Source organism: Schistocerca gregaria, chromosome 10 (genome assembly GCF_023897955.1).
Source record: "Schistocerca gregaria isolate iqSchGreg1 chromosome 10, iqSchGreg1.2, whole genome shotgun sequence".
Classification (NCBI taxonomy): Eukaryota; Metazoa; Arthropoda; class Insecta; order Orthoptera; family Acrididae; genus Schistocerca; species Schistocerca gregaria.
The window spans coordinates 120,278,691-120,567,048 of record NC_064929.1 but is presented as its reverse complement, the minus strand read 5'-3'; the positions used below and the strand labels follow the sequence as shown (position 1 = coordinate 120,567,048).

Here is a 288,358-nt window from a genome sequence, read left to right as displayed (position 1 = left end):
CAAAGAATAATTATGCGCTAATGGCATAGCTATTGTATGAAACTATTTTGCGCATGGATTCTGTGAGTATGAAGATAGAAATTTTGTAAACGTCATTCAAGGGTAGAATTGTATCAGAATAATTCATCGAATATAAAGAGATATTACACGGTATTCCATAGGCACGCAGTTTGGATAGAAGAGGCTTGTGAGTAACGCTGTCGAAAGCCTTCTGGAAATCTGAAAATATGGAACCAATTTGACATCCCCTTGAAACCTTCCCGTCTAATATTGGATGAACGTTTGCTTGCTGACTGAACGCTGCGTCTCTTAAAATCTTTTAACTGCTGCTCTGTCAAGACTACCTGCTGATTATTACGACGAAACATAAAATGTGTTGTCGCCGTGGCCCTCAGTCGTTACCTGAAATTATTAAGACTGATTCTTACCTTTAATTATTTATAATGGATCGCCATCTGACTGCTACAGCAAACTGTGGAATGAATATACTTACTTCTCTTTAACATAATTATAAGCTGCTGGTGGAGTTTCATAATACTTTGTGACTGGAATTCTTTAAGTTGAAGTTAATTTAGATTTGATAAAAGCTGAAGCTCAGTTTAGACCTTTCTTTTAAGATAACAATAAATTCCGTAAAGCATTTACGTGAATGATTTTGGGATAGAAAATTCTTAATGCATTTAATCTGGTAGAAGTTAACTATATTCTGAGAACGATCTTGACAAACAATTACAAGGGGTATAGTTCTTTACAAAAATTCTTAAAAAGTAGCGTTGCGCTACATACCTAATTTTCCATCAAAATTACATAACTATATTCTGAGAACGATCTTGACAAACAATTACAAGGGGCATAGTTCTTTACAAAAATTCTTAAAAACTAGCATTGCGCTACATATAGCGAGTGGCTGGCGAGCACACCGCTTCTTTCAAAGTGTTAATTCATACCTCGCTTACAGCGACCTCCTCTCATGTCTCGCTAGCTACGACTGCCTCGTCTCACATCTTACTCGCAACTGCTCGCTTCCAACACTCAATGCTACAAAAGTGCGGTCTCGCCGCCAACAATGGTTTTTGGTGCAGACAATCCCTGCTACCATTACAGATGTATTACTGCGCGCTGTTTCCCGCTCTTTCTCAAAATGTATCTATGCGCGGTTTCCCGCTCTTTCTCAATAATACACAATGCAATTTAATTAACAAAACAATTTAAATAAGAAACAGTTCAGATAATTACATGCTAAAACAGTTTAAATACGCCTATTACATAATTACACCCTGTCGATAGCAGTCATTACTTCCAGAATGAAATTTCCACTCCACAGTGGAGTGTACGCTCATACGAAACTTCTTAGCAGATGATATCAGTTCACACTCTGCTACAGAGTGAAAATTTAGTTCTGGTAACATGCCCCAGGCTGTGGTCTCTGCAGAATAGGAAGCTCAGCGTGTTCGGTCAGAGAGCTGGCTCGACTCTGGAGTAAGGAAACTGAGGGAAAGATCAATAACGAACTTCAACGGATGTCATGTGACGTCAGCTACGACCAAATACAGCGAACTATACGCAACAAAATGCAAAAAAAAAGAAAAAAGTGGGTAGTGTGCTTTATAGTGAAAAGAATAGGTCCCGAGTTCAAGTGGCGGTCCGGCTCAGTTTTAAACTGTCTGGAAGTGTCATATCAGCGCACACTTCGCTGAACAGTGGAAATTTCATAGTGGAATATTATTATTTGCCGGCTAAGCTGACTCAACATCGCGTTTAGAATATTACATATCACAATATTTCCGTAACGTGAAGAGACACATAAAGTTTCGCATTCGCCTATGTAGAATTTATTTTGCATCTGAAGTAACATCGACTACGAGAGAAATACTTTACTGTTATATTAGTTAATACGTTAACTGATTATAATCAGAACACTACTGTTCGCAAAAATCTTATAAGTGCCTGTGTTAGTCCAGGCCAAGTCTGAAGTTGGGCTCTAAGTCAAAAGTCAGTAAGAATTTGCTTAGAAATTGTAAGGCTCAGCTTCTCTGATGTTCTGAAAAAAAAAAACAGCTTAATTTAAATCACTTGAGGTCGTGCGCCTTTTGCACCGTTCATGTTTGCCGCGTGATGGAGGCGGTTGCAGCTCACCAGCGATGATGCTCGATCAACTAAAAATGCTAAATGCTGAAAAATCTTAATGAATTTGATACCGAATAATTCCAACAAGTGCTCTACAGTCATATATTGAAATATTTAACGGATTTACACATACACACACACACACACACACACACACACACACACACACACACAAAACTGATTACTCAGACAGATTCAGATCGACCACTAACATGGAAATCAAACATAAGAGGGAGAAAAATCTGTAATGGCAGGTTTTAAGAATGAAAAATTGACATGACTTCAGATACTACACACACCAAAAAACGTTTTACATCACCTCAGTTCCGAGAGTTCTTGAAACTGTACAGAAAATTGGGATAGCGATCAACATAAACATCATTTCCGCCCTTTTTATTGGTCATGAAAACATGTTGTACCACCATACAGAGAGACCTTCAGAGGTGGTGTTCTAGATTCATGTACACACCGGTACCTCTAATTCCCAGTAGCACGTCTTCTTGCATCGATACATGCCTCTATTTGTCGTGGAAACTATTCACAAGTTCATCAAGACACTGTTGTTCCACTCCTCAACGGCGATTAGGCGAAGATCCCTCAGAGTTGTTGTTGGGTCACGTCTTTCGTAAACACCCCTTTCAATCTATCCAAGGCACGTTCGGTACGGTTCATGTCTGGAGAACATGCTGGCCACTCTGGTCGAGCTATGTCGTTATCCTGAAGGAAGTCATCCACAAGATGTGTACGATGGGGGCGCGATTTGTCGTCCATGAAGAAGAATGTCTCGCCAATATGCTGCCGATATGTTTGCACTATCGGTCGGAAGATGGCTTTCACGTGTCGCACAACCGTTACGGCGCCTTCCATGACCACCGGCTGCGTACGTCGGTCCCACATAATGCCACCCCGAAACAACTGGGAACCTCCACCTTGCCGCACTCCCTGTACAGTGTGTCTAAGGCGTTGAGCCTGACTCCAAACACGTCTCCGACGATTGTCTGGATGCAAGTATATGCGACACTCATCGGTGAAGAGAACGTGATCCCAATCCCGAGCGGCCCATTCGGCATGTTGTTGGGCCCATCTGTATCGCGCTGCATGGTGTCGTGGTTTGCAAAGATGGACGTCGTTACGGACCTGGGGAGTGAAATTGCCCATCGTGCAGCTTATTGCTCTCAGTTTGAGTCGTAACACGACGTCCTTTGGCTGTACAAAAAACATTATTCAGCATGCTGGCGCCGCTGTCAGGGTTCCTCCGAGCCATACACGGTAGGTAGCGGTCATCCACTGCAGTGGTAGCCCTTGGGCGGCCTGAGCGAGGCATGCCATCGACAGTTCCTGTCTCTCCGTATCTCCGCCATGTCCGAACAACATCGCTTTGGTTCACTTCGAGACTGCTCGTCACTTCTCTTATTGAGGGTCCTTCGTGGCACGAAGTAACAATCTAACTGCGGTATTGACAGTCTAGGCATGGTTGATTTACAGACAACACAAGCCGTAAACCTCCTTCCTTGTGGAATGACTAGAACTCACTGGCCGCCGGACACTCTAATAGGCGCTGCTCATCCATGGTTGTTTACGTCTTTGGGCGGATTTAGTGACATCTCTGACCAGTCAAAGCGACCGTGTCTGTTGATACAATATCGACAGGCAACGTCTATCTTCAGGAGTTTTGGAAACCGGGGAGATGCAAAGCTTTTTTTGATGTGTGTATAATAATGTAATTCTAAGATACGTATTTTTAACATGTATTTATTCTTTGATGATTACATTAATTAGAAACAATAATTTTTGATAAATAATATCAACAGACAATGGTTCTTAACGTTCTTTATTCTTTATTATTTCCCGTTTGTAAGGCATGTTGTAACTGTCACAAGGGTCCCGATTTTCAGTAGCTTGTAACACCTGCTCAGAGGAGGATGAGAATGTTCGAGAATTAGATCACAAATCCTACTATCTGACACACTGCACGTAATTGGATCGCTATAGTAGTGACCACAGCTAAACCACTGGCCATTAAAATTGCTACACCAAGAAGAAATGCAGATGATAAACGGGTATTCATTGGGCAAATATATTATACTAGAACTGACACGTGATTACATTTTCACGCAATTTAGTTTTGCAGATCTTGAGAAACCAGTACCCAGAACAACCACCTCTGGCCGTAATAACGGCCTTGATACGCCTGGGAATTGAGACAAACAGAGCTTGAATGGCGTGTACAGGTACAGCTGCCCATGCAGCTTCAATACGATACCACAGTTCATCAAGAGCAGTGACTGGTGTATTGTGACGAGCCAGTTGCTCGGCCACCATTGACCAGACGTTTTCAATTGGTGAGAGATCTGGAGAAGGTGCTGACCAGGGGATCAGTCGAACATTTTCTGTATCCAGAAAGGCCCGTACACGACCTGCAAAATGCGGTCGTGCATTATCCTGCTAAAAATGTAGGGCTTCCCAGGAATCGAATGAGGGGTAGAGCCACGGGTCATAACACACCTGAAATGTAACGTCCACTGTTCAAAGCGCTGTCACAAATGGTGACCGAGACGTGTAACCAATGGCACCCCATACCATCACGCCGGGTGATACGCCAGTATGGCGATGACGAATACACGCTTCCAATGTGAGTTCACCGCCATGTCGCCAAACACGTACGCGAGAATCATAATGCTCTAAACAGAACCTGGATTCATCCGAAAAAATGAGGTTTTGTCATTCGTGCACCCAGGTTCGTCATTGAGTACACCACCGCAGGCGCTCATGTCTGTGATGCAGCTTCAAGCGTAACCGCAGCCACGATCTCCGAGCTGATAGTCCGTGCTGCTGCAAACCTCGTCGAATTGTTCGTGCAGATGGTTGTTGTCTTGCAAACGTCCCCATCTGTTGACTCGGGGACCGAGACGTCGCTGCACAATCCTTTACAGCCTTGCGGGTAAGATGCCTGTCATCTCGACTGCTAGTGATACGAGGCCGTCGGGATCCAGCTCGGCGTTCCGTATTACCCTCCTGAACCCAACGATTCCATATTCTGCTAACAGTCATTGGATCTCGACCAACGCGAGCAGCAATGTCGCGATACGATAAACCGCAACCGCGATAGGCTACAATCCGACCTTTATCACAGACGGAAACGTGATGGTACGCATTTCTCCTCCTTACACGAGGCATCACAACAGCGTTTCACCAGGCAACGCCGGCCAACTGCTGTTTGTGTATGAGATATCGGTTGGAAACTTTCCTCATGTCAGCACTTTGTAGGTGTCGCCACCGGCGGCAATCTTGCGTGAGTGCTCTGAAAAGCTAATCATTTGCATATCACAGCATCTTCTACCTGTCGGTTAAATTTCCCGTCTGTGGCACGTGATCTTTATGGTGTAGCAATTTTAATGGCGAGTAGTGTGCAGACACACAGTTAATATCAATGGTCCTCTGAAAGAAAAGAGAGAAATCTTTGTGACACGCTGTGATGGAGTGGTGTAGAGTGAAGGCAGAGTCGGTTCTGTAACCCTAGTTGCGGGTTGTTGTGTCATGTACTGTGGGAGTCAGCACCGACAGAAACAAAGAAGAAGAGAAGTTGCGATAACCGATACCAGGAATCCAAAATGATCTGTACAAACCACACACTGATTAATGTAACACTTCATATCCAAAAAGAAAAGAAACTTAACTTCTTGTGGCTCTTCCATGCTACAGCATCACGCGCTATTGCTACTTCTAGAACGCAGGCTAAAGAAACATCTTCCTATTACTCAGTAGTGATGCTCTCGAAGTCTACAACCAAACTGGGATGACCAGCGATGGCCGGCTGATTAAGTCAGCGTTGACAGGGGGCGCTCAACTCTGTCTTCCCGGAGATATGGCGCTGTTCGCTCTTTCCATTGGCGGATGGGTCAGCGCCTTGTTGATGCTGTTTCGAGGCTCTGCGCTGGTCGGTGTGCAGGTGGCTCAGGACTGGACAGAACACATCCTCCATACAGTCCCGATATTTTTTTTTTGGGGGGGGGGGGAGGAGGAGGGAGAGTGTAAGTAGCCTTTTTAGGTTTTTATGTTAGTAACGCCACGTAGCGCTCTGTATGGAATTCACTGACTGTGCTGTGTGCAGTCTGTGGCTGGTTGGCATTGTTGGAATATTCGCTATTGTAGTGTCGGGCAGCTGGATGGGAACAGCGCGTAGCGTTGTGCAGTTGGAGGTGAGCCGCCAGTGGTGGATGTGGGGAGACAGATGGCGGAGTTTTGAGAGCGGATGATCTGGACGTGTGTCCATCAGAGACAGTAAATTTGTAAGACTAGATGTCATGAACTGATACATATATATTATGACTTTTGAACACTATTAAGGTGAATACATTGTTTGTTCTCTATCAACATTTTTCATTTGCTAACTATCCCTTTCAGTAGTTAGAATCTTTTATTTAGCTGGCAGTAGCGGCGCTCGCTGTATTGCAGTAGTTCGAGTAACGATGATTTTTGCGAGGTAAGTGATTCAGGAAAGGTATAGGTTATAGTTAGTCAGGGCCATCCTTTTGAAGGAATTTTTTAAAGTCAGATTGCGTTATGCTAAAAATATTATGTGTCAGTTTAGTGTTGATCAGAATAAGTAAAGAGAGTAATGTCTGCTCAGCTGTTTGAAAATCGTATAACGTAAGGGGTTTACCATCACAATAATTCATAAATTTTTCTAGGGGGATGTTTAAAGGGGTCGCTGAAGAAAGACATTCGCGATTGTGAATTTACTGTGGACTTGGGTACAATCATCGTTTCGTAGGCAACGGCAAACATTATTCCTCAAAGGCACTGATCGTCTTGTCTCGGATACAGGCATTAACAGTTACGGTATTTAATTTTGAAATTATAAACGGTTCCCTTTGAGACGTCCTGCTTAACCCACAGGACAGGACAGGTAGATTAATTTGAGGAAAGGGGCCAAAATAAGGGGCTGTCAGTTACACTACAACACTCAACTTTATTATTTGATCAAACATTGCAAGAGGCCCCCAAAAGAATTTTTTTTTAACACACAGCTTTCATCTTTGGGACTTAATTACCGGCTGAAGGCCACTTTAATTTGAAAATGGCTGAAGACCAATTACTTAAAACGCAAGCATAATCAGAATCTTAACAGGCAAGCCTTATCTTACAACAGTTCTTTATTTAGGCTGAAGGGCAAAAGAACCTGAGAGTTTCAGAGCAAACAATTTGAATTCATAATCGGCTGAAAGCGCAAGACTTAAGCCTAAACAACATTACATTTAAAAAAAACAGAGGCCTTACGTAAAACAGTTCTTAATTCAGCAAAATTCAACCAAAACAGAAATTTTCAAGGCAAAGTCTTATCTTGAAACAGTTCTTTAATTTAGGCTGAAAGCCTTAAGAGCAAAACAACTCAAACTCAAAATCGGCTGAAGGCCCAACACTTAAAATTCAACAACATTAAACCTTTAAATTATCATAGGTCTTATGTGAAACAGTTCTTTAAATTAGGCTGAAGGCCTGAAGAATCTTACACCTTAAGGGTAAAATAACGTTAATTTTACAAAAAATCGGCTAGAAGCCATGCAACTACATACAACAAGAACAAATTTTAAAAATGCAGTACACCCAAGGGCGCTCAGATGTTCGACTTGTGGGCTGGAATTCAAACACTGACCCTCACTTAGGTGACACAGGCAGTCGGGCCAACCATTCACGATCTGACTACACCGGGTTCCCGGGTTCGATTCCCGGTGGTGTCAGGGATTTTCTCTGCCTCGTGATGGCTGAGTGTTGTGTGATGTCCTTAGGTTAGTTAGGTTTAAGTAGTTCTAAGTTCTAGGGGACTGATGACCATAGCTGTTAAGTCCCATAGTGCTCACAAGGGAAGGCCGCCAATTGTGAAATTCAGATTCGATTCATACTAGGTATAATAAAAGCTCATGGCCAGAGGTGTACTGTGGCAAAGCACCAAGATGCACATCTCAGCCGTTGTCGAGAAAATCGACAGCTAAAAAAAACCGTTGCGGTGAAATACTCTCTACGATTAATAATTTTCTACAGCGTCATGGCGCAGTGGTAAGCGCTCGGGTTCGTAATCCGAAGATCGCCGATGCAACTTTTCTTTATTATTAGTTTTTTTGTAATTTAAATGTACACACACACACACAAACTACACTCCTGGAAATTGAAATAAGAACACCGTGAATTCATTGTCCCAGGAAGGGGAAACTTTATTGACACATTCCTGGGGTCAGATACATCACATGATCACACTGACAGAACCACAGGCACATAGACACAGGCAACAGAGCATGCACAATGTCGGCACTAGTAAAGTGCATATCCACCTTTCGCAGCAATGCAGGCTGCTATTCTCCCATGGAGACGATCGTAGAGATGCTGGATGTAATCCTGTGGAACGGCTTGCCATGCCATTTCCACCTGGTGCCTCAGTTGGACCAGCGTTCGTGCTGGACGTGCAGACCGCGTGAGACGACGCTTCATCCAGTCCCAAACATGCTCAATGGGGGACAGATCCGGAGATCTTGCTGGCAAGGGTAGTTGACTTACACCTTCTAGAGCACGTTGGGTGGCACGGGATACATGCGGACGTGCATTGTCCTGTTGGAACAGCAAGTTCCCTTGCCGGTCTAGGAGTGGTAGAACGATGGGTTCGATGACGGTTTGGATGTACCATGCACTATTAAGTGTCCCCTCGACGATCACCAGAGGTGTACGGCCAGTGTAGGAGATCGCTCCCTACACCATGATGCCGGGTGTTGGCCCTGTGTGCCTCGGTCGTATGCAGTCCTGATTGTGGCGCTCACCTGCACGGCGCCAAACACGCATACGACCATCATTGGCACCAAGGCAGAAGCGACTCTCATCGCTGAAGACGACACGTCTCCATTCGTCCCTCCATTCACGCCTGTCGCGACACCACTGGAGGCGGGCTGCACGATGTTGGGGCGTGAGCGGAAGACGGCCTAACGGTGTGCGGGACCGTAGCCCAGCTTCATGGAGACGGTTGCGAATGGTCCTCGCCGATACCCCAGGAGCAACAGTGTCCCTAATTTGCTGGGAGGTGGCGGTGCGGTCCCCTACGGCACTGTGTAGGATCCTACGGTCTTGGCGTGCATCCGTGCGTCGCTGCGGTCCGGTCCCAGGTCGACGGGCACGTGCACCTTCCGCCGACCACTGGCGACAACATCGATGTACTGTGGAGACCTCACACCCCACGTGTTGAGCAATTCGGCGGTACGTCCACCCGGCCTCCCGCATGCCCACTATACGCCCTCGCTCAAAGTCCGTCAACTGCACATACGGTTTACGTCCACGCTGTCGCGGCATGCTACCAGTGCTAAAGACTGCGATGGAGCTCCGTATGCCACGGCAAACTGGCTGGCACTGACGGCGGCGGTGGACAAATGCTGCGCAGCTAGCGCCATTCGACGGCCAACACCGCGGTTCCTGGTGTGTCCGCTGTGCCGTGCGTGTGATCATTGCTTGTACAGCCCTCTCGCAGTGTCCGGAGCAAGTATGGTGGGTCTGACACACCGGTGTCAATGTGTTCTTTTTTCCATTTCCAGGAGTGTATTAATGAACTGCTTATGCATGTTTGTGAAGGCGGATCGCTCTCCAATTGTACCGCCTCAATTTTTACGTTTGTTTAACAGGGTGCACCAAAGCTCTCACGTCCGCACTGATTTTCGACGATGTTATGAGTTGCGCTAGGGACCGCATCTACCTTCTTTCGAAGTTAGCAGGCAACTACGCTGTTATGCGGCGGCTCGTTTCGGTCCATTCAACATCTGTCCTTCAAGTGCAACGAGCGAGTAACGGAGTTTATATTTCACACCAGCTACAGCAAATTTGTGTTCGTGGGGTCTCTATTTTAATTCGAACGTTTGACTTACGCTATTCGTTTCGGAATATCGTTTCTACTTCTTCCGTTAAGTGTACGTGGTTAACATCATGAAGACAATTAAGAACATTTCTGAAATACAACTTTGTTTGCGGAAAAGAAAATAATGTTCGAAGTCGCCAGTTTTTCCACAACAAACGACTTTCAACAACTTATTATATGCATAATTGTTGCAACTGATATATATATATATATATATATATATATATATATATATATATATATATATATATATATATATTTGAATTACAAAAAACAAATACTAAAAAAAAAGTTGCATGGCGCGAGATTCGACCCGGCCACCTTCGGATTACGAACCCGAGCGCCTACCGCTGCCCCACGACGCTGTAGAAAATTATTAATCGTAGAGAGTATTTCACCGCAACGGTTTCTTTTAGCTGTCGATTTTCTCGACAACGGCTGAGAAGTGCATCTTGGTGCTTTGCCACATTACACCTCTGGCCATGGGCTTTTATTATGCGCAGTATGAATCGAATCTGAATTTCACAATTGATGGCCTCCCCATGTCAGAGCCATTTGAACCACTTTTTTTTATCCGACGAGAACCCAACTGACCGACAGCCAACGTACTGACCGACAAGATAGCTTCCACTTCACCCGACCAGGGCGCAAGAGAGAGTTCAACGGAAAAACGTAGAAGGTATTGGCGCCCACAACCAATCATATATAGAGCTGTCAAACTACACACCGTGCTGGACTGTACATCACAATGAGGAAATTACACTGCCTGAAATTTACGTCAACGACCAGGACAGTTAACCGGGACGTTAACGGCCGAAAGGCAGAAAATACCGCTGGTGCACTTCAATTCAAATATCCAAATACAGCTAACTCCACTGGAGAGTGGCTAGAACTTTCCAACTTGGAAACCACGTTGTCGCTCGCGGGAATATCCCAACAGCCGACAAGGAACTCCAAACTACACAATGTGAACAGTCGTGACTTGGTGGCAGATTAAGTCAAAACTCAGTTGTCGTGTCCAGGGTCGGTGAGCCACAGACCTCGTAGCAATGGGAACAGCCCCACACACTCCGACACAGCGTAGGGCCGTCCAGCGGGCCCGGTCAAACTACGTCCCGCGGAGAATTCCTGGCTGCTCCACGCCAACCGTCCAACTGCCAGGCCCGGAAACGGTGAAAGGGCCAAATGTACGTCGGCCGAACGACCAAACAACGCTCGTCGTACTCCGATCTCCCTCCGTCGGTCAGTTCGTGCTTGTCGCCAGCGGTCGGCGAGCACTGGCTGTCCGCGCCTTACCGGAGCTCCGTCCCCGACTTCACTGCTGCTGGCTGCGTCCCGACTGCACTGCTGGTCCGTCCCCAACTGACTGCCACACCCAAGACGACCCGGAAATACTATCGGTCGCTCCATCGATGGTACGACAGTGCGCTTATCGATACGCGCTGCTGCTGCCGCTCACGGGGCAGTAAGGCAGGAAGTTAGTGACGCCAGTATATGGAATAAGAAAACGAGGCGGCAGTACCGTAATAGAAAATGACAAACAATAGCTGGGATAAACGCGAGCCGTGCACGGCTCACACTTACCTTTTTTCCAGCTGTGTCGTCTTCATTTTCTGTCTTCTTTTGTCTAACTAACCTAAAGACATCACACACATCCATGCCCGAGGCAGGATTCGAACCTGCGACCGTAGCGGTCGCTCAGTTCTAGACTGTAGCGCCTAGAACCGCTCGATCACCCCGGTCGGCTTCTGTCTTCTTTTATTGACTACGGTTTGCAGTAGGGTTTTGGAGCATATACTGTATTCAAACATTACGAATCACCTGGAAGCGAACGATCTATTGATACGTAATCAGCATGGTTTCAGAAAACATCGTTCTTGCGCAACGCAGCTAGCTCTTTATTCGCACGAAGCAATGGCTCCTATCGACAGGGGATCTCAGGTTGATTCCGGATTCTGGGTTTCCGGAAAGCTTTTGACACCGTTCCTCACAAGTGACTTCTAATCAAGCTGCGGGCCTATGGGGTATCGTCTCAGTTGTGCGACTGGATTCGTGATTTCCTGTCAGGAAGGTCGCAGTTCGTAGTAACAGACGGCAGATCATCGAGTAAAACTGAAGTGATATCAGGTGTTCCCCAGGGATCGTCCTGGGACCTCTGCTGTTCCTGATCTATGTAAATGACCTGGGTAACAATCTGAGCAGTTCTCTTAGGTTGTTCGCAGATGATGCTGTAATTTACCGTCTAGTAAGGTCATCCGAAGACCATTATCAGTTGCAAAGCGATTTAGAAAAGATTGCTATATGGTGTGGCAGGTGGCAGTTGATGCCAAATAACGAAAAGTGTGAGGTGATCCACATGAGTTCTAAAAGAAATCCATTGCAATTCGATTACTCGATAAATAGTACCATTCTCAAGGCTGTCAATTCAACTAAGTACCTGGGTGTTAAAATTACGGACATCTTCAGTTGGAAAGAAGAACACATAGATAATATTGTGGGGAAGGCGAGCCAAAGGTTGCGTTTCATTGTCAGGACACTTAGAAGTTGCAACAAGTCCACTAAAGAGACAGCTTACACTACACTCGTTCGTCCTCTTTTAGAATATTGCTGCGCGGTGTGGGATCCTTACCAGGTGGGATTGACGGAGGCCATCGAAAGTGTGCAGAAAAGGGCAGCTCGTTTTGTATTATCACGTAATAGGGGAGAGAGTGTGGCAGATACGATACGCGAGTTGGGATGGAAGTCATTGAAGCAAAGACGTTTTTCGTCGCGGATATCTATTTACTAAATTTCAGTCACCAACTTTCTCTTCCGAACGCGAAAATATTTTGTTGAGCCCAACCTACATAGGTAGGAATGATCATCAAAATACAATAAGAGAAATCAGAGCTCGAACAGAAAGGTTTAGGTGTTCGTTTTTCCCCCGCGCTGTTCGGGAGTGGAATGGTAGAGAGATAGTATATTGTGGTTCGATGAACCCTCTGCCAAGCACTTAAATGTGAATTGCAGAATAGTCATGTAGATGTAGATGGTTGCAAAACATGGACACTCAAGGCCAAAAAGCGCATTGAGGCGTTTGAGCTTTGGTGCTGGCGGAGGATGCTACGCGTAAAATGGACCGAAAGAAGGACAAATGTCTCCATTATTGAACAACTCGATATCTCCAGACGCATTTCTTTTCGAGTCACCGAAATAAATCTCCAGTTCTTTGGCCATATTGTGGGAAGAAATGGAGAAAATCTAGAGAAAACAATTCAAATCAAGAAGATCTCAGGTCTACCTCTTCAGCAGGCACCAAGCGAAGCTGGCAACCGGCCGGGATGTAGGCGCTTGGAGCATGGGGTCACGACGGTCAGCAATGAGCTCAACTTATGATGATACATATTAGAGCAAATTTGAAAACTAGACCTGAAGACCATTTTAGTGAGAGGAAAATACGTACAGGCAACATACAGATTTAACATGACAATTACCAAACAATCAAAATAACGGAAAAGTTCAGAATTAAATTTCTGCCACAGTCCGTCTATTATCTTCAGTTGAACTTTACACTGATCCAAGAGAAAGTGAACTGAAGGTTTGTTTCCACTCATTGACGTAAGTTGTAGCCATAACTTCCTAGATTTGCTGATGGTTATTTCGCCAAGATCTGACAGTGGAAGTTACTGCAGGTTTTACCTATACCCCTTCTTACGGATGTGTGAGACACCGCTAAGTTTTCTCCACCAACATTCGTACATTCTCTATTTTCAGAACATGATCCTCATTGGACAATCAAACCGAGGTGGGACTTGTAACGCAAGTTCACATTGCCGATAGAAATTGCATATTCGCGAGAATATAGTCTGACAGTGTTAGTGGGTGACATTCTCTCTAGACTAACGAATTGCAGCCACAGTTTCAGTCACTGTTGAGCAGGCATTATTTGCGATTATACGTTTATAAGTCCTTACACGAGCCACAACGTTGCCGCTAAAAGGACGAAAGCGACCTAGTGGCAGCGAGGAAGTCTGTCCTCATCTAACTTCACACAGTCGCGCGGGGTAACCGCGTGGTCTCGAACGCCTTGCCACGGTTCGCGCGACTCCCCCGTCGGAGGTTCTAGCCCTCCCTCGGGCAAGGGTGTGTGTGTTGTCCTTAGCGTAAGTTACTGTAAGTTAGCTTTAGTAGTTCGTAAGGCTGGGGATCGTAGGCCTAAGCAGTTTGGTCCCATAGGAACTTACCGCAATACCACACATAAGGGATGAAGTTAGAAACTACAACAGAAATCATGCTTCGTGAGTACATTCTTCTTTAAGGAAGCGGAATCGTTCCTCCATTTTAACTCGTAGGCTGTAGCTTGATGCATACCTGTCACAGAATGTTGAGCCACGATTTTCAGTACACTGTAAAGGCAACTGGTGCTAGAACTGATAAGATCGATATCAAAGCCGGCCGGGGTGGCCGAGCGGTTCTAGGCGCTACAGTCTGGAGCCGAGCGACCGCTACGGTCGCAGGTTCGAATCCTGCCTCGAGCATGGATGTATGTGATGTCCTTAGGCGACTGATGACCTCAGAAGTTAAGTCGCATAGTGCTAAGAGCCATTTGATCCATTTTTTCGATGCCAAAATGGAAAACCGTACACCTATTACAAGCAAATGGGCGATACCGTATTTATTCATGTATAAATCTAAAATTATGCATGTGTAAAGAAAAAGAATTGTGTTTCTTGGAAAAAAATAATAAAATAAGCAGAATTAATATTTTGCCATAAATCTAAATTTTTAATTGCATTCATAACAGTTTCTGGTAATGGCTGTTTATGTGAATACGTTTCATTTCTGTTGTTGAACTTACACCGTCTTTCGGACATAGATTGTGCATTGGTGTTTGGTCAGTGGATAGTTTGTGGATAGTTTTTTTATAAAAAGCCATAACTCAAATTCTAATCATGCAATTAATCAGAAAATTTTATTGCAGTGTCCTTAGAAGGTACAAATTGTATCATTAAAAGAGTTTTTAACCTTGCACACCCAAAATTAACTTTTTTTCTACATAAAATCATCTACAAATCAGAATGTAATTCAGGAATGTGTATCTTTTACTTCCAGGGAGACAGCAACAAGTTGCGAACAGTTCCTAAAAAATTCATGGCATTAGCGCATATACTTTTTGAGCTTCTAAAAAATGTAAAACAGAGAACATGTTAAAAGATTTTCTTATGATACTTGTACATGTAATAAGCTTACCACAAATTTAAAATCCTCCATACTAATACTCCACACCATCCAGGTTTCTTTCTTGTCCTCTTCGAATCTGCCTGGCCTGTATTTGCAGGTGAGACACTGATATGTTAGCTTTCTTGAACCTGCTCCGGTCGATGGTGTAAAATGCTTTCGTCGTAAACACACCAGCATATATACCAACTATCCTCAGCACTGACATTATTTCCGTTATTGCAACACAAAACTACATCATAAACACCTATTTTGAGCACTTCAAGTCCACAGAATGTCCTTTTCGAGCATCTAATCCAAATCAAATTATTGAGGCTTTCACTTGCATTTCGTGTCTTTGCGTGAAGACACTCCCTCAATGAACCAGGGTTATCAAGAAACCTGAATGTGGGCTTAATTGCATTCATAACAGTTTCTGGTAATGGCTGTTTATGTAAATACGTCTCATTTCTGTTGTTGAACTTACACCGTCTTTCGGACATAGATTGTGCATTGGTGTTTGGTCAGTGGATAGTTTGTGGAAAAAATTGCCAACACATCACGCCTCATTGTCTCTTGATTATGTATGTTTCTCCTGATACCTTTCCCATAAATAGCTGAAGAGCGTCAGTTTCTTTCAGAGTAAGCCTGCACTTTCCTCCTAGTGGTTTTGTAAGTAGGCTGTTTAGGTTCTTATATTGGTAACGCCGCCGCCACGTAGCGCTCTGCATGAAAATCACTGGCTGTGCTGTGTGCAGTCTGTGGCTGGTTTGCATTGTTGTCTGCCATTGTAGTGTTGGGCAGCGGCAGCTGGATGCTAACAGCGCGTTGCGCAGTTGGAGGTGAGGCGCCAGCAGTGGTGGACGTGGGGAGAGAGGTGGCGGAGTTTTGAAAATTGTAAGTCTGGATGTCATGAACTGCTATATATAGTATGACTATTAAGGTAAATACATTGTTTGTTCTCTGTTAAAATCTTTCATTTGCTAACTATGCCTATCAGTAGTTAGTGCCTTCAGTAGTTTGAATCTTTTATTTAGCTGGCAGTAGTGGCGCTCGCTGTATTGCAGTAGCTTGAGTAACGAAGATTTTTGGTGAGACAAGTGATTTGTGAAAGGTATAGGTTAATGTTAGTCAGGGCCATTCTTTTGTAGGGATTACTGAAAGTCAGATTGCGTTGCGCTAAAAAAATATTGTGTGTCAGTTTAAGCACAGTCATGTATAATTGTTCGAAAGGGACGTTTCAGTTTTCCATCCTCAAGTTCTTCACCTTTATTTTGTTTCAGCAAGTGACGAAGCCTACCACCAAGTCTCTTTTGGATGTGGTCAACCCATTCCAACTTTTCTATTGTTGCGTTGAACGTATTTTTATCTGTTACAGCTTTGAACGAAGAGGAGTCCCTGCCACCAGGGTATTGAGTATATCTAACACCGTACTGATTCTCAGATCTGGAGAACATCCTCACAACTCCATGCCCCCACTTGAGCCACTATAATTCTTAGAGCATTCTACTGCATTCCTTTCTTGCCACTTTCTCACTGTCTTTTCCACCACCCGTTACGCAAGAAAGTTTTCAGACAAAGATATAGATATCAGCCAAAGACATAATGGCAGCCAAAGATATCGGAAGGAAATAGCCTTCACACCGACAAAAATTCCGCCGAAGCAAGCAGTTTCCTTAATGTCGGTGGGAGAAGCCGCCAGTACAGAGTTCATCAGTTTAACAATTTAAAGGCATTTCTAAAGCTGCTACCACAATAAAATTCACATACAACATAATATTTTTGAAAAATCGACTTTTTTGGACCAAACTCCATTACATCCTCCGCTTAAAGCGCACTTCCCATCCGCATGCCTCTTAGAGTGGACAGCGTCTACTCTCCATCTTCCCTTTCTTCCAGTTCGGTGGCATGTCCGCGCCTTGGTAGGAAATGAAAGTGATGGAAGTGAAAGTTGCAGGTGGATAGGTGTACAGAGAAAACAGCATTTTGGAGCGGCTGGGGAGAGACACCCCCTGCGTAGTTTCCAAGCAACGACGGTGCAGCGGAAACAGTACAGAACGTTAATCCTGGGATCGTGTCCTTGCACGGAAACTTCTCTTTATTTTCAATTGTTACTTTATTTACGCTGCAAATAAACAGAAAAAATATATTATTTTTTATATTTCTATGAAAATGACGGGCAAATAAAGTTTGGGACTGGAAACAAATTGCCCAGAAGGGAATATACGGCGTAACGCGAACTTCGTATGTATAATTATGTACTTATCATTATTTGATACTAGGCGATTTAGTCGAGCAGGGGTGATATTTGTCATAAAAACAGCGGTAGAAGTAATTTTCTAGCCATCTTTCACACGTTATAAACGACGCATTTTTACAATGCTATGTTTGTTTTAAAGTTCCTGTACAAAAATAGCTTTCGTTTACATTCATGAAAGGTTTGCTCTCATCGAACAGCTTGACACCAAAATACTCATAGCACTCGTTTCGCCAATATGGGATACGATAGAATGAGATTTTCACTCTGCAGCGGAGCGTGCGCCAATATGAAACTTCCTGGCAGATTAAAACTGTGTGCTGGACCGAGACTCGAACTCGGGACCTGTGCTTTTCACGGGCAAGTGCTCTACCATCTGAGCTACCCAAGCGCAACTCACGCCCCATCCTCACAGCTTTACTACTTGCAGTACCTCGTCTCCTACCTTCCAATCTTCACAGAAGCTCTCCTGCGAACCTTGCAGGAAAGTAGGAGACGAGGTATTGGCGGAATTAAAGCTGTGTGGAGGGGGTCTGAGTCGTTCTTGGGTAGCTCAGATGGTAGAGCACTCGCCCGCGAAATGCACAGGTAAAGAATTCGAGTCTCGGTCCGGCACACAGATTAAATCTGCCAGGAATTTTCATGGGATAGGATAACTGGTGACGTACAACGGAATGTATTTTGGTCCAGCCTCCTCGGAATATGACTTCTTTTCCTCTCCCGACAACAGCAGCTTTGAAGCTTCTTGATCAGTAATTCACCTGAAATTAAAACTATCACAGTGCCGCACTATTGGGGTACATTTGCAGGGAATCATTTTAATATTGGACGATGACAGTGCTTCTTTGTTGCGAAAAATATCGTCGTATATGTAGTGAATATCCCTGCCGCATCCAAGAAAGAAGTGGCATAAAAGGCGCTTGTTCGCCCAAGTCTTGAGTGTTGTTCGTCTGGCTGGGACCCCTACCAGGTAGGACTGATAGCGGAAATAGAGAAGATCGAACGAAGAGCGGCGTGTTTCGTCAAAGGATCGTTTAGCTGGCGAGAGACCGTTACAGAGATCCCAGACAAACTCCACTGGCTGACGTTACAACAGAGGCATTGTTCATCACGGAGAGATTTACTATTGAAATTTCGGTTCAACACTTTTCAGGAGTCGCACAACATATTACTCCCCCCCACATACATTTCGCGTATTAGAACCAATACAGAGGTTTACCGACAGTCATTCCTCCCACGCACTATTCGCGAGTGGAACATAGTTGGAGGATGAAATAGTGGTACCGAAAATACACTCTGCCACACAGCATTTGGAGGTTTGCCGAGTGTGACGTAGATGTAGATGTAACACCGGTTTCCGTCAGACTGACGAAGTGCTATCGGGTTCGGCTAGCACTTAGATGAGTCACCTTCTGGATCTGCCAAGTGCTGTTGGCAAGTGGGATGCCCTCAACCCTTCTGAGTACAATTGAGGAACTACGTGACTGTGAAGCAGTGACACTGGTAAAAAAAATTTCGACTGCTGGGAGAGCGGTTTGCTGATCACATGCCGCTACTTATTCACATCTGGTTCACCTAAGGTCTGAGGATGACACGGCGGCCGGTCGGTACCGTTGGGCCATCAGGGCCAGGTCACCCAGTGTTTGTTTGTTCTCATTGGTCGTGTATATCGAAAGACACTGGAGATTTTAAGGGGTTCCATGAGCAAAATGAACTGCAGATGGAAGCCCATTTCTGAACCTCTCCTCCATCAAGACAACATAGCATCGCATTCGTAGGAGACAAGGCCTGTCTACGCCTTCTCCCCTGGTGGTAGTGGCAATCATTCGCAATCACTGAATAACAAAATCCATTGCCAGCCTATGGTTCGTCTGCATACGAAGTCACGTTTGCTGCCGAAACGGTGGCCTAATATCGGGCTCCAACGCCTATACCTTTGGCGCTATGTAGCGTCATTGGATGACGCTCCAGTACACGGTTCCTATCCTTGATTTGTTCTTCAAGATACTCTCTACAACCCTCTAAGGCTGGGCATAACAACCCTGGGAAGAACTGTATATGCTTCACATACGTTTCACATACGAGGGTGACTCGAAAAGTTCTTGCAGTCACCACGAGAGGTCAGCACTAGCGCAACGAGTTGTTCGCCTTATATTCATTGGACTGTGGGCTTGCCACGTCAGTGCACTCGGAAGAGAGCTGTGGCAGTGACGTGGCTCTGTTGTTGTGCCCATGTAGTGATTTGCGAACATGGACAAGATCGAGATTCGAGCGGTGATTAAGTACTTCGTAAAGAAAGATATGAAAGCAAAGGACATTAACGCCGATTTCAATAATACACTGGGGGACTCTGCTCCTTCACATTCAACTGTTGCCAAGTGGAGAAATGAATTTAAATTTGGCCGGGAGAGCTTAGATGATGATCCGCGCTGTTGTTGGCCAAGATGTGCCACTCCTCCATTGCAAAAGCGCACGAAATGGTCACGGAGGATCGCCGATTGAAAGTGCGTGAAATTGCTCGCGCTAGCCAGAAGTCATCTGAAAGGATATGTAACATTTTAACTGAAGAATTAGAATTGAAAAAAAACATGACCTGCAAGATGGGTGCCGCGACTCTTGACGCTGGATCAAAACCGTACGATAACGGACATTTCGGAACAATGTTTGGCCCTTTTTAGGAGAAACGAACAAGATTTTACTCCGAATTGTGACCACAGATGAAACTTGGGTGCGCTAATATATCCCAAGACAAGACAACAGTCAAAGCAGTGGAAACATGCTGATTCCCCGCCACCAAAGAAAGCACAGACAATTTCTTCAGCGGGAAAGGTCGTGTCATCAGTGTTCTGGGATGCGAAGGGGATTCTGTTTGTAGGTTATCTCCCCACTGGGAAAACAAAAAATACGCGAATAAACGTCAGGTTTAGCAAGGAAGAAAGTCATCTTCCATCAAGACAACGCGCGCCCTCACTCATACGTCGTCGCCATGTCAAAATTACATGAACTAAGGTATGAATTGTTGCCACATCCGCCTTATTCACCTGATATGGTTCCGTCAAACTTCCATCTCTTCCGAAAAGTGAAATTTTTTCTTGGTGGACGAAGATTCACTTCAAAGGAAGAACTTACTAGCCGGAATTGACAACTATTTTGTAGGCCTGGAGGAAACTTATTTTCGAGATAGGATTAACGCACTGGAACATCGATGGACCAAGTGCATTAATCTTCAACGAGACTACATTGAAAAATACAAAAAAAAATTCAGTGATATAAGTACTTTTCTCCTATTCCTTTCAGAAAACTTTTGAAACCACTCTCGTATTTCACACATATTTTATCCATATCCCTAGCGAATTTCGCCGCGAAGTTTCGTATTAATTTTGAGGTAACTTGTAATTTTGCCAGTAGCTGATGTCGTTTGCAGCTTTGTTCAAATGTGTGTGAATTCCTAAGGAATCAAACTGCTTAAGTCAACGGTCCCTAGACTTACATACTAGTTAAACGAACTTACGCTAAGGACAATACACACACCCATGCCCGCAGGAGGACTCGAACCTCCGGCGGGAGGGGTGCAGCTTTGTAATTCTCCGCTGTTTTACATACATGACGTCAAAGATATCTCTGATATCGAGCTGTGTGGCGTGAAGCTGAGAAACATTTAACCAAAGTTATTGTCAAGGTGCAGTGCTCAGCATAACAATGTATTAGACACACTAAGCAACGCAAATAAAACATCAATCGCGCTTCATACTTTTGAAGTATTCAGAGTCAGCTAGTTTCAGGAAAGCAATACCAACACTTTTCAGACGTTTCTACGTGTAGCCCATTTTCAACATCATCTCCACCTCTAGTGGTAGCAGGGATATGTTTATCCAACAAAACTTTTATACGAGTACTAAGTCACGTGTATGGAACATTCGGTTGAAATTGCTCCTGGAGTTCGTGAGTTGTTCCCTTCTGATACTTTGTTTCACCCCAATACCTCAGCCGCAAGGGTATTAGGGGTGCAAGAGATACATGTGCAACTATTGTTAAGATTCCTTCAGACAGTACAGAGATATACGGGCATGTCTTTTGTCTTTCCACCCCTCCTGTTCGTACTCCCAACTCCACGGGTAAAAACGTCATCACGAGTGTGACCAGTAAGTCCAGCGAGCCAGAAAGTTACGGTCGACATCGAATATTTTTGTGCCACGCCTTCACACCGCAATACCCACGCATAGGTGTGGTTGGGTTATACTACATCTGCAGTATTTTAATACTAAAAATGAGGCATGTACTCTGAAGCGCCATAGAAACTGATATAGGCATTCGTATTCAAGTACAAAATGGTTCAAATGGCTCTGAGCACTATGGGACTTAACTTCGAAGGTCATCAGTCCCCTAGAACTTAGAACTACGTAAACCTAACTAACTTAAGGACATCACACACATCCATGCCAGAAGGGGGATTCGAACCTGCGACCGTAGGGGTCGCGCGGTTCCAGACTGTAGCGCCTGGAACCGCTCGGCCACCCGGCCGACTACAAATACAGAGATATGTAAACAGGCAGAATACGGCGGTGCGGTCGGCAACGCCTATATAAGACAACTGTCTGGCGCAGTCGTTAGATCGGTTACTGCTGCTACAATTGCAGGTTATCAAGATGTGAGTGAGTTTGAACCTGGTGTTATAGTCGTCATACGAGCTATGGGACACAGGATCTCCGAGGTAGAGATGAAGTGAGTGTAGCGCGGATATGAGTAATCCGGCAAAACATCAACTCTCCGGCATCGCTGCGGCTGGAAAAAGATCGTCCAAGAACGGGTGAAGAGAAACGTTCAACGTGTCAGAAGTGCAACACTTTTTCTAATTGCTTCAGATTTCAGTACTGGCCCAAGAATAAACGTCAGCGTGGGAACCATTCAACGGGATATCATCGATACTGGCTTCTGGAGCCGAAGGCCCACTGGTGTACCCTTGATGACTGCACGACACACAGCTTTACGCCTCGGGAAAAATGTTGCCTGGACGAACGAATCTTATGGCAAATTGTGTCGTGAGGATGGACGTCTGCGGATATGGAGACAATCTAATTAATTCATGGACCTGAGTGTCAGCTGGGGACTGTTGATGGAGGCTCTGTAATGGTGTGGGGCGTGTCCAGTTGGAGTGATATGGGACCCCTGTCGCGTCTAGATACGACTCTGACAGGTGACACATGCGAAAGCATCCTGTCTGATCAACTGCATACATTCATCTGCATTGTATATTCCAACGGACTTGGGCAATTCCAGCACGACAATACGATACCCCACACGTCCAGAATTGCTATAGAGTGGCTCCAGGAACACTCTTTTGATTTTAAACACTTCCGCTCACCACCAAACTCCCCAGACATGAACGTCATAGCACATACCTGAATTGTCTAGTAACGTGCTGTTCAGAAGAGGTCTCCATCCCCTCGCACTCTTCCGATTTTTCGACACCCCTGCAGGATAAATGGCGTCAGTTCCTTCCAGCACTACTTCAGACATTATTGGAGTCCATGCCACGGATTTCCGCGTTCTCGCGGGGGCCCTATAACGATATTAGACAAGTGTACCAGTTTCTTTGGCTCTACAATGTATGTGCGTAATTTGGCAGAAATTGCTTCTACGTCACGCTCATTTCACCTACACATTTACGGATACATCTTACCTTCACAGAAACCTTTGCTGATGTAAGTACAATAACTCATCGCAGTCTGATGCATGGTATAGGAAAACACAGAAAACGAAAACATTCATTCTTATACGGAGCTTTCTCCGTAGACTTTTTCTACTCTTACCTTTTACCTATTGTGCGTGGTCTCCGAAATATTCTCGTCCACACAAATTGGTACACCGCTCCCAGTACCGTTTCCACATCCGGAAGCAGTGTTGTCACGCCTCTTGCTGGATCGTGGTAAGCGCCGTCAGCGAATTTTCTTTTATCTCGTCTCTGTTTCCAAATCTTCCTGCCGGCCGCGGTGGTCTAGCGGTTCTAGGCGCTCAGTCCGGAACCGCGGGACTGCTACGGTCGCAGGTTCGAATCCTGCCTCGGGCATGGATGTGTGTGATGTCCTTAGATTAGTTAGGTTTAAGTAGTTCTAAGTTGTAGGGGACTGATGACCACAGATGTTAAGTCCCATGGTGCTCAGAGCCATTTGAACCAAATCTTCCTCCTTTCGGCGGGGTTTTCAACTTTGGAAATAAAAAAAGTTTGCAGTGGCCAGGCCTGGAGAGTCCGGCTGATGAGACTGTGCAGTGATTTCGATTTTTGTGCAACAGTCACGCACCGACAGGAGTGAACGTGCGTGTGCGTTTTCGTGATGCTACAGCCACATCTCAGGCCGTTTCCTTGTCACATTTTTTTCGCAGGCGTCGCAACACGTCCCTTGAGTACTATCCATAAACAGTCTGTCCCTGTGACACGAATTCATCATGAACTCATTCTTCAAAAGTCAAAGAAAACTATCAGCATGGATTTGACATTTGACCTGACCTGACGAGCTTCTTTTGGTCTTGTAGAGCGTTTCCTGATCCACTCTGACGACTGAACCTTTGTTTCAACACCATATCCGTAGACCTACCTCTCATCGCTACTCATGATTCTCTTAAGGAAGTCTCGCTCTCATTTGTGCGATCCAAAAGCTCTTCATAGATTGTGAGACGAAGGTCTTTGTGGTTGTGAGTCATGAACTGTGGGACAAACTTGGGAGCAACGCGATGCATTCCGAGATGCTGTGTCGGGATTTCAAGACATGATGCAGCTGAAATGTTTCATTCTTTTGCAATCTAAAATCATAGGAGTAGGAGGAGATTACCGCTTAACGTCCCATCGGCAACGAGGTCATTAGAGACGGAGCGCAAGCTCGGATTAGGGAAGGATGGGGAAGGAAATCGGCCGTGCCCTTTCTAGGGAACCATCCCGGCATTTGCCTGAAGCGATTTAGGGAAATCACGGAAAACCTAAATCAGGATGGCCGGACGCGGGATTGAAGCGTCGTCCTCCCGAATGCGAGTCCAGTGTGCTAACCACTGCGCCACCTCGCTCGGTCTAAAATTACAAAGTGAAGACAAAATATTTCCTAAAGGTCATTATAATTTAAAAACGAAGGACAGACGAGTGAACATTCTAAAGCAGATCGTCAAAAGCCTCAAAGAAATGTTTGTCTTTGAATTCAAGTTGGCCGCGCGGGATTAGCCGAACGGTCTCAGGTGCTGCAGTCATGGACTGTGCGGCTGGTCCCGGCGGAGGTTCGAGTCCTCCCTCTGGCATGGGTGTGTGTGTTTGTCCTTAGGATAATTTAGGTTAAATAGTGTGTAAGCTTGGGGACTGATGATCTTAGCAGTTAAGTCCCATAAGATTTCACACACATTTGAATTCAAGTTGCTCATTTAAAGCAGATAACGGTTTACTTTTGTGAATTGAATAGACTTCAATTTCTTCTGAAGTATTTAGCAGTAGTCCTTTTGGCACAGTATGTAATATTTTCAAATTGTTGCAAATGCAACCCTCAGAATGATTGTATTCATCAAGATGTTGACCAAATATTTATTTGGTACGAGCTGTACCGACAGTATGTTCCTTAAAACGTGTTAGAAAGTTACTGCCAGTTTGGCCAACATACTGTTTCTCACAGTCATTACATAGTATTTTGTAATCGCCTGACTTTGGTATATATTTGATTCCCCAATTTTGTGTTTCAGTTTCATCTGTAGTGGTTATTGGTTTTGAATGCTACAGACATTTGGTATATATTTGATTCCCCAGCTGTGTGTTTCAGTTTCATCTGTAGTGGTTATTGGTTCTGAATTCTGCAGATCAAACTGAAACACACAATTGGGGAATCTAATATATACCACAGGTAGGACGTTTACAAATTACTATGTAATGACTGTGACAAACAATATATTGGCCAAACTGGCCGTAACTTTCTATCAAGTTTCAGGAATATACTATTGCTACTGCACGTACCAAAACAATATTTGGTTAACATCTTGATGGATACAATCGTTCTGAGGGTTGCATTTATAACAATTTGAATATACTACATACTGTGCCAAAAGGAGTATTGCTAAATACTTTAGAAGAAATTGAAGTCTATTCACTTCACAAAAGTAAACCATTATCTGTTTTAAACGAGCAACTTGAATTCAAAGACAAACACTTCTTTGAGCCTCTTGACGATGCGCTTTAGAATGTTAACTCGTCTGTCCTTCGTTTTTAAAATTATTAAGATCTTTAGGAAATGTGTCTTTACTTTTTGCGGTATATTGATAATTTTTACTTATGGACCGTCTGACAGCAACTGAATAAAACACAATTTTAGTGCCATAAGCGTTTCGCCTTTTTTTATCATCAGTGGCCTGGAATATGTACATATGTTAGCTATTTAATTTACATTTTCGTCACTGCGCTTATAGGTTATAAACAGTTCTGGTGGTTGGTATTTACTATTAAGTAGTAATGTTTTGAACTGTACTTACAGGTTGCGTGGGCAATTTCTTACATATTACGCCCCTGTTGCCTTTTTGGTGTTGTCTTCTTCTTATGAATGCCAAAATTGGCTGTTTTATCCCCACATTCCACAGCACTATGAACTGAACGCTTGTTTCAATGCAATGTTTTGGTTCCTGTTGTTGACTGTCTAGTGTTTTTGCCAAAGATCGAATGTTATTGCCAAACTTTCGAGTGTAATTATTGAAGTATCTGTGATCTGTTCCAGTATTCATTTGTGTGTGTGTGTGTGTGTGTGTGTGTGATATATTTTTTTGTGCTCTGTGCGTTTGTGTGTGTTTGTGTGTGTGTGTGTGTGTGTGTGTGTGTGTGTGTGTGTGTGTGTTATGGTGTCGTAATCTTGTTTTCTTATATTTTTTGTAATTTTATTTCGCCAAACATTATTTTATGACTGCCTATCTGTTTTTAAACTTTAGCAATCTCTCGGACAGTCAGTTTTCGATTGGCACGCACAGTTTCATTGACTTTCCTGACATGAGAGTCATCGGTAGACGTCTAAAAGCGTCCTTAAAGAAGGTCTTCTTTAACTTCCGTCCGGCCATTTTTTAACCGGGTGAACCATTCGTAACTCCGAGTACAGCTTATGACCTCATTACCGTAGGCTTCCTGTATCATTTGGTATGTATCTCTAACGGTTTTCTTGAGTTTCTCGCAAAATGTAATGCAGATGCGTTGCTTCTCTAACTCTGTCATATCGAAATTCGCAAACTGCAATCTTCCACCTGAACAATAGTTCAGGCATACAAGAATGAAACTTCTGGCAGATGCACAGTAAACACAGGCGTGTGCAGGAATGCCATTTCGTTTTAACGCACAGTTCGCGCGAAATTACGAATAATCCGGAAATTTTTGAACAGCTCTCCTATGTCAGATGATGATGACGTGGCAGTTACACAACTGGCCATTAAAATTGCTACACGACGAAGATGACGTGTTACAGACGCGAAATTTAACCGACAGGAAGAAGATGCTGTGATAAGCAAACGATTAGCTTTTCAGAGCATCCACACATGGTTGACACCGGTGGCGACACGTACAACATACTGACATGAAGAAGGTTTCCAACCGATTTCTCATACACAAACAGCAGTTGACCGGCGTTGCCTGGTGAAACGTTGTTGTGATGCCTCGTGTAAGGAGGAGAAATGGGTACCATCGCGTTTCCGACTTTAATAAAGATCGGATGGTAGCCTATCGCGATTGCGGTTTATCGTATCGCGGCATTGCTGCTCGCGTTGGACGAGATCCAATGACTGTGGCAGAATATGGAAGCGGTGGGTTGAGAAGGCCAATATGGAACGCCGTGCTGGATCCCAACGGCCTCGTATCACTAACAGTCGAGATGGCAAGCATCTTATTCGCATGGCTGTAACGGATCGTGCAGCCACGTCTCGATTCCTGAGTCAACAGATGGGGACGTTTTGCAAGACAACAACCATTCTGCACGAACAGTTCGAAGACGTTTGCAGCAGAATAGGCTATCACCTCGGAGACTGTGGCTGCGGTTACCCTTGACACTGCATCACAGACAGGAGCGCCTGCGGACGAACCTGGGTGCACGAATGGCAAAACATCATTTCTTCGGATAAATCCAGGTTCTGTTTACAGCATCACGATGGTCGCATCCGTGTTTGGCGACATCGTGGTGAACGCACATTGGAAGCGTGTATTTGTCATCGCCATACTGGCGTATCACCCGCCGTGATGGTGTGGGGTGCCAATGGTTACAGGTCTCGGTCACCTCTTGTTCGCATGGACGGCAGTTTGAACAGTGGACGTTACAATTCAGATGTATTACGACCCGTGGCTCTACCCTCAAAAAATATCTCTGAGCACTATGGGACTCAACTGCTGAGGCCATTAGTCCCCTAGAACTTAGAACTACTTAAACCTAACTAACCTAAGGACATCACACACATTCATGCCCGAGGCAGGATTCGAACCTGCGACCGTAGCGGTATCGTGGTTCTAGACTGCATCGCCTAGAAACGCACGGCCACTTGGCCAGCATCTACCCTTCATTCGACACCTGCGAAACCCTACATTTCAGCAGGATAATGCACGACCGCATGTTGCAGGTCCTGTACGGGCCTTTCTGGATACAGAAAATGTTCGACTGCTGCCCTGGGCACCACATTCTCCAGATCTCTCACCCACTGAAAATGTCTGGTCAATGGTGGCTGTGTAACTGGCTCGTCACAATACGTCAGTCACTACTCTTGATGAACTGTGGTATCGTGTTGAAGCTGCAGAGGCAGCTGTACCTGCACACGCCATCCAAGCTCTGACTCAATGGCCAGGGGTATCAAGGCCGTTATTACGGTCAGAGGTGGTTGTTCTGGGTACTGATTTCGCAGGATGCACCCAAATTGCGTGAAAATGCAATCACATGTCAGTTCTAGTATAATGTATTTGTCCAATGAATATCCGTTTATCGTCTGCATTTCTTCTTGGTGTAGCAATTTTAATAGCCAGCAGTGTATTTTACTGCGTCGTGACAAGCTACTGGGGTCGCTACGGGAGGGAGAAAGAGAGCTGAAGTCGCGCGTGCGTCCACTGGGGAAGTAAGTGCCCTAACGGTTTCGGAAACTGGGTCACCGTCCGCCATGCGGAGAATTACTCCGCCTGCGCGAGCGGTAGCTGCAGTCGCTTCGCGGCTCTTCACACAACGCCCAGGAGTCTGCGGGAAGTAAACTTATTTTTGCGCCGACATTTTTCCAGCCCTTCCTCCTCGCCGCAGTCAAAACAGTTTTTCCACCCCCTACACTCCCACCGCTTGACTCCCTCCCCCTCTCCCCCCCCCCCTCCCCACCCCGTCTCGCTCTAGCAGACAGAAGCCGCATCCCTGTACTGGGCCACTAGAGCGGAGAAGTCGCCAACACGCTTTTGGTGAAAAACTAAGCGCACGCCCTACTCCTGTTCGCTCCAGTCGGCCGTTTTCTTTGTTATTGCTACGTTTATTATTTCTCGCCTTCCACTCCCCTCCCCTCCCCTCCCCTCCTCTTCCCCCTCGCGCTCTCGCCACTTGTCCTCGGCAGTTCACTGTGCGCTTTTTTTTTCTTTTTTTTTTTTTTACGAAGCTGTTCTCTGCGGCGCCGTCCTAATTACACAGCAGTTTTCCTCTGGACTGGTCCGATGCAGCCACGGCCGGCTCTACCGTAACAGTGTGGTGGGTGGCGGAGGGTGGGTACGCCGCAGCCCGTTCGAACGCTCACCGGTTGGCTATAACGTGGTGGGGCTACGGGGTGGGGGTGTAAGGAGAACTTTTAATGAGGTTAAAAAGTCTGGCCCGCCGGCAACTTCGTCCTGGAGAGTCGGCTAAACGGAATGCACTTCACGACACGCCAGCCGGGTAATAAATGAGCTATTGGCGGAGGGTGGTTTCAGCGGGCGCCCTCTCTCGAGTTTCCCAGGTCCACGTAAAGACCTCCCCCCCCCCCCCCCCCCCCGTTCCATCTCCCCCAAAATCCCCCTCTCCTTACCGCCTACAGTACAGAGAGAGGGGGTTGGGCAGGGAGAGAGAGGTAGAACAGCCAATTTGCGGGGGCGGTGACGGCGGTGACGGAAATCAGAATATCGGCCCCGCCCGGCAAGTTTCGCGCAAGAGGCGGCAGCCTGACGGAAATGAGAAGTTTCCGGTGCGGGGGTCCCGCCACAGACGTCTCAGAGTTCAGAACTGGCGGCAGAGACAGACGGGCAGGCAGATAGAGGAGAAGGAGCAGAGAGACTGCGTCACAGATATGATTCGCGACTCGCGCTGCGCGAACCTGTCTTAACGAGCCACCCCATTCTCGATAGCGTCACTCGTTCCAGGAAGAGAGGCAGCGGCCTCGGATGGAACGCCGGCGATCGAGGTCATTAGAGACGGAGCATCAGCCCGGATTAGGCAGGGAGGAGGAACGAAATCGCCTCTACTAAGACACCAAGTGGTTTCCTCTGAAATTCGACTTAGTGAAACCACCCAAAACGCAAATCTCGATCTGCAATACCACAACTGGAGAGCCGGCCGCGGTGGTCTCGCGGTTCTAGGCGCGCAGTCCGGAACCGTGCGACTGCTACGGTCGCAGGTTCGAATCCTGCCTTGGGCATGGATGTGTGTGATGTCCTTAGGTTAGTTAGGTTTAAGTAGTTCTAAGTTCTAGTGGACTGATGACCACAGCAGTTGAGTCCCATTGTGCTCAGAGCCATTTGAACCACAACTGGAGAAAATCTATTTTTTTCTGTATCTGGTTCGTAAATGGGTGTATCTACCTAATTTTTGGACGCTGAGTTAACTGGTAAAGTTAGTTTTCCTCTGTCATATTATATTATTTGTTTATGGTTCTTCTAAATTTTTAGAATTTCTTTTTCGTTTGCTTTAGGGGGGGGGGGGGGGGGGGTAGGACGCCAAACGAGCCGATTTGGATTCAAATGGTTCAAATGGCTCTGAGCACTATGGGACTTAACATCTGTGGTCCTCAGTCGCCTAGAACTTAGAACTAATTAAACCTAACTAACCTAAGGACATCACACACAGCCATGCCCGTGGCAAGATTCGAACCTGCGACCGTAGCAATCCAGACTGAGCGCCTAGAACGGCCGATTTGGAGCAGGAGAGGCACCACAGGACATTTTAATTTCCACTGTCTATACTTTTACAAACTAATTCATAAAACTTTGTCAGCATGACCAGAAAGGATTCAGAATTCACACTAGTAGCAGTGGGAGTTCGAAAACATAACGAAGTAATTTGTTTTTCACATGTGAAACTGCATAATTTTTTCACTTACTAGTGGCAGCATTTGTTGCTATAGGTACACTTTTCTTCACAAGTAAGAGAGATGGTTCGATGAATTTTGCGCAGCAAACAAACCATACTTAAAGGTGTACGAGACTCTAGCATTTTCCAAATCTATTAAAAACTGTGGTAAAAATTGAGGTAATTAACTAACAAATTTGTGTTTTTTCTAAACATGAAGTTTAAAATACAACAGATCGTTCGTTTTTTCATAAATTAAATAAATTCTAGAGTTTCATACAGCTGTAAGTATGGTATGTATACTGTGCAAAATTCATCGAAGAATCTCTCTAACTTATGAAGACAAGTGTACCTATAACAACAAATTAAGCCATTAGAAAGTTAAAAAATGAAATTTCACACGGAAAAGATTTATGTTCTTATGTTTTCGAACTTCCACTGCAATGAGTGTGAATCCTGAATCCTTCCTGGTCATGCCGACAAAGGTTTATGAATTTATTTGTAAAAGTACAGACACTGGAAATTAAAATGTAGTGTGGTGCCTCTCCTGCTCCAAGTCGGCCCGTATGACGTCTTAACCCCCTTAAAATTTTCGCTTATTGGTACTATATTTTCTGTATGTGCAAGGACAAGTGTGCTATACTGGAGTTTGAAGTTCTTTCCATTATATGTGTGTCATGTATCTAAAATACTAACGTAAATTGTTTATTACGTTAAATAATGTTGTGAGGACATTTTGTATTTAAAAATATTTATGTTGATGTAAATCTGACAATTTTTAGGAATGGTCACACTTAGGAATAATGTAAGAACTACTGGCCATTGAAATTGCTACACCACGAAGATGGCGTGCTACAGACGGTAAATTTAGCCCACAAGAAGAAGATGCTGTGATATGCAAGTGATTAGCTTTTCAGAGCATTCACACAAGCTTGGTGCCGGTGGCGACACCTACAACTTGCTGACATGAGGAAACTTTCCAACCGATTTCTCATTCACAAACAGCAGTAGCCCGTCGTTGCCTGGTGAAACGTTGTTGTGATGCCTCGTGTAAGGAGGGGAAATGCGTACCACCACGTTTCCGACTGATAAAGGTCGGATTGTAGCTTATCGCGATTGCGGTTTATTGTATCGCGGCATTGCTCCTCGCGTTGGTCGAGATCCAATGAATGTTAGCGGAATACGGAATCGGTGTGTTCAGGAGGGTAATACGAAACGCCGGGTTGGATCCCAACGGCCTCGTATCACTAGCAGTCGAGATGAGAGGCGTCTTATCCGCATGGCTGTAACGGATCGTGCAGCCACGTCTCGATCCCTGAGTCAACAGATGGGGACGTTTGAAACACAACAACCATCTGCACGAACAGTTCGACGACGTTTGCAGCAGCATGCACTATCAGCTCGGAGACCGTGTCTGCGTTTACCCTTGACGCTGCATCACAGAGAGGAGCGCCTGCGATGGTGTACTGAACGACGAACCTGGGTGCACGAATGGCGAAACGTCATTTTTTCGGATGAATCCAAGTTCTGTTTACAGCATGGTGAGGGTCGAATCCGTGTTTGGCGACATCCCAATGAACGCACATTGGAAGCGTGTATTCGTCACCGCCAAACTGGCGTATCACCCGTCGTGATGGTATGGGGTACCATTGGTTACACTTCTCGGTCACCTCTTGTTCGCATTGACGGCACTTTGCACAGTGGACATTTGAGTTGTGTTACGACCCGTGGCATCTATCCTTCATTTGATAGCTGCGTACATTTCAGCAGGATAATGCACGACCGCATGATGCAGATCCTGTACGGGCCTTTCTGGATACAGAAAATGTTCGAATGCTGCCCTGGCCAACACATTCTCCAGATCTCTCACCAATTGAAAACGTCTGGTCAATGGTGGCCGAGCAACTGGCTCGTCACAATACGCCAGTCACTACTCTTCTGAACTGTGGTATACAGTTGAAGCTGCATGGGCAGCTGTACCTGTACACGCCATCCAAAAGCAAACTTGTTTTAAAAGGAAGATATTTGTTGAAATGTGTGCTATTTGGTATTGTTCTTCTGACTTCTAATTAAGGCCTTCAGCCGTTTGTTATTTCAAGTTGTGTCTGGTCTTCAGCAGAGCAATAATTTCACTTCTTTGGTGATAAGGCCTTCAGCCGTGCTAGAGTAAGTTTTTTAAAGCAAAATTGTTTTAAAAACAAGTTATTTATTTTAAAAGTGGCATTTGGAATTGTTCTTCTGACTTCTAATTCAGGCCTTCAGCCGTTTGTTGTTTGAGGTTGTTGTTGGTGGCCTTGGGCCCTAAAATTGTGGAATTTTTTTTGGTGATAAGGCCTTCAGCCATCAAACAGTCAATTGTGTTCTTTTTAAGAGATTGTTTTAAAACTTTAATTTCTTTAAAGAAAGTTTACGTATTTGTTGTGCAACCGAGAGTAACTGATCACGACCCCATCCACAATCGGAACCTTATCCTGCCCCATCCTGAGAAACCAGCTGTTAGCGATGTAAAAGCCATTGTGCTTTTGTTTGAAAGAAAAGTGGCTCTGAGGAGGAGAAAAGGTTGCAAGGGTGAATTGGCGCGCTACCTAGAGCAAGCACGCGAAGTGAGTCACACACTCAGTAGGCAGCACTGATTGAGGCAACACTGTTGTGGAGCGGGGAAAGCTTTGCCTGCAGATTTGGACAAAGTGCCTCGGATGGAGACTGCAAACGGCTTACGGCATACCTGCGGGTTGTTGGGCTACTGTATGTACAACTGAACGACATCAAGAAGAGAAATTGAGCCCATACACAAGAGAATTGCATGCCGTCCTGCGCGAGTGTAGCAGCTATAACTGTTCGCCACACCCAGGCCTACAGCCACTAGATAAGATTTTTTTTTTGTAAAGCTTGAACCGTTAACTTAAACATATGAAGATGGTATCTGTTCTTTCGTGCATGTCCGAAAGAGCAGATAGCATCTTCATATAATTAAGGCTAATCGGCCATTGACGTTCTTCTTCTGTGGTGGATGCACACGCAATGCCCCAACTCTTACGGGACTCGGTAAGATTGTCTGCCGCGAGCAGCTAGACTAATGGGCAGGGGTACTATGAATGCAGAGTGTGGACATTAAGTTGGGAATGTGGGTCTCATGGGGAGTCGCACTATCCTCTGTGCCCTCGGTGGCTCAGATGGATAGAACGTCATCTATGTAAGCGGGAGATCCCGGGTTCGAGTCCCAATCGGGACATAAATTTTTTAAAAATGGCTCTGAGCACTATGGGACTTAACATCTGAGGTCATCAGTCCCCTAGACTTAGAACTACTTAAACCTAACTAACCTAAGGACATCACACATATCCATGCCCGAGGCAGGATTAGAACCTGCGACCCTAGCGGTCACGCAGGTCCAGACTGTGGCACCTAGAACCGCTCGGCCACTCCAACCGGCATACATTTTCAACTGGTCTCGTTGATGTATATAAAAGCCTGTCAACAGCTTAGGGTCTTTAAGGTTCAAGATGATTATTCATAGTTTAATTTAATGATATGGTAATCAAATCACCATTTCATTAACTTAAACTGTGGATAATCATTCTTGAACTTTAAAGAAACTGGTTTACCTCGCTATTTCATCTAATCATACATTTATATAGGGTTTCTTCCTGGTGTTTGATTAATCTATCCTCTTTTACAGACTTATGAAGTGCCAAGTTACTATAAAGAGACTCATTTAAATTTTGTTCTGTAAATAAAGAAAAAGTTTTCTTAACTACTGAAAAGTGCTACAGTATAAGTTTGCTTACGTAAAATTCAATCAGATTGAAGCCAAGTTACTCGAATCTGTTAAATGAGTATACAAAGTTAGTTCAAAGAATAATAGCTTCGCCGGCCGTTGTGGCAGATCGGTTCTAGGCGCTTTAGTCCGGACCCGCGCAACCGCTACGGTCGCAGGTTCGAATCCTGCCTCGGGCATGGATGTGTGTTATGCCCTTAGGTTAGTTAGGTTTAAGTAGTTGTAAGCCTAGGGGACTGATGACTTGAGACGTTAAGTCCCATAGTGCTCAGAGCCATTTGAACCATCTGAATAATAGTTTTCGAAAGTAAATTTCAGTAAGAAGCGGTTTTCTTGAAGTGAAATGTTCAGTACAAAAAGTGTATGCTTTAGTGTCTAAGACGTCTAAGTATTTCAGCATTTAAGTTAGTTGATTATGTAAAGTGCTTTTCTAAAGGTCCCCTCGTGGCCTAAACTTTTTTTTTAGCTTCCTTGAAGGTATTTAATGGGCTGTTTCGCTTTTATAAATGTAATGTATAAGGTTGTAGTCTAACATTGTTTTCGTGGAGTAATATTTATTTGAAAAACCAAATTGAACAGTAGCAAGAAAGAAGACAAACTTCATACTTTTGCTTTTCCAATACTTCATTGTTTCATTGCCTAAATAGGCTAGCGACCAATAGTACATGTTTTAACGCACTATATGAACTTGGAAGTGAATTGTCCTAGCTTCAGTATAATGTTATTCATACTGCGTTTCTATCTAACCGTTGGGTAAAGAAGTGAATAGTCAGAGTTACTTATCCATTAGACGTAGCACACGGTCAATTCCTGCAAAAAGGTTAACTGTATTGATCAGCTTTTCCTATCAACAGGACTATCTTCCCATAGTGTTCTTTACTTGGAAACTAAAGTAAATTTAGTAATAGGGTTATACGTGGCGAAATAAAGACAGGGTTTCTGTTATTTAGATAAAAGCATATTAAATTACAATAGTAGCAGTAGGGTTTTAATATTAATAATTTGAATACAACGTAGTAATGTTTCGCAACAATATTTACTAGTTCGTTATGAACCGGCTTTCGGCTTGTTGGGCCACACAACTTCAGCGAGAATTCATAGCTGTACAAAGAATGCCGTACGAAGATATGTGACATTTCGTGACTATATCGATACGAAACTGTTCCACACCCACATTCCTTAGACATCTTTCTTCACCTCCATTTATTCGCTCTTTTCGTCACATTCACCAGTTTGTCCATATGACATACTAGTAGCCTGTGCTATTACTCACTTGCAGAACATTTCTGTTTTACACACTAACACAGTTTCCGTACCTCAATATACTTAGTGCAAGATTTATTTCTTCAGTGTCTCTTTAGGTATTACGTCATGCTTGTGTTTTGTATAAAATGTCACATATCTTTCTACAGCATTCTTTATACAGCTATGAATTCTAGCTGATGTTGTGTGGACTATCTCTACAGCATTAAGTTATCTGACGACGGCCTAAGAAGCCAGAAGCCGGTTCGTAGCGAACTGGTGAATATTGCTGTGTAACATGAATACGTTGTATCGAAGTTGTTAATATGTCTATGTTCCTCAAAGAGGCGACGGCATATTCGATAAATATTTCCTCTATCACGTCACACTTCCCAGTTACACAATAAAATCAAAAACATTATAGGCAAACAATGAAAGAATTAAAACAAACAAGAAATACACTTTCGGAAATTCAGAACTCAATACTATTTGATACGTACATTTGGAAATCACGCCAGCGAAAATATCTCAATTACATCACAACATGTTTACAGCTTCAGTCTTCTTTAGTATTCGAAAAATGTCTCGTTTCCCGTTTCATTACACTCCCAAACAACCATAAGCTGTACTCGCCTATCATCGAGAGTTTCCAGTGACCTTGACACGGGCGTCCCATCAAAACGATGTCTTACCTGTGTTCAACTTGCTCTCAGCTTACGGATCCCAAACTTTGTAGAAACAAATCAGAGTGGTAACGGGAAAAAGTGAATTTTAAGTGCTATTCTACACCCCACGTTCTTGTTGCTGTGTAACAGATCGATCACAATGGAAACATGGTTATCGTCTACGCTGAAGCGCCAGAGAAACTGGTATAGGCATGCGTTTTCAAACACAGATATGTAAACAGGCAGAACACGACGCTGGGGTCGGAAACGCCTATATAAGACAACAAGTGTCAGGTGCAAATGTCTGAATGTACTGTTGCAGTCGGCGGGCGGGCGATTGGGCACAGCACCTCCGAGGTAGCGATGAAGTGGGCTTTCTCCCGTACGACTATTTCGTGAGTGCACCGTGAATGTCAGGAGTCAGGCCGGAAAAAGAATGGGACCAATGCCGACTGAACAGAATCGTTCAATGTGATAGAATTGCTACCCTTCCGGCAACTGATGCAGATTTCCATGCTGGCCCATCAACAAATATCAGCGTGCAATCGATTCAATGAAACATGATCGATTTGGGATTTCGGAGCCGGGGGCGCACTCGTGTACCCTTGATGACTGTACGACAAAAAGCTTTACACCTCGCCTGGGCTCGTCAACACCGACATTGGATTGTTGGTGACTAGAATCGTGTCGGATGAGTCTCGTTTCAGATTGTATCGAGCGGATGAACGTGTACGGGTATGGACACAACCCGATGTGTACATGGACCCCGCATGTCAGCAGGGGACTGTTCAAGCTGGTGGAGGGTCTGTAATGGTGTGTGGAGTGTGCAGTTGGAGTGATATGGGACCCCTGTTATGTTTAGATACGACGCTGACAGGTGGTACGTACGTAAGCATCCTGCCTAATTACCTGCATCCATTGGTGCCCCGCTGCGGTAGCAAGTTCGAATACTGCCACAGGCATGGATGTGTGTGATGTCCTTAGGTTAGTTAGGTTTAAATGGCTCTGAGCACTATGGGACGTAACTGCTGAGGTCATCAGTTCCCAAGAACTTAGAGCTACTTAAACCTAACTAACGTAAAGACAACACACACATCCATGCCCGAGGCAGGATTCGAACCTGCAACCGTAGCGGTCGCGCGGCTCCAGATTGTAGCCGGCCACTCTAGGTTCTAGGGGACTGATGACCTCATAAGTCTCATAGTGCTCAGAACCAATTGAACCATTTGATTCGTGTCTGTTGTGCATTCCGATGGACGTGGGCAATTTTAGCAGGACACTGCAACATTCCACACGTCCAGAATTGCTACAGAGCAGCACCAAGAAACACTTACTGTCGTAACAAGAGATCGCAAAACACTGTTATGTTAGAGTTCATTTTAGTTTCGTCAGTATGTACTGTACTTCCTCGATTCACCGCCGTGATTTCATACGGGATACTCTACCTGTGCTGCTAGAACATGTGCCTTTACAAGTACGACGCAACATGTGGTTCATGCACGATGGAGCTCCTGCACATTTCAGTCGAAGTGTTCGTGCGCTTCTCAACAACAGATTCGGTGACCGATGGATTGGTAGAGGCGGACCAATTCCGTGGCCTCCACGCTCTCCTGACCTCAACCCTCTTGACTTTCATTTATGGGGGCATTTGAAAGCTCTTGTCTACGCAACCCCGGCACCAAATGTAGAGACTCTTCGTGCTCGTACTGTGGACGGCTGTGATACAATATGCCATTCTCCAGGGCTGCGTCACCTCATCAGGGATTCCATGCGCCGGAGGGTGGATGCAGGTATCCTCGCTAACGGAGGACGTTTTGAACATTTCCTGTAACAAAGTGTTTGAAGTCACGAAGGTACGTTCTGTTGCTGTGTGTTTCCATTCCATGATTAATATTATTTGAAGAGAAGAAATAAAGTGAGCTGTAACACGGAAAGTAAGCATTTCCGGACACATGTTCACATAACATATTTTCTTTCTTTGTGAGTGAGGAATGTTTCCTGAAAGTTTGGCCGTACCTTTTTGTAACACCATGTATATTGTTATCTTCTTCTACACACCTGCCTTCAAGACGATTTTTAGATCTTCTAGTGCCAAAACTACAAAAATTAATGCATTAGACATATAAACAAAAGATCAGAAAACAGCGAAATACAGAAAATAAACAATAAAAATGCCTAAAGCTGAAAAACCTTACGTGCTAGAACATGTACCTAGGAACAAAAAGAATGTGCAGCAAGAAGGAATTATCCAAATGAAACCACAATCGGTAGATGTGATGTATATGTATAGACAAATGAATGATTACAATTTCAGAAAAACGGGATGATTTATTCAAAAGCTGGAGCTTTACAAATTGAGCAAGTCAATGAGCAGCGTCGAAAGAAAGGGTCCTAATGAGCCAACAGATGATAGTCGACACCACACATGAACCCCTGTTAGACTGACCGCTTTAGCCACATAAACATGCGGATTTTCCGGTTCCCTGTACACACTGTTAGGTTGATTCACGGCTCCATTAAATTTAATTTGTGTCTCGTCACTACACACTACGTTCGTCATATACATCTTCACGGGTACCCTGCAAATCACATTTAAGTGCCTGGCAGAGGGCTCACCGAACCACCTTCACAATTCTCTATTATTCCAATGTCATTAGGTTCAAATGGCTCTGAGCACTATGGGACTTAACATCTGTGATCATCAGTCCCCTAGAACTTAGAACGACTTAAACCTAACTAACCTAAGGACATCACACACACCCATGCCCGAGGCAGGATTCGAACCTGCGACCGTAGCAGTCGCGCGGTTCCGGACTGCGCGAATGTCATTAGGGCGCGGGGAGAATGAACACCTATACCTTTCCGTACGAGCTCCGATTTCCCTTATCTTGGTGATTGTTCCTCCCTATGTAAGTCGTTGTAAACAAAATATTTTCGCATTCGGAGAAGAAAGTTGGTGATTGAACTTCCGTGAGAAGATTCCGTCGCAACGAAAAACGCCTTTCATTTAGTGATAGCCATCCCAAATCCTGTATCATTGCTGTGACACTCTCTCCCATATTTCGCGATAATACAAAACGTGCTGCCTTTCTTTGAACTTTCTCGATGTACTCAGTCAGTCCTATCTGATAAGGATCCCACACCGCGCACCAGTGTCCTAAAAGTGGACGGACAAGCGTAGTGTAGTCAGTCTCCTTAATAGGCCTCTTACATTTTCTAAGTGTCCTGCCAATAAAAATCCATCTTTGGTTACCCTTGCCCACATTTTCTATGTGTTCCTCCAATTTAAATTGTTCGTAATTCTAATACGTAGGTATTTAGTTGAATTTACGGCTTTTAGATTAGACTGATTTATCGTGTAACCGAAGTTTAACGAGTTCCTTTCAGCACTTACGTGGATGACCTCATACTTCTCGTTATTTAAGGTCAACTGCCAATTTTCGCACCATTCCGATATTTCTTCTAAATCGTTTTGCAGTTAGTTTTGACCTTCTCATGACTTTATTAGTCGATGTACGACAGCGTTATCTGCAAACAGCCGAAGACGGCTGCTCAGATTGACTCACAAATCGTTTATATAGACAAGGAACAGCAAATTGCCTATAACACTACCTTGGGGAACGCCAGAAATCACTTCTGTTTTACTCGATGACTTTCCGTCAGTTACTACGATTTGTGACCTCTCTGACAGGAAATCGCAGATCCAGTCACATAACTGAGACGATATTCCATAAGCACGCAATTTCGCTACGAGCCGCTTGTGTGGTACAGTGTCATCAGTTACCATTTGCTGATACTATACGCAAAATTGCATTCGGAGATCACTTTTAAGCTTTCAGAATTTTTCATACACTTGTGCTGCTAACCCTCACTTCACGTGCGCATTGCGTAGCAGAATTCAGTGGAGAATTAACAAACGTTTCCAACACGAGAGCCGACGAAGAAGGACTTGTAGCTCTACGCTGTCTTCCTGATCTTCCTTTGTGAATATCACAAATCGTTCCATGGAATTCAAGCTTGTCAATGACGCGTTTAATTCTTAGACGGGTTGGCGGTTCTGTTTCAAACTCCCGCCTCCACTGACTTTGCACTTCGACGGCAATATCAAACTTGAAAAACCACTTCACAACACATTTTCGTTGCTCGAATGTCAAGCGTGTTCGAGCCATCTTGTTTCCTCAATATCGAGATGGAAGTACGAACATCTGCTGAGCCAAATACCATACTACGAGGGTTGTATTTGAAGTAAGGGCCGTTTTTATTTTTTAAAAAAAAATACAAATACTTTTGTAAAAAAACTTTTATTTTCTGATTCTACACTATTTTACCTATTTTTCTACATAGTTGCCTTGTTTATTTAAGCATTTGTCCTACCGTACAACTAAGTTTTTAATTCCCTCTTCAAAGAATTCGAGAGTTCACAGCCGCTTTCACTTCATCGTCGTCATTGAAGCGCTGCCCGCCAAGATGTTGTTTCAGGTGCCGGAAAAGGTGAAAATCGCTAGGAGCAAGTTTGGGGCTGTATGGTGCAAGGTCCAAAACTTCCCAGGCGAAAGAATCAACCAAATCCCGAGGGTTTTGAGAGGTGTGAGGCCTAGCGTTATCGTGCGGGAGCAAAACTCCTTTCGTCAGCATGCCGCGCCTTTTGTTTTGAATTGCTCTGCGGAGCTTCTTTAGAGTTGCACAGTAGGCATCTGAGTTGACTGTCGTTCCTCGTGGCATAAAGTCCACTAGCAAAACACCGCGCCGGTTCCAGAACACAGCTGCCATAATCTCGCGCTTTGACAGCGTCTGTATGGCTTTGACCTTGATGGGTGAAGTTGTGTGTCGCCATTCCATCGATTGTCGCTTGCTTTCGGGAGTGATATGGGATACCCATGTTTCATCTCCAGTGACAATTTGACTCGACATGTCATTCCCTTCTTCCTCGTAACGAATCAAAAAGTCCAATGAAGTGTCAAATCTCTTCCCTTTGTGGTCCTCAAAATGGTTCAAATGGCTCTGAGCACTATGGGACTTAACATCTATGGTCATCAGTCCCCTAGAACTTAGAACTACTTAAACCTAACTAACCGAAGGACAACACACAACACCCAGCCATCACGAGGCACAGAAAATCTCTGATCCCGCCGGGAATCGAACCCGGGAACCCGGGCGCGGGAAGCGAGAACGCTACCGCACGACCACGAGATGCGGGCTTTGTGGTCCTCTGTGAGGAGTCTGGGTGCCCACCGAGAACACAGTTTCTTAAAGCTTAGGTTCTCAGACAAAATTTTGTACAAAACTGATCTTGAAACTTGTGGAAATTCCAAAGAAAGAGTGGAAATTGTGAATCTTCTGTGCTCACGAATCTTTGTTTCGACTGCAGCCACCAAATCATCAGTGATCACAGAGGGCCGGCCTGAGCGTTCTTCGTCATGGACGTTTTGACGGCCATTTTTAACTCTCTAACCCACTGACGCACTTTACCTTCACTCATCGCATTCGATCCATAAACTTCTGTTAACTGACGATGAATTTCTGCAGCTGATAGGCTACTCGCGGCCAAAAAACGTATCAATGACCGTATCTCACACGCGGCGGGCGATCCAATAATCGTAAACATTATAAAGTAGCACAGCGATGCGAACACGTCAGCTACAGAGCTGCAACTTGCATCAGTGTGAGCGGGAAGGATGCCGGCAAGTGGCGCGGTGGCTTGTTGTGGCGTCCGCGCGAACTACTGGACTATACGCGCGATCGGCCCTTACTTAAAAAACAACCCTCGTACAAATACTCGTAACTCAAATCGAACGACAGTATCTCGATAGAGCCTGACAAAGAGTGTACATTTTTCTGGTGGCCTATGTATTTTCGAGGCATTGTTATTCGTAAATACACTCCTGGAACTGGAAAAAAGACCCACCGTACTTGCTACGGACACTGCGAGAGGGCTGTACAAGCAATGATCACACGCACGGCACAGCGGACACACCAGGAACCGCGGTGTTGGCCGTCGAATGGCGCTAGCTGCGCAGCATTTGTGCACCGCCGCCGTCAGTGTCAGCCAGTTTGCCGTGGCATACGGAGCTCCATCGCAGTCTTTAACACTGGTAGCATGCCGCGACAGCGTGGACGTGAACCGTATGTGCAGTTGACGGACTTTGAGCGAGGGCGTATAGTGGGCATGCGGGAGGCCGGGTGGACGTACCGCCGAATTGCTCAAACGTGGGGCGTGAGGTCTCCACAGTACATCGATGTTGTCGCCAGTGGTCGGCGGAAGGTGCACGTGCCCGTCGACCTGGGACCGGACCGCAGCGACGCACGGATGCACGCCAAGACCGTAGGATCCTACGCAGTGCCGTAGGGGACCGCACCGCCACTTCCCAGCAAATTAGGGACACTGTTGCTCCTGGGGTATCGGTGAGGACCATTCGCAACCGTCTCCATGAAGCTGGGCTACCGTCCCGCACATCGTTAGGCCGTCTTCCGCTCACGCCCCAACATCGTGCAGCCCGCCTCCAGTGGTGTCGCGACAGCCGTGAATGGAGGGACGAATGGAGACTTGTCGTCTTCAGCGATGAGAGTCGCTTCTGCCTTGGTGCCAATGATGGTCGTATGTGTGTTTGGCGCCGTGCAGGTGAGCGCCACAATCAGGACTGCATACGACCGAGGCACACAGGGCCAACACCCGGCATCATGGTGTGGGGAGCGATCTCCTACACTGGCCGTACACCTCTGGTGATCGTCGAGGGGACACTGAATAGTCCACGGTACATCCAAACCGTCATCGAACCCATCGTTCTACCATTCCTAGACCGGCAAGGGAACTTGCTGTTCCAACAGGACAATGCACGTCCGCATGTATCCCGTGCCACCCAACGTGCTCTAGAAGGTGTAAGTCAACTACCCTTTCCAGCAAGATCTCCAGATCTGTCCCCCATTGAGCATGTTTGGGACTGGATGAAGCGTCGTCTCACGCGGTCTGCACGTCCAGCACGAACGCTGGTCCAACTGAGGCGCCAGGTGGAAATGGCATGGCAAGCGGTTCCACAGGACTACATCCAGCATCTCTACGATCGTCTCCATGGGAGAATAGCAGCCTGCATTGCTGCGAAAGGTGGATATACACTGTACTAGTGCCGACATTGTGCATGCTCTGTTGCCTGTGTCTATGTGCCTGTGGTTCTGCAAGTGTGATCATGTGATGTATCTTACCCCAGGAATGTGTCAATAAAGTTTCCCCTTCCTGGGACAATGAATTCACGGTGTTCTTATTTCAATTTCCAGAAGTGTAAAACGAAATCAAAATCTAATATGTAAGCATCCAACTCACACAACAAACTTAACTCATTACTGGCCATTGTCCCTTTTTTGGGATGCGTATATTTTACTTATTTCTACGTAAGAAATGGAGCTTTTAGCCGTTATTGTCGCACCTGTAGGTTCAAGTAACTGCTACAGTGCCTGTAAATGTAAAATAAATAACTTTTTTCTAAGTACTTCACGTCAGGAAAATGATAGATTTGGCGATTGTCTGCTGGTAGTTCCTGGACGACAATGAGCTGTGATTTAGTTGTCTGTGCGTTTTGGTTATGAACATACGGAAGTCCGTGTAAGATTAAGTATACTTTTTTTCAAGTAAGTGCAATATCGATATATTTTATGCGTCCCAATAATGGGACAAAGGCATGTTACACTATCATTTATTGTTGATGTGCCCTATTCTTGTATACACGTATTATACAGAGAAGAATTGCATTTTACGTTCTTTATATCTGCTTTTTTCATGTTCTATTCGAATTTTAAGATTCCAACAGGATAAAAACACGCCGCGTGGACTTACACTTGAAGATATTCTAGCAGAAATAGCGAACCATTAAGAGAGTGACGATGAAGATGATGACGTAGAATTGGCGATTATTCCACTCGATGCAGGTGTAATAACAGGGCCGGTCGCGGTGGTCTCGCCGTTCTAGGCGCTCAGTCCGGAATTGCGCTACTGCTACGGTCGCAGGTTCGAATCCTGCCTCGGGCATGGATGTGTGTGATGTCCTTAGGTTAGTTAGGTTTAAGTAGTTCTAAGTTCTAGGGGACTGATGACCTCAGATGTTGAGTCCCACAGTGCTCACACCCATTTTTTGTAATAACAGATGAAGAAGACATTGACAAAAATGTATTGAACAATGACTCTGTTGTACAAGATGTAGCCGGTACTTTAGAGAGAAGCTCTCACTTTTGGATGTCCGACAGAGAATAGTGACGTTTTTCCTATCAAAGAAAACAGGAACACTACCAAAACGCAGAGGACCACAAGGAAGGAAATTGATGAGAGGACGGATGAGCACAGATGTACCACTAGATCCAGGAAATCATTTCATTGTGTCAAGTAAAACACACAAGGGACTAAAACACAGAAGAGATGTGATAACTGCAAGAAAAAAAAAAGTGATAGGTGCAGTGTTGGTGTACACAACAAGTGTTTTGCTTCATTTCATACTGAATAGACATTCAATAATATTAAAATATTCTTTATTTATTGTTTGTGTTGTTTCTTACAATATTAAGCATGGAGAATAAGGTTGTGGATAGCGCATTTGGCCAATGTCCCGAGAATGGGACGGTCTGTAGTTTTTGCTTAAATAAACTGAAAATTTTCAAAACTTTTTATTCAATTAATCACTCTATGTAACATATTTATGTATAAAAGTTTGCAAAAAATGATCCGATAGAGTTCTGGCCAGTAATGGGTCAACGTACTCGTTTTTCCCAGCAAATAGTGTAAATAATGTAACGTCGTGTAGTCAAGCGCCGGGAATCCAGTCGCGAACGAGAGGGAGACAGGGCTGTGAAGAAGACGTCAGCCAATAGCACACTGACAGACCGCTCTCCAGGACGACAACGCGACAGCCGCGGCCTCTATGCTAAGAGTGTGTATTCGTGAAGATAAGATGGCGACATTTAATTTCGCAAAATACTTCTGTCACTGGGGTACAGACACGTTGCGAGGAAAGATGTTGATGAGGTCCTATAATCCGAGGAGCGTAGGGAACCATGTGGGAGACCCGCACCTCCGGTTAGGCAAGGTCCTAGAGGAGATGATTTTGCCATTGCCTTCCTCCGACCGTAATGGGGATAAATGTTTATGGTAAAGACGACACAACACCCAGTCATCTCAAGGGAGGGAAAAGTCCCTAATCCCGCCAAGAATCGAACCCGAGCCCCCTTGCGTGGAAAGTGAGAACGCAATAGTAAGACCATGAGCTGCGGCCTCCGAGGAAAGAAGTCAAATATAAATAAAACCTACCGTAAAAAGCAAACCAATGTAGCTAAGATTTTATTACACACAAAGCGTAATCGGTAAATACACGTATCCTAGCCAAGTAAGATCGCTCTTTGTATTCGTAAAGATTCGGCGCTTAATTCTGTTACTCACGTAAACTTACGAATGTACACACGTCATTGAGTTTAAGAGAACAACAGCGCCATCTGTTGGTTCTCTGGTGTATTACGAAACTAACAGCGCCATCCATTAATTCTTTGGTGTACTACGCCGTGATCATTAGACATTCGAACTACTTAGCTAAGCAGATGATTTCAAATAAAACTTTAAAATTCCATGTCCTTCTTCCCGTGTCCAGATTGTGATGAAATGAAGCCTTTATGTCGACCCCAAGCTGCTTTCAAGTTACCTGTGAACACTCCCGCAAAATTCGTCTAGTATTTTTGGAGATTACAGTGACCAATCAGACAGACACAATGCTTTTACGTAAAACTTCAGTCACGACATATTTATTTTCGCGATCCGATTCTGATGAATTAAAGCATACGCGTTGCCCCAAGGTACGCGCAAGTTACCTGTGAAAATCTTCTGAGAATCCGTGTATCAGTTTAGGAGATTTGAATATTCAAACAGTAAGACAGGACGGTTTTAGAGCTTTATTATTTGTATAGATTTGTTTCTGTCATTCAGCTTTTACTAATATTTATTAGCGCTGCGTGTTTCGGCAAGATGCTGGTATCATCAGGTGCATTACCGTTACACCTACATTAAAGTGTGATGAGGTTTATTTGCTGCGTGTGCCAGTCATGTTACACATTGTGCAGAGTTAAATTTTAGTAGCTTAACGAAACACGTCGCTCCGATAAATATTAGTAAAACTGAAGCTGTAGAAATTATTTCATAAACATCGTATAAGTATTTAGACACAATATTGAATCATACCCATTAAAATTACGATAATGCTACCTTTTACTTGTACAATCGACTAATAAAATCACCAGAATATCAAAACAAACTGTAAAACGATTTATAAAAGATATCTGAATGGTGCGAAAAGTAGCAGTTGACCCTGAATAAGTGTGAGGTCATCCATATGAGTGCTAAAAGGAATTCGTTAAGCTTCGGTTACACGCAAATCGGTCTAATCTAAAAGCGGTAATTTCAACTAAATACCTATTTATTACACTTACGAACAACTCAAACTGAAAGGAACACATAGAAAATGTTGTGGGAAAGGCTAACCAAAGACTGCGTTTTATTGGGAGGACACTTAGAAAATGTAACAGACCTACTAAGGAGACTGCCTATACTACACCTGACCGTCCTCTTTTAGCATACTGCTGCGTGGTGTGGGATCCTTACCAGATAGGACTCACGGAGTACATCAAAGAAAGTTCAAAGAAAGGCAGCTCGTTTTATATTATCGCGAAATATGGGAGAGAGTGTCATAGAAATGCTACAGGATTTGGGCTGGAAATCGTTAAAAGAAAGGCGTTTTTCGTTACGACGGAATCTTCTCACGTAAATACAATCTCCAACTTTCTACTCCGAATGCGAAAATATTTTGTTGCCACCGACCTACATAGGGAGGAACGATCACCACAATAAAATAAGGGAAATCAGAGCTGGAACAGAAAGATATAGGTTTTCATTCTTTCTGCGCGCTATACGAGTTTGGAATAATAGAGAATTGTGAAGGTGGTTCGAGGAACTCTCTGCCAGGCAATTAAATGTGATTTACAGCGTATCCATGTAGATGTAGATGTAGAATCAGATCTCGCCTCTCTTAGCAAGCAGCTGGGTCTCCATTAAAACCTGATCGTCGTCATGTATAATGTTAATTGCATAATCGACTGATCAGTCGTTTAAAATAATAATTAGTTAACTAATTGTTGTGTACATAGTTCTGCGTAGTCAGCGTGTACACATCTTTCCCACCAGAGCGCGCCCCGCTAAGCACAACACCGCAGGCGCAGCGCTCGTCCGTCTCCGCACTAAGAGATGGCGCTGTCTTAGAGACGGACCAAATTCTGCTTCCGCCTGTCCGTGTATTAATATGTAACGCAGCCAATGAGATTGCTGCTAACGTACAACCTTTTCTCCTCGCGGATCACACTCGTGCAGTGATACCTGAATGCGCGAGTTATTATAACAAGTGTACAGACCTCCAATTAGTCTTCATTTGTCTGCACCAGTCTGTACCAGTCTGCACTTGTCTGCGTCAGTCTGTACGAGTCTGCATTAGTCTGTATCATAGTCAAGTTTCAATCTGTGCCTAATAAGATTACCACATTCCTGTAGATAGCCATGAAGATAAATGTATAGACACTTTGTCAAGTATCAGAGATATGTGAAATACGATTAACGTACCAAGACCAAAGGAACTTCAGATTGTCAGTTGTAAACAGCATCCACAATCAAGTTATGTAATGTCTATGCTTTTTATTATTTTAATAAATATATGTGAAAATTAATCAAGTTCTGTTTAAAGTTGGTCACTGTCAATCTGCTACTCAAAGCGTGCAAGTGGCATTTCTATCGTCTGACCTAACGGCTGAAGATAAACACGCCACGATAAGACCACGAGACATATTGCTGACACTCGCCTAGTTCGTTAGAGCGACAGGTCAAATAATCTGATGGTGTGTCTACCGAAGGTCTTACAGTAAGCACACCACACTAAGTCAAGAACAAACGATTTTAGTTTATCGTGGAGGTATGTAGCGTTATGCAACTAGTTTAAGGGAGTTGTCTCATTGTCATACGCGTTTCGCTTCTTTTATTTGGGAAGCATCATCAGTGGAAATTTCCAGTGCTGTTCACTCATGTGCGTGGTTCTGGAGATGTATTCGTTAAGAACCTTCAACATTGCAGCGCGTCAGGAGTCGTTGGTTAATATATTAAAAACTAGAAACCCGCCTCGACTGCGAAAAAAAGCACCTAGTGTTAACCTAGGCTTTGGTGTAGCTAACTACACCTTCTTCAGAACAATAAGACCCACAAGTGCCTAAGAAGACCTTTGTCAATGATTAAAAGAACACCATAGCTGTACACATATAAACGAATAAAAGGGAAAACACAAACAGTTCATGTGTACTAAGTCTAAACCGTTACTTAACTTAATGGTGTAACCTCCGCCTCACACCGGCTTATGTTCGATGGGCCACGACCCGCCATACAGTGCAAAGTGTTGCCATAGACGGTACAGACCTCCACGAATTTAGGGCAACAAGGGCAATACGGAAAGCAGAAAAGAATGACTATTTTGATTTATTACATGGAGGATACGTTTCTCTAAACAAACGGGAGTGTGCATTCTGTTCTCAATCACACAGTCAATCAGGTCATAGAAATTTTACTTAACAAGGAATTAAATAAATAAGCCTGGATGAATTTCACAAGGGACAAACGCTGTAGGATGCAAACTATGACGATTGGGGTATGTGGGATGAAACATTAACAGTGAAATTTAATACAAGCTGGAGCGAACGTTTATTTTACGTAATGAAATTAAAAGGAAATATAACACATTTACATGAAACGTTAAGGCTGCTGGTGCCTGGTGTGGAGGGCTAAGTAAGCACAAAAGTTAATTAAGTTTCTCGCCTGAAGGGCTCGAAAATCACTGAATATGCTTAAGGAAGCGGAAAAGCGTACTAAAGGAAACACACGCGTGCAGACACGACGCAGAAAGAAAAAATAAATTACGTACCACATGCCATAGAACAAGCTTGAAGGCGACATACGTTGTTGCAATGGGCTAACGCCAACCAGAAAATTCACGTGTGCAATTAAATGCAAGGCACGATGCAAAATGTAGTTAGTGTCGGCTGTAGGTTCAGTTACTTACAGGAATACCGATGAAGGTAGCACTGCAGCGATGTACTGTAGGTCTCTAGAACAGCGTAGCGTTCCAAAGGATTGGAAAAGGGCACAGGTCATCCTCGTTTACAAGGAGGGACGTCGGACAGATGTGCAGAACTATAGACCTATATCTCTAACGTCGATTAGTTGTAGAATTTTGGAACACGTATTACGTTCGAGTACAATGCCTTTTTCTGGAGACTAGAAATCCACTCTGTAGAAATCAGCATGGGTTTCGAAAAAGACGGTCGTGTGAAACCCAGCTCGCGCTATTCGTCCACGAGACAGAGAGCCGTAGACACGGGTTCACAGGTAGATGCCGTGTTTCTTGGCTTCCGCAAGGCGTTCGATAAAGTTCCCCACAGTCGTTTAATGAACAAATTAAGAGCATATGGACTATGAGACCAATTGTGTGATTGGATTGAAGAGCTCCTAGATAGCAGAACGCAGCATGTCATTCTCAATGGAGAGAAGTCTTCCGAAGTAAGAGTGATTTCAGGCGAGCCGCAGGGTGTGTCATAAGACCGTTGCTATTCACAATATACATAAATGACCTGGTGGATGACATCGGAAGTTCACTTAAAAACAGTCTTGGTTGCAGTTATAGTTTTTTTATTTTTCAACTACGCGTTTCGCCTTATTTAGGCATCTTCAGGTTAAGTTCGTATTTCTTAGATGTATCCTTTAGTCAGTATCCAAAGGGCATCGTCGAATATATCAGGCCAACATCGCCTTCGTTAACTTCAGTAAAAAAATTTCTAGATTTTACTGAGCTGAAGGCGATGTTGCCCCAGTACATTCGACGATGCCCTTTGGCTACACTGACTAAGGGATTCATCTAAGAAATACGAACTTAAGCTAACCTGAAGATGCCTAAATAAGGCGAAACGCGTCGTTGAATAATAAAAAACGATAATTGCAACCAAGACTGTTTTTAAGCAATACTGTTAAGCACTGGTTTGCAGTTTGCCACATATGGACTGGAAGAATTTCGTGACCATATTGGTTGACTCTTAGACAGTGAAACTAACTCTTTAATTATTTTTATCATTTAAGCACTGACCTACAGAACTTTCCCTAACAAAGACTACAAGTTGATCCTATTTATTTATTAGGCACAATATACATTCCCTACCCAAAGTGACAGTGACAACATGACTTTAATACAAAAGAATGGCCATGAATTGCAAAATATCCTAACAATAATACAAATCAAAGACATATGAAATTAAGGAAATATGACACTACCTCGAACTCTCTTAACTGCCTAAACTCATTTCAGTTACGAGTCCCAATAGTGGAAACCCCCGATCTCTTTTATAAATCACTTACCTCACTTGAAATCTTCATACCACGAAATATAGCAATTGCTGCAAGTAGCAACAAGGGCCACCTAAAGAAAAAATGTCTAATTACTATACTAGGAGGCATATAGTCAGCCAAAGATAGATTTTGTTGTAGAGCAAACGATGTAGTTAGAAAATTTTATCTTATTCATATGACATCCAGTTCCACTGCCCAAATATACTACTGGCCACTAAAATTGCTACACCACGAAGATGACGTGTTACAGACGCGAAATTTAACCAACAGGAAGAAGATGCTGTGATATGCAAATGATTAGCTTTTCAGAGCATTCCCAAACGATTTCTCATACACAAACGGCAGTTGACCGGCGTTGCCTGGTGAAACGCTGTTGTGATGCCTCGTGTAAGGAGGAGAAATGCGTACCATCACGTTTCCGACTTTCATAAAGGTCGGATTGTAGCCTATCGCGATTGCGGTTTATCGTATCGCGACATTGCTGCTCGCGTCGATCGAGATCCAATGAATGTTACACAATTAGGAATCGGTGGGTTCAGGAGGGTAATACGGGACGTCGTGCTGGATCCCAATGGCTTCGTATCACCAGCAGTCGAGATGACAGGCATGTTATCCGCATGGCTGTAACGAATCGTGCAGCCACGTCTCGATCACTGAGTCAACAGATGGGGACGTTTGAAACACAACAACCATCTGCACGAACAGTTCGACGACGTTTGCAGCAAATGGACTATCAGCTCGGAGACCACGGCTGCGTTTACTCTTGCCGCTGCATCACAGACAGGAGCGACTGCGATGGTGTAGTCAACGGCGAACCTGGGTGCACGAATGGCAAAACGTAATTGTTTTCGGATGAATCCAGGTTCTGTATACAGCATGACGATGGTCGCATCCGTGTTTGGCGACATCGTGGTGAACGCACATTGGAAGCATGTATTCGTCATCGCCATACTGGCGTATCACCCGGCGTGATGGTATGGGGTGCCATTGATTACACGTGTCTCTCACCTCTTGTTCGCATTGACGGCACTTTGAACAGTGGACGTTACCTTTCAGATGTGTTACGACCTGTGGCTCTACCCTTCATTCGATCCCTGCGAAACCCTACATTTCAGCAGGATAATGCACGACCGCATGTTGCAGGTCCTGTACGGGCCTTTCTGGATACAGAAAATGTTCTACTGCTGCCCTGGCCAGCACATTCTACAGATCTCTCACCAACTGAAAACGTCTGGTCAATGGTGGCCGATCAACTGTCTCGTCACAATACGCCAGTCACTACTCTTGATGAACTGTGGTATCGTGTTCAAGCTGCACGGGCCGCTGTACCTGTACACGCCATCCAAGGTCTGTTTGACTCAATGCCCAGGCGTATCAAGGCCGTTATTACGGCCAGAGGTGGTTGTTCTGGGTACTGATTTCTCAGCATCCATGGACTCAAATTGCCGTGAAAATGTAATCACATGTCAGTTCTAGTATAATATATTTGTTCAGTGAATACCCATTTATCATCTGCCTTCTTCTTGCTGTAGGAATTTTAATGTCCAGTAGTGTATTATCAACCATACATCCATTATCATACCTTTCCTTGCATATTTTCCTACAAGAAATTTCATCACATTTCAAATGGTTCAAATGGTTCCAAGCACTATGGAACTTAACTTCTGAGATCATAAGTCCCCTAGAACTTAGAACTACTTATACCTAACTAACCTGAGGACGTACGCACATCCATGCCCGAGGCAGGATTCGAACCTGCGACCGTAAGGTGGGGGCGCAGAGAGCTGTCAGCGATATTAGCATAGTCTATAGAGCTGCCAACATACAAACAGGCTACTTGCAACAAATGCAAAACTGTAGCCTGTTCAGATGAGTCCCTATTTGAGTTTGCAGACCCGACAAAGCAATGCACCCGAGTTGTCAACAAGGCGCTGTGCATGCTGGTGGTGGCTCTATTGTGGTGTGGGTTGTGTTTACATGGAATTGGCTGGGTCCTCTGGTCCAACTTAACCGATCATTGACTGAAAGTGGTCCGGCCGGCGTGGCCGAGCGGTTCTAAGCGCTTCAGACAGGAACCGCCCGACCGCTGCGGTCGCAGGTTCGAATCCTGCCTCGGGCATCGATGTGTGTGATGTCCTTAGGTTAGTCAGGTTTAAGTAGTTCTAAGTTCTAGCGGACTGATGACCCCAGATGTTAAGTAGCATAGTGCTCAGAGCCATTTTTTTGACTCGAAGTGGTTATGTGCGCTGCTTGAAGACCATTTGCAGCCCTTCATGGACTTCGTGTCCGCCCGCCGGTAGCTGAGTGGTCAGGCACGACTAAATGTCATTCCTACGGTCCCGGGCTCGATTCCCGGCAGGATCGGAGATTTTCTCCGCTCACGGACTGGGTGTTCTCTGGCCCTGAACATCATCATTTCATCACCATTGACGTGCAAGTCGCCGAAGTGCCGTCAAATCGAAAGATCTGCACCAGGCGAACGGTCTACCCTACGGGAGGCCCTAGTCACAGGACATTTTATGGTGCTCCCAAACGGTGGAATTCTTATGGATGACAATGTGCCATGTCACCAGACCGCAAATGTTTGAAGAACACTGTAAACGCTTCCAGCGAATGATATGACCATCCGAATCCGCTACATTGTGATGTTGTTGCCTTCATTTGCTATGAAAGCGGTGCTGATATTCAAGACCATAAACGTGTGTTAAAAGCTGTGAGCTATCTGAGGAAGTTAACGTTGCATTACTGAGCAACTGTTTCACCAGGTATCCAGTCTAGCTTGCCAAATTTCCAACCAGACTAACATTAATTATAATCTTTTAATAGTCATACGAAAACCGGTGATACATATATAAAAAAGAGAATTTAAATAAAAAGAAATAAATCAGTTTATATTTGGAAATTTATCTTAACATTGATCATTGAAATTTCAGCATATTAAACTTGATTCATAACTAAACTGGTGCCTTATTTAGGATTGTGAAAATGTGAGTTTCTAATCTTACGGAACACATCAAATATGGAGCCAAGATTGGGAGACTGCATACAACACTACATTCATAAAATAACACACGAAGAACATTGAAACATATGCAAGAGGAAATTAACCACAACCAACCGATTCAATTTTCACCCAAAGAAGTAACGTTTGTAGCGCAATCCTGTCCGTCATGTAATTACCACACACTGGTATACTAAATTCATACTAACTCTCTGTGAAATCTTCCAGAAAAGAATAGCTGAGAGCTACTTTGATCATTACGCCACATGCTTCACGTGGTACTGGTCTCACAAAGTACACCCCACGTGGGTTGAACATAAAGAAAAGTTGCTATATTGAAAAATATTGTTAAGACGAGACGTTAAAATCTCACGCACATTCGCATTTAAGAGTGATGATCTTAGTTAGAGTTTCTGATCAACACGTGGTTCCACTTTACTCACAAAGTAGTGACAAAGCAGCTACTGGGAGATATTTGAAGTTGACGCTCGAAATACACTGTGTTGCAATTTAAGATAACATTAGATATTTTAGAGCTAGAACCTGAAATAAAGGTGATTAAATTTTCAGTTAGGCTGAACTTAAGAAATCCATAGTCCTGCGGACTTAGCACACACGCGCTTAGCCGGAGATCTTTCCACTTCAGACGCTCGCCGCGGACAGATTGACCTGCGCTCCTGCCAAGGGTGCTTCCGTATACAAAACGGAAGTGACCAGAGGGGCAGCTTCCTATACCAACATGACAAGGGACGGACAGGACCATAGTAAGGATAGAAACCTCTTTGCTTTTAGAAAGCGTAGCTACCTGTTCCGACGTTGGTCCTACTGCTCTCTAGCAGACAGGCTTGTCTGCTACCATCAAGCATGCAACTAGAATTACATTTGCTCATTCATTCTTTCACACAGAAGGGAAGAGGGATGACAGTATCTTATCATATACAGTATATAAAAGAAAGCGGATGTAGGTTCCGTATGAGACTGTGTGGCATGAATTACATATATGAATTAGATATAAACTGTGCTTTAAAGTGTAGTAGTGTGACAGATCGTTCTTGTTTGTGTGTAAAAGTAACACGTTCCACTGCTCAGTCTCCTCGCAGATAGTCAGAAACGCCACAGTAAATTTAGAAGAGCAATTTATGCTGTAAATGACAACAGATTCAAGAAATTAACATGAAAGGAATCCAACAGAGACCTTTCAGAACCCCAACGCTCCGGGGAAAGACTGTGCAGGGAATTTTCTGGCCATGCTAGGACATTCCCAAGCAGGCTTCTCACACCCAACTTAAACCAAAAATGTAAAGAAAAAGGAAAAGGTCACCAGTTACTTGCTAAAACACAACAATTTCAACACATCTTTAGAATCTACTAATTTCAAAGATAAAAATAACAATCTGTGACACCTATTTAAAAGATAGTGTAGACCTAATTCTGTCAGCAAGTAAAAACAATGGTTTCTGTGTCATTAATATGAAAACAATTTCTGGTTGTTACCCTTATGGAGTTCACCAGTATTTGCTCATTGCAAGAGCCAACTAATCACAGGAAATTTTATGACTCTTCATTAACAAGTAAAATTTATGAAAATAGCAAAGGTGCCACAGCAATTTAAAAAAAAAAACAAAAACACGAAAATAACATCAGTATTATAAAGCAGAACATTACAATGCACAATCCGCAAAAGCAAAAAAAAAAAAAAAAAAAAAAAGATAAGAGAAAAAACATGTTGTACAAAGTAGTTATCGCAAAAAATTCTATATCTTATAAAACTAATAATTTGTAGAATTAAAATAACTTTGTGGCACTAACTTAATCACTCTACTATATTTCATTTAGTTATCACATAATGATCACTGTGTCATTATACTGAAACTACAATTAATTATGTGATTGTTACCCATAAGGGGTTCCTCACTATAAATATGCCTCATGCAAAGGCTAATCGATCACAGTCCACAGGAATGAATTTACGAAACAAAATATCACAAATCCAATACATCACACAACAACAAACATTGATCAATAAAACAGTTCAGAAAGTACAATAGACAACGTCTAAAAAACCAATAAATAAAACACATGCAAAATACAAGAGTCAAAGTCTAAAAAAAGCAATAAATAGAGCACCTGCAAAATACAAGAGTCAGTCTAATAAACACTAATAAATCGAACCCCTGCAAAACATAGGAGTCAAAGTTTCTCTGACAGAAACACACGTATATGCATTGAAGTAAGAACGGTATAATCACTGTTCACTGACACACTCAGTAGTTCCGAGGCACAGTATGAGAGGAGGGGGGGGGGGGGGGGGGTTCGTCGCCGCAGCTGTCAGTAGGGATTTTTGTCCATCTGTTGCGTGCAATCCCGCCATCTCTGCCCTCTCATGAACTTTCTCTTGGTGGCCCGTGTCACGTACATCTCCATTTGGTTCCATGTCTGTGTTGTCAATTTCGTGCGGTATCCTCGTTTGACACACAAGGTTGAGATTCTTGGGCAAGGATGACACTTAATGGCTCTTCTTTGTGCCTCCCTTACCTACCAGAGAACATCGAACTATCATTTAGTGTCGCTTGACAGTGGGCATCCGCCAGGAAATGTTGATAGTCGTCGTTGACGTCTGCAAGTTTCTCTGGACAGTACCTGTCAAAAGGCTCCACACCCCTTTATCCCCTGTCTTCTGTCGTTTCACCGCGCCCGTCTCGCCACGGTCGCGTGCGTGTGGTGCGTTGCCAGCAGATGGATTTCTGCGCGGTGGCCCGCTCGGCCATCTCAGGCCATCGCCTCCACGAAAGGTCGCACTGGTGCGGCCGCCTCATTATCTCCAGGTGCAAGGGAAAGTGTTTGCCGCGTACCCTTCTTTTGTTGTCGACCGCTCTCCCGAATTGGCCCGGCTGACAGTGTGTCCTGCTGGGAAACCCGCCAGTTTACAACTAGTCCTCCTCCTCGCTGTTCCCGCTGTCCCGTAAGAGTTTAGCCGGTTCGCTTTCACGTTCTCACCTGCATTCACAGAAATTGTTCATCATAGTTATGTGACTACAAAAGGTCATACATAATACCACTTAGTATTGTCTTTCACAATTTTTTTAGAACAAAAGTGAGACTTAATTTTTTTTAAATAAAAAATAAATTAGATGAATCGACAATATAAAAATAAAAGTTAAATGACTTGACAATATAAAAAAATAAAAGTGAAATGACTTACAGTATAAAAATAAAAAGAACTGACAATATAAAATCTAAATCCACATCATTAATGTGGTTCACTTACGTTTTAATAAATCAAATGCTACTTATTAATTCACTAAAATGAATAGGATTATGCCTTGTGCAAGTATAGGTCAGGAAAGCATAGGGTTCACATGTTATTTACACACACACATGCACACCTGTTGTCTATTCTACAAACTAACTACCCATAAACATGCATTACTCAAAATTTTACTTCAATCCACTACTAGTTAATCCAACAAGCTACTTCAATGCCATACTTCAACACAGTGTTTACACCACTACAACATTGTTCTAATTCGTCCTTTTCCTGACGCTCGCGGCATATGTCTTGTCACATGATGAATATGGAGAAACTTTCCTTAAACATACACAGTAAAAATAAAAATGGTTATTTACACGCCAAAACATTTATACCCGTTGACACACCTGATAAGAGACTCGCAGTTATACATTTATCATACTCATATATTCACACATAAAATAGTAAGACAATTTCATCTAAAATTACGTTATCACAAGAATTAATCACACAGATGACTCTGAAAAGGGTACAGATATTTTCATTATACAGGTTATACTACATTTTCTTACCCATTTTGCTCCCATTTCGTTCATTCTTTAAGTTACCTTTCGCTTCCAAATCAGTTATATCGCCTGTGGTAGTTATTCTGGATTCATTTCTCATGAATGGCAAAATTGTGGTCTCCTCTATTCTGTAAAACAGTTTCATCTTAACATATCGAACTTACAACAGACACAAAAGATCCGAATCCTCCTGTAGTTTACATGACAAATGTTTTGCTTCCTCCTTATTACATTAAACCAAGCTTTTCTTCGGTCCCATAATCAAAATTATTTAATCTTCCTCTACCTTCAGGAGGGAAATTTCTTCAGTTCAACTCATATAGGCTGCGGTGCATTCCGCACCAGCGAAAACAGTAAGCTGTAATGCTCACAGCATCAGCAAAACACACAAATGTCGCTTTTCTAGGACAAGTATTAACGCAGAATAATTTTTCAGGCTCTGGCTCAACATCAATCAAGACTACAGAAAAGATCCATATTTCTGTTCCATTCTACATTTGCTGAAAAACTGCTCGTATTTGACTACCACAGGGCCACGTAAATTACACAAACCACAATTCTTCTTTCACCTTGAAGGGAATCAATCTACTTACGAAATCCACAGACAGCACTTTACGTACTCACCTATATAGAACAAAAAAGACATGTATCATCAATATTAACATATTAGCGTATATTGGGAAGCCATTGGTTAAACAATCGTATTATCGCATCCAGTTTTCAAGATTCCAAACTTGCTCATTCCTTTCTCAGAGTTCTCCTATCTTAAAATATTCTTACAGCACGCATACTGTAGTAAGATATCCTCATTTATACTAACAGATATAGAATAGTAATAGATAGATAGTGGCACTGAAAGCAGAAAATCGGAAACAAGGCTACTAACAGCTGGGGACCTGGGTTTGCCAGACCCATAATACCCACAGATCGGATATTCCCCTGAGTTTTGCATTAATTCAACAGAGATCTTGCTTCTCTCAGGAGCGACTCTTTTCAATTTACACAAAAAAACCATAAACAGCATTTCACTCGTTCACAAAGAAACCTTTTATCTTCACATTCGAACCAACCTAAATCCTAACTGCACAAGGAAAGAAAAAAACTAAAAACATCACTTTAATCAATCACATAGAAACATCTTTATCATAATTTTTACCAACATATTATTCAAAATGCATACGTCACAAATTTAAACTAATCAATTCTTTCTCCTCACCGATAGCTCTACTTCTTACTGTCGTTTCTACTCATTTGCCATGTCGCTCATTTGTTCCGATTGGGCGCCTTCTGCGCTGATCGTTTGTCATTGCCGGTTTTGTTCATTTCCATTTGCTGGATTATGACTAGGGTTAGCCGGCCGAATTTCAGCATCACGAGGTGCTCCGCCTACAGTCCTATTCCCACCGTGTTCGCCGTAGTATCGATTCTGGTTGCCGTGCCTGTAGCGTTCACGATCTTGTCCACTTCTTCGATCATTTCCGTTGTTCCACCTGTGCTCGCGAGTGTTACTCCAGTTTCTATACGGCCGGTTCCGATTATTGTTCCGTTCGCGTCGCGACGACCAGTCACGTCGTTGATTTTTACTACGGCCAAGACTGCGGTCGCGCTGCTGTGCCCCGTTATAACTTGGGGCCTGATTAGGCGGGCATTCTGCTGTACTATATTCCAACTCTTGGAGAAGTGTCTTAAACGTTTCTACGTCCTCTTTGCATCGTCCCGCAGGAACGACGTGACGCAAGTGCATAGGCAATTTGGTGATGCATATCCTAATTAGTTCCGCAGGCCCGTATGGGTCGTATAAAAATTGATTTGCTTGCAGCATGTGGTCGAATAGGCGTGCTGGGCTGCCGAAACCAGACCGGTTCAAATTTGGCAGCATAATTATGCCGTGCTTGACCCTATCTTGTGCCGCTTCCGACCAATAGGCGGACAGAAAGGCTTGTCGAAACTCCCGAGTGGAATCGCCGGTTCGCCTTCCAAATAGCTACACATATACTCTATCGTATGTGAACTTGCCCAGTCGGGGGGAAGACAGAATTCAAATTGCTCGAGCCATGCTCGTGGATGTATTCCTTTTTGAGAATTTCGAAATATCTCAAACTTTCTCACCGTAAGGAAATGTTTGAAATCAAATACCCGCATTTCCTCCCGGCGAGGCCCTTTAATGTTTCTATTTTGCCCATGTCTGCCCCTCGAAGTACATTCTTCCCTGTCGTTAAAATCTCGCTCGTGGCCAGAGTCCCTCTCTGCACTGTGCGTATGGCTATTTTTAGTGCTATTCTCGAGTTCGGAATCACACCCCATGCGGCTTTCCAGATGGGCCACGCGTTCTTGTAATTCGCCTGTTACAGCTCTGTGCCGCCTGTTCACTTCGGACTGTCCCTTCTGAAATCTAAGAAGCGAACGCACTTCTTCAGTCTCTGCGACCGCTACCGGTGTAGTACTGTTATCGCTCTCCGTCACCTTCATCATGCGTTCGCTGTCCGCTAATGCTGCAATCTTATCATGTATTTGTCTGTTGTCCTCCGCCCCTGTCTGCTTCAATTGTTCTACTTGCTGTTCGAGTGCGTGAATCGCAAGACTGTTGTCCGCTACTATGTTGCCAACGGTCGTGGGACAATGCGCTTCCGCCACCTGGACCCTTGAGAGTACCTGCTGGTGTTCTCTTTGGCATTGTTCTCTCAGCGCTTGGAAATTCCTACGTAGCTGTTCTTCGCTCTCTTTCGATTCCGCATCGCGACTCCGCTTGCACTGTTCTAAGGCTTGCAGACGGTCATTGATTTGTTCAAATATACGGCCTAATTCTTTCATTATATCACTTTTTATTTCACTTGCCAGATTGTTTATTCTTTGTGAGATATCCTCGGACACTCTCTGCATCGACTTGTCGACTTTATTTGTCTGCTGGATTAGTTTTTCGTCTATTTCTTCGCCTAGCTCTCGGATCGATTTTTCAGATTTTTGAGTCATTTGTTCGCCTAGCTCACGGATCGATTTTTCAGATGATTCTTTCTGTTCTCGAAACGATTTTTCAGATTTCTCTGCGTTTTCTTTATTTTGTTGCAATAAGGCTTTCATGAGTTCTGCCAAATCAATTTGGTTAGTTGGAGGCAAATTAATTTCTGGCTCTGATGTGAGCCCGTTCGTCCTGTTTTGCATTTCCTCTGAAGTATTTCCCATTGCATTTTCGGAAGCGTCCGATGCGTTAATATTCGAAATCAGATTAATCCCTTGGTCCACGTTGCTTAAGTTGTTGGACTGCCTACTTTTAGCTTGGCTACGTGTCAGCATTAGTTCAATTTATTATACCCGGTACGCAACACACTAATCAGAATAAACGTATCCCACCAAAATCAGGACAGTCACACGAAAGGTACCCAACCAAGGAAGCACTTTTTCACACGCAAAACAAATTTATATCTTTGATCGAAACAGAGCAATTTACAAGACAGGAAAAAAACACACATATAAAACACCCAAATATAGAAAACAAAACAAGACAAACAACCCAACGCCGTGAATCTATGCTCAAAAACAACGCAGAAGTTGTTTGAGCGCTCCAGGGGAAAAAAAATTAAGATTATACAACGCTCGCAATCTAACGTTTCAGAGTTCCTGATGAGACCGAGGGAAATTCATTTCGCCCCCAACGAATTTCCGCAGAGAGCTAAGAAAAAGAAAATGACAAAAGATCAGGGAGGGTGCTTGTGGACGTATGCGAAAGCACTGTACAGTACTTTGAGAAATGAAATTCATCAGCGATTAGCAAACGGAAGATACCTCGTTATCCACAAAAGCAAACTGAACTTCATAGTATCATGACAATAATCAGAAATGTTTATTTTACTCGTAGCAATTTTCGGAACTGGCAAATAAGATCATAGATCATAATCGATAGATTTATGCATATTACGTATAAGTTCCCTGCTGGCGTTATACGTGTGGCGTTGGCTGTATTATTCAGTGGTTTGATATTTAACTAATTTGTAAATGAAAATGATAAAGTTATTTCATTACTGTGAGTAATCAGAAAATAATTTTTACTCCCGGCTACAGATTTGGTCAAGTTACTAAGGAAATCCAAGTTAACGTTGTGTTAAAGTGTTGTCTGTAAGTTGTGTGTCACTATATCACAGTTCACACAACAGATGCTATACAACTATTGATTATGACCGACCTAGGTGACCGAGCGGTTCTAGGCGCTACAGTCTGGAACCGCGCGACCGCTACGGTCGCAGGTTCGAATCCTGCCTCGGGCATCGATGTGTGTGATGTCCTTAGGTTAGTTAGGTTTAAGTAGTTCTATGTTATAGGGGACCGATGACCTCAGAAGTTAAGTCCCGTCGTGGTCAGAGCCATTTGAACAATTTTTGGACTATTGATTACGATGGAAACAGTTATCTTCAGCAAAATCATCATTAAAACCACCGAATACCAGCAGCGAGCAAGACTGACATATGTTACCTGAAGCAATATTCTTCGCAATTCGTGTGTAATTAATTTCGGCTCCATACATCAGCAAGAAAAAGGTTGTTATATGCATCGTGCTATGAGCACTGTTTTCAAAGAACCAATCTGATTCGAATTATTTCATTAAAATGAGTTCGGAAACACGGGTGAACATTTATTTTTGCACATTTTTATTACCTTCGGCGTTTATGTCTGCAGAGTTGCCTAATTTGAATTTCCCTCTGAGACATTTAATTGTTAAGATGGCGGCAGACAATTGACAGAGACTTTCTATTGTTAGAGCAAATTTCCTTTTAACAGGGTAAGTATTTGAATTAATGCCGACTGATTTTTGCATTTATATTGTGCACTATTTAGACTAATTCTCATCAAGCAAACCTTTCATACATTCATATGAAACACAGACAAAAATGCGATACAAATCACTATCATCAATGGCTGTGCTCCTTGCAGCGGAAAGAATTAATTAACACACATAATGCTTATTGGGAGAGGAACTAAAATTAGAAATAATTATTCACTCATATTTATAATAATAATGAATTCTATTCTCAAGTAATAATTAACAAATAATTACAATTTCTTCAAAAAAATGATGAAATGTGTGTGAAATCTTATGGGATTTAACTGCTAAGGTCATCCATCAGTCCCTAAGCTTACATACTACTTAACCTAAATTATCTTAAGGACAAACACACACACACACCCATGCCCGAGGTAGGACTCGAACCTCCGCCGGGACCAGCCGCACAGTGCATGACTGCAACACCTGAGACCGCTCGGCTAATCCCGCGCGGCTACAATTTCTTAGCAGACCTCAGTTTGATATGCATCTTGCGTCCGCAACCTACAAAAGCCAACCAAAAAAAGGTAAAAACAAAGGAATTTACAATTATCATTGTCTTTGTATGATACACATCGCTATCTCCAATTACATCATAAAAATTATATAAATATTTAATATTTATCATCGTTTTGTTTTATTTCACTGTTTTTCCATATGTCGGATAGATAATGTTTATAACTGGTAGAGGCATAATTTCCTCTCGTCGCACTGTAGCTAAAATTTATCTCGTGGATGTTACATACGCTTGTGTATCTATGTACACAACTACTTTTGTTGTGTAAATATGTAATAACTATGTCATTTATTTTGGCGTTTTAAGACATTATTTTGGACCTGTACCTCTGGTTTCATACGTAGTACTCTGTGAAAGTAATAATTTGTAAAAAAAACTCTGTATATTTTACTGATCCATAAGTAGGGAAGCTATCAGTAAAACCTGTACTACAGCCCCGCCGCTAAGGAAGTTGTCTGGCGGGACAGGAAAACGTGGACTTGGTGCTCAAAGCGCTTGGTTCCTTAGTGGCGACTGCCATAGTCGAGTTCTCACTGTGATAATGAGTGGTCAGCGGAAGCCTTGCAAAGCTATTCGGTTAATGTGGCTACTTAAATTGAGGCAAGAAGAGCTTGCTAGCATGTAAATTAGCCTAGGATTAATGTAAAGTGTTCTGTCGATCATTGTTGGCCCTGTTTGGTTACAGTATTATGTTTTTACTTTGCAAATTTCTATGCTGTTTACAAAATCTACAACAAAGTGTTTAAGGCAATATTTCTGGTAGTGAAGTTATGTTTGGCATGTTTCTCACTGCTTAAAAAAGGTGATATTATACATATGGGCATGGAGGGGGAAAGGGGGGAGGTGGGTGGATGGATAGGAGGGGGAAGGGAGGGAGGGATGGAGAAGGGGAGGAGGGGGAAGGAGAGAGAGAGAGAGAGAGAGAGAGAGAGAGAGAGAGAGAGAGAGAGAGAGATTGTGTGTGTGTGTGCAATGTAAATACACAAAACTAATTTTTATAAAGAAAGTAATGTAATAAGTATGTATTTTATTACGAATGCCACACCAAATGAAAAATGAGCAAAGAAAATCTCTGCCTCCACAAAACTCTTTGGAGACAACAACAGCCACACTCTTTGGTTTGTTTATATTTAGTAAAGTATGTGGGAGTCGCCATCGGTAGAAAAGCACCGGTTTCACTTGATATTAAACGTTTCTGGGAAGCATACATTACTTCTTCCAGAGCAGTGCTTGCAACAAGAATAAAAACAGTGAGTAATACCATCAAATTAACGTTAAGTCTTAGTATTCTTCCCACATCCAGAGCTCACTTTTTCGTCTCTGTATTTATCACAGATGCACGAACCCCACAATACTCCAAACTAAATTATATCATCAGGTGATGAATCGCCAGGCGATTCGAAACCGGTCATGAATAAATAAAAACTGAAGAAGAAACGGCCATCGGTTGCAGTAATTCCTGAATCGTTTTTCTTTATTTCAGCAGTTGTGTCACCAGTCACATAAGATCGCGAAAGCTTTCAATCAGTAATCAGCAAATCACTGTTTTATTTCTTTTGCGACGGCTGTTTACAGTAGAGAAATACATGGAAAGCAGCACGTGTACTCTACGAATTATAGTGTTCCTTTGTTCGATTTGTAACTAGTAGCTGTGGTCGACGAATCTATGCTATAATGAATGAGCCGCTTATCCACTGACAAGGGGAGGCCGCCAATTCTGAAATTCAGATTCGATTCATACTGTGCATAACATAAGCTCATGGCCAGAGGTGTAATGTGGCAAAGCACCAAGATGCACTTCTCAGACGTTGTCGATAAAATCGACAGTTAAAAGAAAGCGTTGCGGTGAAATACTCTCTACGTTGAAGGATTTACTACAGCGTCGTGGCGCAGCGGTAAGCGCTAGAGTTCGTAATCCGAAGGTCGCCCGTTCGAATCTCGCGCCATGAAACTCTTTTTTTCTATTATTTGTTTTTTTTTTTGTGATTCAAATATATATACCTGACTCACATTCTGAAAAATTGTTCTGTCGTTCGTCAGGTTTGACGCATACCACGCGTATCGTATCATATCGGCAAAAATCGGAGATGACAATTGGTGGTGGACGATGGATTGGATTTATTTCAAGTATACATATATACAGGGTGTTTCAAAAATGACCACTATATTTGAAACGACAATACAAACTAAACGAGCAGCGATAGAAATACACCGTTTGTTGCAATATGCTTGGGACAACAGTACATTTTCAGGCAGACAAACTTTCGAAATTACAGTAGTTACAATTGTAAACAACAGATGGCGCTGCGGTCTGGGAAACTCTATAGTACGATATTTTCCACATATCCACCATGCGTAGCAATAATATGGCGTAGTCTCTGAATGAAATTACCCGAAACCTTTGACAACGTGTCTGGCGGAATGGCTTCACATGCAGATGAGATGTACTGCTTCAGCTGTTCAATTGTTTCTGGATTCTGGCGGTACACCTGGTCTTTCAATTGTCCCCACAGAAAGAAGTCACAGGGGTTCATGTCTGGCGAATAGGGAGGCCAATCCACGCCGCCTCCTGTATGTTTCGGATAGCCCAAAGCAATCACACGATCATCGAAATATTCATTCAGGAAATTAAAGAAGTCGGCCGTGCGATGTGGCCGGGCACCATCTTGCATAAACCACGAGGTGTTCGCAGTGTCGTCTAAGGCAGTTTGTACCGCCACAAATTCACGAAGAATGTCCAGATAGCGTGATGCAGTAATCGTTTCGGATCTGAAAAATGGGCCAATGATTCCTTTGTAAGAAATGGCGGCCCAGACCAGTACTTTTTGAGGATGCAGGGACGATGGGACTGCAACATGGGGCTTTTCAGTTCCCCATTATGCGCCAGTTCTGTTTATTGACGAAGCCGTCCAGGTAAAAATAAGCTTCGTCAGTAAACCAAATGCTGCCCACATGCATATCGCCTTCATCAATCCTATATCGTTAGCGAATGTCTCTCGTGCAGCAATGGTAGCGGCGCTGAGGGGTCGCCGCGTTTGAATTTTGTATGGATAGAGGTGTACACAAACTCTGGCGCATGAGACGATACGTGGACGTTGGCGTCATTTGGACCGCAGCTGCAACACGGCGAACGGAAACCGGAGGCCGCTGTTGGATCACCTGCTGCACTAGCTGCACGTTGCCCTCTGTGATTGCCGTACGCGGTCGCCCTACCTTTCCAGCACGTTCATCCGTCACGTTCCCAGTCCGTTGAAATTTTTCAAACAGATCCTTTATTGTATCGCTTTTCGGTTCTTTGGTTACATTAAACCTCCGTTGAAAACTTCGTCTTGTTGCAACAACTCTGTGTTCTAGGCGGTGGAATTCCAACACCAGGAAAATCCTCTGTTCTAAGGAATAAACCATGTTGTCCACAGCACACTTGCACGTTGTGAACAGCACACGCTTACAGCAGAAAGACGACGTACAGAATGGCGCACCCACAGACTGCGTTGTCTTCTATATCTTTCACATCACTTGCAGCGCCATCTGTTGTTGAAAGTTGTAACTACTGTAATTTCGAAAGTTTGTCCGCCTGAAAATATACTGTTGTCCCAAGCATATTGCAACAGACGGTGTATTCCTATCGCTGCTCGTTTAGTTTTTATTGCCGTTTCAAATATACTGGTCATTTTTGAAACACCCTGTATATATATACGATACGCGTGGTATGCATCAAACCTGACGAACGATAGAACAATTTTTCAGAATGTCAATCAGGTGTGTTTCCCAACAGATAATTTAAAAGACAATTGTTCTAGTAAAAACGCATCGTTTATCAGATGTGCTCGATGTCGTGCTGTTTTCTGCTTTCCATGTTTCTATGATAACTATCACTCTGGTTCGAGCCATACTCCAGCTACTTCTGGTCACTAATTGTTAATTATGTGCGAGTGTATACCGAACTTATCAATAAATTGTATCCACTTCAATATTATTTGTGATATTGTGTTTTATTTCAAGTTTTATTTTTCCACGACAAACGACTTTCAACAACTTATTATATGCATAATTGTTGCAACTGATTGCCGGGAATTTTTTATATATATATATATATATATATATATATATATATATATATATATATATATATATATGTGGAGGAGGAGATTTGTGTTTAACGTCCCGTAGACAACGAGGTCATTAGAGACGGAGCGCAAGCTCGGGTGAGGGAAGGATGGTGAAGGAAATCGGCAGTGCCCTTTCAAAGGAACCATCCCGGCATTTGCCTGAAGCGATGTAGGGAAATCACGGTAAACCTAAATCACGATGGCCGGAGACGGGATTGAACCGTCGTCCTCCCGAATGCGAGTCCAGTGTGCTAGCCACTGCGCCACCTCGCTCTATATATATATATGTGTGTGTGTGTGTGTGTGTGTGTGTTTATACACTTGTATTACAAAAAAAAACAAATAATAAAAAAAAGTTGCATGGCGCGAGATTCGATCGGGCGACTTTCGGATTACGAACCCGAGCCCTTACCGCTGCGCCACTACGCTTCAGAATGCTATTGTTAGTAGAGAGTATTTCACCGAAAGGGTTTCTTTTAACTGTCGATTTTCTCGACAACGGCCGAGAAGTGCATCTTGGTGCTTTGTCACATTACACCTCTGGCCATGAGCTTTTATTATGCGCAGTATGAGTCGAATCTGAATTTCACAAATGGCGGCCTCCCCTTGTGAGATGTTTACTGGAAACTTTCCACTTACTTCGTCTGTTCTGCATAAGTTCTGCTCGTGTTCTGCAAGACAAGCTACTCAGTCGTGTTACATACGAGTTCTGCACCGTCAAGCGCCTACCTACTCCTACTGACGCGTCCCGGTCACAAATATTGTGCAGTAATACTGTGCCGTCCTTGGCCTTCCCCTTCCGCGTAATATACTGAGACAATATTATTCGGCAGTAAAAAGTGAGCGTCTGGACCCACCTCACGCTAAATATAGATGGGGTATCCAAGTATTAGACTTTAGCCGGACATGTTCAGATTTTTACGATCGTGTCCGGACAGAGAAGTACAATTCCAGCCTGTCGCGCTTTTGTTGGTTTCAGTTGTGGCAACTTTCCTTTTCATGCGAGCCGTTCTACAGGGTGTTACCAACAGGAACGGCCAAACTTTCAGGAAACATTCCTCACACACAGCCGGCTGCGGTGGTCTCGCGGTTCTAGGCGCGCAGTCCGGAACCGTGCGACTGCTACGGTCGCAGGTTCGAATCCTGCCTCGGGCATGGATGTGTATGATGTCCTTAGGTTAGTTAGGTTTCAGTAGTTCTAAGTTCTAGGGGACTGATGACCACAGCAGTTGAGTCCCATAGTGCTCAGAGCCATTTGAACCATTTGAAATCCTCACACACAAATAAAGAAAATATGTTATGTGGACTTGTGTCCGGAAACGCTTAATTTCCATGTTGGAGCTCATTTTAGTTTCTTCAGTATGTACTGTACTTCCTCGATTCACCACCAGTTGGCCCAATTGAAGGAAGGTATTGTTGAGGAAGTATTGAATAGGGTTGGGGAGAAGAGACGTTTGTGGCACAACTTGACTAGATGAAGGAATTGGTTGATAGGACATGTTGTGAGGCATGAAGAGATCACCAATTTAGTATTGGAGGGCAGCGTGGAGGGTAAAAATCGTTGAGGGACACCAAGAGATGAATACACCAAGCAGACTCAGAAGGATGTAGGTTGCAGTAGGTACTGGGAGATGAAGCAGCTTGCACAGGATAGGGTAGCATGGAGAGCTGCATCAAACCAGTCTCAGGACTGAAGACTACAACAACTGTACCAGTTCCTTTGGCGCTCCAGTGTAGTTCAGGACCAACATCTCTGTGCGGATGTCGGAAGAGCGTCCGCCAAGCGAATGAGATGACTCACGGTGATAGGCAGCTACTACCGGCAGCAGTGCCAGAGTGTGTACTACTGTACGTAACCGCGGCTAGCCTAGGGCAGCGCGCGCCGTTGCCATATGGTTGCCGCTCCTATACACGGAGACCGGTTAGCTCGCTGGCGACTTCTGGTGGCCCGAGAAGGAAGCATCGGCGCCTGACCTCGCCGTCCAATCAGTGCCTTGCATCGCTGCTCCTCAGCTGATAGCTGGGCGGACCAGTCTGGGAAGAGCGAGTCTCGTATGCACACACAGTAGCGCAGGGCCCTCGCTACAGACCAGCGATCCGCGCCATCTAGGAATCCACTGGAACACCTGCTGCTCGTCTTGTGAAGACCAGGCCACCAAAGGTAAGCAAGCTAAGCACCGGCTATACCTACACGACTTAAGCTCCCTACTCAGCAACAGAGTATCCATCCGTGTACTCGGCAATCGCTGCGAAGTGCGAGGCAGGGGGAACTATAACATCTTTTCACGGATGAGACTGCTCCCTGTTCTGAACTCACAAAATCACTCCCATCTTTCTCGAGATCTTCCCCTATCTCTTTTCCCATTCGGTTTCTATTTCAGGATTTTCTGCGGAATTATGTGACCTCGCATTCAAAACTAACTAACATAAGGACATCACACACACCCATGCCCGAGGCAGGATTCGAGCGTGCGACCGTAGCGGTCGCGCGGTTCCACACTTAAGCGCCTAGAACCATTCGGCCAATCCGGCCGGCTGACCTGCCACGAGGCGTTTTCAGTCTTCACAACATTCTCGAATTTTTTCATTCATATTGAAAACATTTAACACTGTTATAATACCTCCATTTCTAATCACATCTCTTCCTGTGCTTCATTTCGTCTACCTTAGAAATCACATCTCTCCCCCTTGAATTTTGTCATTTCTTATTTTTCGATTCCATGCCTCACGTCGAGAAAAGGAACCCCTATACAGGTCATTCACTAAGATACGCAAATATTTTAGTATGTTATTCAACGCCGGCCAGAGTGGCCGAGCGGTTCTAGGCGCTACAGTCTGGAACCGTGCGACCACAACGATCGCAGGTTCGAATCCTGTCTCGGGCATGGATGTGTGTGACGTCCTTGGGTTAGTTAGGTTTAAGTAGTTCTAAGTTGTAGGGGACTGATGACCGGAGAAGTTAAGTCCCATAGTGCTCAGAGCCATTTGAACAAAATTTGTTATTCTACAAGTAAAACTAAAGAAATAAGTTCGTATAAACATAGGTCCACAAATCTTTAGTTGCGGCTAGTAAAAGATTTTGCCTGGAATTTTAGCAACTTCGCTGATATGAAGCCATCGCAAAACTGTAAGAGGTGAAAATGAAGCATGATTTCCATTTATTTTGTTGTTATTGATCTGGTGAAACTAATAAAACATGTTCGAGACCTGTATCTGCAGTAGTTTTCCAGAACATCCTGAGAAGGAACGAAGTAATTCCGTAAATTTTTTCATTTACTAACTCCTTGGCCCAATTTGTGTGTGTGCGTCTGGTATTTTTTTTTTTTTAAAGTTCCAGGCATCTGCACAAAGTTTTCAACAGAAGTTGTAGATCATTTACTTTTGGAGAAATGATATAATAAACACCATATCTGCGTATTCCTCTGTCGTAAATTTGAAAGGCATCCCTATTTCCTAAATAATCTACAAACTACGATAGTTAGTATGTGGTTTCACTAAATTACACTGTTGTTATAAAGTTCTTTCACTGAACAATGCACAAAACTAACTCGTTTCGAGGCTTGGAAACGACTGAAACAGCTCACTAACGGTTAACAACAATGACATAAACGTTTGTACATTGTTAATGGAAAGTAAACAAATTTACTTGTATAATAATGTTTGCGTCTCTGGATGTTCTGGAAAACTACTGCAGATGCCTGGGACATGTTTTATTAGATTCACCAGATCAATAACGAGAAAATAAATGGAAATCGTGCTGTATTGTCACCTCATACAGTTTTGCGATGCCTTCGTATTAGCGAAGTTCCATAAGTTTCAGGAAAAAAACTTTTGTTACCCATAACTCCGTAACTAAACATTTGCGGACCTATGTTCATATTAACTTTTTTTGTTCAGTTTTGCTTGTAGAATAACGTATTAAAATATTTGCGTATCTTCGTGAATCACCGTACAGAATCGCTTTGTTGTATGTTTGTCTGACTGATAAGAACCATTTTTCTTAGAAACGTGTGACGAAGTATAAAGCTCAAATTTATGTCGCGTATTGAGGCTTACGGTCCCATGGTGGTGAAAAGCTTTAAAGCCTCCAAGTCAATGAATCAAAAGATGCGGTCATTTATTTCACGCATTCTGAAACTCGGAAACTCGCTCACCACGTAGCTATTGCGTAGTGGGGCTAGAATCATATAATTTTGCAAGAAGCAAGCTTTCACACTACAGGTAAAGGAAAAGAAAACCTAAAATTCTCAAATTGTAGTAATATAACACGAAAAATATTTTTTGTTATCATTTATCCGTCTGTCTCTCTGTTTTTCCTTCTGCTAAGAACCTTTTTGTGCGGAACATTTTCGCATATCCAGTTCAAGTGTATGTCGCATACTTTGGTCGAGGGTCCATCATGGGTGTACAAATTTTGATCTTCTATGTCAGTGCATTCAAAAGATACGACCTTTTGCGTTACACATTTTGATACTCGAAAACTCGCTATCAAAAGCCATAGGGTAATTCCCGTTGACCTTTAGTCATGAATTTTGGCAAGACATGAGGTTTCACAGTCCAAGTAAATAGAAAAACCCGGAATGGTTAATTTCTAAGGATATCACACGGGAAAATATTTATTTTCTCATTTGTTATCAGACTTGAAACCTGAAACTAAGGCATTCTCGCAGTGACCGGTACGATGGCAGTATTAGTGTCGAAGCCAGGCAAAAATTCTCAGTTCTCGGAGTGTATGAATTTCTGTGCACATAACTAACTTTGTACCGACAAGTGGCCAGTTTTATTTTTTATTTTTTTCCTAACCCTGCTTTCGCTTCCATAGGGTAAAGCAGGAACCGCTGTCACTTTATATGGCTTTTTTGTACTTTATAGCCCAATGTTCTGCTAATGGTGTCACAGACAGTTTGGAATTAGTGTATTTCACTTTCATCGTTAAGAGACAAAATGGAAACTTAATAGTATTTGGGGAGTTGCTCAGAAACACAGTTATCGAAAATAATTTTTGATTGGATATTTTTCCCGGAATGTCATTATTTTTATTCTTAGCGCTGGAAATTCTGAAGTATTTCTTGCATATTTCGTTCATTTGGTATACTTATGTTTGGATGTCATCTTCATTCTTTAGAATAAAAACAATATCATCTGCAAACAGAAGTACATACAGGAATTTCGCATTCGTTGTCTTAATTTCTTTGTATCCGTTACATTCCCATTTGTGAAGAACGAAGTCAGTGTAAATATTAGAAATGTTAGGTGATAGCCCACCCCTTTGTCTAACACCCTGGTTAGTAATTATTTCTTTTAATCGATTCCTACCTGCGTTTATTACAATGCCTGTAGTTTTGAAAAGACTTACTTCGAAAAAATATGCAGGTATCACAAAAACTTATCAGACTCACTGTAAATGCTGACACACGGGCTGAGCTTCTAACTCTTCATAAGTGGAAGGGAGGGGAAGAAACCTTAACACATGCAACGAATACCCTCCCCCTTCGCTTATGTTGATGTAAGAGGAAGTGTCCGTAGCATCTATTAAGGCAATATAGCGCCATTGACCACTTTTTCTTCACAGAAATCTCTAAAAAGAAGAAAACTGTATTTGGATGTCTGGACGACGCTCATCCGAAGTCGAGAATGGTACTTCATTTTATTTACTGTATCTAAGAGAGGCTGTGCTGATTTCGGGAAACATATATGTGGTTGCAATTGCGATCTAGACGGAAACTGTAGCAAAGAATTCAGGCCGACTTGATCTCTGAGTCGCGTGGATTTCACTTCCCTTACTGATGTACGAGGGAGGACTGCGCTTTTGTCTCTCGCTTATCTGACATCTGAAGGGTCTGAACTAAGATAATGCTGGAATGCTATCACTTTCCTATGCTTGTGCGATGGAGGTACTAACTCGGTCCTAATCACCCCGAAGTCGTTGGTCTGTTTAGTCCAAACTATCGTCTTTATCCAGATACTCTGATCACTGTCGACATCCATTAATCTCCAAACAGCGTTAATAACGTTTTAGTTTCGGAATAATCAAGTACAATCTGTTCAATCTTGTTATTCTGAAACTTTTCCATTTTTCCGTGTTTGCCTAACAAGTTTTGGAAAGATAGTAATAGTAAATAAAAGAAACCATTCAATTTGAATTAGTATTCACGATGCCGGCAACGTTTCCAATGACATATCGTGTACGGAGATATAGTGTGCAATCGGTTAGCATCATTTATATAATATCGTTATTGCAGCATTACTACATTTCGAAAAAACCCTACGAAATTTGTGGGTGGTTGTCGCTATGGTCTTCAATCTGAAAACTGGTTTGATGCAGCTCTCCTTTCTACTGTACCCTGTTCGAACCTCTTCACCTCGGAATAACCACTGCAACCTACATCCTTCTGAATCTCCTTACTGTATTCATCTCTTGCTCACCCTCTACGATTTTTACCCTCCACGCTTCCCTCCAGTACTAAATTGTTGATTCCTCGATGTTTCAGAATGTGTCCTACCAACTGATCCCTTCTTCTAGTCAGATTGTGCCACAAATTTCTTTCCTTCCCAATTCCATACAGTACCTCCTGATTTACGCTATCTGCCGAATCTTCAGCATTCTTCTGTAGCACCACATTTCGAAAGCTTCTATTCCCTTCTTGTCTAAACTATTTATAGTCCATGTCGCACTTCCTTACATGGCTACACGCCACACAAATACTTTTAGAAAACACCTCCTGACACTTAAGTCTATATTGGATGTTAACAAATTTCTCTTCTTCAGAAACACTTTCCTTGCCATAGCCGGTCCACATTTTATATCCTCTCTACTTCGGCAATCAGTAGTTGTTTTGCTCCTCAAATAGCAAAATTCATTTACTACTAATCTAATTTCCTCAGCATCAACTGACTTAATTCGACTAAATGCCATTATCCTCGTTTTGCTTTTGTTGATGTTCATCTTATACACTCCTTCCAAGACTCTGTCCATTCCGTTCAACTGCTCTTCTATGTCTTATCGTATCTCTGACAGAATTACGATGTCATCGACAAACCTCAAAGTTTTTATTTCTTCTCCCTGGACCTAAATTCCTGCTCCAATTTTTTTTTCCTTTACAGCTTGCTCAACATACAGACTGAATAACATCGGGGATAGGCTACAACCCTGTCTCATCCCTTTCTCAACCACCGCTTCCCTTTCATGCCCGGCCGGCCGGGGTGGCCGAGCGGTTCTAGGCGCTTCAGTCCGGAACCGCGCGACCACTACGGTCGCAGTTTCGAATCCTGCCTCGGGCATGGATGTGTCTGATATCCTTAGGTTTAAGTAGGTCTAATTCTAGGGTACTGATGACCACAGATGTTAAGTCCCATAGTGCTCAGAGCCATTTTTGAACCTTTCATGCCCGTCGACTCTTATAACTGCCATCGAGTTTTTGTAGAAATTTTAAATAGCCCTTCGCTCCCTGTATTTCACCCCTGCCACATTTATAATTTGAAATAGAGTATTCCACTCAACATTGCCCACGGCTTTGTCTAAGTTAAAAATACTATAAAAAGTAGTGTTCCCTTTCTTTAAGCTATCTTCTTTGTGAAGTCGGAGGGTCAGTATTGCTTCGCGTTCTCGTATTTTTCTATGGAATCCAAACTGATCTTTCCCCGTTAACTCAGTTTATGTGATCTCTCTAAGCTTGTTGATACAAGTGGCTACCAATTTTAATTGTATATTACAGCACTGAGGATAGTTCAGATGGCTGTGAGCACTATGGGGCTTAACATCTGTGGTCATCAGTCCACTAGAACTTAGAACTACTTAAACCTAACTAACCTAAGGACATCCATGCCCGAGGCAGGATTCGAACCTGCGACCGTAGCGGTCACGCGGTTCCAAACTGAAGCGCTTAGAACCGCACGGCCACAGCGGCTGGCGCTCACTAAGTGACCGAAAATCGATTTTGCGGATAATAAAACAAAAATACGGCCAATGCTGATTCTCCCTCCAATTCTATCCACTATTTGGTCGTGGTGCACAGAACACTCCATGGAGTCGCCAATCACTAAAATCCATGGTGGAGGTTTGCCGATGACATTGTAATTCTATTAGAGATAGCAGGGGACTTGGAAGAGCAATTGAACGGAATGGACAGTGTCTTGAAAGGAGGATATGAGATGAACATCAACAAAAGCAAAACGAGGATAGCGGAATATAGTCGAATTGTATGAGGTGATGCTGAGGGAATTAAGTTAGGAAATGAGACACTTAATGTAGTAGATGAGTTTTGCTATCTGGGGAGCAAAATAACTGATGATGGTCGAAGTAGAGAGGATATGAAATGTAGACTGGCAATGGCAAGGGAAGCGTTGCTGAAGAAGGGAAATCTGTTGACATCAGAAGAATTTGTTGCTACAGAAGATTGCTGAAGATTAGATAGGTAGACCAGGTGACTAATGAGGATGCCGGCCGCGGTGGACGAGCGGTTCTAGGCGCTTCGGTCCGGAACCGCGCGACTGTTACGGTCGCAGGTTCGAATCCCACCTCGGGCATGGATGTTTGTGTGATGTCGTTAGGCTAGTTAGGTCTAAGTAGTTCTATGGGAGTGATGACCTCCGATGTTAAGTCCCATAGAGCTCAGACCCGTTTGAACTAATGAGGATGTACTGAACAGAATTGAAGAGAAGAGGAATTTGTGGCGCACAACCTGACTAAAATAAGGGATCGGTTGGTAGGACGCGTTTTGAGGCAGCATGGGTTCACGAATTGAGTAGTGCAGAGATGCACGGAGGGTAAAAGTAGTAGAGGGAGACCAAGAGATAAGTTCAGTAAGCAAATTCAGAAGGATGAAGATTGTAGTAGTTACTCGGAGATGAACCTTGCACAGGATAGAATAGCATGGAGAATTGCATCAATCAGTCTCTGGACTGAAGATCACAACAACAACGGGATTGAGTAGCAGTTTCATGTGAAACTTCACGACAATTCACTGCTCTGGTATTACGCTTATCATTTTTCCGGAGGAACAGCTCGTACAGAAATGAAGGCCATGACCGCACGTATTATCTACAGGCAACGGAGAGGCCGCATTCTATTAAGTAGCCTTTGCGTGTCACAGCTACTGGTCATTCGTCTATGGCGCATGCGTACTTACTCTGTGACAGGATCAGAACCATTAGTTTAGTTTAGTTTAGTTATGTCATGTTCCGTTGATCATTTTCACGATTATTTTATCGATATGATGTGGAAAAAGTCAGATTATAAAATATATATACACATGCATGAATAGCGCTAGTATTAATATTACTGAAATTTTTAGTTCTACACTTGAAACTATATTTAAAGGCATATTTTTTTTACCAGTTCTGAAACAGAAACTCGACCATGCAATAGAAAAATGGCTCTGAGCAATATGGGACTTAACATCTATCAGCCCCCTAGAACTACTTAAACCTAACTAACCTAGGGGCATCACACACATCCATGCCCGAGGCAAGATTCGAACCTGCGACCGTAGCGGTCGCGCGGTTCCAAACTGAAGCACCTAGAACCGCTCGGCCACACCGGCCGGCATGCAATAGAAAAGAGTTGTCCAAGAGAACTGAATTTAAGCCACATTTAAAATTTGATCTGCCAACTGCCAGACACTTTATGTTGTTGGGCAAATGATCGAAGTTTTTTGTTGCTGAATTATGTACCCCCTTTTTGAGCAACTGACGGCTTCAATAACTGATAGGAAAGGTCGTTTTTTTCCCTCTGGCGTTGTACATATGAACATCACTGTTCTTCGCGTATTGAGATGGCTTATTTATAACGAATCTCATTAGCGAATATATGTACTCTGATGGTGCAGTTACAATCCCCAACTCCTTGAATAGGTGCCTACATGACGTCCTTTGGTGAACACCACTGATTATTCCCCCTGTTCTCTTTTATGCAAAATGGTTCAAATGGCTCTGAGCAATATGGGACTTAACTTCTGAGGTCGTCAGTCCCCTAGAACTTAGAACTACTTAAACCTAACTAACCTAATGACATCACACACATCCACGTCCGAGGTAGGACCGTAGCGGTCGCGCGGTTCCAGACTGAAGCTCCTAGAACCGCTCGGCCACATCGGCCGACTCTTTAATGCAATCAATACTTTATGTCTAAGTAGTGAGTTACCCAAAACAACTATTCCATAAGACATTAATGAGTGGAAATATTCAAAGTACGTTAGGAGGCTGATCTGTTTATTACCAAGACTAGCGACTTTACGAAGAGCGAAAGAAGCTGAACTTAATTGTTTGAGAATCTCTGTAATATGCTTCTTCCAGTTCAAGTCGACATCAATGTCAACACCCAAAAATTTGGAGGAATCTACCCTGTTAACGGAGCGCTGTTCAAATGCTACATCAATTGCCGGTGTGACTCTATTCGGTGTACAGAACTGGATATAGTGAGTTTTTTTCAGAATGAAGGGAGAGGCCATTTTCTTAATAATTCTTTGAAAGACATCCTTAACAATATCTTCAGCTGCTTTTTCTAGAGATGGATTTATTATAACATTCGTGTCATCTGGAAAAAGAAATGGTTCTGCTTGCTGGACGTTAAGTCAGAGGTCATTATCATGAATAAGGAATAGCAGAGGACCCAAAATTGAACCCTGTGGGACTTCCCATTCATTAGAATTCACCACCCTCCCAAAATTATTTGTGTTATTCAGCACTACTTTTTGAATTTCTGTTCGTTAAGTATGATTCAAACCAGCTGAATTTTTAGCCTTCAATTGCATAAAACCTGAGTTTCTCTAAGAGTGTGACATGTTATGACCACCACATCTAGTATCTCGCGGGAACACCACGAAGGCAAGAGGCTTTCATTGTGACGTTCTTTATGCAAAGCATTCACGACTGGAATACGAAAAGGGGGGGGGGGGAGGAAGGTGACTGGTGTGTAGAAAGCACCCTCAGCCACACACCGTGAAGAAGTTTTAGGTGGGAGGGCGTGGTGTAAAAATGTGGAGGGTACTACCGCATCTTCCTGCGACAGCTGCTCTTGGCGCAGAGCACCGTGTTGGTAAACACACGTCACGTAACGAAGCTGTTGACCAGACCCGCTCCCACACGTAATGTAGCACCATCGAGAACCGGCTGACCTTGGTTTGTTCTGCGCATGCTCTGCCCGGGCCCGCTCGGCATTCGACTTGTTTTCTTGCACAAGCACGCGTGTGTTACGCCACTGCGTCTCTGCCGCAGCGTTGAGGCTGCAAGTCACCTGTACCTGCAACAGTGCTGCAAAAGCTGCCTCTGTGCAGGACTGGCGGGGCTAAACTAGGGTGACCAAATTACTTTCGGCGAAAACCGGGACACATTCACCTCATTCCACAAGTACCCAGGTTCGTTAATTTTAAATATTAATGTTTTGTTGATACATTTTGTTAACCCGATTATTATAACTAATTAGAGGATACAAAAGATTGATATAATATAGATTATCTGTATAATTAATGACATTTAATAATCGTATACGGTAATAAAGAAATGTATTACGATTTTACAAAATTTTACAGCCATTCAACTTTTAATCAATTAATATTAACATGAGCTTTAATATTACTGAACACTTGTAGATGGAATTCAAATGGTTCAAATGGCTCTGAGTACTATGGGACTCAACTGCTGTGGTTATCAGTCCCCTAGAACTTAGAACTACTTAAACCTAACTAACCTAAGGACATCACACACATCCATGCCCGCGGCAGGATTCGAACCTGCGACCGTAGCAGTCGCACGGTTCCGGACTGCGCGCCTAGAACCGCGAGACCACCGCGGCCGGCGTAGATGGAATTGACTGTCCTTGGAGAAAAGGGTATTTTTCACTGCCTCCAGCCTTCTTGATCAAGTCTTTGTTCTTTGAGACACGGGGATAAAATTCGGCACAATCAATTTTATAGTTGTACAGGATCTGCAGGATTGCTTCAAGAGAGTCCACCTCCATTCTGTTTCTTTCCTGAGTCCACTGGATATTCATGAACGAAAATATACTTTCCACATTGGCATTATGGGCTGGGATTGCAAATAAATACCTTGCAATTATTACCAACTCAAGAGTAATGCTGAAGACAGACACAGCTTTTAAAAGAAACTCACCGACTTCTCATGACATTCCAATGGTGCTTTTTTTTATCATTCCACTTGTGAAGACTTTCTTCAACAAAATTTGTCAGTATGCCGAACTGATCAAAGAGAATGGAATCATCGATTTATTCTTTACTCTTCAAATAACAAACTGTCTCTTCAACACTTTCCCATTTGTCAATTATAAATAGCATCCAGAATCAAGTTAAGTAAGGTTTATAATTGTTATTATTTTAATAAATGTGTATGAAAATTAATCAAGTTCTCTTTAAACTTGGTCACCGTCAATCTGCTACTCTAAGCGTGCATGTGGCATTTCTATCGTCTGACCTAGCAGCAGAAGATAAACACGGCACGCTAAGACCACGAGACATATTGCCGACACTCGCCTACTTCGTTATAGCGACAAGTCAAATAATCTGATGGTGTGTGTACCGAAGGTCTTACAGTACGCACACCACAGTAGTTCTAACTTCTAGGGGACTGGTACCTCAGCTGTTAAGTCCCATTGTGCTCAGAGCCATTTGAACGATTTGAGCATTTTCGAATGACACACGAAAGGTGAAAACGACAGTGATAGCAGAACTATGCTCCACCACACACCACAAGGTGGCTTCTGGGGTACACGGTGTTTCCGTAAGAGCGGGCAAAAGTGTAACAGAACATATACACAGAACAATTTGAGATAGTCAACCTGGAGTCGGAGAAACCAGCTGAAGGAGATACGGAAGTAAACCTGTCTACCGGTATCTCTTGCATTACCGTTTCCCAGCTAACAAGCGTACACGTTTAAACGTACTGTGCTGTTTATTTACATGTAGATCCACATTCTTTACAAGGAGGACGTACCTGATCACGAAGAGGTTATGATGTAACTTTTGTTTACTTGTCTGTAAGGTAATGAGCCATGTTGGCCCCGACGTATGCGTTCGTTTAAACCTTGACTGATACTCTGCGTTTGGTTTCCTGCGGTTATTGCGGTTATGCCGTGGTTCTTCCTCTTTCTACATGTGGGAGAATCGATGTGTATCGACATTCGCACCTTGTACTATCTTTGGTCCGGTGCTATAGTTTTCGGCTAGCCAGTGTGCGGCAGTCGTTCGGTTGGTGTGGATCAGCCAGGAAATCTCCGCACCTTGTACTATCTTTGGTCTGGTGCTTATAGTTTCCCGTTAGCCGGTGTGCGGCGATTGCTACGAGGTTCGTGGCTCACCGACTCAGGACATCAAAGTTGAGTAGTGAATTAATTACCAAAGCCAGTCTGTTCCCATTGTGCCTTTGGTTTTCATGGTTGGCTGTTGGGGGTATTCCCGTGAGCAACAGCGAGTGTTCGAGTTGGCGGAAGTTTGGCGACCATCCGGAGGAGTTTAGCTGTATTTTGGTTATTTGAAGTCCCAGTGCACCAGCGGAATTTTCTGCCTTGTTGCCGTTAACGTTCCGGTTACCTGCCCTGGCCGCTGACGAAAAATTCAGGCAGTGTCCTTTCCTCACCGTGTTGTAGCTGTCCAACACGTGTGTGTGGTTTTGACAAATTACGCATACTTGGTTGTGGGCAGCTATGTCTTTTACATTTTGGTTTTGGAGTTCATTGTGTACTGGTCGGGTGGAAAGCGAGTCGTCTTGTCGGTGTGTCCGTTGACTGTCTCTCGGTTGGGTTGCCGGCGGATCAGGTATATTTGGGCCGACTACCTGTCTCCCATAAGTGAACGTTAATATTTCAAGTGCAGACCGACCAGCGAATAACTTCTGAGCGTCACTGATTGTACTCCTTTTTTCTTATTGGTGTTTGTGTATTTTAATGGCGCATAGCCGATGGTTTGAAACTGTGTGCTTTTAGTTGGGTATTAAATAATGTGCCTTCAACCATTTTAAAATTGAAAGTTCCGTATTTGTCAAGTCTTGCATTGTTTGGGCCTTCAGCCTCAATTAAAATATTTTTGGATACAGCTTTGTGGTTTCTGCCTTTTAAAAATTTATTGTAGTTGTGTTTTGAATCACGGGCCTTCAGCCGTTTTCAAAAGTAAAGAGCCATGAGATTGAGTGACATATTAAGTCGATAGTTAAGCTCGGAAATTTGCCCTGTAATGTTTGGGCAACTAAGTAAAGTTATATGTGTTCGAGTGTAGCTGAGAGCCGCTCGTTTTTGGCCCCTTTCCACAATACCAACTACCTGTTCAGTCCTACGGATTTAACCAGGCGTTTCAGGTAACTCTGCTGAATTGTATTTACATTATCCCATGACACATTTTGCTATTTTTGCTATTTGGGGAGCAAAATAACTGATGACGGCCGAAGTAGAGAGGATATAAAATGTAGATTGGCAATGGCAAGGAAGGCGTTTCTGAAAAAGAGAAATTTGTTAACATCGAGTATAGATTTAAGTGTCAGGAAGTCGTTTCTGAAAGTATTTGTATGCAGTGTAGCCATGTATGGATGTGAAACATGGACGATAAATAGTTTGGACAAGGAGAGAATAGAAGCTTTCGAAATGTGGCGCTACAGAAGAATGCTGAAGATTAGATGGGTAGAGGTATTGAATAGAATTGGGGAGAAGAGGAGCTTGTGGCACAACTTGACTAGAAGAAGGGATCGGTTGGTATGATATGTTCCGAGGCATCAAGGGATCACCAATTTAGTATTGGAGGGCAGCGTGGAGGGTAAAAATCTTAGAGGGAGACCAAGAAATGAATATATTTCGCAGATTCAGAAGGATATGGGTTGCAGTAAGTACTGGGAGATGAAGAGGCTTGCACAGGATGGGGTAGCATGGAGAGCTGCATCAAACCTGTCTCAGGACTGAAGACCACAACAACAACAACATGACACATTGTGCTATGAATCAACGACAGTCCCTTTCATTACTCATTGCTATTCAGAGACGTAACAGTACAATACGATGGAGCACTACGGGTATAGTATTTCATGGTCGCTGGACTGCAAGGGGATCTCCATGGTGTGTGAGCTCACCTGATCTGAATCCCCTGGATTATTTCCTATGGGTATATTTAAGCCACCTATGTGTGTCACCACAGTGGATACAGAGATGGAATTATTTGCCAGAATTGTAGCTGTCTGTGATGTGATTCTAAACACACCAGGGGTGTTTGTCAGGATGCGTCAGAATCTTGTTCAGTGATTCCACGCTTGCATTGAGGTTTATGGCCGTCAGTTTCAGCACATTTTGTAAGTTGCAGTGCAAACGTTACGTTCAATGTGTCAATGATAGTATTAGCAGTTAACTAATGTAAATAAAAAAGTACTCAGCAACGCGATTTTGTTTCTATTATCTCCTAAGGCTGGCTTCTCTGACCCCAGGTTCCCTACCTCAAATTGTTCAGTGTAGCATCCTCTACGCCCTCCTGGTGCATTTTTGCACGCTGTTACGGAAACACAGCCAACGGCCTTGCTGGAGTGGTAACAACGGTTACCGTCAGATCACTGAAGTTAAGCGCTGTCGGGCTGGGCTTGCACTTGGATGGGTGACCATCCGATCTGCCGAGGGCTGTTGGCAAGCGGGGTGCACGCAGCCCTTGTGAGGCAAACTGAGGAGCTACTTGACTGAGAAGTAGCGGCTCCAGTCTCGTATACTGACATACGGCCTGGAGAGCGGTGTGCTGTCCACACGCCTGTGGTCTGAGGATAACACGGTGGCCGGTCGGTACCGTTGGGCATACATGTCCTGTTCGGGAGAAGTCTAGTTTCAGTTACGGAAACACTCTGTATAGCTGTAGACGTCGAGTAGAGCTGGTTGTAAACTTTACCTTCACGTTCTCTATGGAATCGCTAGTGTGGATATTGGAGTATTTAAAGCAGATTCTCGCCGTTTACTATCTTTGTCTCTTCTGACACTATATAAAGCTCATGGAAGTTCTGCTTCACTGTCGTGGCGGTGTAGTCTCTACGCCGTACTGTCTTTCGTTCTCGCAACGTTTCAACAACATTGTTGAAATAATTTACAGGGGCAGAGGATAAGGACCTTGATCAAGGGAGGATGCGTCCAAGAAACGCTCCTGCGACCTCGCCAAAAGTTTGGCAAGACTGCTGTTGAAGACTAAAAATGTTACTGCGGTACGTAGAGACTATTTCGCTGGACTGTTCGCTGAAAACGCAATTTGTTATTACAGAGATATTATCGCCTGATTCGAAAATCGTCAAGGGATCAAAGTGGGAAGCAAAGATCGACAGACATATAATTAATTTTCTTGTGATAAGGCCCGATTCCAGAACAGCGAAAGTGCAGCGTTCCGTACATCTCGGAGTAGACATTCGAAACAACATAACCGAAAAAGCATTACTTGAGTCTCCTGGTAATGGATTCAGACATAAAACCGATTAACGTCTCATGTCTACGATTGACACTCACGTAGGATTTCTGAAAATATATCATTTTCGCCATTGACCGTAGAAATTGTTAATTTTCTGAGGCAGTTCACATGTAAACAGTGCACGCGAACAGTGGTTTATTGGTATATATGATGTTGTTGTTGTTGTTGTGGTCTTCAGTCCTGAGACTGGTTTGATGCAGCTCTCCATGCTACTCTATCCTGTGCAAGCTTCTTCATCTCCCAGTACCTACTGCGGTATATATGATAAGGATATTAATATTGTTATACGGTGACATTTGTACATGTCTGAGACTTCAACATGTGTTGGTAATGGCCCTAAAGCCGAAGCTGCAATTGTGAAAATAAATAATTTCTACAGTTAATGGCGAAAATAATGTCTTTCACAAAATATAAAACTGCAATTTGAATGTACACATGACGGGCGTCAAACTCAACACCGTTGTTCAATTAGTGCTATTTAAGAAACACCGCAACTAGCCAATGAATTTCAACAGCTTTTATTCCGTCGCCAATGGTTGTTTCGCCACCATTTCCCGACTTCAGCTGACTAAATGTGCTTGTTACGCGGTCAAAGTCCTTAGCAAAATGTTCTTTGTAATTGAGCAGCACGAAAATATTTCTGCTGTTAGCGTCGACGAAAGATGTCATTAGGTAAAAAGGGCAATGTGGCCGACACGAAAGTGAACAATATGATCCGACTTAAGTATGCTCCAGCGATACATGTATTGCCGCTGTCTGGGGCATGGAAATTTTTGTGGAGATACGCGTTTTGCACAAAGCTGAATAGCATACTATCTGTTGATGTCTAGCCCACATGAACGAATCGTAGTTCGTATCACCGGTCAAATACCTGATTCACGCCAAGTGTCTTCAAACCAGGGCAAAGACTTTCGGTTAAGCAAATAATGTGTTACCAGTAATTATTGTGTTTTAGTGCATCTCTCCATGCTGCTCCATCCTTCGCAAGCACCTTAATCTCATCTCTGCAGGCCACATCCCATTTAACCTGCTTATTTTAGACGTCTTCTCGTATCCCTCATGAATTTTAAGATCCCAAACTTTCCTGTAACACTAATGCCTCACGATGTGTCCTCCCAAACTACACCCTCTTCAAGTCAAATTCTGCCATAAATCTGTTTTCAGCCCAATTCGACTCAATGCCTCTTCACTAGTTACTCGATATTTAGTACTACTCTGAAAAACCACACTTGTCAGGCGACTAATATACTCTTGTCTCCGCTGCTTGTTGTTCACGTTTCTCTGCCACACAACGCTATACTGAAGGCAATAGGTTTCTCACACCGATTCTCCTTTCTAGAAAACTTTTTCCTCCCACTACCAATCCGCATCTGATATCGTTTCTTACTTTTTCTCGTCGTCAATTATTTTGGTGCCCAAATAGCAAAAGTAATTTACTACTTTAAGTGTCTCATTCTTAATCTAATTCTCTAGGTATAACCTGACGTCTTATAATTCGATTACATTCCATTACCCATGTTTTATAACTTTCTTGGCCGCGCGGGGTAGCCGCGTAGTCCAAGGTGCCTTGCCACGGTTCGCTTGGCTCCCCCTATCGGAGGTAAGCCTAGGGACCGATGAGTTCAGCAGTTTGGTGCCATAGAAACTTACCATTACCATTCCATTATAAATTTCTTTGTTTCACGTATGTAGTCACTAATATCGTAGGTCCTCAGACTAACCGTTTCTGCCGGCAATGACCACCTTCCGATAAGCAACAAAAACATAAATGCGACTAGTGTGTGTCTACAGCTTAAAACAATAAAATAAGCTACGGAGAAAAATATTACTGACATACATGGGAAAATTATGATACTGAAACATGATTTTCACGTGCATGTCAGTAATACTTTTCTTCAACGCCTATTCCATTGTTTTAAGCTGTAGACATGCATTAGTTGTATTTGTATTTTTGCCGCAGTTCTGAAGATTGTCATTGCTAACAGAAATCTGTAGTCTTAGGACCTGCAATATTTTTGATCATAGACGTGGAACAAAGAAATTTATTCTACATTATCGAATCACTGTTCGATTCGCGATCTTGTCGCAGCTTGTGAAACCCTTGTTTTAGTTTCATCTTATGATCTGCTTTCTTGATACTATCCATTCCACTCGGTTTATTCGAAGTCGGTTCCAGGCGCTTCACTCCGTAACCGCGCTGCTGCTACGGTCGCAGGTTCGAATCCTGCCTGGGGCATGGATTTGTGTGATGTTCTTAAGTTAGTTAGGTTTAAGTAGTCTAGGGGACTGATGACCTAAGTTGTTAAGTCCCATAGTGCTTAGAGCCATTTAAACCATCTTCGAAGTCTTTTGCCCACTGTGTCGGAATTATGTCGTTGTTAAACCTGAAGTCTCTCTGAAATTGCATTTTTCCGTAGCTTCCTTTACTGCCCACTCTTTGTACAGTATGGACAGTATGGGGAATTGGCTACAATACTGCCTCACTTGCTGCTCATCAACTTTCATGTCGTTCGACTCTCTGCAGTCTGTAAATGGTTTTCGGATGCTCTGTATTATCCCTGACGACAAGGTAAAACGGTAATCGAATGTAGTCGAACGAAATACAGGCGATGATGAGGGAATTGAATTAGAAATTAAATACTAAAAGTAATGGACGAGTTTTGCTGTAACTGAAGATGTTCGAAGTGGAGGGAATATGAACGTCAGACTAGCGATACTGCTAAAGAGTTTCTAAAAAATTGAAGTTTGTTAACAATGCTTTGATAGGTGTCATGTATAATTTTGCCTCCTGAGTTTTTGGTATCTGAATCGATTGTGAGCAAGCAGTGATGCTGGAAGCTGTATCGTTGAAGTTTATCGGGTATCTCTGAGCTGATAGGGTTTTCAGGGTTAGAGTGAGGACACAATGGCAATATTACAATGGAAATTTAAAATCTCAATTTTTTGTGAGGGAGGAAGTTTAGTGGAATATAAGGTAATAACGATGTTACTTTTTCTTTACTATTGTTGCGTCATCGAACTAACTTGGTTATTGAACTGAAGTTGTTGGATTTGAGAGATAGGAAAGTGTATTCCCATGAACCATGGACCTTGCCGTTGGTGGGGAGGCTTGCGTGTCTCAGCGATACAGATGGCCGTACCGTAGGTGCGACCACAACGGAGGGGTATCTGTTGAGAGGCCAGACAAAAGTGTGGTTCCTGAAGAGGGGCAGCAGCCTTTTCAGTAGTTGCAGGGGCAACAGTCTGGATGATTGACTGATCTGGCCTTGCAACATTAACCAAAACGGCCTTGGTGTGCTGGTACTGCGAACGGCTGAAAGCAAGGGGAAACTACAGCCGTAATTTTTCCCGAGGACATGCAGCTTTACTGTATGATTAAATGATGATGGCATCCTCTTGGGTAAAATATTCCGGAGGTAAAATAGTCCTCCATTCGGATCTCCGGGCGGGGACTACTCAGGAGGATGTCGTTATCAGGAGAAAGAAAACTGGCGTTCTATGGATGGGAGCGTGGAATGTCAGATCCCTTAATCGGGCAGGTAGGTTAGAAAATTTAAAAAGGGAAATGGATAGGTTGAAGTTAGATATAGTGGGAATTAGTGAAGTTCGGTGGCAGGAGGAACAGGACTTCTGGTCAGGTGACTGCAGGGTTATAAACACAAGATCAAATAGGGGTAATGCACGAGTAGGTTTAATAATGAACAGGAAAATAGGAATGCGGGTAAGCTACTACAAACAGCATAGTGAACGCATTGTTGTGGCCAAGATAGATACGAAGCCCACACCTACTACAGTAGTACAAGTTTATATGCCAACTAGCTCTGCAGATGATGAAGAAATTGAAGAAATGTACGATGAAATAAAAGAAATTATTCAGATAGTGAAGGGAGACGAAAATTTAATAGTAATGGGTGACTGGAATTCGAGTGTAGGAAAAGGGAGAGAAGGAAACATAGTAGGTGAGTATGGATTGGGGCTAAGAAATGAAAGAGGAAGCCGCCTAGTAGAATTTTGCACAGAGCACAACTTAATAATAGCTAACACTTGGTTTAAGAATCATGAAAGAAGGTTGTATACGTGGAAGAACCCTGGAGATACTAAAAGGTATCAGATAGATTATATAATGGTAAGACAGAGATTTAAGAACCAGGTTTTAAGTTGTAAGACATTTCCAGGGGCAGATGTGGACTCTGACCACAATCTATTGGTTATGACCTGTAGATTAAAACTGAAGAAACTGCAAAAATGTGGGAAATTAAGGAGATGGGACCTGGATAAACTGAAAGAACCAGAGGTTGTACAGAGTTTCAGGGAGAGCATAAGGGAACAATTGACAGGAATAGGGGAAAGAAATACAGTAGAAGAAGAATGGGTAGCTCTGAGGGATGTAGTAGTGAAGGCAGGAGAGGATAAAGTAGGTACAAAGACGAGGGCTGCTAGAAATCCTTGGGTAACAGAAGAAATATTGAATTTAATTGATGAAAGGAGAAAATATAAAAATGCAGTAAATGAAGCAGGCAAAAAGGAATACAAACGTCTCAAAAATGAGATCGACAGGAAGTGCAAAATGGCTAAACAGGGATGGCTAGAGGACAAATGTAAGGATGTAGAAACTTATCTCACTAGGGGTAAGATAGATACTGCCTACAGGAAAATTAAAGAGACCTTTGGAGAGAAGAGAACCAAGTGTATGAATATCAAGAGCTCAGATGGCAGCCCGGTTCTAAGCAAAGAAGGGAAGGCAGAAAGGTGGAAGGAGTATATAGAAGGTTTATACAAGGGCGATGTACTTGAGGACAATATTATGGAAATGGAAGAGGATGTAGATGAAGACGAAATGGGAGATACGATACTGCGTGAAGAGTTTGACAGAGCACTGAAAGACCTGAGTCGAAACAAGGCCCCCGGAGTAGACAACATTCCATTAGAACTACTGACGGCCTTGGGACAACCAGTCCTGAGAAAACTCTACCAGCTGGTGAGCAAGATGTATGAGACAGGCGAAATACCCTCAGACTTCAAGAAGAATATAATAATTCCAATCCCAAAGAAAGCAGGTGCTGACAGATGTGAAAATTACCGAACTATCAGTTTAATAAGCCACGGCTGTAAAATACTAACGCGAATTCTTTACAGACGAATGGAAAAACTGGTAGATGCAGACCTCGGGGAGGATCAGTTTCGATTCCGTCGAAATGTTGGAACACGTGAGGCAATACTGACCTTACGACTTATCTTAGAAGAAAGATTAAGAAAAGGCAAACCTACGTTTCTAGCATTTGTAGACTTAGAGAAAGCTTTTGACAATGTTGACTGGAATACTCTTTTTCAAATTCTAAAGGGTGCAGGGGTAAAATACAGGGAGCGAAAGGCTATTTATAATTTGTACAGAAACCAGATGGCAGTCATAAGAGTCGAGGGGCATGAAAGGGAAGCAGTGGTTGGGAAAGGAGTGAGACAGGGTTGTAGCCTCTCCCCGATGTTATTCAATGTGTATATTGAGCAAGCAGTAAAGGAAACAAAAGAAAAATTTGGAGTAGGTATTAAAATTCATGGAGACGAAGTAAAAACTTTGAGGTTGGCCGATGACATTGTAATTCTGTCAGAGACGGCAAAGGACTTGGAAGAGCAGTTGAACGGAATGGACAGTGTCTTGAAAGGAGGATATAAGATGAACATTAACAAAAGCAAAACGAGGATAATGGAATGTAGTCAAATTAAATCGGGTGATGCTGAGGGAATTAGATTAGGAAATGAGACACTTAAAGTAGTAAAGGAGTTTTGCTATTTAGGAAGTAAAATAACTGATGATGGTCGAAGTAGAGAGGATATAAAATGTAGACTGGCAATTGCAAGGAAAGCGTTTCTGAAGAAGAGAAATTTGTTAACATCTAGTATAGATTTAAGTGTCAGGAAGTCGTTTCTGGAAGTATTTGTATGGAGTGTAGCCATGTATGGAAGTGAAACATGGACGATAACTAGTTTGGACAAGAAGAGAATAGAAGCTTTCGAAACGTGGTGCTACAGAAGAATACTGAAGATAAGGTGGATAGATCACGTAACTAATGAGGAGGTATTGAATAGGATTGGGGAGAAGAGAAGTTTGTGGCACAACTTGACTAGAAGAAGGGATCGGTTGGTAGGACATGTTTTGAGGCATCAAGGGATCACAAATTTAGCATTGGAGGGCAGCGTGGAGGGTAAAAATCGTAGAGGGAGACCGATAGATGAGTACACTAAGCAGATTCAGAAGGATGTAGGTTGCAGTAGGTACTGGGAGATGAAGCAGCTTGCACAGGATAGAGTAGCATGGAGAGCTGCATCAAACCAGTCTCAGGACTGAAGACAACAAAAACAACAACAACATTGTTTTGATGTTGAGAAGTTCATGAAATTTAAAATTTGCCTTGAGAAATTTTTGTCGATATACGAAAACAACATAGTGTTGTCATTTTTGTGCATATATCATATTCTTACCTACCTTTCTCTTACAATTATTTTTAATGGTTGACCCGAGCAAGTATGTTCGATAAACGTTCGATTTCCAAGTAACAGAGAACTCATTGCACCTCCATAGTGTCTGAGTGAAGATACAGTAATTTGCAGCTTTAGCATAGTGATGCGCAAGACAGAGTTGTAATGCAACGCGTTATCCAGATTTATGCAGAATAGAGGCAAGGAGAAAATACTATGATTTTTTTTTTACTTATTAATCACTCCCAACTTATGTTATTCAGAGACAGTTTTTGTGATTAAATTTTTCAAAGCCAATTACACTAAGTTTCATGTCGAAGTTAATTATTCAGGCAGTTCATACTGTTCAAAATTCTTGCAGACTGCTAAATTTTACGGTATGAAAGAGTTCCCTTTTCTTTACGACAATTAATTATTGTAACAATGCAGCTTTGCTTTCACACTATCACAGTAAAAGTTTCATTACGCTACTTCATTTGTTATTTCAGCTCAGAGCTTACAATCAGGTACTGAATACTTCAGTCATATTTTATTCATTTAGATAACATTCACTATGTTTTTATTATTTGAAGATCGTTTTCGGGCTATAAATTTTTCTTTTTTAGTAGTATTTATCTGGAGTGTGGCGTTGTGCGGATATGACGATGAGCAGCTAAGATAAGACGAGAACAGGTTTTGAACTGTGGTAGACCTACTAGAGAGAAATGCTGAATATTAGTAAATCGGATAAGGAATAACTACTGAATTAAATTGGGGAGAAAAGAAATTTATGACACAATTTGACTAACTGGTTGATAGGACACGTTGTGAATCATGAAGAAATTTATGGAATATTTCTGCATCTAAATCTATAATCCGCTAGCCATCTTGCGGTGCGTGGTGGAGGGTGATTTCTGTACCAGTGCCGCTTCCCCCTTTCCCGTTCCAGTCGCGAATAGTTCACGGTAAGAATGATAGCTGCTAAGCCTCCATGTGGGCTGATATATGTCTAATTTTACTTATTTGTTGACTGTTCTAGGAACGTAACGGTGTCGGAATCTCAATAATAAAGCACACTGTGATGCAGAATGCCTCTCTTGCATCGTGTGCTACTGTCGTTGCTTGATCACCTCTGTTACGCTTTGGTGCTTGCTAAGTGAACCTGTAAAGAAACGCGCCGCTCTTCTTTGGATATTCTTCATTTCCTGTGTGGTGGGCATGCCGTACTGATGTGCATTATTCAACTATTAGTCGACCAACTGTTTTCTAAGATACTTCCTTTGTTCACGGACTAAATTTCCTGACGATTCTTCCAATTAATCACAATCTGCAAGTGGCTTACTAACGATTAATTTTACCAAATCATTCAACTTTATTTCGCGCTGTACTCATATTCCTACCTATTTAATGCAAGTAACTGCTTCCAGCGATTGTTCTTCAATTTTGTGATCATGTAGTAAATGTTCTCGCTGTCTATGTAACCACATCACTTTACATTTGTATATATTGAGGGTCAATTGTCACAAAATGTACCAATCGATTAATCAGCGCAAGTCTTCCTGTATTTCGCTACAATTTTCTAGCGTCGCGACTTCCCTGTATGAAACAGAATCATCCGCTAAAAGCCTGCTGCAATTCGCTACGTTATCTGCTGGGTCGTTTATATGCATCGTGAAAAGTAACGCTCCTGTAACACTCACCTAGGGCCCGCGTGAAGTTACTTTTACGTCACCTTTCGGGATGACAGGCTGTGTCCTGTTTGCTAGAAACTCTTCGTTACAGTCACACAGCTGGTCTAACATTCCGTACACTCATGTTTTGTTCGTTTGGCGGCAACGCGGAACTGTATCGAATGTCTTGCGGAAATCAAGGAGCACAGCATAGGCGCCTGTATCTACTGTTTTTTGGCCCGGTACTCGGAGGAAGACAGACATATTAGTGGGGTAGGACGTCAAACGGACCAAGTTGGAGCACGAGAGGCACCACAGAACATTTTAATTTCCACTGTCTATACTTTTACAAATAATTCTGAAAACTTTGTCAGCATGATCAGGAAGGCTTCAGGATTCACACTGATAGCAGTGGAAGTTCAAAAACATAACAAAGTAAACCTTTTTCACATGTGAAATTTCATCATTTTTTTCACTTACTATTGGCAGCATTTGCTGCTATAGGTTCACTTTTCTTCATAAGTAAAGAGAGACTCTTCGATGAATTTTGCACAGCGTAAAAATCATACTTACAGGCGTATGAAACTCCAGAATTTATTAAATCTATGAAAAAGTGAATGAGCTCTTACATTTTAAACTTCATGTTTAGAAAATACTAAATTTCTTTAGTTAACTATGTCAAATTTTACCACAGTTTTTAATAGATTTCGAAAATTCTAGAGTTTCATACACCTGTAAGTATGGTTTGTATTCTGTGTAAAATACATAAAAGTAACTCTCTTACTTATGAAGAGAAATGTACCTTCAGCAAGAAACGCAGCCAAAAGTGAAAAAATTATAAAATTTCACTTCTAAAAACAATTCATTTCGTTATGTTTTTGAACTTCCATAATACCGTATTTCCTTACTATGATGGGAGCGGCCTTCGTGTCTATCTTGGCGACAATAATACGCTCAGTATGCTGAGACCTGAAGCCCACACCCACCACAGTAGTATAAGTTTATATGCCAGCTAGCTACACAGATGATAAACTCATTGAAGAAATATATGATGAGATAAAAGGAATTATTCAGATAGATTAGGGAGACGAAAATTTAATAATCATGGGGGACTGGAATTCGATAGTAGGAAAAGAAAGAGAAGGAAAAGTTGGTGAATGTGGATTGGGGAAAGGAGTGAAGGAGGAAGCGGACTGGTAGAATTTTACACAGAGCATAATTTCATGATAGTTGGTTTAAGAATCACGCATGAACGTTTTATACCTGCAAGAGACCTGGAGTCTCCGGAACGTTTCAGATTAATTATGTAGTGGTAAGACAGAGATTTCAGAACTAGATTATAACTTATAATATATTTCCCAGGACCTACTGGACTCTGACCACAATTTATGGGTTATGGACTAGCGATTAAAACTCACGAAACTGCAAGAAGGTAGGAAATTAAGATGGGAAATGGATAACCTGAAAAAAATAGAGGTTTTAAAGGGTTTCAGGTGGAGCATTAGGGAACGATTGACAAGGACAGGTGAAATGACTATGGAAGAAAAATGGGTAGCTTTGAGCGATGTAATTGTGAAGGCAGCAGAGGATAAAGTAGGTAAAAAGACGAGGGCTAGTAGGTATCCTTGGGTAACACAAGGGATACTGAATTTATCTGATGAAAGGAGAAAATATAAAAATGCAATAAATGAAGCATCCAAAAAGGAATACAAACGTCTCCAAAATGAGATGGACAGGAAGCGCAAAATCGCTAAGCAGGCATGGCTAGAGGACAAATCTAAGGATTTAGAATCATCACTATAAATAAGATAGATACCGCCTACAGGGACATTAGGAAGACGTTTAGAAGTACTGATAGCCTTGGGAGAGCCAGTTATGACAACACTCTTCCATCTCCTGGATCCCTGGCGCTGGAATCTCGGCACGTGACGTCACGCCAGTCTAAACAGCAGCTTTCACCGGGCCGCGTAAACACACTATCTGGGGAGGCATCTCATTGTTCCCCGCTGCGAGTGACTCAGCCGTAAGGCATATCAGACCGAAGTCCTGCCGTGCCTAAACAGCGGCCACTAACAGTCAATAAAGACAGAGCAGCGTTGTCAGACGTTAAGTCTGCTGCCCTATGTGGCAAGTTTGTTCCCGTGGCCATCCTCTGCAGCAAGCACGGAAACATTTGTTTTGTAAATGAAAGCCGTCTTTTTGGCTGCACTGGGCATTATTTCTCCCAGACGCGTTTCGCCTTTTCTACCTTAAGGTTTCTTCTGCCTTAGAGTTGAATGGAATCTGCTGGGGCACACTTGTACATGGCACCTGAATATGATGGTAATATTAAACTAAAATGAAACTACTCTACTGGCTATTAAAATTGCTACACCAGGAAGAAACGCAGATGATAAACGGGTATTCATTAGACAAATATATTATACTAGAACTGACATGTGATTACATTTTCACGCAATTTGGGTGCATAGATCCTGAGAAATCAGTACCCAGAACAACCACCTCCCGCCGTGATAACGGCCTTGATACGCCTGGGCATTGAGTCAAACAGAGCTTGGATGGTGTGTACAGGTACAGCTGCCCATGCAGCTTCAACACGATACCACAGTTCATCAAGACTGGCATATTGCGACGAGCCAGTTCTTCTGTCACCATTGACAAGACGTTTTCAGTTGGTGAGAGATCTGGAGAATGTGCTGGCCAGCGCAGCAATCGAACATTTTCTGTATCCAGAAAGGCCCGTACAGGACCTGCAACATGCGGTCGTGCATTATCATGCTGAAATGTAGGGATTCGCAGGGATCGAATCAAGGGTAGAGCCACAGGTCGTAACACATCTGAAATGTGGCGTCCACTGTTCAAAGTGCCGTCAATGTGAACAAGAGGTGACCGAGACGTGTAACCAATGGCGAAAAGCGCAAAGAACTATCCCACTGAAGACGCCTTAGGACGAAAATACGAAACGCGCATGGGAGAAATGAAATACAGTGCAGCAAGAAAAGGCGGGGCGGTTTTTATTCACAAAACAAATATTTCTGGTAACGGGTGTGTTAAGGAAGTGCGCGTCTACAGCCGTTCTCTCCAACAGGCCGTATTTTGGCGCTCTGGGGAGAATGCTTGGGTAATTGGCGAGATCCTATCGTTTCCCGCCTTCCAGTTTGCTAATGGTGCGTCGGAAGAACTGTGTCGGTAACATTAAATGCGAACGTTTTATTTATTTACTAGCCACAATACCCGACGTTGCCCGGGTCAGAATATTTCGCCTGGTTTATACGATGAGGACCAATCTGTCTATCGAACGTACACTGAAGGGCCATAGAAACTGGTACGCCTGCCTAATGTCGTGTAGGGTCCACACGAGCACGCAGAAGTGCCGCAACACGACGTGGCATGGACTCGACTAATGTCTGAAGTAGTGCTGGAGAGAACCGACACCGCGAATCCTGCAGGGTAGTCTGTGGGGGTGGAGACCTCTTCTGAACAGCATATTGCAAGGCATCCCAGATGTGTTCAATAATGTTCATGTCTGGGTTAGTTTTGTGACCATTATAAGTGTCTAAACACAGACGAGTGTCCCTGGAGCCGCTCTGTAGCAATTCTAGACGTGTGTGGTGTCGCATTGTGCAGCTGAAATTGTCCAACTCCGTCGCAATGCACAATGGACATGAATGGATGCAGGTGATCAGACAGGATGCTTACGGATGTGTCACCTGTCAGAGTCGTATCTATGATTTATTGTGCTGCCACAGCGTCCCTATTTGCCACATCTATGACCGTTGCAATGAAAAACGTCGTGTGGTGTGAGTTAAACACTGATGACGAACTTCATGTAGTTATCCACCAGCGGCATTGGAAGACGCCTAAAGAATGGTTTGCTACGTTATCACGAAGGCTCACACAACGATGGCGAAATCGCATAGACATTGGTGGGAATACTTGTATTGTCTACATCTGCATCTACTTGTATACTCTGGAAATCACATTTAAGTGCCTGGCAGAGGGTTCATCGAACCACCTTCACAATTCTCTATTATTCCAATCTCGTATAGCACATGGAAAGAATAAACACCTATATCTTTCCGTAGGAGCTCTTATTTCCCTTATTTTATCGTGGTGATCGTTCCTCCCTATGTAGGTCGGTGATTGTGGCTCCCTATGTAAGATGGTGTCAACAAAATATTTTCGCATTCGCAGGAGGAAGTTGGTGATTGGAATTTCGTGAGAAGATTTCGTTGCAAAGAAAAGCGCCTTTCTTTTAATGATGTCCATTCCAAATCCTGTATCATTTCTGTGACACTCTCTCCCATATTTCGCGATAATACAAAACTTGCTCCCTTTCTTTGAACTTTTGCGATGTACTATGTGCTAAGGATACCACACTACGCACCAGTATTCTAAAAGAGGACGGACAATTGTAGTGTAGACAGTCTCCTTAGGTCTGTTACATTTTCTAAGTGTCCTGCCAATAAAACTCAGTCTTTGTTTAGCCTTCCCCACAACATTTTCGATGCGTCCCTTCCAATTTAAGTTGTTCGTAATTGTAATACCTAGGTATTTAGTTGAATTTACGGCTTTTAGATTAGACTGATTTATCGTGTAACCGAAGTTTAACGAGTTCCTTTTAGCAGTCATGTGGATGACCTCACGCTTTTCGTGATTTAAAGTCACCTGCCACTTTTCGCCCCATTCTGATGTTTCTTCTAAATCGTTTTGCAGTTTGTTTTGATCTTCTGATGATTTTATTAGTCGATAAACGTCAGCGTCATCTGCAAACAACAGAAGACGGCGGCTCAGATTGTCTCCCAAATCGTTTATATAGATAAGGAACAGCAAAGGGCCTATCTTCATTCTTTTGTCCCCGTAATCGTTTCCTGTGATCACAGTTAAATTATAGCGCCAATCATTTTTGAACGGCCCATGTATATACAGCTGAGACTTTGTTAAAACACGAAGAAGCCAAACAGGCTTCATTTTGGAATGAAACAACAAATTTACTCATACGAGCCACTAATTTTCTGCGTTCACAACGCGTTTAGAAGATTTAGGTCTCCATTAACAGTTGGATTTACGTGTATTAGTATGAGATACGTGTGCGTTATGTTGCGATTCTGCGGGAGTTTGTAACACTGACTGTTTCCAGCGGTCGCAGGCTCATTTCTCTGTCGTAACATATCACAAGTTAAATGTCATTTTTTGAACCAAAATCATAACACAGTGCGCACATATCTCATATTTCTTTAAAGTCAGTACCACCATTAGACTGTTTTTTATTTGCAATGTTACTTTTACACAATCATGATTTCGGCTTCAAAGTTCCATTATCTATTGTTGTAAGTGATATACACCGCCCAAGATGGTATAATGTCGTATATAAAATACACTATTAGACACAATGTGTAATGGTCGATATTTCTGGTAAAGCCTACTGCTTTGTTTTATCACTGAGTATATCATCTTGACTGAATGACACTTAGCCAACTGTCATTCATTCAAGATGGTAAGTAATAAAATAAAGCAGTAGGCTTTACCAGAAATATCGACCCTTACACATTGTGTCTAATAGTGTATTTTAAATACGACATTATGCCATTTTAGGCGCTGTACAACACTTGATAATAGCACTCTAAAGCCGAAATCGTGACCGTGTAAAAGTAACACTGCAAATGAAAAACTATCTAATGGCGGTACTGACTTTAAAGAAATATATTAATATATTATGACCGTCCCCCCCCCATTATGAAAAAAATATTTCATATCTCATACTAAGACATATAAATCCATATGACGGTGGAAGTGTAAATGTGTCATTTTTTTGACCCAAAATCATAACATACTAACACATATAAATCTCATACTAACACATATAAATCTACCTGACGATGGAAGTTTAAATCTTAGAAACGCGTTGTGGATGTAAATAAACAGTCGCCGGTAACAGTTAATTTGTTTCTTCATTCGATATCAACAGCAGGCACAGCACACCCTAACCCAAACCGTTTGTATTTAAAAGAGTTAATTTTACGAACATGCGCCATTTACTTCTGTGAAAATACGACATATCGTTTGTACATATGGAAAAAGTCACATGTAAATGGTGACAAATAAACTTACACGAAAAAAAGGTATCGAAGAAGGTATGAGGTCTGTTCAAAACTTCCGAATCATTCGTAATTTTGCGTCAGTGGTATGTTGCAGCGAAATGCGGTTGGCATCCCTGCACACGCCTGTGTAACGTCCGGAAATTTCATTGTTGTGAGTTATTCACAGTGCTGTGTTGAGAAGAACATTATGTTTCACGATGTGCTCATTTCGCAGTGGCATCGTGTCTGCATTGCATTTTGCGTGAAACTCAAGAAACCCTGCAGAGAGACACACCGAATGATACAGGAAGCCTATGGTGATGAGTGTTTAAGGCGTACTCGATGTAACGAATGGTTCACACGGTTTACAAATGGCCGGTCGGAAGTTAAAAAAAAAAACCCTGACGCTCAGGTCAGGAACATCAACGAAATTGTGCGCGCCAATCGAAGAGTGATTGTCCGAGAATACTCACGCCTCTACCAGTTTCTTTGGCGCTTGTGTGTATTTTCAACAGTTCTACGCAATTTTTTAAAAAACTTTCGTATGGCTGCGGGCTGGCCCACACAATCGAGTACAAAGTTCCGAAACTGTCGGACAGTTGGATCATGTCACGAAATCCTGACACAGCACCTTGGAATGCATCGTTTTGCCGCCATGGGGCAAGACCAGAAAGACCTTCACCTCGCAATCACTGATGAGTTTTTGTATCGCGCAAATGAGAAAGAGATGTTCCTTAAGAGAATCACAACTGGTGATGAGACGTGGGTCTATGATTATGAGGTTGAGACTACGGTTCAGGTTTGGTAATGGGTCGGGAAACGTTCTCCAAGACCAAATAAACCTCGTCAGGTCATTTCGAGTGAAATGTTGAAGCCATACTGATAGTTTTCTTTGACATTGAAGGATTAGTTCACCATGAATACGTGCTTCAGGGACAGACTGTTATTCGGTGGTACTATTGAGACGCGCTGCAAAGCCTGCGAGAAAGCCGGCCGCTGTGGCCGAACTGTTCGAAGCGCTTCAGTCCGGAACCACGCTGCTGCAACGGTCGCAGGTTCGAATCCTCCCTCGGGCATGGACGTGTGTGATGTCTTTACGTTAGTTCGGTTCAACTACACTACTGGCCATTAAAACTGCTACGCCACGAAGATGACGTGCTACAGACGCGTTATTTAACCGGCAGGAAGAAGATGCTGTGATATGAAAATGATTAGCTTTTCAGAGTATTCTCACAAGGTTCGCGCCGGTGGCGGCACCTACAACGTGCTGACATGAGGAAAGTTTCCAACCGATTTCTCATACACAAACAGCAGTTGACCGGCGTTGCCTGGTAAAACGTTGTTGTGATGCCCCGTGTAAGGAGGAGAAATGCGTAGCATCACGTTTCTGACTTTGATAAGGGTCGCATTGTAGCCTATCGGGATTGCAGCTTATCGTATCGCGACATTGCTGCTCGCGTTGGTCTAGACCCAATGACTGTTATCAGAAAATGGAATCGGTGGATTCAGGAGGGTGTTACGGAACGCCGTGCTGGATCCCAACAGCCTCGTATCACTAGCAGTCGAGATGACAGGCATCTTATCCGCATGGCTGGGCAACCACGTCTAGATCCTTGAGTCAGCTGATGGGGACGTCGCATGGAGAACTACCTAAACCCGCATGGCTGGGCAACCACGTCTATATCCTTGAGTCAGCTGATGGGGACGTCGCATGGAGAACTACCTAAACCTAACTAACCTAAGGACATCACACACATCCATGCCCGATGCAGGATTCGAACCTGCGACCGGAGCGGTCGCCCAGTTCCAAGACAACAACCATCTGCACGAACAGTTCGGTGACGTTTGCAGCAGCATGGACTATCAGCTCGGAGACCATGACTGCGGCTACCCTTCGCGGTGCATCACAGACAGGAGCGTCTGCGATGGTGCACTCGACGACGAACCTGGGTGCAGGAATGGCAAAACATCATTTTTTTATCAATCCAGGTTCTGTTTACAGCATCTTGATGGTCGCATCCGTGTTTGGCGACATCGCGATGAACGCATACAGGAAGCGTTTATTCACTATCGCCATAGTGGCGTATCACCCGGCGTGATGGTATGGGGTGCCATTGGTTACAGGTCTCGGTCACCTCTTGTTCGCATTGACGGCACTTTCAACAGTAGACGTTACATTTCAGTTTTGTTACGACCCGTGGCTGTAGATTCGATCCCTGTGAAACCTTACATTCCAGCAGGATAATGCACGACCGCATGTTGCAGGTCCTGTACGGGCCTTTCTGGATTCAGGAAATGTTCGACTGCGGCCCTGGCCAGCACATTCTCTAGATCTCTCACCAAATGAAAACGTCTGGTCAATGGTGGCTGAGCAACTGGCTCGTCACATTACGCCAGTCACTACTCTTGATGAACTGTGGTATCGTGTTGAAGCTGCATGGGCAGCTGTACCTGTACACGCCATCCAAGCTCTGTTTGAATCAATGACCAGGCGTATCAAGGCCGTTATTATGGCCAGAGGTGGTTGTTCTGGGTACTGATTTCTCAGGATTTATGCACTCAAATTGCGTGAAAATGTAATGACATATCAGTTGTAGTATGATATATTTGTCCAATGATTACCCGTTTTTCGTCTGCATTTCTTCTTGGTGTATCAATTTTAATGGCCAGTAGTGTAAATAAATAACAGTAAGGAAAAGGCAGGCGCAGAGAAATTTTGTGGAAAAAGTTCGGGAATTTTTTGAACAGATATCGTGCAAGACTCTGGGCACATTTAACAGCCGTTGCACGCCGCTTTCATTGTGGTCGAGCTTTAATCTCCAGCTGTGCAGTGAGGTAACGGGCAGGCAGAGAAGGACGTTGACGAATTTATGCGCTGCCGTCCTGCAAAGAAGTCAGCAGCTGGTCGCGGGTCAGTAGGTTGGGTCTCCGCTATCGCCGCCGCTATCAGTCCATAAACACGTCGGCAGCGGTAGGGGACCCAACTCACGCGTCACTTGCCACATACTGAACCACGCTGCCAGGTCGTTCGCCGTCTCTGCCAGAAATACAGTCTCATCGGCAGACCTCAGAGTTCTTATTTCTTCTCCCTGATCTTCATATCCCGTCCCTAATTGAGCTGCTCGGGGGGAAGAAAATGGTAAGCGCCAAAATCACAGTTTCGGGATACAGCGCATCTAAAGTTTCAATTGGTCTGCAAATCTGAATTTTTTTTAACAGTACTTTTATTCTGTAGTGATTCTAACATCTATCTTCTACTATACAGACATAAATGAAACTCAGAACTGACCAAAACAAGTGAAATATACAATTATTACAGTACCATACACCATTAACAACACACAGTGATAGAACATTACATATTAAATTTTACAGTAAGTCTTCAACACTTTAATGAAACTGCAAAATCATTCACCACTCGCATTACTAAAGTCTTTTTCATCCAAAACTGTTCCCTTTAGTGACAGGATAAATCAGTTGTGGACAGGAGGTATGTAATGTAGGAGCGACAGGACGTCAGCAACTCTCTTCTTTTCAATAAGCCTTGGCCCATTTTATGTAAGTCGAAACGTAGGAACTGGTCCTTGCCTCCCACGTCTCCTGAAGCTTGTTGCATGCCAAATGTCATGACAAAATGTCTCGCCGATGAATAAAGATGATGGATATTTGGAGGTCGCCTTCCACCTACATACTTTTCTTAGATAGACATCTCGACTATCACTGTCTTCTTTCTGAAGACAAACGCTTCTTTAGAGTATTGTATTTGATAGAAATCATCTCTTTTCATATTATATACAAGCAATGGATTCTTCTTAGCCGACTTCTTGATGATCTCGCACCACTGATCTGGACTGTACACATCTTGTACTTGTCGGCGAATGTAATTTTCAATTGTCGCGAAATCTCTTTCAGACGGCAAAATTGTGTGCCCGCTCACGGGCAAGTGGTGTTCAATCACACGAAATCTACCAGTTGAAATTAGATATTTCCAAAACAGTACCATGTTCGAGTTCTTATTTTCGCCACAGCAGCACCTTTTCCGAGACGACGTCTTTGTTTCTGAATGGTTTCTGCAGGAGCAATATACTGTTTGCTGTTTTGGGCAATATGATCTGATTCGCTATTAACCTGTATAACAACGAAAACTACTATTACCGTTACCATTATTATTATTATTACATGTAACAATATAAATGAAAAATGCCCTTTCACACACCACTTAGGCAAAAAAATGTAGCCATTCCAAAATAACCTCAAAATTAACGTACTTCAGGAACATAATGGTATGTACATGCACTTACCATTATGTTCGTGAAACGTACTTAAGACAGTATATTTACAAAATTGCGTACCTCTGAGTCATATGAAGCGTTAGGAATGTATTCTGGATCCCTCTCGAAGATATTAGTATCATTGGAAGTACACAGGGTGATTCAAAAAGAATACCACAACTTTAGGAATTTAAAACTCTGCAACGACAAAAGGCAACACTATCTGTCGGCGAATTAAGGGAGCTATAAAGTTTCATTTAGTTGTACATTTGTTCGCTTGAGGCGCTGTTGACTAGGCGTCAGCGTCAGTTGATGCTAAGATGGCGACCGCTCAACAGAAAGCTTTTTGTGTTATTGAGTACGGCAGAAGGGAATCGACGACAGTTGTTCAGCGTTCATTTCGAACGAAGTATGGTGTTAAACCTCCTGATAGGTGGTGTATTAAACGTTGGTATAAACAATTTACAGAGAATGGGTGTTTGTGTAAAGGGAAAAGTTCTGGATGGCCGAGAACAAGTGATGAAAATGTAGCACGCATCCAGCAAGCATTTGTTTGCAGCCCAGGAAAATCGACTCGCAGAGCTAGCAGAGAGCTGCAAATTCCACAATCAACTGTATGGAGACTCCTACGAAAAAGGTTAGTTATGAAACCTTATCGTCTGAAATTGGTTCAAGCACTGTCTGCAGTTGATAAGATTAAAAGAATCGATTTCTGTGATTTTATCCTTGCTCAAATGGAAACAGATGAATCTTTCGTTTCAAAGATTGTGTTTAGTGATGAAGCAACTTTCCACACTAACGGGAAAGTCAACCGTCACAATGTCTGTATATGGGGCACTGAGAATCCGCGGGAAAAAACTCAGTATGAACGTGACTCACCTAAGGTGAACGTTTTCTGTGCCATTTCAGCTAATATAGTTTTTGGTCCCTTTTTCTTCGAAGGTGCTACTGCAACTGGACTACAGTATCTGGTGATGTTAGAGAATTGGCTGTTCCCTCAGCTGGAACAAGAAGCTCAACAATTCATATTTCAGCAGGATGGAGCGCCACCACATTGGCACTTATCTGTCCGTAACTACCTGAACGTCAACTACCCGAGGCGATGGATCGGCCGCCAGGCAGCACGTGACAGAGCACTTCATCACTGGCCTCCAAGAAGCCCTGATCTTACCCCCTGCGATTTTTTCTTATGGGGGTATGTTAAAGATATGGTGTTTCGGCCACCTCTCCCAGCCACCATTGCTGATTTGAAACGAGAAATAACAGCAGCTATCCAAACTGTTACACCTGATATGCTACAGAGAGTGTGGAACGAGTTGGAGTATCGGGTTGATATTCTCGAGTGTCTGGAGGGGGCCATATTGATCATCTCTGAACTTGTTTTTGAGTGAAAAAAAAACCTTTTTAAATACTCTTTGTAATGATGTATAACAGAAGGTTATATTATGTTTCTTTCATTAAATACACATTTTTAAAGTTGTGGTATTCTTTTTGAATGACACTGTATATCTCATCTTCTGCCATGATCACTGTTGCCATAATCTCGGAGATGTTTCTCTCTGTCACTTACCATTATGTTTCCGTAGCAGACGGACAGTGGCGCTTAATATTAAGCTCCTCCCTGACATCTGTTGAGTGAATTTGGAACTACTAGTAAGTTTACTGCATTGTGCATCCCACAGGTGGTGTCATTAGCCATCTACCGCAAAATACATGGTGATGGCGCTTACCATTGTATTCCCCCGAGCAGCTTAATTTCTGCTTGGGATTCCCTTACAGCTCACTCAGGGCACAGTATGAGAAATATCGGGGACTGGTTAGTGTCGTTCGACTCTTGAAGCTTCAGAAATTTTAGGATGTTCATATTCTGCACATACAAGTACGAAGGGGGTTTGAAAAGTCCATGCAAAGTCAGAGAAATGGCACCACCGGCGCGTATCGAGGTCATGTTTAGTTAGTAGCATCTTTGGAAGGAACGCACACCAAATTTCAGCCATATTGGTCTATTTGTGTTTGGTATTTGTGTGAATGAAGGGAGTCGAGTGATTGTCAAAAAAATGGACGAAAAAGTGCTTAAACATTACTTTATGAAGGGCCAAATGCTTCAGGAGACTAAAGAGAAGCTTGATAAATATTACGGTGACTCTGCATCTTCGATTAGAACAGTTTATAAGTGGTTCCAAAATTTTTGGAGTGTCCATATGGGCACAAGTGATGCTGAACGTTCCGGACGCCCTGTGGAGGTTACGGCTCCAGAAATCATTGGTAAAATCCACGATGTGGTAGTGGATGACAGAAGAGTTAAGGTGCGTGACATTGCTAGTGCTGTGGGCATCTCGAATGAACGGATACATAATATTTTGCATAAACAGTTGGACATGAGAAAGCTATCCGCGAGATGTGTTCCGCGATTGCTCACGCTTGTTCAAAAATGGAATCGTGTGAAGTGTTGCAAGGATGGCTTGCTGATCAGGAAGAATCTGCGGGACTTTAAGCATCTTTTCGTCACTCTGGATGAAACATGGATACATTACTATACTACTGAGACAAAAGAACAATCTAAACAATGAGTTACGAATGGAGAATCTGCACCAAAAAAGGCGAAGACCATTCCTTCTGTCGGAAAGATTATGGCGACTGTCTTTTGCAATTCGCAAGGGATAATGCTCATCGACTATCTGGGAAAGGGTAAAACTATTACAGGTGCATATTATTCAGCGTTATTGGACCGTTTGAAGACCGAGCTGCAAGAAAAACGCCGGCGATTGGACCTCAAAAAAAGTCCTTTTCCATCACGACAATGCACTAGCACACACCTCAGCAGTTGTGGTTACAAAATTATTGGAAATAGGATCCCAACTCGTTTCACAGCACTCTTATTCTCCAGACTTGCCTCTCGGACTACTATTTGTACCCTAATTTGAAGAAATGGTTGGCGGGACAAAGATTTTATTCAAATCAGGAGGTGATTGCAACAACTAATAGCTAATTTGCAGACTTGGACAGTTCCTATTATTTGGAAGGATTCAACAAATCAGAACAGCGTTGGACGCAGTGTATGAGTCTAAAAGGAGACGATGTCGAAAAATAAAAAGGTTCATCCCAAACACGTAAGTAGTTTTTATTTTTGGTCGCACCCTTGTAACAGCAAAGGAATTTTGTCTCATGTTTCTGAACTTTGTACTCGATTGTACGAACCTGCCTGCAGCCATTCGCAATTTAAAAAAAAATTGCGTGCAACGGTTCACATTACACTCAAGCGCCAAAGAAACTGGCATATGTGTGCGTATTCAGATAAAGAGATACGTAGCCGGCTGGAGTGACCGAGCGGTTCTAGGCGCTACAGTCTGGAACAGCGCGACCGCTTGGGTCGCAGGTTCTAATCCTGCCTAGGGCATTGATGTGTGTGATGTCCTTAGTTAGGTTTAAGTAGTTCCAAGTTGTCGGGGACTGATGACCTCAGACGTTAAGGACCATAGTGCTCAGAGCCATTTGATTCATTTTTTAACCAAAGAGATACGTAAACAGGCAGAATACGGCGCTGCGGTCGGCAACGCCTATACGTATAAGACAACAAGTGTCTAAAAGGAGACTATGTCGAAAAATAAAAAGGTTTATCCCAAACACATAAATAGTTTTATTTTTTGTCGGACTTTTCAAACGCCCCTCGTAACAGCAAAGGAATTTTGTCTCATGTTTCTGAACTTTGTATTCGATTGTACGAACCTGCCCGCAGCCATTCGAAATTAAAAAAAAATTGCGTGCAACTGTTCACATTACACTCAAGCGCCAAAGAAACTGGCATAGGTGTGCGTATTCAGATAAAGAGATACGTAGCCGGCTGGAGTGACCGAGCGGTTCTAGGCGCTACAGTTTGGAACAGCGCGACCGCTTGGGTCGTCCTTAGTTAGGCTTAAGTAGTTCTAAGTTCTCGGGGACTGATGACCTCAGGCGTCAAGGCCCATAGTGCTCAGAGCCATTTCAATCATTTTTGAACCAAAGAGATACGTACACAGGCAGAATACGGCGCTGCGGTCGGCAACGCCTATACGTATAAGACAACAAGTGTGAGGTGTAGTTGTTAGATCGATTGCTACTGCTACAATGACAGGTTTGAGGACTTCAGTGAGTATGAACATGATGTTATAGTCGTCGCACGAGCGGTGGGACACAGCATCTCCGAGGTAGCGACGAACTGGCGGTTTTCCCGTACGACCATTTCAAGGGAGTACTACGAATATCAGGAACCAGGTAAAACATCAAATCTCCGACAGCGCTGCGGCCAGAGAAAGATCCTGCAAGAACGGGACCAACGGCGACCCAAGGGAATCATTCAACTTGAGATAAGTGCAACCATTCCGCAAATTGCTCGAGATTTGAGCGCTGGGCTTTCATCGATATGGGCTTTCGGAGTCGAAGACCCACTCGTGTACCCTCTATAATTGCACGACACAAAGCTTTATGCCTCGTCTTGGTCCGTCAACACCAACACTGGACTGTTGATGACTGGAGACATGTTGCCTGGTCGGACGAGTCTCAATTGTATCGACAGGATACACGTGTACGGGTATGGAGACAACCTCACGAATTCATGGACCCAGCAAGTCAGCAGGGGACTGTTCAAGCTGATGGAGGCTCTGTAAAGGTGTGGGGCGTGTGCAGTTGGAGTGATATGGGGCTCATGGTACGTCTAGAAACGACTCTGACAGGTGACACGTGCGTAAGCATTCTGTTTGGTCACCTGCATCCTTTCATCTCCATTGTGCAATCCGACGGAATCGGGCAATTCCAGCAGGCCAGTGTGCCGACCCACACGTTCAGAAATGCTACAGAGTGGCTCCAGGAACTTCTGAGTTTAAAAACTTCCACTGGCCACCAAACTCCCCTGACATGTACATTATTGAGCATATCTGGGATGCTTTCCAACGGTCTGTTCAGAAGACATCGCCCCTCCACCCTGGTACTCTTACGGATTTATGGGCAGCGCTGCAGGATTCTTGGTGTTAATTCCCTCCAGCACTATTTCAGACATTTGTCGAATCCATGTCATGTCGTGTTGCGGCACTTGTGCTTGTTCGCGTGGTCCCTACACGATGTTAGGCAAGTGCACCAGTTTCTTTGGCTCTTCAGTGTAGTTTAGTAGATGTAGCGCGATAAATACTGTGTGGTGTCACCGCCAGACACCATACTTGCTAGCTGGTAGCCTTTAAATCGGCCGCGGTCCGTTAGTATACGTCGGACCAGCGTGTCGCCACTATCAGTGATTACAGTCCGAGCGCCGCCACACGGCAGGTCTAGTCTACAGAGACTCCCTAGCACTCGCCCCAGTTGTACAGCCGACTTTGCTAGCGCGATGGTTCACTGGCTACACATGCTCTCATTTGCAGAGACGACAGTTTAGCGTAGCCTTCTGCTACGTCATTTGCTACGACCTAGCAAGGCACCATATTCATCAAGAATGTATTCTGAACAGATAACATTGTGAATCATGTACCGTCAACAGCGACGTTCATCATAAGTGGATTAAAGTTAAGTATCAAACTAATTAAACCCACTTTCTGAATTCACATTCCTTGTCATGTTCCAAACCTCACGTCAGTAAAGTTCTTCCCTCCTCACGCCAGCCTGCGTGAGCTAAAACGCGTGCATTTTGGCCTCCATTCGTAACACGGTGTTGGCCCTTCACCTAACACAAAATATGAGTATCCTGAAAAATGAACTTTTCTGAAAAGCTTAAACGTTTCTCTATTTCAGTAGCATAAAATTTCTATTGAATTAAAAAAAAAGCAGTCGTCAGAAGACTGTTTTCGTGTCACTCAATCGTGTACAACTGCCGAAGTATAAAAATTACCACTTCTGTTTTTTACGTTGTCAAGCGCGCCGCTAAACGCCTAGGGAAACGTTTCCAGTAGCTCAGTGCGGAGCTTTACATCTACATCTACATGACTACTATGCAATTCACATTTAAGTCCTTGGCAGAGGGTTTATCGAACCACAATCATACTATCTCTCTACCATTCCACTCCCGAACAGCGCGCGGGAAAAACGAAAACCCTTCTGTTCGAGCTCTGATTTCTCTTATTTTATTTTGATGATCATTCCTACCTATGTTGGTTGGGCTCAACAAAATATTTTCGCATTCGGAAGAGAAAGTTGGTGACTGAAATTTCGTAAATAGATCTCACCGCGACGAAAAACGTCTTTGCTTTAATGATTTCCATCCCAACTCGCGAATCATATCTCCCACACTCTCTCCCCTACTACGTGATAATACAAACCGAGCTGCCCTTTTTTTCACCCTTTCGATGTCCTCCGTCTATTCCACCTGGTAAGGATCACACACCGCGCAGCAATATTCTAACAGAGGACGACCGGGTGTAGTGTAAAGCTGTCTCTTTAGTTGCATCTTCTAAGTGTTCTGCCAATGAAACGCAACCTTTGGCTCGCCTTCCCCACAATAATATCTACGTGGTCTTTCCAACTGAAGCTGTTCGTGGTTTTAACACCCAGGTACTTAGTTGAATTGACAGACTTGAGAGTTGACTATTTATCGAGTAATCGAATTCCAACGGACTTCTTTTGGAACTCATCTGGATCACCTCACGCTTTTCGTTATTTAGCGTCAACTGCCACCTATCACACCATCAGCATCGCTTTGCAACTGATACTGGTCTTTGGATGACCTTACTAGACCTCATAGCACAATAAGACGCAAGCGAGTTCCTCAGCGCGCTGCGATGGATTTGTGCACCGAGGAGAACGTAGCTTAACAGCGTTCTGCCCAGCGGGTGGGCAAATCGCCGACTGGAGATCTATCCACCCACCCACCCCAGCACGTGCGTGTAACGATCGCTGGGCGAGCGCCAGACCCAGACGAGAACTGACAATCTGGCAAACCGACCCTAGCACCCGATGACCACATCTGGTCAAACGCCAGCCACTGTGCGTACAGCGGGTTTGAGGATAACTCGACAGTGCTTCTTGTCTAACACTGAAGAAGCTGTTAATACTAATGTGTAGTGCTGTTTCTCAATTTGATTACGTATGCTAGATGAAACGAAATAGGCCATACTAATAAAGCACCAGTTGTAACACTCGCCAAATAAGCGAGATTGTTTTGGCACATATGGTCATTTTTATCTACCGCATTTACATAAATAACAAGACAGAATGGAATTCACGGAATACCAATATGAAACGCCTGTTGGGCCTACTACAGGTAAAAAGTTTTGTGTTAGGAAAAAGTTTCACGTTTCATTCATAAACTCTAATTTCTCAAGCATGAGATCGAAAAGAAGAACCACGAAATTTTTATCTAAATTTGCTATGGTCATGTTCTTCCATATAATTTGTGTGATGTCCCCGTTTCTTCCCCTTCCTCGTTATGACCAACAGTATTGCCATCAGAATGAGATTTTCACTCTGCAGCGGAGTGTGCACTGATATGAAACTTCCTGGTAGAGCAGTTGCCCGCGAAAGGCAAAGGTCCCGAGTTCGAGTCTCGGTCCGGCACACACTTTTAATCTGCCAGGAAGTTTCATATCAGCGCACACTCCGCTGCAGAGTGAAAATCTCATTCTGGAAACATTCCTCAGGCTGTGGCTAAGCCATGTCTCCGCAATATCCTTTCTTTCAGGAGTGCTAGTTCTGCAAAGTTCGCAGGAGAGCTTCTGTAAAGTTTGGAAGATAGGAGACGAGGTACTGGCAGAAGTGAAGCTGTGAGGACGGGGCGTGAGTCATGCTTGGGTAGCTCAGTAGGTAGAGTACTTGCCCGCGTAAAGCAAAGGTCCCGAGTTCGAGTCTCGGTCCGGCACACAGTTTTAATCTGCCAGGAAGTAGTACTGTCATCACTATTTCTGTAACTATACCTGCCATTGTCAAAACGTATTCTCCACTTGACTTCACTAGCCCTACCAGAATCACTTGTTTAGTTATCCCGCGTTTATTCTCTGGTTAGGCGCTATTACGTGTTCGTACAACACGCTTTCCTCGCTATTCGGAGAACAGAACTGAAAGCGGCTGCTAACAGGGAACTGTACAACTGGCTCTTAGTACTGTAGCGATCTGGCAAAAATTTTCTGTCAAAGTTTCTATTTCTTGGCTACACTGACAACATAATATGTAATCTTTCTTACCTGTTATTGCTGTTTATCGCTTATTTCGACTCTGGGAGTCTGAATCTATGAATTTCGCTAGTAATTGTAGCAACGCTTGTCATTTGCAGACCTGATCAACCAATCTCACTCCGGCATACTGTCTTAATCTTTCTCGCGTCCGCCGGCCGTTGTAATTTATTGTTTACTACAGAAATTGATTGGTAATGGCGATTGTTGCCGACTTGCGTGGTGGGCCTTAATCAAAATGATATTTCATTCAGTTTTGATTTGCAATTAAATCCTTTTGTGAAGTTGTCTCTTTTTTAACAATATTAATCTTCAATGGTAATTATTTGTTACGTTAATGACGTAGGACTCGCCGAATCTTAAAACATGAGCATATAAGTTGAACAATGGAATAAACGTTTCATATTAATTTCCTCGGCTAGTTAGTTCACTTTAAAGCAAAAAAGTTTTAGTTGTTAATTACAATTGCAACCCCCACACGCGCGATAGTATTATCTCCGTTAACCATTGTATTGTAGTCGGTTCTGGCTCTCGGCTGTTGTACTGAAAATAACAATCTTAAAGCTACGCATTTTCTGCAGCGTCGGGCGGCTGTGGAGAAAAATGTATAGTACGTTAATAGCGGGCGAGTTTGTCACTTCTGCTAATTATTATAAGTTAATATCGCCACGTAATGGCGTCGTAGGTTGCATCGGCCGCTGCACTGTAAATTATTCGAATGCAGGATAATTCAAGGAAGGCTGACATGAAATTGGGATCACTTTTTACAAATTAAAAGTGAACAATAATGTTAAATGAATATATTATCTGCCTAACTAGCACAAATATGCTTACATTTGCCAGTACTCGCAAAATGTCCTACACGCAACGAAGACAAGAGAAGAAGTAGAAGACGACTAAAAAATTAACAAAAGGGTGCATCTTGTCGTCTCTTTATATCGTTTTGTTTCGAGTGCATTTTTATATAGACTGTGCGGCTGGACCCGGAAGATGTTCGAGTCCTCCCTCGGGCATGTGTGTGTGTGTGTGTGTGTGTGTGTGTGTGTGTGTGTGTGTGTGTGTGTGTGTGTGTGTGTTTGTCCTTAGGATAATTTAGGTTAAGTAGTGTGTAAGCTTAGGGTCTGATGGCCTTAGCAGTTAAGTCCCATATGATTTCACACACATTTGAACATATTTTTTTCCATTTTTACATTTCTTTGCCCTCGCAACTTACCCAGAGATATTATTATAATACGGATACAGGAGAAAAATACATGTTAGCCTGAGCGGCTAGTGTCCATGTATTATTCAATTTTTTAAATGTCTCTTCTTTATAAATACTGTTTTAAGTTCTTTCTTAGTATTTCACTGGGGGCGGGGTATCTGCCAGGAAGTTTCAGCAATTGGTTCGGTTTTATTCGGCTCGGCTCGTATAGCCCAGTACTCTTCTGTCTGCGGGAAAGTTTTTTATTTCCTGATGCGACGCAGATTCCCCTGGCAGAGACTTCACGTACGATATGCACTCATCGACTTATAATTCGTCCAGGCATCAACTTAGAATGTGTTGAGAACTGTTCAAAAACCAACAGGTATGCGTTTCAAAATTATATGAATAATCGAAAGACCAACGTACGCTGGATGCTTGGCACTTTGTGAAACAAGGTTTTTGCTTCAAAAGTGAACTTGGCGCCACCTGAAATTGCCGCTCGGGGAGGGTACCTCGGTTTGCCTCCCATCTCCCTCGCCCCCCCCCCCCCCCCCCCAACCACCACCTAGATCCGGGCCTAATCTTTGAGACTCTTACGAGGGTTGCCCAGGAAGTAATACACCATCTTTTTTTTTTCTCAGCAGAAAATAATGCTACGACTGCGAAACGCTACGTAAGTATTATTTGAAGTCGCTTGAGTGAGCTCGCCAAGTTTCCGTCACTGCCAACGGATAGCGTAACTGCTGGACAGTTTGAAGGTTACCAGAATGAGATTTTCACTCTATAGCGGAGTGTGCGCTCATTTGAAACTTCCTGGCAAATTAAAACTGTGTGCCGGACCGAGACTCGAACTCAGGATCTTATTCTTTCGCGGGAAAGTGCTCTACCAACTGAGCTACCCAAGCACGACTCATGCCCCGTCCTCACAGCTTTACTTCCACCAGTACCTCGTCTCCTACCTTCGAAACTTAACAGAATCTCTCCTGCGAACCTTGCAGGACTAGCACTCCTGAAAGAAAGGATATTGCTGAGACACAGCCTGGGGGATGTTTCCAGAATGATAATTCTGAGCACTATGGGACTCAACAACTAAGGACAGCACACACATCCATGACCGAGGCAGGATTCGAACCTGGGACCGTAGCGGTCGCGCGGATCCAGACTGTAGCGCCTAGAACCGCTCGGCCACCTCGGCCGTCTTCCAGAATGAGATTTTCACCCTGCTGCGGAGTGTTCGCCGATATGAAACTTTCTGGCAGATTAAAGCTTTGTGCCGGACCGATTCTCGAACTCGGGACCTTTGCCTTTCGCGGGCAAATGCTCTACCATCTGAGCAACTCAGGCACGACTCACGCCCCGTCCTCACAGCTTTACTTACACCAGTACCTCGTCTCCTACCTTCAAAACATGGGGAAAGGCGAAGGTCCCGAGTTCGAGTCTCGGTCCGGCACACAGATTTAACCTGCTAGGAAGTTTCAGTTTGAAGGTTATATACGTTACAAGCTACGTTCCGTTACTGAATTTGTCACTGCAGAGAAAGGAACTGTGGGGAATATTCATAAACGCTTGTGCAGAGTCTATGGAGCATCTGCTGTCGACAGAACTACAGTTAGTCGTTGGGCACGGAGGGTGAGATCGTCAGAAGGCGGTCCGGCGGAGCTCCACGATTTGCAGCGGTCGAGGAGACCATCCAAGGCTGTCACACCGGACATGCTGCAGCGAGCTGATGTTGTCATTCCCGAGGACAGACGCGTACCTGTCAGTCAGCAAAGGAAGTGAGGATGCAATTATCCGCAGTCTTGGATATTCTAAAGTGTGTACAAGATGGGTCCCGCTGTGCCTAACGGTGGATCACAAATCGCACAGAAAAAACAATAGTCTCGATTTATTGCAAAGTTTTGAAGCTGAGGTGGAGGTCTTCTTATCCAGGACTGTGACAGGTTATAAAACTGGGGTTCACCATTTTGAGCCCGAAACAAAATGACGGTCGATGGAATGGCGCCGTTTCCACTCCCCACAGAAAAAAATTCAAAACAATTGCTTCCATCGGTAAGATCATGATCACCATTTTTTTGGACTGTGAAAGTGTGATTCTCATTGATGTGATGCCAAGAGGCTGTACTATTAATGCATATGTCAACACATTATCAAAACTCAAGACGCACTTTGGGTGACGTCGGCGCCACAGAAGCCCATTAGACGTTTTGCTCCAACACGATAACACTCGGCCCCACACAAGTCTGAGGACTGCTGAACACGTAGCAAGACAGGGTCGGACAGTGTTACACCATCCAACCTACATCCCTCGGAATTTCACTCGTTTGGGCCATTAAAGGATACCACTCGTGGAAGACATTTTGAGGACGATGAGAGGTGATTCACAGATTGAAGAACTGACTCCGCCACCAGGACAACGGTTGGTACCGACTGGGCATATGCGCCCTTGTTTCGCGCTGGAGAAAGGCCATAGAACGCGATGGAGATTACGTGGGAAAATTGGGTGTGTACAGGGTGTTACAAAAACCTACGGCCAAACTTTCAGGAAACATTCCCCACACACAAAGAAAGAAAATATGTTATGTCGGCATGTGTCCGGAAACGCTTACTTTCCGTGTTACAGCTCATTTTATTACTTCTCTTCCAATCACATTAATCATGGAATGGAAACACACAGCAACAGAACGTACCAGCGTGACTTCAAACACTTTGTTACAGGAAATGTTCAAAATGTCCTCCGTTAGCGAGGATACACGCATCCACCCTCCGTCGCATGGAATCTATGATGAGCTGGTGCAGCCCTGGAGAATGCCGTGTTGTATCACAGACGTCCACAACACGAGCACGAAGAGTCTTTATATTTGGTACCGAGGTTGCGTAGTTAAGGACTTTCAAATGCCCCCATAAATGAAAGTCAAGAGGGTTGAGGTAAGGAGAGCGTGGAGGCCATGGAATTGATCCGCCTCTACCAATCCATCGGTCACGGAATCTGTTGTTGAGAAGCGTACGAACACTTCGACTGAAATGTGCAGGAGCTCCATCGTGCGTGAACCATATGTTGTGTCGTACTTGTGAAGGCAGATGTTCTAGCAGCACAGGTAGAGTATTCCGTACGAAATCACGGCGGTGAATCGAGGAAGTACAGTACATACTGAAGAAACTAAAATGAGCTCTAACACGGAAATTAAGCGTTTCCGGACATATGTCCGCATAAAATCTTTTCTTTATTTGTGTGTGAGGAATGTTCCCTGAAAGTTTGGCCGTACCTTTTTGTAACACCCTGTAGATAAAACAACATTCTTTCGCACGTGCAACTCTCATTATGTTCAAGAAAGAATTGTTGAAGGAAAAAAAAATGCAGGGCATTACTTTTTGGGCAACCATCGTACATCGCGGCACGGTGAGTGGCAGAGAGTGCTTAGCAATTAGGTGTACAGCATCGGACAGACAGTGTGTACCCTGATCTGAATCTGTTCCCCGGCTGTGGAAGCCATTTAGCGCCCATCGTCCCGCTGGCTGCAGATTGGTCTAATCGCGCGCCTAACGGGTTGCCCCATTAGCCGAAAATCGCGCCTGGTCCTCTTGAAACGCTATGGCGCGTGGCGGCCAAAAACGTTGCCCATTCGCTTCGGCAACAGTCATCAGATTGAAAGCACGGTCGTCGACGGCGGTAAACCGGATTACTTGTATACGCAACCAAGGTTTTCCCGGTTGCAACACGATTTGTTGGGCGTCTAGTAATTCTGTAGTCGGCAAATATACTTTACTGTCTGTCGCCATGGATCAATGTTCATTGCGTTTTCACCGCTACTCGTTAAGTAGTAACGAATACGAGGGGTTTTTGAAGAGAGTTTTAGTCAAGTACGGGAAGCGCCGACGAAACTGGTGCACGCATGCGTACTCAAATACACAGATATGTGTTGTGGTCTTCCGTCCTGAGACTGGTTTGATGCATCTCTCCATACTACTCTATCCTGTGCAAGCTTCTTCATCTCCCAGTACCTACTGCATCCTACATCCTTCTGAATCTGTGTAGTGTATTCATTTCTTGGTCTCCCTCTACGATTTTTACCCTCCACACTGCCCTCCAATACTAAATTGGTGATCCTTGATGCCTCAGACCATGTCCTACCAACCGATCCCTTCTTCTAGTCAAGTTGTGCCACAAATTTCTCTTCTTCCGAATTCCAGCCAATACCTACTCATTAGTTATGTGATGTACTAATCTAATCTTCAGCATTCTTATGTAGCACCACATTTCGCAAGCTTCTATCCTCTTCTTGTCCATTCTATTTATCGTCCACGTTTCGCTTCCATACATGGCTACACTCCATACAAATACTTCCAGAAACGACTTCCTGACACTTAAATCTATACTAGATGTTAACAAATTTCTCTTCTTCAGAAACGCTTTCCTTGCCATTGCAAGTCAACATTTTATATCCTCTCTACTTCGACCATCGTGAGTTATTTTGCTCCCCAAATAGCAAAACTCATATACTACTGTAAGAGTCACATTTCCTAATATAATTCCCGCAGCATCACCCGACTTAATTCGACTACATTCCATTATCCCCGTTTTGCTTTTGTTGATGTTCATCTTATATCCTCCTTTCAGGACACTGTCCATTCCATTCAACTGCTCTTCCAAGTCCTTTGCTGTCTCTAACAGAATTACAATGTCATCGGCGAACCTCAAAGTTTTTATTTATTCTCCCTGGATTTTAATACCTACTTCAAATTTTTCTTTTGTTTCCTTTACTGCTTGCTCAATATACAGATTGAATAACATCGGGGAGAGGCTACTACCCTGTCTCACTCCCTTCCAACCCACTGCTTCCCTTTCATGCCCCTCGACTCTTATAACTGCCATCTGGTTTCTGTACAAACTGTAAATATCCTTTCGCTCCCTGTATCTTACCCCTGCTACCTGGTTCACGGTACACTCTTGAAATGATCGTATGGGAAAATCCCCACTTCATCGCTACCTTAGGGATGTTGGTGTTCCACCGACTAAAGCACCACGTTCAAACTCACTTAAATCTTGATAACCTACCACTGTAGCAGCAGTAACCAATCTAACAACTGCGCCAGCCACTTTTTGCATTATGTAGGAGTTGCCGACCGCAGCGGTATATTCTGCCTGTCGAAATTAGGCCCCGGGAGTATGCAACATTCCATTAGAACTACTGATAGTCTTGGGAGAGCCAGCCCAGACAAAACTCTACCATCTGGTCAGCGAGGTGTATGAGACAGACGAAATACCCTCAGACTTCAAGAAGGATATAATAGTTCCAATCCCAAAGAAAGCACCTGCTGACAGATGTGAAAATTACCAAACTATCAGTTTAATAAGAAACTGCTACAAAATATTAACACGAGTTCTCTACAGACGAATGGAAAAACTGGTAGAAGCCGACCTCGGGGAAGATCTCTTTGGATTCCGTAGAAATGTTGCAACACGGGAGGCAATACTGACCCTCCGACTTATCTTAGAGAATAGATTAAGGAAAAGCAAGCCTTCGTTTCTAGCATTTATAGACTCAGAGAAAGCTTTTGACAATGTTGATTGGAATACTATCTTTCATATTCTGAAAGTGGCAGGGGTAAAATACAGGGAGCGAAAGGCTAATTACAATTTGTGCAGAAACCAGACGGGGCATGAAATGGATGCAGTGGTTGGGAAGGGAGTGAGACAAGGTTGTAGCCTCTCCCCGATGTTATTCAATCTGTATATTGAGGAAGCAGTAAAGGAAACAAAAGAAAAATTCGGAGTACGAGTTAAAATCCATGGAGAAGAAATAAAAACTTTGAGGTTCGCCGATGACATTGTAATTCTGTCAGTGACAGCAAAGGACCTGGAAGAGCAACTGAACGTAATCGACAGTGTCTTGAAAGGAGGATATAAGATGAACATCAACAAAAGCAAAACGAGAATAATGGAATGCAGTAGAATTAAATCGGGTGATGCTGCGGGAATTAGATTAGGAAATGAGACGCTTAAAGTAGTATATGAGTATTGCTATTTGGGGAGCAAAATAACTCACGATGGTCGAAGTAGAGAGGATATAAAATGTAGTCTGGCAATGGCAAGGAAAGCGTTTCTGAAGAAGAGAAATTTGTTAACATCTAGTATAGATTTAAGTGTCAGGAAGTCGTTTCTGAAAGTATTTGTATGGAGTGTAGCCATGTATGGAAGCGAAACGTGGACGATAAATAGAATGGACAAGAAGAGAATAGAAGCTTGCGAAATGTGGTGCTGCATAAGAACGCTGAAGATTAGATTAGTACATCACATAACTAAGGGGTAGGTATTGGCTGGAATTGGGAAGAAGAGAAATTTTTGGCACAACTTGACTAGAAGAACGGATCGGTTGGTAGGGCATATTCTGAGGCATCAAGGTATCGCCAATTTAGTATTGGAGGGCAGCGTGGAGGGTAAAAATCGTAGACGGAGACCAAGAGATGAATATACTACACAGATTCAGAAGGATGTAGGGTGCAGTAGGTACTGGGAGATGAAGAAGCTTGCACAGGATAGATTAGCATGGAGAGCTGCATCAAACCAGTCTCAGGACTGAAGCCCACAACAACAACACCGTGAATCAGGTAAAACATCAAATCTCCGACATCGCTGCGGCTGGAAAAAGATCCTGCATGAAGGGGACCGTCCGCCACACACCTTCAGGTGGCTTGCGGAGTAGGGATGTAGATGTAGAAACGACGGCTGAAGAGAATCATTGAACGTGGCAGAAGTGCAAACATTACGAAAATTGCTGCTGATTTCAGTGGTGGGCCACCAACAGGTGGCAGCGTGCGAAACATCATCGATGTGGGCTTTCGGAGCAGAAGGCACACTGGTGTGCCCTTGATGATTGACGACACAAAGCTTTACGCCTCGTCTCGCAAGGGTAAACCCTCAGCCAACCGATTCGGCTCCAATTTGGCAGCTCGCTTGTCTACAACCCAAAAAGAAAGGACTCTAAGATATTTGGGGTCAACACTATCTAATAATTTTGAGAAAAACAGCCCTAAATGTTATGACGAGCAATAGACTCAAAATTGGAATGATCGATAGATGGTTGTAAATAGAGCACTTTTCATAATCAGGTATGGGGTGCGCAAACGCAAACTTTTCCAGGAATCGAGGGCCGCTTCTGTACCCACATGTTAAACGCTTTTCGCCGATAGCGTAACGGCCAAGGTAATAGCCGGCACGGTAGCTCATCGTGTTCGTTCAGAGAGCCGGTTGGCCTCAGTAAAAAAAAAAAAAAAAAAAAAAAAAAAAAAAAAAAAAAAAAAAAAAAAAAAAAAAACACCTAATTGGAAGTATCAACAAATGACCTTGAACGGAAGTCATGTGACGTCCGCAATGACCAAAGACAACGATCATTAAAAAAAATAATAATAATTTGCTGCAAATGCGAAAAACCGTGTTCGAATCTCGAAGAAACCAAACGGATCCTATTCTTTTCGTTTGTATGTTTCCATATCTCATTTGATAGGAATAGGAGGGTTAATAAGGTAAGTTAATCAATAAGGAATGGTATAATAAGGCAGGCAAATAAATTTCTCAAACCTCTTGGGACAGTAAGCAACTAAAGTGTTACTCCAGGTCACTTTACAACCGCTCTTCCAGTCAATGTTACGTGTCCTCACTTTTCTTCGAACAAATAGACGGATGGTAAAAGTCATATAAACATTCGAAACAAATATACTCATGGCACTAAGAACATCTGTCTGCAGCTCGTGGTCGTGCGGTAGCGTTCTCGCTTCCCGCGCCCGGGTTCCCGGGTTCGATTCCCGGCGGGGTCTGGAATTTTCTCTGCCTCGTGCTGACTGGGTGTTGTGTGATGTCCTTAGGTTAGTTAGGTTTAAGTAGTTCTAAGTTCTAGGGGACTGATGACCACCGATATCAAGTCCTATAGTGCTCAGAGCCATTTGAACCAAGAACATCTAATGAATGCAATCTTTCGACAGCTGCACTGTTACTTCCGAAGAGTTGGCGGAGAACAAACTTGGTTTACATTTAAAAATATGTCTTTTTCGGGAATTAATTTTGATGCCTACCACGCTTACGATAATATCGCCTGAAAAATCGTTGCTTAAAGTTGGTTGTGAATTATGCTGTGATTAGTTATTGCAACTGTGCGATTGTGCAATTCCCAACCCGTTACCTTGGCCTGTGTTTGGTCTTTGCGGACGTCACATGACATCTGTTCAAGTTCGTTTGTTGATAGTTCCGCTCAGTTATTTTATTACAGAGGCCAACCGGCTCTCTGACCGAACACACTGGGCTACCGTGCCGGCTCGTTGCGCTATCGGTGCTGTCAGCGAAAATCGTTTACCACGTGGGTACTGAAGCTACACCTGTAAAAGTTTCTTATCTCGATTTATGGAGGTGTATGCGTTTTGGACCACATACCTATTGATGAAAAATGCTCTATTTATAATTATCTATCGATCCCTCCAATTTTGTGTCGACTGCACGTCATAACCTTTAGGGATGATTTTCTCAAAAACGCGGCGGTGTTGACCCAAAATATCTTAGATTCCTTCGTTTTAGGTTGTACACAAGCGACCTGCCAAATTTGAGCCGAATCGGTTGGCCGTGTCTGAGGCCTTCGCCTTGTCAGACACTCGACACCGTCATTGGACTGTTGGTGACAAGAAAGATGTTGCCTGGTCGGATGAGTCTCGTTTCAAATTGCATCGAGTGGATGGATGTGTACTGGTATGGAGACAAGCTCATGAATCCATAAACCCTGTATGTGAGCAGGGGACTGTTCAAGGTGATAGAGGCTCTGTAATGGTGTGGGGCATGTGCAGTTGGAGTGATGTTGGACCGCTTATACTTTTAGCTAGCGCTTGTAGCTTTAAGGCCAAAAATATTACTATTGTCGGCTCCAGTATTCCTTTAATTTTGCCTAAGTTCAAAATGGTTCAAATGGCTCTGAGCACTATGGGACTTAACATCTGTGGTCATCACTCTCCTAGAACTCAGAACTACTTAAACCTAACTAACCTAACGACAACATACACATCGATGCTCGAAGCAGGATTCGAACCTGCGACCGTAGCGGTCACGCGGTTCCAGACTGAAGCGCCTAGAACCGCACGGCCACAACGGCCGGCCTTTGCCTAAGTGCTTGAAGTGTTGTACCCAAGTGATGTTGCCATATCTCTTGATGAAGGAGCTCAGGTCTACGTGACTCCCGTCCCTGTACTCTTAGTTGAAGGTTCTTTGGAGGCCAGTTCAGCAACGATCTCGTGACGTTACAATATCGAGTTATTTGGGATCTCATAACTGTGCTGTTTTGATGAAAAAATTACAATAAGCCGTAAGAATATTATTCATGAAACATGCTGTAAGGCAGTGCATACCAAGGGCAAGCAGTACAGTAGTAGTAGAGTGGTATTTGCCTTACGACAGGACATGTCATGGGTTAAACCTCTTCCACTTTTGTCTGTCCTTAGCCAGTCTTTTCATTTCTGAGTATTTGTCTCCTCTGATATTTTCCCCTTTCAACCTCCGCCATTCTTTCTATTTCTTCCTTCAATAAACACTCCTTCCTCAAACATTGTCCAATCGAGTTCCGTTTCCTCTTTCTGATGACTCAGCATGTTTTTTTCTTCTCCAACTCCTCTTAGTACTTCTTCATTCCTTACTTCGTCTTCCAATTTCACTTTTTCAATTCTTCTCCATTTCCGCAACTCTAGTACCTCCAACCTTCTTTCATCTTCCTTCCTCAATGTCCAGGTCTCTGCGCCATATAGTGCAACGCTCCAGATGTAACATTTGGCAATATCTTTGTTTATTGGTCCACAAAGTAAACTGTGGTTCCTCTTGAATCCTTCTTTTGCCATTGCAATTCTTTTTCTTGTTTCTGTTGAACAATACATATCATTCATTATTACACTCCCCCTAATTTCATACTGCATTTTGTGCCCTTTTCTCCAGTGGCCATGCTTTTCGTTTTCTTCTTTTTAACCTTCATTCCATATTCTTCTAATTTTATGTTTAGACCATCTAACATTTGTTCTATCTCTCTTGCACTCTCTGCCATCACAACCATGTCGTCTGCAAATCTTATAAACTCCACTCTCCGACCCCCTATACAACCTCCTCTCCTTCCATCAAAACGTTAACTAATAATTTCCTCCAGGTACATATTGAACAGTGTTGGTGATAAACCTTGTCTTACACCTTTTCCCAGTTCAATTTCTTCACTCATCGAAAAAATGGTTCAAATGGCTCTGAGCACTATGGTACTTAACATCAGTCCCCTAGAACTTCGAACTACGTAAACCTAACTAGCCTAAGGACATCACATAACACCCAGTCATCACGAGGCAGAGAAAATCCCTGACACCGCGGGAATCGAACCCGGGAACCCTGGCGCGGTCTTCACTCATCACACATCCTATTCTTACCCTTGCTCTCTGGTTCAAATATAAATTTCTAATTAGCTGTCCATCCCTCTAGTCAACTTCATGTTTTCTTATGATTTCCATCAGTTTGACCCATCTGACACAGTCAAAAGCCTTCTCAGGATCAATGAACACATCATACACCTTCCTTTTCTTCTCCATGTACCTCTCCCCTATCACTCTCAGAAGCACAATGACATCTGTAGTTCCCACCCCTCGCCTGAAACCAACTTGTTCATCACCCATTACGCAATTCAGCTTTCCATATAGCGTTCTGTTGAGCGTCCTCAGCAAGACTCTGGCTACTTGCGATGTCTAATGCTCACTGTTCTATGTTCCTCACACTTTTTGCTGTTCTTTGTCTTTTCTATAGGTATTAACATACTTTTTGTAAAATCCTTTGGCCATTTTCCTGTCATTTATATTTGATTACACAGTTCAATCAGTTCCCTTTTCCCTTCTTTCTCCAATGAGTTCAACAGTTCCGCGGGAATCTCATCATCCCATTGCCTTTCCATTTTTCGTCTCCTTCATAGATTCTTCAAACTCACTAGTTAGCATTGTATTTCCTTTGTCATCATCTGCAACTTTATCTTCTTCTTCTTCTTGTATCCCAGGGTCTTCTTCACTTGGTCGGAAGTCTGCAGCGCATAGCCATTCTGTATATTCTTCTCATCTTCTCATTATTTCTTGGGGTTCACTCACCATTTTACCGTGTCCTGCCTCTACTTCCTTTAATCCATTGTTGTTTCCCTATTCCCCGAATGTCAAATCCATTGCTTCTTTGTACGTCAAATCATATTTTCCTTCTTTCTCGAATTTCCATATCTTGTCTCACTTTTCTGTCAGGCTTTTCTCCTTTGCTTTTTCTGTCTCCCTTCTTAATTCATTATTTAACATCCTGTAGTTACGCTTCCCTTCTTCTGTGTTTACAGTTTTCCATTTCCTGTTTCATCCATCTTGGTTATCATATCTGGTGTTACCGATTATTTCCTCACTCTTTTCCTCCTTCACTCCAAGCCTTTCCTTAGCTGCCTTTTTGAGCCCATTTTTAAAACAATCCCATCTTACTTCTGTGCATTCCGTTTCCTGTACTTTCATCATGATTGACAAAGGCAATTGTGAAAAATTAGAGAATGTACCGGGTGATTAAATGTCAGTATAAATTTGAAAACTCGATAAACCACGGTATAATGTAGATAGAGAGGTAAAAATTGACACACATGCTTGGCATGACATGGGGTTTTATTAGAACCAAAATGCAGGATGGCACTCCATCCCATATTGCTAGACGCGTGAAAGATCTCTTGGGCGCGTCGTTTTGTTGATGATCGTGTGCTCAGCCGCCACTTTCGTCACTCTTGGCCTTCCAGGTCCCCAGACCTCAGTCCGTGCGATTATTGGCATTGGGGGTTATCTGAAGTCGCAAGTGTATCGTGATCGACCGACATCTCTAGGGATACTGAAAAACAACATCCGACGCCAATGCCTCAGCATAACTCCGGACATGCTTTACAGTGCTGTTCACAACATTATCCCTCGACTACAGCTATTGTCGAGGAATTATGGTGGACATATTGAGCATTTCCTGTAAAGTACATCATCTCTGCTTTGTCTTACTTTGTTATGCTAATTATTGCTATTCTGATCAGATGAAGGCGGCATCTGTCGGCCATTTTTTCTAACTTTTGTATTTTTTGGTTCTAATAAAACCCCATGTTATTGCAAGCATGTGTGTCAATTTGTACCTCTCTATCTACACTATTCCGTGATTTAGTCAGTTTTCAAATTTATACTGACTTTTTGATCACCCGGTACATTCTCTAATTTTTCACAATTGCCTTTGTCTTTCAGTTTCTCAAGGTTAATGTGCTCTCTCTTTTGTCCCTTCCAGGTTCTTTTCAATTTAACTAGAACCTAAGCTGTTACTGAGCTGAATAGAATACAAACGGCACAGTAAGACAAGTGGGCATTGAGCTTGAGAGACGACGCTTAGCAATCTGCGAAGGCACGGTTTATCGCAGGTAGGTAGTCCCTGGTCGATCGTGAGGTGAGAGCTTGTATGCATAATCTGTTAACGGACGCTAACGCATTGCGCCCACACCACATTCTGGCGTTGTTTGTTGTTTATGGAAAATGCTAGAGGTACCCACACGCGACGTCTCCGCCTGAGAACAGTGTATCTCCGATCGTTTGCGCTCTTCATATGTGTGCACACACGTCACTTGTTTTCCACCGAGAGCAGCACTTGGGCTACTCCCGCCGCTGTGAATAAACGTGACATTCTACGGGGGGCGGGTGTAAGCACGTAGTGACCTCAGAGATGCCTTCTTTCCACTCGTCACGCACCAACGACCATGATAACCGAACGCGTCCTTAACCCATTACTGGCGAAAACTCTATCAGATCATTTTTTGCAAACTTTTATACATAAATACGTTACATTGAGTGATTAATTGAATAAAAAATTGTTTTGAAAATTTTCAGTTTATTGGAACAAAAACCACAGACCGTCCCATTTTTGGGACATTGGCCAAATGCACTATCCAAATTCACAACCTTATTCTCGATGCATAATATTGTAAAATCAACACAAACAATAAATAAAGAATGTTTTAATATTATTGAATGTCTATTCAGTATGAAATGAAGCAAAACACTTGTTGTGTACACCAACATTGCACCTGTCACATTTTTTTTCTCTTGCAGTTAGCACATCCCTTTTGTGTTTTACTCTCTTCTGTGTTTTACGTGACACAATGAAATGATATCCTGGATCTAGTCGTACATCTGTGCTCACCCATCCTCCCATCAATTTGCTTCCATGTGGTCCTCTGTGTTTTGGTACTGATGTTGTTTTCTTTGACAGGTAAAACATCACTATTCTCTGTCGGACATCCAAAAGTGAGAGCTTCTCTCTAAAGTACCGTCTTCATCTTGTACAACAGACTCATTGTTCAATACATTTTGGCAATGTCTTCTTCATCTGTTATTACATCTGCATCAAGTGGAATAACCGCCAATTCTACGTCATTATCTTCATCGTCACTCTCTGGATGGTTCGCTAGTTCTGCTAGAATTTCTTCAAGTGTAAGTCCACGCGGCGTGTTTTTATCCTGTTCGAATCTTAAATTTCGAATAGAACATGAAAAAAGCATATATAAAGAACGTAAAATCACCTTCTTCTCTGTATAATACGCGTATACAAGAATAGGGCACATCAACAATAAATTATAGTGTAACATGCCTTTGTCCCATTATTGGGACGCACAAAATACACTCCTGGAAATGGAAAAAAGAACACATTGACACCGGTGTGTCAGACCCACCATATTTGCTCCGGACACTGCGAGAGGGCTGTACAAGCAATGATCACACGCACGGCACAGCGGACACACCAGGAACCGCGGTGTTGGCCGTCGAATGGCGCTAGCTGCGCAGCATTTGTGCACCGCCGACGTCAGTGTCAGCCAGTTTGCCGTGGCATACGGAGCTCCATCGCAGTCTTTAACACTGGTAGCATACCGCGACAGCGTGGACGTGAACCGTATGTGCAGTTGACGGACTTTGAGCGAGGGCGTATAGTGGGCATGCGGGAGGCCGGGTGGACGTACCGCCGAATTGCTCAAAACGTGGGGCGTGAGGTCTCCACAGTACATCGATGTTGTCGCCAGTGGTTGGCGGAAGGTACACGTGCCCGTCGACCTGCGACCGGACCGCAGCGACGCACGGATGCACGCCAAGACCGTAGGATCCTACGCAGTGCCGTAGGGGACCGCACCGCCACTTCCCAGCAAATTAGGGACACTGTTGCTCCTGGGGTATCGGCGAGGACCATTCGCAACCGTCTCCATGAAGCTGGGCTACGGTCCCGCACACCGTTAGGCCGTCTTCCGCTCACGCCCCAACATCGTGCAGCCCGCCTCCAGTGGTGTCGCGACAGGCGTGAATGGAGGGACGAATGGAGACGTGTCGTCTTCAGCGATAAGAGTCGCTTCTGCCTTGGTGCCAATGATGGTCGTATACGTGTTTGGCGCCGTGCAGGTGAGCGCCACAATCAGGACTGCATACGACCGAGGCACACAGGGCCAACACCCGGCATCATGGTGTGGGGAGCGATCTCCTACACTGGCCGTACACCTCTGGTGATCGTCGAGGGGACACTGAATATTGCACGGTACATCCAAATCGTCATCGAACCCATCGTTCTACCATTCCTAGACCGGCAAGGGAACTTGCTGTTCCAACAGGACAGTGCACGTCCGCATGTATCCCGTGCCACCCAACGTGCTCTAGAAGGTGTAAGTCAACTACCATGGCCAGCAAGATCTCCGGATCTGTCCTCCATTGAACATGTTTGGGACTGGATGAAGCGTCGTCTCACGCGGTCTGCACGTCCAGCACGAACGCTGGTCCAACTGAGGCGCCAGGTGGAAATGGCATGGCAAGCCGTTCCACAGGACTACATCCAGCATCTCTACGATCGTCTCCATGGGAGAATAGCAGCCTGCATTGCTGCTAGGGGTGGATATACACTGTACTAGCGCCGACATTGTGCATGCTCTGTTGCCTGTGTCTATGTGCCTGTGGTTCTGTCACTGTGATCATGTTATGTATCTGACCCCAGGAATGTGTCAATAAAGCTTCCCCTTCCTGGGACAATGAATTCACGGTGTTCTTATTTCAATTACCAGGAGTGTATATCGATATTGCACATACTTGAACAAAATCTGGAGTATACTTAATCTCACACGCACATTGTATGTTCATAACAAACACGCCCAGACAAATAAATCACAGCTCTTTGTCGCCAGGAACTACCAGCAGAAATACAGGGCTACCAAGTGCGAGAACAAAAAATCGGCAAGTTTATAATTTTCCTGACGTGAAGTACTGGGAAAAAAGTTATTTATTTTACATTTACAGGCATTATAGCAGTTAGTGGAACCTACAGGTGCAACAGTAAAGGCTAGAAGCTCCATTGCTTACGTAGAAATAAGTAAAGTATGCGCGTCCCAAAAAAAAGGACAATGGTCAGTAATGGGTTAATTTTGTCTACACCAGGCGCGGTGTGGTGCCTATGAGCGCTCATTGGTAGCACACCACGCCTGTTAACATGCGGCGCTTGGGGTCTACAGCACAGCTACGATATTTGGGGATGTGCTTTTAACAGTCCGAAACCGATCGTAAGAAAATAAAGTACATCCGTCACCTTCGGGACCGGGACAATGGTCGGAACGAAAAAACGGTCGGATTATGCGAAAAATCTCATATTTATTGCAAAAATATAAAAAGCCATTTAGTACAAAAAATTAAACAATTTAAGAACTAAAAGACGTCTACAGTAATAAAAAGATGATTTTACACAATGTTAAACAACATATTAACTAAAAAACATCTACACACGCTAGAGGATGTATTGGTTTTAAAAGGAAAAACGAGAAACAAATTACAGTACTGTACTGAATAACGTATAAACGAAATATATTGTAACCTAAAAAATGTTTAAGGAACTGAATATAAAAAGAAATACTTTACAAAGAAATAAACTACTGTATGATAAACTAAGAAATACTGTATGCATTGTTTTTACAGTAAAAACGAAAACAAACTACTTGGAAAAAAGTCAGTGATACATTTTTGTTATGTTGTTGTTGTTGTTGTTGTCGTCTTCAGTCCTGAGAATGGTTTGATGCAGCTCTCCATGCTACTCTATCCTGTACCAGCTTCTTCATCGCCCAGTACCTACTGCAACCTACATCCTTCTGAATCTGCTTAGTGTATTCATCTCTTGGTCTCCCTCTACGATTTTTACCCTCCACGCTGCCCTCCAATCGTAAATTTGCGATCCCTTGATGCCTCAAAACATGTCCTACCAATCGATCCCTTCTTCTAGTGAAGTTGTGCCACAAACTTCTCTTCTCCCCAATCCTATTCAATACCTCCTCATTAGTTACGTGATCTATCCACCTTATCTTCAGCATTCTTCTGTAGCACCACATTTCGAAAGCTTCTATTCTCTTCTTGTCCAAACTATTTATCGTCCATGTTTCACTTCCATACATGGCTACACTCCAAGCAAATACTTTCAGAAACGACTTCCTGATACATAAATCTATATTCGATGTTAACAGCTTTCTCTTCTTCAGAAACGCTTTCCTTGCCATTGCCAGTCTACATTTTATATCCTCTCTACTTCGACCATCATCAGTTATTTTACTTCCTAAGTAGCAAAACTCCTGTACTACTTTAAGTGTCTCATTTCCTAATCTAATTCCCTCAGTATCAATTTTTGTTAAGCAGATGTTATTCTAGATTTATCTGCAGTGTCCCTCAATTTTTTTATCAACAAAACATCCATTGGAGTTGAAGTTGGATTCTGCTCGATGTATTGAATGGTGATGTCAATAGCGTTTTTTGCATCGTTGTGTGAAATCCGGGTTGCGGGTTTGTCTAATCCATCCGAGTCCTCATTTACACTTTCCACGCTAACAGCGGTCTGGTCTTCATTGAGCTCTTCCAAAGTGTTACATTCGTTGATCTACTCTTCAACTTCATTGGCAGGGACGTTCGGCTCCAGAGTTTGTATATCTTTCACGATTTCCAATGCGTCGTTGTTTTGCTCATCTTCGGTATGCTTATTTTCAAACTTGCGGCCAAAGCTTACGCCACGATTTCCGCAGTGTGTCAGGTCTCAGTTCATCCCATGCTGCAGCGACTGTGTAGATAGCATCTATGATGTTCAGCGATTTATGTCGAAAATAAGTTATGACCTTCTTCAGATTTTTCCAAGAATGAGCTGATATACTTTCTGCGATATCGCCTTTTTAACCATTCGATAACGCCGTGATCAATTGGTTGGATGAGTGAGGTCATATTAGGAGGCAGAAAGAGAGCTTTTATTTTCCCTTTCACCGAATCTTCCTCAGATGGACGTGATGGTGCGTTATCCAACAGCAGTAGAGCACGAACAGGCGATTTTTTTTGCTTCAAGTCTTTTTCGACCGAGGGCACAAACTCGTCGAAAAACTAGGATTTAAAAAGGTTGCAGTCCATCCAAGCAGATTTTTGATTGCGGTAATAAACCGGCAAGGAAGATAAGTTTATATTTTTGAATGCCCTTGGCTTCTTAGATTTGCCAGACGAACAAGGGGAGCTTGTGGGTACGTTTTGCTACAAGGAATGACTGTTATTCTATCTTTTATAAGTTTCGTTCCTACTACAGATTCATTTGAAGCTGTGAGCGTTTTTGTTGGCAACATTTTAAAGTCCAGTCCTGTCTCGTCGGTGTTACATACTTGGCAGGGTAACAGTTCAATTTCTTCTACAATTTCTTGAAACTTAACAGAAAACTCCTTAGCAGCTGCGGAATCGGCAGATAGTTTTTCACCGGAAATAGAAACAAATCGGACACCATGACGCGTTTTCCAACGATCAATCCAGCCTTCCCTGGCAGCAAATTTACTTTCGGCTTCTAGTTTTTTGTGCAAAACTATCGCTTTTTCTTTGAGAATTGGCCCGGATATTGGAGTTCCTTTTCTTCTTTCTTGACAAAACCACATCCACAATGCGTTACCAAACAGTTCTAGTTTAGGCTATTTTAATGTCTTGCGATTCTTCAGTGTGTTTTCACCATCAATCGTAACTGTATAGGATTCAATCAATGTCTTTCCGATTCTTCCTCCAATCCTTACTTGTCGTAACACCTACATTCAGTTCATTTTGCAACTTTTTGGAGCGATTCTCCTTCGTCCAGTCTCTGTAGCACTGCTAATTTTTCCTTTTGTGAAAGAGTTACGTGTTTACGTTTGAATCCAGAAATGTTGAAAAACAGACAACTGTACACACAATGAATCTACAGAAATAAGTACTGTAGAGAACACGGAATAAAGCAAACAACGACGTTTTTTAATCCCAGCAAAGGATAAAACTGCGCAATAACGTACAGTATAACAACATGCACAGCGATGGACTTCGCAACAATGGACCGACAGGCGTACAGTCAGTGACAAGTTGGCACAGCTTCAGCGTGGTCGGACTAACCGGAGTGACGGACCATCCAAGGTCGGATTAGAGGGGTTCTACTGTAACTTACAACTGAAGCGGTATTTTAAACCTCTGCTACATATACAACAGAGACTGATGCCAATGGGCCACAGAACAAAGTGAGATACATAACGGCTATCGTGTGTGTTGTTTGTCTAAAAGTCTATGCCACACTGCCCCTGCCACAAAGTAAGAGTTGCATTTGACGTCAACGCACCTGTTATAAGCAAGTATTTAGTAAAAACAAGAAAAAAGAGAAAACAATCGTGATAACAATAAGAAACAGTGTTGTTTCCACAGTAATAAGTGCAGTCCACTTTCTTTTAGTTCTATGAGCAAAATCTTTATAGTTTGAGAGCATTCGTCATGTTCAAATTTTAAATTGTTGTGCTCGAGGGCATTACATTCCTTCCAGACGACAGAATTAACAATATAGAATGGCATCTATACAATCATACTTTTATGTTTAACTCCAGGATACAGTTCATATCCCTCTCTCCCCTCACCTCTCGTCATTTTCTGGAAAAAAAACCTACATGACTGCCGACGATTACATACAACCAATCTGCAGCGGTCAGATCTCTGTACCAAAACATGTCACAGATGTACTAAATTATCTCACATCTCTTATACATGCCTACGTTCCTGCAAATACTACAGATCACTATAGAATGTCGTTTTTATTTCGAAACTTTCATCAGAGTAAAGAAAAAGCGACAATTTTAAATCGAAGGGAAAAAAAATCTGTTAAGCGATTTCTTTCAGTTTGGTGGACAAAATTATATTGTTTGAGAGTATCCCTGGCGTTCAGATCAGTGTCCGTAAATAAATCGTCATGCACATGGGTATTGCAAACATTTCAGACTCTAGAAACAACATTACAGAATGCAGCCTTTGATTCCGTTTGTTCATGTCGGTAAAAACAGAATCATTTTACGTTCAGCAACAAGAAGTTGTAATTCCAGAGGACGTTGTTGTTTTGTACGCTACGGATGCTCCTATTGTACCAATGAAGTCCTATATCGCACTGACGTTCATAGAATATAAAAAACAAAGCAAATCTTCAGAGCATGCTTTGTAATATAACCTACTAATGTAACATAATAGAGACCCCACCAATACACTGAAAACAAGTACCGTCTGCATGGTGGGTGACATCTGACATTTTTGCTCCATGACTCACCTCTAACGATATTCACCTTCATTTGCACTAATGCCAGATTCTCTTGTAGTTTTGTCAGCAATAACAGAACAACCTGTTTCACACAGTTTAATCACATGTCGGGAAAAACACTATCATTTCCAGGTTCCACAATGAGATATAATTCAGAGGGTGGCTACTTCATAATCAGAGGTTATGAAGTGTGCAATAACACAGGACTTGCAGCAGTACCTTTTTTTTTATACACGAAATCGTGGTGGAAATTATAAACACAGTCAGTATTTCATGAAAAAAAAAATAAATCGAGTTCTGGTAATTTTATGAGCAAAATCGGTGCAGTCTGAGAGTATTCTTTGTGTTTAAATCAGAAACTGCCATGTACAAGGGCATTACATTCATTTCAGGCATACGAAATACGGATACCAGCAACGATATATAGTCACTTATAACGTTTGTGAGCACGCATCATCATTATTTTGCAACACCCCAGAGTAGGTAAAAAAGACCATCAAGTATCTGCATCCAAATTTTAACCAGTCATACCACTCACTCTAAAAGAATCTTCTACATCATTTTGCAGTGTCACTCTCTTCCATTATATCGAGAAACAAATACTGTCCGCATGTTGACATCAGCCATTCTACAAATAGTAGTATTGCTTCACTGGAGCAGGTGACCACTGTTCAAAGTCGCTTGCAGAGACCTGTGTAAAGCTCTGTCGCCTGTACTGGAGGAAAACGATATCACACAGAATATCAATCATAAGAGAGGCTTCCAGTCTTGTTTTTTTCATAAGCAATTTGATACACTGTTTTCCTGCTGTAACACAACCAAGCAGGATGTGACGACAGCTTTGTGCATCAGAATGTGACTTCGATGCCTGTGTCAGGTGCTAAACTGACACTAACACATTTCATTCCATTGGCTCTCACAGAAAGCTGGACATCACATGGTGTAAACTATACTGCTCCCACAACACACTGGATGGTAGAAATAAAACATAGAGGTGATGTTTCTAATTGTCAAAAAGTGGACACTAGAAGAGTATGCGGCACTGTGGAAAGTTGCAGCAGTCCAAAAGGTGATATCGTATCCCTTTAATACTATTTACGACAGTGACGGAGTAGCAGATGTCTCAGTGTTCGATTTTGAAGAGGCCAAGAGCATTGGTTTATCGTTTTTCAGTCATGTACATGATCACTGTTCCGTTGTTGACCACTCCAAGAAGGTTCTGTTTACAACACATGCAGGGTATAAAAAGAGGTTGGGGAAAAAATTTAGAAGGCATCACAGCACATGGAAATCGGACGTGTCGGTAGCATTGAGAAACATCTGGAAACAACTGCCTGAAGGTGATGACCTCTACATTTAATCCCATTTTCTACAGTAGAAGTCCAGCTTCTGCCAAGGCTCTCTTCACCGCAAACAATATATTGTGGTAATCAACAGTGTACCAGTTAACAGAAGGGCTGGAAAAGACACCATCAATATAGGATGATGTACTGTAATAAGCACCGCACTTAATAATGTGATCATTTGTAGCAATTGTACCATTTTTTCTGTAATTTCAATGCCGGTCAATGACACAGCAGAGTGCTTCCCAATTTCTGTATCAGCACTAAATGACCCTCCACTACTTTCTGAGTATCATATACTAGACTGCAAATGCAGAGAAATGACAGTCCCATACATCCATTCGGTCATGTACACCAAAGTATGTCAGACAGCGTCCTATACCGATGCAGTTAGGTTATGTACGTATTCCTAACACATCGATAATAGTGACCATCTTTCCTTATGTTGATGGAAGTCACTATTCTCGCATACAATGGTAAAGTCAGAGACTGAAAGAGCTCCCCACATTGTCCTGAACCAACCCTCCCTGCAACATGGACGCCGATTTCATCTGCAACTGTCCAGAACTAGGAGGGTACCATACACACTACGTTCCATGTCATGTGAAGGAACACAGTAAGCTCAGTCCATAACTCCTGTACAATAAAGACTGTTCGGCACCAGTCTTACGACACCCGCCCAAGTGCGCAAGACATCTCCGCATGCGTGCATGTCAGGGAGGTGATACACTCCTTATTATTGTATGGTAGACATGATAGTGTCATGGTGGTATAAGAGATGGTTAAGAAAAAAACGTGTAGTTTATGCATCATGGAGCTCGAAAAGGTAGAGTTTGAAACATTTTGCTTAAATCTTCTGTGCTAGCAATTCTGGAGAATTATTCCAGTGTCTCGAGTCAGTACCAAGAAGGTGCCGGAAAGAGAGAAATGATTGTAGAGCATAAACACTCCTAAGGCTACACGATTCTGCGCTTACAAACGCCATGAAACGTCCCCTTTGAACAATTATACATGACTGCGCTTAAACTGACACACAATATTTTTTAGCGCAACGCAATCTGACTTTCAGTAATCCCTACAAAATAATGGCCATGACTAACATTAACCTATACCTTTCACAAATCACTTACCTCACAAAAATCTTTGTACTCTTACAAATTTCAAAACTCCGCCATTTCTCTTCCCACATCCACCACTGCTGGCGGCTCACCTATGCGCTGATAATATCCAACTGCCCAACTCTACAATGACAGACAACAATGCAAATTAGACACAGACTGCACACAGCACAGCCAGTGATCTTCATACAGAGGTGGCGTTACCAATAAAAACCTAAACAGCCTACTTACAGCTATAATGTTAAAGCCATACGATTTCTGAAGAGCGAGTCTTGTAGAATGCAACGCTCTTGATACTGCAATGCAGGACATATATGTCCAACATGTGACGTACCATCACTCTACAACTTTTCTGCCCAAGTCACTACTGTCATAAACTGTTAGATGATAAAGCTACTTCCTTCTACGCTATTTTGATGTCCTAGGAAGTGATCGAGTTGTTCCTTGCTATGCAGGTATCGTCGGTGTATATAGGCCACTCGAATCTGCTTACAAACCAACCAGAACGGAGTCAGGAGACTTCTATTCTGGCCCTATGGAAACCGATTTTATACATATTTACCCTCAATCAAATTTCCGCTGCCAGTCGGTCTTATTAGTAGTTCAAAAATGGCTCTAAGCACTATGGGATTTATCATGTGAGGTCATCAGTCCCCTGAACTTACAACTACTTAAACCTACCTAACCTAAGGACGTCACACACATCCATGGCCGAGGCAGGATTCGAAACTGCGACCGTAGCGGTCGCGCTGTTCCAGCCTGAAGCGCCTAGAACCGCTCGGCCACACCGGCCGGCGTACTATGGCACTTCTGCGTGGTCTCTGGGGTCCTCCACGATATTAGGCAGGTGTGCCAGTGTCATTGAGTCTTCAGTGTATAACTTGTATCGAGGATGTTATGCTCTTTAGCAGGAGGAATTTAAATGTGCTTACGTCCTCTAGAGAACCGTTTTGCGAAGAGTTTTTCGCTGTCGACCATAACGTCCAAGTGGTTTAATTTGAGACTTCGCGTTTGGTAATAATCATGCAGGATCTCTAGTGCGTAGAGTTGCCAGCTGCGGACGTTTCCGTTTGAATTCATAACTTACTAACTGTTCATCTATAAATTAGCGCTGCCCGGGGGTGTGCACTCCGGTAACGGAAATTATATTGATCACGTAGGTAGTTCTGTGGGCAAAGCAATCCCAAGGCTGAGATTTATTGGCAGAAGTAGAAAATGCAAGAGGTCTATTAAAGAGACTGTTTGCACTAGACTTGTCTGCCCTCCTCTGTAGTATTGCTGTGCATTGTGGGACCCATACCAAATAGGATTGACGGAGGACATCGAGAAAGCTAGAATGACGGCAGCTCGTTTTGTGTTACGGCGAAATAAAGGAGAGAGAACCACGGATAAGATACACGAACTGATGTGGCTGTCATTAAAACAAAGGCGTTTCTCGCCACTTAACGCGTACACCATAAATTTCAGCCATAAACTATCTCCTTAGTATTTTGTTGGCCCCCCAACTACATAGGAAGAAATGATCGTCATAATAAAATAAGAGAAATCAAAGTAAGCACAAGAAGACTGAACTGTCTGTTTTTCCCGCGAGTTGGCGAGTGGTAGAGAAGTAACTTGAAGATTGTTCGATGAACCCCTTACCAGGCCCTTAATTTAACTTTTAATCCTACTTGATTGCAAAATGTTTATTCATATGACCAGTTCCAATTCCTTTAGAACCATCTTCAAATCTGATATTTCGGTTACAGGAGTAGGTGACGCATCATGTGTAAGTTGCTGTATTTGGACGGGTTACTCCTGTAACCGAAATATGAGATCTGAAGATGGTTCTAGATGAACCGAAACCGGTCATATGAATAAACATTTTGCAATCAAGACAGATTAAAAGTCACATTGTAAAATCACTGATTGCTGCTACCCTATCAGACATTATGTCTGTTTTTGCCATGGCATTTAATTGCCAGTTGCAGAAAAATCACGTGGATGTAGATGTATAGGCAGATTGGCGCGATGTCACCCGCCGTCCGGAGTGGCCGTGCGGTTCTAGGCGCTACAGTCTGGAACCGAGTGACCGCTACGGTCGCAGGTTCAAATCCTGCCTCGGGCATCGATGCGTGTGATGTCCTTAGGTTAGTTAGGTTTAATTAGTTCTAACAAGGGAACCTCCCCATCGCACCCCCCTCAGATTTAGTTATAAGTTGGCACAGTGGATAGGCCTTGAAAAACTGAACACAGATCAATCGAGAAAACAGGAAGAAGTTGTGTGGAACTATGAAAAAAAGTAAGCAAAATATACAAACTGAGTAGTCCATGTGCAAGATAGGCATCATCAAGGACAGCATTAGTTCCGTAGCGCCATGGTCTCGTGGTTAGCGTGAGCAGCTGCGCAACGAGGGGTCCTTAGTTCAAGTCTTCTCTCGAGTGAAACGTTAAATTTTTTATTTTCAGTTTATGTGACAAACTCTCATGTTTTCACCACTTTTTTTGGGAGTGATTATCACATCCACAAGAAAACCTAAATTGGGCAAGTTATATGAATCTTTTTACCCACTCGCCAAGTATATAAGTTAGGTGGGTCGACAACATATTCCTGTCATGTGACGCACATGCCGTCACCAGTGTCGTATAGAATGTACAAGACGTGTCTTCCTGTGGAGGAATCGGTTCACCTACCACCTTGCGATCAATTGTTTTCGGTTCCCATGGAGAGGCACGACCTTTCGTCTACTAATCGCACGGTTTTGCGGTGCGGTCGCAAAGCACAGCCACTAAACTTATTATAGTGAACAGGGACGTCAATAAACGAACGGCCAGATCATAACTTTGCGAAAATAAAGAAATAAAACTTTTCATTCCAGGGAAGACTTGAACCGAGAACCTCTGGTTCCGCAGCTGGTCATGCTAACTACGGGACCACTGCGCTCCTGAGCTGTCCTAATACTTGATGTTGCCTTTGTTGCACATGGACTACTCTGTATATTTTGCTTATTTTTTTCATAGTTCCACACAAATTCTTCCTGTTTTCTCGATTGATCAGTGTTCAGTTGGTTCAAATGGCTCTGAGCACTATGGGACTTAACATCTATGGTCATCAGTCCCCTAGAACTTAGAACTACTTAAACCTAACTAACCTAAGGACATCACATAACACCCAGTCATCACGAGACAGAGAAAATCCCTGACGCCGCCGGGAATCGAACCCGGGAACGCGTGCGCGGGAAGCGAGAACGCTACCACGCGACCACGAACTGGGTTCAGTTTTTCAAGGCGTATCCAGTGTGCCAACTTATAACTAACTCTGAGGGGGGTGCGATGGAGAGGTTGTAATGTTGTTGCATTAAATTGTTATGAAAGCGGTGCTGATATTCTAGACTACAATAGTGGGTTAAAAGCTGTGAGCTGTCTGGGGAAGTTAACGTTGCATTGTTGAGGAATTGTTTCACCAGGTATCCAGTCTAGCTTACCAAATTCCCAATCAGACTAACATTAATTATAACCTTTTAATCGTCATACGACAACCGGTGATATATATATATATATATATATATATATATATATATATATATATATATATATATATATATATATAAAGAGAATTTAAATAAAAATAAATAAATCAGTTTATATTTCGAAATTTATTTTAACATTGATTATTGAAATTTTGGCATATTAAACTTGATTCATAACTAACTGGTGCCTTATTTAGGATTGTGAAAATGTGAGTTTGTGAGCTTACGGAACACATCAAATATGGAGACAAGATTGGCAGACTGCATACAACACTGCATTCTTAAAATAACACACGAAGAACGTTGAAACATATGCAAGAGGAAATTAACCACAACCAACCGATTCAATTTTCACCCAAAGAAGTTACGTTCGTAGCGCAATCCTGTCCGTGATGTAATTACCACACACTGGTATATTAAATTCATATTAACTCTCTGTGAAATCTTCCCGAAAACAATAGCTGAGGGCTACTTTGATGATTACACCACATGCTTCACGTGGTCAACTTGTTTTATACAAAGAGTGTAACTCCACAACAATTCTGATAATTAAAATAAATTAGATCGGAAAGCAATTTACAAAAGAAAAACCTCGAACTGGTTATTATCGTCTTACTATTAACCTGATGGGTCGAACAACTGTATAAGCACGTGGTACTGGTCTCACAAAGTACACCCCACGAGGGTTGAACATAAAGAAAAGCTGCTATATTGAAAAATATTGTCAAGACGAGACGTTATAATCTCACGCACATTCGCATTTAAGATTGATGATCTTAGTTAGAGTTACTGATCAACACGTGGTTCCACTTTACTCACAAATTAGGGACAAAGCAACTACTGGAAGATATTCTGAAGTTGACACTCGAAATACACTGCGTTGCAATTTAAGATAACATTAGATATTTTAGAGCTAAACCTGAAATAAAGGTGATTAAATTTTCATTTAGGCTGAACTTGAGAAATCCATTGTCCTACGGAGTTAGCAGACACGCGTTTAGCCGGAGATCTTACCACTTCAGACGCTCGCCACGGGCAGACTGACCTGCGGGGCTCCTACCGAGAGTGCTTCACAAATACAAACGGAAGTGACCAGAGAGGCAGCTCCCTATGCCAACATGACAAGGGATGGACAGGACCATACTAAGAATAGAAACCTTTCTAGAAAGCGTAGCTACCTGTTCCGACGTTGGTCCTACCGTTCTGTAGCAGACAGGCTTGTCTGCTACCATCAAGCATGCAACTAGAAACACATTTGCTCATTCATTCTTTCACGCAGAAAGGGAGGGGGATGACAGTATCCTATCATATACAGTATATAAAAGAAAGCGGATGTAGGTTCCGGATGAGACTGTGTGACATGAATTACATATAAACTGTATTTTAAAGTGTAGTAATGTGACAGATCGTTCTTGTTTATGTGTAAAAGTAACGCATTTCACTGCTCACTCTCCTCCAGATAGGCAGAAACACCACAGTAAATTTAGAAATGGAATGTATGCCGTAAATGACAACAGATTTAAGAAATTAACATGAAATTCCATAAATTATCTGGGAGTACGCATTAGGAGTGATTTAAAATGGAATGATCATATAAAGTTGATCGTCGGTAAAGCAGATGCCAGACTGAGATTCATTGGAAGAATCCTAAGGAAATGCAATCCGACAACAAAGGAAGTAGGTTACAGTATGCTTGTTCGCCCACTGCTTGAATACTGCTCAGCAGTGTGGGATCCGCACCAGATAGGGTTGATACAAGAGATAGAGAAGATCCAACGGAGAGCAGCGCGCTTCGTTACAGGATCATTTAGTAATCGCGAAAGCGTTACGGAGATGATAGATAAAGTCCAGTGGAAGACTCTGCACGAAAGACGCTCAGTAACTCGGTACGGGCTTTTGTTAAAGTTTCGAGAACAAACCTTCACCAAAGAGTCAAGCAGTATATTGCTCCCTCCTACGTATATCTCGCGAAGAGACCATGAGGATAAAATCAGAGAGATTAGAGCCCACACAGAAGCATACCGACAATCCTTCTTTCCACGTACAACACGAGACTGGAATAGAAGGGAGAACCGATAGAGGTACTCAGGGTACCCTCCGCCACACACCGTCAGGTGGCTTGTGGAGTATGGATGTAGATGTAGAAAGGAATGCAACAGAGACCTTTCAAGGTTCCCTTGTAAGTTCTACGCGACTGATGACCTCAGAAAAGTCGCATAGTGCTCAGAGCCATTTGAACCATTTTTTGGCGTCATGTCACCAGGCCACGGACAGTTTTTTTTTTTTCTTTTTGTCCGCTGTGGTCACGACTCGCTTAATGCAAAGTGCCTTGCACACCGCCGCTTACAGCCTGCAGGGTGAACGGCAGGTCGCGTAGACAGGTGTGACGTAGCCTGGGACACAGTAGACGGCTGGCGCTTTGTGTGTAAATGGCAGCTGCGACGCGGGCTATTCTGAACGCAGACGGCACTACAACACATGTCGGCCGGATGTAACTGCCTGTCAGGTCGAGTACACATGTTGCCGGGCCGGTGTGTGAAACAGACGTGTGCCGCTTTACATTCTATCCGAGCCGCGAACACGAAACGCTGTCTTTAGTGTCTAACGAGCTAAGAAAGAGCCAGCCTTTAGTGTCTGTGTCTTGATTCCAGCCTGCGGACCAGAATTTTGCACAACCTTAAGTTTGACGACATTAAGACTAGACCCGCAGCAATCGCCGTGGAACAAACGTAAGTGCCGGCCAGCCAGATGGTGCTCAGAGCCATTTGAACCCTTTCTTTCTCTCAAAATGTCGTCTGTTGCTCTTTCTACACCACAACCACTGTCAGCTGTCATCCAATATTTATTAGTTTTCCATCCTCATCCCATTGCTGCCGTGTTCATATTTCTCTCAGAACAAAAAAGCGCGAATAGATTAGCATACCAAAACATTTGGGAAATTTTTTAAAGATTCTGAAGCCGGCCGGAGTGGCAGTGCGGTTCTAGGCGCTACAGTCTGGAGCCGAGCGACCGCTACGGTCGCAGGTTCGAATCCTGCCTCGGGCATGGATGTGTGTGATGTTCTTAGGTTAGTTAGGTTTAATAAGCTCTAATTTCTAGGCGACTGATGACCTCAGGTGTTAAGTCGCATAGTGCTCAGAGCCATTTGAACCATTTGAACCAAAGTTCCTGAAGAAGGTGGAATGAGACAGCCAATATCTCACTTTTCAATAAGAGACTTTTAAACAGGAGATTATTTGTGCTCCAGTAGGATCAGTTTTGCCGTGGTTCCTTCCTTTTCTCTCACTCACATAAAAAGAACGTCCCCGTCAGTAAAACTTACGTACCTCACTTACGTGCAATTGAAATAAACGAAAACGAATATTACCCTTTCAGATCGGATATTACAAGCACGGAAACTCCGCTTGTGCTTAAGTAAAACAACATGGGGTACGCAAAGCCCTTCTGATGATAAAGGAGACAGAACAAATTTTTCATTTTATTAACTACGTTTTCACCTCGGATCGTATTTTACGTTCGTACTTTTTGTACAGAAGTAGGGTACACTTGAACTTATCCCGAAAGCGGGTAAAACTAGAAACTAAACTTCTTCCAAAAAATGGTTCAAATGGCTCTGAGCACTATGGGACTTAACATCTGAGTTCATCAGTCCGCTAGACCTTAGAACTACTTAAACCTAACCTAAGGACAGCTCACAACACCCAGTCATCACGAGGCAGAGAAAATTCCTGACCCCAACGGGAATTGAACACGGGCGTGGGAAGCGAGAAGGCTACCGCACGTCCACGAGCTGCGGACAAAACTCTTCCCAAACAGGCTATGAAGGCCCAATGCTACCGACCGGCCTCCGTTTCATCCTCAGCCCATAGGAGTCACTGGATATGGATATGGAGGGCGATGTGGTCACCACACCGCTCTCCCGGCCGTATGTCAGTTTACGAGACCTGAGCCTCTGCTTCTCAATCAAGTAGCTCCTCAGTTTGCCTCACAAGGGCTGAGGGCACCCCGCTTGCCAACAGTGCACGGCAGACCGAATGGTCATCCATTCAAGAGGTAGTCAAGCCCGACAGCACTTAACTTCTGACGGCAACCCGTATTACCAATGCAGCAAGGGCGTTGGCTGGAGGCGGATAAATTTATCAATAAGTTTCTGAAGATTGTTCGAGATCAAGATCCTGGGAGAAGATGGTAAAAAGCCATTTGCTGTGCATGGCCGTCTTGGACCCTGCTGCTCGTTTTTGGAACGAAAAAATAGTTTTCTTGAGTTTTTATAAGGAACCACCCATGAAGTAATTCTGTCTCCACTAGCCCTTTATGACCGAGCGGTTCTAGGCGCTACAGTCTAGAACTGCGCGACCGCTGTGGTCGCAGGATCGAATCCTGCCTCGTTAATGGATGTGTGTTATGTCCTTAGGTTGGTTAGGTTTAAGTAGTTCTAAGTTCTAGGGGACTGATGACCTAAGATTTTAAGTCCCATAGTGCTCAGAGCCATTTCAACCAACCCTTTAATGCCACAGTAGACCGTATCGAATGCAAAGCAACCAATCAACCAATCGATTTTCTCCAGTTTCCTTAGCACGAGGAAGTGTGTAATATTCGTACTCTGACAGTGTACTGTGACAGTACGATGATCCTCCTGTTGGGTGTACAATTGATCCCTAGCCCGAACATAGATCCTACCTTTCTGTCACAAACAGAATGTGACTTATGCACTTGGAAGGATCCCGTCCCCAGCTCGTGGCCTAGTGGCTAGCATTGGTGCCTCTGGATCACGTGGTGCCGGGTTCGATTCCCGGCTGGGTTGGTGACTTTCTCTGCCCGGGGACTGGGTGTTTGTGTTGTCATTTCATCATCATTATCATCATCATTCGCGATAGTGGCTAGATTGGGCTGCTCCAAAAATTGGAGTGTGACAAAATTGGCACTTTGTACGGGCAATGATGACCGCGCAGTTGAGCGCCCCACAAACCAAACATCGTCATCATCGGAACGATGCTGTTTCAATGCGCGCGTTTGGAAACACGTTAAGTAGCGCATGCTGTACACCGATGTGCGTTTGGTGGAGCCATATTGGCATGCTTCATCACGAATTACCACCAAAAAATGGAACGATGGAAGGCTTCGTATACAGAACAGAGGCGAATCGTTGTCAAAAATGATTCAAATGGCTGTAAGAACTATGGGACGTAACATCTGAGGTCATCAGTCCCGTAGACTTGTTATTGTTGAGGTCTTCAGTCCTGAGACTGGTTTGATGCAGCTCTCCGTGCTACTCTATCCTGTGCAAGCTTCTCCATCTCCCTGTACCTACTGCAACCTACACCCTTCTGAATCTGTTTAGTGTATTCATCTCTTGGTCTCCCTCTACGATTTTTACCCTTCACGCTGCCCTCCAATACTAAATTGGTGATCCCTTGATGCCTCAGACCATGTCCTACCAACCGATCCCTTCTTCTAGTTAAGTTGTGCCACAAACTTCTCTTCTCCCCAATCCTATTCAATACCTCCTCATTAGTTATCTGATCTACCAATCTATTCTTGAGCATTCTTCTGTAGCACCACATTTACAAAGCTTCTATTCTCTTCTTGTCCAAACTAGTTATCGTCCATGTTTCACTTCCATACATGGCTACGCTCCGTACAAATACTTTCAGAAACGACTTCCTGACACTTAAACCAATACTCTCTTCTTCAGAAACGCTTTCCTTGCCATCGCAAGTCTACATTTGATATCCTCTCTACTTCGACCATCATCAGTTATTTTGCTCCCCAAATAGCAAAACTCCTTTACTACTTTAAGCGTCTCATTTCCTAATCTAATTCCCACAGCATCACCCGACTTAATTAACAATTAACAATTAACAATTAACAACTTTCTCTTCTTCAGAAACGCTTTCCTTGCCATCGCAAGTCTACATTTGATATCCTCCCTACTTCGACCATCATCAATTATTTTGCTCCCCAAATAGCAAAACTCCTTTACTACTTTAAGCGTCTCATTTCCTAATCTAATTCCCGCAGCATCTCGCGACTTAATTCGACTACATTCCATTACCCCCGTTTTGCTTTTGTTGATGTTCAAATTATATCCTTCTTTCAAGACACTGTCCATTCCGTTCAACTGCTCTTCCAGGTCCTTTGCTGTCTCTGATAGAATTGCAACTTGAGAACTACTGAAACCTAACTAACCTGAGGACATCACACAAATCCGTGCGCGGGGCAGGATTCGAACCTGCGACCGTAGCAGCAGCGCGGTTCCGGACTGAAGCTCCTAGAACACCTCGGTCACATCGTGCGGCCGAATCGCTCTCGCTGTTGAAAATGAAACACCTGTTCAAGCTCCGTTATTAGCACTGTAGAAACGGTGCGAGCTTATGCACCGAGTCACGACAATATTCACGTACGAGCAGCCTGCTTACGAGTCGTCATACGACCTACGCGGAGTGGAGTGACCGCTCTCATTTCGCAACGCACGGCCGATGTTCGGGCAAAGTCCGCTGCGGGTAATCTGTCGGCCCTTGACCCGTGCATGCAATCAACACAAGTATTTGCTATTAAGCGTCAGCTGGGAAGCAGCCAGGCGTCCGATATTTTTAGCATTACGACGCAGAGATACCGAAGTAGCAGCCACTTCTAGGTCCTCGTCCACAGCGTGGGAATCCCACACGTTGAGTACCATCTTCCTCTCCCTACGAAACAGCGCGCCGAAGCCTTCAAGGCTTTAAAGCCCTGTAGAGAGCAGCACAAACTCGAATTGCGGAAGGACTGGGAAATAAAATGGCCGTGACCTTTAGAAGGAACCATACCAGTATTTAAGTGGGCGTTACTGTGGCGTCCGAACAAGACATAGCCAGGACGGAAGCACCATCCCACGTCCGAGCATCCTGATTTACGTTTTCCGTGATTTCTCTAAATCGGACCAGGCAAATGCCTGGTTGGTTCCTCTGAAAGGGCACGGCCGACTTCCTCCCCCGCCCTTCCCTAATCCGGTGAGGCCGATGACCTCGCAATTTGGTCCCCTCCCCCAAACAACCCAACCCAACGAAAAGCGTCACAGACACAAAGATGCTAGCTGGTGCCATTGCCATAGAGACTCGCCACTTGCGCGAATTCCACCAGCGATACGGCCGGCGCTGAGGATACAGATATCGAATTCACGTCGGCCAATTGCCTGCCGAGTACAATCCGCCAATGACAGGACGACAATGGATAGAAGCCTATTTGGAAGATACACTACAGGCCATAAAAATTGCTAAACCACGAAGATGACGGGCTACAGTCCCGAAATTTAACCGACAGGAAGAAGATGCTGTGATATTCAAATGATTAGCCTTTCAGAGCATTCACACAAGGTTGGCGCCAGTGGCGATACCTACAACCTGCTGACATGAGGAGAGTTTCCAATATTTTTCTCATACACAAACAGCAGTTGACCGGCGTTGCTTGGTGAAACGTTGTTGTGATGCCCCGTGTAAGGAGGAGAAATGCGTACCATCACGTTTCCGACTTTGATAAAGGTCGGATTGCGGTATCGTATCGCGACATTGCTGCTCGCGTTGGTCGAGATCCAACGACTGTTAGCAGAATATGGAATCGGGGGGGTTCAGGAGGGTAATACGGAACGCTGTGCTGGATCCCAACGGCCTCGTATCACTAGCAGTCGAGATGACAGGCATCTTATCCGCATGGCTGTAAAGGATCGTGCAGCCACGTCTCGGCCCCTGAATCAAGAAATGGGGACGTTTGCAAGACAACAACCATCTGCACGAACAGTTGACGGCACTTTGAACAGTTGACGTTACATTTCAGATGTGTTACGACCCGTGGCTCTACCCCTCATTCGATCCCTGCGAAACCCTTCATTTCAGCAGGATAATGCACGACCGCATGTTGCAGGTCCTGTACGGGCCTTTCTGGATACAGAAAATGTTCGACTGCTGCCCTGGCCAGCACATTCTCCTGATCTCTCACCAATTGAAAACGCCTGGTCTATGGTGGCCGAGCAACTGGCTCGTCAGAATACGCCAGTCAGTACTCTTGATGTACTGTGGTATCGTGTTGAAGCTGCATGGGCACCTGTACCTGTACACGCCATCCGAGCTCTGTTTGTCTCAATGCCCAGACGTATGGAGGCCGTTATTACGGTCAGAGGTGGTTGTTCTAGGTACTGATTTCTCAGGATCTATACATCCAAACTGCTTGAAAATGTATTCACATGTCAGTTCTAGTATAATATATTTGTACAATGAATACCCGTTGATCATCTGCATTTCTTCTTAGTGTAGCAATTTTAATGGCCAGTAGTCTATTCACTTATATGGATATTGTGTCTGTTCTTTCGGACACGTCACACTATCCTCTGTCCCCTCGGTGGCTCAGATGTATAGAGTGTCTGCCATATAAACAGGAGATCACGGGTTCGAGTCCTGGTCGGGGCACATATTTTCACCTGTCCCCGTTTATTAATATAATTGTAATTTCGTTGTTGAGGGCTGCAGGTCGTCAATGTCCAAAAGAACAGACATCATATTCATGTAAGTATATAAGTATGTAAGTATATATTCATGTAAGTATATAAACTTCAGACATTAATCGAGTTGATGCTGCATCGTGTTGCAGCACTTCCGCGCGCTCGCGAGTTACCATACATGATATTAGGGACGTGTACCAGTTTCTTTGGCTCCTCAGATTGTAAATGAAAAATTAAAAGTATTAATCGGGTTTCGAAACCCAGGCGCAAAATTATGAAGCCAGACCCTAACCAAAGTTTCGTCTGACTACATCACGCGGCAAAAGGCAAATAAAGTACCCGAAAATTACCTCGAAAACTCTGACCGTCGGTCTTTCAGAAACGGTCAAGTCTCCACGGATAAGTCGAGACTCGTGTCCGGTTCTTTTGACTTCTCTTTCACTGAGCGAAGTTTGTTGGGAATGGCACTTGCCACATTCTAGTCTTTAGTATCATCCTCGTTTCAGATGGCTCTGAGCACTACGGGACTTAACATCTGACGTCATCAGTCCCCTAGAACTTAGAACTACTTAAACCTAACTAACCTAAGGACGTCACATACAACCATGCCCGAGGCAGGATTCCAACGGTCGACAGTAGCGGTCGCGCGGTTCCTGACTGTAGCGCCTAGAACCGCACGGCCACTCCGGCTGGCATCCTCGTTTCCCTCTACAGTAACATCCTCGGCATCGCATGGGGATGCGTACAATCTTCCATCCCGCAAAGAGACTCCCGTGTCTCGACATTTGCAGCTCCATGCTTTCACTGAACTCTGAGCAACTCCCAACAGATTCAAGTGAAAGCAGTATTGTAACAAATAAGCCCTCGGTCACAAATATTAACTCAAAATTGACCTGGTTTCGGTGCTACTACGAGCGTCGTCTTCAAAATTAGACTAACTGTACTAAAAAATTAGGTATAGTACGGACAGCTCTTAGCGGCTCGCCATCTGACATGTGTTCATGACGTCGCCTTTCCGGCTGAGATCTTTTTTAATATGTGACTTGTAAGTACTGCATCTTTTCCAGTCAGTACAAACTTTAATTTTATTAATGTACTATACAGGATGAGTCACCTAATGTTACCGCTCGATATATTTCGTAAACCACATCAAATACTGACGAACCGATTCCACAGACCGAACGTGGGGAGAGGAGCTAGTGTAATTGTTTAATACAAACCATACAAAAATGCACGGAAGTATGTTTTTTAACACAAACCTACGTTTTTTAAATGGAACTACGTTAGTTCTGTTAGCACATCTGAACATATAAACAAATACGTAATCAGTGCCGTTTGTTGCATTGTAAAATGGTAATTACATCCGGAGATATTGTAACCTAAAGTTGACGCTTGAATCCTCTGACGTTCAGTTGCGTGTTGTAACAAACACGGGCCACGGTCGGCGAGCAGCATCTGCAGGGACATGTTTACGATGACGACCGTGTTTACGAGTGTAGCTGTAGTGCACTTTTGTGGTTTGGTCTAGCTGCCGCAGTGTCCGCATGTACCGCTTGCTGCTGTTGTTATTCTCCATTCGTCTCCGCACGCAGACCAACTGTAGTACACCGTGTTACCAGACGTCTGTGATAGTGTAGTGTTGTAGGAACTGTGACTATGGTGTATTCGAACTCTGAAAAGGCGGAGGTGATATCTAGGGCGAGTGTCGACGAAATGCAGCTGAAGCCTGCAGGGTGTATGCAGAACGGTACCCGGACAGAGAGCATCCAACGTGCCGCACGTTGCAAAACATCTACCGCCAACTGTATGCAACAGGTATGGTCGTAGCACGCAAACGGGTCCGTAACAGGCCCGTCTCAGGAGAAGCGGGTGCAGCTGGTGTGTTAGCTGCTGTTGCCATGAACCCACACATGAGTACACGGGACACTGCGAGAGCCGGTGGACTGAGTCAAAGTAGTGTCATGCGCATACTGCATCGTCACCGCTTTCACCCGTTTCATGTGTCGCTACATCAGCAATTACATGGTGGCGACTTTAATCATCGAGTACAATTCTGTCACTGGGCATTAACCGAGAATGCGTTGCAGTTCTACCTGTGTACCGATGAAGCGGGTTTCACAAACCACGGGGCAGTGAATCTACGGAACATGCATTACTGGTCCGTGGACAATCCTCGCTGGCTCAGACAGGTAGAGCGACAGCGACCGTGGACTGTAAATGTATGGTGCGGAATCATTGGCGACCACCTCATTGGTCCTCACTTCATTGCAGGGGCCCAAACAGCTGCAACATACATCGCGTTTTTACAGAATGATCTGTCAACGTTGCTCGAAAATGTCCCACTGGAAACGCGTCGACGTATGTGGTATCAGCATGATGGTGCACCTGCACATTCCGCAATTAACACTAGGCTGACCCTTGACAGGATGTTCGACGGGCGTTTCATAGGACGTGGAGGACGCATAAATTGGCCAGCGCGTTCTCCTGATCTTACACCTCTGGACTTCTTTCTGTGGGGTACGTTAAAGGAGAATTTGTGCCGTGATGTGCCTACAACCCCAGATGATATGAAACAACGTACTGTGGCAGCCTGCGGCGTCATTACACCAGATGTACTGCGGCGTGTACGACATTCATTACGCCAGAGATTGCAATTGTGTGCAGCAAATGATGGCCACCACATTGAACATCTATTGGCCTGACATGTCGGGACACACTCTATTCCACTCCGTAATTGAAAACGGAAACCACGTGTGTACATGTACCTCACCCCTCATGGTAATGTACATGTGCGTCAGTGAAAAAGACCAATAAGAAGGTGTTAGCGTGTGGACGTAATGTGCTGCTCCAGTGTCTTCTGTACCTAAGGTCCATCACCGTTCCCTTTGGATCCCTACGTAATTCGGTGCTCTCCGATACCCACGATCGAACAGCGGAGGAGTGGTACTCAAGCGTCAACTTTAGGTTGCAATATCTCCGGATGTAATTACCATTTTACAATGCAAGAAACGGCACTGATTACGTATTTGTTTATACGTTCAGATGAGTTAACAAAAGTAACTGGGTTCCATTTAAAAAAACGTAAGTTTGTGTTAAAAAACATACTTCTGTGCATTTTTGTATGGTTTGTATTAAACAATTACACTAGCCCCTCTCCTCACGTTCGGTCTGTGGAATCGGTTCGTCAGTATTTGACGTGGTTTACTAAATATATCCAGCGGTAACGTGAGGTGACTCACCCTGTATACCTAATGGTTTAGCACAGTTAATCTAATTCTGAAGACGACGCTGATAGTAGCGCCGAAACCAGGTCAATTTTGACTTAATATTTGTGACCGAGGGCTTATTTGTTACAATATACACTCCTGGAAATGGAAAAAAGAACACATTGACACCGGTGTGTCAGACCCACCATACTTGCTCCGGACACTGCGAGAGGACTGTACAAGCAATGATCACACGCACGGCACAGCGGACACACCAGGAACCGCGGTGTTGGCCGTCGAATGGCGCTAGCTGCGCAGCATTTGTGCACCGCCGCCGTCAGTGTCAGCCAGTTTGCCGTGGCATACGGAGCTCCATTGCAGTCTTTAACACTGGTAGCATGCCGCGACAGCGTGGACGTGAACCGTATGTGCAGTTGACGGACTTTGAGCGAGGGCGTATAGTGGGCATGCGGGAGGCCGGGTGGACGTACCGCCGAATTGCTCACCACGTGGGGCGAGAGGTCTCCACAGTACATCGATGTTGTCGCCAGTGGTCGGCGGAAGGTGCACGTGCCCGTCGACCTGGGACCGGACCGCAGCGACACACGGATGCACGCCAAGACCGTAGGATCCTACGCAGTGCCGTAAGGGACTGCACCGCCACTTCCCAGCAAATTAGGGACACTGCTGCTCCTGGGGTATCGGCGAGGACCATTCGCAACCGTCTCCATGAAGCTGGGCTACGGTCCCGCACACCGTTAGGCCGTCTTCCGCTCACGCCCCAACATCGTGCAGCCCGCCTCCAGTGGTGTCGCGACAGGCGTGAATGGAGGGACGAATGGAGACGTGTCGTCTTCAGCGATGAGAGTCGCTTCTGCCTTGGTGCCAATGATGGTCGTATGCGTGTTTGGCGCCGTGCAGGTGAGCGCCACAATCAGGACTGCATACGACCAAGGCACACAGGGCCAACACCCGGCATCATGGCGTGGGGATCGATCTCCTACACTGGCCGTACACCTTTGGTGATCGTCGAGGGGACACTGAATAGTGCACGGTACATCCAAACCGTCATCGAACCCATCGTTCTATCATTCCTAGACCGGCAAGGGAACGTACTGTTCCAACAGGACAATGCACGTCCGCATGTATCCCGTGCCACCCAACGTGCTCTAGAAGGTGTAAGTCAACTACCCTGGCCAGCAAGATCTCCGGATCTGTCTCCCATTGAGCATGTTTGGGACTGGATGAAGCGTCGTCTCATGCGGTCTGCACGTCCAGCACGAACGCTGGTCCAACTGACGCGCCAGGTGGAAATGGCATGGCAAGCCGTTCCACAGGACTACATCCAGCATCTCTACGATCGTCTCCATGGGAGAATAGCAGCCTGCATTGCTGCGAAAGGTGGATATACACTGTACTAGTGCCGACATTCTGCATGCTCTGTTGCCTGTGTCTATGTGCCTGTGGTTCTGTGAGTGTGATCATGTGATGTATCTGACCCCAGGAATGTGTCAATAAAGTTTCCCCTTCCTGGGACAATGAATTCACGGTGTTCTTATTTCAATTTCCAGGAGTGTAATTCGGACACGATCACTGAACCTGAGCAGCTGTGTCCCAAGTTTCAAGTGAAAGCATTCCACGGTGCGCGCATTGTGTGTCCGAGGCGTACAGCTCGGTTCGGGCAGGCGCAGAGAGGCAGGAAGCGGGCGACGGCTTTCGGAAGTCCGTCCTAGTCGGGCCGCCGGGGCTAATTGAAGAGGCGGAGGCGGAGGCCCAAACACAGGCCATTACGTCATGCATATTGATGGAGCCCGCTGTCAGCGGCCGGATTAATGCGTGTGCCTGATGGGAAGGGCAGCTAACGCTGACGTCGGGCCGCCTGGGACATACACAGCTTGTAACAAATGTAAGTCCACGTATTCCTGTTTCTGACTTGAGGAAGGTGCACTCAACAGCGCGAGTATTTACTTCATTAGCAGACTCGTAATTGTGCCCATTACAACTCGTATGCTTTTAGGTTGTTTAGGTCCACCAGATACGGCGAGAACAAGCTGTTAATACGAGTGTCACTCCAAAAGAAATGCACACTATATTTTTTTTAATCCAACTTTTATTCTACATGTTGGAAAGTTTTGCAGTGTGTAGATACATCCTTTAGGAACAATATTTTCATTGTTGTTGTTGTGGTCTTCAGTCGTGAGACTGGTTTGATGCAGCTCTCCATGCTACTCTATCCTGTGCAAGCTTCCTCATCTCCCAGTACCTACTGCAACCTACATCCTTTTAAATCTCCTTAGTGTACTCATCTCTTGGTCTCCCTCTATGATTTGTTACCCTCCACGCTGCCCTCCAATGCTAAATTGGTGATCCCTTGATGCCTCAGAATATGCCCTACCAACCGATCTCTTATTCTCAAGTTGTACCACAAGCTCCTCTTCTCCCCAAGTCTATTCAATACCTCCTCATTAGTTATGTGATCTACCCATCTAATCTTCAGCATTCTTCTGTAGCACCACATTTCGAAAGCTTCTATTCTCTTCCTGTCTAAACTATTTATCGTCCACGTTTCACTTCCATACATGGCAGCAGAGGATCAAGTAGGTAAAAAGACGAGGACAGTAGAAATCCTTGGGTAACAGAAGAAATATTGAATTTAATTGATGAAAGGAGAAAATATAATGATGTAGTAAATGAAGCAGGCAAAAAGGAATACAAACTTCTCAAAAATGAGATCGACTGGAAGTGCAAAATGGCTAAGTAGGGATGGCTAGAGGACAAATATAAGGATGTAGGCTTCTCTCACAAGGGGTAAAATAGATACTGCTTACAGGGAAATTAAAGAGACCTTTGGAGAAAGGAGAACCACTTGCATGAATATCAAGAGCTTTGATGGAAACCCAGTTCTAAGCAAAAAAGGGAAACTAGAAAGGTGGAAGGAGTACACAAGGGGGATGTACTTGAGAGCAATATTATGGAAAAGGAAGAGGATGTAGATGAAGATGAAATGGGACATACGATACTGCGTGAAGAGTTTGACTGAGCACTGAAAGATCTGAGTCGAAACAAGGCCCCTGGAGTGGACAACATTCCATTGGAACTACTGACAGCCTTGAGAGAGCCAGTCCTGGCAAAACTGTACCATCTGGTGAGCAAGATGTATGAGACAGGTGAAATACCCTCAGACTTCAAGAAGAATATAATAACTCCAATCCCAAAGAAAGCAGGTGTTGACAGATGTGAAAATTACCGAACTATCAGTTTAATAAGTCACAGCTGCAAAATACTAACGCGAATTATTTACAGACGAATGGAAAAACTCCACATGATTTCCATCCCTCTCAACTGCCTTACGCCTTCTTGGAACCAGCGCCTGTATACCCGCACGGTAAAATTCTGGACCAACCTGTTGGAGCCACTGTTTGACAGCGTGCACAAGGGAGTCATCATCTTCAAATCTTGTTCCACGAAGAGAGTCGTTCAGTTTCCCAAAGAGATGATAGTCACATGGAACCAGTTCAGGACTGTAAGGCGGGTCTTTCAGTGTTGTCCATCCGAGTTTTGTGATCGCATCCACGGTTTTTTGACTGACATGTGGCCGTGCATTGTCGTACAACAGCAAAACATCCTGATTTTGCAGATGTGGTCGAACACGACTCAGTCGAGCTTGAAGGTTGAAATAGCTCTGAGCACTATGCGACTTAATTTCTGAGGTCATCAGTCGCCTAGAACTAATAAAATCTAACTAACCTAAGTACATCACACACATCCATGCCCGAGGCAGGATTAGAACCTGCGACCGTAGCGTTCGCTCGGCTCCAGACTGTAGCGCCTAGAACCGCACGGTCACTCGGCCGGTCGAGCTTGAAGTTTCTTCAGTGTTGTCACATATGCATCAGAATTTATGGTGGTTCCACTTGGCACGATGTCCAGAAGCAAGAGTCCTTCTGAACCGGAAAACACCGTAGCCATAAATTTTCAAGCAGAAGGTGTGGTTTTGAATTATCTTTTTTCTTGGGTGAATTTGCACGATGCCACTGCATTGATTGCCTCTTAGTCTCTGGTGGAAAATGATGGAGCCATGTTTCATCATCTGTCACAATTCTTCCAAGAAATTCATCTCCACAATTCTCGTACTGTTCCAAAAGTTCGCTGCATACCGTTTTTCTTGTTTCTTTGTGAGCCACTGTCAACATCCTGAGAACCCACGTGGCACAAACCTTTCTTAACGCCAACACGTTCAGTATTCTGCAAACACTTCCTTCCCCAATCCCACCGTAGCGTGACAATTCGTTCACTGTGATGCGTCTGTCAGCAGTCACCAATTCGTTAACTCTCTGCACATTGTCTGGAGTGTGTGCAGTACGAGGCCTGCCGCTGCGAGGGCAATCCTCAATATTGCCGTGCCCGCTTTCATCACGTAACCTGCTTGCCCACCGACTAACTGTACTGCGATCGACAGCAGCATCTCCGTACACCTTTTTCAACCTCTTGTGGATGTTTCCCACTGTTTTCACAGCACAGGAATTCTATGACAGCACGTTGCTTCTGACGAGTGTCAAGTGTAGCAGCGATCTTGAAGATATGCTGTGACGTCGCCACTCACGGGAACAGGTTGAACTAAGAATGAGATTTTCACTCTGCAGCGGAGTGTGCGCTGATATGAAACTTCCTGGCAGATTAAAACTGCGTGCCCGACCGAGACTCGAACTCGGGACCTTTGCCTTTCGCGGGCAAGTGCTCTACCAACTGAGCTACCGAAGCACGACTCACGCCCGATACTCACAGCTTTACTTCTGCCAGTACCTCGTCTCCTACCTTCCAAACTTTACAGAAGCTCTCCTGCGAGACATGCAGAACTAGCACTCCTGAAAGAAAGGATATTGCGGAGACATGGCTTAGCCAGAGCCTGGGGGATGTTTCCAGAATGAGATTTTCACTCTGCAGCGGAGTGAGCGCTGATATGAAACTTCCTGGCAGATTAAAACTGCGTGCCCGACCGAGACTCGAACTCGGAAAGTAGGAGACAAGGTGCTGGCAGAAGTAAAACTGTGAGTACCGGGCGTGAGTCGTGCTTCGGTAGCTCAGTTGGTAGAGCACTTGCCCGTGAAAGGCAAAGGTCCCGAGTTCGAGTCTCGGTCGGGCACCCAGTTTTAATCTGCCAGGAAGTTTCAGGTTGAACTAAGTTTGAACACAAGCGGGAAGGATGTATCTACACACTGTAGAACTTTCACGCATGCAGAATGAAAACTATTTTTTTTTTTTACAGAAATAGAGTACATTTCTTTTGGAGTGATCCTCGTACTTACACTGGGGACAGCGATACGTACGTATTCTGCTCGCATAGTATCGCTTACACAAGGTATAAAAGGGCAGTGCATTTGAAGAACTGTCATTTGGATTCCGGTTATTCATGTGAAGGGGCTTCCGACGTGATTATAACCACACGAGGAAAATTAACAGAAGTTGAACGCGGAATGGTAGTTGGGTGTTTGGTTTGTAGTGCGATCAAGCACGCGGTCATGAGCGCCCGTAAGAAGTCCAAATTTTTACACAATACCATCTAGCCGCTGTCACGAATTTTCAAATAACTTCCGGGAATTCAGCCAGGTAAGACTTTCAGCGACCGCCAATATTTCGGAGGCAAACTGCAACCGGCAGCGATGTACATCCGAATTTAAAACCTCGGTTCTCGGACTGAATCAGGAAAGGTAACACACACACACTAAACACTAGTGCCGCCAAAGATAACAAAAGTCAGAGCTGTCGAAAGTGAAAGTACGAATTCCCAGGTGAGGTAGCATTGACTCTGTCCCTCTGTTTTTTATAAGGGAGAGAGCCGGATTGCAATCAGAGTTTAAACAAAAACCTCCGTCAATGTTAACGAGGTTGCTCGCTAATTTAATCTCAACTGCCTCCTTAATAACACTGTCCCAATAGCTGGACGAGCCAATATCTTGGTGTTATTGCACAATATGGGGTGACCAGTATCCAAGCAATGTTCTGCAATAGCAGATCTACTTGGCTGCTGTAATCGTGTGTGCCGTTTATGCTCAGTACATCAGCCCTACACGGTCTGATAGTTTGACCAATATATGTCATACCACAGAAACAAGGAATGCCATATACACCCGCCTTACGCAGACCAAGATCAACCTTAACAGAACTAAAAAGCGCTCTAATTTTAGATGGAGGTCGGAAAACACATTTCACATCGTATTTCCTTAAAACACCACCGATCTTGTTGTAAGTGTTCCCCACGCAAGGTAAAAGTAGACTTAGAATTATCATCAATCACTCGATGTACAGTTGGTAGGTAGCGCAACGCACGTTCAATCTGTCTGTCATTATAACAATTTTGACGAAATGTAACTTCAAGATGGGACAGCTCAGCTGGCAAAGTCTCAGCGTCGGAAACGACATGTGACCTGTGTACCAGAGTACAACGTACACCTTCACGCTGAGCCGGATGGTGACAAATATTAGCCTGAAACTACAAGTCGGTGTGATTTCCTGTAGACTGCATCTACCAATGATCCATCATCCTTTCTCCTAACCAACACGTCAAGAAAGAGAAGGCAACCATCCTCTTCCACCTCCATCGTAAAATGAATGTTCGGGTGGACCGAGTTCGGATGTTCTAGAAAGGCATTCAAATTCTCCCTACCATGAGGCCAAACAACAAAGGTATCGTCAAAATATCTCCGACTCCAATGCACTTTCCTAGAAGTCTTCGATAAACAAATTTGCGATCACAGGAGACAACGGACTACCCATCGCAACTCCATCTGTCTGCTCGTAATACTGGTCATTGAATAAAAAGTAAGTGGATGTCAACACATGCCGAAAGAGATTAGTTAATTCAGCACCAAACCTAGCCTCAATTAACCGCAACGAATCTGGCAGAGGAACACGAGTGAAAAGAGAGACCTCATCGAAACCTACTAAAATATCAGAGTCATTCAACCTCAGTCCCTCCAAACGACGTAAAAAATCAGCTGAGTTCCTGATATGATGTTCGCACCGACCAAGATGCTTGGCTGCACGATATGTTGGAGCGCCGATGTTACTCACTGTTCAGTGTGTGTGTTATCTTTCCTGCCTCAGTCGGAGAACCGAGGTTTTAAATTTGCATGTACGTCGCCTGTCCGTTGCAGTTTGCCTTGAAAATGGCGGGGTGATCTCCCGCCGAAATATCGGCGCTCGCTGAAAGTGTTACCTGGCTGAATTCCCGGAAGTTATTTGAAAGTTGTATACGTCAGGAGAAACTCAGGTCTCACACTGTCACGATTGATGAAGATGATGAAATGATGAGGACAACACAATCATCCAGTCCCCGGGCAGAGAAAGTCCCCAACCCGGCCGGGGATCGAACCTGGGACTCTGTGATCCGGAGGCAGCAACGCTAGCCAGTAGACCACGAGCTGTGGACATGGTAGTTGGAGCTAGACGCACTGGATATTCTTTCCATTTCGGAAATAGGGAATTTAATATTTAGAGATCCAAGGTGTCAAGAGTGTGCCGAGAATACCAAATTTCTACATCTACATCTGCATCTATACTCCGTCAGCCACCAAACGGTGTGTGGCGAAGGGCACAATTCGCGCCAAAATCATATTTCCTCCCCCGCTGTTCCACTCGCGGATCGCGCGAGGGAAAAACGACTGTCTGAACGCCTCAGTACGAGCTCTAATTTCCGTTGTCTTTGAATGATGATTACGCGATTCGGAAGTTGGTGATAGTAATATATGCTCTCATCCTCGGCGAAGATTGGATTTCGGAATTTAGTGAGCAGCCCTTCTGTTTAGCGCGTGGTCTATCTGCAAGTGTGTCCCACTTCAATCTGTCTATTACATTTGTAACGCTCTCGCGATGGCTAAATGTACCAGTCACGAATCTTGCCGCTCTTCTTTGGACCTTCTCAGTCTCTTGAATCAAACCCAACTGGTAAGGGTCACATACAGACGAACAATAAGACTGGACGAACTAACGTATTGTAAGCTATTTCCGTTGTTGAAGGAATGCATCGCTTCAGGATTCTACCAATAAACTGCAATCTAGAGTTCGCCTTACCCGCTACTTGTGTAATCTGATCATTCCATTTGATATCATTTCGAATACTCGCACCCAGATACTTGACTGATGTTACCGCTTCCAAAGACATTTTGTACTCGTACATTAATGAGGATTTTCGCCTTCTTATACGCAGTAGGTTGCACTTACTAATATTGAGAGATAACTGCCAGCCATTACAAAATTACTCTGAGCACTGTGGGACTTAACTGTTGAGGCCATCAGTCCCCTAGAATTTAGAACTACTTAAACCTAACTAAAAGACACATCCATGTCCGAGGCAGGATTCGAACCTGCGAGCGTAGCGGTCGCTCGGCTCCATACTGTAGCGCCTAGAACCGCTCGGCCACTACGGCCGGCGCCAGTCATTACACTACGCATTTATTTTCAGCAAATCCTCATTGATTTGTTCACAACTTTCGTGTGATACTACTTTCCTGTAGACTAGCTCATCATCGGCAAACAATCTAAGGCCTCTATCAATACCATTAACCAGATCCTTTACGTAAATCGTAAAAAGCGTAGGACCTATTACGCTGCCCTGAGGCACACCTGAAGTTACTCTTGTTTCTGTTGAAGCCACCCCATTCGGGACGAGATACTGCTCCTTGTCTGTTAGAAAACATTCTATCCAACCGCATATGCCACTGGATAGACCCTAAGTGCAGACTTTTTGTAGCAAGCGTCAGTGCGGAACTGAGTCGAGCGCCTTTCGAAAGACCAGAAATATGGCATCAACCTCGGTATCTAGAGCCTGTATATCATGCACAAAGAGGGCCAGCTGTGTCTCACATGACCGCTGTTTTCTGAAACCCTGTGCCGGTTTCTGCATATGAGCTTCTCTGGTGTTATATCTCACCACGGTCAAGGTCGACAGCCTTCACTTAACAGCCGAGAGCAGCACCGTTTGCGGAGCATTGTCGATGCTAACAGACCAGCAACACTTTGTGAAATAACTGCAGAAATCAATGTGGGGCGTACGACGAATGTATCGTTAGGACAGTGCGGTGAAATTGGGCGCTAATGGGCTGTGGCAGCAGACGACGGGACGCGAGTGTCTTTGGTAGCAGCACGAAATCGCTTGCAGCGCCTCTCCTGGGCTCTTGACCATACGATCTGGCTCCAGATGAGTCGAAAACTGTGGCCTTCTCAGATGAGTCCCGATTTCTGTTGGTATGAGGTGTTGGTGAGGTCGATGCCATGGACCCAAGGGGACTGTGCAAGCTGGTGGTGGCTCCAGAGTGGTTCGGTCTGTGTTTACAAGAATAACCTGGGCCCTCTGGTCCAACTGAACCGGTTGTTGTCTGGAAATGGGTGCGTTGGGCTACTTGTAGACCATTTGCAGCCATACATGGGCTTTATGTAACCCAAACAACTACGAAATTTTTATGGCTAACAAGGTGCTATGTCACTGGGCCACAGTTTTTCACGATTGTTTTGGAGAACATTCTGGACAATGCGAGCGAACGATTTGGCCACCCAGATGGCTCGACATGAATCCCATCGAACATTTGTGGGACATAATCGGGAGGGTCAGTTCGTACACGAAATCCTGCACCGGAAACCTGTCGCAAGTATAGACGGCTATAGAGGGAGCATGGCTCAGCATTTCTGCAGGGGATTTCCAACGACTTGTTGAGTCCGTACCAGGGCGTGTTGTTGCACTAAAAAAATGTGCAAATGTGTGTGAAATCTTATGGGCTTAACTGCTAAGGTCATCAGTCCCTAAGCTTACAGACTACTAAATCTAAATTATCCTAAGGACAAACACACACACACCCATGCCCGAGGGAGGACTCGAAACTCCGCCGGGACCAGCCGCAAGGTCCATGACTGCAGCGCCTCAGACCCCTCGGCTTGCTGCACTACTCTGGGCTAAAAGAGGTCTGACACGATATTACGAGGTATGCCATGACTTTTCTTACTTCTTTCTGTATGTTAATTGAACTCTTTTCGGTGGTGACTTCTGCCTCATCCTGTAGATGTAGAATGCAGACGAGCACAGTTCCACAGAATATGCTGACTCCTTCCGACAACGTTGTCGATCTACATCTACATCTGTATGATTACTCTACTATTCACAATAAAGTGACCGGCAGAGGGTTCAATGAACCACCTTCAAGCTGTCTCTCTACCTTTCCACTCTCGAAGGCGCGCGAGAAAAACGGGCACTTAATTTTTTCTGTGCGAGCCGTGATTTATTTATTTTATCGTGATCATCATTTCTCCCTATGTAAGTGGATGCCAACAAAATGTTTTCGCAATCGAAGGAGAAAACTGGTGGCTGAAATTTCATGAGAAACGCCTATGTTTTAATGATTGCTACTCCAGTTGACGTAACACGTCTGTGGCACTGTCTCCCTTATTTCGCGATAATGCAAAACGAGCTGCCCTTCTTTGAACTTTTTCAATGTCATCCGTCAGTCCTACGTGATGCGGATCTAACGCTGCACAGCAATACTCCAGAATAGGGCGGACAAGCGTGGTGTAAGCAGTCTCTTTAGTAGACCTGTTGCACCTCCTAAGTGTTCTGCCGGAGAATCGCACTCTTTGGTTTGCTCTACCCACAACAGTATCCATGTGATCGTTCCTATTAAGGGTATTTGTGATTGTGATCCCGAAGTATTTAGTTAAATTTACAGCCTTCAGATTCGGTTCACTTATTCCGTAATCGAAATTTAGTGGTTTTTTTAGTACTCATGTGAAAATCTTCACTCTTTTCTTTACTCAGGTTTAATTGCCACTTTCCGGACCACACATATATCTAAATCATTCTGCAAGTCGTTTTGATCATCTGATGACTATACAAGACGGTAATTGACAGCAACATCTGCAAACAATCTAACACGGCTACTCAGATTGTCTCCTATGTCGTTTATATAGATCAGGAGAAATAGAGGGCCTATAACACTTCCTTGGGGAACGCCAGATATTACTTGTGTTTTACTGGATAACTTTCCGTCTATTACTACGAAGTGCGACCTTTCTGACAGGAAATCACGAATCCAGTCTCACAACTGAGGCGATACTCCGTAGGCACGCAGTTTGGTTAGCAGACGCTTGTGAGGAACGGTGTAGAAAGCCTTCTGAAAATCTAAAAATGTAGAATCAATTTGACATCACCTGTCGATACCACTCATTAGTTCATGGCCATAAAGGGCTGGTTTTGTTTCACAAGAACGGTATTTTCTGAATCCGTGTGGTTAAGTCCCATAGTGCTCAGAGCCATTTGAATCCGTGTTGGCTATATATCAATAAATCGTTCTCTTCGAGGTAATTCATAATGTCCGAACACATTATACTCATTTGTTCCGAAGCCCTACTGAAAGTCGACGTTAGTGATATAGGCCTGTAGTTCAGAGGATTACTCCTATTTCCCTTTTCGAGTATTGGCGTGATCTGAGCTATTTTCCAGTCTCTAGGTACGGATCTTAGTGTGAGCGAGTGGTTGTGTATAGTTGCTAAATATGGAGCTACTATATGAGCATACTGCGAACGCAACCTGACTAGTATACTGTCTGGACGGTTGGCCTTGCCTTTACGACATTTCGTGGATTTCTTTTACTACTCGTGCGAATAACTTCACACATTTCTTCATTCAGGGTCAATTACCACTTTTTGCGCGATGAAGATATCTAGTCCAAAGCACTTTGTAATTCGTTCAGGTCATCAGATGACTTTACAAGATGGTAAATGACAGCATCATCTGCGAACAATGTAAGACAACTACTCAGAGTGTCGCCTATGTCTTTAATATACACTTCTGGCCATTAAAACTGCTACACCACGTATATGACGCGCTACAGACGCGAAATTTAACCGACAGGAAGAAGATGCTGTGATATACAAACCATTAGCTTTTCAGAGCATTCACACAAGGTTGGCGCCGGTGGCGACACCTACAACTGGCTGACATGAGGAAACTTTCCAGTCCGCAGCTCGTGGTTGTGCGGTAGCGTTCTCGCTTCCCACGCCCGGGTTCCCGGGTTCGATTCGCGGCGGGGTCAGGGATTTACTCTGCCTCGTGATGACTGGGTGTTGTGTGCTGTCCTTAGGTTAGTTAGGTTTAAGTAGTTCTAAGTTCTAGGGGACTGATGACTTTAGATGTTACGTCCCATAGTGCAAAGAGCAATTTGAACCATTTTTTTCCAAAGTTTCCAACCGATTTCTCATACACAAACAGCAGTTGACCGGCGTTGCCTGATGAAACGCTGTTGTGATTCCTCGTGTAAGGAGGAGAAATGCGTACCATCACGTTTCCGACTTTGATAAAGGTCGGATTAAAGCCTGTCGCGATTACGGTTTATCGACGTTGGTCGAGATCCAATGACTGTTAGCAGAAGGTGGTGGATTCAGGAGGGTAATACGGAACGCCGTGCTGGATCCCAATGGCCTCGTATCACAAGCAGTCGAGATGACAGCCATCGTATGCGCACGGCTGTAACGGATCGCGCAGCCACGTCTCGATCCCTGAAACAACGTATGGGGACGTTTACAAGACAACAACCATCTGCACCAACAGTTCGACGACGTTTGCAGCAGCACGGAGTATCAGCTCGGAGACCGTGCCTGTGGTTACCCTTGACGCTGCATCACATACAGGAGCGCCTGCGATGGTGTACGCAACGGCGAACCTGTGTGCACGAATAGGAAAACGTCATTTTTCGTATGAATCCAGGTTCTGTTTACAGCGTCATGATGGTCGCCACCGCGGTGAACGCACATTGGAAACGTGTATTCGTCATCGCCATACTGGCGTATCACCCGGCGTGATGTTATGGGGTGCCATTTGTTACACGTATCGATCACCTCTTGTTCGCATTGACGGCACTTTGAACAGTGGACGTTACATTTCAGATGTGTTACGATCCGTGGCACTACCCCCGCCCCCCCATTTGATCCCTGCGAAACGCTACATTTCAGCAGGATAACACACGACTGCATGTTGCAGGTCCTGCATTGGCCTTTCCGGGTACAGAAAATGTTCTCCAGATCACTCACCAACTGAAAACGTCTGGTCAATGGTGGCCGAGCAACTGGCTCGTCACAATACGCCAGTCACTTGTCTTGATGAACTGTGGTATCGTGTTGAAGCTACATGGGGAGCTTTACCTGTACTCAATGCTCAGGCGTATCAAGGGCGTTCTGGGTACTGATTTTTCACGACCTATGCACCCACATTGTATGAAAATGTAATAACATGTCAGTTCTAGGATAATATATTTGTCCAATGAATACCCGTTTCTCATCTGCCCTTATTCGTGGTGTAGCAGTTTTAATGTCCAGTAGTGTAGCTGGGGAGCAGTAGAGTGCCTCCTTGGGGAACGTCTGGTGACAGGCGTCGCAGCATAACAGCGTGATGGCGGAGTCGCAGCCATTACATTCCATTCGCACGGCCACCGCGCCGTCGTGGAGTAAGAAATTAATGCTCCGTCAGCGCCTCTCGCTCCGAGACGGCCCACCGCCGCCCTTTTATATTTTTTCGGGAACTATTTTTCTCCTTCCGCGCACCGTCAGCCCGGCCTCGGTTCGCCCCCCGTGATCCCCTCGCCGGCTACGGCTCCTGCGGCGCTCTCGCCGCTAAAGACGTTTTGCGGGTAACGAGGACGCAAAGTGTCGTCGGGGCAGAGGTGGGTCCGCGAATAATTCATGAGGCGCGCGTCCTGCTGCGCTTCCCGTCTGGTCGCACGGGCCAAAACCCACCGCATTGCGGAGCAGCCGCGGCGCAGCTCCCGGCTGCGTGGGCGGCGGGAAAACTTTTTTCATCACTTGCCGAACCTGAGAGGAATGGCTGAGAGGTTTGCCTGTCACCTTCCCCCCGCCACCTGGGGCGCCATATTAAAAAGAAACTGCGCAGGCGCGGCCAGAGCTCGTCTCGACATCTTGGGTGGAGCCTCTGGCACACACTCACACACACACACACACACACACACACACACACACACACTTGTACCTCGGCGCTTTCAGCCGGTCTTCTACTCTCGACTCTCACTCCACAGATCAGCGGTCCTCAAACTGATCCCTGTGGGACGCATGCGACCTCAGTCGCGCATTACTATGCCCCGCGGTGACATACATTGTAACTTATGAATGGTGGGCTCCATGTGGTTCCCACGTCGTGCAGCGACTGTGAACCATGAAACTGTCGCACAGAATTAGCCGAGCGGTCTGGGGCGCTGCAGTCATGGACTGTGCTGCTGGTCACGGCGGAGGTTAGAGTTCTCTCTCCGGCATGGGTGTGTGAGTTTGTCCTTAGTATAATTTAGGTTAAGTAGTGTGTAAGCTTAGAGACTGATGACCTTAGCAGTTAAGTCCCATAAGATTTCATACACATTCGAACATTTTTTTTCTTTCCCGCGTTAGCGGTAGCAGCTAAAATATATTTTTGAACAATAAAGTTACCAAATGTGCAGCAACCAGTCGCAAAATCATGTTTTATTTATTCACTTTTGCAGATATATTACAACTGATTAACAGCCATCCTCGGTGGTTTCAACCAACATCTCTGAGTATTAATACTATCTTAAGCAGAGGTCAAACATAAACACTAATGATGGTTGTATATCAGTTGAAATTGATTTTCAAAAGTGAATAAATAAAACATGACTTTCCGACTTCTTTGGTAATTTTAATACATTGTAACGTCGTAACACTTCAATACGAATATAATAATTCCAATCCCAAAGAAGGCACGTGTTGACAGGTGTGAAAATTACCGAATTATCACTTTAATAAGTCACTCCGTCTTGAGGCCACGAGTGGCCTACCGGGACCATCCGACCGCCGTGTCATCCTTAGTGAAGAATGCAGTTAGGAGGGGCGTGGGGTCAGCACACAGCGTCTCTCTGTTGTCATGACTGTATTCTTGAGCGCTTCAATTCGGTGATCTCACGGGAACCGGTGTATCTACTGCGGCAAGGCCGTTGCCAGTTTTATAAGTCACGGCTAGCTACATACTAACGTGAATTCTTTACATGAGAATGGAAAAATGGGTAGAGACCGAACTCGGGAAGATCAGTTTCGATTCTGTAAAAATTTTGGAACTCACGTCTCGACATCTTGGGTGGAACCTCTGGCACACACTCACACACACACACACACACACTCACTCACACACACACACACACACACTCACGCACTTGTACCTCGGCGCTTTCAGCCGGTCTTCTTCTCTCGACTCTCACTCCACAGATCAGCGGTCGTCAAACTGATCCCTGTGGGACGCATGCGACCCCAGTCGCGTATTACTACGGCTCGCGGTAACATACATTATAACGTGATGCGAATACGAATATAATAATTCCAGTCCCAAACAAAGCACATATTGACAGGTGTGAAAATTAGCGAATTATCAGTTTAATACACGACTAGCCATTCAAATTGCTACACCAAGAAGAAATGCAGATGATAAATGGGTATTCATTGGATAAATATATTATACCAGAACTGACATGTGATTACATTTTCACACAATTTGGGTACATAGATCCTGAGAAATCAGTACCCAGAATAACCAACTCTGGCCGTAATAACGGCCTTGATACGCCTGAGCATTGAGTCAAACAGAGCTTGGTTGGCGTGTACAGGTACAGGTGCAGCTTCAACACGATACTGCAATTCATCAAGAATAGTGACTGGCGTATTGTGACCGGCCAGTTGCTCGGCCACCATTGACCAGTCGTTTTCGGTTGGTGAGAGATCTGGAGAATGTGCTGGCCAGGGCAGCAGTCGAACGTTTTCTGTATCCAGAAAGGCCCGTACTGGACCTGCAACATGCGGTCGTGCATTATCCTCCTGAATTGTAGGGTTTCACAGAGATCGAATGAAGGGTAGAGCCAAGGATCGTAACGCGTCCACAGATCAAAATGCCGTCAATGCGAATTAGAGGTGAACGAGACGTGTAACCAATGGCACCCCATACCATCACGCCGGGTGATACGCCACTATGGCGATGACGAATACACGCTTCCAAAGAGAGTTCACCGCGATGTAGCCAAACACGGATGCGACCATCATGATGCTGTAAACAGAACCTGGATTTATCGAAAACATGACGCAGGCGCTCCTGTCTGTGATGCAGCGTCAAGGGTAACCGCCGCCATGGTCTCAGAGCTGATAGTCCAAGCTGCTGCAAACGTCGTCGAACTATTCGTGTAGATGGTTCTTGTCTTGCAAACGTCCCCATCTGTCGAATGAGGGATCGAGATGAGGCTGCACGATGCGTTACAGCCATGCGGATAAGATCCCTGACATCTCCACTGCTAATGATACGAGGCCGTTGGGACCCAGCACGGCGTTCCGCATTACCCTCCTGTACCCATCGATTCCATATTCTGCTGACAGGAATTGGATCTCGACCAACGCGAGCAGCAATATCGCGATACGATAAACCACAATCACGATAGGGTATAATCCGACATTTATGAAACTCGGGAACGTCATGGTACGCATTTCTCCTCCTCACACGAGGAATCACAACATCGTTTCACCAGGCAACGCTGGTCAACTGCTGTCCGTGTATGAGAAATCGGTTGGAAACTTTCCTCATGTCAGCACGTTGTAGGTGTCGCCAAACTTGTGTGAATGCTCTGAAAAGCTAATAATTTGCATATCACAGCATCTTCTTCCTGTCGGTTACATTTAGCGTCTGTAGCACTTCATTTTCGTGGTGTAGCAATTTTAATGGCCAGTAGTGTACTGACGCGCATTCCTTACAGAAGAATGGAAAAATTGGTAGAAACCGACCTCGGGAAGATCAGTTTGGATTCCGTAGAAATGTAAGAACACACGAGGCTATACCGACCGTACGACTTATCTTAAAGGCCAGTTTAAGGAAAGGCAAACCTACGTTTATAGCATTTGTAGACTTAGAGAAAGCTTTTGACAGTGTTGACTGGAATACCCTCTTTGAAATTCTGAAGGTGGCAGGGTAAAATACAGGAAGCGAAAGTCTATTTACAAATTGTACAGAATCCAGGTGGCAGTTGTAACTGAGAGGCACAAAAAGGAAGCAGTGATTGAAAAGGGAGTGAGACAGGGTTTAATCTATTTGTATACTGAGCAAGCAATGAAGGAAAAGAAAGAAATATTGCAAGTAGGAATTAAAATGCATAGAGAAGAAATAAAAACTTATAGGTTTGCCGAAGTCATTGTAATTCTGTCAGAGATAGCAAAGGACTTGGAAGAGCAGCTGAACAGAATGGACAGTGTGTAGAGAGGAGGATATAAGATGAACATCAACAAAAGCAAAATGAGGATAATGGAATGTAGTCGAATTAAATCAGGTGACACTGGGGCAATGAGACATTTAAAGTAGTAGATGAGTTTTGCTATGTGTATGTAAGTGAAACATTGACAATAAATAGTTTAGACAAGAAGGGAATAGAAGCTTTCGAAATGTGGTGTTAGAGACGAATGCTGAAGACTGGATTGGTGGATCACGGACTAATGAGAAGGTCCTGAATAGAATTGAAGAGAAGAGGAATCTCTGGCACAACTTGAGTGGAAGAAGAGATCGATTGATAGGACAAGTTCATAGGCATAAATGGATCAGGAAGTTAGTATTGGAGGGAAGCACACAGGGTAAAAATTGTAGAGGGAGACCAAGAGTTGAATAAAGTAAGCAAATTGAAAAGGATGTAGGTTGCAGTAGTTTCTCGGAGATGAATCTTGCACAGGATAGAATTGCATGGAGAGCTCTGGACTGAATACCACAACATGGACGGCCCAGATCAAGTATTAAAAGGAAATCACTAAATATTGTCGTGATGTGTTTGCAGATACATGAAAATCGTGTTTTTTTTCCACCGGATGCGTTTCCCTTTAGTGAGGTAAACTATCACCACTGGTCTGTAATAATGATATTTATAATTTATTTTTGTTTAATATCGAAAAGGAGTTCCTTAGCAATATGTTGGTTTTTACTTACCTTGATTTACGCATGATTTCTCTCCTTCATTTTCCTGCTCCTCACAACCTTCTCCAACTCACACTCCATCACACTACTATACGCTTACATCCACTCATCATGGCTTCCTACTCCCTCAAAAACGAAAACCGCTACTGCTTTACTACTCTTATATATACACAGCAACATATTTAAATACAATTACACACACACACAATTAACTAAAATTAAAAGCGGAGAGTATAGTAGTAGCAAACTAGTGGCAATGTTATGTTGGCAACACTGCATAACACAAACCACAGTATATACTGAGAAGTATAAAAATAAATAGAAAAGAGTGGTGTGCGAGAGAACGTGCGATGTGGAACGTGAGAAATGCATATTTCTGACGCAAAAATTACACTACAAGTATGAGTGTTTAAGCAAGAGAAATTCCAAAAATATGATAGACGTCATTTTCCTATGTAGAGTAGGAACCAAGCGGAAGTTGCCGTAAGTAAAAAGCAACAGCTGGTTAACGAACTGTTTTGCGATCTTAAAAACAATTCAAATTATAGATACCTTTAATTGCAGACCATTACTTCAAGAAAGCGAAACTTACCCGGCGAAAAAAAAGGCACACATTTCCTCGTAGTTGCAACGACAAAACGACAATACGCTCAGGAATTGTAAAGCACCTACGGACAATACGACCACACTGATAAAGAACGAAATATTGTGTTTCAGAAGTGGTTAGCATGGTTACTTGTTCCGTGACCGTGAATTATAAATATCTCAACTGCGACAATCTTGTTCTCTCTGTTTCGTTGGACTTGGAGATTATAAAAACAAGCAGTTTCTTTATAATTACTGCACTTAGTATCGGTAAGATAGCCGTAATGGCGGCTAAACAGATCACGTCCCAGTCGGCTAATTCTGATCATGAAACAAAACTAACCGACAATTTCAAAATATGGCTTGTCAGAATTGTAACATTGGTGTTAGAAAACATGGAAATACGATACAATACGTCTGATTCAAACTGTTTACCGCTATCCAAGATAATTTACATAATGATGTACGTCGAAACAGATACTGTCTAGAACGAGAACAGGTAACGTACAGAATGACAGGCGAATGCAATAAGCCAAGGAAAGAAGGTTTCCAGAGTTATCAATATTTGAAGCTTATACACTAAACAGGTCTCTTTTTATCGTATAAAAATACTAACTGCCCACGTAATATTAGGCCCCAAAGGCAACTTGTGTTTCTACATCATCTAGCAACTAACAGCCTACTCCAAACCGTCAACTAACATCGATTCTTAAGTGTGTTGCTGTCCCGTTCTGTAACAAATGAAAATTCATACAGAGACGATAATTCATACTTCCATACGTAATAATACGATTGCCGAAGTAACTCTGATACGTCTTCACTGCTGTACCTGTGAAATGATTTCGATGACATTTGGATGTGGAGACAGCTGCGGAACAAATAGGCTATTTTAGAACCTGTTTAACGCAGGATGTTTATTGATCTGAATAATCTAACGCGATTTACGGAAATATACCTATTTACTCTTTTAAAAGGCACTATGGTTCACAGTTATATTAAGGCGGTGTAAGGACTGTACACTTTATTACTACAACAGATGTAAATATCAGGGAACAAAAAACTCAGGAAAAAAACCGGAAGGATAACTCAAACAAAGTCGTTGAACAAAACCAAAGATACTGTTAGATCTTCCGTAATGGTGTCCCATAGGCACAAAGATAGATCGTACTTTCAACCACAGCACATACTCGACTAAATATTATTTGCCTTTTGAATTTTACCGTATTTGTGAAAATGTCTTTATTGTTTGACATGTCCTACGTAAAACAATGCCGCTTAATGAATATAATGCTTATACAATAATCGTCGTATTCAATCCATACTACCACGGTAATGTTGTAAATGCAAAAGTAACTTTGTTATATTTTCACAATCAAACCGCTGAATTGATTTCAATGAATTTCCATATAGCGCAAACCCTGAGAATGTACAACGATTACTCTATAATGTTAAAAAAAATATCGGTGCGAACTAGGGAATGGAATATCTTCTTTACATCAGTGAACATAAATCATTTTGAAAAATTATTAAATTCCTTGCCTAATGTATACTTCCGCATATTTTATACCATTTTCATGATATTTAATTAATATATAGGCTTTAACTAGAGTAGTGTAACTGTTTGTGGACACTTATCATGTCTGAAGATGGCAATAACTTGCGTCAGCTGCTGATGTAAAATATTTGCAGTAATTAGGCAATTTTAACATAATATATTATTATTTGAGCTTTAGTGCTTACAACCATATCTGCGTGATTACTCTGCCATTCACAGTTAAGTGCCTGGCAGAGAGTTCATCGAACTATCTTCAAGATATTTCTCTAACGTTCCACTGCCGAACAGCGCGTGGTAAAAAGAAACGCATAAAGCCTTCTGCGTGAGACATCATTTCTCTTATTTTATTATAATGATCATTTCGTCCCACGTAGGTTGGCGCCAACAAAATGTTTTCACACTTTGTGGAGGAAGTGGGTGACGGAAGCTCCGTGAGAAGATCCTGCCACAACGAAAAAGTCTTTGTTCCATTGAGTGCAACCCCAATTCGCGTATCATATCCCTGTGCTATCGTTACAACGTGTTCGTAATTGAAATATCTAGGTATTCAGTCGAATTGACAGCCTTTACATTTGTTTGAGTTTTCACGTAATCTAAATATGACGGATGTCTTTTTGAACTCATATTGCTGATTTAACATGTTTCCTGATTCAGAGGCAGTTTTCCCCCACCATACAGATACCTTTGTCTAAATATTTTTCATTTGGTTTAGGTCATTTAACGACTTTATAAGACGGTAAATGACAGTATCACCTACAAACAATCTCTAAGATTGCTACTCACATTGTCTACTAAATCGTCTGTGTAGATCAGGAAGACGAGAAAGCCTGTAACACTTCCTTGGGGAGCACCAGATATTACTTCTGATTTATTCGATCACTTTCCGTCAGTTGCTACGAACTGTGATGCTTCTGAAAGGAAATCTCTAACGCAGTCACACTACATCAACCCTAAAAAAAGAGTAGTCTGCATTTTAGCCTGTAACTTAATTCCGTAACAAAATAAAATGTAGAATCACAACATTACCCATAAATCATACGTACAATACATACATCTCTTATTAATTAACATAAATTCACCTCATGAGTGACATACACGCCCCTGAAACTCATAATAGAGAGGATAATAACTTAAAATTCGCTACATGCTAAAGAGTGTATCTGCGATTCTCCAATGTAGTGTTAAAGGCCCTGTGCTGTTCCTGATGTATTAAAGCGATTTAGGAGACAATCCTAGTAGCCTTCTTAGATAGATTTACCGACGAATAAACCCTTCACATGGTCGATTCCAATTATAAAAGATTTATTCAAGACATCTCCATGCTGCAGATGACCCTGAAAAATAGAACATGTGATGGACTCCACAACAGTACATAAAAATTGCCTTACATTTCGATTACAAAGTAACTCACATAAAATTTAATAGATTTCTATTCATCTAAATTCCTAGGAAAGACGATTACGAAGTAATGAAACTGAAACCGTCACACAGAAGCTGTTGTGGGGAAGGCGAACGAGGGACTGCGGTTTGTTCGCAGAGCATGCGACACAACAAATGTATGCACTGAGGAGAAATTGAATAGCAAGAAACGCATTGGTGATCTCCTGAAACGGTTAGGTTCAGATATTTATGCTATTAGGGTTACTGCAAATTTCGGTGAAACACAGGTCAGCAAATTAGCCTACTATGCTGTTTTTTTTTTTTTTTTTTTCATTCACCGCTTTCATATGACATAATATTTTGGGTAACTCATCAATAAGAGCAAAAGTATTTATTGCGCAAATGGGTGTACTCAGAATAGTAGCTGCAGGCCACCCAAGATCACCTTGCAGACATTTATTTAAGAAGCTCGGCATATGCACAGCACCTTCGAAATACGCATATCCACTACGAAATTTGTCATTAATAAATATAAAAATAATCCTAGAAGAAAGAATGATCTATTCTGGTTTAAATCTGACTTTGGCACACAAAGGGGTGAATTTCGTCGTCACAAAAATCTTTCCCAAATAGCATTAAAAGTGTGACAGATAGGCAACCAACATTTAAAAACAAATTTTAAGAATTTCAGAATGACAACTCCTACTCAATGGAAGAATTTTTATATATGAAGCAGTAACCGTGACACATATAGTGTAATGAAAAGTTACGTTAAATTCACGCAATCCACATCGTCATGAAGTGTCGTATTCATGATCTGTTAAACAATTATTATTGTGGTGGTGGTATGTTCCGCCTATGGAACCAATTGAAGGCAGTTTGTTTATTCAAATGTTTTTTATTCCAGTCTTTGATCACAATATCAATTCTTTAGACGATGACCGGTTTCAGTCCGTAACGGCCATCCTCAGGTCTTTTTTACATCATGTCCTAAAGTGATAAGGCTATAATGGCATCGTCAAAACACATAAAAATAGTCAGACAGCATCGTCACATAGATCTAAAATAAGGTGTAGAATAGGCCACATCGTCCACACAGTCATCATTTCAATTATTTTAGATCTATGTGACGATGCTGTGGTGATTATATTTATATGTTTTGACGATGCCATTATGGCCTTATCAGTTTAGGACAAGGTGTAAAAAAGACCTGAGGACGGTCATTACGGACTGAAACCGGTCATCGTCTAAAGAATTGATACTGTGATCAAAGAGTGGAATAAAAAACATTTGACAGTATTGGATCACTGTTTGTATACGCGACCATGTCGCAATTGGTGAGTTTGTTTATTGCCATACGCGTTTTTCTTCTTGTATTTGGGAAGTGTCTACAGTGGACTGTAAGACATGTCTCTTTTTATACGTACAGTAAACGTATTATATGGTAGATACACTGTGTTGCTATGTTACATTTTGTCGTGTTTTGCTCTTGTTGTTTAGGTTAGAATCAACATAATAACATATTAAATCTAACAACATAATACGTGAGTTTGAAAGTGGTGGCAAAGTCGGCGCACGAGGGATGGGAAACATCATCTCCGTGGCAGCGACGAACTGGGGAATCTCCAGTACGACCGTTTCACGAATGTACAGTGAATATCAGGAATCCGGTAAAACATTAAATATGCGCCATCGCTGCGGCCGAAAAAGGTCGGGCGAGAACCTGAGAAACGACGACTGAAAAGAATTGTTCAACGTGAGAGAAGTGCAACCGTTCCGCGAATTTGCTGCAGATTTCAATTCTGGGCATCGAACCATTCGACGAAATATCACTGTGGGCTTTCGGAGCTGAAGGCCCACTCGTGTACCCTCGATGACGGCACAACAAAAAGCTTTCCGCCTCACTTGGAGCCGTCAACACCGACATTGGACTGTTGATGGCTGGACATGTTTCATGGTCGTACAGGTCTCGTTGTATCGAGCGGATGGAAGTGTACGGGTATGGAGGCAATGTCGTGAATACAGGGACCCTGCATGTCGGCAGGGGACTGTTAAAGTAGGTGGAGGCTTTGTCATGGTGTGGCACGTGTGCAGTTGGAGTGATATGGGACCCCTGATACGGCTAGATACACTAGTGGCCACTTAAATTGCTACACCACGAAGATAACGTGCTACAGACGAGAAATTTAACCGACAGGAAGAAGATGCTGTGATATGCAAATGATTAGTTTTTCAGAGCATTCACACAAGGTTGGCGACGGCGGCGACACCTACAACGTGCTGACATGAGGAAAGTTTCCAACCGATTTCTCATACACAAACAGCAGTTGACCGGCGTTGCCTGGTGAAACGTTGTTGTGATGCCACGTGTAAGGAGGAAAAAGTCGTACCTTCACGTTTCCGAATTTGATAAAGGTCAGAGTGTAGCCTATAGCGATTCTGGTTTATCGTATCGCCACATTGCTGCTCGCGTTGCTCGAGATCCAATGACTGTTAGCAGAGTATGGAATAGGTGAGTTCAGGAGGGTAATACGGAACGCCGTGATGGATGGCAACTGCCTCGTATCACTAGCAGTCGAGGTGACAGGCATCTTATCCGCATGGATCGTGCAGCCATGTCTCGATACCTGAGACGACAGATTCGGGACGTTTGCAAGACAACAACCATCTGCACGAACAGTTCGACGACGTTTGCAGCAAAATGGATTATCAGCTCGGAGACCATGGCTGTGGTTACCCTTGACGCTGCGTCACAGACAGGAGCGCCTGCGATGGTGTACTCAGCGACGAACCTGGGTAAACGAACGGCAAAACATCATTTTTTCGGATCGATCCAGGTTCTGTTTACAGCATCATGCTGGTCGCAGCCGTGTTTGGCGACATCGCGGTGAACGGACATTGGAAGCATGTATTCGTCATCGCCATGCTGGCGTATCACCTGGCGTGATGGTATAGGGAGCCATTGGTTACACGTGTTGGTCACCTCTTGTTAGCACTGACGGCACTTTGAACAGTGGGCGTTACATTTCAGATATGTTACGACCCGTGGCGGTACCCTTCATGCGATCCTTGGGAAACCCTACATTTCTGCAGGATAATGCACGACCGCATGTTGCAGGTCCTGTACGGGCCTTTCTGGATACAGAAGATGTTCGACTGCTGCCCTGGCCAGCATATTCTCCAGGTCTCTCACCAATTGAAAACGTCTGGTCAATGGTGGCCGAGCAACTGGCTGGTCACAATACGCCAGTCACTACTCTTGATGAACTGTGGTATCGTGTTGAAGCTGCATGGGCACCTGTACCTGTACACGCCAACCAAGCTCTGTTTGACTCGATGCCCAGGCGTATCAAGGCCGTTGTTACGGCCAGAGGTGGTTGTTCTGGGTACTGATTTCTCAGGATTATGCACCCAGATTGCATGAAAATGTAATCCCATGTCAGTCCTAGTATAATATATTTGTGCAATGGATACCCGTTAATCATCTGCATTTCTTCTTGGTGTAGCAATTTTGATGGCCAGTAGTGTATATGACTGACAGGTGACACGTACATATGCATCCTATCTCGTCACCTGCTTCCATTCTTGCCCATTGTGCATTTCGACGAACCAGGGCAATTCCAGCAGGACAATGCGACACCCCACACGCTACACAATGGAATACTCTTCTGAGTTTGAATACTTCCGCTGGGCACCAAACTCCCCACAGATAACGTTACTGAGCATACGTAGAATGTCTTGCAACGACGTGTTGAGAAGAGATCACCCACTCGTACGCTTAGGGGTTTATGGACAGCCCTGCAGGATTCATACTGTCAGTTCTCTCCAGGAGTACTTCAGACATTAGTTGAGTCCATGTCACGTCATGTTGCGGCCCATTTGCGCGCTCACTAGGACCCTACACCATATTAGGCAGGTGTGCCAGTTTCTTTGGCTCTTCAGTGTACCTTGGCGCACAAGTTTCTACAGGAGCGAACTATGGTGGACGACGCTCCGCTGTCCCGCTGTTGCGGGCAGCGACAGAAACAGCAAACAGCGCTCTCTCAGCTGTTAGCCGGCAGCCAGATACTGGTGGGGGACCCAGACACAGGTTCGGCTTGCCACTGTGTGTTTGCCGGCTGGCCGCCGCCCCCCTTCCCATTAACGATCCATTAAGGCCTTCCCCCCCCCCTCCCCCCCCCCACCAGCGTGGAGCCGCGCTGGAATTTACAGTCCGAGCGCGTGTCTCCAGGCCAGGCCTCCAGCTGGAAAGGGTCTGCGTCACACTGTAGCGGGCTGTGGGGGGAGGGGGGATCTCCTGTCCGCTGCTGCCGCGCCGGGAAGCTCAGAGACGCGGAAAGTTCTGCACTCAGTGACCGAAAGCACTGCGGGCGACGCTCGCTGCGTCATACAAAAGCTGTGTTCACACGAAGCGTTTCCCTCCGTGCAGCTTATAGAACAATAAGTAAATGGAATGTTTCTTTTCATAGCTAAGCGTTACTTACTCGTTCTGTGGCGTTGTGAAAAAGCACGCACTGAAGAACCAGAGAAGCTGGTACACCTGGCTAATATCGTGTAGGGTCCCCGAGAGCACGCAGAACTGCCGTAGCACAACGTGTCATGGACTCGACTAATACAGGGTGTCGCGCGGAAACGGGAAATATATAAAATAACGTCATTTCCATGAATAAATTCATAAAACTAGTAATTTATTAACGAAAGTGAATGTATTCAGTAGGTCTTTACATTCAAAATGTCCAAAAGTGTCTCTTTACTTTTTAAAGATGACATCGGAAAGATGTGTTCCCATTCGGCGTTCACACTCTTTCTCCGATTTACTCTCAAACCATACTGTGTGCTCATTAGACTGTTCATTCCGTTCATTGATATCCTATCACCTTGTATTTTAATTTCACTCCTGAACCTTTCTTTTATTTCCATCATTGTTTCCTCGATGTACAGATTGGAGAGTAGGGACGAAAGGCTACAGCCTTGTCTTACTCCCTTCTTAATACGGGCACTTCGTTCTTGATCGTCCACTCTTATTATTCCCTCTTGGTTGTTGTACATATTGTATATTACCCGTCTCTCCCTGTAGCTTACCCCTACTTTTTTCAGAATCTTCAACAGCTTGCACCATTTTATATTGTCGAACGCTTTTTCCAGGTCGACAAATCCTATGAACGTGTCTTGATTTTTCTTTAGCCTTGCTTCCATTATTAACCGTAACGTCAGAATTGCCTCTCTCGTGCCTTTACTTTTCCTAAAGCCAAACTGATCGTTAGCTAGCGCATTCTCAATTTTCTTTTCCATTCTTCTGTATATTATTCTTGTAAGCAGCTTCGATGCATGAGCTGTTAAGCTGATTGTGCGATAATTCTCGCACTTGTCAGCTCTTTCCGTCTTCGGAATTGTGTGGATGATGCTTTTCCGAAAGTCAGATGGTATGTCGCCAGATTCATATATTCTACACACCAACGTGAATGGTCGTTTTGTTACCACTTCCCCTAATGATTTTAGAAATTATGATGGAATGTTATCCATCCCTTCTGCCTTATTTGACCGTAAGTCCTCCAAAGCTCTTTTAAATTCCGATTCTTATACTGGATCCCCTATCTCTTCTAAATCGACTCCTGTTTCTTCTTCTATCACACAGACAAATCTTCACCCTCATAGAGGCTTTCAATGTATTCTTTCCACCTATCTGCTCTCTCCTCAGTGGAATTCCCGTTGCACTCTTAATGTTACCACCGTTGCTTTGAATGTCACCAAAGGATGTTTTGACTTTCCTGTATGCTGAATCTGTCCTTCCGACAATCATATCTTTTTCGATGTCTTCACATTTTTCCTGTAGCCATTTCGTCTTAGCTTCCCTGCACTTCCTATTTATTTCATTCCTCAGCGACTTGTATTTCTGTATTCCTGATTTTCCCGGAACATGTTTGTACTTCCTCCTTTCATCAATCAACTGAAGTATTTCTTCTGTTACCCACGATTTCTTCGCAGGTACCTTCTTTGCACCTATGTTTTCCTTCCCAACTTCTGTGATGGCCCTTTTTAGATATATCCATTCCTCTTCAACTGTGTTGCCTACTGCGCTATTCCTTATTGCTGTATTTATAGCGTTAGAGAACTTCAAACGTATCTCGTCATTCCTTAGAACTTCCGTATCCCACTTCTTTGCGTATTGATTCTTCCTGACTAATGCCTTCAGTCTGCTCTTCATCACTACTATATTGTGACCTGAGTCTATATCTGCTCCTGGGTACGCCTTACAATCCAGTATCTGATTTCGGAATCTCTGTCTGACCATGATGTAATCTAATTGAAATCTTCCCGTATCTCCCGGCCTTTTCCAAGTATACCTCCTCCTCTTGTGATTCTTGAACAGGGTATTCGCTATTACTAGCTGAAACTTGTTACAGAACTCAATTAGTCTTTCTCCTCTTTCATTCCTTGTCCCAAGCCCATATTCTCCTGTAACCTTTTCTTCAACTCCTTCCCCTACAACTGCATTCCAGTCGCCCATGACTATTATATTTTCGTCCCCCTTTACATACTGCATTACCCTTTCTATATCCTCATACACTTTCTGTATCTGTTCATCTTCAGCTTGCGACGTCGGCATGTATACCTGAACTATCGTTGTCGGTGTTGGTCTGCTGTCGATTCTGATTAGAACAACCCAGTCACTGAACTGTTCACAGTAACACACCCTCTGCTCTACCTTCCTATTCATAACGAATCCTACACCTGTTATACCATTTTCTGCTGCTGTTGATATTACCCGATACTCATCTGACCAGAAATCCTTGTCTTCCTTCCACTTCACTTCACTGACCCCTACTATATCTAGATTGAGCCTTTGCATTTCCCTTTTCAGATTTTCTAGTTTTCCTACCACGTTCAAGCTTCTGACATTCCACGCCCCGACTCGTAGAACATTATCCTTTCGTTGATTATTCAATCTTTTTCTCATGGTAACCTCCCCCTTGGCAGTCCCCTCCCGGAGTTCCGAATGGTGGACTATTCCGGAATCTTTTGCCAATGGAAGAGATCATCATGACACTTCTTCAACTACAGGCCACATGTCCTGTGGATACACATTAGGTGTCTTTAATGCAGTGGTTTCCATTGCCTTCTGCATCCTCATGTCGTTGATCATTGCTGATTCTTCCGCCTTTAGGGGCAATTTCCCACCCCTAGGACAAGTGAGTGCCCTGAACCTCTATCCGCTCCTCCGCCCTCTTTGACAAGGCCGTTGGCAGAGTGAGGCTGACTTCTTATGCCGGAAGTCTTCGGCCGGCAATGTTAACTATTATCAAATTTTAGGCAGTGGCAGGGATCGAACCCAGGACCGCGGACGTTTTGATTACGAATCAAAGACGCTACCCCTAGACCACGGGTACCTCTCTGCCTACGTCATTCCGTGATGTATTCAGTTTTCAAATTTACACTGACTTTTTGGTCACCCGGTAGTTCCTGCTCTGTGTCACTGTCTGCATCTGCCACCTGTGGAGTATGGTCTGATGGTGGTATAAAACAGCTTTAAAGCGGTCACGATTTTTAAATAAACGTGTTTATGCAATCAACACTGCTTTTTAACTGTTGTTAAACTTCTGGAAATGTCCAGGGCAGCTCAGGACAAAATTTCAGGGACAAAAAAGGTACATGGAAGACGTAACCTGAGCAACAATATCTTTCGTCAAAATATTCATTTGGGTGATCAGTCTACTGTGAGCTATTGTGAGGGATAGACTACAGTGGTGGGCCTCCTGGGTGTTGCAGACGCCCCGACGATGCCTAGCGCCGTGCGCTGGGCGCTGCTCCACCGGCAGGTGTCGGCGCTGTCCGCCCCCGCCCCCGCCGCCGCCTCCGGCGCCGCCCCCGCCAGGAGGCGCTTCTGCATCATCACGCCGACGCCGCCCCTGCCGCGCGCGGCGCCGCCCCCGCGGCCCACGGCGCTGCTGGAGCTGCACCGCTCGCTGGGAGCGCGCCTCGTCGACTTCGCGGGGTTCCTGCTGCCCGTCTCGTACCGCGACCACCCGGACCCCGCCGCCCACCTGCACACCAGGCGTCACTGCTCGCTGTTCGATGTCTCCCACATGATGCAGACCGAGGTGAGCTACAGAATGCTACTTTGTGTTTTGTCTGTTTACACTGATGCTCGTACCGTGACCACCTGGAGCCCCCACCTTCCCCTCCCGCCCGCGCACTGGCACAGCTTACTGTTCGGGATTTCCCACATGATGGAGACCAAAGTGAGTCATGGAAACCACAGCGTGCATTGTCTGTTTACACTGATGCTCGTACCACAACCACACGGAACACCCCCCCCCCCCCCTCCCCGTCCACTGGCACAGCTTACTGTCTGAGATCTCCGACATGTTGCAGACAGAAGTGAGTCACAGAACACCAGAGTTTGCATTGTCTGTTCACACTGATGCTCATACCACAATCACCCAGACTCTGCACACCGGGCGCCATTGCTTGCTGTTCGTCTCCCACATGATGCACCCATAGGTGAGTCACAGAATGCGACTGTGTGTCTAGTTGATTGCACTGATACTCGTACAATATCCACACATACCCCTGCCAATCTGCAAAGCAGGGGCCACTGCTCGCTGTTTGACGTCTTCCATGTGATGCAGACTGAGGTGAGTAACAGAATGCTACTTTGTGTCTTGTCTGTTTACACTGATGACCGTACTGTGACCACCTGGACCCCACTGCCACCTGCACATGAGGCACCACTGCACACTCTTTGACATCTCCCACATGATGCAGACTGAGGTGAATCGTGGAACGCCACTGTTTGTCTTGTCTGTTTATACTGATGTACTTGCTGTGACCATCTGAACTTCACCATCCACCTGCACACCAGGCACCATTGCTCGCTTGACGTTTCCCACACGATGCAGACTGAGGTGAGTCACAAAACGCTGCTGTGTGTCTTGTCTGTTTACACTGATCCTCGTACTGTGACCACCTCGACCCTACCACCACTTGCACATGAGGCACCAAGGCACACTCTTTGATATCTCCTACATGATGCAGATGGAGGTGAATCGCGAAACGCCATTGTTTGTCTTGTCTGTTTATGCTGATCTTCTTGCTGTGACCATACGAACCTCACCGTCCACCTGCACACCAGTCGCCATTGCTCGCTGTTCTATGAATCCCACATGATGCAGACTGAGTCACACTATGCTGCTGTGTGTTTTGTCTGTTTACACTGATGCTCGTACCGCAACCACATGGACGTGCCCTCCCACTGGCACAGCTTACTGTTCGAGATCTCCTACATGATGCATACCGAAGTGAGTCACAGAACACCACAGTGTGCATTGTCTGTTTACACTGATGCTCGTACCGTGACCACCTGGATCCCCCCTCCCAGCCTGCCCGCCCACCCACTGGCACAGCTTACTGTTCGCGATCTCCCACATGATGGAGACCAAAGTAAGTCATGGAAGACCAGAGCGTGCATTGTCTGTTTACACTTATGCACGTACCACAACCACACGGATCCTACCCCACCCCGCCCACTGGCACAGGTTACTCTCTGAGATCTCCCACATGATGCAGACAGAAGTGAGTTACAGAACACCAGAGTGTGCATTGTCTGTTTACACTGATGTTCATACCACAGTCACCCAGACTCTTCACACCGGGCCCCATTGCTCGCTGTTTGTGTCCCACATGATGCATCCATAGGTGAGTCACAGAATGCGACTGTGTGTCTAGTTGATTGCACTAATACTCGTACCATATCCACACATACCCCTGCCAATCTGCAGACCAGGGGCCGCTGCTCGATGTTTGATGTCTTCCACATGATGCAGACCAAAGTGAGTAATGGAACACTACAATGTGGTTGTCTCTTTACACTGATGCTCGTACCACACTCACTCAGACCCTGCACACCGGCCGCCATTGCTCGCTGTTCAACGTCTCCCACATGATGCTGACTGAGGTGAGTCACATAACGCGACTGTTGTCTTTTCTGTTTACACTGCTGCTCGTACCACAACCACATGTACATGCCCGCCCACTGGCACAGCTCACTGTTCGAGACCTCCTACATGATGCAGACTGAAGTGAATCACGGAACACCACAATGTGCATTGTCTGTTTACACTGATGCTCGTACCACACTCGCTCAGACCCTGCACACCGCACCCCTTTGCTCGCTGTTCAGCGTCTCCCACATGATGCAGACCGAGGTGAGTCACAGAATGCTACTTTGTGTCTTGTCTGTTTACACTGATGCTCGTGCTGTGACCACCTGGATCCTGCTGCCACTTGCACGTGAGGCGCCACTGCACACTGTTTGACATCTCCCACGCAGACCGAGGTGAATGGTGAAAGCCAGGTGTCTGGATACTTTTGATCATATAGTGTATGTGCCACTCATAGTTTCATGACTCACTGAATGGGCAAGCCTACGACCTCCACCTTATGTGACGAAGCCTTGACATGTATAATCTTCTCCCCTACTCGTGATTTTAGCGTCCTTCAATTGCTTTCCACATATTCTCACGACAGTAGCATGCAAACAGCCTACCAGCGCCCTCCACAGTGGTTGAGTGAACAGCAGGCCGACTTGTCATGCCGGAGGGGCTGGTTTCGATTCCGGGCTGGGCTCGAGTTTTTCTCCACTCAGGGATTGGATGTTTGTGTCGTCACCATCCTCATTTTATCCTCATCGACAGGCAAGTCGCCGAAGTGGCGTCACCTCAAAACGCGAACGGGTGTCCCTGACGGGAGGCCCTCACCATACGTTATTTCTTTTCAGCTTACCAGCTTCGCCATTTTCGAGGTGCTCGTTCACAAGCGCCAGGGCACGGCAATGTGCCCCAGTCAAACTAGTTTATGTCAGCTATATTTCCCATTTTTAGCCCATATCGTCGCTAGAATGAATAGCGATTCATCTCTACTTCCTGACACAAACGGTAGGAAACTGTAAGTGAGAGAATAAGAAGCGGAAAAGGTGAATATGGACATACGGCTGGAAATTAATTTCGAGGAAGATGCTGCCACTTGAAGATGGTCTGCGATGGTGACCCTGCCATCAGCACCAGGCAGGTAGCGCATCAGCAAGGGGTAAGCCAGGCGAGTGTCTGGAAGGTTCCCCTTGACAGCTGCTATTATTTGTGTCGCTTGGATGCAGGCCTTATTAGCTACGCACTTGCCTCCACAGCAACAGTTTTGTCGCTGGTTCGTCACACAGGCCACCATGCTGCTGGGGTTTCTCTTATCCGTCGTATCCACAGATGAGGCTACCTTTGTGAGAAGCGGTGTCACCAAGCTACACGACACTCATCTATGGATTATGAAGAATCACTGCAGTGTGGTGGCAGCGAACAGTCAACACCAGGTCAGCATCGGTGTGGGTGGGGATTATTGATAATTGCCTTGTGGGACTGGTGATCCTTCCCAAAAGCCTCACAGCTGAGGTACATCTGCACTTCCTCCTGGTGACACTGTGTCTCATGCTGCAAGACATGACTTTGACTGTGTGCTGCATGGTGATACTACAACTCACTGCCCTCTTGAGCGTGAAGGCAGAAAACTGCCACATTCTCACTTGTCTGATGTGCCCTCGTGTGTGATTTCAACCATTATAATATACACTGTCAAAGGTCTTTTATCTCCACCTTCATGTGAGCGTGTCTCCATGGGAACGTGTTGGTGTTCACATAGATGACGTTTCTTTACTCCTGAGCCTCTGAGGTTGGGAAGGGAGTGAGACAGGGTTGTAGCCTGTCCCCGATCTTATTCAACCTGTATATTGAGCAAGCAGTTAAGGAAACAAAAGAAAAATTTGGAGTAGGTATTAAAATCCATGGAGAAGAAATAAAAACGTTGAGGTTCACCGATGGCATTGTAATTCTGTCAGAGACAGCAAAGGACTTGGAAGAGCAATTGAACGGAATGGACAGTGTCTCGAAAGGAGCGTATAACATGAAAACCAACAAAAGCAAAACAAGGATAATGGAATGTATTCGTATTAAGTCTGGTGATGCTGAGGGAATTAGATTAGGAATGAGACACTTAAAGTAGTAAAGGAGTTTTGCTTTTGGGGAGCAAAATAACTGATGATGGTCGAAGTAGAGAGGCTATAAAATGTTGACTTGCAATGGCAAGGAAAGCGTTTCTGAAGAAGAGAAATTTGTTAACATCTAGTATAGATTTAAGTGTCAGGAAGTCGTTTCTGAAAGTATTTGTAAGGAGTGTAGCCATGTATGTAAGTGAAACATGGCCGATAAATAGTTTAGACAAGAAGAGAATAGAAGCTTTAGAAATGAGGTGCTACAGAAGAATGCTGAAGATTAAATGCGTATATCACATAACTAATGAGGAGGTATTGAATAGAGTGAGGAGTTTGTGGCACAATTTGACCAGAAGAAGGTATCGGTTGGTAGGACATGATCTGAGGAATCAAGGAATCACAAATTTAGCATTGGAAGGCAGCGTGGAGGGTAAAAATCGTAGAGGGAGACCAAGAGATGAATACACTAAGCAGATTCAGAAGTATGTAGGTTGCAGTGAGTACTGGGAGATGAAGAAGATTGTACAGGATAGAGTAGCATGGAGAGCTGCATCAAACCAGTCTCAGGTCTGAAGACCACAACAACAACAACAACAACAACAACAGCCTCTGGGGAAACGTGTACTGCAGGTTATAAACTTGTAGCAAAATCACTTCGCACACTTTCCTCAAAGAATCAGTTGCCACAAAAACCAGCATTCAAGCTATCGTTGGTAATAGTGTTTTGCCATACCAAAGTATTTGTTTACGCCAACGGCCTTGCGGCAATGGTAATACCGGTTTCTGTCAGTTCGCCGAAGTTAAGCGCTGTCGGCTGTGCTAGCACTGGGATGAGTGACCATCTGGTCTGCCGAGCGCTGTTGGCGAACTGAGGAGCTACTTGACTGTGAAGTAGCACCTCCGGTCTCGGAAACTGACATACGGTCAGGAGAGCGGTGTGCTGACCACATGCCTCTCCTTATCTGCAGCCAGTAATGCCTGTGGGCTGAGGATGACAAGGCAGCCGGTCGGTAACGTTGGGCCTTCATGGCCTGTTCGAGCTGGGTTAGTTGGTTAGTTTAGTCTATTTGTTTACTGGGGTCGCAGAGAGCAAGAGTATTTATGGCGGTTTTACACAACAGGGTGGCAACAAGAGAGTAATGATACTTTTTTCAATGAACGTTTCCTGTGTTCCTCAAAGGTCTCACTAAATTGTTGTATATTGTGTATATTCCTCCTGGTCGACATAGTTTATTGATGCTGAGACTGACAGAACAAACAGGCAGTCCCTTTGTTCGATGAATACTGGCTAGCCAGAAGCAAAGTCCAGAGATTAGCAATGTCTCTGTAAGCGCGCGCAGACATTCCAGGTAGCGATCCAAACCGCTGCGGTGGCTACCGACCGAGTTCTGACTGATGAGTTGCTAAGAGCTGGCACACGAACTGGCCCAGAGCTTTGATGTACCGAAATGCCTGCGTGTTGGCTTTGTAGGGTAATTATTTGTGGGAAAAAGATTCGGAAATGATCGGGGAAATATTATTTCAAAGGGTTAAACGATTTTTTAAAATTCTGGAATATATTTTTAGGCAAAGGAGGGGTTTCGGCTATCCAGTCACCGTAGCTAACGAAGAAAAATTGAAAAATAAGATTTCGATGAGAATACACAAATATAAAAAATTTAAATGTTTGTATGTCCCTCTTTGAAATAATATTTTACTCTTCTTCAATGCTGTGGTGACACATTGGTGTTTTCCTCCATTATTGCTGGTATCCTTGCAGGTCCTGTCATGGTCGCCATTTGTAGGGTAATTTATTGTGGGGAAAAGGATTTGCAAAGGACCAGGGAAATATTATTTAAAAGGGGTAAAAGATTTTTTAAGATTATTCTGGATATATTATCGGACAAAGGAGGGGTTTCAGCTATCCAGTTACTATAGCTAATGAAGAAAAAAATAGAACAATAAGATTTCAATAAGAATAGATAAATATTTAAAATGTTCTTATGTCTGTTTCTGAAATAATCTTTATTATACCTCTTCAACGCTCCAATGACACGTTGGTGTTTCCCTCCATTATTGCTGGTGGCCTTGCAGGTCTTCAGAATCGCCCGAGCACAACGATGTACTTTTAATGACTAATAAATAAATACTCAAGCAACTTTTTAAAGCTGGCCTGAATAAATTTTGACACACAACGTTTATGTACTACATTCTACTCAGGCGTAGACATGTGTCTAGTCTCTTTTGGATGTCAAGACAGACAGACAGGCAGCTACTAACTAATTAGAGCGCGCTTGATTGCGCTTGACTGGCCTCGCTATCTTTCATCGTTGTCACAGATAGTATGCCCATCTAGCAGTCAGAGGGCGCGTCTTTCAGTCAACTTAAAAATTAACGCCACAGCTTGCACCGCCCTATATAGCGAGGGCGCGGAGGAATTCGAGTCGCTATAGTCCCGCACACTTGGCACGGCGGAGAAAATAAGTCCTTGACACGGAGAACCTCTGGTGGCGCTTTTCCTGCTGTCTGCAGTCATCGAGATCGACGCCGTCCTCGAAGGTAACGCCTTGTACATATTTAACACTGTGATGGAGCAATGTGTGAGGGGTTGCCGTTAGTTGTAGGCGAACGTCGTGTATAGCTCGTGCAGGATACGGTGGTCGATACGCACCCACCTGTTTTCGTCCAAAGCCCTGGGCGAGTTCATTCGTTTGTTTGGAAGGGAAGGCCGAGAAGTGTTGAGCAACTTTCGGCTGGTCAGCGATGATAGAATTGAGGCGTGCCCGCTGCAGTCTTTCGCAAATGATTTTACAAAAACTATTCGGTAAAAAAATTTAGTTATTGCTTTACTTACAGCTTTGTATGTCAGGTTCCTGATGATTGACCCATCATTTCGTTAATGGTCATAGGTATTGTGATATTTACGTGAAGGTAAGACATTACACAAAATTCTAAAAGCCGTGCGGTTATAGACGCTACAGTCTGGAGCCGAGCGACCGCTACGGTCGCAGGTTGGAATCCTGCCTCGGGCATGGATGTGTGTGATGTCCTTAGGTTAGATAGGTTTAATTAGTTCTAAGTTCTAGGCGACTGATGGCCTCAGAAGTTAAGTCCCATAGTGCTCCGAGCCATTTTTTTTGAAATTCGAAAAAAGGTGCAATGAAAAGCAGAGGTCGCTATGATTTTGTTTCTGGCGCATATTACATGGGTAGATGTCTCCTTAGAAAAATTAATCAATTACTGTACTGGTAAACCCCTTACGTTATTTGATTTTCAAACAGATAAGCAAAACTGAACGCACTCTGACATTTCTCTCTGTACTTATTCTGATCATCACTAAACTGACACACAATATTTTTAGCGCAACGCAATCTGACTTTCAATTATCCCTCCAAAAGAATGGCCTGACTAACAATAACCTATACCTTTCATGAATCACTTACCTCAAAAAAATCTTCGTTACACGAACAACTGCAATTCAGCGAGAGCTAATACTGACAGCTAAATAAAAGATTCTAACTACTGAAGGCACTAAGTACTGATAGGCATAGTTAGCAAATGAAAGATTTTGATAGAGAACAAACTATGTATTTACCTTAATAATGTTCCAAAGTCATTATACACTCCTGGAAATGGAAAAAAGAACACATTGACACCGGTGTGTCAGACCCACCATAATTGCTCCGGACACTGCGAGAGGGCTGTACAAGCAATGATCACACGCACGGCACAGCGGACACACCAGGAACCGCGGTGTTGGCCGTCGAATGGCGCTAGCTGCGCAGCATTTGTGCACCGCCGCCGTCAGTGTCAGCCAGTTTGCCGTGGCATACGGAGCTCCATCGCAGTCTTTAACACTGGTAGCATGCTGCGACAGCTTGGACGTGAACCGTATGTGCAGTTGACGGACTTTGAGCGAGGGCGTATAGTGGGCATGCGGGAGGCCGGGTGGACGTACCGCTGAATTGCTCAACACGTGGGGCGTGAGGTCTCCACAGTACATCGATGTTGTCACCAGTGGTCGGCGGAAGGTGCACGTGCCCGTCGACCTGGGACCGGACCGCAGCGACGCACGGATGCACGCCAAGACCGTAGGATCTTACGCAGTGCCGTAGGGGACCGCACCGCCACTTCCCAGCAAATTAGGGACACTGTTGCTCCTGGGGTATCGGCGAGGACCATTCGCAACCGTCTCCATGAAGATGGGCTACGGTCCCGCACACCGTTAGGCCGTCTTCCGCTCACGCCCCAACATCGTGCATCCCCCTTTCAGTGGTGTCGCGACTGGCGTGAATGGAGGGACGAATGGAGACGTGTCGTCTTTAGCGATGAGAGTCGCTTCTGCCTTGGTGCCAATGATGGTCGTATGCGTGTTTGGCGCCGTGCAGGTGAGCGCCACAATCAGGACTGCATACGACCGAGGCACACAGGGCCAACACCCGCCATCATGTTGTGGGGAGCGATCTCCTACACTGGCCGTACACCTCTGGTGATCGTCGAGGGGACACTGAATAGTGCGCGGTACATCCAAACCGTCATCGAACCCATCGTTCTACCATTCCTAGACCGGCAAGGGAACTTGCTGTTCCAACAGGACAATGCTGGTCCGCATGTATCCCGTGCCACCCAACGTGCTCTAGAAGGTGTAAGTCAACTACCCTGGCCAGCAAGATCTCCGGATCTGTCCCCCATTGAGCATGTTTGGGAATGGATGAAGCGTCGTCTCACGCGGTCTGCACGTCCAGCACGAACGCTGGTCCAACTGAGGCGCCAGGTGGAAATGGCATGGCAAGCCGTTCCACAGGACTACATCCAGCATCTCTACGATCGTCTCCATGGGAGAATAGCAGCCTGCATTGCTGCGAAAGGTGGATATACACTGTACTAGTGCCGACATTGTGCATGCTCTGTTGCCTGTGTCTATGTGCCTGTGGTTCTGTCATTGTGATCATGTGATGTATCTGATCCCAGGAATGTGTCAATAAAGTTTCCCCTTCCTGGGGCAATGAATTCACGGTGTTCTTATTTCAATTTCCAGGAGTGTAAATATATCAGTTCATGACATCCGCTCTCAAAACTCCGCCATCTCACTCCCCACATCCACCACTGCTGGCGGCTCACCTCCAACTGCACAACGCTACGCGCTGTTCACATCCAACTGCTCAACACTACAATAGCGAATATTCCAAAAATGCCAACCAGGCACAGACTGCACACAGCACAGCCAGTGATTTCCATACAGAGCGCTACGTGACGTTACCAACATAAAAACCTAAACAGCCTACTTACACTATCTACCAGTCACCAATCTTGAGAAAATTGATGTGATGTAGCACACTTATTTGCGGTCACGCCGCGCCAGGAATGAAGCCAGAGTGTAATATCCATAACACTCCTTATATTTAGTAAACTGTTTCAGACATTGAAGTGAAGATTGAGCAAATAATAGCACGCAATGAGGAGAGTATTTTACCATATTGTTTTTATGTAAAACTTCATTACCTACCATGTTATTCCAATAACTACAGCTTTTTCGAGAAACGCTATGGGTTTTGGAACTACATATGTGAGGACATTACAAGGTTTTCTGTACCGAGGATGTGCTTTTTCTTAAGCTACTGACTTTACTTTTCCTCAGCTCCTCACTAAATAAAGTAATAAACAACTGTTTCAGAATTGTCTCTCAACTGCGTCTGCACAACACGTTAATGAGGTGATACAGTGTAAAATCCTCTGTGTTTTGTTAACAGAGGCAAATTTTGATATGGAAAAAAGATAAAAGTGTAGGTTTTACTCAAAGTTCGCTACTCATGACGCTTCTCTGAAAGTTTCAAATGGTTAATAAGCTGTTGTTGTTGTTGTTGTGGTCTTCAGTCCTGAGAATGGTTTGATGCAGCTCTCCATGCTACTCTATCCTGTGCAAGCTTCTTCATGTCCAAGTAATTACTGCAACGTACATCCTTCTGAATCTGCTTAGTGTATTCATCTCTTGGTCTCCCTCTACGATTTTTACCCTCCACGTTGCCCTCCAGTACTAAGTTGGTCATCCCTTGATGCCTCAGAACATGTTCTACCAACTGATCCCTTCTTCTAGTCAAGCTGTTCCACAAACTCCCCTTCTCCCCAATTTTATTCAATACCTCCTGATTAATTATATGATCTACTCATCTAATCTTCAGCATTCTTCTGTATCACCACATTTCGAAAGCTATTCTCTTTCTGTCCAAACAGTTTATCGTCCATGTTTCACTTCCATACATGGCTACACTCCATAGAAATACTTTCAGAAAAGACTTCGTGACACTTAAATCTATACTTGGTGTTAACAAATTTCTCTTCTTCAAAAACGCTTTCCTTGCCATTGCCAGTCTACATTTTATACACTCTCCACTTCGAGCATCATCAGTTATGTTGCTCCCCAAATAGCAAAACTCCTTTACTACTTTAAGTGTCTCATTTCCTAATCTAATTCCCTCAGCATAAATCACTCCATTTTCAGCTTAATTCATTTTAGATAGTAACGAAAGCAGAGGTGACAACAGATCGTTTTGAATGGTCACCATGCAAGTGTGGGCTTGGTCGGGCCCCCTGTAATATGTACAGAAAATGTGAGTATAGGCTTCAGTTTAGACTGGCACTTCCCCTCCAGTGCTCAGCATTTCCCCTACAGCGCTCTGAGCGACCCCCCACCACTGCTGCTCTCCCCATGCTTCCCCAGCCGACTGTGCATCTACCGGCGAAGGCATTTTGCGCTCACTTTACATAGCAGCGAGTATTTCACAATACCACGGGAGAGTAGGAGCGCCAGCCATGTGGTAAGCTTCACAAAAGCCACCACCTTCAACCTCCCTTTTATTGCCAGTTCTCCTGGTTCAGTACTTTTGTCTTCAACTGTTCTCGAGTTAAACTTGTATTCCTATACGTCAATGCTTTCTCTATTTGTCATTCTGCGAACGATTTTTTTTTTCATGTCAGAGAAGACAGCCCCAGTTAAGAGTACGTTGATCTGTACTAATTTCAGAATTCATCTCTTTCATTATTTTCAAAATCCAAAATATTTTATTTATCAGTGATGGGATTACTGCTACCTTCCAAAAAGAAAAAAGAAAAAAAAACGAAAAACTGTCCTAACAAGCCGTGATGACCCAACGGTAAACGACCGACGGCCTTGTATTCCTAATCCCTCACAGACAGTGGCAGTGTTAGCGCAAAGTCACATTCCCGCTGCAGAATAGCATTCCGCAGGATCTTGCTATGGCCGTGGTATAACACCCACGTATGTCTTAGCTTCCCACCGTGTCGCTGGCCGAGGTGGCCAAGCGGTTCTAGGCGCTTTAATCTGGAATCGCGCTACCGCTACGGTCGCAGGTTCGAATCCTGCTTCGGACGTAGATGTGTGTGTGATGTCCTTAGATTAGTTAGGATTAAGTTTTAGGAGACGCCATGTCATCAGGCGACAATTGTTCGTGATTTGTCTGAAGAACTTGCTGGTCGATTCGGGGGAATAATCTGGCAACCCATATCGCCCTACATGGAGCCCATCGTACATTTATAGGACAAACTCGGAAGTCAGTTTGTGCGAAAAATCATGCACCACAGTTATGGACCTATGGTTCAAATGGCTCTGAGCACTATGGGACTTAACTTCTGAGGTCATCAGTGCCCTAGAATTAAGAACTACTTAAACCTAATTAACATAAGGACATCACACACACCCATTCCGGAGGCAGGATTCGAAACTACGACCGTAGCGGTCGCGCCTAGAACCGGTCGGCCATCACTGCTGGATATGGACCTATGGCTCCGTATTTTTGCAGGGCACTCCCAACGACTTGTGCGGTCCATGACATGTTGAGTTGCCGCACTGTCCAGGCAGCAGGCCCGACACAATGTTAAAGAACTATCCAATGGCTTTTGTCACTCCAGTGAAAATATGAGAGTAGCATTGGGGACAGAAGGCTGACTACTGGATGAATCAGGAACTAGAAACATTTTGGTCTTCTGACAATGTAGTCGCATATAAACGAATCTAAAGTCCGCCCGAACAGGCCTTGGAAGGCCCAACGGTATCGACCCACCGCCATTTCATCCTCAGACCACATGCGGCACTGGATACCAATATGGAGGGACAGGTGGTCAGCACGCTGCTCTCCCAGCCGTGTGTCAGTTTACGAGACCTGAGCCGCTACTTCTCAGTCAAGTAGCTCCTCACTCGCATTCGGGAGGACGACGGTTCAATCCCGCGTCCGGCCTTCCTGATATAGGTTTTCCGTGATTTCCCTAAATCGCTCCAGGCAAATGCTGGGATGGTTCCTTTGAAAGGGCACGGCCGACTTCCTTCCCCGTCCTTCCCTAATCCGATGATACCGATGACCCCGCTGTCTGGTCTCCTTCCCCAAAAACAACCAACCGTGTAGCTCCTCAGTTACGTCCCGTAGTGCTCAGAGCCATTTGAACCATTTTTGAACCGTCTGTGTCAGCAGTGAGGCTGGAAGGGGTAATACGAATCACTTGTTGGATACGCAGTTGGTCACTTCCTATAAAAGGCTGGCTACTGGATGAATCAGGAATTAGATACATTTTGGTGTACTGACAGTGTAGTCGCACGTAAATTAACTAAATTGACTCCGCCCGAACAGGTCCTGGAAGGCCCAACGGTACCGTCGGGTCGCCGTGTCGTCCTTAGACAAGATACGTCACCGGATGCCAACATGGAGGGACAGGTGGTCAGCACACTGCTCTCCCAGCCGTGTGTCAGTTTACGAGACCTGAGCCGCTACTTCTCAGTCAAGTAGCTCCTCACTCGCATTCGGGAGGACGACGGTTCAATCCCGTGTCCGGCCTTCCTGATATAGGTTTTCTGTGATTTCCCTAAATCGCTCCAGGCAAATGCCGGGATGGTTCTTGCCAAAGGGCACGGCCGACTTCCTTCCCCGTCCTTCCCTAATCCGATGAGACTGATGACCACGCTGTCTGGTCTCCTTCCCCAAAACCAACCAACCGTGTAGCACCTCAGTTAGTCCCGTAGGGCTCAGAGCCATTTGAACCATTTTTGAACCGTCCGTGTCAGCAGTGAGGCTGGAAGGGGTAATACGAATCACTTGTTGGATACGCAGTTGGTCACTTCCTATAAAAGGCTGGCTACTGGATGAATCAGGAATTAGATACATTTTGGTGTACTGACAGTGTAGTCGCACGTAAATTAACTAAATTGACTCCGCCCGAACAGGTCCTGGAAGGCCCAACGGTACCGTCGGGTCGCCGTGTCGTCCTTAGACAAGATACGTCACCGGATGCCAACATGGAGGGACAGGTGGTCAGCACACTGCTCTCCCAGCCGTGTGTCAGTTTACGAGACCTGAGCCGCTACTTCTCAGTCAAGTAGCTCCTCACTCGCATTCGGGAGGACGACGGTTCAATCCCGTGTCCGGCCTTCCTGATATAGGTTTTCTGTGATTTCCCTAAATCGCTCCAGGCAAATGCCGGGATGGTTCTTGCCAAAGGGCACGGCCGACTTCCTTCCCCGTCCTTCCCTAATCCGATGAGACCGATGACCACGCTGTCTGGTCTCCTTCCCCAAAACCAACCAACCGTGTAGCACCTCAGTTAGTCCCGTAGGGCTCAGAGCCATTTGAACCATTTTTGAACCGTCCGTGTCAGCAGTGAGGCTGGAAGGGGTAATACGAATCACTTGTTGGATACGCAGTTGGTCACTTCCTATAGAAGGCTGGCTACTGGATGAATCAGGAATTAGATACATTTTGGTGTACTGACAGTGTAGTCGCACGTAAATTAACTAAATTGACTCCGCCCGAACAGGTCCTGGAAGGCCCAACGGTACCGTCGGGTCGCCGTGTCGTCCTTAGACAAGATACGTCACCGGATGCCAACATGGAGGGACAGGTGGTCAGCACACTGCTCTCCCAGCCGTGTGTCAGTTTACGAGACCTGAGCCGCTACTTCTCAATCAAGTAGCTCCTCACTCGCATTCGGGAGGACGACGGTTCAATCCCGTATCCGGCCTTCCTGATATAGGTTTTCCGTGATCTCCCTAAATCGCTCCAGGCAAATGCTGGGATGGTTCCTGCCAAAGGGCACGGCCGACTTCCTTCCCCGTCCTTCCTTAATCCGATGAGACCGATGACCACGCTGTCTGGTCTCCTTCCCCAAAACCAACCAACCGTGTAGCACCTCAGTTAGTCCCGTAGGGCTCAGAGCCATTTGAACCATTTTTGAACCGTCCGTGTCAGCAGTCAGGCTGGAAGGGACAATACGAATCACTTGTTGGATACGCAGTTGATCACTTCCTATTTGTTCTCATTGGACAGTTAGTCTGCTTGTCTGTCACCTTCAGATATCGAACTGACAGGTGATGTCCGGCAAGTGAGTGTAGTGTACGGCGCTGTGACGTGGTGTGTTTACGTGTGTGCCTGCAGGTGCGCGGTAGAGACCGTGTGGCGCTGGTGGAGCGCCTGACGCCGGCCGACGTGCAGTCGCTGCCCGACAACGCGGCCGCGCTGTCCGTCTTCACCCACCCACACACTGGGGGCGTCCTGGACGACTTGGTCGTCACGAAGACGGCCCTGGGGTACCTGCACCTCGTCTCCAACGCCGCCCGCCGCAACCATGACCAGCAGCTGCTCAGGGACGCAGAGGTAAACAACAGCCACCACGAAAAAGAAAGCTGTCCACGTGTTGTTGCTATTACCCACAAAGCATACCTGGTGAAGAACTGTACTTGAGAAACAACTTGTTATTCACACTAATACGAGGGTTGGAACTCTAATAGTGGCAACTATTTATTTACAGCACGTACAAAATAGATTATAACTTACCTGTTTCTACGGGTTATTACGTTAAGAGTGGGAATGGAAATGTTTATTCATTGTTAAATTAACGTGAGAAGATTAGGGTCGCCACCGACTCTAACCATACAGCTAATCATAGGTTTGGTCCGAGTCGGAAAACAAATTAATTTGATCACAGACCAAAAACCCATAAAAATACGTACCTCGTGATATCGCTCATTGGGGATGTGGTGTAATTGATAGTATTTCCCGTGCACTGTCCACGGGAATCAACGATTTAAAATAAAATAGCACCTGCATGAACACTGTGCATAAGATCAGCTCCCAGCAACAAACCTGAAACTAAGACTTAATCTAAAGCAATTGTTTTAAAATAAAAGGGGAAACTAATCACTGGACCTGTGTGTAAGGAAACGCGTTGGATGTGCCAACAGGAAAGCTACGAGGTGAGTGCCTTAGGTGCAAAAATGTAACCTCGGAATGCAAGAGAAAATTGTGTATAAAATCATTTATTCCTAAGATATGGATGTGAGGCATGTACACAATTCCTGATAACATTAATTCCTAAAACATTAAAGAAAAGCATCAATACTTAAACCGTTATTATCTACACCTATAATCATTGGTGTGAATCATTCATACAACTGCTGTTGCCTGATAACTGATCGCAATAACTCGTGAAACGGTTCACGTTTCGCAGTACACCCGCGTGGTTTGTGGCGACCCAATTTCTAGGTATCGTGGCCAAGTTGCAACAATATCACATCACACAATCATGAGCAGTTAACTTTCTTTAAAACAAACATGAGACCGGACAGTGATGACGGTAGCCCAAGAATATTTAATGTTCAATCACGTGATCGGCTCCCCGCAGACGAAAGATACATAAAGCAAGGAAAATTTACGAGAAGGCAAAGCTATTAATATTTAGAAAAATGAAAGCTTATACAGGCACAGCTGAAGGCAAACAGACATTCATATAGAAGCGAGTGCTCACTTCTTATCGACACCTTTGTGTGGCGCTCTTCCGGTGGATCCAAGTTTGCTACAGAAATCTACTAAAAGAAAAATGTGCCAAAGTTTTGCATTCCTTGCTGCGACAAGGCAAAGCAATCTTTCAGAGCTGAAAAGCTAGACCAAGAGCTTACAGCTCTCCCATCGCCAACTAACAACGCGCCACGCGGTCAGTCTACCTCATCCTTCTTCGACTGGAGCACAGCTGTGGACGCTTCCCGTACCGGCGGCAGACTGCCTCCCTTTTTCCTCTCCAGCCCCCTCCACGCTCCGCGTGGCCCGGAAAACCCAAAGATACCATTTCCGCCACCAACCTAACGCAGGTGGATTTCTCACCAGTAGCGCAAACCCCTTTGCCTATTTGACCACTACCGGAGTTGGCTATTCTGTACAACTTCTGCTGAATCTGTATAACTATCGCAGACTTTCGAAGCACACTACGCCACCGTCTAGCAACGTGACACACAAACACATTCATTCAATCACACCGCTATGAGAGTTATGAGAAAAGAGAAACAAGGAAAAGAAAGAGAAATGATAGTGAAATTGGGCTACCGGACTAATGAAATGTGGCTACAGGACCTTCTCAAGATACGTGTCTCAAAGTTTTAGTGACCTTCAAAGCAGTCACCAGGACTGTGTATCACCCGTTGCCAGCGATATGGAAGTCATAGCACACTCTTAGCAGTGCCAGTTGAGTTGACAGTTCGATCGGCGCGGTCTATTGCCCGACGAGTTTGCAGTAGTTGTGAAGCGAATGGCGGGAAGTGTTTCCTTCAGTTTGGCCGGCCGCGGTGGTCTCGCGGTTCTAGGCGCGCAGTCCGGAGCCGTGCGACTGCTACAGTCGCAGGTTCGAATCCTGCCTCGGGCATGGATGTGTGTGATGTCCTTAGGTTAGTTAGATTTAAGTAGTTCTAAGTTCTAGGGGACTAATGACCACAGCAGTTGAGTCCCATAGTGCTCAGAGTCATTTGAACCATTTTTTTGTTTCCTTCAGTTTAGAAATCCGATTTAACTCACGAGGGCTTAAGTCACTGGAATGCAGTAGGTGGTACAGCACTTAGCAGCCCCATCAGTAAAACAAATCAGTAACAGCTTGCGCTGTACGCGCTTGTGCACTGTCCTGCAATATTACGGTATACTGATAATTTTTACTTACGGACCGTCTGACAGCAACTGAATAAAACACAATTGTAGTGCCATATGCGTTTCGCCCTTATATTCTGCAAGGCAACATCAGTGGCAGGTTGCGTGGACAAATTGTTATATAATACGCTCCTGTTGCATTTTTTGTGTTGTTGTTGTTCTTATGAATGCCAATTTGCGGTTTTTTTCCCACGTTCCTCAGCACTATGAACTGAAAGCTTGTTTCAATGAAAAAGTGAAAAACATGGCATTGAAACAAGCTTACAGTTCATAGTGCTGTGGAATGTGGGGAAAAAACTGCAAATTGGCATTCATAAGCGGAAGAACAACACCAAGTGTACCTTGAGTACCTCTATCGGTTCTCCCTTCTATTCCAGTCTCGTATTGTTCGTGGAAAGAAGAATTGTCGGTATGCTTCTGCGTGGGCTCTAATCTCTCCGATTTTATCCTCATGGTCTCTTCGCGACATATACGTAGGAGAGAGCAATATACTCCTTGACTCGTCGGTGAAGGTACGTTCTCGAAACTTCAACAAATGCCTGTACCGAGCTAGTGAGCGTGTCTTCCACTGGAGTTTATCTATCATCTCCGTAACGCTTTCGCGATTACTAAATGATCCTGTAACGAAGCGAGTTGCTCTCCGTTGCATCTTCTCTATCTCTTCTATCAACCCCACCTGGCACGGATCCCACACTGATGAGCAGTATTCAAGCAGTGGCCGAACAAGGGTACTGTAACCTACTTCCTTTGTTTTCGGTCTGCATTTCCTTAGGCTTCTTCCAATGATTCTCAGTCTGCTGATTCTCAGCATCTGCTTTACCGACGATCAACTTTATATGATCATTCCATTTTAAATCACTGCTTCCAGTAGCTGACCTGCTATATTCTAGCTAAATGATAAACGATCTTTCTTTCTATTTATTCGCAGCACATTACACTTTCCTACATTGAGATTCAATTGTCATTCCCTGCACCATGCCTCAATTCGTTGCAGATCCTCCTGCATTTTAGTAAAATGTTCCATTGTTAGAACCTCTCCATGTACTATAGCATCATCCGCAAAAAGCCACAGTGAACTTCCGATGTTATCCACAAGGTCATTTACATGTATTCTGAATAGCAACGGTCCTATGACATTCCCAAGGTGGCACACCTGAAATCACTCTTACTTCGGAAGACTTCTCTCCATTGAGAGTGAGATGCTGCGCTCTGTTATCTAGGAACTCTTCAATCCAATCACACAATTGGTCTGATAGTCCATATGCTCTTACTTTGTTTATTAAACGACTATGGGGAACTGTATCAAACGCGTTCAGGAAGTCAAGAAACGCGGCATCTACCTGGGAACCCGTTTCTATGGCCCTCTGAGTCTAGTGGACGAATAGCGCGAGCTGGGTTTCAAATGATCGTCTTTTCCGAAACCCATCCTGATTCCTACAGAGTAGATTTCTAGTCACCACAAAAGTCATTATACTCGAACATAATACGTGTTCCAAAATCGTACAGCTGATCAACGTTAGAGATACAGGTCTATCGTTCTGCACATCTGTTCGACGTCCCTTCTTGAAAACGGGGATGACCTGTGGCCTTTTCCAATCTCTTGGAACGCTACGCTCTTCTAGAGACCTACGGTACATCGCTGCAAGAAGGGGGGCAAGTTCCTACGCGTACTCTGTGTAAAATCGAACTGGTATCCCATCAGGTCCAGCGGCCTTGATTCAATCCGTTATGCATTTATAAATAACATTCCAAAGGGTGGTTTCCAACAGACGATCATTTGCCCGCATAGCGTTGTTGTTACCCAACATGCTCTGCAGAGTGTGAACATGTTGCCTTGACCTGATTGATCACCGTATCTGTCTCGATCGAGCACACTGGGGACATCAACGGACGACAACGGACACAAACAGCATTAACCGCAAGTTGATTATGTATTTCTAGATTTCCGGAAAGCTTTTGACACCGTTCCTCACAAGTGACTTCTAATCAAGCTGCGGGCCTATGGGGTATCGTCTCAGTTGTGAGACTGCATTCGTGATTTCCTGTCATGAATGTCGCAGTTCGTAGTTATAGACAGCAAATCGTCGAGTATGAAGTGATATCAGGTGTTCCCCAGGGTAGCGTCCTGGGACCTCTGCTGTTCCTGATCTATATGAATGACCTGGGTGACAATCTGAGCACTTCTCTTAGGTTGTTCGCAGATTATGGTGTAATTTAGCGTCTAGTAAGGTCATCCGAAGACCAGTATCAGTTGCAAAGCGAATTATAAAAGATTGCTGTATGGTGTGGCAGGTGGCAGTTGACGCTAAGTCACGAAAAGTGTGAGGTGATCCACATGAGTTCCAAAAGAAATCCGTTGGGATTCGATTACTCTATAAGTAGTTCAATTCTCAAGGCTGTCAATTCAACTAAGTACCTTGGTGTTAAAATTACGAAGAACTTCAGTTGGAAGGACTGCATAGGTAATATTGTCAGGAAGGCGAGCCAAAGGTTGCGTTTCATTGGCATGACACTTAGAAGATGCAACAAGCCCACTAGAGAGACAGCTTACACTACACTCGTTCGTTTTCTGTTAGAATATTGCCGTGCGGTGTGGGATCTTTACCAGGTGGGATTGACGAGGACATCGAAACGGTGCGGAAAAGGGCAGCTCGTTTTGTATTATCACGTAATAGGGGAGAGAGTGTGGCAGATTTGATACGCGAGTTGGGATGGAAGTCATTAAAGCAAAGACGTTTTTCGTCGCGGCGAGATCTATTTACGAAAATTCAGTCACCAACTTTCTTTTCCGAATGCGAAAATATTTTGTTTGAGTCCAACCTACATAGGTAGGAATGATCATCAAAATAAAATAAGAGAAATCAGAGCTCGAACAGAAAGTTTTAGGTGTTCGTTTTTCCCGCGCGCTCTTCGGGAGTGGAATGGTAGAGAGATAGTATGATTGTGTTTCGATGAACTCTCAGCCAAGCACTTAAATGTGAATTGCATAGTAGTCATGTAGATGTAGATGTAGATCTGTACCGCCCAACGAAATGCAACAGACATGGAACTCCATTCGACAAACTGACGTACAGTACTTGTATAACACAATGCATGCATGTTTGCATAACTGTCTGTAAGTGTGGTGTCAGCTCGACAACCATCAACTGCGATAGTTGATGGGTGGAGCCGTGACAGCACACTTACAGACATACTGCGTGAAGCAGCTATGTTGGTCACTGATGCAATGTATATATGGATCATGATGACGCCTTCAGCATCAACTACGGCCTGAAGATGGCGTACTGCAGCGCCGGAACTGGTAGCTACACAGTAAAGAAGATCGTAAGGACTAGTACAGTGAAACTGCCAGAAATAAAAGCCTGTATCTTGCAAAAGGTGGGGGTAGAAGGCTTTATTTTTTTTAACTCGTTCATATTGTTGGAAAGGTTAGAAAACCAAGTTTCACCAACAAAATTTTTCTTGGGAAAACTTTCTGTAGTCGAAAAACTTTCGGACTTTTTTCAGTTTTTTCAAAATATCTCAGTTTAATTTGCTCCTATCGCTTTGACTCCTATTTTCTTTTTTAAAGAGCACAACATTCTCTACAAATTTGATTCTCACCATTTTTTTCTACTCCCCGTATCTAAGGCGCTACAGCGCGTCACAAAATACCAATGTATCAGATTGTGAGCATAGTGGCAAGATACCTTAGTTTTTAACACTATTTTTTTCAGTTTCTGTTTGTGTAGTATAAATACATTATACATCATGTTATATGTTGGAATTTACCTCCCCACCATCAGGCATTCAATTTCTCTGCATGCAACATTAGGATTGCTGGGCACCCAACTATTGTGACTCTTACATCACTACCTGAAGTTCACTATGGGCCACCTCAGCCCTGGTATTTGGAAAAGTATAAATGTAAAAATACGTCATTAAGAGACATAGACACACACACACACACACACACACACACACACACACACACACACACACACACACACACATACTCACTCACACACACACACACACACACACACATGCACGCACACGCACACAAAATAAATTGTCTCAGGAAACTGAACTATTATTAGCTGGAATAGGCAACCTAATTAGTAACACCAGAACAGCATGTAGATGCAAGAAGTTGTCGCATCGAACGAGATGGCATAGACTTGCGTAAGCTGCGTGATTGGTGCACCATCCGTTACCTGAAAGTGTTTTTATAATGTCTATCAGCAGTAGTGTTGTCGGAACGGAGGATGTTAATTGTCATATGGGTCACGAAGAGGGGAAAAAAGGTATGAAAAAAAATAGTTGGTGACAATTTCGACGATTTAAAGATCCGTAGAAAAGATAAAGTTGTGACTCTCCTTTCTGCGTTCAATTCTGTAAAAGCTGGGAGCACTAAAATTACTCCTGTTGGTCCTTTAACTCAGGGGTCTCCAAACTTTTTAGTCCGCGGGCCACATTGTCTTCTCCACGAAGTCATAAGGGCCAAGATCTAACTAGTGGGATTAAAGCACCCTAGCACTCCATAATTACCGTAATGTAAGGCTACAGAAAAGATGAAATCGCAAAAATCTAAGGTTGTGGGAATAGCTAGCACTGAAACGAACTACAATTTTTATTTAATTACATAATTTTGATTGGTGGACGTACCTGACCGAAATTTTGGCATATTTTATGTTTGCGAACTTCACCGACAAAAAAGTATGTCACTGCACATTCTTCTCGAATCCGTCCTGCAAAGTTAACGAAATCTCAAAACCATTGTTAGCAACACTATTACTGCAAGAGTTAACAGTGGAAGAGTATGTCAACGCATTGTTATTTGAAGCTGTGCAACAATAAGTTTAGTTATGTAGTCTTGTAGTGAGTAGCAGAGCCAATTTAGCGATAGGCCTCGAAACTCAATTGTTGGCATTATAGGCACCACCTCAAATATCTGGCGGGCCGGATACAAGGGTTGTCGGGCCAGCTAACGCGGGCTGGTTTCGGCCCGCGGGCCCCTGCTTAAATTTTTTTCCAAAGGATTTGTTTAATGAAACAAAGTGAAGAAGAGTTAAAAGCCTCTCTGAGATACGAACTTGCTCCTTACCCAACGTCCCTATTCTCAGAAAAAGGCTTGCGAAAAGAACAACATCATTCTACAATGCCTTCGTTCCAGTGGAAGATATGAAGTCAGGTGGACCGAGTAAATTTTTTGTCATTGATGGAGGGTACATTATCAACAAAGTGACTTGGACTCGAAATGTTTGCTTCAAGACAGTAGCCCAAAGCTGTGTTTCTTACCTGCAGCGTCATTTTGGGTCTCAGTTGGCTATTGTATTTGATGGGTATCGATGTGAGGGAGGCAAATGTAGCACAAAGAGTGCTGAGAGGATCTGTAGGTCCAAAAAACATTCTTCGGTTGACGTTGTGGCTGAATCAGAGATGGTGAACCAAGTCTCTCAGGACAAGTTCTTGTACAACGAACGAAACAAGATGGGTTTGATCCCAATTCTTAAAAAAGAATTTCTGGAGTGTAGCGTTGAACTGCACCGGGCACAAGAAGATGCTGACGTTATGATTGTAACATCTGCCATTTCAAGACCCCAAGATTTTGGAAGTGTTGTCATTGTAGGGCAAGTCATTGAAAACTTATTTTTCTTAAAGCCAGGAAGAGGAAATGCAGAAGACAAGTGATTTTCCACTTCATTCGACAGTGAATATATTCTGTTCTCTCACGCCTTCAGCGGATGTGATACAACATCCGCTTTTTTTGGTCAGGGAAAAATTAAGTGCTGCAATATTGTTGCGAAAAATGAAGACATAGCGCTTTGCACGTTCAATAAACCACATGCTACCCGTGAAGAAATAATAACTGCAGGAGAACAGGTTACTATCGCATCAATTCTATGTATAGTGGAGGTGTCAGCAGTTCCCACACACTAGACCATTTGCGGTACCAGCTATTCGCCAAGTCTGCCACAAAAAGCAAACTGAATCTCGCACGGTTGCCACCTACACAAGATGCTGCACAACATCATTCGTTGCGGACTTACCAACAAGTCCAAAGTGGGATGGGAAACTGGAAACCTCCTGAGAAATGGGGCTGGAATTACAGTGACCAGGGTCCAATACCCGTTACAATGAACCAAGATCCAGCACCTCAAGCACTTCTTCACATTGTTTCACGCTCATGCAAGCTGAACTGTGGCGGGCCGTGCTCCTGCAGAAAAGCGGGTTTGAAATGTTCTTCAATTTGCAAGAAATGTATTGGGATCAATTGCGAAAACGGGCCAAAATTTTTATATGAAGACAGTGGAGAAGGTTTTATGGAGGATGTTGAGGAAACCACTGACGAAATCAACGAAAAATCTGGGATCAACTCTATGTACAGACCCTGAATGCGTAACTCAAGGTATTTCTGGTGACACAGAGGAACCTGGCCCATCAAAACGTTGGAAGTGATACTCATATCTGTCCCAACTGCGGTACAGTGCAATATTACAATATTACACACCCAGAACTGTCAACATTTTTTAGTAACTGACAATGCATTTTAATTGTAATAAAATTACTGAGACAATTTATTTTGTGTGTGTGTGTGTATGTCTCTTAATGATGTATTTTTACATTTATAATTTAAGAAATACCAGGGCTGAGATGGTCCATAGTGAACTTCAGGTAGTGATGTAAGAGTCACAATAGTTGGGTGCCGAGCAATCCTCATGTTGCATGCAGAGAAATTGAATACCTGTAAGTGAGGTCGTAAATTCCAACATATAATGGTTCAAATGGCTCTGAGCATTATGGGACTTAACAGCTGTGGTCATCAGTCCCCTAAAACTTAGAACTAACCTAAGGACATCACACTAATCCATGCCCGAGGCAGGATTCGAACCTGCAACCGTAGCAGTCGCGCGGTTCCGGTCGGAGCGCCTAGAACCGCTAGACCACCGCGGCCGGCTTTCCAACATATAACATGATGTATAATGTATTTATACTACACAAACAGAAAATGAAAAAATAGTGTTCAAAAATAAGGTATCTTGCCACTATGCTCAAAATTTGAAAAATTGGTATTTTTTGAGGCGCTGTGGTTCCTTAGATATTGGGAGTAGAGAAGAATGGCAAGAATCAAATTTGTAGAGATTTATGTGCTCTTTAAAAACGGAAATAGACTTTAAAGCGATAGGAGCAAAAACACTGAGATATTTTGAAAAAACTGAAAAAAGGCCGAAATTTTCCAATTTTTTTTGGCTGCAGGAAGTTTCCCCAAGAGAAATTTTGTGGGCAAAACTCGGTTTTCTAATCTTTACAACCATATCAACGAGTTGAAAAAATAAACTCTTGTACCCGACCTTTTGCAAGGTATATCTGCTATTTTACTGGACTAGACAGCTGTAGGCGTTTCATTTTCTCACAGTAGTCAACGGCCATGGTTCCCAAGATCTCGAGTCGAAAGGACGGACATATAAATGTATTTTTGCGATCATGACAGGTGTTTTCCGATTTAAATTGCGTTTTGTGAAAAATTTTGAAAAGGGCTTTGTGATTCGAGCACCTGTTAGTACGAAATTTGTGTGTGTCTGTGTACCATATGGGTGTGGAGGTGAGTATGCGCTCGATGATATTGCCGCGTCATCGCCCACTTCATGAACGTTACAGGGTGGGCTTTTTTCACCATTTTTTATTCTTTTTTCCGGGCAGAAGCGCTCGCCTATCGCACTGCGGGGAATAAATTTCGCCTTCATTAAAGCGGCGGACTCGCCGACAAATTTATCTGCGCGGGAGATTTAGGCCGCTGCCTGGGTTAACACCTGCGCTCTCCATTGGCTGCCGTATGCTCCCCTCTCGCCTCTCTCTCCTCCCGGACAGACAAACGGTGGACGCTGACGGCCACAAAAGGCCCCATAATTCACCGCGCGAGATTACCGTGCGGCCTGCGTAACGCGTCCAGCCACCTCCTAGTTCTGCTCTTCCCGATGGAGAGCGCCGTGGATAGAGAAATCGCATCACGCCCCGGTCTCCAAAGGAAAAAAGAAAGTGGCAGCTCATTTGGGTAGCTGCAGAGCCTGCAAACATTAATTGCTGTTGGGCCGTTGCCTAATTAAGTGAGGGCTTTACAGAGCGTCCAAACGGAGGAAGGACGCCGCTGCCCATTAAATCTGTGACGCAGTAACAGCGAAATACGTCAAACTGGAGGGCAGTTAACTGCTTGCTTGGATGTGCAAAACTTTCAGCACAGCCGCTTGTTGGATAGCTAACACTGAGATGATTTATTGATGTTATGAAACTATATTTTTCTGGAGACATATGGGTCTCAACATTTATTTATTTATTTATAGTTCCGTGGGACCAAATTAAGGAGAAGCCTCCATGGTCATGGAACGAGTCAATACATGAAAATATAACACGATATTAGAAACAGATAAAAATGAAATACACTCCTGGAAATGGAAAAAAGAACACATTGACACCGGTGTGTCAGACCCACCATACTTGCTCCGGACACTGCGAGAGGGCTGTACAAGCAATGATCACACGCACGGCACAGCGGACACACCAGGAACCGCGGTGTTGGCCGTCGAATGGCGCTAGCTGCGCAGCATTTGTGCACCGCCGCCGTCAGTGTCAGCCAGTTTGCCGTTGCATACGGAGCTCCATCGCAGTCTTTAACACTGGTAGCATGCCGCGACAGCGTGGACGTGAACCGTATGTGCAGTTGACGGACTTTGAGCGAGGGTGTATAGTGGGCATGCGGGAGGCCGTGTGGACGTACCGCCGAATTGCTCAACACGTGGGGCGTGAGGTCTCCACAGTACATCGATGTTGTCGCCAGTGGTCGGCGGAAGGTGCACGTACCCGTCGACCTGGGACCGGACCGCAGCGACGCACGGATGTACGCCAAGACTGTAGGATCCTACGCAGTGCCGTACGGGACCGCACCGCCACTTCCCAGCAAATTAGGGACACTGTTGCTCCTGGGGTATCGACGAGGACCATTCGCAACCGTCTCCATGAAGCTGGGCTATGGTGCCGCACACCGTTAGGCCGTCTTCCACTCACGCCCCAACATCGTGCAGCCCGCCTCCAGTGGTGTCGCGACAGGCGTGAATGGAGGGACGAATGGAGACGTGTCGTCTTCAGCGATGAGAGTCGCTTCTGCCTTGGTGCCAATGATGGTCGTATGCGTGTTTGGCGCCGTGCAGGTGAGCGCCACAATCAGGACTGCATACGACCGAGGCACACAGGGCCAACACCCGGCATCATGGTGTGGGGAGCGATCTCCTACACTGGCCGTACACCTCTGGTGATCGTCGAGGGGACACTGAATAGTGCATGGTACATCCAAACCGTCATCGAACCCATCGTTCTACCATTCCTAGACCGGCAAGGGAACTTGCTGTTCCAACAGGACAATGCACGTCCACATGTATCCCGTGCCACCCAACGTGCTCTAGAAGGTGTAAGTCAACTACCCCGGAAAGTAAGATCTCCAGATCTGTCCCCCATTGAGCATGTTTGGGACTGGATGAAGCGTCGTCTCACGCGGTCTGCATGTCCAGCACGAACGCTGGTCCAACTGAGGCGCCAGGTGGAAATGGCATGGCAAGCCGTTCCACAGGACTACATCCAGCATCTCTACGATCGTCTCCATGGGAGAATAGCAGCCTGCATTGCTGCGAATGGTGGATATACACTGTACTAGTGCCGACATTGTGCATGCTGTGTTGCCTGTGTCTATGTGCCTGTGGTTCTGTCAGTGTGATCATGTGATGTATCTGACCCCAGGAATGTGTCAATAAAGTTTCCCCTTCCTGGGATAATGAATTCACGGTGTTCTTATTTCAATTTCCAGGAGTGTATAAAAAGAAACATATTCAGGTGACAAGTCGTAAGTTTAAATAAAGAAAATCAACAATATAACACTGGAATTTGCTTAATTTTTTAGCTCTTCCAGGAGCCCCTCGACAGAATAGAAGGACTGAGCCATGAGGAAACTCTTCAGTTTAGACTAACGTTTCGCCTACTGCTAAGATTTTTGAGTCCTTGTGGTAGCTTAATGAAAATGGATGCAGCAGAATACTGCACTCCCTTCTGCACAAGAGTCAAGGAAGTGCATTCCACATGCAGATTGGATTTCTGCCTAGTATTAACTGAGTGAAAGCTTAACTCTTGGGAATAGACTAATATTGGTAACAACAAACGACATTAATGAAAATATATACTGTGAGGGCAATGTCAGAATTCTCAGACTATTGAACAGTTGGTAACAGGTAGGTTTTTTAAGTTAAAATACAGAACGTAGGTATGTTTGAACATTTTATTTCAGTTGTTCCAATGTGCCTTTGTGAACTTATCATTTGTTAGAACGCATGCTGTTACTGCGTGATTACCTGTAAATACCACATTAATGCAATGAATGCTTACAATGATGTCCGTCACCCTCAATGCATTTGGCAATACGTGTAACGACATTCCTCTCGACAATGGAGTAGTTCACCTTCCATAATGTTCGCACATGCATTGACAATGCGCTGACACACGTTGCCAGGCGATAGCAAATATCCTTCAACTTTCCTCACAGAAAGAAATCCGGGGACGTCAGATCCGGTGAACGTGCGGCCCACGGTATGGTGCTTTGACGACCAATCCACCTGTCATGAAATATGCTGTTCAATACCGCTTCAACCGCACGCGAGCTCTGTGCCGGACACCCGTCATGTTGGAAGTACATCGCCATTCTGTCATACAGCAGCATCGGTAGAACATTACGTAGGAAACACATTCCACCATTTAGATTGCCGTCGATAAAATGGGGACCAATTATCCTTCCTCCCATAATGCCGCACCATACATTAACCCGCCATGGTCGCTGATGTTCCACTTGTCGCAGCCATCGCGAATTTTTCCGTTGCCCAATACTGGTTACGTTACCGCTGTTGGTGAATGACGCTTCGTCGCTAAATAGAACGAATGCAAAAAATCTGTCTTCGTCCCGTAATTTCTCTTGTGCCCAGTGGCAGAACTGTACACTACGTTCAAAGTCGTCGCCATCCAATTCCTCGTGCTTAGAAATATGGTACGGGTGCAATCGATTGTTATGTAGCATTCTCAACAAGACGTTTTCGAGATACCCGATTCTCGCGCAAATTGTCTGCTACTCATGTGCAGATTAGCCGCGACAGCAGCTAAAACACCTACGTGGGCATCATCATTTGTCGCAGGTCGTCGTTGACGTTTCACGTGTGGCTGAACACTTCCTGTTTCCTTAAATAACGTAACTATCCGGCGAACTGTCCGGACACTTGGGTGATGTTGTACATGATAGCGAGCAGCATACATCGCACACGCCCGTTGGACATTTTGATTACAATAGCCATATATCAACACGGTATCGACCTTTTCCGCAATTGGTAAACGGTGCATTTTAACTCAGGTAATCTATCACGAAGCAAATACCGTCAGCACTGGCGGAATGTTACGTGAAACCACATACGTTTGTGACTATTACAGAACCATCTATTATAAAGCGAAAAATGTGGTCCAACTAAAACATTCATAGAATTTTAAGGAAAATCATCATTGGCCGTATTTTGTTGTTTTATCACGAACTTTATACTTTTCACTTCCCACGCCAGATTGTGGGTACTATGTTTTTTAAAAAAACTTTGTTATACCTCATTTTGTGTTATTCATATATTATTCTTTTCTTTTCCTCTTTTAATTGTTCTGCACTCTGACAACTTATTAGCGACCTGTTTTATGTTTTTGTAATTTGGTTTTTAAAAAACAATACGCCAGTCTATTTTAGATGTTTCCCTTCCCCTTCGTATGCTATGTTTTTTACGTGCATTTTAAATTTGGATTACCTCATGAGTCACAAATGGACAAGAGGTATTTTGTGTTACTATCTTGCAAAACGAGTAATATTAAGTCTTCACGTGACACATGTCTCATAGAGGGCGTTCCAAACCCTGTCCCACCAAGGTCTGCCGTACAGGTACATGTAAACAGCGGCTTAAGTTTATGTGATCGCTGTAAGCTTGTGGTTGTAGCTTGATACCAGTGCCTACCAATTTTAATTGTATATTGCAGGTACCTTCCTACCAACTGTTATGTCCATACGCAGGTGTAGATGTGATTTTCGGTTTTATACTCTCTGATCGTCATGTGAAAATTTTTAACTTCTAGCACTGAGGATGGCCACTATGTGACCGAAAATCGATTTTGCTGACAGTAAAACAACAAAATACGGCCAATACTGATTTTCCCTCCAATTTTATCCACTATTTGATCGTGGAACACAGAACACGCCATGGAGTCGCCAACCAATGAAACATTCATACTTCTTTACGTACTACATGAGTATGTAATAAAAAAATGAGGGTTCATATTTGCAAAAACGCAGTTGATATCAGTTTGAACTATGGCATCGCCATCTAGTGGGCCAACGACAGGGCCATCTGGTTTCCCCCTAGAAGCTAGACAAGTTTCGTTCTTTGTAGTTTTTTCGTTTTGTCGCTTATTTCGTGAGATATTTGACCTAGTCGCGATCAGTGGATCACCATGTATATGAGACCCAATGGTTCCTTATCATCTGAATGACTGTCTCCCACTTGTTCTCCTAATGTTCCACATCACCCAGTAGTTTTGGTCCGAGTACTAACCCTTCTGGGACCCCTGCCGTTTTGCCTCCCTGTAGTACATTTTACCTACTACAGTTGCAGACATGTGACACGTGTGAGTGATGGAGGTACGGGGTAGCAGGCGGAGCTGCACACGGCTGGTCTGGACGCGGAGGTGCGGTTCCTGGAGTCCTCGGAGATGTCACTGCTGGCGCTGCCTGTTTCCTTAAATGACGTAACTATCCGGCGAACGGTCCGGACACTTGGATGATGTCGTCCAGGATACTGAGCAACATACATAGCACACGCCCGTTGGGCATTTTGATCACAATAGCCATACACCGACACGATATCGACCTTTTCAGCAATTGGTATTGATCCATTTTAACACGGGTCATGTATCGCGAAGCAAATACCGTCCGCACTGGCGGAATGTCACCTGATACCATGTACTTATACGTTTGTCAGTATTACAGCGCCATCTATCACAAAGCGAAAAGAGTGGTCCAACTAAAACATTGACATTTCTTTACGTACTACACGAGTATGTAATAAAAAATGAGGGTTCCTATTGACAAAAAGCACTTGGTATCCGTTTGAACTATGACAGCGCCATCTAGCGGGCCAACCATAGCGCCATCTGGTTTCCCCCTTCAAGCTAGACGTGTTCTTTGTAATTTTTTCGTTTGATGCTTATTTCGTGAGATATTTGACCCGGCCATAATCAATGGAGCACCCTGTATATAAGACCCAATTGTTCCTTATCATCTGAATGATTGTGTCCCACTATTTCTCCCAATGTCCCACACCGAGCCAGGTGGCGCAGTGGTTAGCACACTGGACTCGCATTCGGGAGGACGACGGTTCAATCCTGTGTCCGGCCATCCTGATTTGGGTTTTCTGTGATTTCCCTAGATCACTCAAGGCAAATTCCGGGATGGTTCCTTTGAAAGGGCACGGTCGACTTCCTTCTCCACCCTTCCCTAATCCGAGCTTGTGCTCCGTCTCTAATGACCTCGTTGTCGACGGGACGTTAAACACCAATATCCTCCTCCACATCACCCAGTAATTTTGGTCCGATTACTAATCCTTGTGGGTCACCTGCCGTTTTTGGCTCCCTGTAGTACATTTTTCCTCCTACAGTTGCAGACACGTGACACGTGTGTGTGAGGGATGCGGTTGCTCCATCTCTAATGACCTCGTTGTCGACGGGACGTTAAGCACCAATATCCTCCTCCACATCACCCAGTAATTTTGGTCCGAGTACTAATCCTTGTGGATCACCTGCCGTTTTTGGCTCCCCGTAGTACATTTTTCCTCCTACAGTTGCAGACACGTGACACGTGTGTGTGAGGGATGCTCGCGGTTGCTCTGTCTCTAATGACCTCGTAGTCGACGGGACGTTAAGCACCAATATCCTCCTCCACATCACTCAGTAATTTTGGTCCGAGTACTAATCCTTGTGGGACACCTGCCGTTCTTGGCTCCCTGTAGTACATTTTTCCTCCTACAGTTGCAGACACGTGACACGTGTGTGCGAGGGATGTACGCGGTTGCAGGCGGAGCTGCGCGCGGCTGGTCTGGACGTGGAGGTGCGGTTCCTGGAGCCCTCGGAGATGTCGCTGCTAGCGCTGCAGGGCCCGGAGTCGGCGGCGGCGCTGCAGCCCTGTGTGGACGTGGACCTGTCGGCGCTGGGGTTCATGCGCTCCACACTGGCCACGGTGTGTGGCGTGCCCCGGGTGAGGGTGACTCGCTGCGGCTACACCGGGGAGGACGGCTTCGAGCTTTCCGTGCCCTCCACCTCCGCCGCCCAGGTGGCTCAGAAGCTGCTGGCGTCCAGGAAGGTCCCCGTCAGACCGGCGGGGCTCGGCGCCAGGGACTCGCTCAGGTACTCATTCGCGCACTGTCAACACACTACTTCATCATCATCATCTTATTATTATTACTTCTATACGTGCAGGGGTTGCACAAAAATGTGGAAACACCGTGAGAAATGCGTAATCGAAAATAAATGCAGTGTTAGCCAAACCAGCAGGTCTGCATTTGGCCACAAACATTACTGTACAACGCCTTCAATGCATTGCAAGTGTCAGTCGTCACTGACAAGGGAACCTCCCCATCGCACACCCCTCAGATTTAGTTATAAGCTGGCACAGTGGATAAGCCTTGAAAAACATAACACATGCCAATCCAGAAAACAGGAAGAAGTTGTGTGTATCTGTGGAAAAAAAAGCAAAATATACAGACTGAGTAGTCCATGCGCAACATAGGCAACATCAAGGATAGTGTGAGCTGAGGAGCGCCGTGGTCCCGTGGTTAGCGTGAGCAGCTGCTGAACTAGTGGTGCCGGCACGGCAGCTCAGAGGGTTAGCAGCTCTCTGTAATAATAATAAAAAAAAACTGACTCAGTCGATCAAGAACGAACTTAAACGGATGTCTTACGACGTCCGCCCTGAGCAGATGCAACGAACGAAAAAAAAAAAAAGAGAGATCCTTGGTTCTAGTCTTCCCTCGAGTGAAAAGCTTAACTTCTTCAGACAGTTATTATCTGTCCGTCCGTCCGATGAGAGGTAACTGCGCCGTAGTATGGGGACGTCACACCTAAACAAACATTGAAACATCCACAAGAAAACCTAAATCGGGAAAGGTAGTACTTTTTACCCATTCGCCAAGTGTACAAATTCGGTGCGTCGACAACATATTCCTGTCATGTGACGCAGATGCCGTCACCAGTGTCGTATAGAATATATCAGACGTGTTTTCAAGAAAGTGGTTCAAATGGCTCTGAGCACTATCGGCCTTAACATCTGGGGTCATCAGTCCCCTAGAACTTAGAACTACTTAAACCTAACTAACCTAATGACATCACACACATCCATGTCCGAGGCAGGATTCGAACCTGCGACCGTAGCAGTCGCGCCGTTCCGGACTTATGCGTCTAGAACCGCCCGGCCACCGCGGGCGGCATACGTGTTTTCCCCTGGAGGAATCGGTTGACCTACGAGCTTGCGATCAAATGTCTTCGGTTCCCATTGGAGAGGCACGTCCTTTCGTCTGCTGATCGCACGGTTTTGCGATGCGGTCGCAAAACACACATACTAAACTTATTACAGTGAACAGAGACGTCAATGAACGAACAGACAGATCATATCACTGCAAAAATAAAAAAAAAGTAAACTTTTCACTCGAGGGAAGATTTGAACCAAGGAAGCGTTGTCAGATGCAACAGCGGCGAGCATCATACGTTTCCTCCGTCACGCCGTAGACACATCTCAATTTCAATGGCCAGTAACAAGAACATATACGTGCCCTCGCAGCAGAAAAGCTCCAAAACACAACAGTGCACCACCGCGATACCAAACCAGAGGTCCCATCAAGCCACTGCCGGGAACTCTCGCTGACCCTGCCCATAGCGTACAGGCGTCGTACCACAGGCCTCACGGTAAACCTCAACAAGCCACCTCCGACCCTGCGAATATCCACTCCGCTGTCTCTCTTCTCTCTCTGCGTTAACCACCCGACCACCGGCCTGAAACGCGGAAGGCAAATATGGTGACCCTATAATCGATGGCAGCGACGCCATTCTAAGTGCGAGAACACTGACGCCAGCCACGCCACGGGTCAATTATGAGTGCATTATGTCGGAGCTGAATCAATAATAACTTGGGCAAATTGTTCTCGCCCATATGGAGCATCCATCCATAACCAGGGTAGGAGAATCTTCCTGGCAGATGAAAACTGTGTACCGGACCGAGACTCGAACTCGAGACCTTTGCCTCTCGCGGGCAAGTGCTCTACCATATGAGCTACCCGAGCACGACTCACGTCCCGTCCTCTCAGCTTTACTTCCGCCAGTGGCTCGTCTCCTACTTTCCAAGAAGAAGGGGGAACCGTTGGGTGTTTCAAGAGGCACCGTATCAACTACACCGCTCAAGGGAAAGCGGAATGAGCGAATGATCGTGATGGACGATCATTGTAGACGAATCTGGTGAAAAATAAAAGGACAACAGCTGCACCGCTCAGTGCCTCCCTTGCGAACCCTGACAGCACAAAAACAACAAGAAAGGAGCTCCACAAACAGGGAACTCAGCTGTAATTCCAAAACCACTCATCAGTGAAAGTTATTAGGACCCAGAAAATATTAGATACAGGCTCTCAGGTAGATGGCATTTTCCATGACTTCCCCAAGGCGTTCGATACAGTTCCGCACTGTCGCCTGATAAACAAAGTAAGAGCCTACGGAATATCAGACGAGCTGTGTGGCTGGATTGAAGAGTTTTTAGCAAACAGAACACAGCATGCCGTTCTCAGTGGAGAGACTTCTACAGACCTTAAAGTAACCTCTGGCGTGCCACAGGGGAGTGTTATGGGACCATTGCTTTTCACAATATATATAAATGACCTAGTAGATAGTGTCGGAAGTTCCATGCGGCTTTTCGCGGATGATGCTCTATTATACAGAGAAGTTGCAGCATTACAAAATTGCAGCGAAATGCAGGAAGATCTGCAGCGGATAGGCAGGGAGTGGCAACTGACCCTTAACATAGACAAATGTAATGTATTGCGAATACATAGAAAGAAGGATCCTTTACTGTATGATTATATGACAACAGAACAAACACTTGTAGCAGTTACTTCTGTGAAATATCTGGGAGTATGCGTACAGAACGATTTGAAGTGGAATGATCATATAAAATTAATTGTTGGTAAGACGGGAGAGTCCTTAGAAAATGTAGTCCATCAACAAAGGAGGTGGCTTGCACAACACTCGTTCGACCTATACTTGAGTATTGCTCATCAGTGTGGGATCCGTACCAGGTAGAGGAGATAGAGAAGATCCAAAGAAGAGTGGCGCTTTTCGCCACAGGGTTATCTGGTACCGTGATAGCGTTACGGAGATGTTTAGCAAAGTCAAGTGGCAGACTCTGCAGGAGAGGCGCTCTGCATCGCGGTGTAGCTTGCTGTCCAGGTTTCGAGAGGGTGCGTTTCTGGAGGAAGTATCCTCCTACTTATACCTCCCGAGGAGATCACGAATGTAAAATTAGAGAGATTCGAGCGCGCCCGGAGGCTTTCCGGCAGTCATTCTTCCCGCGAACCATACGGGACTGGAACAGGAAAGAGAGGTAATGACAGTGGCAGGTAAAGTGCCCTCCGCCACATACCGTCGGGTGTGTTGCGGAGTATAAATGTAAATGAGTCCTGTTTCCAATGTATGGTTGAGTTTGGGTCCCAAGGTGAGATGTAGTGGTTTCGCAATGACTTTCGGCAGTCAAATCCTGATATTCCACGGGCATTGTGGTTACTCTGAAAGTTCAGATTACCGTCAATGGGTCTAAATTGAAAATTTGTGGTAAGCTGCTATGGCACCAGGCTGCTTCGGTCATCGGTCCCTAGGCTTACACATTACTTAATCTAACTTTAACTTACGCTAAGGACAGCACACACACCCATGTCCAAGGGAGGACTAGAACTTCCGATGGGGGAGCAAAGCGCCCCAGACGGCGCACCCAGCCTGCACGGCTCATGGGTCCTTGACAATTTTGGCCAATCAGGTCCACCCCAGGGTACAATGTTTGTTCTCCATTGGGGTTGTTGTGTTCCAATACGACAGAGCCCCTCTTCACAGAACTCTCATCGTCCAGGGCTGGATTTCTGAACACGAGGATGAATTGTTGCATCTCCCCTGGACATCAATATTATTGAGCCTTTGCAGCCTACTTTGCAGAGAAGGATCCACGATCGCTATCCACCTCCATCATCTTTACCTGAAATTTACACTATTTTGCAAGAATTGTGGTACATCATTTCCATGAAAACCGTTCAGGGCCTGCTTTTATCCTTTCCGAGATGAATGGTAGCTGCTTTGTAACGCCAACGGCTTTCCTACGCCACATTAAGCTTGAGAATGTGTTGTTTGTTTTGTGTTCCCATGGTTTCGTCGAACTCTCGTATTACGCCTTCGCATATTATGCCCTCTTGAATGAAAATATTCATCTTTCCGCGTTTTGATCGGTCTCTTCTGCCTACTGGGTAATAATTCATCATAATTTTTTGTATTCTCTCGTCTTCCGTTCTTGTACGTAGTCTTTCTAACTGTTCCTGTAAACCTTCATTGCTCATTCAGACGTTCCACTCCCACTTATTCTCTATATTCAGCATTGCTCCTTATGTCATATACTCGGTAGTCGGCTATTCTTTGTAGAGATCACCTCTGATGAATATACTCTCTGCTGATTTCTTTTTTTTTTCTGTCCACGACTCACATGTGTTATGGCTGGTACTGACATTGTTTAAGAGAACTGAAGTAGAGTTTCCTTTGTTGCTTAAGTCTGAGGTTTCCATAGATTGTGCTGTTAATGTAATTCAGACATTCTACTTTCTTTTGTGTGTCTATTTCTGTCATTAATGAGTTAGTATCACTTAACAGTTTAATAAGTCACGGCTGTAAATTACTAACGCGAATTCTTTACAGACGAATGGAAAAACTAGTAGAAACCGACCTCGGGCAAGGTGAGTTTGGATTCCGCAAAAATATTGGAACACATGAGGCAATACTGACCCTACGACTTATCTTAGAACATAGATTAAGGAAAGGCATTTGTAGACTTAGAGAAAGGTTTTGACAGTGTTGACTGGAATACTCTCTTTCAAATTCTGAAGGTGGCAGGGGTATAATACAGGGATCGAAAGGCTGTTTACAATTTATATAGAAACCAGATAGCAGTTATAAGAGTCGAGGGACATGAAAGGGAAACTTTGGTCGGGAAGGGAGTGCGACAGGGCTGTAGCCTCTCCCCTATGTTGTTCAATCTGTATATTGAGCAAGCAGTAAAGGAAACAAAAGAAAAGTTCGGAGTAGGTATTAAAATCCATGGAGGAAAAAAAACTTTCAGGTTCGCTGATGACTTTGTAATTCTGTCAGACACAACATAGGACTTGGAAGAGCAGTTGAACGGAATGGTCAGTGTCTTGAAAGGAGGATATAAGATGAACATCAAGAAAAGCAAAACAAGGATAATGGAATGTAGTCGAATTAAGTCGGGTGATGCTGAGGGAATTAGATTAGGAAATGAGACACTTAAAGTAGTAAAGGAGTTTTGCTATTTGGGGAGCAAAATAACTCATGATGGACGAAGTAGAGAGGGTATAAAATGTAGACTGGCAATGGCAAGGAAAGCGTTTCTGAAGAAGATTAATTTGTTAACATCGAGTATAGATTTAAATGTCAGGAAGTCGTTCCTGAAAGTATTTTTATGGAGTGTAGCCATGTATGGAAGTGAAACGTGGACGATAAATAGTTTAGACAAGAACAGAATAGAAACTTTCGAAATGTGGTGCTACAGAAGAATGCTGAAGATTAGATGGGTAGATCACATAACTAATGAGGAGGTATTGAATAGGATTGGGGAGAAGAGAAGTTTGTGGCACAACTTGACAAGAAGAAGCTTGCACAGGATAGAGTAGCATGGAGAGCTGCATCAAACCAGTCTCAGGACTGAAGACCACCACAACAAGTTTACTCTTTCTCTTTACTGACCCAATATTATTGTTTTCCTGGGAATTAGCTCCTGGCCCCTGAAAGCCATGACGTTTGTCTTCCTCGATGATACCAACAAATTGCATAACTTTTGTGGATAAAATATGATAAGTTTTTTGACGTGTGTTGTCACTATCAGCAATCACAATTTGATCATCAGTAAAGGCTAATGCCACAGAACAATTCCTTTCTGTGAAGTTAGAAGCATAAAACGTAATTTATTTCTGCACTGCCTCAGCATGCCGTCAACACTAATGCTAAAAAAGAAAAGAAATCGGAGACAAAATACATCCTTGTCTTGCTGCCAAATTTGTTCTGGTCTTACATTTTCCATTTCTTTCAATGTAGATTTCTGATCGATAAGATAGATTTCTATCAACTGTGTTATCAAGAAAGGTATACCTCTTTCGTCCGTTGTCTTCTACAGCTTTTCTCAATTTGCTTCGTCAGAACCTTTCACATGATATATAAATGGTAAATCTGGCGCTCTGCCAAACTCTTTAACACAGTGGTAAATCATTTCTCCACTCATAGGGGATGGCACTGTTACTAAGTTGTACGACTGATCAAATTATTCCAGAAAATTTTTGTTACGAATAATCAGGACTTTCTGTCCTGTCATGTGTTGAATTCGACAATCTGTTTATATCTGTCTGTCTGTCTTTCTCTCTCCCTACCGCCCTCCCTCCCTCCCCCCCCCCCCTCTCTCTCTCTCTCTCTCTCTCTCTCTCTCTCTCTCTCTCTCTCTCTCTCTCTCTCTCTCTCTCTCTCTCTCTATATATATATATATATATATATATATATATATATATATATATATATATATATATCATACGCACACTCATTCACACACACAAGAAACTAATCATTTTGACCTGTTACAATGCGCTCACTGGTTAATACTGAACTGTTCCACGTTCACAGAAGACATATCACTCCACTGTAGTGTCCATGATTCGTTCATCGGCGCACGGGATTAGCCGAGCGGTCTTGGGCGCTGCAGTCATGGACTGTGCTGCTGGTCCCGGCGGAGGTTCGAGTTCTCCCTCGGGCATGGGTGTTTGTTTGTCTTTAGGATAATTTAGGTTAAGTAGTGTGTAAGCTTAGGGACTGATGACCTTAGCAGTTAAGTCCCATAAGATTTCACAGTTGAACATTTTTTGATTCGTTCATCGTATTTTTGCGTTGTTCAAAATTAGTATGTGCGAAGTGCAGACAGCTGTGGTCCCTACATTGGTAATTGTGGGCCTCGAGAAAGAGGAATGTGTGACACACTGTACTTGCTCCAACCATCATAAACAACTACAAAAAATGGCTCTGAGCACTATGGGACTTAACTTCTGAGGGCATCAGTCCCCTAGAACTTAGAACTACTTAAACCTAACAAACCTAAGGACATCACACACATCCATGTCCGAGGCAGGATTTGAACCTGCGAATGTAGCAACAGCGCTGTTCCAGACTGTAGTGCTTAGAACCGCTCGGCCACACCGGCTGGCCCATAAACAACATGGCGACTGTAACGTCACATCAGTGGCGATCTTTTGATTTCTAGAATTTACCCCAATGGTAAAAAATACTTCGGATTAGAACTATCATGATCAATCTCATATTAATTATGAGACATTTATTATAAATAAAATGATTCGACTATGCCGGCCGGAGTGGCCGAGCGGTTCTAGGCGCTACGGTCTGGAACCGCGTGACCGTTGCGGTCGCAGGTTCGAAACCTGCCTCGGGCATGGATGTTTGTGATGTCCTTAGATTAGTTAGGTTTAAGTAGTTCTAAGTTCTAGGGGACTGATGACCTCAGAAGTTAAGTCCCATAGTGCTCAGAGCCATTTGAACCATTCGACTATGGTAAAAACAAATAGCTACAGATATAATGGAGACCACAATGTGCAGTATGAAGTATGATAAGGTATTTAGTGTAAATAATCGTGGTAGTGTCGTAAATAAACTACAGGCTGACAATTATTGAACTACATGAAGAAAAAAAAACGTAAATTAGTTTCAAACAACGGCGTGCACATACTTTATTCAACATGTAAACGTCACTACAGATATTCAGATTTATGTAACGTTCGATGTGCATGCCATTATTGCCGATGATGTGAAGCAGACTAATAGCGAAACTGTGCATGACCTGCTGAAATATCGGAACATAGATGCTGTCGACGACCTCCTGAAAGAGTGTTTTCAGCTCAGCTGGGGTTTTGCTGTACACCTTGTCTTTAATATAGCCCCACAAAAAGGAGTTGCAAATGTGCAGATCCGGAGAAAATGGCGGCCAATCGAGACGAATGGGAATGGCCTCTGGGTACCAAAGAGCCATCTTGTCGAAATCAAGGTCACTTGGATAATGAGGATGAAATCATCTTCCAAGTCTTTCACATACCATTCGATAGTCACCGTGAAATCAAGGAATATCGCTCCGATTATTCCGTGACTGGACATTGCACACCACACAGTCACCCGTTCAGGGTGAAGAGGCTTCTCGATCGCGAAAGGCGGATTCTCTGTCTCCAGAAAACCGCCAATATTGCTTACTGACGAACCCATCCAAATGAAAGTGGGCTTCGACGCTAAATAAAACCATGCGAATTCTGATCGTGCCCCATGGTCAACCGTAGTGTCTGAACGTCGTAACGAACAGTTCAGAAGTTATGACGATTTTATTTCACAATGTTCAATAATTCTCATCCAGTATATGGCTCAAGAGAAGACTGTGACCAACATATTTACCTCCAATATTTTGAAAATCACAATTAATTTGTAACCTAGCTTTCGGTGTCACAAGGGACATCTTTTTCGGACAAAATTAAAACTAAATGTTACAGCATAACGTACCAAAAAATACGATAGCTGCGGTCATACCTGACAGCGTCATATAGTCAGAATTAAAATAAAATGCAACAGAGGTGCAAACCACTAGGGGCTGCCATGTGTCCATTGCTACAGTCAACACAAAACTGAAACACCATGTGACTTGTGCGCCACGGCAACTTCAAGACAATACTGCCATCTGGTGGCTAATTGGTAAAACAAGCTATTTTGTAAACATCTCTCGTAACTGCAGAGAGGGAAATAAACAAACACTGAACGGTGTACATGAAATAATTAAAATAGCGGGATACTGCATGATCTAAAATGCAACTAATGATTGACTGGCTGTAGTACAAAAATTCCAGAATAAATGCATAACGAAGACACATACGAAGTAATCCATTAAATGACATTACTGCTTGCTATAGTAGATAGGCTATAAAAACCAAAAAAAGATTTTTATTTTTTTATTTACGTATATGAGCCGTAAAAAAGTAGAACGAAAAGGTATCTCTGAATCTGCAAGAAGTAGTTGGTACAACAAAGTGTTAGTGGGGGAAAAAAGGGCGTAAACTTGATATTCATCTACATCTACATACAAACTCCGCAAATATGGTGCGTGGTGGAGGGTACCTCGTACCACAACTAGCATCTTCTCTCCCTGTTCCACTCCCAAACAGAACGAGGGAAAATGACAACCTGTATACCTCTGTACGAGCCCTAAACTCTTATCTTATATTTGTGGTCTTTCCGCGAAATGTAAGTTGGCGGCAGTAAAATTGTACTGCAGTCAGCCTCATATGCTGGTTCTCTAAATTTGCTCAGCAGCGATTCACGAAAAGAACGCCTCCTTTCCTCCAGAGACCCCCACCCGAGTTCCTGAAGCATTTCCGTAACACTCGCGTGATGATCAAACCTACCAGTACCAAATCTAGCAGCCCGCCTCTGAATTGCTTCTGTGTCCTCCCTCAATCCGACCTGATAGGGACCCCAAACGATCGAGCAGTACTCAGGAATAGGTCGTATTAGTGTTTTATAAGCGGCCTCTTTTACAGATGAACCACATCTTCCCAAAATTCTATCAATGAACCGAAGACGACTAATCGCCTTCCCCACAACTGTCATTACATGCTTGTCCCACTTCAAATCGCTCTGCAATGTTACGCCCAAATATTTAATCGACGTGACTGTGTCAAGCGCTACACTACTAATGGAGTATTCAAACATTACAGGATTCTTTTTCCTATTCATCCGCAATAACTTACTTTTTTCTATAGTTAGAGTTAGCTGCCATTCTTTACACCAATCACAAATCCTGTCCAAGTCATCTTGTATCCTCCTACAGTCACTCAACGACGACACCTTCCCGTACACCACAGCATCATAAGTAAACAGCCTCAGATTGCTATCCACCCTATCCAAAAGATCATTTATGTAGATAGAAAACAACAGCGGACCTACCACACTTCCCTGGGGCACTCCACCTCTGATGAACACTCACCATTGAGGACCAGGTACTGGTTTCTATTACTTAAGAAGTCTTCGAGCCACTCACATACTTGTGAACCAATCCCATATGCTCGTACCTTAGTTAGGAGTCTGCAGTGGGAGACAGCGTCCAACGCTTTCCGGAAGTCAAGGAATATGGCATTCGTCTGATACCCTTCATCCATGGTTCGCAAGGTATCATGTGAAAAAAGGGTGAGTTGCGTTTCGCAGGAGCGATGCTTTCTAAAGCCGCACTGATGCATGGACAGCAACTTCTCTGTCTCAAGGAAATTCATTATATTCGAACTGAGAATATGTTCGAGAATCCTGCAACAAACCGATGTTAAGGATATTGGTCTGTAATTTTGAGGATCCGTCTTTCAACCCTTCTTATATACAGGCGTCACTTGCGCTTTTTTCCAGTCGCTCTGAACTTTACGTTGGGCAAGAGATTTGTGAGAAATGCAAGCTAAGTAAAGAGCCAGTGCAGTAGAGTAGGCTCTGTAAAACCGAATTGGAATCCCATCAGGATTTTTCAGAAAGAAACCGAATCGAGTATCGTGAAAATAGCTGTTGTGTATACCACGGCACAGAGTACAACAAAAAAAAAAGTCCACCATAAATGAATTGAACGTAATATCGGAAAATACGCCTTACCTGCGTGGAAACATAAACTCTAGTACAGCAGTCACACGGACTCTTCATTTCGGGTGTAAGCTAGACGGACAGGAGATGAACTGCACACCCCTCTCCCTGGCACCTACATACGCTGAGATGACAAAACATCATGGGATAGCAAGAGAGATGAAATAAGAAAGAATACAACACATTTATTGGTATACGTGTTCCATATCCATCTTTATTTATATGTGGATGGCGATATCATCGCGTACACAAGGTATAAATAGGTGGTGCATTGGCGCAGCTGTCATTTGTACTAATGTGATTTATATGAAAAGATTTTCGGCGTGATTATGAATGCATGACAGCAATTAAAAGACTTTAAACGCGGAACGGTAGTGGAGCTAGACCGCAAGGGACATTCCATTTCGGAAATCGTTAGGGCATTCAGTATCCCTAGAGCAAAAGCATCTAGAGTGTTCCAAGAATACCAGATTTCGGGCGCTACCTCTCACCACGGACTGCTTTCACTTAACGACCGAGAGCAGTGGCGACTCCGTAGAGTTGTCAGTGCCAACAGATAAGCAACAGTGAGTGAAATAACCGCAGTAATCGATATCGGAAGTACGTCAAAAGCACCGGGCGATCAAAAAGTCAGTATTAATTTGAAAATTGAATAAACCACGGAATAATGTAGGTAGAGAGGTGAAAATTGACACACATGCTTGGAATGACATGGGGTTTTATTATAACCAAAAAAAAAGTTCACGAAATGTCCGACAGATGGCGCCGGACAGCAAAACGTCAGTGACTGCACGTGACAATCGTCTTGCTTGGCCTCCCAGATCCCCAGACCTCAGTCCGTGCGATTATTGGCTCTGGGATTACCTGAAGTCGCAAGTGTATCGTGATCGTCCGACATCTCTAGGGATGCTGAAAGACAACATCCGACGTCAATGCCTCACCATAACTCTGGACTTGCTTTACAGTGCTGTTCACAACATTATTCCTCGGCTACAGCTATTGTTGAGGAATGATGGTGGACATATTGAGCATTTCCTGTAAAGAACATCATCTTTGCTTTGTCTTACTTTGTTATGCTAATTATTGCTGTTCTGATCAGGTGAAGCGCCATCTGCCGGATATTTTTTGAACTTTTGTATTTTTTTTTCTTCTAATAAAACCCCATGTCATTCCAAGTATGTGCCTCAATTTGTACCTCTCTGTCTACATTATTCCGTCATTTATTCAGTTTTCAAATTTATACTGACTTTTTGATCACCTGGTATTCATTAGGATAGTGTGACGAAATTCGGTATTGATGGGCTGTGGGAACATGTAGTCTACACGAATACATTTGCTAACTGCAAGACATCGTCTGCAGTGCCTCTCCTGGTCTCTTTGCAATATCAATTAGACCCTAGACGACTGGAAATCCGTGGTCTCGTCAGATGAGTCCACATTTCAGTTGGTAAGTGTGGTTGGTAGCGTTCAAGTGTGGCGCTCACCCCACGCAGCCATGGACCAAAGTTGTCAACACAATTCGCGTTTGATCTGGGGATTACGCAGCAGCTTCAGTTCCCATGTAATGATGTTTTTTGTAGATTCTTATACAGTGCTCATGTAACACTGGTACCGGATGTTTTTCACCCCGATATACAGGTCGTGCAGGAAATCCCAAATTGTGTTACTGCGGTGGCTTGCTCGTTTCAGATATGACTCCATCAATGAGACAAAAATGAGGGTACATTAGTATGATCTGTTGTCCCTCTCCAAATCTTTGGTACAGCGAGGGGAATCTGACGTGGCGATTTCAACCGCCCTGAGACGAGTATAGTACATTACGAATTATATAGACTGCCGTGACAAAGTCATGAAAAACCTCCCCATATTGTGTCAGACCTCTTTTCGCCTGGAGTAGTGCAGCAGCCCGATATGGTGTGGACTTAATAGGTAGTTGGAAGTCCCCTGCAGAAATATTGAGCCATGCTGCCTCTATTGCTGTTCATAATTGCAAAACTGTTCGCGGTGCAGGATTTTGTGCACTAGCTGACTCCGATTATGTCACATAAATGTTCGATGGGCCTGATGTCGGGTGATCTAGGGGCCCCAATCATTCTCTCGAATTGCCCAGAATTCCATGTACTCGTGTGAGACAGCGTTATAAGCAGGTGACAGAATTTGAAAGATACTGTGTGATTGGATTTGGACAGCTTGGTGAACTGTGCAATATCCAGATGTGTGTTATTTGGATGTGACAGTTGGCAGATGTTGGACTTCATGGGAATGTGAGGGCAGCAAAGCATGCACTTAAGGATCCAGTCGACCACATCTGACCACCACAGTACAGAATCTCCATTTTGGCCGCCAGGAACGTCGTAACCCCATCACATCTGAAGATGCCATCCAGACTGTCTGAAAGACTCTGTATCATCTCGCACCATTGGGTGGACTCTGGCAGCACGCTGAGTAGTGAATTACTGTCCCACAAGTGGACTGCTGCTAACACCTCCACACAGACGGCTGAGTTTGGAGTGTTGCCTTGTCCGGGAACCGAGGACGCTGACGAATGGCCTCGCATTGTGTTCAACGACGAATCACGGTTGTGCACTACCCTGGAGGATGATCGTCGGCGAGGAAAGATGTCCCGTCCATCCAGTGGTTTGGAGCGGCCAAGCGATGTTGCTCCTGATGTCCTGTTATGCAGAGCCATGGTTTATGATTAGGGTCCAGAGTTAGCAGGACTGAGGGAACTGTGAAGACACAACAGTGCCTCAGGACATCCTGCATTGTCATGTGTATCGTTGCTCCATTTTACAACAGGACAATGCACATGCATACATGGCATGTGGATACATGAGCCATCAGTGCGATGTTGAAGTACTCCTGTGGCCAGAAAGATTGCCAGATATGTTCCCAATGGAACACAGGTAGGATTGGCTCAGACGTCGACTCTCTGTCGTTTGCCGTACCCACATTATCGGTTACCAGTTGCAATACCTTTGGGCTTATCTCAAGAGAGGATATGACAACTTTATCACTCCCTTCCCAACTGAACCACTGCTTGCATCCAGGACAGAGGAGGTGTGCAAGTGATAATTGGGCTCGTACTGCCAAGTTCTTTGTAAATTTGGTTCTAGTTTGTTATCACAGCAATAACATCACATTCCATCTCAAGATATGAAGTTTCATTTCGTTTCCTCCTCTCCTTCTGGGCACTTTACTTTTCTGTTTCTGTCAGGCCATGTGTATACGAGCTTAGAATATGGATATTCTTTTGTGAAGTACATAATACAGCCAATGTACAGCAGTTTCACCTATCCATTAATCTTCTCAACCAAGTAAATATACACACAAATATCTGCGAGGGCTATCCACAAAGTACATTACGTTTTGGAATTAAAAATATATAAAGTATTGGAATTTTTTTAATTATATACATATGAAAGACACACTTAAATACAATTTTTCTACATAGTTGCCATTTAGATTAAGGCACTTATCGTAGCGACGGACGAGCTTGGGAATTCCTTCGTTGTAAAATTCGGCCGCCTGCGCCTTCAACAACGTGGTTACCTCTTCTTGAAGCTGTGCGTCGTCATCAAAACGCTGCACAGCCAGCCACTTCTTCATTGCTGGGAATTAGTGGAAGTCGCTCGGTGCCAGGTCGCAACTGTACGGCGGATGAGGAAACAACTCCCACTTAAAAGATTCGAGAACTCCACGAGTGGCATTTGCCGTGTGGGCCCGGGCGTTGTCGTGAATCGGCAAGATCCTTGAGCCCAACTTTCCCCTGCGATTGTTTCGTATTGCTCTTCTGAGGTTGTGCAGAGTTTGGCAATACCTTTGAGAGTTTACTGTAGTGCCTCTTTCCAGGAAATCCACAAAAATCACACCTTTTCTCTCTCAAAAGACAGTCGCCATCACCTTCCTTGCCGACATTGTCTGCACACATTTCTTGGGTTTTTGGGGGGAATTTGTGTGCCCCACTGTATTGACTGCAATTTTGTCTCGCAGTTCACACGCTTAACCCATGTTTCGCCACCAGTAACGATGCGATCGAGTAATGAGTCGCCATATTTCTCGTAAGCGTCCAAAAACGTTAACGCTGCAGCTATTCGCAGATTTTTTGTGAATCTCTGTCAAGATTTTTGGTATCAATCTTGCACAAAACTTGTGGTAACCGAGCTTTTCGGTAACGATTTCGTGCAACAAACTTCGTGAAATCTGTGGAAAACTCATAGAGAGTTCCGTTATTGTGAAATTACCGTTTTCACGGACCGCGGCATCGACTTTTTCGTCAAGTCCGGCAGTCACTATGCTGGGTCTTCCACTTCGTGAACGTCAGTTCGGCCATTTTTAAATTTTATGACTCACTGACGCACTCCAGTGATTACGTTGTCCCCATACACTTCACAAAGCTGCCGATAGATTTCTATCGGTGTACAGTTTTTTGCAGCCAGAAACATTATTACAGCACGCACTTCACACTTCGCGGCATTTTCAATTACCGCTGACATTTCAAAGCGTCACAGTAACTCAGCGGAGTACAGCACGAACCTCTCACCAGCACGGCAGGATGCCGACTGAGCGGCGGAATGCCATGACGCCAAGATGGCCGCGCTAGCCCCGCCCCTAACGGACACAAACGAAAACGTAACGTACTTTGTGGATAGCCCTCGTATACTACCACAGCGAGGACCAAAAACGCAAAACGTTCAAGGACTGTGTTGAATGGCAACAGAATATGTGTGCACGCTGGTTGTAGTGTTCATGATTCATTTATAGAGCCATCGACGATCAGAGGGCACTCACGCAGCAACTGTGCTGAGTTCAGAGCTGAACAGTGTTTGAAAAGTACAACCATGCCGAACCGACGAGTAGAAACTCCCACTGAAGTGTTTCAGTCATCTGAACCCGGCCGCACTGTAGACCTATAGGGAACTGGATGGACATATTAACGGACTACTACACGTCTTTGACACACTTCATCGATGTCGTATGTGTGCTGTCTGCAGTTGTCTGTGGGTTTCCATGTGCCTGCGTAATACATTCGCAGGTCAAGATGGACGCATTGTGTGAACTGCGGTTCGTGGCCAGACATCACCCAGGGACGAAATCCAGGCTCACGTTGCCCCTGCTGTGTCAGTTGGGACCATTGGGGAAAATCTGCTTGCTCCAGGACTAAGTATCCATCCGAATCTGGCCATGCTAACAGTGACACCACAGTACCACCAATCATAACTGATGTGGTGTTCATGAAAGAATGGCTGGACAGCTGAATGCCACCTGTTGTCTTCAGTGGTGAGAGCAGGACCGGACTATATGCAAGCGTTGGACGTGCACGCGCACTCATATGGCGCAGACCTGGTGAGGTGCCTATTCCAGGCTGTAGTCGCCCTATGCACACAGTTCCCACCCTAGGATTCATGGTTAGGGAGGGAAGAGGGTATACGTTTCTACTGGTAGATTGGTTGGGGGAGGGGACCCATTGGATTAGGGAAGCGTGGGGAAGGAAGTTGGCCATGCCCTTTCGAAGGAACCATCCTGACATTTGTTTGAAGCAATTGTTTGGGAAATCGCGGAAAACCTAATTCAGGGTGGCCGGACGCGTGCTTAGACTGTCGTCCTCCCGAATGTGAGTCCAGTGTGCTATCCACGTCGCCACCTCGCTCGGTTTCTAGTGGCGCTCACATCTGGTGCCTCTGCCGGGTAAAGTGCCCACTACATTGCACACAATGTTATCCCTGTGCTAATGCCATTTCTTCGACAGGTCGGTAATGTGCTTTTTCCAGCACGACAATGCACGTCCACGTACGGCTCCTGCAATGCAACGTGCTCTTCATGGTGTACAACAACTGCCCCGGCCAGTAGGAACACCACATCTCTCGCCAACTAAACATGAGCGGATCATGATGAAGCGTGAAATGGCCTGAAAGAACCATTGCTGGATGGCAACAAAAGGCGCGATTCGTGGCACAACCTATCGCAGCAGGCCATTCAGCACCTTTATGATCGACTCCGTGAGAGAAAACACGCCAGCGTCTCCGCTATATATGGGTGCGACTGTGTAACGATGCGGGCGTTCTGGCACCCTTTAGTGTGACTTGTGTTTCGTTTGGTCCGATTCATTATCATATACTCTTACATTGACGACCTGCATCACGTGTCAGTAAAATGACCTTGTCCTTGAGGTGCTGAAGTTTATCCGCCTATGTTGTTGTTGTTGTTGTTGTTGTTGTTGTAGTCTTCAGTCCTGAGACTGGTTTGATGCAGCTCTCCATGCTACTCTATCCTGTGCAAGCTTCTTCATCTCTCAGTACCTACTGCAACTCACATCCTTCTGAATCTGCTTAGTGTATTAATCTCTTGGTCTCCCTCTACCCTCCACGTTGCCTCCAATACTAAATTGCAGATCCCTTGATGTCTCAGAACATGTCCTACCAACCGATCCCTTCTTCTAGTCAAGTTGTGCCACAAGCTCCTCTTCTCCCCAATTCTTCTGTAGCACCACATTTCGAAAGTTTCTATTCTCTTCTTGTCTAAACTATTTATCGTCCACGTTTCACTTCCATACATGGCTACACTCCATACAAATACTTCAGAAACCACTTCCTGACATTTTAATCTATACTCGATGTTAACAAATTTTTCTTCTTCAGAAACGCTTTCCTTGCCATTGCCATTCTACATTTTATGTCCTCTCTACTTCTACCATCATCAGTTATTTTGCTCCCCAAATAGACAAACTCCTTTACTACTTTGTGTCTCATTTGATATTCTGATTCCCTCAGCATCACCTCACTTAACTGGACTACATTCCATTATCCTCGTTTTGCTTTTGTTGATGTTCATCTTATGCTCTGCATTCAAGACACTGTCCATTCCGTTCAGCTGCTCTTCCAAGTCCTTTGCTGGGTCTGACAGAATTACAATATCATCGACGAACCTCAGAGTTTTTATTTCTTCTCCATGTATTTTGATGCCTACGCCGAACTTTTCTTTTGTTTCCTTTATTGCTTGCTCAATATACAGGTTGAATAAACTTTGGGAGAGGCTACAACCATGTCTCGCTCCCTTCCCAGCCACTGCTTCCCTTTCATACCCCTCGACTCTTATAACTGCCATCTGCTTTCTGTACAAATTGTAAATAGCCTTTCGCTCCGTTTATTTTCCCCCTGCCACCTTCAGAAATTGAAAGAGAGTAGTCCAATCAACACTGTCTAAAGCTTTCTCTAAGTCTACAAATGCTAGAAACGTTTATTTGCCTTTCCTTAATCTTTTTTCTACGATAAGTCGTAAGGTCAGTATTGCCTCACGTGTTCAAATATTTCTACGGAATCCGAACTGATCTTCCCCGAGGTCGGCTTCTATCAGTTTTTCCATTCGTCTGTAAAGAATTCGCGTTAGTATTTTGCAGCTGTGACTTATTAAACTGATAGTTCGCCCTGTGTATAAAGTAGATAAATATGTAGTATATCAGCTCATACCTAGTGTGAAGCACATGCGACAACTAGCAGAGTGTGGCGTGTACTAGATTCAACTTTACTGAGACTACACAGTAATCTTGAGTATTTTTCGCTTTTAATTATAATACTGCCGTTCCTGAAAAAAAAAAGAAAACACACAGATTATCATAACCAGAATAAGATGCAAGATAACTACTGTCTCACATGCTTTGCTGCTGTCAAAACACGTCTGTGCGTTGCACTAATAAAACATGCAAGCATGTAATCCTGCTCCTGAAGATTGTGGTGTTATCTACCGAAACGCTTAGTGATGCACAAAATATGCCACTAACACAGAAAACTGCTGGATTTACAAACCCGTAGTACCGGATATCTTTACAATGAAACACTGGCCATAGTAATGCTATTTGGTAATTAGTAAACACCTTACGAGAAAGCTCTTTTCTGCGATGTCCTGGTATAACATGACTTGTCGACAATAGTTTATAAGCGGAGGTACTCACTACACATCGACAGCGTGCTGAAAATTTTTGAGGAAAAAAATGTGCTGGCAGGTAACGCAACTGGTTGTATGACGTGAGGACGTAAGGTATACATCTGCTAAGTAACTGCTGTCATGTAATGGGCTAACGCCTGCTTACCGTGTGTTCCAGACTGGAAGCTGGACTCTGCCTGTACGGGTCCGACCTAGATGAGACGACGACGCCTGTGGAAGCTGGACTCTCATGGCTGATTGGTGAGTGAATTATCGATATGGGATTACCCAATGGAACCGCTACAGCCGTAACGTTCTCGTTACAATTGTGAAAAAAAAACGTGTAAAATACAACTTTGGTATCAGGAGCGGAAAATTTCGAAATGCCACGAACGTATAGACGACGATCTTATGCACAAATTCTACTAGAGAGAGAGTACTGCTTTTCTTCGTGCTCGCCAAATTCTACCTTGACCATCGAGGCCACCAAATCTCTCTCCAACTCAGAACTTTTCGAGCTACACGCGCAAGACCCTCATACGAGCATGAGACTTTCTTGATCTATTGGACAGAATTTGGCACGGTATCTCTCAGGAGGACATCCAACACCTCTTATCAATCAGTGCCAAGACGAGTAACTATAAGTGCCAGGAGGTGGACCAACAGGTTGTTTACGTCCTCAATTTCTGAAGCTCTTCCTCTCGAATGAATCATTCATTTTTTCTGAAACTGTAAGGAAAGGAAAATTGGAGGAGCAAATATACACCGACAAATATGCCGGAGATCAATGACAGAGGAAAATACAGGAAAAGATTAGAATGTCACCAGTGGAGCCGCCAAGAGAAGATCTCGGAAGAAGAGCGGAGAGAAGAAGAGAAAGAATGAAGAGGTTATGGGAGAAGAAGAGGAAAATGCAGTCCACCAGTGGTCCTACAGAGGCCGTAACGCAAGAAGAAGAAGAAGAAACTGTAACAATTTGTTTTTGTGCACATGTACATCACATCTGCCTGTTTCCGTGCCATTAGGATAGTTGCTTCGTGAATCGTCGGCTCTTTTTTTTGTTGCAGTGTATGTACAATAGTGGTACGAGTCCATTTTTGTTCATATTGAGATATAGAGTCAAAAAGTTAAATGAGCGCTGAAAAATCTGCAGTTGAGATACCAGAAATATTCAAGGATATGGCCTCTTGCTAGAGATGAACTTTTCTTTCTGTTTATTTGGCTCATTAATTTCAGAAGCATTGTAGACAGAAAAGTGGAGGTAATGGACTTGTACCACTATTGAAATAAGCCCTTCAATTATTAACCTATATAAAATAAAATCACCATAACTTCTGAACGGTTTGCGTTAGGACTTTCTAACTGCTCAGTTGGCCGCGGGCCATTTTCGTAATTGGTACGCCCTGTATGGTTTAGTTTAGCGACGAAGCCCATTTTCATTTAAGTCGGTTCGTCAAAAGCAAAATTGACGCGTTTAGGGGACTCAGAATCCGCATTTCGCGATCCAGAGGTCTCGTTATCCTCAGTTGGTGACTTTGTGGTGTGCAGTCTTCAATTACGGTATAATCGAGGCGATATTCCTTGACGGCACGGTGATTGCCGAACGGTATGTGAAGGTTTTAGAAGATGATTTCATTCCCATTATCCAAAGTGACCGTCTTTTTGACAAGATGTGGCTCGTGCAAGACGGAGCTCGACCCTATCGAAGCAGGAGAGTGCTTGGTGTGCCGGAGGAACACTTTTGGGACAACATTCTGGCTGTAGGATACCCAGAGGTCATTGGCATAGGCCTGGATTGGCTGCAGTATTCTCCGGATTTGAACACATGTGACTCCTTTTTGTGGGGCTATATTACAGACAAGGTGTTCAGCAGTAACTCCAAAACCATTGCTGAGCTGAAAACAGCCATTCGGGACATGATCGACAGCATCGATGTTCCGAAACTTCAAGAGGGTCATACAGAATTTCGCTATACGTCTGCGTCACATCGTCGCCAATGATGGCAGCCATAGCGAACGTGTCATCACCTAAATCCGAATATATGTAGTGTTGTTTACCTGTTGAATAAAAGGTGTGCATGCAATAGTTTGTAACTAATTTATGGTTTTTTTGCATTTAGTTCAATAACTGGCAACCTGTACGTACAGTCAACCTAGATTTAAGACAGTCATGAATATTTATTGGTTGTGATGCCATTGTAGGATAGTTAAAAATGAGGAAATGGTAACATTGTCTGCAATAAAGTACTATAACATGTAGAAAAGTGATAAGAATAAGACGTTATTTATTTGTCACACGACCGGTTTCGGGCTTGCGCCCACCCGCAGGTGTTTATACATTCATGTACATGTTTATACTTCTGGAGATTAATAGAGATGAAACATCATTATTATAGTTGCGCTGTGGTGATAGTTTTGCACATTTAGTTACACACTTATTATCACTTTCAAGTCCATATTTCAGAGAAAGGTCTCGAGTTCGATTTTCACTCCGGCACACAATTTTAATCTGCCAGGAAGTTTCATAGCAGTGCACAATTCGCTGCAGAGTGAAAATCTCGTTCTGGACGCACTGTGTGGTTTGGTTTAGCGACGAAGCCAACTTTCATTTGAGTGTGTAACTATGTGGCAACATTGTCACCACAGTGTAACTATAATAATGATGCTTCATCACTATTGATCGCCAGCAGTATAAACATGTGTATGAATGTATAATCACCTGAGGATGGGCGCAAGCTCGAAACCGGTGGTGTGACAAATAAATAACCTTTAATTGTGACTGGTAGCGGATATTTTTCTACATCCTATGAAGGAACATTCACGGAGTTCGACAGCATCCACTATGGATAAAATTCATTTAAACCACTATAAGTTTCTTAAATTTTTCTTGTGCAGTTTAAGGAACTTGCTTGCAAACTGAGCTGTAAGAAATTCGTTTGCCATTATTTGTGTAGTGTTATGTTTACAAATAGAATGATGAAGTTTCTGACACATTGTTTACCCTAAGTTATTTATTAAATAATTATTTTGCATTGCAGTATCACATATAGCAAAGAAAGGCATTATCGGAAGCGAAGCAGAAATGAATTGCATTTAGGAACAACACTGTACCAAAATTTGGGGTCACGGATTGAATGAATGTGCATGTCTATAAAAGTTTCCTTAGCCAACAATTAACAAGCATGATGAAAAAGAAAATTCAGATTGAGATATAATATTTCATGACCGCTTTAAAGCGTTTTCCAACGAAGGTGAAAATTAATTGGAACAGAACATTCTGACCTTTGCAGGGATGATTTTCGATTCAAGTATATCGGGTGTAAGAAAAGTTGCTTTGAGAGTTCAGAACGAACGTATTGCCCCGTAATTTCAAAGCAGAGGAAGCCATGGTGAGCAAAAGTGGGACGAAGTTGACTGTTCGAGAAATATCGCCGAATCCGAGGGAAATTATGAAAGCTTGAAGGGAGGCATCTGGATCTAGCCAACAATAAGTTAACCGAATTAAAGAACGCGAGATCTAAAACTACAGCTAAACCTGCCAAAAGGAGGGGTTTAACACACTCTACTCGGAAGTAATCCCAGATACTTATTTCTAAAACAGGGGAATGGTATTGCGAGTTGCAGGAGGAATACTGGATGCAAAAAAGGATCAGCTACATGAAGTGCAAAATGTGGATTCATGCAAAGTGTGGGATTGGTAGAAGAAGTCAAAAGGTTACGTAATAACTAAAATATGGAACATTTTCTTAAACTTTGACTAATATATATCTTCGAGCTCAGGGACATAATGTGTAAGTGTGGTACAACTTATGAATCAAATGGTACAAATTAGGAAACCTGATTCCTAATTTGTGCCACTTGCAGATGTTTAGAAATTTAAGTGTACTCAGCTTATTTTTCTCTGACTGTCCATTCTTTAAATCTGAAACCATGAGCAGTAGTCGGCTTTTGAGGATGAAGTTATTCAAATAGTTTTTTTAACTTACTGCTTGTACTATAATAAATAAAAAACTTAAAATTTGGCACACTTAAGGCAGGTGTCCCCCATATGTTTTTATGTGTTATATGCATCACATGATCTTCTTTTGATCAACTACATTCGAATGCAATTTCTGATTAAAAACCACGTTGACTAATATCTCCTTATACAGGCTGTTTCACAGTTCATGTTTCACACTTATAGAGGTGTAGTTGGGATTTAGCAGATCAAGTTGTACATAGGAACCCATGACCAGAGACGTCATCTGACGATGCTACAGAGCGTCGAAGTTACAGGCACCATTGTCTGTAAATGTATGTATATACAGGGTGATTCACGAGCATATGGAAATATTTTAATATGCCATTCTACAAGTAAAACTAAAGAAAAAAATTCATATAAACATAGGTCCGCAAATATTTAGTTATGGAGTTGCGGCTGGCAAAAGATTTTGCTCTAAATTTAGCAACTTCGCTTATATGAACCCATCGCAAAACTAGATGAGGTACAAGTAAAGCACGAGTTTCATTTATTTTGTTGTTATTAGTCTGGTGAATCTAATGAAACGTATTCCAGACGTGTATCTGCAATAGTTTTCCAGGATATCTAGTAATATGGCTGAACTAAGTTGTTTTAGGAGTTCCAAAACGTGTTTTTCCAATTTAAATTCTCATCAATATGGACACCTAACAATTTGAAGCTTCTGCCCTATGTATTACTTCATCACCATGTGTTACATTTATCAATAGTGCAGTACCACCACAGGTGCATTACACTTATCACTGATGCAGTACCACCACAGGTGCAGAGCTGAATATGATGGGTCTTTGTAAAATTCATGGTGAGACCATTCGCAGAATACCAGTTAATGATACTTTTGAGAACTTTGTTCACCGTTTCTTCCATTTCTATGTGTATACTGGGAGTGATTGCAATACTGGTGTCATCTTCAAAAAGACCTAATTCTGCTTGTTGTACATTAGATGGTAGATTATTTACATATATGAGAAACAGTAGTGGACATAAGATTGAGCCTTGGGGAACCCCATACGTGGACTCTCCCCAGTCAGGATCATGTCCCTAGATTCTGTTGGTTGAAATACTACTACGTACAACTTTCTGCATTCTTTTGGTTAGGTATGGCATGATCCATTGGTTAGCTGTACCATCAGTCCCATAAAACTGCAATTTATCTAGGAGTGTACTATGATTAACACAGTCAAATGCCTTGGGTACGTCACAGAAATTACCTACTGGTGTTATTTTGTTTTGTAATGCATCTCATAGCTGCTGTGTGAACATGTAAATGTCATTCTCAGTAGAGCAACTCTTCTGAAACTCCAGGCTGTCCGGTCTTTGGCCATCCCCTTCAGGCCTGCATAATTTCCTCTTCCCTTTATGTCGTCTATCATCTTGTTTATCCTTCTTGCTCCTATTCTTCTCTCACAAACCAATCTTTCCAAAGCATCTGCTAGCAAGCACTCCCTTCTCAATGAATGTCCCAACCAGTTCTTTTGCCTTTCTCTTACAACCTTCAGCAGACATCTTCTCTCACCAACCCTTTCCAATACTCATTCATTACTGACTCTTGCCATCCAGCACATCCTCTCCATTCTCCTCCACATCCACATCTCAAATGCTTCTAACCTTTTTTCATCCTCTCGTCTCAGCGTCCATGTTTCTGCCCCATATAGAGCAGACTGTAATATATATATGTTTATATGGTTATATATATGTTTATATGGAGATGCCTAGTTTTCTGTAGATGTGTGCAGCAACTGGGAGAGTGCGTTTTGTCCTTACAGCTAAGAGACGGCGAGCTTCGGCGGACTTCCCCGGCGCCGGCGTGATCCTGGAGCATCTGCGCACTGGGCCCCCGAGGAGGCGCGTGGGGCTACGTTGGGAGGCTGGGCCGCCAGCCCGTGCGGGGGCGGTGGTGGTGGCCGCCCTCAGCGACGCCGCCCCAGCGCAGGTGGGCCGCGTCACCAGCGGCTGCCCGTCGCCCTCGCTGGGCGGCAGCGTCGCCCTCGCCTATGTGGACTCGCAGTACTCGAGGCCCGGCACCTCACTCGCTGTCCAGGTGCGCGGCCGCGACGTACCCGTAGAGGTGTGCCGGCTGCCATTCGTGCCGCACCGCTTCTACAAGAAGGACCAGCAGTAGAGTGTTCCCACCACCTGGAGTCTCAAACAGCTACGCTTTCTTGACACCAACCCTCAAGACATTTCTAGATCCATTACCCCAGTCACCATCAGCCAATGAATCTCACAATCTTTGGATGTGCAATCATCCAATAACTGCTATGGCTAACACGAGGACCCCCCTATGGTTGTCAAACGTTCCAGCCAGCTACGAGTCTTTCTAGTAGTGGGACTGAAGACGTTTCTGTACCCATCACCTCAGCAACCATCAATCAATAAATGTCCCAGTGTTTTGACAAGTAACACCTAAGCAGTCACCAGTAAATCCACTGTTCAACAGCTGAACTCTCTTCTGGTTGCCTGGCATCTCAAGCTGCTATATTCTGCCACCACAGCTGAAGACACTTCTACATCCACCTGCTAAGACATGATCACCCAATGAGTCTCTTAGTCTTTTAACAAGCAGCAACTCAGTAATCACCCAGTAACTTCAGTCCTCAACACCAGGACCCTGCTCTGGTTGCCTGGTGTTCCAACCATCCAATATCTGGTGTGAAGAAGTTTCTGTATCCATCATGTCAGCTATCAACAGTCAGTAAACCTCTCAGTCGTTAGACAAGTAGCAGCTCGACAGTAACCAGTAAATGCAGTGGTCAGTAGCTGAATGCTCTTCTTGCTGCCAGGCATCTCAGCTAGCTATATTCTGGCGCCAGGGCTGAAAACGTTTGTATGTCCACCTGCTAAATCATCAGCCAATGTATCGCTCACTGTTTTGACACACATCATCTAAGCATTCATCAGTAAATCCACTGTTCAACAGCTGAACTCTATTCTAGCTGCCTGGCATCTCAAGCTGCTATATTCTGGCACCACAGCTGAAGATGTTTCTACGTCCACCTACTAAATCATCATCAGCCAATGTATCACTCACTGTTTTGACACACATCACCTTAGCAGTCTCCAGTAACTACAACGGTCAACATTTGTATCAGCTTGTGGAGCATTGTGTCTCAACGAGCTTGAACATCTGTTGCTTTCTGATTCCTAGACGGATGGTGATCCTACATCCATCAGTTAATGAACCTCCCACAGCTTTGACAAGCATTGACTCAGTAATCACCAATAGCTACAACTAACGATCTTTTCTGAAGCATGACCTCAACCATTAGTATTCGTTAAATGTATTGATGTCTTTTCAGTCAGTTTTATCTTAGCCATCATCTTCTCGCAACCCTACATGTTGGCTAAGTATGTCGCTTGATGAAACTTGGGGTTGAATTCTACCACTTGGACTGACAATGTCTCTACAGCTTAATTCTGGCACCAGGGATGAATACGTTTCTACATCCAACTGCTAAGTCATCATTACCCAATGAATTGCTCACTGTTTGAACACACATCACCTTAGGAGTCTCCAGTAACTGCAATGGTCAACATTTGGACCAGCTTCTACTCCAGTGCCTCTCAACCAGCTCCGATATCAGCTGTTTTGTGATTCCTGAACCGGTCGTGACTCTACATTCATCAGCTCAGATATCTTCAGTTAACGAATCTTCCACTGCTTTGTCAAGCATAACCTCAGCAATTACCAGTAGCTATAGCTAATGATGTTTCCTGAAGTATCATTTCAAACAGTACTATTAGTTGAATGTATTGATGGTTTCTCAAAGAGTTTTACCTTAGTCACCAGCTTCTCACAACCCTAGATATGGACCAGGTACATCTTTTGATGAAACTTGGTACTGAATTCTACCACTGCAGCTGACGATGTCTCTACACCTGTCAGTTCGTCAATCAGAAGATATTACTATAGCATTATCTCATGAAACACCAATGAAGTGGAGGAGCAATTCACTCATAATAACGCTTATATATATCAGATTTCACAGTGCAGGTATCATTGAAATGGAATTCAAACTGAGTTCTCACATAGGGTGCTGTACTCATCTAATTAAGCTATTTCGATACCAGTACAAATGTTTCATCAAAAACTGTATGTCCCCCCAGCCTTTCTTGTTTCTTCATTATTTAATATTTCAGTGTCATCTTTAACTGCACTATTTCATACTTCAACTCTCTAACTAATTCAGAATATCTTTGTCTGGCTTCATGTCTCTGACTACTGATTTCCTTCTTTCCCTCGTTATTTGTTGTCCATATATGTGCTGATGGAATTACTCCTTCAATATGTGAAACCAAAAAAATATTTAAGAAGACATTTATCATTTGTACTGTTTCTCTTTATAATCAGATTCATCTTTACATCAAGCTACATAGTAATTCTAACTAGATACTTTTCACTTCTCTTATTGTCTTTTGTTGTGGAGATTTTCTTCTAATTTGATCTTTAGGCTGACTATTTTCCTTAATCTGCACTTCTGCGTAGCATTTCTTCTACCTCTTTTTCCGTTTCTTTCAGGGTGACACCACCGTAATTGCTACCTTCATAGTTCTACATTACTATTACAAATCTACCTCCATTTCTTTTCCACAACAGGTCTTCAATGGTAGTGGTAATATAAGCACCTGTCCTTTGGACCATTTTGTCTTTTTGTCCGTGTGCACATATTATTACCACATTTAATTTTCTAACAGTGTTTCCATGTACAGTACAGTAGGTCTGAGTTACAAGGTTGAGTTCTTTAAGTCTCTCTTCCGTTGCTAACGCAACTGTCATAATTTCCCTGCAATATCATTCCTTTTACTGAGATCAAATACATCGTCTCATAAAATATTTTAAGCTTTTCCCTGTGCTCCTTACTTCAGTCAGAGATTTACAAGCGTAAGACGCCTAACGAAACCTGCAGTGCAAGACTACACATGGCAACAAACCTTTTGTACCTTTACTTAAATACAGCGCTTTCTCTCGAAAGCTATGTGATCAAATACTTCAAAGAAAGATAGAGCCATTTTACATTTTTCGCAGTTACATACAGTGACTGACTTTTTTTCATAAGTCCACCTGGGTTTTCTGCTTTGAATCATTGAAATTGCAGAACTCTGCAATCACAGCTGTTCGTTTACATTTTCAAAAGCACCGTAATTTCTATGATGCCGTGTGACTGTACTATTCTGTGAATGTTGGAAGGTGAAGGGAATCCTAATAAGTTGCGAAACCCAATATTGTATGTGCTTGCCACAATTAGGTATCACACGTGGAAAGGTGCATCTGGAAGAATATGCAGACGGTATCTCAAAACAGGACAATGTTAATGGGACAATCTGAAAACGATACGTCACGAAAAATGTGTGATGACTGGTATTTACTCTGTGTTATTTGCCAGAATTCTATTTTTTATATCATTGTAATTTTGCTCAAAAAGAAATAAAGGTAGCAGCATAATAGAAGTCAAACACAACAGCAGTTTTGAATGTTTGTACTCGAATTTAAATACTTCTGCTCATTGTTACATTCAGTTCCACTTTCTCCCTTTCCTTCTTCACTTCATTTCCGGCGCGTTGTCTCACCCCTTGACAACGCCGCCCCTCATTTCAACCTTTTTGCTCGTAGCCTCTATAAGCAGTGCAGAGGGTGACGAACACTCGCCTTTCAGTTGCTGCGCCAATGTTCACTTAAAATCAGATTATTATATGACGTAAGCATCCCAATGTAATTATTCTGTAAAAAGTGGAAAACGAATTTTCTTAAGAGTATTTAAATATTTAACAGACTGCACTGCAATGTAGTCTGTTTAGAATTCCTCTTTGATTGACACTTTGCTCGGTACACGTGGAGGCGCGAAGCAATGTCGCCATGTCCCGTACACAACACACACGTGTCCTCACACTTCATTTCGCTCCCTGAAATGCACAAACTGTTCCATGTACTATGTTAAAGCTGGTTACACTGTCTTTTGGGTGAGCTGAATTTTGTTTTCATTTTAGGTTTATTTGCGTATTGAACTTTAAGATGATACACAAAAAACTTCCTGGCAGATTAAAACTGTGTGCCCGATCGTGACTCGAACTCGGGAGTTCAGAGTGAAAATCTCATTCTGGAAACATCCCCCAGGCTGTGGCTACGCCATGTCTCCGCAATATCCTTTCTTTCAAGAGTGCTAGTTCTCCCAGTTTCGCAGGAGAGCTGTAAAGTTTGGAAGGTAGGAGACGATGTACTGGCAGAAGTAAAGCTGTGAGTACCGGGCGTGAGTCGTGCTTCGGTAGCTCCGATGGTACAGCACTTGCCCGCGAAAGGCAAAGGTCGCGAGTTCGAGTCTCGGTCTGGCACACAGTTTTAATCTGCCAGGAAGTTTCATATCAGCGCACACTCCGCTGCAGAGTGAAAATCTCATTTTGGATACACAGAAAGTTTATGAAAATGCGTTTCCTGACGACGTTACTGAAGTTTCAACATGCGAGAAACATTGTTGTTATTTAATTTGGGTGAAGAAATTATACGTACTAAATCTTAAGAAAACATCATATTTTCACCTGCACCAAATCAAAGCTCTGGGTAATTTCTATTAAACGCGACGCATGATACTGGTTTGATTTCACTACAGGAAACACAGCACTAGCCTTGTTACTAAAACCCTGTTACGTTTTCTGATCACGTGTTCTACGTATTTGTAATATAACAAAACAAAATTTAGGCTGAAACTTCCTGGCAGATTAAAACCGTGTGCCGGACCGAGACTCGAACTCGGAACCTTCGTCTTTCGCGGGCATGTACTCTGCCATCTGAGCTACCCAAGCACGACTCACGACCCGTCCTTACAGTTTCAATTCTGCCAGTACCTCGTCTCCTACCTTCAAGACTTCACAGAAGCTCTTCAGAGAATCTTGCAGAACTAGCACTCCTGGAAGAAAGGATATTGCAGAGGCGTGGCATAGCCACAGCCTGGGGTATGTTTCCAGAATGAGATTTTCACTCTGCAGCGGAGTGTGCGTTGATATGAAAGGTAAAGGTCCCGAGTTCGAGTCTCGGTCCAGCACACAGTTTTAATTTGCCACGAAGTTTCCTATCAGCGCACACTCCGCTCTAGGGCGAAAGTCTCATTCTGGAAAATCTAGGCTGTTAATCTAGGTGGGGAAACTTACCGATTTGGGAGGAAAATTAATAGTGATTCAAAATACACTACACAAAATGCTGACAGTGAGAGGGATTTCTTTTGTGTGAGTAAGCCTGAGTTCATGAGATGAACTTCATTAAGGCGGACATGCTGATAACGGTCGTGGTATTAATAGTCAAAATTCACGAAAACATAATTTTGCAAAGCAGGTTCTTAAAAATAATCACACACCAACCCATCAGTTCAATCCAATCGTGAATGTTTTTGCGATGGCAGTAGAAACAGCGGTGCAGTTGAGACGTTATTTTATTTAACTTTTACTACCACATTCGATATTTTACTATGCCATCTTCAGGCTCTTGCATAATAAAATACACTTACAGTGTATATCAAGGACGGCACACTTTACAGAAAGTGACGTTTAATACACTGGTAGCTCGTAGGTATGGATTCTGGATGTTCAAAAAATTTTAAATTCAGATAAATATGAGAGAACTAAGTTAACAGTATCTGCCTTATAACAGTTCCAGTTATTCTTATCAACCAACACATTTGCACAATTTCAGCTGCTTTATATAATAATAATAATATCCATAACATATCTGAAAGAAAGGAAGGATTGATTTTGTGGAATTTTGTTGTTTTGTATATCATTAAATACAGTGTATGGGAAAAACGAAATAATGTTTAGCTTTTGCATGTCCATCATTTTAGCAGGAGGTCTCTGGGACGACGGCCGTTTACCATCATGTCAAAAAATGAAACACCTTACAGCCGTCCTTATGATTTTGTTTCATTTTGTCGCTACCCGTTTCGACCCTTCATCGCGTCATCTTCAGGCTGTTTTGATGCAGTACAGGTTAATATGATCCCCATGCATAACCCATCAGTTGCCAGCATTACTGAATTCACAGATAATGTGAAACTTACGTGTGAGCACTCCAACCACCAACTGGCAGTTGTCTCCATGTTCCGTTTTCAAAGAAACCCAGGTATCTGATCCTCGTATTGGTGATGTATATTGCACCCGGTGTCCTATGTGGTAGTCGTCCTAGCCTCCAAATCTTTGGACACTGTGTCTAATTTTTATGACGTACAATACATAACCACATACGGAATGTGGGGGGGGGGGGGTGAGGGGGGTGTTACAGTATTTAAACCCGCGGAGCGCAGATAGTATACACCGTCAGTTGTCAAGCCTACCAGTGGAGAAATGGTACGTACTCTCAGCCTCCACGTTTTTCCATCACTTTTCTTAATTTTTCCAGCTTTTTACTGTAATTTCAACACATTTTACCCAATTACTCAAGGTCCATACCAACAGTCTCTATGAGTTGTCACATCAATAGAATTTCTCATCGCGCCCATCTCATGATGATATCAGCCAGTGACATAAGCAGCACGAATCTGAATTTTTGTATCATTGCTTAACCGCCTCCTCCATTATTTTGTGAGGTTCACATACATGTAGACATATCAAGAATCCTGTTATCCAACCTACACCACGAAATCCGCTGTGTATGAAATGTTATCCTGACCCAGACAACTAATTGTGGGCTGGCCACGCGTTTAAGATCCAAAAAGGAACCCGTTGAGGGCGGGATCGCAAGTTCAGTCTTCAGTAAGGCTGATTACAAAGTGTTGTGTTAACAATTATGACAGGAATAAGATTAGCAGCTGACGACTCATCATGTGCGTCAGGAGGGTGACAGAAAATGAATGTCTGAGAGGTGCAGAGACCAACCTTCTATGGATGTGCTTATTACTCTTGAGAAAATGGACATCGCCGACATTCGAGTAATGTTCAAAACAAACCATTAGGTTACATCGTCAAGATCGAATGAAAACTGGCTCGCTACAATGATCACATTAAAAAGCACCGTCAAGAACGAAGGCGAAGGCGTTTGAAGTTACAAACCATGCTAGATATCCTCTCTTAAAGAATGCGTATAGAATCATGCTGGTGTAACGGGCTCATCAGAACTGATAGAATGTGATGGTGCCCGCATCTCGTGGTCGTGCGGTAGCGTTCTCGCTTTCCACGCCCGGGTTCGATTCCCGGCGGGGTCAGGGATTTTCTCTGCCTCGTGATGACTGGGTGTTGTGTCATGTCCTTAGGTTAGTTAGATTTAAGTAGTTCTAAGTTCTAGGGGACTGATGACCATAGATGTTAAGTCCCATAGGGCTCAGAGCCATTTGAACCATTTTTTTTTAATGTGATGGTACGTGACCAAATGCGAAAGAGCCCGTCATGGGGCTTATCGTGAAACTAGCTATCCTTTAAGGTGTAGGTGCGGACTGCGCGATAATATGTTTTACAGGCACGAAAAAAACAAGCATCCAGAGGCGGAATTTGTCCAGTGCTTCCAGGTGATATAAACTGAAATGTCACACACTTTTCAGGACGGACAGTTTGCTCTAAATATTTTTATACGCTCACCAGGAATCGAGCAAAAGCAAGTTATTTCGAGTAGCTATTGGCCAAAGGCTGTGCTCGTACAATAGCTGTAGTTCTCGTACCCCAAATTTCCCACTCTTGGTTGCTGGGACGTAAATATTCCCCATTGCCCATCCAAGACCACGCACACGAGAAAGAATCGTAGGGGGCAGAGCGCACTCAACTTCTTGCAGCACAATAAATATCTTTCCAGCCAATTTACCATCCACATTAACTGTCAGCATAGCCTTATACGAATGCATTAAGGTACTGATGTCAGTTGATCTTGATACAACTCTCTTGGTACCTCTAATTTCCAGGGTTCCCGCCATCTGCATTTCCTCTTCAAATCCCGATTGGTCGTAGGTGAAAACAAATTGCTAAGTTTGTTTATCTTAATTACAAATTTTTAAACCGATTCTGCAGTTTGCTGTGCGTCGACAATGCTTTGTTTGAAATCTAGTTATTTTCTAGTTATGTAGTACTGTTTGAAGATATACAACAATTCACTGCTTACAGCGCCATCTGTCACAAAGCGAAAAAAGTGGTCCAACTAAAACATTCATATTTCTTTACGTACTACACGAATATGTAATAACAAATTCCTATTTAAGAAAAGACGTAGTTGATATCCGTTTGAGCTATGGCAGCGCCAACTAGCGGGCCAACCATAGCGCCATCTGGTTTCCCCCTTCAAGCAAGACAAGTTTCGTTCTTTGTAGTTTTTTCGTTTGACGCTTATTTCGTGAGATATTTGGCCTGGTCACGATCAATGGACCACGCTGTATATACAGGATGATTCACGAAGATACCAAAATATTTTAATATGTTATTCGACAAGTAAAACTGAAGAAACAAGTTCATATAAACATAGGTCAGCAAATGTTTAGTTACAGAGTTACGGCTAGTAAAAGATTTTGGCTGAAATTTAGCATCTTCGCTGATATGAAGCCATGGCAAAGCTGTACGTCGTTAGAGTAAAGCATTTCCATATATTTTGTTGTTATTGGTCTGGTGAATCTAGTGAAACATATCCCAGGCGTGTATCTGCAGTAGTGTTGGAGAAAATCCAGAGAAGCAAAGATGTAATTTCGTAAAATTTTTAATTTATTGACTACTTGGCCCAATTTCTTTTTAAATTTCAGTCAATTGCACAAAGTTTTCAACAGAAGTTGTAGAGAATTTAATTTTGGAAAATGACGGTAATAACGTTAACTGAAACTGTAGGAATGTGTCAGATAACCTGCTTTTATTAATACCATAGCATCCCTGTTTCACAAATAATCTACAAACTACGACAGGTACTACGTGGTTTCACTTAAATACACCGTTGTCATTACGTTCTTCACTGAACAATGCAGAAAACTAACTCGTTTCAAGGTTAGGAAACTACTGAAACAACTCACTAACCGTTTCTACAGTCTCAACGGAAAGCAAACAAATTTACTTGTATAGTAGTATTTGCTTCTCTGGATGTTCTCGAAAACTACTGCAGATACACTTCTGGGTAACGTTTTATTAGATTTACCACACGAATAACAACAAAATAAAGGGAAATCGTGCTTTAACCCTGTACAGTTTTGGGATGGTTTCATATTGGCGAAGTTGCTACATTTCAGGCAATATCTTTATCAACCGCATCTTCGTAACTAAACGTTTGCGGACCTATGTTTATATAAGCTTTTTTCTTTAGTTTGACTTATAGAATAACGTATTAAAATATTTGCGGATCTTCTTGAATCACCTTGTATATGGGCACAGCGGACAGTCGAAGCGAACATCTACCGTCATTTGCTGTTTGCCCAGGTAGCAGCATCAAAATGGCCGCTTTCTCGGACACATATTATTTAATAACTCGTTCATGTGTCAGTTTAGAATCTTCGTAATCTTTGTATGAATGGAGTAAAGTTGGCATTAACCACCAACAAAAAAATTGTAGCTCGACTGCGTTTAAACTTTGACAAATCAAATGGCTCTAAGCATTATGGGACTTAGCATCTGAGGTTATCAGTCCCCTAGACTTAGAACTGCTTAAACCTAAGTAACCCGAGGACATCAAACACATCCGTGCCCGAGGCAGGACTCAAACTTTTGACAGGTAGAATTATTAGAACGAAACCGACAGTAGAAGATGACCTTTGAACTACATCTTTAAAAGATCTTGTACTGACTGTTATTTCCATCAAACTCTTGAAACTTGTCATATCTTCTGTGCTGTAATCAGAATTTTTAATGATTAATATAAATGGTACTCAATCTGTTACAAATAAGGACGAATCTGTTCCACATTTTGTTTTCAATAAATTACTTGAGTGGTACGTAAATGGGGTCAAATAGTTAATGTTTTTATGCCACACTGACGCTCCATACCAATTGCACCTTCAATTTTTTCGTAAAAACGCCGATTTCGACCAAAATATTGCTGCTATCAAATTGAGACTGTAACAGTTTATTTTGACGTACATTAGCACATTCTGAACAATTTTTGGCTTTCTAGCTTCGTTATTTAGCGCCACTTGTTTTTTATTTAAAACTTTGCATTTAGGGAAACATAATAATCTGATCACTGTGAGATGTAACAGCTTAAACATTAATTTACTGAACCATACACACACAAAGTTTGGAAAATCTACTTTAATTTCTAATTTTATGCTCAGATTATGGCGCAATGTTTTGTGTGCTACGCACAGGCGCGTTATGTTGACGTCGCAGTGAACTGAGGATACCCCCGCCACACTCCCTCGCCCCCATGTCTTTCCCATGATACAGCGCTTGTTTCACCACAGTGTGACTGCGAATCGCGGATCTCATCCCTGGAAAAATTCCTGCAGGCGCCCGTGCTTATTTACCTAGCATATGAGGGGGCCAATGTCGTATTGGAGCACATTCATGATTTGGTCATACTTTTTTCATCCGGCTCTTTTATGTAGCATTTCCTCAACAGACTGCCAACCCTTGACGAATTCCTCGATTTTATAACACCTTTTACCTGAAGAGCATTGTACATTTCTTCTCTGAAACCCTTCATCACGTGCGATATTTTGTCGGCTCCTGTAATAGTCGTATTCACAATATGGCATATGACCAAAACATTCTACAGGGTATTCAGAAAGGTACGGCCAAACTTTCAGGAAACATTCCTCACACCCAAATAAAGAAAAGATGTTATGTGGACATGAGTCCGGAAACGCTTAATTTCCATGTTAGAGCTCATTTTAGTTTCTTCCACCTACTGTCAATGGAGCACGTTATCATGATTTCATACGGGATACTCTACCTGCGCTACTAATGTCAGCGTCAGAGAAGTTGCTGCTGTAAAAGGTAACGTTGACCACGTCACTGTATGGAGAGTGCTACGGGAGAACCAGTTGTTTCCGTACCATGTACAGCGTGTGCAGGCACTATCAGCAGCTGATTGGCCTCCACGGGTACACTTCTGCGAATGGTTCATCCAACAATGTGTCAATCCTCATCTCAGTGCAAGTGTTCTCTTTACGGATGAGGCCTCATTCCAACGTAACCAAATTGTAAATTTTCACAATCAACATGTGTGGGCTGACGAGAATCCGCACGCAATCTTGCAATCACGTCACCAACACAGATTTTCTGTGAACGTTTGGGCAGGCATGGTAGGTGATGTCTCGATTGGGCCCCATGTTCTTCCACCTACGCTCAATGGAGACGTTAGCATGACTTCATATATGATACTCTACTGTGCTGCTAGAACATGTGCCTTTACAAGTACGACACAAAATGTGGTTCATGCACGATGTAGCTCCTGCACATTTCAGTCGAAGTGTTCGTACGCTTCTCAACAACAGATTCGGTGACCGATGGATTGTAGAGGCGGACCAATTCCATGGCCTCCACGCTCTCCTGACCTCAACCCTCTTGACTTTCATTTACGGGGGCATTTGAAAGCTCTCGTCTACGCAACCCCGGTACCAAATGTAGAGACTCTTCGTGCTCGTATTGTGGGCGACTGTGATACAATATGCCATTCTCCAGGGCTGCATCACCTCATCAGGGATTCCATGCGGCGGAGGGTGGATGCATGTATCCTCGCTAACGGAGGACATTTTGAACATTTCCTGTAACAAAGTGTTTGAAGTCACGCTGGTACGTTCTGTTGCTGTGTGTTTCCATTCCATGATTAATGTGGTTTGAAGAGAAGTAATAAAATGAGCCCTAACATGGAAAGTAAGCGTTTCCGGACACATGTCCACATAACATATTTTCTTTCTTTGTGTGTGAGGAATGTTTCCTCAAAGTTTGGCCATACCTTTTTGTAACACCCTGTATATGCAGGGCTGTCTCTTCTCCCCATCACTTTGGGCCCTGTTCTTCAGTTGTTCTTCCGCTATGATGATGAACTGCTGATTGTCAACAAATGTCTTGTTAGTTCTGTCTGGGATTTATCCTAGCTATCAAACTTTTCTTCGTTGCTCCCGAAGATAGACCTTGTTGTTGTAGTAAAAGTACCCACTTACCAAACACTTCATGTCTTACCATCTATTGTATTTGACGACAATCTTTACAGCTATTAGGGGTTGCGACGCATATGTTGACTTTGGAGGGTCAGCACTCTTTTGAGCTTTGATCCCTTTTGGAACCTCTTCTCCAGTAACGCTCACTAACTGAGAATGCAGCTTATAAACTGACTAACAAAAATGGTTCAAATGGCTCTGAGTACTATGGGACTTAACACCTGGTCATCAGTCCCCTAGGACGTAGAACTACTTAAACCTAATTAATCTGAGGCAGGATTCGAACCTGCGACCGTAGCGGTCGCGTGGTTCCAGACTGAAGCGCCTAGAACCGCTCGGCTGCAAACTGACCAACAGATTCATGTATAATAGTGCTAGGTTACTGATATCGACGCTGCCAATGTGTGTGAGTTCAAAGTGAAACATCGCAGACACAGCAAAGGACCTAAGTCAAGAAAGAAACGTACGGGCGCAAAATCCAGAGCAGCCTCACCAAGGAGAAGTTGGATCAGAATAGCCATGCGAATCCCAACACGACTATGAATGCCTCTCTCTATTTCTAGTAGCCTTCCTTCACACCGCAGAAAGGCACACCGCACAACCCTTCTAGCCAATGCAAAATGTTCAAATGCGTGTGAATTCCTAAGTTACCAAACTGTTGAGGTAATTGGTTCCAGATTTTCACACTACTTAAACTAACTTATGCTAAGAACAAAACACACACACACACCCAGGACTCGAACCTCTGGCGGGAGAGGGCGCGCAATCCGTAACATGGCGTCTCAAACAGCGCACCCACACCGCGCGGCTCTAGCCAATCCCAGAGAGGGCCTAAGTATTATTCCAATCAGGAATTTGGAAGTCTGTTTCGTTGGCTCCCACCTTAAAGTTGATGATGTGTCTGCAACTGAGATACGTGTGTAAGGAAACGATAATGAGAAACGAGTTACTAAACACAGCCTTCCGAAATGCCTTCATAAAAGAATTCGAATCTAGAACAGCTGCCAACATAAGTAACGTAGAAGTAAATGCCCTCGGAGTAGTGAAGCAACTTAAATCACTTAATAAAAGCAAGTCTTCTGGACCAGACTGTATACCAATTAGGTTCCTTTCGGAGTATGCTGATGCATTAGCTCCGTACTTAACAGTCATATACAACCGTTCGCTCGCCGAAAGATCCGTACCCAAAGACCGGAAACTTGCAGAGGTCACACCAATATTCAAGAAAGTTAGTAGGAGTAATCTAGTAAATTACAGGCTCATATTATTAACGTCGATATGCAGCAGGATTTTAGAACATATATCGTGTTCGAACATAATGAATTACCTCGAAGAAAACGGTCTATTGACACACAGTCAACATGGGTTTCGAAAACATCGTTCCTGTGAAACACAACTAGCTCTTTATTCGCATGAAGTGCTGAGTGCTGTTGACAAGGGATTTCAGATCGGCTCGGTATTTCTGAATTTCCGGAAGGCTTTTGACACTGTACCACACAAGCGGCTCGTAGTGAAATTGCGTGCTTATGGAATATCATCTCATTTATGTGACTGGATTTGTGATTTCCTGTCAGAGAGGTCACAGTCCATGTTTCACTACCATACAATGCTGTACTCCAGACGTACATCCTCAGAAATTTCTTCCTCAAATTAATCAAAATAAATAGGGCTCGTACAGAGGCATATAGGCAGTCATTTTCCCTCGTTCTCTTTGGGAGTGGAACAGGGAGAGAAGATGCTAGTTGCGGTAGGAGGTGCCCTCCGCCACGCACCCTATAGTGGATTGCGGAGTATGTACGTAGATGTAGATGAGGCAAAGGTACCGACTTCGACTCTGCCCGGCACACAGTTTTAATCTGCCAGGAAGTTTCAGTGTATAATCTCTTAAGTGACCGATCGATGACAGGACACGGAACAAAAATCATTACAGAGACTGCGTTCTAATACGAGCTGTGCCATGCAGTCACACATTATCCATGCTTTCGTCGTAGAAGATGATACTGTTCCTCATACGCCATCCCCTAGCGCTCTCTCGTGCCGTTGTCATTGGTAAAGCTGTGCCCCGTTCACTTCTCGTTATGACTCACCTTGTAGTGGCTGCGATACAGCATTGTACACAATGGTTGTATATTCGAATCAAGAGTTTGCCGACATGGCAAATGGCAACGGGCAAATGGCAACGGGTGGCGGGCAGCAAGGTTGTATCAGGAGACCTATTCCCGCCAACAGCAACGATAGCATTCAATTTTTGCAACAGTGTTTCGCCGTTTGAGACAGTGTCGTTTCTACATCTACGCGATTACTCTTCTATTCACAATGAAGTCCCTGGCAGAGGGTTCAGTACACACCTTCATGCTGTCTAACTACCTTTCATCTCTCGAACGGCGCGCGGGAGAAACGAGCACTTAAATTTTTCTGTGCGAGCCCTGATTTCTCTTATTTTATCGCCATGTGGGTGCCAACAGATTTTTTCGCAATCGGAGGAGAAAACTGGTGATTGAAATTTCATGAGAAGATCCCGTCGCAATGAAAAACGCCTTTGTTTTAATTATTGCCACTCCAATTCACGTATCATGGCTGTGACACTATCTCCCCTCTTTCGAGATAATACAAAAAGAGCTGCCCTTCTTTGTACTTTTTCGATGTCATCCGTCAGTCCCACCTGATGCGGACACCATACCGCACAGCAATACTCCAGAATAGGGCGGACAAGCGTAGTGTAAGCAGTCTCTTTAGGAGACCTGTAGCACCTAAGTGTTCAGCCAATTGATCACTTTGGTTTGCTCTACCCACAATATTGTCTATGTGATCGTTTCAGTTTCGGTTATTTGTAACTGTAATCCCTAAGTGTTTAGTTGAATTTACAGCCTTCAGATTTGTGTGACTTACCGCGTAATCGAAGTTTAGCTGATTTCTTTTAGTAGTCGTGTGAATAACTTCACACTTTTCTTTATTCATTGTCAATTGCCACTTTTCTCATCATACAGATATCTTATTTAAATCATTTTGCAAGTCGTTTTGATCATCTGATAACTTTACAAGGCAGTAAATGACAGCATCGTCTGCAAACTAAGAGGGCTACTCAGATTGTCTCCTATGTCGTTAATATAGATCAGGAACAATAGAGGGGCTATAACACTTCCTCGGGGAACGTCGCATATTACTTCTGTTTAACTCGATGACTTTCCGTCTATTACTACGAACTGTAACCTCTCTGAAAAGAGATCACGAATCCAGTTGCACAACTGAGGCGATACTCCGTAGGAAGCAGAAAATTATGAAGAAGGTACCCGAAACGTTCGGATATCAGACTTGGAGGAAAATGTGACAATCAGTGTGGAAGGCGACCCCCGTATCAGTGCCAGGCAATTGGCCCGCCAGTACACGACTACGTGGAACATTCTCCATGAAAATTGTTACTCTCCATGAAAATTGTTACGACCCTTACCATTTGCAGCGTGTGTAGGACGTAATAGCCACAGAATTTCCAGATCTGGAGCAGTTTTCTGCTCAGATTTCTTTACCAGGAAACCACGATTCCCGGATTCGTGTCATCCATCCTATTCCCAAATGATGCCACCTTCATGCACTTTCATAACAGTCACCTGAGTGATTGTATGCAGAGCCCCGATCGTAAGGTGACAGCGAATAATGAGCTTAGATTCTGCTATAATGTGTGGACCGCGATGATTGGGGACGGTATTCCTTCCATGTCGCCTAACAGGCCAGAATTATCTGAGCTTCTTGCGGTGAGTTTGCCTCGCATGCTCGGAGAAGTGCTGTTGATGATTGGAATGGTTATGTGGCTGATACGTGATGGTGTTCCAGCCGACTTCGCCGTTAACGTCCGGACGCATCTCAACCGTGTCTTCCCTGGTCGATGGGTGGGACGAGGGGGCATGGCCTGCTCGTTCACCGGATCTCAATCACTGCGATTTCTGGTTATGGAGCCATCTCGAAAGTGTTGTGTATGCAGAGCCCATTCCATATGTGGAGTTACTGGAGCAACGTACTCATGCTGCCTTTCAACTGTTCGGATGCGGCCTGGCCGATGTAAACGCCCGAGACAGAACAGCGCGTACAGGCATGATTTGAGGAACATGGAAACATACTACACTACTGGCCATTAACATTGCTACACCAAGAAGAAATGCAGATGATAAACGGGTATTCATTGGACAAATATATTATACTAGAAGTGACATGGGATTACATTTTCACGCAATTTGAGAAATCAGTACCCAGAACAACCACCTCTGGCCGTAATAACGGCCTTGATACGCCTGGGCATTGAGTCAAACAGAGCTTCGATGGCGTTTACAGTTACAGCTGCCCATGCAGCTTCAACACGATACCCCAGTTCATCAAGAGTAGTGACTGGCATATTGTGACGTGCGAGTTGCGCGGCCACCATTGACCAGACGTTTTCAATTGGTGAGAGATCTGGCCAGAACAGCAGTGGATCATTTTCTGTATGCAGAAGGGCCCGTACAGGACATGCAACATGCGGTTGTGCATTATCCTGCTGAAATGTAGGGTTTTGCAGGGATAGAATGAACGGTAGCGCCACGGGTCGTAACACATGTGATTGTAACGTCCACTGTTCAAAGTGCCGTCAATGCGAACAAGAGGTGACCGGGACGTGTAACCAATGGCACCCAACACCATCACGCCGGGTCATACACCAGTATGGCGATGACGAATACACGCTTCCAATGTGCGTTCAGCGCTATGTCGCCAAACACGGATGCGACCATGATGATGCTGTAAACAGAACCTGGATTCATCCGAAAAAATGACGTTTTGGGATTCGTGCACCCAGGTTCGACGTTGAGCACACCATCGCAGGCGCTCCTGTCTGTGATGCAGCGTCAAGGGTAACCGCAGCCATGATCTCCGAGCTGATAGTGCATGCTGCTGCAAACGTCGTCGAACTCTTCGTGCAGATGGTTGTTGTCTTGCAAACGTCCCCATCTGTGGACTCAGGGATCGAGACGTGGCTGCTCGATCTGTTACAGCCATGCGGATAAGATGCTTGTCATCTCGGCCGCTAGTCATACGAGGCCGTTGAGATCCAGGACGGCGTTCCGTATTACCCTCCTGAACCCATCGATTCGATATTCTGCTAACATCCATTAGATCTCGACCAACTCGAGCAGCAATGTCGGGATACGATAATCCGCAATCGCGATAGGCTACAATCCGACCTTTATCAAAGTCGGAAACGTGATGGTAAGCACTTCTCCTTCTTACACGAGGCATCACAACAACGTTTCACCAGGCAACGCCGGTCAACTGCTGTTTGTGTATGAGAAATCGGTTGGAAACTTTCCTCATGCAGCATGTTGTAGCTGTCGCCACCGGAGCCCACATTGTGTGAATGCTCTGAAAAGCTAATCATTTGCATATCACAGCGTCTTCTTCCTGTCGGTTACATTTCGCGTCTGTAGCACGTCATCTTTGTGGTGCTGCAATGTTAATGGCCAGTAGTGCATAACTACGGCTGCGGAGTACAGCGCGTATTAGATTTCAGTCTCTGTAACAACGTATGATTGAACAAATGGTGTCTAGCATTCAAACCATGCCTTTCTGAACATTCATGGTGGTGTCTGTTTGTACTATATCGTGTCTCCCTACCAATTTCGCGCAACGACGCTCTGAGCGTGTTTTTTTTTTAAGGGAATTAACTAGTTTGAACCTGGGACCTGTTGCTGGTAAGGAGACGCCAGACCGCACATGACATGTAGAATTCAGAAGAGTTCAGTGAGACTAGCGATGATATAACCAAATGCTTAATGATCTCAGCGTCAGCTCCACTGCAGTCCCTGTAAAAGAATCTTAATACTAACTAAATTTAGAGGAAAGGGTTCAAGGCTTTCCTATTTTTAGTTAGCTGGTAAAATAACGTCGAAAAAGCAGTTAAGTTTAGCATTGGAAATTTTATTCTACTCACAAAACATCGTTTATAAATTGCACTATTGATAAAAGGAAATGTTTTAATACAGGATGGTAAAAAGCAACTGCGATCAACAAAAATGTGAACGAATATTTCCTGAGTGGGTCTCCAAGTTCTACAATCGATCGAAGGATGACCTATGCCATATCACATCTATAATCTAGGTTTAAATTAAGTTTCACAAAAGAGAAAACTATCAAAATGGTCTACAGTGACCCTCAATTATCTTTAATTACTTATCTAACTTGTCGTAAATTACAGTGGCTGATGTGGCTTCTCAATAACTATATACAAGAAAAATGATCGCGTTTCAGATCTTTTCTTCAAGTGGCAAATGTGAACACCATCAGTTTTAATTAACGATCGACACTAGTATGACGCAAAAAAGGGGTGTAACAGATGAGACTTCTGCAGTTCTGAGTGAAGCCTTATGCGCTCAAAAATGCGGCATCGCGTGCGTTCATTACCTTGTCGGTGTTTAGGCAGCGTCAGGGCGACAGCGGCCGGCGCACCAGCCATCCAGCTCGCCGTCTCGGAACTAACTCTTCACTTCTCCTTACTACAACTTACCGAAGTAGATTTAAAAAAGCTATCTGGCTGTGTTTTCATCTGACCAATCAGGGTCTCAATGTTAACCTTAAGCTCCGCCTACAAAAATTCTGTCCATCCAATGAGAAACTTTATACTTTTCGTGGTGGGGCCATGTTTTTAAAGTTTCCAACGTAACAGAGACGCTAAAAAGTCTCACGCTAAAACCTGCAGCTAGTGTGGCCCTTTTAGCGTTATCGTGAGATCTATACTGTTCTTCTGGAAGGCTCTATCTTTTAACATGGGCTGGGGAGTAGTCCTAATGTAACAGACACGCAAAAAGGCTCACGCTAAATCTTGTGGGTGGTAGTGGCCCCTTTTGTGTTATCGTAAGATCTATACTGTTTTTCTGGAGGGCTCTAGCTTTTAACATGGACTGGGGGGTGGTCCTTGATGTAACAGAGACGCGAAAAAGCCTTACGCTAAAACGTGCGGGTGGTAGTCTTAGCGGTAGGCTGCCGACGTGGATGTCCAGTCCGTCCCTTATCGTAGGGCCTTCTAGCTTAACACGGTTCTGCTCTCGGCTTCTGTTCTCGTTTGTCCATTCGGAACTGCGTCGGTCTCATGGTGGGAAGGTACGACATGCATTTAGGCGTTCTTGTGTTAGTCTGTGGTATTCCATTTGCTCACTCATTGATCGTATTACATTGGTTAATTCAATGTCACGATTTATTCCGAGCTATGTGACATACTACTGGATTTGCTTATCATGTCAGGGTTTTCATGGAAGGTGTTGCATTTGCCTGACACCTTACACCTCACCTTATTACACCTTTTCTGTTCCATAGCCTTTTATCGATCAATCGCTAGAGTTTGTACACGGTGGGAAATATCACCCTGCATCTTTTCAAATGACGATGATGATGACGTCCCGTACACCTTGACAGCGCGTAGGGGACAATGCGGCAGACGCGCTCCGCCGTAGTAGGTAAGGTCCTAGCGGAGGTAGTTTGCCATTGCCTTCCTCCGACCATAATGGGGAAGAACGATGATGATGATGATGATGATGACGACACAGCAGCACCAAGTCATCTCGAGGCAGGTGAAAATCCATGACCCCGCCGGGAATCGAACCCGGCACCTCGTGCTCGGGAAGCGAGAACGCTACCGCGAGACCACGAGTTGCGGACATGTTTTCAAATACTGCAGGAAAATACAGATGCCTTTTTTTATCTAATACGGGGCGGATTCCGCAGTTCGTCGTTATTAAGAGTTCTGACTCCATTACCAGTCCCATCTCCTAGAGCCAGGTTTACTGTCGGTGGTCTATGTCTTTCCAGCACGACATTTCATCATGCCTGACCGGATACTCTCAGGCGAAGGCCTGTTTCAAGCGTCTCTCCTCACACTTTAACTGAATTTGCATGTGAGACACTTTTGCTTCACATACTTTCTCATTCAATCTCTACTTGACAACTTTTCACGAAAATGGTTGAAACGGCTCTGAGCACTATGGCACTTACATCTGAGATCATCAGTCCCCTAGAACTTAGAACTACTCAAACCTAACCACCCTAAAGACATCGCACACATCCATGCCCGAGGCAGGATTCCAACCTGCGACCGTAGCTTCCAGATTGAAGCGTCTAGAACCGCTCGGCCACAGCGACCGGCTAACTTTTCACTAGCATTGCGCGGTGATTACTTGGTTGGTTACTGGTAGGTTGTAGCAACTTGGGTTACCATCCTCTCTGTACCTAACACTTCATTACTTTAGTAGTTTTTTCCCATTAAATGGATTTGCTGTTGACGAGCAAAACTCCTTTAGGTCAGGTGAAAACAGCTTGTTACTAATCCTTGGGTGGAGGCTTCAGCTGTCGACTTGCCGTCATCCTGTTCTGTACGTGGTCTCTAGACATGCCTTCTCAAGCAAAGTAAATAGCCACTCGCGCATCTGCAAATTTCAAATCCTTCCTGTGGACAAGCTGAGCGAAGCCCAACAAAGTCATCAGAATCTGCCGGCCGCGGTGGCCGTGCGTCTCTGGCGCTGCAGTCCGGAACCGCGGGACTGCTACGGTCGCAGGTTCGAATCCTGCCTCGGGCATGGGTGTGTGTGATGTCCTTAGGTTAGTTAGGTTTAAGTAGTTCTAAGTTCTAGGGGACTTATGACCTAAGATGTTGAGTCCCATAGTGCTCATAGCCATGTGAACCATTTTATCAGAATCTCCGACAAACAAGTCTGTACATGGGAACATGGTGAAAGTCATCTACATCTACATGGATACTCTGCAAATCACATCTAAGTGCCTGGCAGAGGGTTCATCGAACCACATTCATAATTATTTATTATTCCAATCTCGCGCAGCGCGCGGGAAGAATAAACACCTATATATTTCCGTACGAGGTCTGATTTCCCTTATTTTATCGTGGTGATCGTTCCTGCCTATGTAGGTCGGTGTCAACAAAATATTTTCACATTCGAAGGAGAAAATTGGTGACTGGAATTTCGTGAGAAGATTCCGTCGCAACAGAAAACGCCTTTCTTTTAATGATTTCCAGCCAAAATCCTGTATGATTTATGACACACCCTCACAAATTTCTCGATGATACAAAACGTGGTGCCTTTCTTTGAACTTTGTCGATGTACTCTGTCAGTCCTATCTGGTAAGGATCCCACACCGCGCAGCAGTATTCTAAGAGGACGGACAAGCGTAGTGTAGGCGGTTTCCTTAACAGGCCTGTTACACTTTCCAAGTGTCCTGCCAATGAAACGCAGTCTTTGGTTAGCCTTCCCCACAACATTTTCTATGTGTTCTTTCCAATTTAAGTTGTTCGTAATTGTAATACCCAGGTATTTAGTTGAATTTATGGCCTTTAAATTAGACTGATTTATCATGTAATCGAAGTTTAACGAGTTCTTTTTGCAGTCATGTGTATGGCCTCACACTTTTGCTTATTTAAGGTCAACTGCCACTTTTCGCACCATTCCTATATTTCTTCTAAATCGTTTTGTAGTTTGTTTTGATCTTCTGAAGACTTTATTAGTCGATAAACTAAAGCTTCATCTGCAAACAACTGAAGACGGCTGCTCAGATTGTCTCCCAAATCGTTTATATAGATAAGGAACATCAAAGGGCCTATAACACTACCTTGGGGAACGCCGTAAATCACTTCTGGTTTACTCAATGTCCCACTTCATATCACTCTGCAGTGTTACGCCCAAATAATTAATCGACGTGAATGTGTCAAGTCCTACACTGCTAATGGAGTATATTCAAACTGTGGTGTGCGTACTGTAAGACCTTTGGTACACATACCATCAGATTATTTGACTTGTCGGTGTAACGAAGTAGGCTAGTGTCGGCAATATGTCTCGTGGTCTTATTGTGGCGTGTTTATCTTCTGCCGTTAGGTCAGTCCATAGAAATGCAACTTGCACGCTTAGAGTAGCAGATTGACAGTGACCAACTTTAAACAGAACTTGATTAATTTTCACACACATTTATTAAAATAATGAAAAGCATAGACACTACGAAACTTAATTCTGGATGCTATTTAGAATTGACAATCTGAAGTTCCTTTGGTATTGGTACGCTAATCTTATTCTCACGTATCTCTGATACTTGACAAAACGTCTATACCTTTATCTTGATGGCTATGTACAGGAATATGATAATCTTATTAGGCACAGACTGAAACTTGACTATAGACTTTTACAGACTAATGCAGACTGACTGATCGGAGGTCTGTACACTCCTTACAAAACCTCGACCGTTCAGGTATCACTGTGCAAGTGTGATCCGCGAGGAGAAAAGATTCTATGTTAACAGCAATCTCATTGGCTGCGTTACATATTAATACGCGGATCGGCGGAAGAAGAAATTGGTCCGTCTCTAAGGCAGCGCCATCTCGTAGTGGGGACGAGCGCTGCGCCTGCGCTGTTGTGCTTAGCGGGGCGCGCTCTAGTGGGAAAGTTGTGTACGCGCTGACTTCGCCGAGATATGTACACAACACAAATATTACACGATTCTTTTTCCTATTCATCTGCATTAATTTACATTTATCTACACTCCTGGAAATGGAAAAAAGAACACATTGACACCGGTGTGTCAGACCCATCATACTTGCTCCGGACACTGCGAGAGGGCTGTACAAGCAATGATCACACGCACGCCACAGCGAACACACCAGGAACCGCGGTGTTGGCCGTCGAATGACGCTACCTGCGCAGCATTTGTGCACCGCCGCCGTCAGTGTCAGCCAGTTTGCCGTGGCATACGGAGCTCCATCGCAGTCTTTAACACTGGTAGCATGCCGCAACAGCGTGGACGTGAACCGTATGTGTAGTTGACGGACTATGAGCGAGGGCGTATAGTAGGCATGCGGGAGGCCGGGTGGACGTACAGCTGAATTGCTCAACACGTGGGGCGTGAGGTCTCCACAGTACATCGATGTTGTCGCCAGTGGTCGGCGGAAGGTGCACGTGCCCGTCGACCTGGGACCGGACCGCAGCGACGCACGGATGCACGCCAAGACCGTAGGATCCTACGCAGTGCCGTAGGGGACCGCACCGCCACTTCCCAGCAAATTAGGGACACTGTTGCTCCTGGGGTATCGGCGAGGACCATTCGCAACCGTCTCCATGAAGCTGGGCTACGGTCCCGCACACCGTTAGGACGTCTTCTGCTCACGCCCCAACATCGTGCAGCCCGCCTCCAGTGGTGTCGCGACAGGCGTGAATGGAGGGACGAATGGAGACGTGTCGTCTTCAGCGATGAGAGGTGCTTCTGCCTTGGTGCCAATGATGGTCGTATGCGTGTTTGGCGCCGTGCAGGTGAGCGCCACAATCAGGACTGCATACGACCGAGGCACACAGGGCCAACACCCGGCATCACGGTGTGGGGAGCGATCTCCTACACTGGCCGTACACTGGTGATCGTCGAAGGGACACTGAATAGTGCACGGTACATCCAAACTGTCATCGAACCCATCGTTCTACCATTCCTAAACCGGCAAGGGAACTTGCTGTTCCAACAGGACAATGCACGTCCGCATGTATCCCGTGCCACCCAACGTGCTCTAGAAGGTGTAAGCCAACTACCCTGGCCAGCAAGATCTCCGGATCTGTCCCCCATTGAGCATGTTTGGGACTGGATGAAGCGTCGTCTCACGCGGTCTGCACGTCCAGCACGAACGCTGGTCCAACAGAGGCGCCAGGTGGAAATGGCATGGCAAGCCGTTCCACAGGACTACATCCAGCATCTCTACGATCGTCTCCATGGGAGAATAGCAGCCTGCATTGCTGCGAAAGGTGGATATACACTGTACTAGTGCCGACATTGTGCATGCTCTGTTGCCTGTGTCTATGTGCCTGTGGTTCTGTCAGTGTGATCATGTGATGTATCTGACCCCAGGAATGTGTCAATAAAGTTTCCCCTTCCTGGAACAATGAATTCACGTTGTTCTTATTTCCATTTCCAGGAGTGTATTTCATTTGAACCTAGTTCGAGTCTCTGTCCGGCACACAATTTTAATCTGCCAGGAAGTTTCATATCTGCACACACTCCGCTGCAGAGTGAAAACCTCATTCTAGTTTGTACACTGTGGGAAATATGAATGTTTTTCGATTTTACACTGTCTTCATCTGTCGAGACTGGGGTTTTCCTTTTAAGTGCTTCAGGGCTACAGTAGAGATGAGGCCGTCACTGGCAGAAAGTGGCCGAAGTGCGGATCAGAGGACAAGGAAAGCAGAAGCTGGGCAGACAGGGGACGCAGCTACCGCTGTCCGTACTCAGCCCCAGGCGCTCGTCTTCGCACGCACGATGACAGCTGCCGCCTCCAGCTGCGGGGTGCAGCGCGGAGGCGGCGGACTCAATCGAATCGCTCCCCCGCCGCGCCTGTCGGCATATGAAAGGCGGAGGAAAAGGCGCAGAAAGGAAGCCGTGGTGGATTTGCATCTAAAACGAAATGTTGTGTTCCCCCCCACACCCCGGCTCTGGATGTGTCCGCATGTGCTTCCTTCAATTTGGAGCCTCGCAGGCTGCCAGAGGGTGCTTATGAATTCATGGCGGCTACACGCGCGGGGGTGAGGGTGGGGAGCTGCGTTGGTGGAGGGCGGAACATTAATATTTATGGCTGCGCCAGGTCTGTGTGTGTTGGATGGGGGGGGGGGGGGGGGGGAGAGCTAAGAGAGAACCGCAATTTGGTTCCCAAGGTGCGGAAAATGTGTCGCCGTTGCTCCCCTCAACCCCCCCCCCCCCATCCTTCATCCCTCTTCCTCGCCGAGACGCCGTCTTTTCTTCTCCCGCTCTCTCTTGCGACACCGTTGTTAACAGCCTCATAGCGATTGTCAGCTAACCTGTCAAATACACTCCTGGAAATTGAAATAAGAACACCGTGAATTCATTGTCTCAGGAAGGGGAAACTTTATTGACACATTCCTGGGGTCAGATACATCACATGATCACACTGACAGAACCACAGGCACATAGACACAGGCAACAGAGCATGCACAATGTCGGCACTAGTACAGTGTATATCCACCTTTCGCAGCAATGCAGGCTGCTATTCTCCCATGGAGACGATCGTAGAGATGCTGGATGTAGTCCTGTGGAACAGCTTGCCATGCCATCTCCACCTGGCGCCTCAGTTGGACCAGCGTTCGTGCTGGACGTGCAGACCGCGTGAGACGACGCTTCATCTAGTCCCAAACATGCTCAATGGGGGACAGATCCGGAGATCTTGCTGGCCAGGGTAGTTGACTTACACCTTCTAGAGCACGTTGGGTGGCACGGGATACTTGCGGACGTGCATTGTCCTGTTGGAACAGCAAGTTCCCTTGCCGGTCTAGGAATGGTAGAACAATGGGTTCGATGACGGTTTGGATGTACCGTGCACTATTCAGTGTCCCCTCAACGATCACCAGAGGTGTGCGGCCAGTGTAGGAGATCGCTCCCCACACCATGATGCCGGGTGTTGGCCCTGTGTGCCTCGGTCGTATGCAGTCCTGATAGTGGCGCTCACCTGCGCGGCGCCAAACACGCATACGACCATCATTGGCACCAAGGCAGAAGCGACTCTCATCGCTGAAGACGACACGTCTCCATTCGTCCCTCCATTCACGCCTGTCGCGACACCACTGGAGGCGGGCTGCACGATGTTGGGGCGTGAGCGGAAGACGGCCTAACGGTGTGCGGGACCGTAGCCCAACATCATGGGGACGGTTGCGAATGGTCCTCTCCGATACCCCAGGAGCAACAGTGTCCCTAATTTGCTGGGAAGTGGCGGTGCGGTCCCCTACGGCACTGCGTAGGATCCTACGGTCTTGGCGTGCATCCGTGCGTCGCTGCGGTCCGGTCCCAGGTCGACGGGCACGTGCACCTTCCGCCGACCACTGGCGACAACATCGATGTACTGTGGAGACCTCACGCTCCACGTGTTGAGCAATTCGGCGGTACGTCCACCCGGCCTCCCGCATGCCCACTATACGCCATCGCTCAAAGTCCGTCAAGTGCACATACGGTTCACGTCCACGCTGTCGCGGCATGCTACCAGTGTTAAAGACTGCGATGGAGCTCCGTATGCCACGGCAAACTCGTTGACACTGACGGCGGCGGTGCACAAATGCTGCGCAGTTAGCGCCATTCGACGGCCAACACAGCGGTTCCTGGTGTGTCCGCTGTGCCGTGCGTGTGATCATTACTTGTACAGCCCTCTCGCAGTGTCCGGAGCAAGTATGGTGGGTCTGACACACCGGTGTCAATGTGTTCTTTTTTCCATTTCCAGGAGTGTAGATGTGACAAGATAAACCGGACTGTGAGGGGTTGTGCAGTCAGTCGCATTTCCCCCCCCCCCCCCCCCCCCCCCTCACCCCGCTGGATGAGTGAAAGATTTGGAGCTGAACACACTTTTTTATCGCGAAAGACTCAATCTCCGAGCGCTACTGGCCACGTACATTTACGAGGTTCACTCAAAAAAATTAAAATGCGCACTACGTGTGTAAAAATACAGTTTTCATTGTGCATGTGTGAAAGTCTTACAGCGTGTAGATGCATCCTTCCCGCTTGTTTTCAAACTTACAAGGGGAAGGCATCAGACACGGCCAACCGATTCGGCTCAAATTTGGCAGGTCCCTTGTGTACAACCTCAAATGAAGGAATCCAAGATATTTTGGGTCAACACCCCCTCATTTTTGAGAAAATCACCCCTAAAGGTTGTACGCAGCTCGTGGTCGTGCGGTAGCGTTCTCGCTTCCCGCGCCCGGGTTCCCGGGTTCGATTCCCGGCGGGGTCAGGGATTTTCTCTGCCTCGTGATGACTGGGTGTTGTGTGATGTTCTTAGGTTAGTTAGGTTTAAGTAGTTCTAAGTTCTAGGGGACTGATGACGATAGATGTTAAGTCCCGTAGTGCTCATTTCCAAAACGATAGATAAGTAGAGCATTTTTCACCATCAGGTATGGCGTCCGAAAACGCATACTTTTGCAGAAATGTGAGTAAGAAACTTAACAACTGCCACTTCTGTACCGACTTGCAAAAAGCTTTTCGCCGGCTGCGCCGATAGCGCAGTGGCCAAGGTAACTCGCTCGGAATGGGAGAACCCGAGTTTGAATCTCGAAGAAACCTAGCGGATGTTATTATTTTCGTTTGTATCTTTCCATATCTCAATTGATAGGGATAGGAAGATTAATAAGGTAAGTTAATCACTAAGGAATGATAATAATAAGTTAGGCAAACTAATTTCCCAAACGTCGTGAGTTAGTAAAATATTAAACTTTTAAGCCTTGTCACATGAAAACATCTCCGAGTAAAAGTGCTGCGACTTCATCACGAGGGATCACAGATAGCGAACCGCGCGAGGCTTGTTTACAGCGAGGCACGGGACAAAATGCACGCGCGGAGAGTTACGTTGTCCCGGTCACCTCTTCGTCGTATCATAGTTGTGAACCTGGAAGCGTGAAGGTGTCCAGCACTAGCCTTACAGAAGTCAATCGGAAAGAGTTGTTTTCCGCCATTAGGCTGCCACGAACCTCGCGGATACATGTAGTAACTTATCCATCGTCAATGCGCCGAATGAAATACGTTTTGTGAATTAATACCGTGCGCTTCCGTAAGTAACATATGACCGAGTACTGTATGTAGTTTGTAGTAATTAGCTCGCATGTTTATGCTGAAATAACTCGTTATTGTTGTGTGCTATCTTTCGAGATTCGAACCCGGGTTCTTCGAGACCCAGCCAGTTACCCTGGCCGGTGCGCTATCACCGATGTCGCCGAATAGCGTTTACCATGTGGGTACAGAAGCGGCAGTTGTAAAAGTTTCTTTCCTCGATTTCTGGAAAAGTTTGCGTTTTCGGACCTCATACCCGATGATGAGAAATGCTCTATTTACAATTATCTATCGATCCCTCCAAATTTGAGTCGATTGCTCTTCAGAACCTTTAGGGGTGATTTTCTCAAAAACGCGGGGGTGTTAGTTCAACCTGTTCCCGAGAGTGGCGCTGTCACAGCATGTCTTCAAGATGACTGCTACACTTGACGTTCGTCAGAAGCAACGTGCTGCCATAGAATTCCTGTGCTGTGAAAACGAGACAGTGGGAAACATCCTAAGGAGGTTAAAAAAGATGTACGGAGATGCTGCTGTCGATCGCAGTACAGTTAGTCGGTGGGCAAGCAGGTTACGTGACGAAAGCGGGCACGGCAGTATTGAGGATTGCCCTCGCAGCGGCAGGCCTCGTACTGCACACACTCCAGACAATGTGCAGAGAGTTAAGGAATTGGTGACTGCTGACAGATGCATCACAGTGAACGAATTGTCGCGCTACAGTGGGACAGGGGAAGGAAGTGTTTGCACAATACTGAAAGTGTTGGCGTCAAAAAAGGTTTGTGCCAGATGGGTTCCCACGATGTTGACAGTGGCTCATAAAGAAACAAGGAACACGGTATGCTGCGAACTTTTGGAACAGTACGAGAATGCTGGAGATGAATTTCTTAGAAGAATTCTAACAAGTGATGAAACATGGCTCCATCATATTTCACCAGAGACGAAGAGGCAATCAATGGAGCGGCGTCGTGCAAATTCATCCAACAAAAAAATTCAAAGCCAAACCTTCTGCTGGAAAAGTTATGGCTACGGTGTTTTTCGGTTCCGAAGGACTCTTGCTTGTGAACACCATGCCAAGTGGAACCACCATAAATTCTGATGCATATGTGACGACACTGAAGGAACTTCATAATCGACTGAATCTTGTTCGACCACATCGGCAAAAGCAGGATGTTTTGCTGTTGCACGGCGATGCACGGCCACATCTCACTCAAAAAACCACGGAAGCGATCACAAAACTCTGATGGACAACACTGAAACACCAGCCTTACAGTCCTGACCTGGCTCCATATGACTATCATCTCTTTGGGAAACTGAAAGCCTCTCTTCGTGGAACAAGGTTTGAAGGTGATGACTCCCTTGTGCACGCTGCCAAACAGTGGCTCCAACAGATTGGTCCAGAATTTTACCGTGCGGGTATACAGGCGCTGATTCCAAGATGGCGTAAGGCAGTTAAGAGGGATGGAAGTTACGTGGAGAAATGAAAATATTGTTCTTAAAGATTGTACCTACACTGTAAAACTTTCAAACATGTAGAATAAAAGATAGATTTTTAAAAAAAAGTAGTGTGCATTTCGTATACGAGACGAGCACAGTAACGCAGGTGTCGCGTGAGAAGGTCGTATGCAGTTGAGTTGTTACAGTGAAACACCGAAATCTGGAGAAAGTCGACTTTCACCGGTGAATATCAACATTCACAAAGTCGCTTACTGTATGTCCGAAATATTTGCTAAATACCCTCATTTGCGACTTACACCAGTAAATGTTGACATTCACTATGCACTAATGGTGAATGTTGAACATGTTGGAGATTTATTTTTTCATCTCCGTAATTCAGTCGCTATAAAAGGTCACAAGGGTGAAGTAACTTTTTCGCCTCTCTTTCTGAAAGGAATGACCGAGAATTTAAAAATGGTTCAAATGGCTCTGAGCGCTATGGGACTTAACTTCTCAGGTCATCAGTCCCCTAGAACAGGGGTCTCCAAACGTTTTAGTCCGCGGGCCACATTGATGCCTCCACGAAGAAATAAGGGCCAAGATCTGCCTAGTGGGATTTAAGAACCCTAGCACTCCATGATCACCGTAATGTAAGGCTAAAGGAAAGATGAAATCGCAAAAATCTAAGGTTGTGGGAATAGCTAGCACTGAAACGAACTACGATTTTTATTTAATTACATAATTTTGATTGGTGGACGTACGTGACCGAATTTCTGTCATATTTTATTCTGGCGAATTTCACCGACAAAAAAAGTATGTCACTGCACATTCTTCACGAAGGCGTCCTGCAAAGTGAACGAAATCCCAAAATCATTGTTAGCAACACTATTACTGCAGGACGTAGCAGAGGTAGAGTATGTCAACGTATTGTTATTTCAAGCGGCGCAACAATAAGTTTACTTATGTAGTGTTGTAGCGAGTAGCAGAGCCAGACCATAGTGTTTTATGCGCTGTACTAGTAGGTGTGGGACAATTCAAAGTTTGAATTCGAAGAGACAAGGAAAATCTAAAAATAGAAATACGTAAAGAAAGTGAAACCTCGCTGAAGAAGCATCTTCCATAATGGTTGACTGCTAAGGGTAGTCGCCAAAGTGGCGTCCATTGGAAAGACTTGCACTGAACGCGTGAGTAGAATAAAGTGCAAAGAATTTTTTTACTTAAAATGTTATCTCCGAACTAGTCTGTTAACCGTTTTTTTCCACTATCGCACGGAGAATGGTCTGTCTGTTTATTGTGGATAGCCACAAGTTTAACCATGATCTTCTGCTTTGTAAAGATAGAGATCCGACAATGTCGCGGTGTATTGGTCACGATAGGCCTCGAAACTCAACTGTTGGCAGTATAGGTACCACCTCAAATACATCTACATCTACATGATGACCCTGCAATTCACATTGAAGTGCTTGGCAGAGGGTTCATCAAACCACAATCATACTATCCCTCTATCATTCCACTCCAGAACAGCGCGCGGGGAAAACGAACACCCAAACCTTTCTGTTCGAGCTAGGATTTCTCTTATTTTATTTTGATGATCATTCCTACCTATGTAGGTTGGACTCAACAAAATATTTTCTCATTCGGAAGAGAAAGTTGGTGACTGAAATTTCATAAATAGATCTCGCCGCGACGAAAAACGTCTCTGCTTTAATTACTTCCATCCCAACTCGGTTATCATATCTGCCACACTCTCTCCCCTATTACGTGATAATACAAAACGAGCTGCCCATTTTTGCACCTTTTCGATGCCCTCCGTCAGTCCCACCTGGTAAGGATCCCACACCGCGCAGCAATATTCTAACACAGGAGGAACGAGTCTAGTGTAACCTGTCTCTTTAGTATACTTGTTGCACCTTCCAAGTGTCCTGCCAATGAAACGCAACCTTTAGCTCGCCTTCTCCACAAGATTATCTATGTGGTCTTTCCAACTGAAGTTGTTCGTAATTTTAACACCCAGGTACTTAGTTGAATTGACAGCTTTGAGAATTGTACTATTTATCGAGTAATCGAATTCCAACGGATTTCTTTTGGAAATCATGTGGATCACCTCAAACTTTTCGTTATTTACAGTCAACTGCCACCTGCCACACCATATAGCAATCTTTTCTGAATCGCTTTGCAACTGATACTGGTCTTCGGATGACCTTACTAGACGGTAAATTACAGCACCATCTGCGAACAACCTAAGAGAACTGCTCAGATTGTCACCCAGGTCATTTATATAGATCAGGAACAGCAGAGGTCCCAGGACGCTTCCCTGGGGAACACCTGATATCACTTCAGTTTTACTCGATGATTTGCCGTCTATTAGTACGAACTGCGACCTTCCTGACAGGAAATCACGAATCCAGTCGCACAACTGTCCAGTCGCGGGCCGGATACCAGGGCCGGTTTGCCGGCCCTCGCGGGCCGGTTTCGGCCCGCTGGCCGTAGTTTGGAAAACCCTACCCTAGAACTTAGAGCTACTTAAACCTAACTAACCTAACATCACACACATCCATGTCCGAGGCAGGATTCGAACCTGCGATCATAGAGGTTGCGCGGTTCGAGACTGTAGCGCCTAGAACCGCTCGGCCACTCCGGCCGGCATTCTACTTGAGAAAAGAAAATAATAGTTATAAAAAAAATTACTTACTTATGTGATTCAAGTCTTATTTATTGCAACAACTTAAACTATTATGACACTTTGAACTGCGCAAGAGTGTCTTGCTTTTACAACTGCATTTATTTGTGGAACACTTCCTTCTGAAATGACAGCGTGTGTAGCCCTGTCTTCCGCTTCTCGAATTAGTTGCAGCTGCTTCTCTCAGCTCTTGAAAAGAAATCTGATCTATGGAAAGTAACTTTTCTTTACAAATTACGAACTGATTACGTGTGTAAAGCTGCTTGAGGGTACCATTTTCATTTGCCAGTTTATAGAAGTCGGAGTCTTCTATTCCAGCAACAACCGCTAACACATTTCGGCTATCTGTACGACCACGGTTGACACCAGAGACTTGTATTCGTACATTATCACCAATTTGAGCAGGAGGAAATTGTTTTCTTGAGGTTCGTAACATTTTTGTTGCTCCAAGTAGAAGATTTTCTTTCGCGGCCGCTCTTTTTGCAGAAATCAACTCGTGTTTTTCAGACAGAATTGGATGTGAAGACGTTGTATGTCCAATATTTTTCTTTTGAATATGGTTTTCGGCATGACCACCACTCATTTTTTTTTATAAGCATTAACAGTTTCTTCAAACTGTTCTTCGGTTTCAGAAGTATTTGCAATTTCTTCGAGTTGTTCTTCTGTTTCAATATTTGCGATTTGTTCACCAGGCAAACATGGCTTCATAAGGACTGGTGTATTTCTTTGTGGTATGCAGTGTTCTTGCCAAATTGATCAAAAGATAAACCATCAGACCACTTATTTGTATCGTTATCGTTCATCCATGCAGTAAGCATATTCTGTATATCCTGATTGGGCCTTTCAACTGAGCCTTGCGTTTGACTGTGACGAAGCTTTCAATGAGCTATTTTACCATCTTTCCACATAGCGCATATATCGGATATGACTACTTTACTAAATTCTCCACCATTATCTGATTGCAATTTTGCTGCTGCACAAAATGTTAAAGATATTGAAAGAACGTGATGCGCTACTTCTTCAGCTCTTTTAGTTTTCAAAGGTCGTAGCTGGACAAACTTAGTTAAATGATCTTGATACACCATTATGAACTTGTATTCGCCATCTCTGTTTGACTGCAGATCTATCAGATCCACTTCACATCTTAAGTTTAATTCGAAACTAACCATGGGCTTCACAACAATACATTTATTAGGTGCACTGTGTTTCATTCGACATTATTTGCATAAATTTAAATACAACATTACAACTTCATATGTAATATTTTCGAATTTAACTTGCAACTCTTTAAGCATACGTGTTCTTCCTTCGTGGCCTATTCTGATATGAGTTTCATATACACTCATGGAAATGGAAAAAAGAACACATTGACACCGGTGTGTCAGACCCACCATACTTACTCCGGACACTGCGAGAGGGCTGTACAAGCAATGATCACACGCACGGCACAGCGGACACACCAGGAACCGCGGTGTTGGCCGTCGAATGGCGCTAGCTGCGCAGCATTTGTGCACCGCCGCCGTCAGTGTCAGCCAGTTTGCCGTGGCATACGGAGCTCCATCGCAGTCTTTAACACTGGTAGCATGCCGCGACAGCGTGGACGTGAACCGTATGTGCAGTTGACGGACTTTGAGCGAGGGCGTATAGTGGGCATGCGGGAGGCCGGGTGGACGTACCGCCGAATTGCTCAACACGTGGGGCGTGAGGTCTCCACAGTACATCGATGTTGTCGCCAGTGGTCGGCGGAAGGTGCACGTGCCCGTCGACCTGGGACCGACGCAGCGACGCTCGGATGCACGCCAAGACCGTAGGATCCTACGCAGTGCCGTAGGGGACCGCACCGCCACTTCCCAGCAAATTAGGGACACTGTTGCTCCTGGGGTATCGGCGAGGACCATTCGCAACCGTCTCCATGAAGCTGGGCTACGGTCCCGCACACCGTTAGGCCGTCTTCCGCTCACGCCCCAACATCGTGCAGCCCGCCTCCAGTCGTGTCGCGACAGGCGTGAATGGAGGGACGAATGGAGACGTGTCGTCTTCAGCGATGAGAGTCGCTTCTGCCTTGGTGCCAATGATGGTCGTATGCGTGTTTGGCGCCGTGCAGGTGAGCGCCACAATCAGGACTGCATACGACCGAGGCACACAGGGCCAACACCCGGCATCATGGTGTGGGGAGCGATCTCCTACACTGGCCGTACACCTCTGGTGATCGTCGAGGGGACACTGAATAGTGCACGGTACATCCAAACCGTCATCGAACCCATCGTTCTACCATTCCTAGACCGGCAAGGGAACTTGCTGTTCCAACAGGACAATGCACGTCCGCATGTATCCCGTGCCACCCAACGTGCTCTGGAAGGTGTAAGTCAACTACCCTGGCCAGCAAGATCTCCGGATCTGTCCCCCATTGAGCATGTTTGGGACTGGATGAAGCGTCGTCTCACGCGGTCTGCACGTCCAGCACGAACGCTGGTCCAACTGAGGCGCCAGGTGGAAATGGCATGGCAAGCCGTTCCGCAGGACTACATCCAGCATCTCTACGATCGTCTCCATGGGAGAATAGGAGCCTGCATTGCTGCGAAAGGTGGATATACACTGTACTAGTGCCGACATTGTGCATGCTCTGTTGCCTGTGTCTATGTGCCTGTGGTTCTGTCAGTGTGATCATGTGATGTATCTGACCCCAGGAATGTGTCAATAAAGTTTCCCCTTCCTGGGACAATGAATTCACGGTGTTCTTATTTCAATTTCCAGGAGTGTAGTATACTGTACAATTCTTCATTGGTAACATAATACTGTATCTTCGTTTCTCCTGGTTTTAATGGTACAATTAACATCTCTTCATCATTATTTTTAAAACATCAAAACGTTTTAATCGTCTGTAATCCATAGGTGTTGCATTTAATTTTAGCACAAGCCATTTCAGAAAGTATTTTACAATACTTTTCTTGGGAAAAATAAAAAGAATTGTCCTCTCGTTTACCCGCAGTTACTGCATTTAACTTTTCATGAAAAAGATCACGATTTACTGCAGTATACATTTAGTATAAATTAGAGTATCGGAAAAAAGTTAAGTAAATGTTACCCGCGTTATCAATCCTTGCATAAGACTGACAAAGCTGATTGACTCCGAGCAGAAGAAAGGATTTGGCGGGAGAGAGCCAGTCGCTCGTTTTTTTACTCTTCTGTTTTGGACCTCCACCAGAGCATATCTGTGATTGTTGACACACATCGGAGAGGGCCCGAATGTACAACAATGTAACGAAATATTCGATCTTTCTCCGACATATTGGTATGTGTTGACATTTACCGGTGAAAGTCGACATTCTCCAATTTCGGTCATTCACGGTAACAGAGTCGCATAGTAAAAAACAAAACCACGTAGTTATAGACACTTAGGTGACAGAAGTCATGAAATAGCGATATTCATGGACACAGGTGGGTATCACGTACACGAGATATAAAAGGGCAGTGCGTCCGCGGAGCTGTCCTATTCACTCAGGTGCTCCACGTGAAAAGGTTGCCGACCTGATTATGGAAATAACAAACTCTGGACGCGGTACTTAGACTCGAGCTTACAGTGGCACGGCAACATTTCTTACTTGGAGACGAAAAGGTGCTACCTGTCAGTTACGATACGCTACTGCAGTGAAGCAAAGCGCATACTGTAGCTGCCGTACACTATATACTTTTGAAGATGTAATCAATATGTAGGTTCAGTTTCAACGGTCGATCGTCGGGGGCATATGCGCATTGGTAGAAGTAGCCTTGGTAGTATTCATGATTATAAAAATTTCCTTATCACGGTCTTGTTTATTATTTTGTCGGTATAGCAACCCAAAGATATTCACTTTCTGTCAGGTTGCCACAGCAACTGATCTTTGGCCCTAATAACAAATGGCTCTGAGCACCATGGGACTTAACTTCTGAGGTCACCAGTCCCCTAGAACTTAGAACTACTTAAACCGAACTAACCTAAGGACATCACACACATCCACGCCCGAGGCAGGATTCGAACCTGCGACCGTAGCGATCGCGCGGTTTCAGACTGTAGCGCCTAGAGCCGCTCGGCCACACCGGCCGGCCCCCTAATAACATTTAATGCTGGAACAGTTTATAATTTTTCACTAAAAAAAAAAAAAAACACAGACTCACGAAGTTTCTCTTTTAAAGAATAATTAGCTTTTGGACTAGTTCCAACTAAGACATTTCCATAATTAGTATGACTTCCCACTTTGAAGTTACATTTACCACAACTTACAATATCCAGCGGCCATAGTACAGTGGTCCCCCACAGCTGTGCTTTGAGTAGAAAGATGATCTTTGTCTGTTGATTTATAACTGTCACTTGAAAACGTATTTCGTCCGTACTTTGATAAACCTTCGTTTTTGACATGTTATGAAGCTAGATTTATCTTTTGTATGCCTGCTAAGGAAAATCTCAGCATCCTAATCGCCGTGAAGTATAGTATAGTATAGATATCACGCCCGTGGGTTCAATATTCCAAAGATAGTATAATCCCGTATAATTGGATCTCCTGTTTCATTAAGCTCACTCAACTTTAAAAAACCAACTTCACTGAATCGAAAATATGTTCCACTCAGACTCGATTCGTAATGATTATCTTCATATAAACTTTCTGGCTGAACACTTCAAAATTAATAATGTAGCTGTCAGTGGCAAATGTAGATGTTTGCATGTGGTGGAGGAAAGTAGGACGTGGATGAAAACCGTCGGGACGCGCCGTATTAAAACTCGACCGTGACCTTCAAGTGTTTTATTATTCCCAGCTACCGTGCTGCGTTCCCCTTTGTCTACGTCACAGGGTCCCGCAATGCTGAGGACGCCACTTCGCTGTCTGCAAAACAGCTTGCCATGGAAGGACGACCTCAGCGACCCAAGCAACGTACTGTGGGGAGCTGGCCGTGTACAGCAGCTGTGTTTCGACAACATCAGGCAGCGGACTTTGCGGCCCTCATCCACGTTGCCTCAGTGCCGCTCACATGGCTGCCGACTGCGTACTTCTTCACCATCATGGTTAAGATCACGGGCGAAGCAAGCGCCTGTGATCCGACAACCAAATCTGCGGTCGTCGCCTTGGGATGCCTCTGGCGTGTTTTGGGAGCCACCAAGACTTGCTAGCAGTAGCGAGACTTCGAGTGGCCCACTGCTGGCAGGCTACGGACTCCACATTGGCCTCAGAGGTTCGAACCGGCGACCCACTGTGGACTGGAACGCTGGCACCCCATCTGCTGCTGTGTGTAGCCGGTGCTGTGACACGCCCTTCCGTCCAGGAGAGCCGCCACACATGAATCCCTCGTTAGAAAACCCTCACTTTTTCATACGTGGCTGTGCACTTCTGTTTTGCTAACGCGCCGCTCCAACTCACGTACTCGTAACAGCTACGTTGGACAAGTGGGCCCCTTCTGCCTCTTAACTTGCGCCATGCAAACTGCTGTGTTTACTCTTCTCAGCGGTTCGACGGCCCTGTGGCCTCCATTCTACTTCACAGCCGGCCGACGTGGCCGAGCGGTTCTAGGCGCTACAGTCTGGAACCGCGCGGCCACTACGGTCGCAGGTTCGAATCCTGCCACTGGCACGGATATGTGTGCTGTTCCTAGGTTAGTTAGGTTCAGGTAGTTCCAAGTTCTAGGGGACTGATGACCTCAGAAGTTAAGTCCCGTAGTGATCAGAGCCATTTGAAGCATTCTAATTCCCCAAAACTGGTTATCATAGCAACAGACCGACGCCTCACTGCAGCTTGTGCGCTCAGAAATATTGCACCGAATCTAACTTTTTAATATCTGAAACGGTGGTGCCGTTACAATAACTTCACTTTTTATCCACTTTATGACAGTGAAATCGTCCAGTAATAAATAGCCACATATCAAATACTAACAATGTGGATGACTAAGTTTGAACCCATTCGTAACTTAAGATGGACATGAACTCTTTCGATCTTTACAGTATCAATTCCATACATAATCTTTTTCAGTTTGTAACATTTTTCTTTTTTTTTCATTTTTATCCCAAGATTGGGCGTGTCACTTCGGGATATCTTCTTTTGAACTACGCCATTGTTACATCTCTGATGGCCGGTAACTCTTACTGTGTTATGACGGGAACACCTTCCCATCCACCACTGCCACACCCCCGCTCGTATCATGAAACAGAAATAAACACAAATATTTCTTCAAGCATTACAGTTGCAACAACAAAATATAAAATTCATTTTACCATACCTAAACCTTCAGCAACTTACATTCCATGTGTCACGTGGCAGGAACAAATCAATGGTACAGCGCCCCAAACACTGTAACATCACAAGCTACATCAAAGGGGCATCCTGTTTGTAAATCCTTATAGGATTCAGTATTCCGAGATCCACAGTGTCAAGAGCCTCTGGAGAATATTGAACATCAGGCATTACCTCACACCACGGAGAGCGCAGTAGCCGACGGCTTTCATTTGACCGACAGGCAACGGCAACTGCGTGGAGTTGTCGGTGCTAACAGACAAGCAACACTGCACGAAATAAGCGCAGACATCAATGTTGCACTTACGACGTGCGCATACGTTAGAGCAGTGCGGGGAAATCTGGCGCTAATGGGCTATGGCAGCAGATGACTGAAGCCAGTGGCTTTGATAACATCGCCTGCAGCGCCTGTCCTGCGCTCGTAATCATTTCGGTTGGACTCTACTGGAAAACCATCGCCTTGGTTGGATGAATCTCGGATTAAGTTGATAAAGAGCAGATCATAGGATTAGAGTGCGGTGTAGACCCCCCGTACGCCATGGACCCAAATTGCCATCAAGGCAGAGTGTCAACACGGACTGGGTCCCCTAGTCCAACTGAACCGATCACTGTCACGAAATGTTTATATTCAGGTGGGTATAGACCATTTACAGCTATTCATGGATTTCATGTTTCCAAACAACGATATCATGTCACCGGACCACAGATGTTCCCAACGGGTTTGGAGAATGTATTGTACAGTGCGAGAGAATGATTCGCTCACCCAGATCGCCAGATACGAATATTTATGGGACATAATCGACAGTTTGTGCACAACATCCTGCACCACCAACAGATTCACAATTATGGACGGCTGTAGAGACAGCAGAGCTCAGTATTTCTGTAGGGGACTTCCAACAACTAGTTGAGTTCACGCCACGTCTAGTTGGTGCGCTATATCTGGTAAAAGGAGGTCCTGGAGAATATTAGGAGGTATCCCATGACTTTTGTTACCTCAGGGTATAGTCCAGTCAACGAAAGAAAATCAGGGGGAAAGTCGTGGAGTGGTAGGAACAACATACGAAAAATACCTGCCGCTCTCGTGTCAGAGAGGGTGGGGTGGTGGATTGGCGGTAGGGACCATTTACAGGTTTTCTTTTTATTTACGTTGAGCTTTTCCTCATTGCAGAGGCTTATCTCCAACATAATAATTTACTCGTAAATTACTATACAAAGAACAAACGTTCTTAAATTACATTTTCAAAATAATCCTCCAGGTGTTTCGATTTTGTGTGTCCTCTTCCTCTGTACCCATTCTCCTCCTTGTGTGCTGTACATTTGGAGTCAGGTGGTCATAGGTTGTCCTCTTCTTCTTCTCCCCTCCGGTTCCAACTCCAGTATCAATTTTGGTATTCTGGCTTCCTTCATTCGTTGCACATGCCTGTACCACTGTAATTTCCTCCTCTCCATTACGTCATATATTTCAATTCTTATTATTTCGGTATTCCTTATCTTCCCTTTCCTGGATGGTATTGCCGATCTTCTCCAGAAGTCAATCTCTAGAGGGTGTAATTTTTTAATGTGCTTCACGTTAATAGTCCAGTCTCCGTTGCATACAGATCCACACTATCTAATATAGATTTGTATATTAATTTTTTAGTTCTGCTCCTTCCATTCCTGCTCCATAAGACTGAGATAAGCATCGCAATGACCTTCCGTTCACTATTAATTCTTTTATTGATTTCTGACTGATTTTCCTTCGATTTCTAAAATGGATCCTAAATCACAGAAAGTGTTTGTATTTTTGATTTTCTTTCCTTCAGTGTACAGCTCATCTGAATCATTAGTCAAGTATTCTGTTTTTTGGGAATTAATCTTCAAGTTTTGTATGCTACTGCTAGTTGATTGCACATATAGTTAGCATCCTCCCCATCTTGTGTTACAATTACTTGATCATTAGCAAACAATAAATGATATTTCTAATTCCATACTATTACATTTACGAGACCATGCTCTAAGGTTAATATCTATATAGGTTTTAAATAATGATGGTTACATGGGGCAGCCCTGCAAAAGGCCTATGTTTTATTTAAATTTCAGTGACAGTTTATTACCAACTTTGACTTGGCAAATGCTATCTTTACAGATCTGTACTATTTCAATCAAGAAAGGGTTTATGTTTGCCATACGTAGTGCTCTCCAAAGTAATTTTATTGCAATGGTATCATATGCTTTTTTTAGATCTATGAAAATTAATCCTTTATATTTTGATTTTCTCTATGGTTCTCCAAAATCGGTCGTAATGTGAAAATATGATCTACACATGATCTCCCAGCTGTGAAACCACATTGTTCTTCTTGAGTTCTATAATTTTATCCAGTTTGATTTTAATTACTTTCGCTAAAATTCTCATCAATGTATTTGTAACACAAATTCCTCGGTAGTCTGAACAAATTTTGCGATCCCCTTTCTTAAATATGGTATTAATGTAGCCTAGCTTCATCTCGTTGGGAATTGAATCTCCATGTACCATTTTGTTGAAGAGCTGTGTTATCAGTTTCACAATTCTGTCACCACCATCTTTCACACACTCCAGATTGATATTGTCTGGTCCTGGTGATTTACATTCTTTCCTGTTCTCAAAGCCGGAAGTACTTTAATTTCTAAAATCTGGATCTCATCAACTTCATGTAAATTTTCTTCCACTGTTAGTTCTTCTAGATAATCTTCTCTGTCCTAATTTAAAAGTCACTAACTTATTTTTCCTGAACAGCTCGAAACTGGCAGCGTCTAGTTAGAATGTTTCTCGATATGAGGTACGTTAAATATCGTACAAAAGTATCCTGTTCATTTCCCTTTCTATGACTAAAGACTTCCTTCTTCTAGGCAACAGAAAAATCGCAATTTATTAAAAATAGTTTTGTGGTATAAGATTAATGTTTATTGTTCAATGAAGTGGGTTAACAACAGTGTTAAGGCTGTTTATTCCGCCTAGGTAGAGTGCAGCCGTATTAATGGATAAACCGTATTGTGGGGCTGCCAAAGTAACGTGGAAAAGGGCTAGAAGGTGGAGTGTGAAAGGACAAGGGAAGGAATGCCGCTGGATTGTGTTCACGCAATCCTCTCCTTCAAAAGTCAGCAAATTGAAGAGTAAACAGGTGATTCGCCACTACCTCTACCCCATTACGTCACAAGAAGCAAGTATAAGGTGTTTCACAAAGTCATATCCACTCTCCGCAGTGTGCCTTATCCATCAAGAACTGTCGATATTTTTAAAAGCATCGTAAGTCAGGTAAGACAGCTATCGGCTCTCGAAGTATTGAAGAAAGTTATCGATATATCGTTATATATTTGAAAAAGAAATGTCGATGCACCTAGAATGAGATTTTCACTCTGCAGCGGAGTGTGGGCTGACATGAAACTTCCTGGAAGATTAAAACGGTGTGACCGACCGAGACTCGAACTCGGGACCTTTGCCTTTCCCGGGGAAGTGCTCTACCTAAGTTTGGAAGGTAGGAGACGAGACACTGGCGGAAGTAAAGCTGTGAGGACCGGGCGTGAGTCGTCCTTCGGTAACTCAGATGGTGGAGCACTTCACCGTGAAAGGCAAAGCTCCCTAGTTCGAGTCTCGGTCTGGCACACAGTTTTAATCTGCCAGGAAGTTTCATATCGAAGCACCTACCTATAAAAATTACGGCTGCACGTGTAAATATACGGACGTTTTAGAGCTTCATACAGGGTGTTTCAAAAATGACCGCTATATTTGAAACAGCAATAAAAACTAAACGAGCAGCGACAGAAATACACCGTTTGTTGCAACATGCTTGGGGCAACAGTACATTTTCAGGCGGACAAACTTTCGAAATTACAGTAGTTACAATTTTCAACAACAGATGGCGCTGCAAGTGATGTGAAAGATATAGAAGACAACGCAGTCTATGGGTGCGCCATTCTGTACATCGTCTTTCTGCTGTAAGCATGTGCTGTTCACAACGTGCAAGTGTGCTGTGGACAACATGGTTTATTCCTTAGAACAGAGGATTTTTCTTGTGTTGGAATTCCACTGACTAGAACACAGTGTTGTTGCAACAAGACGAAGTTTTCAACGGAGGTTTAATTTAACCAAAGGACCGAAAAGCGATACAACAAAGGATCTGTTTGAAAAATTTCAACGGACTGGGAACGTGACGGATGAACGTGCTGGAAAGATAGGGCGACCGCGTACGGCAACCACAGAGGGCAACGCGCAGCTAGTGCAGCAGGTGATCCAACAGCGGCCTTGGGTTTCCGTTCGCCATGTTGCAGCTGTGGTCTAAATGACGCCAACGTCCCGTATCGTCTAATGCGCCAGAGTTTACACCTCTGTCCATACAAAATTCAAACGCGGCAACCCCTCAGCGCCGCTACCACTGCTGCACGAGAGACATTCGCTAACGATATAGTGCACAGGATTGATGACGGCGATATGCATGTGGGCAGCATTTGGTTTACTAACGAAGCTGATTTTTACCTGGACGACTTTGTCAATAAACAGAACTGGCGCATATGGGGAACCGAAAAGCCCCATGTTGCAGTCCCATCGTCTCTGCATCCTCAAAAAGTACTGGTATGGGCCGCCATTTCTTCCAAAGGAATCATTGGCCCATTTTTCAGATCCGAAACGATTACTGCATCAGGCCATCTGGACATTCTTCGTGAATTTGTGGCGGTACAAACTGCCTTAGACGACACTGCGAACACCTTGTGGTTTATGCAAGATGGTGCCCGGCCACATCGCACGGGCGACGTCTTTAATTTCCTGAATGAATATTTCGATGATCGTGTGATTGCTTTGGGCTATCCGAAACATACAGGAGGCGGCGTGGATTGGCCTCCCTATTCGCCAGACATGAACCCCTGTGACTTCTTCCTGCGGGGACACTTGAAAGACCAGGTGTACCGCCAGAATCCAGAAACAATTGAAGAGCTGAAGCAGTACATCTCATCTGCATGTGAAGCCATTCCGCCAGACACGTTGTCAAAGGTTTCGGGTAATTTCATTCAGAGACTACGCCATATTATTGCTACGCATGGTGGATATGTGGAAAATATCGTACTATAGAGTATCCCAGACCGCAGCGCCATCTGTTGTTGACAATTGTAACTACTGTAATTTCGAAAGTTTGTCTGCCTGAAAATGTACTGTTTTCCCAAGCATATTGCAACAAACGGTGTATTTCTATCGCTGCTCGTTTAGTTTGTATTGCCATTTCCATTATACCGGTCATTTTTGAAACACCCTGTACGTAAAAGCTGTTTTATTATTAGATATTCTCTACGTCAACAAGCTATCAGCCTGCTCAGCTTCCTTCGAGCAAGAATTAATAGGAAAACGATGCATGGTCACGCTTTGCGATAAGAACTTTGCTAAACAATGGTAACTGCATGTAAGTTGCACAATAAAACATGTGCGGTGGGTCGGTCTTTCTGTTCCGTCACATATCGGATGTGCCAGGGACGCTTCATATCGGCTTCCCCGTCTTTTTTCTGTTGGTAGCACCGATTACGTCAGCATTTGCCCTCACACATGTCCGCCCAGCATATTGACCTATCCTGTCATTTAGATTTTTGTTCATCATTTTCAGAAACTGTCAAAATCGTTTTCTAGTGTAACTGGTGTGCAATTTCTTTACATCGGATATTTTGTCACTGCATTCACACCGCCAACCTCCCCCCCCCCCCCCCCTCCTTGTGCAAACGGACTCGTTCATTTGTGCCATCAATACTTGCTTAACACAGTCAAAGAGGAAGATTGGACGAGATGAAGGCTGAAAAAGCCTCCCCCATTGATTGAAATCAGTGGCCAGTGGCAGCTAATGCTATTAATTTGTTTGTGTCTTGATACATAGTGGTTGCAGCAACAGTTATGGTGTCTGTTCTCTTGGAAGTGTCCAGAACACGCACCAAATATATATTTGTACAATGTAAATAGTAGCCCGTGCATACTTTTTTGTTGTTGTTAAATGTGTATTGCTGTCGTCGTAATTGATGTAATGGACAATAGCAAACTTAAGGAGAGGAAAAGCTTTCCCGCTACTGTGTATGTGAGCAGCAATGCCGGACATGTAGCTTTACGTTAACCTTGTATGCAGAGCGTATATGGAACGCTTACAAGTAGATCTTCACTACGACAGTTTTTATTCACAGTTCGGGTGTTGTTCTCTTTTCTGCTCGTCCATTCAAAAGTGCAATCTATGGGTTTAATCTTCCGCTGAAGAGCAGGCGTTACGGTGTTCCGTAACCGATTTCCGACATTTCACGGAGATCACACGAACCGTTTCCCACGTAAAGGGCGCTGCAACGGCCGAGAGAGACGTACAGTCTGGTCACAGAGTAACGCATCGCACTGCCAGTTGTCCCGATTTAATTAAAGTCGTTGGGTTTAACAGCAACAAGGCAATACCGTGATGCGGAATAGCGTGTTACCGACGCATCGACTGATACACTAGGGCTCCGACTGAGACCCAAATAACTGAATCTGAAACAGATGGATTCCGTGTCTGACGAAAGGCGTGCTGGAACGCACGCTGACGGGTGCTGTGAGTATCCTTCTGCAGTCAATTCAGCTGTACAAGATTATGAGAACGAAAAGTATCACCATATCGTACGTGTCTGTAATCCACAATTCCACAGTTGTATCAATACTGGCTGCGGTGTGCGTACTGTAAGACCTTCGGTACACACACCATCAGATTATTTGACTCGTCGCTCTAACGAAGTAGGCGAGTGTCAGCAATATGTCTCGTGGTCTTATTGGGGCGTGTTTATCTTCTGCCGTCAGGTCAGACGATAGAAATGCCACTTGCACGCTTAGAGTAACAGATTGATGGTGACCGACTTTAAACAGAACTTGATTAATTTTCACACACATTTATTAAAATAATAAAAATCGTAAACCTAACTTGATTCTGTATGCTATTTACAATTGACAATTTGAAGTTCCTTTGGTCTTGGTATGTTAATCTTGTTCTCACATATCTCTGATACTTGACAAAGTGTCTATACATTTCTCTTCATGGCTATGTACAGGAATGTGATAATCTTATTAGGCGCAGACTGAAACGACTACAGACTAATGCAGACTAATACAGACTGACTAATCGGAAGTCTGTAAACTCGTTAAAATACCTCGAGCGTTCAAGTATCACTGCGCAAGTGTGATCCGCGAGGAGAAAAGGTTCTACGTTAACAGCAATCTGATTGGCTACGTTACATATTAATGCGCGGATCGACGGAAGCAGAATTTGGTCCGTCTCTAAGGCAGCGCCATCTCGTAGTGCAGAGACCACCGAGCGCTGCACCTGCGCTGATGTGTTTAGCGGGGCGCACTTACGCCGAACTATGTACACAAGATCGACACTTCGCTTCACACGTTTGAAACTGTTCATTTGCAGTGAGAACAAGTAACTACAATAATGTTGGAATCTGACGAAATGAATTAAAAAATGCACTGTGGGCGCTGTTCAAACCCGGGCTTTCTTGCTTGTGAGACACAAATGCTGACCATTACACCACCGCATTGGTATGTTCAAGATTGACGCATGAACTACCTAAGTCGATGGCACTCACCAACACAAACTTCAATTCATACCTCCAGCTTATTTTCCCCCCACTTTGTCACTTTTACTATGGCTCTCCGGCACTGGAATAACACCCCAGCGTTGGACATAATGAGGAAGTCCTCTACTACGGGTGATTGTATAGATCTTATATGTTGGAAGCTGAAGAAATGAATTAAAATTGTGCTGCGGCCAGGACTCGAACCCGGGTCTTCTTGCTTGGTGAGGGCACTCATCTAGGGTAGCATTAACCATCACAGCGGTGCGGCGATGTAATGGACAGTATTCCTGCCCACTAAACAAGAAGGTCCAGGTTCGAGTCCCATCCGCAGTACAAATTTTGAATCATTTCTTCAGCTTCCAACATAAAGATTAGCCTTGGCGAAAATTTAAATATAAGAACAAGATGTAACGCTCAGCACTGTGTCACTAATGATTAAATATGAACCCAAGGGTTTACATACAACACCCCTGGTGACTTCTCCATCTGTGATTGATTCTTCTCTTTATTCCAACGGTGTGTCGTTTTCTCCCTTTCGTGTTTCGCTTGCGATTGACGCTTCCAGAGAACACTATCGGCGAACCTCCGTGTGCGCTCCAGTTTCTCTTACTTTCTCGTTTTAACGATTTTGCGAGACGCATGTAGGAAGAAGTAGCATGTTTCGCGACTCTTCTTACAGCTTAAGCTCTCGTAATTTGAACGGTATACCTATCTGTTCTAGTCAACGCCTCTCTCGCGTCGACAAAACGATCCCGTGACGAAACGTGCTGCTCTTCTTTGGACCTTGTCTATCTCTCATCTTAATCCTACCCGGTAAGGATCCCTCAATTATGAACAATATTCAAGAATCGGTGGGACAATTGCTTCGTAAGCCACTTCTTTAAGGGATTAATCACATTTTCTTAAGATTCTTCCAGTGAATCTCAGATTGACATATGCCTTCCCTGCAATTACTTCATCTACATCTACATGACTACTCTATAATTCATAGTTAGGTGGCTGGCAGGGGGATGATTGAACCACCTTCAAGGTATTTATCTGCCGTTGCACTCTCGAACAGCGCATGGGAAAAACAAACTGAAACGCCTGATTAAATCCGCAGGCCAGAATAGGTAATTGGATTGTGAAAAGCGGCCAAAAATGATCGGCTCATATAACTTTATTTAGTTGTCCATACATTACAGCGCAAATTTCCGAACTTACTTATGGACTGAATATGTCACACAATCTTATGGCTTAAGAGCAGAACCTCTGTAATTATTAAAACGGCTGAAGGGCCACGATTTGAAACAAAATTACAACAAATTTTCAAAAGGCAGAAGGGGCAAGGTTTTATCATTAAATAATATTTCTAATGAGGGTGAAGGCAAAAAAAATCTATGACTTGAAAAGTAAGAAATTTTAATTTTGAAACGGCTGAAGTCCCGTGATTTAAAAACACAACTGGAATAAATTTTCAAAGGCAGAAGGCTCACAGGTTTATCCTTAAATAATATGAAAAGGGAGGATAAAGGCCCAAACAATCTATGATTTAACAATAAGTAATTTTACTTTTAAAAACAAGTAAGGAGTTTTAATTTTAAGACAGCTGAAAGCCCATGATTGAAAATACAACAACAATGAATTTTCAAGAGGCTGAAGGCCCAAAGCATTAGCCAACAAAAATATTTTAAATGAGGCTGAAGGCCCAAACAGTCTAGTATTTAACAAGTAAGGAATTTTAAGATGGCTGAAGGCCCCAGGATTCAAACACAACCGCAACAAATTTTCAAATGCACAAAGCCCTAAGCTTTATCCAGGAAAAAAACATTGTGTGGTGCGTGTACTGTAAGACCTTCAGTACACACACCATCAGATTATTTGACTTGTCGCTTTAACGAAGTAGGCGAGTGTCAGCAATATGTCTCGTGGTCTTACGGTGGCGTGTTTATCTTCTGCTGATAGGTCAGACGATAGAAATGCCACTTGCACGCTTACAGTAGCAGATTGACGGTGACCAACTTGAAACAGAACTTGATTAATTTTCACACACATTTATTAAAATAATAAAAATCATAGATACTACGTAACTTGATTCTGGATGCTGTTTACAATTGACAATCTGAAGTTCCTTTGGTCTTGGTACGTTAATCTTATTCTCACATATCTCTGATACTTGACAAAGTGTCTATACATTTATCTTCAATGCTATGTACAGGAACATGATAATCTTATTAGGTGCAGACTGAATCTTGACTATAGACTAATGCAAACTAATGACTAATGCAGACTGGTGCAGAAAAATGCAGACTGATGCAGACTGACTAATCGGAGGTGTCGTGCATTCAGGTATCACTGCGCGAGTGTGATCTGTGAGGAGAAAAGGTACTACGTTAACAGCAATCTCATTGGCTGCGTTACACATTAATACACGGATTGGCAGAAGCAGAATTTGGTCCATCTCTAAGGCAGCGCCATCTCGTAGTGCGGAGACGGACGAGTGCTGCACCTGCGCTGTTGTGCTTAGTGGGGCGCGCTCTAGTGGAAACGTTGTGTACACGCTGACTATGCGGAACTATGTACACAACACATTTTAAATGAAGCTGAAGATCCAAACAATGCAAGACTTAACAAGTAAGAAATTTTCAATTTTAAAACGGCTGAAGGCCCTTTATTTAAAAGCCTACAAGCATATAAATTCAAACCATCGACCATCAGCCATCAAAATACAATATCAAACACCAATAAGAAAAGGCAGTACAGCCAGCGGCGCTCAGAAGTTTCTGGAGGTCGGTCTGCACTTGAAATATTAACGTTCGCTAAGAGCATACAGGTAGCCAGCCCAAGTATATCCAATCCGCCAGCAACCCAACCTAGAGACAGTCGACGGACCTACCAACAAAACGCTTTTCCACCCGACCAGTTCACAAGGGAATCCAAAGCCAAAAGGTAAAAGGCGTAGCCGCCCACAACCAAGTATGCAAAAACTGTCAAAACTACACACACGTGTTGGACAGAGACAACACGCTGAGGAAAGGACACATCCTGAATTTTACATCAGTGGCCAGGGCATGTAACCGGAACGCTAACGGCCACAAGGCAGAATATTCCGCTGCTGCACTTGACTTCAAATAGGCAAAATCCAGTTAAACTCCACCAGGTCGTGGCCAAACTTTCACCATATCGAACACTCGCTGTTGCTCACAGGAATACTCCCCCAACAGCCAACCATGATAACCAACAGCACACTGTGGACAGGCTGTCTTCGATAATTAAATCACCACTCCTACTTTGATATCCTGGGTCGGTGAGTCACGAACCCCGCAGCAAATGGAACAGCTCCCACACACTCCAACACTGCATAGAGATCGCCAGCGGAACCGGCGCCCTGCGCCGCTTGATGATTTCCTGGCTGATCCACACCAACTGACCGACTCACTGCCTGTATGCCGACAACATTTAAAACAAGTTCACAGTTGAAATGACACCGACTACACATACAGTTTTACAAACACTTGCATGAAGATTTGAAAGACTCTTTAAGAAAATTTGGAGTAGGTATTAAAATCCATGGAGAAGAAATAAAAACCAGGAGGTTCGCCGATGACGTTGTAATTCTGTCAGAGACAGCAAAGGACTTGGAAGAGCAGTTGAATGGAATGGATAGCGTCCTGAAAGGAGGATATAACATGAACATCAACAAAAGCAAAACGAGGATAATGGAATGTAACCGAATTAAGTCGAGTGATGCTGAGGGAATTAGTTTAGGAAATGAGACACTTAAGGTAGTAAAGGGATTTTGCTATTTGAGGCGCAAAATAACTGATGATGGTCGAAGTAGAGAGGATATAAAATGTAGGCTGGCAATGGCAAGGAAGTCATTTCTGAAAGTATTTGTATGGAGTGTAGCCATATATGGAAGTGGAACGTGGACGATAAATAGTTTGGACAAGGAAAGAATAGAAGCTTTCGAAATGTGGTGCTACAGAATAATGGTGAAGATTAGATGGGTAGATCACATAACTAATGAGGAGGTATTGAAGAGGATTGGGGAGAAGGGAAGTTTGTGGCACAACTTGACCAGAAGAAGGGATCGGTTGATAGGACATGTTCTGAGGCATCAGGGGATCACCAATTTAGTATTGGAGGGTAGCGTGTAGGGTAAAAGTCGTAGAGGGAGACCAAGAGATGAATACAGTAAACAGATTCAGAAGGATGTAGGTTGCAGTAGATACTGGGATATGAAGAAGCTTGCACAGGATAGAGTAGCATGGAGAGCTGCATCAAACCAGGCTCAGGACTGCAGACAACAACAGCAACAGCAACAACAAGTTGTGACTGTGCAATCACGAAGGCAAATTGAGAGTCGATACACACACAGACACATACACACACACATAGACACACACACACACACACACACACACACACACACACACACACACACACACACACACACGAAGACCACCGCCAGCTCAAGTGATGTGTGGCGGCAACGGTCCGAACTGCCCTCCTGGCACGTTCTAACTCACTTCACGACAGACGACAGCCAGGACGTAATAGCAGTGAAGCAATGGTAACACGTAAGGGCTACATCGATAGGCGCTGCTGCTGCCGCTCACGGGCAGACAAAACAGCGACTCAGTGACAACGGAAACTAAAACTAATGTGAAGAGGTGGCAGCAAGCATAAAAAAAACAGGACGTAAAATAAGGGATGGCACAGCATGAGCCATGCACAGCTCACAAACATTTAAATCTTTCCCTGAGAGCTCTGATTTCTTTTAATTTATTATGATTGATCATTCCTACTGTTGTGTACATAGTTCCGCATAGTCACTGCGTACACAACTTTCCCACTAGAGCGCGCCCCACTAAGCACAACAACGCAGGCGCAGCGCTCGTCTGTCTCCGCACTACGAGATGGCGCTGCCTTAGAGACGGACCAAATTCTGCTTCGGCCCATCTGCGTATTAATATGTAACGCAGTCAATGAGATTGCTGCTATCGTAGAACCTTTTATCCTCACTGATCACACTCACGCAGTGATACCTGAATGCTTGAGGTATTTTAATGAGTGTACAGACCTCCGATTAGTCAGTCTCTATTAGCCTGTACCAGTCTATAGTCAAGTTTCAGTCTGCGCCTAATAAGATTATCATATTGATGTACATATCCGTGAAGAGAAATGTATAGACACTTTGTCAAGTATCAGAGATATGTGAGAACAAGATTAACAAGATTAAGACCACATGAACTTCAGATTGTCAATTGTAAACAGCATCCAGAATCAAGTTACGTAGTATCTATGATTTTTATTATTTTAATAAATGTGTGTGAAAATTAATCAAGTTCTGTTTAAAGTTGGTCACCGTCAATCTGCTATTGTAAGCGTGCAAGTGGCATTTCTATTGTCTGACCTATCGGCTGAAGATAAATACGCCACGGTAAGGCCACGAGACATATTGCTGACACTCGCCTACTTCGTTAGAGCCACAAGTCAAATAATCTGATGGTGTGTGTACCGAAGGTCTTACAGTACGCACACCACACCTACCTACGGAGGTGGACATTGAAACTTCATGAGAAGACCTGCAGCAACGAAAAACGCATTTTTTTAATGAATGCCATTACAATTCGTGTATCATACCCATGACACTCTGTCCCTTATTTCGCCATAATACAAAACGATCCGATGATATTCGAAGTTTATCGATGCCATCCGTCAATTCTATCTGATGTGGATCCCACACCGCACAGCAGTAGTCTAGAAGAGGACGGACAAATGTAGCGTAACCAATTTCCTTAGTAGAACCATTCCACTGCCGATAAATACAGTCTTTGGTTCCCTTTCGTTGAATTTACATCCTTTAGATTTGTTTATCGGACTCCTTTTAGTACTAATGTGGATGACTCCAAACGTTTCATTATTCACAATCATTAGCGCATTTCGCACCACACATGTATCTTGATTATATCCTTTTGTTGTTTGTTTTGATTCTCAGATGACTTTATAAGACTGTAAATGACAGCATCATACGCAACAAATTTAAAAGGGCTGCTCAGATAATATCCGAAATCGTTTACGTAGATCAGGAACTTCACTGAAGAGGGCCAGATATTACTTCTGTTTTACTCGATGACTTTCCGTCAGTAATTGCGAAACGTGGCCTTCCTGACAGGATATCAGGAAACCACCGTATTTCATTTTATTCTTGCTTATTGGTCCATTAATTGACATTAGGACACCAAGCCTCCCTAGAAATTACGTAAACTTGCATATAACACAGGTGAGACTTCCGTAGGCAGACCAATGTAATAGGAATATGCAACGAGAATAAAATACTGGCTTTGCATTTACTTTTTGTTGGTGGGCTCACTTATACCATACAAGGTGCCTAAACGTTGTTGTAATGCATCATGTAACGAGGCGAAATGGGTACCATCACGTTTCCGCAATTTGATAAAAGTCGGACTGTAGCCTATCGCGATTGCAGTTTATCGTATCGCGACACTGCTGCTCGTGTTGGCCGAGACCCAATGACTGTTAGCAGAATATGGAATCGGTGGGTACAGGAGGGTAATACGGAACGCCGTGCTGGATCCCAATGGCCTCTTATCACTAGCAGTCGAGACGACAGGCATCTTATCCGGACGGCTGTAACGGATCGTGCAGCCACGTCTCGATCCATAAGTCGACAGATGGGGACGTTTGCAAGACGACAACCATCTGCACGAACAGATCGACGACGTTTGCAGCAGCATGGACTATCAGCTCGGAGACCGTGGCTGCGATTACCCTTGACGTTGCATCACAGGCAGGAGCGCGTGCGTAGGTATACTGAAGACGAACCTGGGTGCACGAATGGCAAAACGTCATTTTTTCCGATGAATCCAGGTTCTGTTTACAGTATCACGATGGTCACATCCGTGTTGGGCGACATGGCAGTGAACGCACATAGGAAGTGTGTATTCGTCATAGCCATACTGGCGTATCACCCGTCAGGATGGTATGGGGTGCCATTGGTTACACGTCTCGGTCACTTCTTGTTCGCATTGACGGAACTTTGAACAGTGGACGTTACATTTGAGATGTGGCTCTACCCTTAATTCGATCCCTGCGAAACCCGACATTTCAGCACGATAATGCACGGCCGCATGTTTCTGGATACAGAAAATCTTCGACTGCTGGCCTGGCCAGCACATTCTCCAGATCTCTAACCAATTGTAACGTCCGGTCAATGGTGGCCGAGCAACTGGCTCGTCACAATACGCCAGTCACTACTCTTGATGAACTGTGGTATCGTGTTGATGCTGCATGGGGAGTCGTACCTGTACACGCAATCCAAGCTCTGTTTGACTCAACGCCCAGGCGTATCAAGGCCGTTATTACGGCCAGAGGTGGTTGTTCTGGATACAGATTTCTTAGGATCTAAGCACCCAAATTGCATGAAAATGTAATCACATGTCAGTTATAGTATAATATATTTGTCCAATGAATACCCGTTTATCATCTGCATTTCTTCTTGGGTGTAACCATTTTAATGGCTAGCAGTGTATTATTAAATGGAATGCTTGAACCTGCTTTGTAGCTGCTGCTGTGGAAATCGACGTGAAATATTTTACAGTATTTGAAATTATTGTCAGTCGCTTGGAGGGAAGTCGGCATGGAACCTATAGTATTCAACTGTGAGGCAATTTCTGTGTTGTATCGTTAATGTTGAAACGTCCCCTTAGAAAAATTTATACAAGACTGTGCTTAAACTGACTCACAATATTTTTAGCGCAACGCAGTCTGACTTCCAAAAATCCCTACGAAAGAATGGCCCTGACTAACATTAACCTATACGTTTCACAAATCACTTACCTCACAAAAATCTTCGTTACTCAAGCTACTGCAATACAGCGATCGTCACTACTGCCAGCTAAATAAAAGATTCAAACTACGGAAGGCACTAACTACTGATAGGTATAGTTAGCAAATGAAAGATTTTAATAGAGAACAAACAATGTATTTACCTTAGTAGTCATAATATATATATATATATATATATATATATATATATATATATATATATATATATATATATATATATCACTTCATGACACCAATTCTTACAAATTTCAAAACTCCACCATCTCTCTCCCCACGTCCACCACTGCTGGCGGCTCACCTCCAACTGCGCAACGCTACGCGCTGTTAGCATCCAGCTGCCGCTGCCCAACGCTACAATGGCGAGTATTACAACAATGCCAACCAGCCACAGACTGCAGACGGCACAGCCAGTGATTTTCATACAGAGCGCTACGTGGCGGCGGCGTTACCAATAAAAAAACCTAAACAGCCTACTTACAATGTGTGGGTGCGAAGATAACAATATTGGCGTTGGTATATCGGAAACATGCTATTTGACTCACAGGAGAGGCTCCATGAGGTGACCATAGCCGCATTAGTCGCTTGTTAAGAAATCTGCATGGAGCCTGTAGTGTTCAACACGAGAACGCGAATGTTACAATAAACGGCCGCTTGTTCATCAGGAAAAAAGCTACTTGACTCCCAGACGGAGTTCCATAGGGTGACAGTAACCATGTTAATCGCTTTATGAGGTAGCCTGTAGTATTCATTTGCGACGCAAAATGAATGCGAGGGTAACAGTAAATTGGCAG

At 44.2% G+C, this 288,358-nt stretch overlaps 1 protein-coding gene and 2 non-coding genes across 4 annotated transcripts; 2 read left to right on the top strand and 1 right to left on the bottom strand.

Annotated features, from left to right (window-relative positions):
* Positions 1 to 69,110: 69,110 nt before the first annotated feature.
* On the top strand, positions 69,111 to 237,602 carry LOC126293404 (aminomethyltransferase, mitochondrial). Of its 2 annotated transcripts, XM_049986617.1 has the most exons (7): positions 69,111 to 69,281; positions 123,647 to 123,776; positions 177,892 to 178,223; positions 192,574 to 192,792; positions 209,270 to 209,598; positions 228,305 to 228,387; positions 233,910 to 237,602. In XM_049986617.1, exons 3-7 carry the CDS (start codon positions 177,903 to 177,905, stop codon positions 234,263 to 234,265), a joined length of 1,308 nt encoding a protein of 435 aa, XP_049842574.1. In that variant the 5' UTR covers positions 69,111 to 69,281; positions 123,647 to 123,776; positions 177,892 to 177,902; the 3' UTR covers positions 234,266 to 237,602. The 2 variants fall into 2 exon arrangements, with proteins under 2 accessions (XP_049842574.1, XP_049842573.1); XM_049986616.1 differs by lacking the exon at positions 123,647 to 123,776 and having other exon boundaries at positions 69,117 to 69,281.
* Positions 153,303 to 153,379, bottom strand: Trnas-cga (transfer RNA serine (anticodon CGA)). Its single transcript has one exon. It is a non-coding gene; the product is annotated as a tRNA-Ser (tRNA).
* On the top strand, positions 153,688 to 153,762 carry Trnas-uga (transfer RNA serine (anticodon UGA)). The gene has a single exon. It is a non-coding gene; the product is annotated as a tRNA-Ser (tRNA).
* Positions 237,603 to 288,358: the final 50,756 nt, after the last annotated feature.

Coding starts and splice junctions, on each gene's coding strand:
- LOC126293404 (XM_049986617.1), top strand. CDS start 177,903: ATGCCTAGCGCCGTGCGCTGGGCGCTGCTCCACCGGCAGGTGTCGGCG. Junction 192,793..209,269: donor AGCTGCTCAGGGACGCAGAG/GTAAACAACAGC, acceptor ACGCGGTTGCAG/GCGGAGCTGCGCGCGGCTGG. Junction 209,599..228,304: donor GGCGCCAGGGACTCGCTCAG/GTACTCATTCGC, acceptor CGTGTGTTCCAG/ACTGGAAGCTGGACTCTGCC.